This window comes from Petromyzon marinus, chromosome 1, assembly GCF_048934315.1.
Source record: "Petromyzon marinus isolate PM22_M1 ecotype Great Lakes invasive population chromosome 1, UKy_Petmar_22M1.pri1.0, whole genome shotgun sequence".
In the NCBI taxonomy this organism is placed as follows: Eukaryota; Metazoa; Chordata; class Hyperoartia; order Petromyzontiformes; family Petromyzontidae; genus Petromyzon; species Petromyzon marinus.
Window position 1 is genome coordinate 6,600,025 of NC_133667.1, and position 243,793 is coordinate 6,843,817.

The 243,793-nt window shown below is 47.1% G+C and overlaps 1 protein-coding gene and 2 long non-coding RNA genes across 3 annotated transcripts in view; all 3 read left to right on the top strand.

The window, feature by feature from the left end:
• Positions 1-7,342, top strand: part of LOC142930559 (uncharacterized) — a 10,073-nt gene extending 2,731 nt beyond the window's left edge. The window contains exons 2-3 of the long non-coding RNA XR_012946522.1: positions 121-177; positions 7,270-7,342. This is a non-coding gene — a long non-coding RNA (uncharacterized LOC142930559). The remainder of the gene's footprint in view (positions 1-120; positions 178-7,269) is intronic.
• A 75,303-nt stretch (positions 7,343-82,645) lies between these two features.
• Positions 82,646-242,664, top strand: LOC116940965 (uncharacterized). The gene is made up of 36 exons (XM_076056263.1): positions 82,646-82,730; positions 83,887-83,953; positions 85,088-85,200; positions 88,122-88,244; positions 116,284-116,369; positions 164,647-164,857; positions 165,598-165,737; positions 174,761-174,817; positions 176,407-176,443; positions 189,957-190,073; positions 192,387-192,504; positions 193,421-193,596; positions 194,005-194,092; positions 195,556-195,746; positions 196,673-196,743; positions 199,063-199,093; positions 200,438-200,551; positions 202,322-202,439; positions 204,956-205,131; positions 206,468-206,555; positions 208,944-209,134; positions 213,980-214,062; positions 215,033-215,066; positions 220,679-220,745; positions 220,952-221,067; positions 221,205-221,315; positions 224,409-224,525; positions 225,475-225,592; positions 226,956-227,131; positions 228,595-228,682; positions 230,152-230,278; positions 232,907-232,943; positions 234,308-234,378; positions 237,190-237,246; positions 238,431-238,463; positions 239,277-242,664. The coding sequence occupies exons 1-36, from the start codon at positions 82,721-82,723 to the stop codon at positions 239,319-239,321; spliced, it is 3,603 nt and encodes a 1,200-aa protein (XP_075912378.1). The 5' UTR covers positions 82,646-82,720; the 3' UTR covers positions 239,322-242,664.
• On the top strand, positions 117,931-119,736 carry LOC142906918 (uncharacterized). Its single transcript, XR_012930558.1, has 3 exons — positions 117,931-118,568; positions 119,177-119,248; positions 119,327-119,736. It is a non-coding gene; the product is annotated as an uncharacterized LOC142906918 (long non-coding RNA).
• Positions 242,665-243,793: the final 1,129 nt, after the last annotated feature.

Below are 243,793 nucleotides of genomic sequence, written 5' to 3' on the forward strand. Positions count from 1 at the left end.
GTGAGAGCGATTGGCTTCAGCGCTACCGCTCGATGCGTGTTGTTGCTGCGTGTGCGCCACTGCCAGCGCAGTGCCCCTGTGTGCCGCGCGTCTCACGCAGTCTGTGCCCTTGTCTTGCAGAGCCCTCGGACGAAGAGATTGTGAAGAAGTGCGGCTTTTCTCTCCAGGCGATCCACGGTGAGTGAGTACCGGCCTATTGAGAGTGAGTACTGGCTCCTGTGAGCGAGTACCGGCTCCTGTGAGTACTGGCTCCTGTGAGTACCGCCTCTTGAGAGTGATTTTTCAGTTGTTTTATTTGGTATAGCCCTGTGAGCTATTCGGCTCTTAAATCGGGTGCAACCACAACAAACAAATAGCAAAAACACGAACAAGAAAACATCTTAAAGTGACTATGTGACTGTGCAAACAGAAAATCCATGAAAAAAACAGCAAAATATTCCTGAAAAAGCACCGTACACCAACGCTGTGTGCAAAAAATCCCAGTGGGATGCAAGTCAAACAACAACAACAACCACAAGAAAACTTCAATTAAGGCCATCAGTCTAACTCCGTACTACAACAAAACAAACATGTCCAAACCAAAAAACTTTTCGAAATCACCAAAAAATAAAGCCATAATTGCAATGTAACAGTGATCATAGGGACTGTGACCGAATTTTTAACAATAAACTACATAAATAACATGTAACACCAAACCCTAGAGTCATAGCTGGCTGCATGAGTTACTCCACAACAACAGAAGCATCGGTCGGAGTATCAGATTTTTCAATGCACCTTTAAGATCAGCACGCTAAATCAAAATACAGATAATACTTTGCAGCGTTATCCGGAGCGAAACATTTGATTTGATTTTATGCCAATGAATACCAGTGGCAGCTAGGGGTGTACAACTCCTCTAGAGCAGTTTTGAGAGAAGATCTCATTGGTAGCGATTCAAGTTGCAGTTTATTGGCAATAGCATTCCAGACCCTGGGAGCATCAATAGCAAAGGCCCTTCCTCCAGTTTTTGTACGGCAATAGGGAATGTGAAGCTGGTAAATGAGCGAAGGCCTGAGGTCAAATTTGTTCTTTGAAACAGAGAGGAGATCCAGCAGGTAGTCTGCGGATTTTTTTGGAAGTACATCGTGAATAATAAGATCTGGTGCACAAGCCATCGAACATTAAGAGATGGTAAGTTTGACCCAATGTAGAGATCACAGTGGTGAGTCCTATATGGGCAGTTCAATGTAAATCTTAAGGCCGAGTGATAGATGAAATCAAGCTTCTTCAGTACAGTACTTGGGGCTGATTTATACACGATGTCACAGTAATCAAGTAGAGGCAGTATGGTAGCTTTTATCAATTCCAAACGGAACATAGGGGGGAAGCAGTGCTTGTGTCGATACAGAAAACCAATTTTTACTTTTGTCTTTTTACCAATATAATCAATGTGATCTTCAAAATTCAGTTTTGAATCCAGGATGACCCCAATATACTTATAGATCTTGACTTGCTGTATTTGATAATTATTTAAGGAATGTAATTGGGGAAAAATAACTTCCTGCTTTAGTCCTGGTGAGAAGCATAGCACCTTGGTTTTGGAGGTATTCAGGACTAGTTTAAGAGCAACTAGCTGATGTTGTAGTTTGTTGAAATCACCCTGGAGCTTAGCAATCACGTCATCTAGAGAGCGGCCAGCAGAAATCAGTATTGTGTCATCTGCAAAAATATTTACCCTGGAATGATCCAGTTCAGTGCCCAAGTCATTGACATAAAGAGAGAACAAAAGGGGGCCGAGGATGGAACCCTGTGGAACCCCTTTTGTTATCTTAACACTGTTTGACCTCCAACCATCTGTGAATACAGTTTGGGTGCGAGAAAAGAGGTAATTTTGCAACCATTTTACTGCGTTTTTGGAAAAACTGAGGCAACTTAGTTTACTAAGCAGGGTGTTGTGGTCTACTGTATCAAAAGCTTTGGACAGGTCAAGAAAAAGCCAGGCACAGTACTGCTTATTATCAAGGCTACTGCAAATGTGATTCAGAGAGTCTAATGCAGCAGATATGGTGCTGTATTTTTTTCGGAACCCAGATTGTTTTAGATGTAGTACATTGTTGGTGGACAGGAAACTGCTAATTTGGTAGTTCAATAATTTTTCAAAAAAATTCATCAACGGGGACAAAATTGAGATAGGTCGGTAGTTATTTGGATCATCTTTAGGGCCCCCTGTGTGAAGTGGACGGACATAGGAATGTTTCCGTCTAGAGGAAATTATGCTTATTTGATGGACCGGTTGAAAATATGGGCTATAGGTTTTTATATTAGGTGACCAACAGTTAGTAGAGCAAAGACGGGAATACTATCTGCTCCGGTAGAGGAGGACCCTTTGAGGTAGGATAGTTGTTTCAGAACATTACTTTCGTCGATTGGCTGGAAACTAAATTCGTTTAATGTTTGGACAGGGGTGTAGGAATTTGCATGAGCAGGGGTGACTCCCAAATATTATCAAAAAGATGGCAATTCCACCACCGTTAGATCCACGGTCAAGCCGAAAAGGTTGTAGTTGTCAATCGTAATCTGCAAGTCATTGACGGCAGGAGTCAGAAATGTTTCTGTTAGGCAAAAAATGTCCGGGTCAAAATACCTCTGATGTTGATATGAATAACATCAACCACTTTCCTCCTGCCATAAAAATCTACAGAATTATACGAGTTCTTTATATTTGGGCCAGGATGAAGCTCAATACCACCCAGAAATAAGAAAAGTAGAATTAATAGTTTGCACAAGTATTTTCTGTGAAAGGATGAAGAGCGGCGAACCTTGGACGAATAGCAGTAGCTCGCAGATGGTGTTATTTTTAAGAGCAGAATGAAGTTTGGATTGAGTGCTGGTGAAGTAATGAGACAAAGATAGGGTTTAAAAGGATACAATGATGGAGTGTAGAAGTGTCTATAAGCTGTTTCAGTTGCTGGTGTAGTGGCAAATCGAGCAACAAGTATGGATGCAAAGTAACGAGGGTAGCCGTTTGTAGAGTTGAGTGTGGCACTAGATATGGCCGGGAGGGACAGCAGTAGGATACACAGCAGGAGAATTGCCATCTCTAAAATATCCGGGGTAAACAGATTAACACACAAACGGAAAAGAAAAAAATATATATACTTGTAGGCCGAGCGCGAGAAAACGTCTTCCCGCACTCGTCACACATGCACGGCTTTTCGCCCGACCAGACGGCCCCACTGAAGCCCACACAGGGGACTCTTCATTCACGACCGGCTGTCTTGACGATCTCCGTGAAGTTTTCCAGGAACACAGCTTGGGGTCCGTCGCAATATTGCCTTGGCAGGAACACAACTTGGGGTCCGTGGCAATGTTGCCTAGGCAGGAACACAGCTTGGGGTCCGTGGCAATGTTGCCTTGTGGCAGGAACACAGCTTGGGGTTCGTAGCAATGTTGCCTTGGCATTTACACAGCTCGGCATTATTGTAATTGAAAAACTATTTCTACAGGAGGTCATGGGGCAGACCCTGTTGCCACGGGTTGACTGACTCAGACGACTGGCTGATGCACCACCTGTGCCCCCTACTGTGTCAACTTGCTGTGCTTTAGCCACCTGGCATTGTTGTGAGCGTCGCTCCTCCGCCCTCTGTTGTTGTTGGAGGGCGACTGCCTCCAACTGTTCTAGATTTAAAGCTTTCGTGACTGCTAGGATCCATACTCTTTCGTTCTATTGGGTAAAGTCACGTAGGTGAAAATAAATAGAACCAAAGAGTATGCCTCCAACTGCCCAGTAGCATCCTTCATGAGCCTCCTCCACAGAGGCCGATCTTGACACCGCTGGTACTAGGCATCGGCAAGTCCACTCGGCTCCACATCCTTCTGTACCACATCATGTAGCCCGTGCCGCGCCCGTTTAGCCCCCTCGATCCGGCCGAACAAAAGCTGTTTGGGCATGCAGTGATTGGGCATGTGGGCTACATGGCCCAGCCAACGCAGCCTTGCCTGCCAGAGGAGCTCACCAATGGGACTTTGTCCAGATCTTTCGAGGATTTGTGAGCTCCTCGCACAATCCAGCCTGGTTAAACCCAGGATTGATCATAGGCATGCCAGCCTAAATGTTTCTAACCGGTGAAGATGTTCCATTAGGGGGGTCCACGTTTAGCAAGCATAGATGAAGGGAGGGAATGACTGTCGTCTCATTCTACGTGACTTTACCGAAAGAACCAAAGAAGATGAATCCTTGCAGTCACGAAAGCTTTAAATGGAAATTCCTCCGTTACAGCTACTGAAGGCTTCACGAACTAAGTGGTTGAAATAAATGTTAAATCATGTTGGAGCCAGAGGACATCCAGCCTGGTTAAACCCAGGATGGATCGTAGGCAGGCCAGCCAAAATGTTTCTAACCGGCGAAGATGTTCCATTAGGTGGGTCCACATACATACACACAGACACATAAATAATGTTGGAGCCAGAGGACATCCCTGTCGCACCCCAAGGTGTACAGGGAATGGCTCTGACTCCCGGCCACGTAGTTTTATCCGGGCCTGCTCACCATCATGAAGGTCCTTAATGAGCGTGAGCAGAGGGTCAGGGACTCCGAAAGCATGAAGAACAACCCAGAGCCCAGGCCTACTAATGCTATCATAGGCCTTGACCAGGTCAATAAAGCAGAGATGTAGTTCTTGTTGGAATTCCCTACACCTCTGCTGTAGCAGACAGACAGAAAATATAGCATCTGTTGCAGGACCGCCCTTTCCTGAAACCACATTGGGGCTCCGCAAGCCTCTCCTCAGCGTGCCTGGCAAGGCGATGTTGAATAATCCTTGCCAGGACCTTTCCCGGCACACTGAGGAGTGAGATGCCCCTGTAGTTGTTACAGTCTTTGTGGTCCCACTTCTTAAAGAGGGGGACCACCAGGGCATCCTTCCAATCCTGCGGAACCCGTACAGTGGCCCAGACTGTTGTTATGATGTCATGTAGGGCAGTCTGTGCACAAACGCCACCCTCTCTCAGCATTTCGCTTGGGAGATCATCTCTGCCTGGTTCCTTTCCTGGTCTCAGCCTCTGGATCGCCCTTAGTACTTCCTCAACAAATGGCACCGCAGCCAGCCACTCACAGGGGGTGACTTCCTCCTCCAATATTTGAGGCACCGCAGCCTCAGCAGGGTCATCCCCACTTTATCCCATGATGTTTTCCAGGCTGAGTGATTTCCCTCACAGAAATGCTCAGTAAATCTGCAAACCTGTTCCTGGGGGTTGGAGATTGGATCACTGTTCTTTCCTCTAATGATGGTAATAGGTGTGGCGCTGCAGGTTACTTTTTTGTCAGAGTTAAGTAGGGATTTGTGATCTGGGCCATTGAGGCAGACTCCATCTCCTCAGCAACCCGCGACCACCACCCATCCTTGCAGCGCCTCACGGCGCTCCGAACCTCCGAGCGGAGGCTGTGGTAAGCCTCCTCATTCTCTGACGTGGGATTCTGTAGCCGATGAGAGTGGGCCTGTCGTTTTTTCTCAACCATCCTGAACACCTCCTCTGTCAGCCAGGGTCTCTGGGGAGGTCTGGACCGCGTACCCAAAGCAGCCATTGCAACTGCATGAGTCACAGTCCTAAACCTCGCCCATTTACCCACGACATCAAGAGGAGTGGAGGACGATACCAACCCCAGCCGCAAGCGATGATGAAGTCTCGCTTGCAACTTCCATCAGCTGGCTGAGACCAGGCCACCTTAGGTTGGAATGGGGTCCTGGATGTACACCCACCACCGGAGTGGAAGAATGGCAGGCACATCTTACATATGACAAGTTGATGGTCAGAGGGCATATCAGCTCCACTGTAGGTCCCGGTGTCAAGGACATGGGCTCTCATTCGCTGGTTTGTCACTATGTAGTTCAGCAGATGTTCTTGCTTGGACCTGGCATGCATCCATGATGTTGTGTGGATGCGCCGATGCCGGAACAGCGTGTTGGTAATTACAAGCCCATGGGCTGCACAATAATCTAGCAGCCTCCTACCATTGTTATTGAGCTGATCTGGACCATGCCTTCCAATCACTCCAGACCAGGTGCCAGCATCATGACCAACTCGGGCATTGAAGTCACCCAACAAGATGACTCTATCCCGAGGCGCCACTTTAGCCAGCACCTGTGACAGGAGGTCATAGAAGGCATCTGACTCATCGGGCTTGCCTGCATCCCTCCACGGATGTTCGTCTTCGGTGGGGGCATAAGTAATCATGACCACCACTCCTCGCCTCCGGTTGATGGGAAGGCGAGCCCAAAGTAGCCTGGGGCTTACAGCTGCCCACACCTCACCACCATGCTCCCACGCTCCCTTCATTATTTTGTTCAGAAGAAGAGCCACACCCTGTTGTTTGGCGGTCTCCTGCCCCGAGTATAGGACTGTCCACCCCTCATGGTGGCAGGAGCCAGAGCCGGTCCACCGGACCTCCTGAATACCACAGAGATCCAGGTGGTACTAGTCCAGCTCCCGAAAGAGGAGTGGCAGCCTCTCCTCCGCATTGAGCGTTCGAACATTCCATGTGGCCATCCATAGTGGCTTTTTGTTGTTTCTGGAGGAGCCCCGAGGGTAAAGATTCTATATCCTGGCTCCGCCAAATGGGGTTTGGCCAGGAGACGTCATAGACGCCTCCGGCACAAGCTTATTAGTTAGATATTTTCGACATGGTTTAGGTTTCATTTATTGAAGGTGGAGGGGTTACCAGCCCCTCGCACCCGTCCAGAGCCCCCATTTAGTCGCTGTGGTGGCTACAAACACCCAGAGGGGAAAGGCCAATTGGAATTGGCCCTCCCCTCACGGCACTGTCTACGACAACGTTTCCTGTCCGGCACCACGAGGAGGTAGGGGGTTGTTTTGCACACACGTACACACACAGACACACATACACACACAGACACGTACACACAGACACACACAGACACACATACACACAGACACGCCACCACCATCAACCATGCGCTCTACCTCCACAGAACGCACGCGCCCACTGCAGAGCATTCCAGGGCTGTTTCTGAGTGGTTTTCATCCAGAGAAGTCGACCCTTCTCTGTCGATGGTTTCTCGTTTGAGTCACCGCGATGTCCAGGTTCAGAGTTTTCAGATGCCTAATATTTCACACAAAATCACCATCATCACCATTACCATCAGCAGCTGCCATTGTGTCTCCGTCTCGCCACTGCTGGATGTAACAAGCACTGTCTATGTCGAGGTAGTGGGGCAGCCCTGAGAGTGCCGTCTCACGGCACCGCTGATGGAAGGGCCTCCTTCTCCACAGGCGGCAGCTCAAGAAAGCCGCTCTGGAGGGTGACTGGGCCTGCACTACTCATGGCTCGACCACATCACAACTGGTTCGACTCTTATACTTGTTGATGATGTTCGTTCTCATATCAGAGCACTGGTCGATAGGCTCCTAACGGCTGACTCATCTTTGGTTATGCACATTATCCATGCACAACATCCTACGCGTGTGTCCTTATTTGTTTATAATTCATGTAAGTTATGAAACAAAGATAACGACAAAGACAACTTAATAAAAGTTGAAAAATACACGACGAAGCTTGTAGAGGTACTTGTTGGGACTTGCACAGAGACAGAGGAGATTGTGGGAAACTCGCGATGGTGGCGAAGGCCCCGTGCCGATCGCTTCGGCGGCACCGCTGGCCCCTCGCTCTGAGCCGGGCGGCTCTCAGCTCCCTGGGCCACACCGGCCCCTGGCGCCGGATCTCGTTCCACCGTCAAACACACGCGGCCTCTGAACCAATGGAACAAACTGCATGGAGCAGCGGAGACTAAACGTCACAACCCTGGCTCAGTAATTCACGGAGTGGTGAAGTAAGATATGTCGTGATGAGTGTGTGTGTGCATGTGTCTTTGCACATGCAGCGGTTAATGCGTTACACTATGAACCTGGCGAATCGAGATCGATTCCCGTTCACGGCCACCAACAGTGACGAATATTTTAGCCGGTCATGGGCCTCCCCTAGGTCGACTCAGCCTCAAACGAGTACCTGGTACGGTGTGTAAACATCGCCACTATGGAGACAAAGGTGGCCAGGCGTGGTGCTAACTTGCCACAAAAGTCTGCTTTGGATAAAAGGGAGATATTTGTCTTTGTACCACGAATCCAGCGGCTAAGATGAGTGGCGAGCGATATCTGCACCAGTCTTGGACCTCCCAAATGTCGACTCGGGCTTAATTGAGTACTCACTGCAGTCTGCGATCAGCGCTGGGCAGCAAAGGTGGCCGGGTGTGGAGGTAGCCACCCCACTTTGTGTGCCGTGCCGGCCTTCGTCGGAGCTCACGAACGGCACTCTCCCCAACAACCTGTTAAGGCGACACCGGGGCCCTTTGGTTTGTACTTCTCTGTGTCTTTAATTGACTGTGTACGCATTTGTGTATACATGGCTGTGCTGCACCTGTGTTGTTGTAATATCATAGCACGCACAGAAGTAGTTTTGGTGGTTTCAAAATATCTTATTATCCGCTCAGGAAGTGGATTTTGTACTGCTGCTGAAATTCATAGAAGTTGAATCTGAATTTTGATAATTTCGCTTCTGCGGCATATGTCGTCAATGTGATGGCCAAACATTCCCTGTCGAGTATCCCTCAGATCCCGTCACGTGCTGGCTGCATCGGCCAAATGGTCGTGTGGATTTTTCTCCGGGTCCTCCGGTTTTCCGTCCACATTTATAAACATGCGTTTAAAGTTTTGCCTGATGTATATATATACGTGATAAGTCACTTTGCTGAGCTATCATTTGTGGGCCAGGTCGCTTCTGAAAAGAGCTATACAGCTCAGTGGGCATCAGCTGCTAAAATAAAGAAAATAAATGAATGAGTCACGTGGGCAGAGCTCTCTGGCGGGGCGCTGCGAGGCAGGCGGCTCTCACGGAGCGGTGGGGACGCCGAGAGCCTCGCAGTGGCGTCATTCACCTGGCTCAGGCAATGAGCGCGCTCATTCGTGTTACAATGCGTGATACACAAAATATAATAAAAAGTGTAATCTACGTATCTGGGAAACTGCGTTGATTTGTGAAGCAGTCTTGCCGTAAGATGCAGGGGCAGGGTGGCAGCGTGGCTGCGCTGAATAGGCAGTCAGGGAGCGGCGAATCTCCTCCCTCCCATCAGGGTCGTGATTACATTCAAGAATCGATCTTGATTTGAAGTTTTCGTGACTGCAGGAATCCCATAATCTTTGGTTCTTTCAGTAAAGTCACGTAGGTAGAAAAATTGATACTGAATTACAACGTTTCGATCGCAACACAAGCAATCGTCATCAGGTAGAAATATACCTACAGCTGTATCTTTCTACCTGATGACGATTGCTTGTGTTGCAATCGAAGCGTCATAATGTATTATTTATTTATTTTTCCTACGTGACTACCGAAAGAACCAAAGCGTATCCAATAATCGATTGTCTCTTTTTAACGTTGTGGTGAATTTTATCGGCCCAATGAGTTGTGTGGTCCCATTAACACAGCAGTCATGTTGAGACGAAAAGCTAACCGATCCCTAATCACGTGATCAATGTGCGAACCGCTGGAGCTCGGGGGAATCGATATCAGTTGTTCCCCCCCCCACGTCCATTGCTAACCTCTCCATCCTGATGCATCTCTTCTCTGCTTCAGAGGGCAAAAACACGAAGTGCCTCGCAGCCTCACAAGTTTGCCAGACGAGGACCGAGCAGGAAAGCGCCGATTCAGGTGAAGGAGACTCTCTGAGCCGTACCAGGCGAGGTGCATGTGGCCTACTTCTCACGCGGGAGATGCACGGTGACACGAGGGCGCAACCATCCCTCACCCCACGTATGGCGAAGCGCAGCGATCCCATCTCCTTCTGCACTCATTGCTGGCCACCACTCCCCTCTCGTTTCACTGTCTCACTACCGCATTCTCCACGATCTCTGCTATCTTTGCCTCTCATATCACTCCCCTCCACACTGTCTCCTACCTTCCTCTCTGATCTCACTCCACTCCCCCTCCACGCTCTCTCCTACCTCTCATCTCACTCCACTGCCCTCTCTGTATTCTCCACTCGGCTACCAAGGCTTGATATCGAAGCCTCCCAATCAACCTTCCCTCCGTGGGAGGTCCATCAGCTCGCTGCCCTTGAGAGCCACTTGTGGCCGATACCTCGGCTGGAACCCAGGGGGCGAGTAGGCTCTGCCGGCTCCACGCTCTGATCCCTGAGCCAGCAGCTGTACAAGTTCGCTCCTCGCAGTGTTAATGGGGGGAGGGAGGCTTTGGGGGGCAGTCACAGCCCCTGGGTTCAAGCCGTATTGTGCAGCAGTACCAAGTGGCTCGGTTCCATCAAGATCTCTAAGAGAGTCCACTTATCAGATTGAAACATTTGCAAACTTTCATTAAAAGTGGAACAAGTCGACCCTTCCTGGCGTCTGTTACGAAAGTTAACTTCTCTGTCGAGTGAAAGCGTGTCCCTATTTTAGGCACGTGTTTATATGAAGTGGAATCTCCGCTTGTGCAATGTTATCCAATGCTAGCGGTTTCCAAACGAGCTTTAAAACAGAGTCAACCCCCACCAACTGCCACTGGACACCACGCAGCCAAAATAAATCCTGCCACCACCACCAACAGCTGTGAGCAGGCCACAGGCCCTGGATCGTCTGTTGTACGGAATGGTTCCTCTCTTGCGGTAATGTGACCATCAGTTTCTTATTTAGTTATACGCAACTTTCTGTTTAACATCTTAAACCGCTCGTGTCTGGTCACAACGTGAATTTAAAATATAGGTTTCCGCAATACTTGCGATCCCATATTTGTGGGTGAGGTCACATTTGGAAGTTTTTATGCCAAAATTCTTGTCATGAACCCTCTACCACTCGACGTGATTATCACCTTTACAAATATCATATTTGCACCTGGCCAATATATGGATAACATTCTGTTCGCTCGCTCCCTGTGCTGCAGAGTACCAGATGCGACTCTGTATGGAGGCCAAGACGGAGTGCGAGGCACCACTCAACAAGGACCTCTCTGGTGCTGAAGGTGAGAGACGGTCGGCTCTGAATCGGAACGTCGACCTCTGGTTTTCAAGTCCAGGGAACTTAGCCATTGCACACAGGGTCGATTATAATGGAATTGAATCATGCCCCTGCATTATTACATCACTCGTGACAGCCACGAGTGATGTAATAATCACTCGTGGCTGTCACAGTGCAACATGGCTGTCTCTGTCACAACAAGACACAAAGTTACCCCGTCCAGCCATACAGACCGTGGGGGAGAGTGCTGTTAGCGAGCACCTATCAAGAATGGCACGACACGCGAGGGGGACGTGTGGTCATGCTACTCCGAGTAGCCTCCTCCGTGTTGATATTTATTCACTGCACGGGGTACTCATTTAATACTGAGTCAACCTCCTGCCTCCCAAAGGCACTGGGGGGTGTGGGGGGATTCTCACCTGTAGGTGGATTGCTCAGGATCATGATGGCTCCATCTCAGTGTAAGCCACCAACCCCACCTCCAAGTGGCTTGATCCCACGTGGAGCGAAATGTCAACGCACGGCACAACGCAAAAACACATCGGAGAGCAACATATTTATTTATTTACATTCCTGGATCGCTTAGAAAGAACAGAGCCACATAATATCGCATTGTGACGTCTGGAATTGGCTTCACAGCCCTTTGCCCTTTACACATCAAATTACGATTTTACACGACCACGAGAGGGCGCTGCCTCCAGCTCTATGAATGAGAGAGTGCTTCAGTCCCCGATCTTGATGCTGAATTGCTCTGAGAGCTTGTCCTCTTATCAATTTACGAGCAAAAGGCTGGACCAATAGAAGACACGACGTGCATCATAACGGCCAAAGTGTATCTGCGGCTTATGTAAAATGTGCGGTGTCGATTCTGACAACGGCACGCAGTGGGGTAGTCACGCGCGTGCACTGCACCCCGCACATGGCGGGGATACTTTAGAGTCCCTCAACGAAAACAATAAACATCGAAAACAATAAACATCGCACTCCCAGCGCATCGTCGTTGCTGCCTCACTGTCAGCGGCGTCTCCACGCTGCCCTGAGACGTCCCAGTCTCGTGCTGTGCGGCACTGTGCGACGTCTACTGCAGCAGGGGATGGTGCGGAGCTGTTGGTGGTTCCCATGGTGTTTTTGTACCTTTTTCTTGCATTGCTTGTGTATTGAGTTGTCATATAGACAGCGACATAATGAACGACACGGCCTGTGAATGAGCTACAATGGGTCTACAGGGACACCCCACTGTGAATGGGCTACAATCGGTCTACAGGGACACCCCACTGTGAATGGGCTACAATGGGTCTACAGGGACACCCCACTGTGAATGAGCTACAATGGGTCTACAGGGACACCCCACTGTGAATGAGCTACAATGGGTCTACAGGGACACCCCACTGTGAATGAGCTGCAATGGGTCTACAGGGGCACCCCACTGCTGTTATTTAGAGGACTCTGCGTGGGCATTCAGAGCAGGCGGCGCGCTTAGCCGAGGCGTCTCTAGCCCCGCACCGTTGCGCAGCTGCGCTCGGTGCAGCTGCGCTCCGGTGCGATCCCGGGGGGTTTAGCGGCACTGCGGCTGCCCTCGCGCCGGGCAAGCGCGTGGCTCCAGCGGTGGTAACACGGTCGGTGACCCCCGGCCCCCTCTGTGCTGCTCTCAGTGTGCGAGGCGGACGGCTTTGACCGCACCGACCTGGACTGCCTCCTCCTGCACAGGAAGTCGATGGCGGAGCTGACCGGTGAGCTGGGACCTCGGCAGCATCGGCACAGCGAGCACAAATACCTGCACGTGTACACACGCACTCACACCTGTCCATGTACACACACTCACATATGTCCATGTACACACACTCACTCACACCTGTCCATGTACACACACTCACTTACACCTGTCCATTTACACACACTCACTCACACCTGTCCATGTACACACACTCACATATGTCCATGTACACACACTCATTCACACCTGTCCATGTACACACACTCACTCACACCTGTCCATGTACACACACTCACTCACACCTGTCCATGTACACACACTCACTCACACCTGTCCATGTACACACACTCACTCACACCTGTCCATGTACACTCACTCACACCTGTCCATGTACACTCACTCACTCACACCTGTCCATGTACACACACTCTCACTCACTCACACTTGTGTACCTGCACACCAGCCCATTCTACATACCTGCACATACACACACCTACCCAGGTACACACACACCTGTCCAGATAGACACTCACTTCCTCCTGTCTACCTGTAAACCCATACACCTTTCCACCTGTACATCTCCACCCCTGTTCACGAGTACACCCTCCCCTGCCCACATGTTAACCCACACACCTGCCTAGCTGTCATACCTGCACAGCACAGACATGGGGACCCCACTGGTGAGTACTTTAATGCATTAATGCACAAAGATTACCCACACAGCACTGCTCTGTGAGGCTTGTGGGCATGTGTGCTTGTGTGTGTGCATGTGGGGGGGGGGGGGGGGGGGGGCGGTGGGGTGGTTAGCGTGCTGCGCTACGATCCCGTGCGACCTGGGTTCGATTCGAGCTCACGGTCAACAGCAGTGACGATTATCTTAACCCTTTCCTGAGCCGTCCTTAGGTCGACTCAGCCTCAAATAATTACCTGATATGGTGTGTAAACATCGGCACTATGGGGTCAAAATCGGCCAGCAGTGGTGCTGGCCACTCACCCTCTCAGGTGAGAGAGTGGTGGCGTAGTGGCTTGCGTACTCCACTATCAACCAAGTGACATGGGGTCAACTCCTGAGCAGGGCTAATATCAGTGACAAATCGTGTCTGCACTTGTCCTGGACCTCCTCTAGGTCCACTCAGCCTTACAATGGGTACCTATTGCAGTGTGTAAAACACGAGCACTGCGGAGACGAAGATGGCCGCGCACGGTGCTGGCCACACCCCCTCGGGGCGCCGTGCCCTTCTCAATAGCTGCTCAGTGGCAACAGCTGTCCCAACAGTCTCTGAGTGAACGCGCGCGATCTTTGCGGGTGTGCGTGTGTGCAAGCAGATTGCAAGGCTCAGGGCGAGTGTCTCAACAGGGTGTGGTCGAACATCGTCCGCACTCAGGGTGAGTGCAGCGGTGCTGCTGGCGTCTCACCGCACCCACTCCCCTGGGCCGGGGCTGGCCCAGTGCGCTCCGTGTGCCGGCTGCCTGCTCAGGGCCAACCCGGCGTGATCCTCATTCCCTCGCAGGGGAGACGCCGCTGCCGTCCATAGCCACAGGCGCAGCGCGTAGTCATAGCCGTAGCGGTGATCGGTGCACCACCGTGATGTGAACTCTGCAGCCCGAGGTCCATTCAAAAGCCACGGAGAACGTCGGCGGCTAGTGGCATCTCAACGGGTCCTGGCACCTTCACGAACCTACAATGACCAGCATGGTGAAGTATGGTCAAACAACACCCATGACCAACATGGCGTGGGGAGGCCTTTGTCCACAAATTGACTGTAAATTGTTTTGCATTCACTTCAGCTCCCCCTTCATTACAGATCCATCCACTGTGAATGTCACCAAATGGTGCCCAGTCATGTCTGAATTGTGTCTCCCATAAAATATAATCATTATCTCGCATAGCTACGTAGGGGTCGTCATTAGTACAGTCTTGAAGTTCATTATATAAAGTACTTTAGGAATGTGGTGGAGTATGAAGGTGTGTTGTGGAAACTGCGCGATTGCATGATTACACGGACAGTGTGGGTTTATCTGGGGTCAGCCTGTGGAGAAGGCGAAAACAGTGTGGGTCGTGTTAGGACAGCCAGGTGCAAAGGCTGGGGTGATGAGGTAACGGTTGGGCCAATTAAGCCAGAGGATCAGCAACGGGGGTGATTGGCTGTGGCTGTTGTCAAGGGCGAGGAGGCGTCGAGATGTCTGGTGAAAGACAGGTGTTTGAGGACGCGAAGCGTGCGGAGGCACGCGGGCCAATTAATTAGCAATAATGAGAATGGGGATAAATTGGGGGAGACACACAGAGAACGGGGAGTTGGAGTGGGGAGCTGGACGAGGAAGACGAGGAGTAGGAAATGGAGTTTGGAGACAGAGTGGGAATGTATTTGGAAGCGAAGCTGAAGCAAGACGAAGTAGTTAGCAGTGGAGTGAGCATAGCGATAGCGAAGCCGAAGCAGACAAAGTAGGTAGCAGTGGAGTGAGCGTAGCGATAGTGAAGCTGAAGCAAGACGAAGTAGTTAGCAGTGGAGTGAGCGTAGCGATAGCGGAGCTGAAGACGCTGTGTGCGAAGTGTGCGAAGTCGCTGTGTGCGAAGACGCTGTGTGGGAAGACGCTGTAAGCGGAGTTGCTGAACGGGAGTCGCTGAGTGCGAAGCAAGTAAAGTGATAGTGGGGAGATAAAGGTGGTGAGCAAGACGAGCGGAGCACGGCGAGCGAGCCGTGGTGACCAGGATACTGTGGAGTGTGGAGAAAATGTTAAATGTTGTAAATAAAGTGGTGTTCGAAGAAAGACAAAAGTTGTCCGCGTAAAGTCGAACACTACATTTGGTGTCAGAGTAACTACGAACCACGCCGACATGTCAAAGAAGGCGGCAAAGAAGAAGAACGTGCCGGTGGACTCATCCGACGACAGCAACGATGAGGACGTGCAGGCCCGTGTCCGGCCAAGTGGCCGATACTCCTCCGGAGGGTCTGGTCGATCAAGAAATAACAGAACGAGACGGCGGTTCGAGCGGGGCCGAGACCCCGGGACCATCGGGGGATTGGAGAGTCCTCATGGCCCAGTGGGAGGCCAGGATGGCGACGCTGACAGAGGCGTTCAACCACTTTATGACATCGAACCACGTACAACCAACGGTGTCAAGTCAACCAGCAGATGTTGCCGCGGGGTCGGAGCGATTGGAGAAATACGACGACGAGGAAGCGCAGCCGTCGGGAACAGCACGGCGACTTCATGTGCAGCGGTTCGAGGCCAAAGTTAGTGATTGGACGGCATTTACACGATGGTTCCGAGCGGCTTATCAATCTCTGGAGTGGACTGAGGGTGCCGCGTTGCGGGCACTGCCGACGGCCCTCGATGATGATTCTTTGGCGACATTTAATGGTTTCCCTGCTGCCGTCAAGTCAACGCTGGACGGGGCATTCGCGGCAATGAGAATGGTGTATGAACCGCGGTCAGTCGCCAAATGTCGATTTCAGCAAAGGAAGCAGGAGGGCACGGAATCCCCTCTTGCGTTCCGCAGTGCATTGTTGGCCCTTGCTCAGGTTGCATACCCGGCGATGTACCAGGAGGCCCTAGATTCCTTGCTGTAGGAGAAGCTTTTGCAGTTGGCGAAGGAGCTACGAGTCGTCCTTTCGCTTCCTGACAGCAACAACGACGACGACATGTCATCTCTACAGATCGCCAGGTTCATCCAAGTCAACCTGGACCTCCGCGACGAGCCAGCGGTGGTGGGTGTGCAGCCGCTGCTGATGAGCACTGCCGCGGCCGAGAGCGCGGTGGCGGTGAACGAGGCGCCGCCGATTGCAGCGGTGGCCGGGGTGTCACCCGCGGGCGTGCTGCGTCGTCCCGCGGTGTATGGAGATGGGACGCAGCGGACGTGCTACGAGTGCGGACGGAGAGGACATCTCGCCCGCGACTGCTGGCGGCGCAGGGGCGGCCTTCCAAGGGCGCTGACCAGCTACAACCGAGGACTTCCCCAGGACCGAGGATTCCGGGTGAGTCGCGATACGTTCAATACACGGCCGCTCTCTCCACGTCACCCATCCGCGTCATCTCACCCGTTCCCATCTCATTTGGATGTTGTGCAAGGTCAGGACATGTGGGGCGCGTTGGTGCATCGTGTGTTGGGAGCCGCGCCGGGGTCGTCGGATGTGATGGCACGTATTCAAGGAGTAATGGTCAGGGTTATTGTTGATACAGGGGCTTCTGCGACCCTTATTTCGTTACAAACTTTTTGCTCACTGCCGACTTCACCCCAGGCCCTAGAACCGGTAGACGGGCCGTGCATAGCAGCAAATGGTGGCAGCCTTGGTATTATGGGTTGTATGGTCGCGACGATTCAAATTGGAGAAGTGAGCGTTCCAAGAAATGTCTTGGTTTCTACGGCCTTGGCGGTACCGTGTTTGCTGGGCATGGATTTTTTGCAAAGGATGCCGCTTAAAATTTCGATAGAGAAAGGGTGTTTGGAATTGCCATCGGGGAAATGTCTGAAATTTTTGGGAACGCCTTCTAAGTTCGCGGTTGCGAACGCCGTGGTGCAGGCCGTGGTGAGCCGCACCGTTCGCGTTCCGCCTGCGACTCAGATGCTTGTGCCGTTGCGCTTTAAGAAACAGTTGCCATTCGATGAGCAACAGGAGGGTATATTGCTGACACCCTCGAATGCTGTATCTTGGATGCCCACCTTGGTAGGGGATTTGACTATTGTACTGGCTAATTGCGACCCCTTCATACAAATTGTAAACGCGGGACACGAACCGGTTGTCATTCAGGAGGGTACCACATTGGCGCATGCGACGGCAGCGCTGGGTCCGGAAAGGGAGGCGTGTTTGGCGACGGGTCAGAGTGAAATGTTGTCGGGTGATGATCCGGACTGGTTGCGAGATCTTTATCTACAAAACCCCGAACTAACGCCTGTGCAACGGTCGCGTCTTCATGGGTTGCTCGTGGAATTTAAAGATGTGTTCAGTTCAGGTAAATATGACGTGGGTCGTACGTCGTTGTTGCGGCATCACATTGATACTGGGAATGCACCCCCAATCAGATTGAATACCCATCGTGTAAGTCCGCTGGAGAAAGATTGTATTCGGCGAGCCGTTGATGAGATGTTAGAACAGGAGATAATTTCTCCTTCATCCAGCCCGTGGGGAGCTCCTATTGTACTCGTTAAAAAGCGCGATGGGGCCATGCGATTTTGTGTTGACTACCGAAAACCCAACAAGATTTCTGTGCCGGAAGCGTATCCGCTCCCACGTATTGATGATTCGCTAGACACCCTATCCGGCGTAAATTTTTTTTCGACTCTCGATCTGTTGTCGGGCTTTTGGCAATTGCCCCTGGATGAAGAGTCTAAACCTAAAACCGCTTTTCGAACACCACAAGGGTTGTTCCAATTCAATGTACTCCCGATGGGGCTCCACTCCGCGCCGGCCACCTTCCAATGATTGATGGAATTCGTGTTGTCAGGACTGCAGTGGGAGTCGTGCTTAATATATCTGGACGATCTCATTGTTTTCAGTAAGGATTTTGACTAACATTTGCAACGGTTGCGCGCCGTTTTTGTCCGAGTGCGGTGCGCTGGATTGAAATTTAAACCCCAAAAGTGCCATTTGTTAAGGACGTCGGTTAAATATTTGGGGCACGTTGTTAGCGCATCTGGGGTGGCCACTGATCCAGAGAAGACGAGTTGCATGCGAACGTGGCCGGTACCGAAAACGGTAGGGGAGTTGCGTAGCTTTGTGGGCTTCGCGTCGTATTACCGACGATTTCTTAAGGATTTTGCCACGATTGCGAGGCCGTTGCACATGCTCACCGGTAAGGGTGTGAAATTTCAGTGGGGGGACGTGGAACAACGATTGTTTGAAGCGCTGCGGGCCGCGTTGGCGGACGCACGCTTGGATATCCAGATTATACGAAAACCTTTATTCTTGACACAGATGCCAGTGATACAGGCATAGGCACGGTTTTGTCGCAAATGGTTGACGGTGTTGAAAAAGTTGTGGCATATGGCAGCCGGGTGTTGTCCCCGGCCGAACAGAAGTATTGCGTAACGCGCAGGGAGTTGCTGGCCATCGTGCAATTTGTTCGACTGTACCGACCGTATTTGTACGGCAGAGATTTTTTGATCCGCACTGATCACGCGGCACTACAGTACTCGTTGCGAGTTGACCAGCCATCAGGACAGATGGCCCGTTGGCTCGAGACCCTCCAGGAGTACTCTTTCACGATCCAGCATAGAAAGGGGATGCGCCATGTTAACGCTGATGCATTGTCAAGATTGCCGCGACCGACTGACTCGTGTCGGTGTGTGGAGGGCTCGCTGCGTTGCGGTCCGCCGCTGCAGGACGTTCCGTCAATGGTCGCTTCAGCGGATTCAATTCGGCCAGAAGCGATTCCTGCGGTGGGATCGGGTTTGTTGGGGTTGACGTTAGGTCAGTGGAAACAGGTGCAGGTGGATGACTCCTCCCTGACCAGGATGAGGCTTCGTGCCTCTCGCTCAAGGGGATCGGAAGATCGCCCCTTTCTAAAACTTGTCAACGGTCTCCTTGTTCGCTGGGATGTTGAAGCACAGAAGTTTTGTATTGTTGTTCCGATTGTATTGCGCGGGAAACTCATTAGTGATACTCATGACAAATTGATGCATTTGGGGGAGAAGAAGACCGCGTTGACCTTGGGGAAAGATTTCTATTGGCCGGGGATGTATAACGATGTTCAGCTATTTGTAAAAGCATGCCATGAATGTGCGCGGAGGAAGGCGCCGGCGCGACCCTATCATGTACCATTGCAATCGATACAGGTTTCGCGTGTCAACGAAATCGTCGCCCTAGATATATTGGGTCCGTTTCCCGTCACCCCCCGGGGGCATAGGTATCTGCTCGTCGGGGTGGAATACCTTACTCGCTGGCCTATGGCATGGCCACTGGTGGACCAATCCGCGGCATCGATCGCAGAGGCTTTCTTGCAGGGATATGTTTTCGATAAGGGCACCCCGGAGCATTTGCTCACTGATCAGGGCAGACATTTTTCGTCACGATTGATTAAGGAGGTGTGTGATTCATTAGGGACCAAAAAGATTAGAACGTCCCCGTACCACCCGCAAACTGACGGGATGGTCGAGCGCCTGCATAGGACGCTGACGTCTATGCTTTGCCACCAGGTTAATGCTTCACAGGATGATTGGGACCTGCATGTTGCGGCGACGCTGGCCGCTTAAAGACTGGCTCCGCATGCCTCGACGGGGTACTCACCATTTTATTTGATGTATGGGTGCGAACCGGAGGTGCCGGCCTTGGTCAGATTGGGTGTACAGAAACAAGGGAAGTCATTGATGGTGCCTGCTCCTATGCAGGTGGCATTGGGCCGTCTGAGAGAGGCTCGGGAGGCCTCGTTGGGTAACATGGCACGACGGCAAGCCGCCAACGAGCGGTTGCATGGTACGCAGCGGCCCCGAGAGCCGTGGTGTGTTGGGGACAAAGCGTGGTTACATTGTCCCACGGTACCGGTGGGAACGTCTCCAAAGTTCCATCGGCCCTGGCAGCGGCCCGTTGAGGTTGTTGAGGTTCTCCGAGACCAAAGTGTACGGATTCGATTCGGTCGTCGGATATGGTGTGTTCACCCGTCGCGCCTTAAGAAGTTTGTATTGCCGTATGACGCGTCATCTCCCATCCCAGAGCGGCCTGTATTGGATGTGTCCGACGAGCCTGTGAGGAGGTCGCATGTGTACGCATCTCAGAAATCTGCCTCCCATATGCCTGCAGGACCATCCCTATTGACTCAACGAGGGGGTTCTGGCAGGTTTGCTGGCCGGACGCCGGTTGACCGGCCGCAATCTCGAAATGCTGTCTGGCCTGAGCATGGACGAAGGACGGTCCCGCCAGCAGATGGTCGCTGGGACAGGGACGGGTGTGCGTCGAGGACCAGAAGTGGCCCTCACTTAATGGAGGAGCGTGGCCCGCTCTTGCCCCATGGTGTCCCGTGTAGGGGAAATGGGCCGGCAGCTGGAACTCGCTCCAGAGGACGGACCTTCCATTGACTTTGTGTGTTGCGGTTCTTGTACAAAGTTGTTGTGTTGTTTCGTTGTTATGTCCGCGGTACTCCACTACTCCAAATTCGAAGTATCGTCGTAGCCGGGACGGCTAGATTTTTTTTATCAGGGGGGGGGGGGTGATGTAGTGGAGTATGAAGGTGTGTTGTGGAAACTGCGCGATTGCATGATCACACGGACAGTGTGGGTTTATCTGGGGTCAGCCTGTGGAGAAGGCGAAAACAGTGTGGGTCATGTTAGGACAGCCAGGTGCAAAGGCTGGGGTGATGAGGTAACGGTTGGGCCAATTAAGCCAGAGGATCAGCAACGGCGGTGATTGGCTGTGGCTGTTATCAAGGGCGAGGAAGCGTCGAGATGTCTGGTGAAAGACAGGTGTTTGAGGACGCGAAGCGTGCGGAGGCACGTGGGCCAATTTATTAGCAATAATGAGAATGGGGATAAATTGGGGGAGACACACAGAGAACGGGGAGTTGGAGTGGGGAGCTGGACGAGGAAGATGAGGAGTTGGAAACGGAGTTTGGAGACAGAGTGGGAACGGAGTTGGAAGCGAAGCTGAAGCAAGAAGAAAGAGTTAGCAGTGGAGTGAGCGTAGCGATAGCAAAGCTGAAGCAAGACGAAGTAGTTAGCAGTGGAGTGAGCGTAGCGATAGCGAAGCTGAAGCAAGACGAAGTAGTTAGCAGTGGAGTGAGCATAGCGATAGCGAAGCTGAAGCAAGACGGAGTAGTTAGCAGTGGAGTGAGCATAGCGATAGCGAAGCTGAAGCAAGACGAAGTAGTTAGCAGTGGAGTGAGCGTAGCGATAGCGAAGCTGAAGCAAGACGGAGTAGTTAGCAGTGGAGTGAGCGTAGCGATAGCGGAGCTGAAGACGCTGTGTGCGAAGTGTGCGAAGTCGCTGTGTGCGAAGACGCTGTGTGCGAAGGAGCTGAGGAGATTAGCCAGCAGTGGAGAGAGTGTAGCGATAGCGAAGCTGAAGACGCTGTGTGCGGAGTGTGCGAAGTCGCTGTGTGCGAAGACGCTGTGTGGGAAGACGCTGTGAGCGGAGTTGCTGAATGGGGAGTCGCTGAGTGCGAAGCAAGTGAAGTGATAGTGGGGAGACAAAGGTGGTGAGCGAGACGAGCGGAGCACGGCGAGCGAGCCGTGGTGACCAGGATACTGTGGAGTGTGGAGAACATGTTAAATGTTGTAAATAAAGCGGTGTTCGAAGAAAGACAAAAGTTGTCCGCGTAAAGTCGAACACTACAGGAATAAGAAAAGTCGATACAATATGGTGGTTGATAAAATGTGTTTCTTGGCCATTGTAAGATTCAACAAAAAGTGCTACTCCATCTGCTGCTGTGAAATGTAAAACACCACACGGGTGGCATTCCTATGCAGTAGCTCCGGTGAACACAACGTGTGTGCTGCGTGGGCTCTGGCGACACTTGCAAGGAACCGAGGGGATTTTGAACAATTCCCATACGGCCTGGAGCACCGCTCCCAATGCCGTTCAGGCAAATCGTCAGGCACCGTGCAGTACAGCGGCACGCACTCCCGGTGTGTGTTCCATTGCCCAAGGAGAGGCTTGTGGATCGTACTGCATCGCGCTGTGATAGCCTGAGCTGTGTGGTGTCCGTGTGAGGAGGGGAGCCCCACCGGATGTGGAAGTGGAGATGGGGTCACAGCGGGGTAAGGGTGAGACCGGAGGTGCCTGCCTGTGTGAATGAGTGGTGGTGCAGTGGTTAGCACACCGTGCTCTGAACCTGGTGCCTTGAGATTAATGCTCGACCACGGTAGCAATCAGTCGGGAGTAAACTCTGAACCAGTCCTGGGCCTCCGTTGTGCAATGTGTAAACATCAGCACTGGGTAGCCACACGACCCACTCATGTGACACGTCAGCCTTCATAGTTGCTCACTAACCCACTTGCCCCATGAGTCTGGTGGCGGCTGTACTAGCGGTGTGTGTCTTGTGTTTCTCCCCTCCTCCCAATGCAGCTGAAGCCCTGCTGAAGCGGCCGCACGTCTCCGACGACCTTGTGGGTGAGTATCTCTCCTCCAATCCCACCACGGCTGACCAACCCTCACCCACCCATCCACACCTCCTCTGTCGTGTCTGCAGTGTGACCCATCCGTTGGGTGTTCCCATGCCATCTCAACTGCCCAGGCCCGACTTTCACCATCATAAAAAAAGCCTTTAGAGGCAACTGGCTCTTGCCACAACTTGGTAAAGGCCACCACTGGCCAACTCGATTGTCTTCTATAGGAGCCAAATGCACAGTTGAACCTGAACAAACTTACCACCATCCCCAAATCCATCAAAGCACTTCCCAAACTTCACGTGACCACTAACAACCCCCGTGCTTCAGAGTCATGGACAATTTATGTCTGTGACATAGTGTACACGTATATTGCATTATTGTTTTGAAATTAGCTTACATCCCAATGCAGGACCATCATAAAGAATAAGCGCCAGACTGAGCGAGGTTTTACCTGTGTTGAATAATTGTCACTGTTATTCGAGAGCGCGCTGTCAATTCTGTGAGTGCCTCTGTGTGTGAGCGTTTTTCAGTCGCGTCTCTGTGCGTCCACTGTGCAGAATGCGTGCTCAGCAGCTGCTTCAACAACACGGAGTGCTTCCACAACTACCACCACGAGCTCGCTCAGAATCCCGGTGAGCAGGGAGGTTCCTTCCTTCCCCCTGCTACCCCCCCACCCACCCATGCCTCCACAGCTCCCACTCCCCTCCACTCCCCCCCACCCCCCCGTGACCCGAGGCTGGGCTGTGTTGCGAGCGCCTTGGAGGCTGAGAGCGCGATTTCCGTGTAGGGCAAGGAGACTGATTAAGGCTGTAGGTACACCACATCTATCCATCGATTCATTCCGACTCTTAATCCTCACGATACATGCATCGACATGGTTGCATAATAATTTATGTTTTTATATTTATATGACTGTGTGTGGATATCTCTCACTGGGTGCCCTGTTTGTCTGTGTGTGGATATATCTCACTGGGTGCCCTGTGTGTGTGTGGATATCTCTCACTGGGTGCCCTGTTTGTGTGTGTGGATATATCTCACTGGGTGCCCTGTGTGTGTGTGTGGATATATCTCACTGGATGCCCTGTGTGTGTGGATATCTCTCACTTGGTGCCCTGTGTGTGTGTGTGGATATATCTCACTGGGTGCCCTGTGTGTGTGTGCCTCGTTTGCAGTGTCTCACCGGGTGTTCAACCTCACACTGTGCGCGTTCGTCTCCACCGACTACCCACTTGGTGAGTCCCGCACCGTGAGCACCTCGCAGGACACACAGACAACACCCAAGTATTTGTTTTTTAAAACCTAAGCCACGTTCCTAAGCGCAGCACCCGAGCCAGGGTGAAATCCTGGGGGTGAGTGGCTGAGCGGTGGCCGTGCCTCACCGCGTGCTCGTGCTGTCTCCTTCTTGGTGTTGTTGTCCATCGGTGCAGAGTGCGACCACCGCAACTGTACCCTGGACATCGCCGCCTGCAAGCACCTGGACATGGCGAGCATGCCGGGTACGTGCGCACACACGCGGCCTGGAGCACACGCAGACACGAGTACACACAACACGCTGCCTGGAGCACACACAGACACGAGTACACACAACACGCTGCCTGTAGCACACACAACAACAACCGCCATTCGCCACTAAGTGGTGGTGACGTCACCACGACGCTTGTGCCAGGCTATGTGCACCCTGAGGCCACGTGAAGTGTCGAACGCCCGCTGGCAGGAGGTCACGGGGCAGACCCAGGAGCCACGGGTCGACTGACTGAGATGATTGGCTGATGCACCACCTGTGCCCCCTACTGTGCCAACCCGCTGTGCTTCAGCCACCCGGCGCTTCGCTCGTTGTTGTAAGCGTCGCTCCTCCGCCCTCTGTTGTTGTTGGAGGGCGACTACCTCCAACTGCCCAGTAGCGTCCTTCACGAGCCTCCTCCACAGAGGCTGATCTTGACACCGCTGGTACCAGTCATCGGCAAGTCCACTCAGCTCCACGTCCTCCTGTACCACAGCACTCCATTTCTTCTCTAACCCATGCCGCGCCCGTTTAGCCCCCTCAATCTGGACGAACAAAAGCTGTTTCGGCATGCGGTGGCTGGGCATGCGGGCTACATGACCCAGCCATCGCAGCCTTGCCTGCTGGAGGAGCTCACCGATGGGACCTTGCCCTGATCTTTCAAGGATTTGTGAGCTCCTCACACAATCCAGTCTGGTTAAACCCAGGATGGATCGTAGGCAGGCCAGCCTAAATGTTTCTAACCGGCGAAGATGTTCCATTAGGGGGGGTCTACGTTTCGCAAGCATAGAGAAGGGAGGGAATGACTGTGGCCGAGAAGATCTGAAGCTTAGTGCGGAGCGACAGACCAGGTAGCTTCCACACAGCGTTACGCAACCGATGAAAAGATATTGCCGCTCGACTGATTCGGAGTGAGACCTCTGCTGTTAAACTGGAGCACACTGCCCAGGTATGGGAAACTCTCCACTCTCTCCACAACTGCCCCATCACCGATTGGGAATTGTGGGGGTGGAGTGTCCGATGGTACAAAATACCCAGGCAGGTGCTTAGTTTTGGTGGGGCTGATGGTAAGGCCCCACCTCTTAGTGGTACGCTCCAGTCTCAGTAGCAGCGTCTCCAACTCCTCCTCTCAATGAGCAGCTATTACCAAATCATCAGCATACATAACATGGTTGAGCAATAGGGAGCCATCCCTTGACCGCACCTGGGCATCGATCAGCCTCCCATTATATCTGTACCATATGGAGATTGCCCCGGTACAGCTATTGAAGGCTTCACAAACTACGTGGTCAAAATAGATGTTAAATAATGTGGGAGCCAGAGGACATCCCTGTGGCACCCCAAGGTGTACAGGGAATGGCTCTGACTCCCGGCCACGTAGTTTTACCCGGGCCCGCTCACCATCATGAAGGTCCTTAATGATCGTGAGCAGAGGGTCAGGTACTCCAAAAGCACGAAGAACAACCCAGAGCCCAGGCCTACTGATGGTAACATTGGCCCTTACCAGTTGAATTACGCAGAGATGTCGGTCTTGTTGGAATTCCCTACACCTCTGCTGTAGCAGACGGACAGAAAATATGGCACCTGTGCAGGACCGCCCTTTCCTGAAACTGCATTGGGGCTCCGCATGCCTCTCCTCAGCGTGCCTGGCAAGGCGATGTTGAATAATCCTTGCCAGGACCTTTCTCCGGCACACTGAAGAGTGAGATGCCCCTGTAGTTGTTACAGTCTGTGCGGTCCCCCTTCTTAAAAAGGGGGACCACCAGGGCATCCTTCCAATCCTGCGGAACTCGTCCAGTGGTCCAGACTGTTGTTATGATGTCATATAGGGCAGTCTGTGCACAAACGCCACCCTCCCTCAGCATTTCGCTTGGGAGATCATCTCTGCCCGCTGCCTTTCCTGGTTTCAGACTCCGGATCGCCTTCAATACTTCCTCAACAGATGGCACCTCAGCCAACCACTCACAGGGGGTGACTTCTTCCAAATATTTGAGGCACCGCAGCCTCAGCAGGGTCATCCTCACTTTGTGCCACGATGTTTTCCTGGCTGAGGGAGTTTCCCTCCCCCAGGACCTCACAGAAATGCTCAGCAAATCTGCAGAGATTGGATCACCATTCTTTAACCTAATGACGGTAATAGGTGTGGCGCTGCATATTACTTTTTTGATGGAGTTAAATAGAGATTTGTGATCACGGGCCACTGAGGCAGACTCCATCTCCTCAGCAACCCGCGACCACCACTAATCCTTGCAGCGCCTCACGGCTCTCCGAACCTCCGAGCGAAGGCTGCGGTAAGCCTCCTCATTCTCTAACGTGGGATTCTGTAGCCGATGACAGTGGGCCTGTTGCTTTATCTCAACCATCCTGAACACCTCCTCTGTCAGCCAGGGTCTCTGGGGAGGTCTGGACCGCATACCCAAAGCAGCCATTGCAGCTGCATGAGTCAGTCCTAAACCTCGCCCATTTACCCTCGACATCAGGAGGAGTCGGGGACGATGCCAATCCCAGCTGCAAGCAATGATGAAATTCTCGCTTGCAACTTTCATCAGATAACTGAGACCAGGCCACTTTAGGTTTGAATGGGGTCCTGGGTGTATACCCACCACCGGAGTGGAAGAATGGCAGGCGCATCTTACAGATGACTAGTCGATGGTCAGAGGGCAGATCAGCTCCACGGTAGGTACCACACATAGACACGAGTACACACAACGCGTTGCCTGGAACACACACAGACACGAGTACACGCAACACACCGCCTGGAGCACACGCAGACACGAGTACACACAACACGCTGCCTGGAGCACACACAGACACGAGTACACACAACACGCTGCCTGGAGTACACACAGACACGAGTACACACAACACGCCGCCTGGAGCACACGCAGACATGAGTACACACAACACGCTGCCTGGAGCACACACAGACACGAGTACACACAACACGCTGCCTGTAGCACACGCAGACACGAGTACACACAACACGCGCCGTCAATGCTCATGATTCGACAAACAGGATCGATCCCTGTGCTCTCCGCACAAACGTGGAAGCGTTTGCGTGGGAATCGTTGAAGTGTCATATAGCCAAATTATGTGCGTATAGAGGTGGAGTGGTGGTGCAGTCGTTAGCGCACTGCGCTACGTAACCCAGCAAGTTCGATTTCCAGCCACGGCTAACATCAGTGGCGAGCGGCATCTGACCCGGCACTGGATTTCCTGTCAATTCACCCAGCAGTGGCCAGCCCGGTGAAGTATGGCTAAACAACCCCCGTTACCGACGGCGCAGGGATCATTTCATGCAACAGTGGACGGACAAAGCGCTGTTCACTGCCATGGTCGATGTGCAACTCCTCGCTTGCATGAAACGGTTTCCCCTGCAGTGGAGAGGGCAGGGCGAGTGTCGTTGCACGGCGCTGCGCGGGGACCGCGCGTGGGGCGGGGTTCACGCCGGACCCTCTCCCTCGTGTGAATGCGTGTGTGTGTGTTGACACTCTGTGTGTGTGTTGACACTCTGTGTGTGTGTGAATGTGCGTGTGTGTGTGTTGACACTCGTGTTTGTATTTGTGTCTCTACCAGCTGGAGCTGTGGTTGCAGTGGTGCTGGTCGTTCTAGTGGTTCCGGTGGTACTGGTTCTGGTCATCCTCTACTTGCGAAGACGTGAGAACCAGCGCTTCAGATGTATTCACACAAAAAACAAAGATTCCCCGTATAGCCTTAACACACTGTTGGAGCAAGTGCTGTTAGCGAACACCTACGAAGGCTGGGACGGCACACGAAGGGTGGGTGGGTGGACAGCACCACACCCTTGTCTCCATAGTGGTGATGTTTACACACCACACCAGGTACTACTTTGAGGCTGAGTCAACCTAGGGGAGGCCCAGAACCGGTTCAGATCATCACTGGTGTTGGCCGTGCGCAGGAATCGAACTTGAGTCAGCTGGTTTGTAGCGCAGATGTTGCACTCCCACTCTGTTTTTGTCACAAAGACACACACACACTCACACACACGTGCATGTGCACACATTCACACACACGTGCATATGCACACACGAACAGGACAGGCTGTATTGCTCTGTGTGTCACATCTGCCAGCTTATGGGCATGTTATTTGTAGCGCAATGCATTTGCAATCCAGAAGTCGTCAGCAGTTGAAACAATGCTACAAGTTTCTTAAACCCTCCCACCTCTGTCCACCGAGCAATGTCAATGGGTACGCCACAGCCAATCGGCAGGTCGCGGTGTGATGGGGTAAAGTGTGCGTACTCCCACACCTTACAAGAAGCATCAACAGCTTTTGTTCGGGAAGATAGAGGGGACTAAACGGGTGTCACACGGGCTAGCGCCCTGTTAACTATGTTTTAAGGGCGCTTTATACATTTTCATAATTATTATTAGAGAAGCAATGGAATGATGTGGCACAAAAGGAAAGGGAGCTGAGTGGACTTGTCAATGATTGGTACCAGCGGTATCAAGATCATCCTCTATGGAGGAGGATCGTGAAGGACGTTACTGGGCAGTTGGATGTAGTCACCCTCTAGCAACAATGGAAGGCAGAGGAGCAACGCTCAAACAACGAGCGCAGAGCCAGGAGGCTAAAACACAGCAAGTTGGAACAGTAGAGGCACAGGTGGTTTGTCAGCCAGTCATCTCAGTCAACCCAAGGCACTTTCTGAGTCTGTCCCCCGACCTCCTGCCAGGCGGGCGTTTGACGCGTCACGTGGCATTAAAGTTCATATAGCCTGGCACATGCGCTGTGGTGAGATTACCGCCAACTAGTGGCAAATGGCGGTTGTTGTTGTCGGTGCTTGTAGCTGTGGTGGTTACAGGTGTGGTGGTTTTGGCAGCAGTTGTGGTTGCAGTCGTTGTGTGGTAATGACTGTGGTGGTTGCGGTAGCGGTTGTGGTGGTTGTGCTTGCTGTGGTTGTGGTTGCTGTGGTTGTGCTTGCTGTGGTTGTGGTTGCTGTGGTTGTGCTGCTGTGGTTGTGGTTGCTGTGGTTGTGCTGCTGTGCGTCCACTCCACTGAGTTACGCGCTGCCTCCTCCTCCCCTGCCCTTGTCCCCAGGGAGGCGGGGAGCGAGCCAGGGGGGCTACAGCAGCACCAGATGTGAGTGTACGCGCTCACCACAGCAGCAGCGGGGGGGGGGGGGGGGGTGCACACAGAGGATGCGCAACGCTGAGATCAAGGAGAGCCAGAGATGGGGGGAACATCGCCCATCTCAGATTGGCTGACAGCACGGTCTCCGTAGCTACGGCGCGACGCGCGTGGACACGGACAGCGGTCCCGCACCTCGGCTCCAGCGCTTCCCAACCCGATTTGTGTGCTTCTCAGTTTTTGTTCCATCTTCATGTTCTCACGAGAGTAGCGCCGTCAGGTGGCTGTACGCGAGACTGCACGATGGATTTTAAAATCCCTAGCAAATAAATTAAATGAGCGACTCAATAACTTCCTCCTGCTCAGCTCCAGTAACTCACCGGTCCTTTGCAATAGAGATAATGAATTACAGCGCACGCTGATTTAACACACGCGTTTCACTTTGATAGGTCATCGTTAAAATCTTACTTTGTACAATACACGTAGGCCATAACTCATCAGTATAAAAAGACAAGGAGCATTACGCATTCATCGTGTAATTATTATTTTAACTTAACGTGGATAATTTTCGTCTCCCGTGTGATTGCGGTGTTATCACAGCGGCCTAGGTGCAGGGCTGTGGGGAGAGAAACTCGAGGTCAAGGAGCTGCTGCTCTTCCTTCTCTCCTACGGATTCTACCCTGAGAGCAGCTCGGGACATTCGGTGCTTCCCCTGCACTTCCAGTGACATCACCGAGAAACATGGCTTCAGAAACAACCTCACCGAGCATCGCACCTCCAGGAGCAACCTCACCGAGCACTGCATCTTCAGAAGCAACCTCACTGAGCCCCACACCTTCAGAAGCAACCTCACCGAGCTCCACACCTTCAGAAGCAACCTCACCGAGCGCAGCACCTTCAGAAGCAACCTCACTGAGCCCAACACCTTCAGGAGGAGGCTGGAGCTGGGATAAGTTCCCGTGGTGGTGATGTCTCTCTGAGTCACCATCCCAGCCACTCGCCTCGGCTGGCAGCTCGCTGTGCCTCCTCCCACTGCGGTTGAATGTTGGTGTTGTTTAAATGTAACTTATTTTCAAAGTTTTGTTATCATTCAGTATTTAGTTTTAGGCTCGAGTTTAACTATTTTAGTTGTTAACTTTAGGTTAAGGCACCGGCGTATGTTGTATTTATTGTCTTAAAATTTTACATTTTCACATTATTTAGTAAGCATTCCTCAAATTTACTAATTTTTATTTAATAAGAAGTCTGAGTTAAAGTGTTGCCATCCTCTTTGGTTCTATTGGGTAAAGTCACGTAGGTGAAAATAAAATAAAAAAAAATAACGACGTTTCGGCCACAACACAAGCGGCCTTCATCAGGTGAAGGGACGAGACTGTCTGGAGGACAGCGCTGGAGTGGAAGAAGCCACGCTTAGATCACGACCTTTAAGCTGTGAGAAGAAAAAGACCACGCGCCTTGACAAAGGAATTAGCATATAATTTAGCATTGAAATGGCTCATTGAAATAGCTAAGTTAAAGTATACACATCCGCAGAGGCACCCCTTGACAAAGGAATTAGCGCTGGAGTGGAAGAAGCCACGCTTAGATCACGACCTTTAAGCTGTGTGAGAAGAAAAGGCCAAGTGCCTTGACAAAGGAATTAGCATATAATTTAGCATTGAAATGGCTCATTGAAATAGCTAAGTTAAAGTATACACATCCACAGAGGTACCCCTTGACAAGGGAATTAGCATCGAATTTAGCATTGAAATAGCTGAGTGATTAGCTTGTAACTGGTCACAGAAATAGCTATGTTAAAGTTAGAGCATATACATTCACCGAGGCACCTAGTACTCATCAAACAGGAGAATTTAGCGAAACACAACCACGCGCAGACATCGGACCTGTGTGCGAGCAAACACGGTGTTCTGACAAAGAAATTAGCATAAAAATTAGCATTTGATTGGCGGATTTTAGGAAAGAGGTGGTGTACGTGCCGGTGGACTCGCAGTTTGGCGCGAGGGGGGGGGGGAAGGGGGAGGGGGGAGTTTACCTATTGATGGTGTGAAAAGGGGGAATTTATAAGAGCTGCGAAAGTTTGGGGTACCACTACTTGAAAAATATACTGTACCATTGAAATTAGTTTAATGTTTAGTTCGATTTAGAACATCTTTCCAATGGTTGCTTAATTTGAAACCATCCTCTTGGTTAAAATTGTGTCTGTGTTTGTAGATCTGAATTGCTTCATGAACAAATCTCTGATAAAAGCCCGTGGGTTTGCAAAGAACCTTGGTATCGGAGAAAATTATATCGTGATCCCCCACAGCGTTGTAACAGTGATCAGCCACGGCAGAAGAATTCGTTTTGCCGTGTTTCAAATCTGATTTGTGCTCGCGAATTCGGTCAGAGACATGTCGCTTTGTCTCACCGATGTAGCAATCACCGCAGGTACAACTCAATTTGTAAACCCCGGGGTACTGTAAATCAGGAATGACATCCTTCACGGATAGGATCAGATCACGAATTTTGTGTACTGTATTGAACCGGACCTGGTTCTTGTGTTTGTTTAGAATTTTGGAAATCTTTTTAGTAACGCCTGCTATATATGTGGAAGTGTGATGGTTTTGACCGGAGTATCAAGTGGTTGTTTCTGTATGGAGGGAGAGACAGCTTGGTGGATGGTACGGTCAGAGTAACCATTCCTTTTGAGGGCCAGGTGTACATGTTTTAATTCACTGGTCAGGTGGTGTTGGTCCGAAATGCAATGAGCCCTATGGTATAAAGTTTTGATGAAAGAATTCTTTTGGGCTGGGTGGTGGTGGGAATCAGGTTTCAAGTAGGAATCTGTGTGGGTGGGTTTCCTGTAGACAGAATGCCCCAATGAGCCATCAGGTCTCCTCTCAAACAGAACATCTAAGAATGGTAGCTTGCCATCTTTCTCCACTTCCATGGTGAATTTGATGGCGGGATGTCTGGAATTGATGTGGTGTAGGAAAAGGTTCAGAGCTGGGAGGCCATGTGGCCAAATGACGAAAGTGTCATCCACATATCTCTTCCACAGGGAAGGTCTGAGGGTGGAAGTCTGGATGGCGTCTGATTCAAATTTCTCCATGAAAATATTGGCTATCACTGGTGATAAGGGGGATCCCATGGGGGTACCCTCATTTTGTTTGTAGAAGTAGCCATTCCAAGTAAAGTAGGTATTTTTGAGGCAGTGCCTAACCAGTACAGGTGTGTCGGGGTCTAGTCCATGTTGGACCAAATTTTCAATTATTTCAATGGTATCAGGTATTGGGACCTTGGTGAACAAAGAGACCACATCGAAGCTGACAAGGATATCGTCAGGGGACAGTACAACGTCTTTGACCATAGAGACCAATTGGGCTGAGTTGAGTACTGCTGAGGCGGTCTTGCCAGTGAAAGGCAGCAAGGTATCTGACAGAAAACGGGCTAGTCTATAGGTAGGGGAGTTGATCGTGGATACGATGGGTCGAAGTGGGGTGCCTTCTTTATGAATCTTGGGAAGACCATAGAATCTAGGGGGTCTTGCAGCAGAAGGTTTTAGGGAGGGACGTTTAGTTGGGTCGATTAGGGAGGTCGAACTTGTGATGATCTTGTTGGTTTTTATCGCTAGGCTATTAGTAGGGTCATTTTTTTATTTTTGAGTAACTTCCATCGTTGAGCAGATTCTGGATTTTGTTGTTGTATGAATCTTTATCCATAATAACAGTAGCGTTGCCTTTATCGGCTGAGAGGATGACTATATCACATTCGCGAGTTCAGAGCGTTCATTTTTGCTGATGTTACTAATGGGTTTCTTAGCATTCTTAAGAATAGTGGCTATTTACAGCTCTCGCAACGTCTGCTTGGATGTGTCCTACTCCTTTGAGGGCTACATCGACCTGAGAGATGATATCATCTATTGGTATGTGTTTTGGGGTGACAGCAAAATTTAGTCCCCTAGCCAGTACTGTTTTCTGATTGTCCGAAATCGGGGTGCTACTCTGATTAATGACGATTTTGTTAACATCTAGTTTTGTTATATGTGGAACTGGGTTCTTCTTTGATAGGTGGTTGAATTTAGAAATCAGGTTAGCATTACATTTGACTGACAGTGACTCACCAGAAGAAGCAGTCATGTTGTCTACGTGATTCCAATCAGAAGGTGACATTTTTTTGTGTTAACATTAAATGAGCTTGTAGGAGAGTCCTGTCTAAAGTATCGAGTTCAAATCGGAGTAGCCTTATCCTCTCTGAGATTAAAGATAGGCTGGCCTTAAGCAGAATCTGTTTAGAATTCGGAGAAGATACAGCAGCAGAAGTGAGTGTGAAAGCGATGGGTTTTACCTTGTGATCGCGGCATCTTTTGAGGAAGGTCAGCGTCTCGATGAGTTGCGACTTCTTGTCCCGTTGTCTGTTAAAAGCTCTAACAGATAGGTGAAAACCCTCCCCATAGAGGTTATCAGTTCTAGATTTAAAGCTTTCGTGACTGCTAGGATCCATACTCTTTGGTTCTATTGGGTAAAGTCACGTAGTTGAAAATAAAATAACAAAAAATCACGACGTTTCGGCCACAACACAAGCGGCCTTCATCAGGTGAAGGGACGAGACTGTCTGGAGGACAGCGCTGGAGTGGAAGAAGCCACGCTTAGATCACGACCTTTAAGCTGTGTGAGAAGAAAAAGACCACGCGCCTTGACAAAGGAATTAGCATATAATTTAGCATTGAAATTCCTTTGTCATCTCTGATAAAAGCCCACGGGCTTTTATCAGAGATGTGTTCATGAAGCAATTCAGATCTACAAACACAGACACAATTTCAACCGAGAGGATGGTTTCAAATTAAGCAACCATTGGAAAGATGTTCTAAATCGAACTAAACATTAAACTAATTTCAATGGTACAGTATATTTTTCAAGTAGTGGTACCCCAAACTTTCGCAGCTCTTATAAATTCCCCCTTTTCACACCATCAATAGGTAAACTCCCCCCTCCCCCTTTCCCCCCACCCCCCCCCCCACGCCAAACTGCGAGTCCACCGGCACGTACATCACCTCTTTCCTAAAATCCGCCAATCAAATGCTAATTTTTATGCTAATTTCTTTGTCAGAACACCTTGTTTGCTCGCACACAGGTCCGATGTCTGAGCGTGGTTGTGTTTCGCTAAATTCTCCTGTTTGATGAGTACTAGGTGCCTCGGTGAATGTATATGCTCTAACTTTAACATAGCTATTTCTGTGACCAGTTACAAGCTAACCACTCAGCTATTTCAATGCTAAATTCGATGGTAATTCCTTTGTCAAGGGGTACCTCTGCGGATGTGTATACTTTAGCTTAGCTATTTCAATGAGCCATTTCAATGCTAAATTATATGCTAATTCCTTTGTCAAGGCACTTGGCCTTTCTTCTCATACAGCTTAAAGGTCGTGATCTAAGCGTGGCTTCTTCCACTCCAGCGCTAATTCCTTTGCCAAGGGGTACCTCTGCGGATGTGTATACTTTAACTTAGCTATTTCAATGAGCCATTTCAATGCTAAATTATACGCTAATTCCTTTGTCAAGGCGCGTGGTCTTTTTCTTCTCACACAGCTTAAAGGTCGTGATCTAAGCGTGGCTTCTTCCACTCCAGCGCTGTCTTCCAGACAGTCTCGTCCCTTCACCTGATGAAAGCCGCTTGTGTTGTGGCCGAAACGTCGTGATTTTTTGTTATTTTATTTTCACCTACGTGACTTTACCCAATAGAACCAAAGAGTATGGATCCTAGCAGTCACGAAAGCTTTAAATCTAGAATTGTTGCCATCCTCACACAACAGCACTCATTGCTGTTGGTATTTCTGAGCCAGTGTTGTATATTCCACAGTAACAGGTCAGGGAGCACTTTCTCAATATCACAACTGCGACTGACTTCCTACAAACCAATTTTACAAACCCCAATGGGAATATAGATTCGTTCAGTTTCTGCCCGATCAGGATTTTAACTTGCGACACGTCATGGTGAGTTGAGCTCTCAAACCATGATGCCATCGAATGCCTCCATGTCCGACATCGGCACCATCTCTTCTCCTCTCCTCTCACGAGCAACCGTTTCCCTCCACAAGCACAAATCGTGAAGATGTGAGTTCGACAGCGACATCCCACGTGTCACCACATCCGTTACACATTACCCGGCATGTGTCAGTTTGAGGACTTTCATATTGGTCAGCCAATGTCAGATTATTAGTTTGTAAAACTTAAGAAAAGTGTGTTTTGAAATGGATATATGAAGTTACATGTTTTCTCGGTGGGGGTGTTAATCCACAGAATAGCACGCGCCGTTCATTGCGTATTAACAGATGCGTTCATGACGTCTGAGTCATAAATCATAAAACCGTGAACACTCAGACTGTGGGCTTGCAGAGTCGGTGTTGCGTGCTGCAGTGCATTCTGTGTAGGGTACCCTGTTTTTTCTCCATTAAGGCTAAATGTGCTCATTTATAATTTATGTTATTTATATTGTTTTTAATATATATACAGTACAACCTTGCATATCTGACCGTCATCTATCCACTTTGCCCAATTAACCACCACACCCAGCGCTGTGCTTGTGCACGGTGTAGCGGTCATCTTCGATTGATGCTCACATATTTGACCTTTACACAAATTTGACCTTTATCCACCTGTAGTTCAGTCTGTAGCAAGTCAGATATGTGACGCACTAACAGAAAAGAAAACGACATCAGTGCGACCACCACAGCTAACATGAGTACGCTCTGCAGGGTGCACAGTGGCAGCGTGGCCCCAATCTGGGGGATTTTTCAGTGCAGAGCTTGAGGAGAACAAATCGGTTTAGTGAAACCAATTTGATCAAGTCACCTAAAGCCCACATTACAGCCACTCATTTATGAACATGTTCTAAATTATAACCCACCTCAAATAAGTTAGATTTTTTTGTAATTGTGTAAGTCCATTCGGTTGTGTTAGATTAACATTATGTCACGTAGCATTAGCTGTACTTTAGTTATAATACGGGTTTAAGTAGAGATAATAAACCTTGCTTAATACGAAATGTTATCTATGCAAGTCTCTGTGCAGGGTACGCGTCGCTGTACATGGTCGGAATGTCACGATTCATCGATCAACATCGATTCTCGAAAATAATAATATCCAGCTCACAATATTTTTGTACATATTAAATAAAACTGAGCAGATGATACAAGCTGTGTATTTGGTCATGCGTGTGCTGGTGGGGAAGAGCCTCCCTGCAGGGATCTCCAGAGAGCCCCCTAGAGGGCGCCAGGCCTCCTGCTCCACGCGTCTCGCAGTCGGCTCGCACTCTCGCGGCACCAGGAGCCGTTCTCACGCTCGCCGCGTGCTTCACACTCGGTGTTTCGAATCTCACGGACGCGGCGATTCCGTCTCGCCCTCATTGCCGCTGTTCTCACGCTGCCACGAGTTGATGTCAGGAACCCTACAGTGGCCTCGATCGCGCATTTCAACTTGAGGAGTCTGCCACAGGTGACATCATCGTGTGTTGTGGGGCTGCCCGACACCAACAAGCTGACAAACCATGTGTACAACAATAGAGCTTCCACTCTGTTAGGGGCTGAATAATTGTATCAAAAATACATTTTGTGAATGAATTTTGTTGCCAATATTTTACAATAATTTTTCAATCTGGCAAAGTTGGTAATAGGTTCGTTCACGTTTTGTAGGGCTTGCTTCAGGGTTTTGTAATTTTGCGAAAACAAATGTCTCTTTGGACAGAGAGACATCCCCTTTTTTCTTGCCTTAAACATTGGGAAATCGTGATGTGTATTGCATCTGAGCTGCTCGCTATCCAATATAATAATGTTGCATTGCTGCAGCTCATTGACAATAACCATGTCCATTCAAACGACCAGTCACAGTCGTCCTGCTCAAACAAGCATTGGGTGATTCTCTACTCGGTTAATGGACCTGAGCTCGCAATGGAAATTCCACATCCCTATGACAGGGACCAGCCTATCCAATGGGCAGCATGCTGCTTGGGTCATTATGACATCACCAAATCCGAAGCGAAGGCGGTCTCAGCTTGACCCAAACTGCGTACGGCGCTCCCCTTAACGAAGCACTCAATGAAAGTGAACAGTCACCAACACGCATCACACTTCGTGATTTAACAGTTTGTATGGCGCAGGACGAGAAAATGTGAGGGGGCGATTTCCAACGATTTTGATAATCGGGATTAATTGATTCTGCTCTTTACAAAATGTATATTATATATTCATTTAAGCATTTTAAAACTCGCGAAGTAGACATTTTTTCGTAAGGAATGGCTGCGTTGCTATAGTAACGCAGCCTGCATCACAACCTCTTTGTTTATTTGTTACAATGCTCGCGGTTTGTGTTTGGGGCCACGCCAGGCTGGTGCTGATTGGCTCGAATCGCCACGCGGCCACGTGCCCGCAGACAGCAACGCTGCCGGCTGTGCACCAGTGTACGGCGCGCGGAGTTAAACCGGCGGTGTCGCTTGCACAAGCGGACTCCGAGTTGCCCGGCCTCTCGCGGTGTGGCTGCCCCCAGCAGGCACCCTGAAGCTACGCAGTCTTCCCGTGCCTCAGCTCTGTCCTTTCAGACGAACCCTTCTCCAGTAACTGCTGCGACTTCTGTGGCCGGTGACACAACAATGAGTCAACGTGGTGAGGTATGGTGGAATAACTCCACTATTCGCACAGCGTGGGAAGGCCCTGATCCAGCAGTGGACTGACAAAAGGGCTTGAACACAGTAGACGGGGCAAGTCCGGGTCTTTGCCCAGTAACATGTGAGTGTTGTTTCAAAGGACAGTCTGCAGTGATTGAGGACACCTGATGATGACCGTTTGCGTTATGGTCGAAATGTCGTGAGAATTTTTATAGTTTTATATATATTTTATTATTTCATTGTTTCCCTTCAACGTGACTTTACCGAAAGAGCTAAGTACATAGAAGATTGAGGACCTGTTGAGATATTTAAACCCAGCGGCAAGGTTCACATCACACAGTTTCCATGCCCAGTCGTCTGATTTATTTCCCTTTCTATAGCGGTGCTCGTTGCCAATCCTTGCTGCCGGCTCCCATACTTGAGCCCTCATCTCACGATGCCGGGACCTCTGTTGGGATCATAATGTAGACGACGCGTTCAGGTGTTGATGGCAACAGACAGGTGGCAGCATTGCCCTTCGCAGCCGCATGACTGACGGCTTGCGAGATGACGACTGCTGCCGTGACTCGTGATGCGTGCACAATTATTTATCCATAATACACGAACGCGTACAGTGTAAGCCTGACTCCTCTACCGCGACCAAGCAATGGCGCAGCACGCTGATGGAGTGGCGAACCTGGCAAGAGACAGGAGACAGGGCTACAGGCAGGAGTACAACACCCACGTCGTGCTGTGTGAGACTCTCACCAAGCGCCATCAGCCATGACCTATCCACTGCTACATGCACACCTCCCCAATCCGTCATCATCACGTGTACATTATTTAGAAACACACGTGTACATTAAGTAGAAACCAGTGACGTGCGGTGAGGTCAATGGCTTGGGAGGCACTGGCGAGTATCAGAACCAGATTTAAATATTGGGGGGCGCGTCCTCACTGAGGGGGGCGTGTCTGACACGCCCCCCTCAGTGAGACAGATGTGATAGCTCCCTCCCCTGGTGCTTTTTCATTGCAGTTTCATGACGAGACCAGCGAACCTAAATATCTTTATACACATACGTGAAAGAAGCTACCTGGACTATGGAAGGCGATGACATGTAATGACGTGGTCTACAAACATTACATTGGTGACACACACAGAGAGATAGTAACAGGCACGCGCTTATTGCCCGCACTCCTTCCAGTGTCTGAGGAGTTGCATAATCAGAGGGGAGGCTGAGCTCATCACTGCCTCCTCGCCTCTCGTCTCTCTCTGGATGTGCAGCGGAACTCCGCAAATTTAGCGATTTTGACTACAAAAATGATTGGGATCGTACAAATAAATGACATTTATAACACAGATCAGTGGAAAAATTTAAATGTATTTTTTTTTACTTTTCGTAACAGCTATTTCGATTGGTGTATGACAGGTAAGGCTCTGCCTCCCCTGCCTCCCCTGACTGCACGTCCCTGGTAGAAACATACGTGTACATTATGTATATACACGTATGTACATTATTTAAAAATACTCGTGTACATTATTTAGGAACACATGTACATTTTGTAGAAACACACGTGTACATTATGTAGAAACACGGGTGTAGATTATTAGAAACACGTGTACATTTTTTTGAAAAACAATTGTGCATTATTTATAAACACGGGTGTACATTATTTAGAAACTCGTGTACATTATTTAGCAATATTTTTTGGGTCTTTCCGTAAAGCCACGTAGATAGAAAAATAATCAAAAATATCACAACGTTTCGATCGCAACACAAGCAATCGTCATTAGTTGAAAAAATATAGCGGGAGAGCTGCTGAAGCAGAATGTTATAGGTTTGAGATGGGTGTAGCCCAAGGGTAAGTGGGCGGGGCTAAAGATGGAATTTGCATGTAAATGTAAGATCAGAGAGCTGATATACCTCCACGACGAAGCTGGAGGTGGCCATTGTATTGTGAGAGATTAGCATGTCAATCTGTTAATGTAAGATTAGCATGTCAATGTAAGAAAACCAGGCGCCACCGAAGCTGTGGGGGTGGCCATTGTATTGTGAGAGATTAGCATGTCAATGTAAGAAAACCACCGCAACGGTGGCTGTGTTAATGAGACATTTAGCCTGTTAATGTAAGATTAGCATGCCAATGTAAGAAAACTGGGCGCCACCGCCACATCGAGGAAAACAAAGCTGTGGAGGTGGCCATTGTATTGTGAGAGATTAGCATGTCAATGTAAAACAACCACCGTAACCGTGGCTGTGTTAGTGAGACATTTAGCCTGTTAATGTGAAGACATTTAACCTGGTAATGTAACTCAGAGTCGGAAATAACTGCTAACATCGGCAGGTAGGATGGAAACATCACAGCCAGTTATGACTTAAACTGGTTAGTCCTTCCAATAATTGCTCAATTTGTAACCATCTTCCCGGTTGAAATTGTGTCTGTGTTTATATATCTGGATGGCTTCATAAACGAATCTTTGTTGATAGCCAGTGTGTTTGCAGAGTACCTTTGTCTTGGAAAAAACAATTTCGTGTTTCCCCTCAGCGTTAAAACAATGATCAGCGACGACCGAGGTATTGGTCCAACCGTGTTTCAGATCTGCCTTATGCTCACGAGCACAGTCCGAGACATGTCGCTTAGTTTCCCCAATGTAACTACTGCTGCAGACACAGCTTAGTTTGTAGACACCGGAGTATTGCATGTCAGGGATCACATCCTTCACAGATGGGATCAGATCACGAATTTCATGTACTGTGTTGAATCGAACCTGGATCTTGTGTTTGTTCATGGTTTTGGAAATATTTTTAGTAACCCCTGCTATGTATGGCAAGGTGATGGTTTTCATTGGGTCCTCAGATGGTTCTTTCAAAATGGTTGGGGTGATAGTTTTACGGATTGTGTAGTTCGAATATCCATTCATCTTGAAGGCGTGGTGTACGTGCTTCAGTTCACTGGTTAGGTGGTGATGGTCAGAAATACAACGAGCTCTATGGTGTAAAGTTTTGATGAGGGAATTCTTCTGGGCTGGATGGTGGTGGGGGTCAGGCTTTAGGTAGGCATCCATATGGGTGGCTTTGCTGTAGACAGTGTCCCATTGAGCCATCTGGTCTCTTTTCGATTAAATCATCCAAGAATCGTAATTTGCCATCCTTTTCCACCTCCATGGTGAATTTGTTGGCTGGGTGTATGGAATTGATGTGGTTGAAGAATTAGGCCAGCGCTGGTAGGCCATGTGGCCAGATGACAAACGTGTCATCTACGTATCTCTTCCACAAGGAAGGACGTAGGGTGGATACCTGGATGGCATCTGTATCAAAATTTTCCATGAAAACATTGACGACAACTGGAGATACGGGAGAACCCATTGGGGTACCTTCAACTTGTTTGTAGAATGTTCCATTCCAGGTGAAGTAAGTGTTGGTGAAGCAGTGTCTAACCAGGGCCGGTACATCAGCATTCAGTCCTTGTTGGACCAAATAATCAATGATTGCAATGGTGTCAGACACAGGAACTTTAGCAAACAAAGATACTAAATCGAAACTGACAAGCAAATCACCTGGAGATAGTGAGATGTCCTTAATTAGAGATACCAAGTGAGCTGAGTTAAGTACAGCTGAGGTGGAAGGTCTCGGACAGAAATCGGGCCAGTTTGTAGGTGGGTGATTCAATGGTGGAGATGATAGGACGAGGTGGTGTACCTTCCTTATGGATTTTTTGTAAGCCATAAAATCTGGGTGCTCTAGCGGCAGAGGGTTTTTGAAAGAGCTGCTTGATTGGATCGATTAAAGCTGTCAAATCAGTGATGATATTGTTGGTTTTCGTAACCAGGATGTTGGTAGAATCTCTATTGATTTTAGCATAGCTGCCATTATTAAGTAGGTCCTGCATTTTGTTATTGTATGGGGTTTTGTCCATGATGACAGTGGCATTGGCCTTGTCGGCTGAGAGGATGACTATGTCATCTCTCTTTTTTAGTTGACAAACACACATGTATGTTATTTTTAAAATACGGGTGTAAATTATTTAGAAACACACGTGTACATTGTTTATAAACATACGTGTACATTATTAATAAACATACGTGTATATTATTTAGAAACATACGTGTACATTATTTCGAAACATGCGTGTACATTATATAGAAACACACGTGTACATTATTTTTCAAATACGGGTGTACAGTGAGGGAAAAAAGTATTTGATCCCCTGCTGATTTTGTACGTTTGCCCACTGACAAAGAAATGATCAGTCTATAATTTTAATGGTAGGTTTATTTGAACAGTGAGAGACAGAATAACAACAACAAAATCCAGAAAAACGCATGTCAAAAATGTTATAAATTGATTTGCATTTTAATGAGGGAAATAAGTATTTGACCCCTCGGAAAAACATGACTTAGTACTTGGTGGAGAAAACCTTGTTGGCAATCACAGAGGTCAGACGTTTCTTGTAGTTGGCCACCAGGTTTGCACACATCTCAGCATGGATTTTGTCCCACTACTCTTTGCAGATCTTCTCCAAGTCATTAAGGTTTCGAGGCTGACATTTGTCAACTCAAACCTTCAGCTCCCTCCACAGATTGTCTATGGGATTAAGGTCTGGAGACTGGCTAGGCTACTCCAGGACCTTAATGTGCTTCTTCTTGAGCCACTCCTTTGTTGCCTTGGCCGTGTGTTTTGGGTCATTGTCATGCTGGAATACCCATCCACGACCCATTTTCAATGTCCTGGCTGAGGGAAGGAGGTTCTCACCCAAGATTTCACGGTACATGGCCCCGTCCATCGTCCCTTTGATGTGGTGAAGTTGTCCTGTCCCCTTAGCAGAAAAACACCCCCAAAGCATAATGTTTCCACTTCCATGTTTGATGGTGGGGATGGTGTTCTTGGGGTCATAGGCAGCATTCCTCCTCCTCCAAACATGGCGAGTTGAGTTGATGCCAAAGAGCTCCATTTTAGTCTCATCTGACCACAACACTTGCACCCAGTTGTCCTCTGAATCATTCAGATGTTCATTGGCAAACTTCAGACGAATGTATATGTGCTTTCTTGAGCAGGGGGACCTTGCGGGCACTGCAGGATTTCAGTCCTTCACGGCATAGTGTGTTACCAATTGTTTTCTTGGTGACTATGGTCCCAGCTGCCTTGAGATCATTGACAAGATCCTCCCGTTTAGTTCTGGGCTGATTCCTCACCGTTCTCATGATCATTGCAACTCCACGAGGTGAGATCTTGCATGGAGCCCCAGGCTGAGGGAGATTGACAGTTCTTTTGTGTTTCTTCCATTTGCGAATAATCGCACCAACTGTTGTCACCTTCTCACCAAGCTGCTTGGCAATGGTCTTGTAGCCCATTCCAGCCTTGTGTAGGTCTACAATCTTGTCCCTGACATCCTTGGAGAGCTCTTTGGTCTTGGCCATGGTGGAGAGTTTGGAATCTGATTGATTGATTGTTTCTGTGGACAGGTGTCTTTTATACAGGTAACAAGCCGAGATTAGTAGCACTCCCTTTAAGAGTGTGCTCCTAATCTCAGCTCGTTACCTGTATAAAAGACACCTGGGAGCCAGACATCTTTCTGATTGAGAGGGGGTCAAATACTTATTTCCCTCATTAAAATTCAAATCAATTTATAACATTTTTGACATGCATTTTTCTGGATTTTGTTGTTATTCTCTCTCTCACTGTTCAAATAAACCTACCATTAAAATTATAGACTGATCATTTCTTTGTCAGTGGGCAAACGTACAAAATCAGCAGGGGATCAAATAATTTTTTTCCCTCACTGTACATGATTTAGAAATACACATGTACATCATATAGAAACACACGTGTAGGTTATTTAGAAATACACGTGTATACTCTTTGGTTCTTTCGGTAAAGTCACGTAAGTATGAATAAAATAAATTAAATCAGGACGTTTTAGGCGCAACTCAAGCGTCCGTAATCAGGTGGGACAACCACAGCAAGAAACAATTGCTGAAGTGGGCAAAAGAGCTAGTCTAACAATAGGCTATATAGGTAAGAGAGGAGGGAGGAGCAAGGGGGGAGAGATAGAGAGGGGGGGTTAGGGGGATGCAGAAATGAAGGCAACACCATAAAGAGTTAAGGTTTTACCTGGTTAATAGCATCCTTCCAATGATTGCTCAATTTGTATCCATCTTCTCGGTTGAAGTGATGTCTATGTTTATATATCTGGATGGCTTCATGAACAAAACTTTTATAGTAGCCCGAAGGTTTGCAGAGTACCTTAGTCTCGGAAAAAAACAAATCATGAGAGCCCACAGCGTTATAGCAATGGTCAGCCACGGCAGAGGTATTGGTTCTGCCATATTTCAGATCTGCCTTGTGTTCACGAACACGGTCCGAGATATGTCGTTTCGTTTCCCCAATGTAACACTCACCACAGGTACAACCTAGTTTGTAGACTCCAGGATATTGCATGTCAGGAATGACATCCTTCACAGATGGGATTAGATCATGGATTTTGTGTACTGTACTGAATCGGACCTGGATCTTGTGTTTGTTTGAGATTTTATAAATATTTTTTGGTAACGCCTGCTATGTATGGTAACGTGATGGTTTTGATTGGTGTCTCAGGAGGTTGTTTCTCCATGTTTGGAGAAACAGCTTTGCGAATAATGCGGTCCGAGTACCCATTCATCTTGAGGGCCTGGTGTACGTGTTCCAGTTCACTGGCTAGGTGGTGTTGGTCAGAAATTCAGTGGGCCCTTTGGTGTAGTGTTTTAATGAGGGAATTCTTCTGTGCCGGATGGTGGTGGGAATCAGGTTTCAGATAGGAATCTGTGTGGGTGGCTTTCCTGTAGACAGAGCGTCCCAACGAGCCATCAGGTCTCTTCTCAAACAAAACATCCTGGAATGGTAGCTTACCATCCTTCTCCACTTGCATGGTGAATTTGATGAATGGGTGTATGGAATTAATGTGGTTGAGAAATTGGTTATATGCTGGCAGGCCATGTGGCCAAATGACGAAAGTGTCATCTACATATCTCTTCCTGACAGGCAATATCCTGGAGTCTACAAACTAAGTTGCACCTGTGGGGGTGTTACATTGGGGAAACGAAACGACATATCTCGGACCGTGTTCGCGAGCACAAGTTAGATCTGAAACACACGGCAGAACTAATACCTCTGCCGTGGCTGACCATTGCTATATAGCAATGGGCTCTCATGATATTGTTTTTTCCGAGACCAAGGTACTCTGAAAACCTTCGGGCTACTATCAAAGGTTTGATCATGAAGCCATCCAGATATATAAACATAGACATAACTTCAACCGAGAAGATGGATGCAAATTGAGCAATCATTGGAAGGATGTTATTAACCAGGTAAAACCTTAACTGCTTTATGGTGTTGCCTTCATTTCCGCATCTCCAGCTGCTTCAGCTCCTTACTCCCAGCCCTGCCCACTCCCCCCCCCCCCCCCCGGCATTTTGTCTGCTCTTCCTCTAAACGTTTTCGCAGCACTCCCCTCCCCCTACCCCCCCTCTCTATCTCTACCCCCTTGCTCCTCCCCCCTCTCTTACCTATATAGCCTCTTATTACAGCAGCCCTTTTGCCCACTTCAGCAATTATGTATGGCTGTGGTTGTCCCACCTCATGACGGACGCTTGTGTTACGCTTGAATCGTCGTTATTTAATTAATTTTATTTTATACTTAAGTGACTTTACCGAAAGAACCAAAGAGTATGAATCCCTGCAGTCACGAAAACTTCAAATCTAGATTAAATATGCGTGTACATTATTTAGGAGCACATGTGTACATTATTTAGAAACACACGTGTACATTATTTAGAAAAAACTCTTGTACATTTTTTAGAAACACGTGTGTACATTATTTAGAAACACACCTGTACATTATTTAGAAACACGGGTGTACATTATTTAGAAACACTGGTGTACATTATTTTAAAAAATTATGGGTGTACATTGTGTAGAAACACACGTGTACATTATGTAGAAACGCGCATGTACATTATGTAGAAACACACGTGTACATTATTTAGAAACACACGTGTACATTATTTAGAAACATACGTATAAATAATTCATTTATAAGCACACTTCTTTTAAAGCAGTCTGCCTCAACAGCAGACTATGCTTTTCCACCTGATGATGGACGCTTGTGTTGCGCCCGAAACGTCGTGATTTATTTTATTTTATACCTACGTGACTTTACCGAAAGAACCAAAGAGTATGGATTCCTGCAGTCACGAAAGCTTCAAATCAAGATTGACACTACATAATGTAAACACACGTGTACATTATGTACAAACACGCGTGAACATGATTTAGAAACACGGGTGTACATTATTTAGAAATACACGTGTAAATTATTTAGAAACACACCTGTACATTATTTAGAAACACACGTGTACATTATGTAGAAACACACGTGCACATTATTTAGAAACACGTGTGGATTATTTAGAAATACACGTGTACATTATTTAGGAACACATGTACATTTTGTAGAAACACACGTGTACATTATGTAGAAACACATTATAAATAATTTATAAACACACGTTTACATTATGTAGAAACACGCGTGTACATTATTTAGAAGTACACGTGTACATTATGTAGAAACTCGTGCATACATGATGTAGAAACACGCGTGTACATTATTTGGCAGCTATAGATTCCAACAAGCGATTCTTAAACACTTCGATGAGCTATCATGTGTAATGTGGTCGCCTCTCTAAACAAGCTCCTAGCTCAGTTGACTTTACCTGTTGAATAAAATAGTTTAGTTGAGTCTCCTTCACAACCCACACTGACCAGTGCAATGAAGTATAGTCAACATCCCAATGAAAATATGGCATATGGGAAAGAGGCCTTCATCCAGGAATGTATTGAATAACACGCGTGGAACACGACTGTGGCTTCTTCCTCACAAACTACATAAGTTAAGATGACACCACAGAAGGCCTCTCCAATCTATGTTGATCATGGGGTTTGTTTGACTATATTTCACCACGCTGGTCAAAGTGGGTTGTTTAAGGAATGGTGAAGGGCATGACTGGGTTAGATATTACCCGCTGTGACTACGCACCTGTACATAGGTACATGTGAAAAATCGTGCAGCTTCACTGTGTATCTGAACCCACATACCTGTACACAGGTACATGAGGAAGATCGTGCAGCTTCACTATGTATCTGAACCCACACACTAAGTGCAAAGATTGCATCCATTGTTGACCTTCCCTGTCTGCAACCAAACTCACTCTCGCTAATATCCACCAGCTTTCTCAGACTCCTTACTATGATTTTTCCCAGAGTTTCATGGTGTGAATCATCAATGCTATTCCTCTGTAGTTCCCACACTCTTGTACATCACCGTTTTAATTAAATATAGAAACCAAAGTGCTCTCTCTCCACGCATCCGGCATTTTCTTCTCCATCCAGCTTTTCTCAAACAGCCCCATCAATATTTAAACACCCTTCTCTCCCATTAATTTAAATAAATACATCGAATCTCATCTGGCCCCACTGCCTTTTGATGTGCCATGCTCCCCAGAGCCTCCACCACCTCTTCACTGGTTCTAGTCTCTGTAACTACTTTAATTATTTGATGTTCCAAAACCATTTCGCGTCTTGGGTTTTCTACATTCAACAGCTTCTCAAAGCACTCTTTACATCTCTCTCTAACCTTTATCTCATCCACGATTGTTCATCCTTTACAGTTCTTAACGAGATTAACGTGGTCAATGTCCTTGGTCTTTCTCTCTCTGGCTCTTGACAAATGGTATACCATCTTCTCACTTTATTTGCTGTCAAGATTCTGGCAGAGTTGTGCAAATGCTGTTGTTTTTGCCATTGCTACCACCAGCTTTGCTTTTCTTCTCGCTGCCAGGTATTCATCCAGATGGCCCTTCTCTCTCGTGTTCTGACACTTCTTAAACTTGGCCTTTTTCTCTCTTGTTGCCTTTTGCACCTCATCACTCCACCACCATGTTTCCTTCTGTTGGATCTGTCTTCCTTTGCTCACTCCCACTGCACTACCTGCTGCTTTCAGTATTCTACATGCCAGTTGTTCCCATATTTCCTTCACGCTCCCCCTAGGCGTTACACTTTTGAAGTTCTCCATAGCTTGCCTGCAGAAATGTTCTTTCTCATTGTTTAGTTGCCACCACTTCACCCTGCTACGTTCTTTTGTCTCACCTTCCTCTTCCTAACGCCTTTCACTAAGCAGTCTGCCACCAGTGTTCTATGTTGGCCAGTCACACACTCTCCAGGGATCACTTTGCAGTTCTTCACTCATTTTAGGTGCTTCCCCCTCACCAGAATAACATATCTCTGGCTCTTTACCTCTCCACTCTGCTAGGTCATCACATGTCCCTCCTGCTTCTGGAAGTAGGTATTCACCACTGCAAGATCATTTGCCTGGGCCATTCAAGGAATGCCCTCTCCTCCCTCATTGCTACTGCCATATCTGCATCCTCCAAGGTTCCTTTCATATCCGTCCTTACTTCTTCCCTCTCTTCCATTTAAGTCTGCGTCCATAACCACTACTTCATCAACCAGGATTTTCCAACACTCCTGGTCTAAGCTCTCCCAACAATGAATCCTTCTCTTGCCCACTGCAGTCCATCTGTAGGGCATAAGCACACACCACTTTACAACCCCACTGTCCAGAACCAGTCTAACATCAGTCTGTCATTCACTCTTTTGACTTCCACCACGTGGTCTTCATCTCCTGACTCAACACAACTCCAACCTCATCTCCCCTTGATGTTCCATGGTACAACAATTTTAAACAACAGTCAATCTCTTTTGCTCTACTGCCTTTCCATTTTTTGCATGGATGCGTGCGATGTCGACTTTCCTCCTTCTTAAGCAGTCTACTAATTCCTGACATTTTCCTGTCATTGTTCCAATATCCCACGTGGCCAAACATATCCTCCTCCTGAACAACCTTCTTCTCTTTCCATTTTGTTTCTCCAATTTCATATGTGCAGAGAACATACTACCACTGCCTGGGTCTGCACTCCCTGCAGCAGCCGAGTCCTTGTGTCCCGAGATTCTTCGCACCTTCTGCCCACTTAAGGGATGCGGGGGACTGAGGACCATTTGTTTGCAAGGATTTTTTGGCTTTAGGGTTTTATGGTCGGTTGCCACCAGACGATACCCCCCCCTACCTCCTTCATCCAGCCTCCGGAAAGGCAGAAACACATTTTTGTTGAGTACCTGTTGCAATACTACGATGCGTAATTAGTCAAACATGCATAAGATGCTGCTGCAACATTTGGATCAAGATAAATACATTTAAAGCAAAAGTCACAAACAACAAGTTCACGAAACAGTGGGAGACTTCTGTTGAAGGGGGACAGCGGGAAACACAGCAGTAGAGCGTGGTTACCGGCTGCCTATGGCAGCAGTGATTGCAGGCCGAGCTGGATTACAGTGGTGGAGTAAAGAGGTGGAAAATAGCGGAGTGGATAAAAAACGGAATTGGATTATGAGAAGCAGCATACCGCAGTTCCCAGAGAAGACGGCGTTAGTCTATGTGTATCACCTGCTGTGACATGGGTCAGAAGCATGGCTATTTAAACTAAACACGATTTCATTTGATTTAGAACTATGGAGAGGGAACAGAAGCTGAAGAGTGCACAGAGAAGCGTGGAGAGGTGCACACTTTAAACCACATTGAGACGAGAAGGGGACGCGTGGACCAGGCATTGTACACGAGGAAGAGATATCGTATTGACTGTTCAAAAACATCCTGTGATATTGTTAGTTCACCAGCATTGATTCTAGCAAACCTGACTGCTGATGAGACACTGCGTGTCAAAACCGGTCTCGAGTTTTCATGTCTTGAAACAATGCTGCTAAATTAAGCAATCCCAGAAGGCTGGGCGACTGATGGGTTTTGGATGAAAAACTTTAATTTGTTCATATGAAGAGAAGGGAAAGCAACGGAGACGTAGATTCCTTAATTATGTTTAGAAGAGTGAGCGGGTCTCGCCACTGGAAGGGATAGTGGCCGAGAATAATGATCGAGTGGCAGCCAAAGGAGGCAACGTGCCTCAGAGGAGGACGTACACCGTGGAGATGGAGCAATGAGGCTAGCTCGTGTTTATGAGCCACATGGATTGTTGTATCGCAAGAACACGAAGGCCGAAGGTTGATTCAAATTGTTTGAGATTCAGGTGAAACACCCAACACTCACAAAGCAAACTAAAATTAGTCACAGAAAAGTCATTCCCATTGGTAGCCCTAAGCTGGTCGTGGAAATTCCACATTCCCATGGTAGAGGTCAGTCGCGTTGGCAAGATGTTAACTCCCTTGCCTGGTATACAGGAGGTTGTGGGTCCGATCCCAATCCTGACGCCTGTCCTATATTTGGAGTTTGCATGTTCTCACCGTGCTCACGTGGATTTTTCTCTGGGTCCTCTGGGTTTTCCCTCCACATTCAGAAACAAGCGTGTAGAGTATTTGGCTGCTATAATGTGCCACATGATCAGCCACTTCGTTGAGCGATCATTTGTGGCCAGGTCGCTTCTGAAAAAGAGCTATACAGCTTAGTGGGCCTTACCTGCGAAGTAAATAAATACATTTTATTTTAGTTTTAGTCTAAATAGCATGGTAACTGTTGATGATAGACTACCGAACATTCTAATAGGAGGGGACTGTCTTGCTTGACCACGCGGCGCTGGTGACGGTCAAGTCTCTGTTCCAAAGCAGGACGCGAATCTTTTCCACACAAAACCCCCTAGCCCGTGTAGCGGACTTCACCACCATGCTGTGCTCTAGAGGTCAAGGGCACGAGGCGTGTGCAGTGCCCATGGTGACTAACGGGGTGTCTCTCCTCTACTTCTCACTGGTTTATACCACGGGGGACATTCATCAACAACGCAGACTCGTTCAGTCGCTACACGGAGCCCCAACACGCAGGTAAAGTTCGGGGCTTTCCGAGAGTCACGGTGTTGTGCACTCACGCGTTCCGGACGAACCCAGCCCACACAGCCGCTCTGCCAGACCAGCCCCACACAGCCAACACGGTACATGCCAGGAGTCGAACTCACGAGACTCAGATTGTTGTTTGAGCAGCTGACCGCCACCACACAGAGGTGTATTGATAAAAAACAGATATAATAGGCAACGTTTCAAGTCATGGCTCTCATTCATAGAACAAAGAGAGGCCAGAGGTAGATTTAAATAGTTAGGGTACAGCATACAACAATTCACGCCCCCCCCCCCCAAGTATGATATGATTCACCATCACCATCACTGCTGCCTATGGCCTGCAATCACTGCTGCCTATGGCAGCAGTGAATGTAGGTGAAGCTGGATCACAGTGGTGGTGTAAAGAGGTGGACAAGAGCGGAGCGGATAAAAAAACGGAATTGGATGATGAGAAGCAGCATACCGCTGTTCCCAGAGAAGACGGCGTTAGTCTATGTGTATCACCTGCTGTGGCATGGATCAGAAGCATGGCTATTTAAGCTAAACACGATTTAATTTGATTTAGAACTATGGAGAGGGAACAGAAGCTGAAAAGTGCACAGAGAAGCATGGAGAGGTGCACACTTTCAACCACATTGAGACGAGAAGGGGACGCGTGGACCAGGCATTGTACACGAGGTAGAGACATTGTATTGACTGTTCAAAAACATCCTGTGATATTGTTTGTTAACCAGCATTGATTCTAGCAAACCTGACTGCTGATGAGACACTGCGTGTCAAATCCGGACTCGAGTTTTCTTTGTCTTGAAACAATGCTGCTAAATTATGCAATTCCAGAAGGTTCTGCGACTGATGGGTTCTGGAAGAAATCTACGGAGACGTAGATTCCTTAATTCTGTTTAGAAGAGTGAGCGGGTCTGGACAGCACTCGCCACTGCAAGGGATGGAGGCAAGTGGTCGAGACTAATGACGGAGTGGCAGCCAAAAGAGAGAAAAGTGCCTCCAAGGAGGACGTCCATCGTGGAGATGGAGCAATGAGGGCAGCACGTGTTCATGAACACGTGTGATGGTGGCAGTCTTGAGAAGCCTTCGTCCAGCGAGCACGGTGATGATGGTGGTGATCATGATGAATCATCATCATTCTGGGGGGGGGGATCAATTGTTATATGCTGTACCCCAATTATTTAATTATACCTCTGGCCTCTCTATGTTCTATGAATAAGGGCCATGACTTGAAACATTGCCGATTATATATTTTTTTATCAACACAGCTCTGTGTGGTGGCAGTCATCTGCTAAAAATACTACAATCTGAGTCTCGTGAGTTCGACTCCTGGCATGCACAATGCTGGCTGTGTGGGGCTGGACTGGCCGGCTGTGTGGGCTGGGTTCCTCCGGAACGCGCGAGTGAACAACACCGCTATTCTCGGAAAGCCTTGAACTTTACCTGCGTGCCGGGCTCCGTGTAGCGACTGGACGAGTCTGCGTTGTTGGTGAATGCCCCCCGTGGAATGTACCGGCGAGAAGTAGAGGAGAAACGCTGACACCTCGCTAGTCACCATGGGCACTGCACGCGCCTCGTGCCCTTGACCTCTAGAGCACAGAGTGGTGGTGAAGTCCTCTACACGGGCTAGGGGGTTTTGTGTGGAAAAGATTCGCGTCCTGCTTTGGAGCAGAAACTCGACCGCCACGTGGTGAAGCAAGGCAGCCCCCTCCTATTAGAATGTTCGGTAGCCTATCATCAGCAGTGGCCATGCTATTTAGACTAAAACTAAAATAAAATGTATTTATTTATTTCGCAGGTAAGGCCCACTAAGCTGTATAGCTCTTTTTCAGAAGCCAATCTCGTACAATTTGAATCAATCTTCGGCCTTGGTGAGTCGTGGTGACTAAAGACTCTGAAACTCGCTGTATGAAGATATGTATTATGTATACTCTAGAATTATAAGTATCTCTTGTTTGAGTATGTCCTAAACAATGATTACGAACACATCACCAGATCATATTTCCTAGTTCAATGGTCATTGATTAAAAGTTGGTCAATTTCGCTGATTCTCCGTTATTTTGGTTCACAAATTCCATATAATACAAAAAATAATCATGCTATGCAATACCACACACCCATCATTACACCACACTACACACACAATGCACCATACACTACACAGTGTAAACACACCCATCATCACTCCACACACCGTTCACCATACAACACAGTGTAAACACTCCCATCATCACACCACACTACACAATACATACACCACACAGTGTAAACACACCCATCATCACACCACACTACACACACAGTGCACCAAACAACACATTGTAAACACACCCATCATCATACCACACTGCACACACCATGCACCATACACCACACAGTGTAAACATACCCAGCATCACACCACACTACATACACCGTGCACCCTACACCACACAGTGTCAACACAGTTATCATCAAACCCAACGAGTCGTCAATGATGTTTCCTTAAAATAAAACATATAATAGGCGACGTTTTGGGAAATATAAACACACGTGTACATTATTTAGAAACGCACGTGTACATTATTTGGAAACACATGTGTACATTATGTAGAAACACAGGTGTACATTATTATATACATGCGTGTACATTATTAAGAAACACACGTGTACATTATTTAGAAACACGGGTGTACATTATTTAGAAACACACGTGTACGTTATTTAGAAACACATGTGTACATTATGAAGAAACACACGTATATATTATTTAGAAACACACGTGTACATTTTTTCGAAACACTCGTGTACATTATTTGGCAGCTATAGATTTCCACTTCGATGAGCTATCATGTGTAACGTGGTCGCCTCTCTAAACAAACTCCTAGCTCAGTTGACTTTACCTGTTGAATAAAATAGTTTAGTTGAGTCTCCTTCGCAACCCACACTGACCAGTGCAATGAAGTATAGTCAAAATCCCAATAACAATATGGCATATGGGAGGCTTTTATCTATCAGTGGATTGTATAATTCGAGTGGGACACGACTGTGGCTTCTAACTCACACTACACAAGTTAGGATGACACCACATAAGGCATCTCCAGTTCATGTTGATCATGGGGGTTGTTTGACTATACTTTACCACGCTGGTCTACGTGGGTTGTTAAAGGAATGGTGGGGGGCATGACTGGGTTAGATATTACTCGCCATGACTACGCACCTGTACATAGGAACATGAGGAAGATCATGCAACTTTACTGTGTATCTGAACCCACACACCTGTACATAGTTACATGTGGAAGATCGTGCAGCTTCACTGTGTATCTGAACCCACAACACAACAACAACCGCCATTTGCCACTAAGTGGCGGTGACGCTTGTGCCAGGCTATGTGCACGTTGAGGCCACGTGAAGTGTCGAACGCCTGCTGGCAGGAGGTCACGGGGAAGACCCAGATGCCACAGGTCGACTGACTGAGACGACTGGCTAATGTACCACCTGTGCCCCCTACTGTGCCAACTTGCTGCGCTTTAGCCACCCAGCGCTCCGTTCGTTGTTGTGAGCGTCGCTCCTCCCCCTTCCGTTATTGTTGGAGGGCGACTGTCTCCAACTGCCCAGTAGCATCATTCACGAGTCTCCTCCACAGAGGCCGATCTGGACACTGCTGGTAACAGTCATCGGCAAGTCCACTCAGCTCCAAATCCTCCTGTACCACATAACTCCATCTCTTCTCTAGCACGTGCCGCGCCCGTTAAGCCCCCTCGATCCGGCCAAACAAAAGCTGTTTAGGCATGCGGTGGCTGGGCATGCGGGCTACATGACCCAGCCAACGCAGTCTTGCCTGCCAGAGGAGCTCACCGATGGGACTTTGTCCAGATCTTTCAAGGATTGGTGAGCTCCTAACACAATCCAGCCTGGTTAAACACAGGATGGATCGGAGGCAGGCCGGCCTAAATGTTTCTAACCAGCGAAAATGTTCAATTAAGGGGGTCCACGTTTTGCAAGCATAGAGAAGGGAAGGAATGACAGTGGCCAAGAAGACCTGAAGCTTCGTGCGGAGCGACAGACCAGGTAGCTTCCACAGAGCATTATGCAACCGATGAAAAGATGATGCCGCTCGACTGATTCGGAGTGAGACCTCTGCTGTTGGTAAGGCCCCACCTCTTAATGGTAAGCTCCAGGTTCAGCAGCAGTGCCTCCAACTTCTCCTCTGACTGAGCAGCAATTACCAGATCATCGGCATACCTAACATGGTTGAGCAATAGGGAGCCATCCCTTGACTCCACCTGGGCATCGATCAGCCTCCCATTGTATCTGTACCATATGGAGATTGCCCCGGTACAGCTATTGAAGGCTTCATGAACTACGTGGTTGAAATAGATGTTAAATAATGTGGGAGCCAGAGGACATCCCTGTTGCACTCCAAGGTGTACAGGGATATCTTCAGCATTTTTCTTGCTGTGGTTTTCCCAACTGATGAAGATTGCTTGTGGTCTGATCGAAACGTCGTGATTTATTGTATTTTATTTCTACCTACGTAACTTTACCGAAAGAACCAAAGAGTATGTACAGGGATTGGCTCCGACTTCCGGTGACGTAGGTTTACCTGGGTCCGCTCAACATCATAAAGGTCCTTAATGATCATGAGCAGAGGGTCAGGAACTCCGAAAGCAGGAAGAACAACCAAGGCCTACTGATGGTATCATAGGCCTTGACCAGGTCAATAAAGCAGAGATGTAGGTCTTGTAGGAATTCCCTACACATCTGCTGTAGCAGACAGACATAAAATATGGCATCTGTGCAGCACCGCCCTTTCCTGAAACCACATTGGGGCTCCACAAGCCTCTCCTCAGCGTATTTAGCAATGCAATGTTGAATAATCCTTGCCAGGACGTTTACCGGCACACTGAGGAGTGATATGCCCCTGTAGTTGTTACAGTCTGTGTGGTCCCCCTTCTTAAAGAGGTGGAGCACCTGGGCATCTTTCCAATCCTGCGGAACCCGTCCAGTGGTCCAGACTGTTGTTATGATGTCATGCAGGGCAGTCTGTGCGCAAACGCCACCCTCCCTCAGGATTTTGTTTAGGGGATCATCTCTGCCTGGTGCCTTTCCTGGTCTCATACTCTGGATCACCTTTAGTACTTCTTCAACATATGGCACCTCAGCCAGCCACTGAGAGGGGGTGACTTCTTCCAATATTTGAGGCACCGCAGCCTCGGCAGCGTCATCCCCATTTTGTCCCACGTTATTTTCCAGGCTGAGGGATTTCCCCACCCTCAGGACCTCAGAAATGCTCAGCAAATCTGCAAACCTGTTCCTGGGGGTTGGAGATTGGATCACCGTTCTTTTGCCTAATGATGGTAATAGGTGTGGCACTGCAGGTTACTTTTTTGATGGAATGAAAGAGCGATTTGTGATCGCGGGCCATTGAGGCAGACTCCATCTCCTCAGCAATCTGCGACCACCACCCATCCTTGCAGTGCCTCACGGCTCTCTGAACCTCCGAGCGAAGGCTGCGGTAAGGCTCCTCATTCTCCGACGTGGGATGCTGTAGACGATGAGAGTCAGACTGTCGCTTTTTCTCAGCCAGCCTGAACACCGCCTCTGTCAGCCAGGTTCTCTCGGGGGAGGTCTGGACCGTGTACCCAAAGCAGCCATTGCAGCTGCATGAGCCACAGTCCTAAACCTCGCCCATTTCCCCTCGACATCAGGAGGAGTGGGGATGATGCCAACCCCGGCTGATAGCGATGATGAAATTATCACTTACAACTTTCATCATCTAGCTGAGACCATGTCACTAAGGGTTTGAATGGGGTCCTGGGTGTACACCCAACACCGGAGTGGAAGAATGGCAGACACCTTTTAAAGATGACAAGTCGATGGTCAGTGGGCAGATCAGCTCCACGGTAGGTCCTGGTGTCAAGGACAAGGGCCCATATCCACTGTTCCATTACTATGTAGTCCAGCAGATGTTCTTACTTGGACCCGGCATGAATCCATGATGTTGTGTGGATGTGCCGATGCCTGAACAGCGTGTTGGTAATTACAAGCCCATGGGCTGCACAAAAATCTTGCAGCCTCCTGCCGTTGTTATTGAGCTGATCTGGTCCATGCCTTCCAATCACTCCAGAGCAGGTGCCAGTATTATGACCAACTCGGGCATTGAAGTCACCCAACAAGATGAGTCTATCCCGAGGGGCCAGTTTTAGCTAGCACCTGTGACAGGAAGTCATAAAAGGCATCTGACTCATCGGCCTTGCATGCGTCCCTCCACTGGTGTTCATCTTCGGTGGGGGCATAAGTAACCACGACCACCACTCCTTGGCTCTGGTTGATTGGAAGGCGAGCCCAAAGTAGCCTGTTGCTTACAGCTTCCCACACCTCACCGCTACACTCCCACGCCCCCTTCATTCTTTTGTTCAGTAGAAGAGCTACTGCCTGTTGTTTGGCAGTCTCCTGCCCTGAGAAGAGGACTGTCCACCCCTCATGGTGGCAGGAACTAGAACTGGTCCACCGGACCTCCTGAATACCACAGAGATCCAGACGGTAACGGTTCAGCTCCCGACAGAGGAGTGGCAGCCTCTACTCCACAGTGAGCGTTCAAACATTTCACGTGTCCACACGTAGTGGTTTTTTGTTGTTTCTGGAGGAGCCCCGAGGGTAAGGATTCAGTCTCCTGGCACCGCCAAATGGGGTTTGGCCAGGAGACTTCATAGACTCCTATCCCCCCGGGGCCTCCGGCACAAGCTTATTCATTACAAATTTCAGTCATGGTTTGGTGGTATTTCATTGAAAGTGGAGGGGTTACCAGCCCCTCGCACCTGTCCAGAGCCCCAATTTTGCCACTGTGGTGGTTACAATCGCCATGAGGGGAAACGCCAATTTAAATTGGCCCTCCTCCCATGGCACTGCCCAAAACAGCGTTGCCATCTGGCACCACGGGGAGGTAGAGGGTTGTTTTTGCCAGAAACCCACACACCTGTACACAGGTACATGAGGAAGACTGTTTCTACTCTCTGAACTTCACCATCAATTTCCTTCTCAGTGCAAACATTGCATCCATTGTTGACCTTCCCTGTCTGCATCCAAACTCACTCTCGCCAATATCCACCAGCTGACTCAGTCTCCTTTCAATGATTCTTTCCCAGAGTTTCATGGCGTGACTCATCAATGCTATTCCTCTGTAAATGCCACACTTTTGTACATCTCCATTCCCATTAAAGATGGAAACCAATGTGTTCTTTCTCCACGCATCCGGAATTTTCTTCTCCATCCAGATTTTCCCAAACAGCCCCATCAATACATTTTGATTTAAAGCTTTCGTGACTGCAGTAATTCATATTCTTAGCTCTTTCGGTAAAGTCACGTAGAAGGGACACAATAAAATAATAAATTATATATAAAACAATAAAAAAATTCTCACGACGTTTCGACCGTTTGTGTTATGGTCAAAACGTCGTGAGAATTTTTTTTATGTTTTATATATATTTTAATATTTTATTGGTTCCCTTCAACGTGACTTTACCGAAAGAGCTAAGATTATAGCCCCATCAATATTTAAACACCCTTCTCTCCCATTAATTTAAACAAATACATCGAATCTCATCTGGTCCCACTGCCTTTTGACGTGTCATGCTCACCAGAGCCTCCACCACCTCTTCACTGGTTATAGTATCTGCAACTACTTTCATTATTTGATGTTCCTCAACCATTTTGCTGCTTGAATATTCCACATTCAGCAGCTTCTCAAAGCACTCTTTAATCTTTCTCTAACCTTTATCTCATCCAAGATTGTTCGTCCTTTGCTGTTCTTAACTAGAGTCACATGTTCGAAGAGCCTTGGTCCTTTTCACTCTGGCTCTTGCCAAACTGTATACCATATTCTCACGTTATTTGCTGTCAAGATTCTGGCAGAGTTGTGCAAATGCTGTTGTTTTTGCCATTGCTACCACCAGCTTTGCTTTTCTTCTCGCTGCCAGGTATTCATCCAGATGGCCCTTCTCTCTCGTGTTCTGACACTTCTTAAACTTGGCCTTTTTCTCTCTTGTTGCCTTTTGCACCTCATCACTCCACCACCATGTTTCCTTCTGTTGCATCTGTCTTCCTTTGCTCACTCCCACTGCACTACCTGCGGCTTTCAGTATTCCACTTGCCAGTTGTTCCCATATTTCCTTCACGCTCCCCCTAGGCGTTATACTTTTGAAGTTCTCCATAGCTTGCCTGCAGAAATTGTCTTTATCATTGTTTAGTTGCCACCACTTCACTCTGCTACGTTCGTTTGTCTCACCTTCCTCTTCCTAACGCCTTTCACTAAGCAGTCTGCCACAAGTATTCAATGTTTGCCAGTCACACACTTTCCAGGGATCACTTTGCAGTTCTTCACTCATTTTAGGTGCTTCCCCCTCACCAGAATAACATCGTTCTGGCTCTTTACCTCTCCACTCTGCTAGGTCATCACATGTCCCTCCTGCTTCTGGAAGTAGGTATTCACCACTGCAAGATCATTTGCCTGGGCATTCGAAGAATGTCATCTCCTCCTTCATTCCTACTGCCATATCTGCATCCTCCAAGGTTCCTTTCAAATCCGTCCTTATTTCTTCCCACCCTTCAATTTAAGTCTGCGGCCATCACCACTGCTTCATCTACCGGTAATCTCTGACACTCCTGGTTTAAGCTCTCCCAAAAAATAATAATTCTCTTGCCCACTGCAGCCCATCTGCAGGGCATATGCACACACCACATTTACAACCCCACTGTCCAGAAGCAGTCTATCATCATTCACTCTTTTGACTTCCACCACCTTGGTCTTCATCTCCTCACTCAGCACAACTCCAACCTATTTTCCCTCTGATATTCCATGGTATAACAATTTAAAACCACAGTCAATTTATTTCGCACTGCTGCCTTTCAATTTCGTTTCTTGGATGCATGTGATGTCGACTTTTCTCCTTCTTAAGCAGTCTGCCAATTCCTGACATTTTCCTGTTTTTTGTTCCAATATTCCACGCAGCCAACCTTATCCTCCTCCTGAACAACCTTCTTCTCTTTCCATTTTATTACTCTATCTTCATATGTGCAGACAACATACTACCACTGCCTGGGTCTGCACTCCCTGCAGCGGCAATGGGTCCTGATATTGTTAACCAGCATTGATTCTAGCAAACCTGACTGCTGATGAGACACTGCGTGTCAAAACCGGTCTAGAGTTTTTTTGTCTTAAAAGAATGCTGCTAAATTATGCAATCCTAGAAGGCTTTGCGACTGATGGGTTCTGGAAGAAATACTGTAATTTGTTTATATGAAGAAAAGGGGAAGCGACGGAGACGTGGATTCCTTCATTCTGTTTAGAAGAGTGAGCGGGTCTGGACAGCACTCGCCACTGGAAGGGATAGTGGCCAGTGGTCGAGAATAATGATCGAGTGGCAGCCAAAGGAGGCAACGCACCTCAGAGGAGGACGTACACCGTGGAGATGGAGCAATGAGGGCAGATCGTGTCCATGAGCCACATGGATTGTTGCATCGCAAGAACACGAGTGATGGTGGCAGGCTTGGGAAGCCTTCGTCCAGAGAGCACGGTGATAATGGTGGTGGTGACGGTGAATCATAATCATACTGGGGGGGGGGGGGGGGGGGCGGTGAATTGTTGTATGCTGTACCCCAATTATTTAATTATACCTCTAGCTTCTCTATGTTCTATAAATAAGGGCCATGACTTGAAACTTTGCTTATTATATCTTTTTTTATCAACACAGCTCTGTGTGGTGGCGGTCAGCTGCTCAAACAACAATCTGAGTTTCGTGAGTTCGACTCCTGGCATGCACCGTGCTGGCTGTGTGGGGCTGCACTGGCAGGGCGGCTGTGTGGGCTGGGTTCGTCCGGAACGCGCGAGTGAACAACACCGCGACTCTCGGAAAGCCCCGAACTTTACCTGCGTGCTGGGGCTCCGTGTAGCGACTGAACGAGTCGGCGTTGTTGGTGAATGCCCCCCGTGGAATGTACCGGCGAGAAGTAGAGGAGAGACGCAGACACCCCGGTAGTCACCATGGGCACTGCACGCGCTTCGTGCCCTTTACCTCTAGAGCACAGAGCGGTGATGAAGTCGGCTACAGTGGCTAGGGGGTTTTGTGTGGAAAAGATTCGCGTCATGCTTTGGAACAGAGTCTCGAGCGTCACCAGCGCCGCGTGGTGAAGCAAGGCAGCCCCCCTCCTATTAGAATATTCGGTAGCCCATCATCAACAGTGGCCATGCTATTTAGACTGAAACTAAAATAAAATGTATTTATTTATTTCCCAGGTAAGGCCCACTAAGCTGTATAGCTCTTTTTTCAGAAGCGACCTGGCCACAAATGATAGCTCAACGAAGTGGCTCATCATGTGGAACATTTTAGCAGCCAAATACTCTACACGCTTGTTTCTGAATGTGGAAGGAAAACCCCGAGGACCCGGAAAAAAATACACGTGACCACGGTGAGAACATGCAAAGTCCAAAAATACAACAGGCGTCAGGATTGGGATCGGACCCACAACCTCCTGTATACCAGGCAAGGGAGTTAACATCTTGCCACTGCAACTGGCCTCTACCATCGGAATGTGGAAAAATGGGAATGTGGAATTTCCACTACCAGCTTAGGGCTACAAATTGGAATAAGTGACATCCTCGTGCTCCTTGAGCAGAGACGTTTGGACTTTTCGACCTTTCCTTATCTTAGTTTGCTTTGTGAGTGTTGGGTGTATCAACTGAATCCTGTACAATCTGAATCAGCCTTCGGCTTTGGTGAGTCGTGGTGACTAAAGACTCGGAAACTCGCTGTATGAAGATATGTTTGAGTGTGTCTAAAACATTGATTACTACCACATCACCAGATCATATTTCTTCGTTTAATGGTCATTGAATAAAAGTTGGCAAATTTCGCTTATTTCCCGTTATCTTGATTCATAAATTCCTCAAAATACAAAACAAATATCATGCTATGCAACACCACACAGTGTAAACACACCCATCATCACACCACACGACACACACCATGCACCATACGCCACAGTGTAAACACACCCATCATCACACCACACTACACAATACATACACCACACTGTAAACACACCCATCATCACAACACACTACACACACCATTTACCATACACCACAGTGTAAACACACCCATCATCACACCACACGACACACACCATGCAACATACACCACAGTGTAAACACACCCATCATCAAACCCAACAACTTCGTCAATGATGCTTCCTTAAAATAAAATATAAAATAGGCGACGTTTCGGGCGATGGGCTATCACCGCACAAACACTACCAGACCACGTGACCAGCCCGGGTGCTGCTGCTGCCCCCGCCCCGCGTCCCACCCTGGAACCCCCTGGGGCAGGGAGCCAAACGAAGTGAACCTCTCCGCCCCACTCGCACCTCCACGCCTCACTGGGCGAGAGACGCTCACTCAGCGGTGAGGAGCTGGTGAGGAGGAGGTGAGGGTAGAGGCGGAGAGCGAGCCAGAGCTCAGGAGAGAGTCGCCTGCACTGAGCTCATCGCTGCGTCGCCTGCAGAGGCCGGGACAGGACCAGCAGGAGCCGCCGCTGCTGCTGAGAGAGGTGAGAGAGCTCTGAGTAGTCCCAGGTCGAGGTTGACCGAATCGTCAAACCCGGTGACCGCTTGTGCGCTGCGCGACTTTGAGATCTGTGCCTGAATCGTTGGGGCAGAAAGAGCTCCACTGGCAATCTTAGCGTTGCCATTGGGAAAGGTAACGCATCTCACACAACCAGTACCTCTCTTTTTTTAACCAATACCTCTCTTTCGCAACCTCGTATCGAAGATTACTCGCTCGTTATTCTGGTCAACACTGAAGCCAGGTGAGAGACGGGAGGGCTCAGGGAGCAAGACGAGCTGGGGCATGGCATGATTAGTTTAAAGGAAGTTAAATACTGTGTCCGGAGATGTAAACATTTGTGTTTTGTGACTCTTACTACTGTACACACAGCCCTGACTCGTATCATACCTTAACTCAGCATAACCCTAACTCTGTCTCTAACCTTGACCATCACACCATCTCTCACCCTAACTCTGTCTCTAACCCTGGCCATCACGCCATCTCTCACCCTAACTCTGTCACTAACCCTGACCATCACACCATCTCTCACCCTAACTCTGTCTCTATCCCTGACCATCACACCATCTCTCACCCTAACTCTGTCTCTAACCCTGACCATCACACCATCTCTCACCCTAACTCTGTCTCTAACCCTGACCATCACGCTATCTCTCACCCTAACTCTAACCCTGACCATCACGCCATCTCTCACCCTAACTCTGTCTAACCGTGACCATCGCACCATCTCTCACCTTAACTCTGTGTCTAACCCTGACCATCACGCCATCTCTCACCCTAACTCTGTCTCTAACCCTGACCATCACGCCAACTCTCACCCTAACTCTGTCTCTAACCCTGACCATCACACCATCTCTCACCCTAACTCTGTCTCTCACCCTGACCATCACACCATCTCTCACCCTAACTCTGTCTCTAACCCTGACCATCACACCATCTCTCACCCTAACTCTGTGTCTAACCCTGACCATCACACTATCTCTCACCCTAACTCTGTGTCTATCCCTGACCATCACACCATCTCTCACCCCAACTCTGTGTCTAACACTGACCATATCACACCATCTCTCACCCTAACTCCGTCTCTAACCCTGACCATCACACCATCTCTCACCCTAACTCTGTGTCTAACCCTGATCATCACGCCATCTCTCACCCTAACTCTGTGTCTAACCCTGATCATCACACCATCTCTCACCTTAACTCTGTGTCTAACCCTGATCATCACACCATCTCTCACCCTAACTCTGTCTCTAACCCTGACCATCACACCATCTCTTAACCTAACTCTGTGTCTAACCGTGACCATCACACTATCTCTCACCCTAACTCTGTCTCTAACCCTGACCATCACACCATCTCTCAATCTAACACTGTCTAACCGTGACCATCACACCATCTCTCACCCTAGCTCTGTGTCTAACCCTGACCATATCACACCATCTCTCACCCTAACTCTGTGTCTAACTCTGACCATCACGCTATCTCTCACCCTAACTCTGTCTCTAACCCTGGCCATCACACCATCTCTCAACCTAACTCTGTGTCTAACCGTGACCATCACACCATCTCTCACCCTAACTCTGTGTCTAACCGTGACCACATCACACCATCTCTCACCCTAACTCTGTGTCTAACCCTAACCATCACACCATCTCTCACCCTAACTCTGTGTCTAACCGTGACCATCACGCCATCTCTCACCCTAACTCTGTCTCTAACTCTGACCATCACACCATCTCTCACCCTAACTCTGTCTCTAACTCTGACCATCACGCCATCTCTCACCCTAACTCTGTGTCTAACCGTGACGATCACACTATTTCTCACCCTAACTCTGTGTCTAATCCTGACCATCACACCATCTCTCATCCTAACTCTGTGTCTAACACTGACCATGTCACACCATCTCTCATCCTAACTCTGTCTCTAACCCTGACCATCACACCATCTCTCACCCTAACTCTGTGTCTAACCCTGACCATCACACCATCTCTCACCCTAACTCTGTGTCTAACCCTGACCATCACACCATCTCTCATCCTAACTCTGTGTCTAACCCTGACCATCACACCATCTCTCATCCTAACTCTGTCTCTAACCCTGACCATCACACCATCTCTCACCCTAACTCTGTCTCTAACCCTGACCATCACACCATCTCTCAATCTAACACTGTGTCTAACCGTGGCCATCACACCATCTCTCACCCTGACTCTGTCTCTAACCCTGACCATCACACCATCTCTCACCCTAACTCTGTGTCTAACCCTGATCATCACGCCATCTCTCACCCTAACTCTGTGTCTAACCCTGACAATCACACCATCTCTCACCCTAACTCTGTCTCTAACCCTGACCATCACAGGATCTCTCACCCTAACTCTGTCTCTAACCCTGACCATCACACCATCTCTCAATCTAACACTGTTTCTAACCGTGACCATCACACCATCTCTCACCCTAACTCTGTCTCTAACCCTGACCATCACACCATCTCTCACCCTAACTCTGTGTCTAACCCTGACCATCACACCATCTCTCACCCTAACTCTGTGTCTAACCCTGACCATCACACCATCTCTCACCCTAACTCTGTGTCTAACCCTGACCATAACACCATCTCTCACCCTAACTCTGTGTCTAACCCTGACCATCACACCATCTCTCACCCTAACTCTGTGTCTAACCCTGACCATCACACCATCTCTCACCCTAACTCTGTCTAACCGTGACCATCGCACCATCTCTCACCCTAACTCTGTGTCTAACCGTGACCATCACGCCATCTCTCACCCTAACTCTGTGTCTAACCCTGACCATCATGCCATCTCTCACCCTAACTCTGTCTCTAACCCTGACCATCACACCATCTCTCACCCTAGCTCTGTGTCTAACACTGACCATATCACACCATCTCTCACCCCAACTCTGTGTCTAACCCTGACCATCACACCATCTCTCACCCTAACTCTGTGTCTAACACTGACCATATCACACCATCTCTCACCCTAACTCTGTCTCTAACCCTGACCATCACACCATCTCTCACCCTAACTCTGTCTCTAACCCTGACCATCACACCATCTCTCACCCTAACTCTGTGTCTATCCGTGACCATCACACCATCTCTCACCCTAACTCTGTGTCTAACCCTGACCATATCACACCATCTCTCACCCTAACTCTGTGTCTAACCCTGACCATAACACCATCTCTCACCCTAACTCTGTGTCTAACCCTGACCATCACACCATCTCTCATCCTAACTCTGTGTCTAACCCTGACCATCACACCATCTCTCATCCTAACTCTGTCTCTAACCCTGACCATCACACCATCTCTCACCCTAACTCTGTCTCTAACCCTGACCATCACACCATCTCTCAATCTAACACTGTGTCTAACCGTGGCCATCACACCATCTCTCACCCTGACTCTGTCTCTAACCCTGACCATCACACCATCTCTCACCCTAACTCTGTGTCTAACCCTGATCATCACGCCATCTCTCACCCTAACTCTGTGTCTAACCCTGACAATCACACCATCTCTCACCCTAACTCTGTCTCTAACCCTGACCATCACAGGATCTCTCACCCTAACTCTGTCTCTAACCCTGACCATCACACCATCTCTCAATCTAACACTGTTTCTAACCGTGACCATCACACCATCTCTCACCCTAACTCTGTCTCTAACCCTGACCATCACACCATCTCTCACCCTAACTCTGTGTCTAACCCTGACCATCACACCATCTCTCACCCTAACTCTGTGTCTAACCCTGACCATCACACCATCTCTCACCCTAACTCTGTGTCTAACCCTGACCATAACACCATCTCTCACCCTAACTCTGTGTCTAACCCTGACCATCACACCATCTCTCACCCTAACTCTGTGTCTAACCCTGACCATCACACCATCTCTCACCCTAACTCTGTCTAACCGTGACCATCGCACCATCTCTCACCCTAACTCTGTGTCTAACCGTGACCATCACGCCATCTCTCACCCTAACTCTGTGTCTAACCCTGACCATCATGCCATCTCTCACCCTAACTCTGTCTCTAACCCTGACCATCACACCATCTCTCACCCTAGCTCTGTGTCTAACACTGACCATATCACACCATCTCTCACCCCAACTCTGTGTCTAACCCTGACCATCACACCATCTCTCACCCTAACTCTGTGTCTAACACTGACCATATCACACCATCTCTCACCCTAACTCTGTCTCTAACCCTGACCATCACACCATCTCTCACCCTAACTCTGTCTCTAACCCTGACCATCACACCATCTCTCACCCTAACTCTGTGTCTATCCGTGACCATCACACCATCTCTCACCCTAACTCTGTGTCTAACCCTGACCATATCACACCATCTCTCACCCTAACTCTGTGTCTAACCCTGACCATCACACCATCTCTCACCCTAACTCTGTGTCTAACCCTGACCATCACACCATCTCTCATCCTAACTCTGTGTCTAACCCTGACCATCACACCATCTCTCACCCTAACTCTGTCTCTAACCCTGACCATCACACCATCTCTCAATCTAACACTGTGTCTAACCGTGGCCATCACACCATCTCTCACCCTGACTCTGTCTCTAACCCTGACCATCACACCATCTCTCACCCTAACTCTGTGTCTAACCCTGATCATCACGCCATCTCTCACCCTAACTCTGTGTCTAACCCTGACAATCACACCATCTCTCACCCTAACTCTGTCTCTAACCCTGACCATCACAGGATCTCTCACCCTAACTCTGTCTCTAACCCTGACCATCACACCATCTCTCAATCTAACACTGTTTCTAACCGTGACCATCACACCATCTCTCACCCTAACTCTGTCTCTAACCCTGACCATCACACCATCTCTCACCCTAACTCTGTGTCTAACCCTGACTATCACACCATCTCTCACCCTAACTCTGTGTCTAACCCTGACCATCACACCATCTCTCACCCTAACTCTGTGTCTAACCCTGACCATCACACCATCTCTCACCCTAACTCTGTCTAACCGTGACCATCGCACCATCTCTCACCCTAACTCTGTGTCTAACCGTGACCATCACGCCATCTCTCACCCTAACTCTGTGTCTAACACTGACCATATCACACCATCTCTCACCCTAACTCTGTCTCTAACCCTGACCATCACACCATCTCTCACCCTAACTCTGTCTCTAAACCTGACCATCACACCATCTCTCACCCTAACTCTGTGTCTATCCGTGACCATCACACCATCTCTCACCCTAACTCTGTGTCTAACCCTGACCATATCACACCATCTCTCACCCTAACTCTGTGTCTAACCCTGACCATCACACCATCTCTCACCCTAACTCTGTGTCTAACCCTGACCATCACACCATCTCTCATCCTAACTCTGTGTCTAACCCTGACCATCACACCATCTCTCATCCTAACTCTGTCTCTAACCCTGACCATCACACCATCTCTCACCCTAACTCTGTCTCTAACCCTGACCATCACACCATCTCTCAATCTAACACTGTGTCTAACCGTGGCCATCACACCATCTCTCACCCTGACTCTGTCTCTAACCCTGACCATCACACCATCTCTCACCCTAACTCTGTGTCTAACCCTGATCATCACGCCATCTCTCACCCTAACTCTGTGTCTAACCCTGACAATCACACCATCTCTCACCCTAACTCTGTCTCTAACCCTGACCATCACAGGATCTCTCACCCTAACTCTGTCTCTAACCCTGACCATCACACCATCTCTCAATCTAACACTGTTTCTAACCGTGACCAACACACCATCTCTCACCCTAACTCTGTCTCTAACCCTGACCATCACACCATCTCTCACCCTAACTCTGTGTCTAACCCTGACTATCACACCATCTCTCACCCTAACTCTGTGTCTAACCCTGACCATCACACCATCTCTCACCCTAACTCTGTGTCTAACCCTGACCATAACACCATCTCTCACCCTAACTCTGTGTCTAACCCTGACCATCACACCATCTCTCACCCTAACTCTGTGTCTAACCCTGACCATCACACCATCTCTCACCCTAACTCTGTCTAACCGTGACCATCGCACCATCTCTCACCCTAACTCTGTGTCTAACCGTGACCATCACGCCATCTCTCACCCTAACACTGTGTCTAACCCTGACCATCATGCCATCTCTCACCCTAACTCTGTCTCTAACCCTGACCATCACACCATCTCTCACCCTAGCTCTGTGTCTAACACTGACCATATCACACCATCTCTCACCCCAACTCTGTGTCTAACCCTGACCATCACACCATCTCTCACCCTAACTCTGTGTCTAACACTGACCATATCACACCATCTCTCACCCTAACTCTGTCTCTAACCCTGACCATCACACCATCTCTCACCCTAACTCTGTCTCTAACCCTGACCATCACACCATCTCTCACCCTAACTCTGTGTCTAACCCTGACCATCACACCATCTCTCACCCTAACTCTGTGTCTAACCGTGACGATCACACCATCTCTCACCATAACTGTCTCTAACCCTGACCATCGCGCCATCTCTCACCCTAACTCTGTCACTAACCCTGACCATCACACCATCTCTCACCCTAACTCTGTCTCTATCCCTGACCATCACACCATCTCTCACCCTAACTCTGTCTCTAACCCTGACCATCACGCCATCTCTCACCCTAACTCTGTCTCTAACCCTGACCATCACGCCATCTCTCACCCTAACTCCGTGTCAAACCCTGACCATCACACCATCTCTCACCCTAACTCTGTGTCTATCCGTGACCATCACACCATCTCTCACCCTAACTCTGTGTCTAACCCTGACCATATCACACCATCTCTCACCCTAACTCTGTGTCTAACCCTGACCATCACACCATCTCTCACCCTAACTCTGTGTCTAACCCTGACCATCACACCATCTCTCATCCTAACTCTGTGTCTAACCCTGACCATCACACCATCTCTCATCCTAACTCTGTCTCTCACCCTGACCATCACACCATCTCTCACCCTAACTCTGTCTCTAACCCTGACCATCACACCATCTCTCAATCTAACACTGTGTCTAACCGTGGCCATCACACCATCTCTCACCCTGACTCTGTCTCTAACCCTGACCATCACACCATCTCTCACCCTAACTCTGTGTCTAACCCTGATCATCACGCCATCTCTCACCCTAACTCTGTGTCTAACCCTGACAATCACACCATCTCTCACCCTAACTCTGTCTCTAACCCTGACCATCACAGGATCTCTCACCCTAACTCTGTCTCTAACCCTGACCATCACACCATCTCTCAATCTAACACTGTTTCTAACCGTGACCATCACACCATCTCTCACCCTAACTCTGTCTCTAACCCTGACCATCACACCATCTCTCACCCTAACTCTGTGTCTAACCCTGACCATCACACCATCTCTCACCCTAACTCTGTGTCTAACCCTGACCATCACACCATCTCTCACCCTAACTCTGTGTCTAACCCTGACCATAACACCATCTCTCACCCTAACTCTGTGTCTAACCCTGACCATCACACCATCTCTCACCCTAACTCTGTGTCTAACCCTGACCATCACACCATCTCTCACCCTAACTCTGTCTAACCGTGACCATCGCACCATCTCTCACCCTAACTCTGTGTCTAACCGTGACCATCACGCCATCTCTCACCCTAACTCTGTGTCTAACCCTGACCATCATGCCATCTCTCACCCTAACTCTGTCTCTAACCCTGACCATCACACCATCTCTCACCCTAGCTCTGTGTCTAACACTGACCATATCACACCATCTCTCACCCCAACTCTGTGTCTAACCCTGACCATCACACCATCTCTCACCCTAACTCTGTGTCTAACACTGACCATATCACACCATCTCTCACCCTAACTCTGTCTCTAACCCTGACCATCACACCATCTCTCACCCTAACTCTGTCTCTAACCCTGACCATCACACCATCTCTCACCCTAACTCTGTGTCTAACCCTGACCATCACACCATCTCTCACCCTAACTCTGTGTCTAACCGTGACGATCACACCATCTCTCACCCTAACTGTCTCTAACCCTGACCATCGCGCCATCTCTCACCCTAACTCTGTCACTAACCCTGACCATCACACCATCTCTCACCCTAACTCTGTCTCTATCCCTGACCATCACACCATCTCTCACCCTAACTCTGTCTCTAACCCTGACCATCACGCCATCTCTCACCCTAACTCTGTCTCTAACCCTGACCATCACGCCATCTCTCACCCTAACTCCGTGTCAAACCCTGACCATCACACCATCTCTCACCCTAACTCTGTGTCTAACCCTGACCATCACACCATCTCTCACCCTAGCTCTGTGTCTAACACTGACCATATCACACCATCTCTCACCCTAACTCTGTCTCTAACCCTGACCATCACACCATCTCTCACCCTAACTCTGTGTCTAACCCTGACCATCACACTATCTCTCACCCTAACTCTGTGTCTATCCCTGACCATCACACCATCTCTCACCCTAACTCTGTGTCTAACACTGACCATATCACACCATCTCTCACCCTAGCTCCGTCTCTCACCCTGACCATCACACCATCTCTCACCCTAACTCTGTCTCTATCCCTGACCATCACACCATCTCTCACCCTAACTCTGTCTCTAACCCTGACCATCACACCATCTCTCACCCTAACTCTGTGTCTAACCCTGACCATCACGCTATCTCTCACCCTAACTCCGTGTCTATCCCTGACCATCACACCATCTCTCACCCTAACTCTGTCTCTAACCCTGACCATCACGCCATCTCTCACCCTAACTCTGTCTCTAACCCTGACCATCACGCCATCTCTCACCCTAACTCTGTCTCTAACCCTGACCATCACACCATCTCTCACCCTAACTCTGTGTCTAACCCTGACCATCACACTATCTCTCACCCTAACTCTGTGTCTATCCCTGACCATCACACCATCTCTCACCCTAACTCTGTGTCTAACACTGACCATATCACACCATCTCTCACCCTAGCTCTGTCTCTCACCCTGACCATCACACCATCTCTAACCCTAACTCTGTCTCTAACCCTGACCATCACGCCATCTCTCACCCTAACTCTGTCTCTAACCCTGACCATCACACCATCTCTCACCCTAACTCTGTGTCTAACCCTGACCAGCACACTATCTCTCACTCTAACTCTGTCTCTAACCCTGACCATCACACCATCTCTCACCCTAACTCTGTGTCTAACCCAGACCATCACGCCATCTCTCACCCTAACTCTGTGTCTAACCCTGACAATCACACCATCTCTCAATCTAACTCTGTCTCTAACTCTGACCATCACGCCATCTCTCACCCTAACTCTGTGTCTAACCGTGACGATCACACTATTGCTCACCCTAACTCTGTGTCTAATCCTGACCATCACACCATCTCTCACCCTAGCTCTGTGTCTAACACTGACCATATCACACCATCTCTCACCCTAACTCTGTCTCTAACCCTGACCATCACACCATCTCTCACCCTAACTCTGTGTCTAACCCTGACCATCACACTATCTCTCACCCTAACTCTGTGTCTATCCCTGACCATCACACCATCTCTCACCCTAACTCTGTGTCTAACACTGACCATATCACACCATCTCTCACCCTAACTCCGTCTCTAACCCTGACCATCACACCATCTCTCACCCTAACTCTGTCTCTAACCCTGACCATCACGCCATCTCTCACCCTAACTCTGTCTCTAACCCTGACCATCACACCATCTCTCACTTTAACTCTGTGTCTAACCCTGACCATCACACTATCTCTCACTCTAACTCTGTCTCTAACCCTGACCATCACACCATCTCTCACCCTAACTCTCTGTCTAACCCAGACCATCACGCCATCTCTCACCCTAACTCTGTGTCTAACCCTGACCATCACACCGTCTCTCACCCTAACTCTGTCTCTAACCCTGACCATCACACCATCTCTCAACCTAACTCTGTGTCTAACCGTGACCATCACACTATCTCTCACCTTAACTCTGTCTCTAACCGTGACCATCACACCCTCTCTCAATCTAACTCTGTCTCTAACTCTGACCATCACGCCATCTCTCACCCTAACTCTGTGTCTAACCGTGATGATCACACTATTTCTACCCTAACTCTGTGTCTAATCCTGACCATCACACCATCTCTCATCCTAACTCTGTGTCTAACACTGATCATATCACACCATCTCTCATCCTAACTCTGTCTCTAACCCTGACCATCACACCATCTCTCACCCTAACTCTGTGTCTAACCCTGACCATCACACCATCTCTCACCCTAACTCTGTCTCTAACCCTGACCATCACACCATCTCTCACCCTAACTCTGTCTCTAACCCTGACCATCACACCATCTCTCAACCTAACTCTGTGTCTAACCGTGACCATCACACCATCTCTCACCCTAACTCTGTCTCTAACCCTGACCATCACACCATCTCTCACCCTAACTCTGTCTCTAACCCTGACCATCACACCATCTCTCAATCTAACACTGTGTCTAACCGTGACCATCACACCATCTCTCACCCTAACTCTGTCTCTAACTCTGACCATCACGCCATCTCTCATCCTAACTGTGTCTAACCCTGACCATCACACCATCTCTCACCCTAACTCTGTGTCTAACCCTGACCATATCACACCATCACTCACCCTAACTCTGTCTCTAACCCTGACCATCACGCAATCTCTCACCCTAACTCTGTGTCTAATCCTGATCATCACACCATCTCTCAATCTAACACTGTGTCTACCCGTGACCATCACACCATCTCTCACCCTAACTCTGTCTCTAACCCTGACCATCACACCATCTCTCACCCTAACTCTGTGTCTAACCCTGACCATCACACCATCTCTCACCCTAACTCTGTCTCTAACCCTGACCATCACGCCATCTCTCACCCTAACTCTGTGTCTAACCCTGACCATCACACCATCTCTCAACCTAACTCTCTGTCTAAGCGTGACCATCACACCATCTCTCACCCTAACTCTGTGTCTAACCCTGACCATATCACACCATCTCTCACCCTAACTCTGTCTCTAACCCTGACCATCACGCCATCTCTCACCCTCTTTGTATAACCCCGTCTCTATCCGTATCTCCCTCTCTAAGCCGCCTTACTCAATGTAGAACCACACTGCAGTATGTAACCCTGACCCTGACTGGGACCCCGTGGAAGTGCGAGTCCCACTTCTCCACTGCTCACTGCTTCTCGTGCCAGCACCGCGCGCTCACTGTCGCCTGTGCCGCCACCACCACCACGGCGACTCAGCGGTGTGCGAGCAGCAGGCACAGGGAAGGGGTTCGCGTGAAGTGACCCCGAGCCAGGGCGGTCTCCATCCCCTCCTCGTTGGGTGGGGTGCTGCAGCGCCTGTGTAGAGCGGCAGCAGCAGCGTTTGTGTAGAGCGGCAGCAGCAGCAGCGGCGTCGCTAGTGGCTTCGTCTCCGCGCCACAGGGGGGCGACTCGCTCTGGCCAGGCTCCGCGCTCGCTCCCGTGCTTGAGAACGCGCCTCGTCCTCTCGCTTCTCTCTCCGTCGCCAATGATCGGACAAATCGCCAGGGCGATGTCTCTCAGCCTTTTCATCAACACGGGGATCTGGCTCATAGCCTATGGATGGTCACTGGGTGGTCAAAGCTGCTGACGATGCCGACTCAGTTAAAGCTGTCAAGATTTTTAACCCTGTGGCCTTTCTTTAACGAGTGAGACTCTTGTTCTCTTTAGTAAGAGAGACCTGGGGGTGTTTGTAGTTAGGTATAGGGCTGTTGTACATGATTGGTGATTTAGACGAGATCACTGTGTTGTATATGCCCCCCTTTCCATCTTAATATTAACAAGTAATTTTTCAATACATATAGATACATATTTCTATTGTTTCTTTTAATTTTAATAAGAATAAAAACACCAAACCAGGCCTCAGCATGGCATGTGGAGGTCATATTTACCTTGACCCACTAACACGATTTTGACGTTCAGAGCCCTCCCAGGGTCAGAGGGAGCAGATAGAGAGCAGAACGCAGCGGATTGCAAAGGGCTGACGTAAACACAAAGCCAGGGTCACTGGGAGGTTGCGTTAGCCTAGATCTAGTTACGTCGAAAAAGCTAATTGGTTCTGCATTACTATTAAAGTAACTTAAAGTCAGAATTTAACAACAGGGTAGGCTAAAGTTATGGATCTTCACACCCACTTCAATTGAACCCTGCCACAAGCTACGTCAATGTAACCATCACCCGTCTATTAATTTAATGTGAAATGTATTTCCATATTTTAATAATTTCTATACAACTTGACCCGAAGCCTATAACAATCAGGTTTTCCTAAGTCAACATGAATGCTCTAGCCTCCACCCATACGCAAATAATAAGCAGGGTTAAAGTAAGAGTAGAGAGGAAAAGAAATGCAAGCGCACAGCAAAACTGCACCATAAGCAAAGGGCGATGTTAAACCCAGGGTCGGAGAGAAAGGGAAATCCCGGCCGTCTTTGTATCCCTGCAGCGCGGGGTATGAGTGTGTATACGCTTGGGGAAACGAGTCAAACACCACAACGAGAAGCTGACCCAGACCTTGGATTAATACAGAATCATAACTTTGGAACTCTGATGAAATGAAATGTTAACTTAAAACTTTTTAACCATTTCTTTGTGCGTCGGTGAAAGTCGGAGGGAATATCGCCCCTCCCTCCAGGTTGTGCACCCAGACAGAGAGGCGCCTTCGAGACAATTTATAACAGTTGATTGTTTTACTTGTGGGTTTTATGGTAGGAGTATGACAACGGAATATACCGTGGGTGATGCACAAGGACACACACTGACACACGTACGGACACACACGGACACAGATACATACGGACAAATCCTGACACAGCAAAAATCGAAAGAAACCCCGCCTTGTGGGCAGGATCCGAGTGAAGGGATTTTTGGGCATAAAAAGAGGATCCTGAGCATTGAAACCAGAGTTCGACAGGAGTGGGTCGGCTCACCAGAGTTCGACCGGGGGGGGGGGGTCGGCTCACCAGAGTTCGACCGGGGGGTCGACTCTCGGGAGACAGTTTGACTCGGAGGTCGGAACTCGGGGAGTTCGACCAGGGGGGTCGGAACTCGGGGAGTTCGACTCGGAGGGGTCGGAACGCGGGGAGTTCGACCAGTGGGTCGGCTCAGGAGCAGTTCCAATCGGGAACGAGCGCAACAGGTCGCCAGCCGGCGAGCTGCAGAGCAGGGGGCGGCGAGCAGAAGCCAAAGTGGCCTCGTCGCTACCCACTGACGTTGGCAAGACTCGCAGGGTAGTGAGGCGTCACCTAGTGTGATGTCCAAGAGCTGAAAGACAGAGTATTGCTGAAAGATTATTCTACATTGAGTCCAGCTGCAGAGCGACCGACGCACCAAGCAAGAGCTTCTGCAAACCAGAGCAAGAGCACGTGCGACTTGAGTCATCCAGCAGTGGAGAAAAACCTGCTTTCAGCAAACCAGCAACGAGCACGTTCGAGTTCTCCACCCAGAGAGAGGGAGCGTGCCGATGCAGCTCATCCAACAGCGGAGAGAAACTGCTGTCAGCGAACCAGCACGAGCGTGATCGCGCAGCTCATCCAGCAGTGGAGAGAGGTGTCCACTGAGCAGAACTGAGAGCGATCAAGCAACTCTCCCCCGTGGACAGAGGCTGGCTGCTGCGTGGAGGAGGGCGGCGATACGTATGATACACTCCCACACACCTCACCGCTCTAAAGGGAGCGAGGCTACTTCTCCTACAAGCGATGCCAACTTCAGCGTATGGCAACGCAAAGAATTAATTACAAACACTGACTATTCAAAACAATTCATATCACTTAAACCTACACGGGTCCTTAACCAGAAGCGAACACTCAAGTCCGTGAACCATCTGGCTGTGGAAGCATCGATCGTGTGATAACAGTCCGTCAATTATAAGTATATTCATAATTTCCCTCTTTAATATTTTGTTTTGGACTGTACTTCTAATCGCATAAGTTACCAACCGATCCATCAATACGAATTAACCCTTGGCACCTTCGCCACGGAGCTACGCTCCCGGGGAGGAATCGTGCTAAACCGATTTTCTGATCATACAATCTTATTCACGAATTAATTAATCTCCCGTGAGATAACACGTTCCGCCGCACACCCTCACACATAAGCCATTTCGGTAATCTTATATTCTGTCCGGTAGATCTGTTGTTACATTTATGCCTTTGGAAATAATAACTGTTTGATTGTCTTTATATATGAATACCGTTGCATGTTAATCAATCGCCTGTGATAATGTGCTGACCATTTCAAGCATAATGATCGTTCATATTATAATGTATAAGCTTTTGTGTAGCATAGCATTTGCATGTTCTGACTCTCTCTCTCACGAACAGCAATCGCTTTATGCGGGGTCCATGTGTTATCAAAGTGAAATCGTACAGTCGTTGATGATACTGTCTTGATACCGTGTGGATACCATGTTGAAGTTCCGAGATTGAGAGTCACATACATATTATAGTTAAGGTTTAATTAGAAAATAAATTGATTAATACAGAAGTGGTCGTGTGATTCTTCCCTGAAGTTTTTGCATAAGATCTGTATTCTGCGACGAGATATGAACTCGGGAACCTAAACTATAAACACACCAATCCACACTCATTAAACTAAAGCGAACGATGTGAACATGGGACATAAAATATGAACACTCGGGGAGTGTTAAAGCGAGAATCATTGTATTATGCTGATCAATAATACGAAGTTAGACAACGAGGCCGAATTGACACTAGCGTAACTGCACACGATTGATTGCGTTATCCTGATTGATAACCCCACCTCGTCAACGAGGCGGGACCTGATTATCATAAAGGCTATCATTAACACAACCACACCCACTCGTATAAATTAATACGATTACCTCTCTAATTAGCATAGTTACACGCATAATTACACGAATTAACATAATTTCGGATTAATTCTGCAAATTTCGAATTTCATTTTATTTTAATTATTTGTCATCAATTTTCACACACCCACATATACAACAACTGTAATACTCACAGGAGTGCTGTGATGCCAACACGAAGTCGTTTCTCTCGAATGGCGTCAGGGCTGGGTCTTTAACGTCCACTCGAGAGCCGACCGCGTGATTCGGTCGTTCCTGACACAAACGAGCGAGCAGTGCAGGAATCGAACCGCGGCCTCTGAGACTGCGGGGCTGACGATGCTCAGGCCGGGGTCGTCCCCAACCCGGACCCCGTCTCGCGCTGCCTGCAGACACTCTGAGGGGCTTGCTCCGTGCAGTGCGACTCGCCACAGCGTTGTCATTGGGTGCATTTCACTACGGACGTTGTACTTTTAATAACATACAATGGTTGTGTCTAGGGGTGTAGTTAAGTGTTTTGGTGATTGTCTCGTATTCAAGACACAATCACAGAGACACAACTCGTGTAACGAGGGTCCAGTGGGGGATGTTTGGCAAATTCCTGACGGAGCGTTCACGTGTGAGGGAGCAACCGGACAAATTGGGGGGTATCCCTTCGCATACGAGGGGCTACCACTCAGCATCCCTAGACAGTACAGGGCAGCAACCTACTTGATGTACTACCACGCAGTCCTGGTCACGTCATGGCCCCTCAGGCCCCGTGCCGTGCGAGCCTCTGTGGGCCCCAGCACGGGGACCGCTCCACCCTCGGGGCTGCGCGGCCTCAGCAGAGTTCCCTCTCGGCCACTCCGCCACCCTCTCCACACTTCTCTTGCCGAGCTCAACGCAGAAACTGTCGGGCGAATGTAGAAGCTGAGTCGTCCAACACAGCAGCAGCCTCTGTGCCTCCGAGTTGTGAGGCAGCACCGGGTGGCTGGTGTGGTAGCCGTGGTACTAGAACACTGGACTTGAATAACCATTGCTGTGGATGGGCGAGGGAGTCTGGCGTCTCCGATGTCCAAATGAATGTTGTCTGTGGATCAGATCTGTTGGTGATTTGAGTCGGTGGAAAATTCCCTGTTTATATAACAGGGTCTACGATGTAAAGCGACAGTTTTATTTAACATTTAAATTTAAGTAGCATTTGCCTTGGGAAATGTGCCTCATTGCACACGCACATGGGCTCACACCGTATAGCACCATTCCTGTGTCTCAACAACAGAGCAACCAACTAAACTCTGTGATAATCTGCAGTTTATTGGCAATACTCTAATGGAGACTGTAGCAATTGTGTTCACGTTGTCTTGATAACAGCGCAGCCGACCAGGTGTCCCAGCGGGAGAGTGCATGGCTCACAGTCGGGAGGCTGCGAGTTCATCATCCATCTGGTGTCTATAAAATGAGTACCACTTTGCGGGGAAGTCAACCAGTGGTTGTACTCTGGATAGACTCGCCCCTGCTGTACTACCGTGACATTTTCAACACTGGCTAAGGGTTATACTCGGTATATGAGAACCCCCTCAATGCTAAGTTGAGCAGACAAATCACTTGAGTTGTCATGTAATAATAATAATACATCATATAAAAGTATGGGTTTTACCTTCCATATATGATCTGCAGTTGATTGGGAAGAAGTCAAGTAGTAATCTAGATTTGAAGTTTTCGTGACTGCAGGGATCCATACTCTTTGGTTCTTTCAGTAAAGTCACGTAGGTATAAACCTCAACCGAGAAGATGGATACAGATTGTGCAATCATTGGAAGGATGTTATTAACCAGGTAAAACCCGAACTGCTTTGTCGTGGTTGTCTATCATATCTGCCGGGTACTACTACTACTCTATTTTTCCTAGTTAACCCCTCCGCATCCCCAGCTCTCTCGGCCTCCCACTCCCAGCCCCGCCCACTTCCCCCCCCCCAGCCTCGCGTCCCTCTCCTGGCGTCCACGCAGCGCTCCCCCTACCCCACACCCCCACCCCTCCCTCTCCCCCCTTGCTCCTCCCCCTTTCTTGCCTGTATAACCTCTTACCACGGCAACTCTCTCTCCCACTTCAGCAAAACATGTTATTGCTGTGGTTTTCCCACCTGATGATGATTGCTTGTGTTGCAATCGAAACGTCGTGATTTATTTTATTTTATACCTACGTGACTTTACCGAAAGAACCAAAGAGTATGTCAGGTAGTGATTGATGGACATGAATCACGAGAATCGGATTGGCACCTGGAATCCCCGAGGTATTCACGTCAAGTACGAACCAGGCTCAAACTACTTGGCTTCAACGATCGATGCAGGGAGGTCCGGTCAAGAGTGGTGGGGTTCAATGGCATCGCTAGGCTCTGCTTCTGTGACGTGAACACGGAGCCAGCGTTCACTCACAACGCGTGCATGGAGACTGATTCATAAAGCCTCCTGTATCCAGTTCAATGCAATCCACACACTCATTGCTTATTGTGGGCATACTCTTCGCATTTACACTCCATTATAACAGAAAACTTCAACTTAGATCCAGTGCCACCTAGCGTGAGCCCTGTTGGGTTGGGAATCTGGGAGAGGGAGAGATGGTGCTGGTAACAGCTGTGTATGCTGATGGTTGGTAGAGGTGAGGGGTAAACCTGGGTTGGTAAGGGGAGGCAGTGTTGCGTGAGTTGATGGGCTGTGATGGGATGGATATTGGTTGGGTGTAGGAGGAGTAGATGGAGTTTTGGGGAAGGGGCTGGACTGTGAAAGTTCATGCCAAAGTCTCTCTGCCATGAGGAGTGAAGGGGTCACTGCTGGGAGTTGGGCCCTGGATCCTGGTTGGAGGGGGGATGGAACGTCACAGTCAGACCCGAATGTTGAATGCGTTGATAGCTGACAGAGATATCCACCCTGGGGGATGATCGGTGTCACTAACCCCAACCAGGGTGCAGCCTCTCATCCCAAACCCAACGCTGATCCCAGCCTCTTGTATAATATTGCGATACCATATGGCTAGCAGGTGCTACCAGTTTAAATTATGCTGTGGATGACCCAATAACAGACAAAGTAAATAGCAGTGGTGAGTGTTTAACTCATAACACAAACGTAGAATCGCAGCGCAATGCGTAGGGCCGCATGCGAGGTCGGGAGGCCCGTGCCGGATTCACAGGAATCCCCGGGAGCTCCCGGCCGCTGCCACCGCACTCAGCACGGGGACGGCGCTCCCCCCCCGTGCTGAGTGCGGCCTCGGGGTCCCCGGGAAATGGAGGCGGCGCTGTGCCTCGATTTCTCCGCGGATTCACGCGGCGGCTTATGTGGTCCCTGCGTGAACATCGCTGCGAGTGCAGCGGCAGCGCTGAGCACGGCCACCACCGAGCCACGTCTCGGAGCGCCGTTGGCCGAGTTCCGCCTCTGTCGGTGGTGAACTCTGCGGGCGTCTCTGCAGCTCCCGAGCGCCCCCTGCTGCGAGGGGAGTTTGAGAAGCTGACGCCACTCTGGAGCCGGCCCCGCTGCGAGTGAATTCCACTGACGATCCCTCGCACTGGGTACCCGGCATTGGCTTTGTGGAGTACACCATGCTGATGAGACTCAGTGCAGGTGAACCCAAGGCAGGGTTTAGCTGAGTGAGTAAACAAACCCCGCACCTGCTGCTTCAGTCGCATCATCACCCGTTACTCGCCAGGGAACAGCACGGCCATAGCCACTGCGGCCCCACGGTGATGGTGGATGTCTCTCCATCAGGTTACCCAGTGGCGTTTGTTTACTGGCCACACCCTGCTGATGGGACTCAGTGGAGGCGAACCCTGGCAGGACTGGCCTTGTCTAAGTGAATGCCACTGAGATAAAGTAGTCCTGGTGAACCCAGTGGTTGATGGGTGAGATGTTCTCTCATTTCCACCACTAAACTCCATGCTGGGTTCATTAACTAAAATAAAAAAACATCCCTTTGCAATCTACTGTTGGATGGAGGCCTTTCCATACAATGTAGGCTCAAGAGGGATGGTTGGCCATACTTCACGCTGGTCAGTGGGAATTGGTGAAGTGGGGTAGGGGGTGTTGGGTGTGTAGGTCCAGGACTGGTTCAAATATCACCACTGATTTTGGCCGTGACCAGGAATCAAACGCAGGTCGCCAGGTTTACATCGCACTGTGCTAACTGCTGTGCCACAGCTCTACCTGATTATTTTGCTGTGATCCACAGCTGATATGGGTTGTGCATAAACGTGGCAATGGTAATGACAGCTGCCACTGCTTGCACACTCATCACTAGTATCCCAGCACCCTCAATGATTTGCTGATCATTCGTGTTGCCTAGAAACTTCACAAAGCTCATGACGCGCCATTGTGGAGGATCATGACCCACAACTCCCTGCGATTATTAAAACTCCTGCAGGCGGCTATAATAATCACCGTTATGAAGAAATCTTCACGCTCCTGTTGCCACAGCTGTTTCTCCCTCACTGATCTCCCTCTGTTCCCACAGCTGTTCCTTCCTCACTGATCTCCCTCTGTTCCCACAGCTGTTCCTTCCTCACTGATCTCCCTCTGTTCCCACAGCTGTTTCTCCCTCACTGATCTCCCTCTGTTCCCACAGCTGTTCCTTCCTCACTGATCTCCCTCTGTTCCCACAGCTGTTTCTCCCTCACTGATCTCCCTCTTCCCACAGCTGTTTCTCCTTCACTGATCTCCCTTTGTTCCCACAGCTGTTTCTCCCTCAGTGATCTCCCTCTTCCCACAGCTGTTCCCCCCTCACTGATCTCCCTCTCTGTTCCCACAGTTGTTCCTCCTTCACTGAGCTACCTCTCTGTTCACACAGCTGTTCCTCCTTCACTGAGCTACCTCTCTGTTCTCACAGCTGTTCCTCCCTGAGCTCCCTCTCTATTCCCACAGCTGTTCCTCTCTCACTCATCTCCCTCCCTGTTCCCACAGCTGCTCCTCCCTCTGTTCCCACAGCTGTTCCTCCTTCACTGAGCTACCTCTCTGTTCCCACAGCTGTTCCTTCTTCACTGAGCTACCTCTCTGTTCTCACAGCTGTTCCTCCCTGAGCTCCCTCTCTATTCCCACAGCTGTTCCTCTCTCACTGAGCTCCATCTCTGTTCCCACAGTTCCTCCCTCTGTTCCCACAGCTGTTCCTCCCTCACTGATCTCCCTCTCTGTTCCCACAGCTGTTCCTCCCTCACTGATCTCCCTCTCTGTTCCCACAGCGCCGTAAGGAGGGAGCGGTTCCATCGTTGAAAGTGACTCTGCGAGCTGAGCACGTGAAGCCATGGCTACAGGTTCGTGCAGGAGTCGGGACCCGGGGCCATACGAGCCTTAACCTCAGAACCTGGTTCATGGGGTCATGAGCTTAGCCTCCTTACCACCGCCCCGTAGCTCTACCCTCTACACGCTGTGTGAATAGCCTTTGTACACGCATGGCCTGAGCACACAGCCGTGTACATGCATGGCCCTAAGGTACAAATCTCGACACGGACATGGCCTTCTGTACAAGGAGCCATGAGTCCAATGGTATAGATTTCAATATATCACATCACATTGTTATTATTATATTTTAATTCAATTATACCCAAAGTGCATGCATGTTTGAGCCACTACTCACTATAATGCGTGCGGGACCCTGCGTGCCGCGTCTGTGACCGTGGGAGCCACACGCACGCTGAGTCTCCATCCACAGGCATTGCCAAGCGGCGTGACAGACGCCGAGCGCCCCTCACAGCTCCCTCAGCGCTGGGCTCGGTGCTCATAACCCGCCCGGTCACTGGCGGGGTCTCTAGAGCAGCGCCACGCGGCCCGCTGTGGGTGGAGCTCTCTCTCCCTCCGTGCGGGACGCGCTGCTCACAGGCTCAGGGGGGTTGCGCTCGCGCCGCTCTCCTGCGGCTCCCGCGTCCCAGCGCGACGCGGTGTGTTGCAGTGGCGCTACCGGAAGCCGTGGGGAGGGCGCGGCCACCGCACGTGGAGTGCGCGCGTCTCGTACCGCATGGAGCTGTGGGGGGCGCGGAGCGACTCTGCTCCCTGTTGGCGTTAAAGCAGCGGCCGTCGTGTTGAGCTCTCAGGGCCCTGATCTGACCACCTCGAGTTTTGTAGCTGGAGCCTGGCTGGGACCCTTAGGCACAGGGATTGACAGTCGGTGCTATGGCAGAGAACACCACTCACAGTCAGAAGGTTGAAAGCTCAATCCTCATTGAGGGACTACTCAGCCCACTATCTCTGTTATCAGTAAAATGAGTTCTGTTCATTGGGAAGCATGGTGCTATGCTGTAGAGAATACGGTATCTGTCATGGCAATGTAGAATTTCCACCATGGGCTCAAGGCAATCAGTGGAGGGGACAGCTGTTCCATGCTCCTGGAACACAATAGTCGTGAGTCAATGGAGTCGAGTGGGACTCCAGCAATCCCCAGTAATTCGGCTTATTCTGCTGCTGTTGTGACAGACGAGAGATTCAAGAAGAAGATGGAGCAGGTGCGGATTCTACTGGACGACCTGAAGAAGCTCTCCAGGTGAGAGACATCCCTTCACCCACAATGAGGTACTCTGCTACTCTACGTTTTAAGTACAGACAAGAAAGCGATGTTATCTCAATTCAATGGTTAGAGTGAGGAGTGCAGCTGATACTTGAATCCAAAACGACTTCTCTCAGTGCAAAGGCCAAGACAGGGGACCTGGAGAGACCTAGGGGAGGTGAGGTGACACCGGGAATTGAGGCCATGGAATAAAAACAGGGAGAAGGGAAAGAAAATAGAGAGATGTGTTTGTTTAGATGTTTCCAGACAATTTATGAGCACCTGGAGATACCCACACTATCACCATACATATGGAAACAGATGTTGATTAGTCCACTTGCTGTACCGTAGTCTCATGGCAAGCCAGGGTATGCCATCTTGACGAACATGGGAAAGAAGTTTGACAACATTTGTGTGATCCACCAACCTTCGTCTCCAGTGCTCGATTACAGACCATGTGCATAGCCTCCATCGCCCAGCTGAGAGGTGAGTAAGAAAAGAGAGGGATTCTCACAGGGAGAATATAGAGAGATGAGTGAGCGAGAGAGGCGCGGGGGGACTCCTGAGCATTGCAGGGGACTGGAGGCCGCGTGCTCCGGGTGGCACTGGGCGAGGAGGGCTTCTCGTAGCCGCCCTGCGTGGCCCCGTGGCACACACCACCTGCTGTACAGTGGATGGTAAAGATCCCGTGGCGTCATTCACAAAAGTTGCCCATTATGTGCTGGTATCGCAGTGCACATTTGTTAAATTTTAAACAATTACAGAACCCGTAAAATACTCCATTGGAATTTAGAGTAGGACCCTTCTCAGAATAGTCAGTGAAGCTTTCTGGGCAAACACGCATAATGACAATAATACGATCTAGTAGTTAAGTCATATAATATTATCGGTATTTTATTTTTCATTGCTTTTACAGTGTGACTAGAAACATTTAATTAAATATTCACATATCATGTGGGCAGGTCTAATAGTCTATGATCTAACAGATCGATCTGCAAACATATCAAACAAATTCACAATATTCTGCATAAACATTCATAACATTGCTATCGATTACATTTGTGTATTAGCATTTTGTTCGATTTAAAAATAAAGTCATTCGAATCCTCAACTGTACCCCTTGTTTTACAGGTTTGACAAATCCACCATCTCAACCCTGCAGAGGATCGGTGTAATCTATGATCCATACAACTTGGAGGAGCAATCCGCCCTCGAAAGAGCCTTCCACAAGGAGGGCGGTATAGGTGGGTGCTGCTCCTCACTACACGGCACAGCGATTGCACTGCAACGATAAAATCTCCATCTCCCTGATGGACCTGGCTGTGCACATTGCAGTCCACAAGCCTCCAGTTACTGGGACATGAGTGGTCCCAGCGCCTCAGTGCCACAGCTAAGCAGCAGGGCCACGCTACCCTGGTTAGGGAACCGAGCTGCCCGGCCCAGCGCTCGGCCTGCAGGAGCTGCGGGCGAGAGCCGCGCTGCTCCTCACTGTGGCCTCGGTGCTTCAAGGTCCCATGCAGGGTGAGCTGTGACACTCACCCAGCGTCTGATTCTCAGCACCAAGAGCTGCTCGGAGATTCCATGTGTGTGCTGTGCCTGTGTGGTTTACTTGGCACATTCACCACTGCGCGATAATCTGAGTGTGAGACACTCACTCAGCTTGTAAACCGGGCCTCGTGGTATCTCTGTAGCTGAGCCTGGCACAGGGATAATCGCCGCACTAGGGTCAGGGCAGCCTCTGTGTGCAGCTTTAGAGGGTTTGTTGCTGTTGTACTCTGCTCCCCACCCAGCACTGTTGTGCCCCTCCACAAATGCATTAACCCTGCAGTGCCGCTGCCTCTCCCCACATTGAGTGTACAGAGAGAGCCACGTTAACCAGGCGCAATGCAAACTGTGAGCTTTCTTCTTACAGATCATGGGAGTTGATCAGAAACTTGTCAATGTCCGTCTCCAGATTGGTGAGCCAGTGGGTGGTTTTAGGACAAGCTCCAGGAACATCTGAAATGCTGCCAGCGATTGATCAAAGTGGGCAGTGATGGACAACGTGGTCCATTGTTTTGGAAATGGTGACCCCAATCGCACTCTGGACTTTTCTTTGTTGCCAATTGGTGCAGGAGATCGCTGATGTGCAATGTTTTGGTGCAGTTCAATACAGGCGACTGCGGGGTGAAGTAAAACCAGCAGGTCGAGAGAGCAAAGCTAACGCAGCCGAGTGCAGCACAGCCACAAGTTCCTGCGTGAGCACAGGGGCTGCGGATTCTCTGTACACAGCCAAGGAGAGTCACGTGGTCGATAGCACACGTGGACTATCAGCTGTGTTTGAGGCATGTTCATGCTGCGGTTGTGTATGCTCATTTTCACAACATTTAAAAGCTATCACGAGGAACAGCAAAATAAGACAGCCAAAGACAGCCGATTTCCAATTAACCGTACCACACCTACACCAGGGAATCTGTAGACACATCAAATATATTGAATGTTAAACGGATGACCCCGTGTAATGTTTCACATCATATACAGTGAGGGAAAAAAGTATTTGATCCCGTGCTGATTTTGTACGTTTGCCCACTGACAAAGAACTGATCAGTCTATAATTTTAATGGTAGGTTTATTTGAAGAGTGAGAGACAGAATAACAACAAATCCAGAAAAACGCATGTCAAAAATGTTATAAATTGATTTGCATTTTAATGAGGGAAATAAGTATTTGACCCCCTCTCAATCAGAAAGATTTTTGGCTCCCAGGTGTCTTTTATACAGGTAACGAGCTGAGATTAGGAGCACACTCTTAAAGGGAGTGCTCCTAATCTCAGTTTGTTACCTGTATAAAAGACACCTGTCCACAGAAGCAATCAATCAATCAGATTCCAAACTCTCCACCATGGCCAAGACCAAAGAGCTCTCCAAGGATGTCAGTGACAAGATTGTAGACCTACACAAGGCTGGAATGGGCTACAAGACCATTGCCAAGCAGCTTGGTGAGAAGGTGACAACAGTTGGTGCGATTATTCGCAAATGGAAGAAACACAAAATAACTGTCAATCTCCCTCGGCCTGGGTCTCCATGCAAGATCTCACCTCGTGGAGTTGCAATGATCATGAGAACGGTGAATCAGCCCAGAACTACACGGGAGGATCTTGTCAATGATCTCAAGGCAGCTGGGACCATGGTTACTAATTGGTAACACACTACGCCGTGAAGGACTGACATCCTGCAGCGCCCGCAAGGTCTCCCTGCTCAAGAAAGCACACATACATGCCCGTCTGAAGTTTGCCAATGCACATCTGAATGATTCAGAGGACAACTGGGTGAAAGTGTTGTGGTCAGATGAGACCAAAATAGAGCTCTTTGGCATCAATTCAACTCGCCCTGTTTGGAGGAGGAGGAATGCTGCCTCTGACCCCAAGAACACCATCCCCACCGTCAAACATGGAGGTGGAAACATTATGCTTTGGGGGTGTTTTTCTGCTAAGGGGACAGGACAACTTCACCGCATCAAAGGGACGATAGACAGGGCCATGTACCGTCAAATCTTGGATGAGAACCTCCTTCCCTCAGCCAGGGCATTGAAAATGGGTCGTGGATGGGTATTCCAGCATGACAATGACCAAAAACACACGGCCAAGGCAACAAAGGAGTGGCTCAAGAAGAATCACATTAAGGTCCTGGAGTGGCCTAGCCAGTCTCCAGACCTTAATCCCATAGAAAATCTGTGGAGGGAGCTGAAGGTTCGAGTTACCAAACGTCAGCCTCGAAACCTTAATGACTTGGAGAAGATCTGCAAAAAGAAGTGGGACAAAATCTCTCCTGAGATGTGTGCAAACCTGGTGGCCAACTACAAGAAACGTCGGACCTCTGTGATTGCCAACAAGGGTTTTGCCACCAAGTACTAAGTCATGTTTTGCAGAGGGGTCAAATACTTATTTCCCTCATTAAAATGCAAATCAATTTATACCATTTTTGACATGCGTTTTTCTGGATTTTGTTGTTATTCTGTCTCTCAGTGTTCAAATAAACCTACCATTAAAATTATAGACTGATCATTTATTTGTCAGTGGGCAAACGTACAGAATCAGCAGGGGATCAAATACTTTTTTCCCTCACTTTAGATGTAAATACTGTGCATGATATTGAGTTGTTGTCTGACATCTCTCACCGTCTCTCAGAGCTCTACATGAAGATGCTGACGTCCCTCTCGCCGGACGCCTCCAACGTCCCGGATTCCCTACAGAGACCCATGGAGTGGAGCACTCGCAGCCTGGTGGATTATGTTACGACGTCAGATCAGAGTCAGTATCGCACCATCACCAGGGATTCCCATGAACTGTACTGCACCATCACCAGGGATTTCCATGAACTGTACCACACCGGGGATTCTCATGAACCATACCGCACCCACACTGTGAGAGTACTGATATAAAGTTAGTACTGACAGTCAGTACTGATGTGTTAGTGAGAACTAACACACAGGGTGAGGACTGAGACATGGTAAGTACTAACCAGTTAGTAGAGGGTACTGACACACAGCGAGTACTGGAACACAGCGAATACAAACACATAAATTGAGTACTTACAGTAAGAGTACTTACACAACAAGTGCTGACAAGTGGTGAGTGCTGACACAGTAGAGGCACAGTGAGAGTACTGACACAGTGTGAGTACTGACTCACTGTGAGTAGTGATGCACAGGTAGTACAGTACTGACACAGTCAGTGGGTATTGACACACAGTAGGTACTGACAGTGTGAGTACTGACAAGAGTGGGCACTGATAGAGATTGGGTACTGATAGTGAGCATGATTACTGTGAGTACTCACACACATAGTGAGTAGTGACACAGTGAAGAGGACTGACACACTGAGATTATTGACACAGTGATAGAGGTGGAATTTGCATGTAAAGGTAAGATCTGTGGTGGGCCTCCACGCCGACGGCTCAGCTGTGGAGGTGGCCATTGTATTGTGAGAGATTAGCATGTCAATGCATCCTACCTAACAGTTATTTCTGACTCTCTAAGTTACATTACCAGTTAAATGTCTTTATATTAACGGACTAAATGTCTCACTAACACAGCCAACGCTGCTCCTTCCCCTCGATGGGGCGATGGCTCTCGTTTTTTAACCGACTATAACTGACTGTGATGTTTTTGTGTGTCTCTCTATTTGTGTGTCTCTCTCTGTCTCCCTGCATGTGTCCCTCTCTCTTTGTGTCTCTCTGTGTGTATGTGTGTCTCTCTGTGTGTCACTTTGTGTGTGTGTCTCTGTGTATTGGGTGTGTCTTTCTGTGTGTGTCTCTCTGTGTATGTCTCTGTATGTGTCTCTCTCTGTGTGTCTCTCTCTGTGTCTCTCTAGGTGTGTCTCTTTCTCTGTGTGTCTCTGTGTGTGTGTCTCTCTATATGTCTCTCTCTCTGAACGTGTCTCTCTGTATGTTTGTCTCTCCCTGTGTCTGAGTGTGTCTCTCAGTGTGTGCTCACAATGCAATGGCCACCTCCACAGCTGCGATCGTCATCGTGGAAGTACATCACTAATACAGCCACCGTTGCTCCTGTTCGTTTACATTGACATGCTAATCTCTCACAATACAATGTCCACCTCCACAACTGAGTCGTCGGCGTGGAGGCCCACCACCGATCTTACATTTACATGCAAATTCCACCTCTAGCACCGCCCACTTACCATAAAAAACTTCGTGTTTCAGCAGCTCTCGCTATATAAATTTTCACCTGAGGACGATTGCTTGTGTTGCGATCGAAACATCGTGATCTATTATATTTTTCTACTTACGTGACTTTACCGAACGAACCAAAGTGTATGGATTACTGCAGTCACGAAATCTTCAAATACAGATGTAATGGTTGTCCTGACACAGTCAGTACACACTGTGTGGATACTGACACAAAGTGCGGATTGACACCTTGAGTACTGGTACAGTGTGAGGACTCATTGTGTATTAACGCAGTGTAAGGACTGAAACACAGTAAAGACTAACACACAGGGTGACCATTGACATGGCGAGTAGTGGCACAGTTAGTAGAGGCACACAGTGAGAGTACTGACACAGAGTGAGGACTAGCACACAGCGAACACTGACACAGTCAATACTGACACAGTAAGAAATAAGACAGTGAATACTGACAGAGTACTGAAGCAGTGTAAGTACTGAAACACAACGAGGACTAATGACACTGTGAGGACTGACACACAGGGAGAGTACTGACAGTGTGAGTACTAACTCACGCAGTGGACATTGACACAGTGTGAGTACTGACACGCAGTGGGTATTGACACATACAGTGAGTTCTGCCAGCATGAGTACTGATTCACACAGCGGGTACTGACAGTGTGAGTACTCAAACACAGTGAGTACTGATATAGTGAGTACTGTCAGTGATAGTACGGACACAGTGAGAGTACTGACACACAGATGATTGACAGAGTGAGATGACTGACAACGTGTATACTTATACAGATTGAGTTCTGACACATAGTGTAAGTATGGACACTCATTGAGAGTACGGCCAGAGTGAGTACTGACACACAGTTGTCGTGAACTAAAACCAACCTATTTATTTACCAGGAATAGCCCACTGAGTTTCATAGCTCTTTTTCAGAAGTGATCTGCCTACAAATAATAGCTCAACGAAATAGCTTATGTGGAAATGTATAGCAGCCAAATAATCTTGTGAGGTAGAACTGAGACACACAGTACCAACACACACATTTAGTACCGACACACATTGAGGACTTACACAGTGACCACCATGAATAATCTGAGTACTGGCCCACACGGTTAGTGACACAGAGTGAGCACTGCCTTACAGTGAGAGTACTGACACACAGTGAGAGTACTGACACACAGTGAGGGTACTGACACAGTGAGAGTATTGCCACACAGTGAGGGAACTCACACAGTGAGAGTATTGCCACACAGGGTGAGTAATGACAAAGTGAGTACCGACAGTGTGAGCACTGACACAGCGCGAATATTGCCACACCATGAGTCCTAACACACACAGCGAGTGTAGTAGTAGTCGTAGGAGTCATAGTGTGCGTGAGCGCTAAGCGCGTGGTGGTCACCGGTAGGTGGTTTGGCGCACACAGAGCGGTGCCTGGAGCAGTGAGCACCACGTGGTGGTGCTCACGTGAGCAGCACCACGTGGTGGTGGTGGTGGTGCTCACGTGAGCAGCACCACGTGGTGGTGGCCTCGTCACCGCTACGCAGCGCAGGGGCTGCCGCGGTGCCGTGGTGAGGAGCCCCCTGGACTTGCCCCCTCCGCAGCTCTGCGTCTCCATTCCACCTCCCAGCCCCGCACTTGAGACGACTACTGGGGAACGATCCTCACAACAACAACCACTCACAATATCAAACACTCACAACAACAACCACCACTCCTAACAACTCACAACAACAACCACCACTCCTAACAACTCACAACAACAACCACCACTCACAACAACTCACAACAACAACCACCACTCACAACAACAACCACTCACGACAACAACAAACTCACAACTACAACAACCACTCACAACAACCACTCACAACAACAACCACTCATAACAACATAGTGAGTAGTGACAGTATTGACACACCGAGTAATCATTCGACCTCTTTTGCCAGTACCAAAATATAATAATAGGGTTTTTCCCCTTTTTTTCTGGCAACAAAACTGAAACCTTTTTACAAGGATTCATGTCTGCATTAACCACAATACCTGCAGTCAAAATGCAAACAAAAAACATACTATGATAATATATGCATTGTCCTTGAAACTGATTGGTCCACACCAAAGAAAGCCGTCCTTTGGTGTGGACCAATCAGTTTCAAAGACAATGCATCATATATTATCATAGTATTTTTTTGTTTGCATTTTGACTGCAGGTATTGTGGTTAATGCAGACATGAATCCTTGTAAAAAGGTTTCAGTTTTGTTGCCAGAAAAAAGGGGAAAAACCCTATTATTACACTGAGTAATCTTGATTTGAAGCTTTCGTGACTGCAGGAATCCATACTCTTTAGTTATTTCGGTAAAGTCACGTAGGTAGAAAAAAATATATCACGACGTTTCGATCGCAACACAAGCGTTCGTTCTCGATTTGAAGCTTGCGTGACTGCAAGGATTCATACTCTTTGTTTTTTTCGGTAAAGTTACGTAGGTAAAAATCAATAAAATTAAATAAATGAAAACTAAATTAAATCATGACGTTTCGGAGGCAACACAAGCCTCCGTCTTCAGGTGGAAACCGTCACAGCAAAATTGCTGTATCAAGTGAAGAAAGCTCCAAGACCCGAGATTATATACAGGTTAGGGGGGGGGGAGCCAGGAAGGTCCGTGGGGGGGGGGCTAAGTTAAGGCAACCAGTTTGTCAGCTTAAATGCTGCCTCCTGACTCTTGTTCATGTGTGTAATTTTCTTCAACCACTTGCCACCGCCTGCTCTCGTGGATCTCTCCGTCTCCCTAACCCCCTGCAGCATAACAAAAGGTGGCTTAACTTAGCCCCCCCCCCACGGCCCTTCCTGGCTCCCCCCCCCCCTTATCCTGTATATAATCTCGGGTCTGAGAGCTTTCTTCACTTGATACAGCAATTTTGCTGTGACGGTTTCCACCTGAAGACGGAGGCTTGTGTTGCCTCCGAAACGTCGTGATTTAATTTAGTTGTTTTCATTTATTTTATTTATTTTTACCTACGTGACTTTACCGAAAAAAACAAAGAGTAACAAGCGTTCGTCTTCAGGAAGCATTCGTGAGTGGTTATTGTTGCGATCAAAATGTCGTGATATATTCTTTTTATTTCTTCTACCTACGTGACTTTACCGAAAGAACCAAAGAGTAATTCTAGATTTAAAGCTTTCGTGACTGCAAGGATCCATACTCTTTGGTTCTATTCGGTAAAGTCAGTAGTCAGTGTGTCAGTACTCTCATTGAGTGTCAGTACTCACACTGTGTCAGTACTCTCACTGTCAGTACCCTCAGTCAGTACCCTGTCAGTCCTCATAGAACCAAACCAAACCAAAGAGTACACTGTGAGTAGTAATATACAGTGAGGGTACTGACACAGTGTGAGGACTGACAGTGAGGGTACTGACTGAGGGTACTGACAGTGAGAGTACTGACACAGTGTGAGTACTGACAGTCAGTGAGGGTACTGACTGTGAGAGTACTGACACGGTGAGGGTACTCACACTCAATGAGAGTACTGACACACTGACTACTGACACAGAATGAGTAGTGACATAGTGAGGGTGCTGACACAATGTGAGAACTTATACACCGAGTGACAGTATTGACACACTGTGAGTAGTGACACAGTGACAATACTGACAGTGAGTAGTGACACACAGCTTGATGAATACATCTGCAAGACAGGCTAGTTGTGCTCGCCATTCAGTGTTTGAATCATGGTGGCCAATGGAGATGTAAGCTCTGACAAAAAGCTGTGCACTTCAGTTTGTAGTTCAAAGTCTGTTCAGGATTCTCCCTCTAGACAGCCAGCGTACCTCTTGTGAAGTCATCGTTGCTCGTGTTCAGATCCCATGGTTTCGCACAGCTTGCAAAACAGTCGAGCATTAAGTGGCCTTGACTTGACCAAGTTGATTACTTTAACGTTTCCCGATGTATCATGCAGTGGGGCCACTGCACAACGCGATTTTCATTCCTAATCCATCCTGAGTCCTCTCACCCGCCCAGTCATTGACACAGCCGCGTCAACACAAACTTGGGTGCAGGGATTGCAGCTCAAAACGTGTTCAGAGATAAAGTGGTCGACAATGTTAAGAATGTCCTCTCTGGTTGTATCCCCCTTTACACTCTTGCAAAAGGGGATGTCCCTGTATCGTACACATGCAAGCAGCTGTGCCTCCCCACTGATACCTGTAGAATTATCCATTTTAAGTTTTTCCACAACTTGATCGACAACATCGGTGGCCATGTCATCCATCCTTCAGGACACTGTGTCACGTGACAAAGGAACGCTCTTAAATTCGTCCGCTGCTTGTGTGTCAAGCCTTGTCGCTGCCGGTACGACGGCTGTGGGCAACATTAGATCGTCAGCTACAAGCAACCACACTGTATAAGACGCCTCAAGTGCTTTGGCTGATGTTGTTGAGGCTGTTTTAATCGTGAATTGACACGACCTCAAATCGGAGAGCTTTCTCTGAAAACAACTCAGCTGGCTTAAAGACTTAAGGCATTGGGGTTTCCTGTTGAGATGCCGTTACAGATGGGCTGGCTTCATGCTCTTGTGAGCCACAATCTCTCTGCACGGGAAGCAGAGAGGTTGAGGAGGATCGGAGGTGGTGGAAGTAAATCCAAACATAGAATATTCTTCGCGAAATTGGCTGCATTTTGTGGGCTCTGTTCACCTTTCTTGTCGTTTCGGTTTCTGTGTCGTTGTTTTGGTCTTTTTTGCTGCTAGTATCGCATTTTAACCAATCGTCAATTTTGTGAGAGTGTCCTAACTAGCTGGTAACTGCAAGGGAATAAACAAATCATCAGACGCTCTGCATGCGTGACATAATTTGTTCGCACTCGCTGGCTACTCTTGGAAACCACATTGTTTACAATCAGTGAGTTTAGAAAGGTATTTTATATCGTTATAGGTTACCATATGGATTTAAATTGTGTCATTATTTTATATTGGCAGAATCAGACGTGATTATTTTCCAACGACTCTCGTGTATGATATAATTTCACACATTTATACATCACCTCACGTACCCCCAGCCGAGAACCACTGGTTGACTGTGTAGTTCTTAGTTTGGGTTGCATGGCCACAGTCACACTGTGACTTGTCTTTAGTTTTACATTTACGAAGGAGATGAAGCAGTGAAATGTTTCACCAGTGTCTTCAAGGACGAACGTCAAAGCCAGGTGGTGTGAGTTTTGGGTCTTAAATGACGTGTTTATTCTGGATATCCAATTAGCACTGGCACTTCCGATTAGCATGACTGGCTACGTACGTTGCGAAAGAAGTTCAACACAGTACATAGATTACTCTTTGTTTTTTTCGGTAAAGTCACGTATAAATAAGAAATAATAAAATAACATAATAGCGTACGACGTTTCGGTTGCGACACAAGCAGCCATCATCAGGTACAGAAGAGCTAAATTATGAGAGAGGGGAGAAACATAACCTCAGATGTATATACAGACACCCAAGTAGGGGGAACTGACACAGATACAACAGGGGACACAGAGAGAGAAGCATACCAGACAAACAGGGTTTAGCAAAATTTTTGGAAACCATGTAAAGCAACACAGACGGTCGGTCAAAACACAATTAACGCATAGTCCAGTTGATCACGCTATTTCAAAAGATTGCTAAATTGCAAGTAAAGTATGAAACTCAAAATACAGACCGCACACACACACAGACAACCAAGTAGAGCGAGCCAGCACAGAGACAAGCACACAGTAAAGTTGCCTTAAATAGGCAGAGAAGGTAAGGCTGAGTGACAATGGGACAAAATTAGCATGAGGTATGCATGGAGCAAAGTGGGGCGTGGCAGCACACAATGGGACAAATCAGCACGAGGTAAAGTGGGGATCGGCAGCACCCACTCGGAAGCAACAAGGCTCACACACAGGCAGAGACAGCACAGAGACACAAATCCAAGCCAAGACACAAAGGCAGATACACAAGCAGAGACAACACAAAGACACAGACCTCTTACCTCCCCGAAGAGGTGGTTCAGACTTGATTTGAAGCTTTCGTGACTGCAGTGATTACTCTTTGGTTTTTTCGGTAAAGTCACGTATAAATACGAAATAATGAAATAACATTATAGCGTACGACGTTTCGGTTGCAACACAAGCAGCCATCATCAGGTACAGAAGAGCTAAATTATGAGAGAGGGGAGACACATAACCTCAGATGTATATACAGACACCCAAGTAGGTTTAGCAATCTTTTGAAATAGCGTGATCAACTGGACTATGCGTTAATTGTGTTTTGACCGACCGTCTGTGTTGCTTTACATGGTTTCTAAAAATTTTGCTAAACCCTGTTTGTCTGGTGTGCTTCTCTCTCTGTGTCCCCTGTTGTATCTGTGTCAGTTCCCCCTACTTGGGTGTCTGTATATACATCTGAGGTTATGTGTCTCCGCTCTCTTATAATTTAGCTCTTCTGTACCTGATGATGGCTGCTTGTGTTGCAACCGAAACGTCGTACGCTATTACGTTATTTTATTATTTCTTATTTATACGTGACTTTACCGAAAAAACCAAAGAGTAATCCCTGCAGGCACGAAAGCTTCAAATCAAGTCTCGACAGTACATAGATGCCACATCGTTCCATCTGTTCACCAGAATTGTTCTGGATCTGGGTGAGATTCTAGGATGGAGAGAGCAGTGCGGTCCCAGAAGGACGATCGGGACTTGATTTGGTAACGAGGAACATTGTTGAGGTCTTGGTTGATGGGTCGGTGGTTGTCGTTGGCAAGAAGACGTGGGCCTTGCAGTTTGCGCAACGTCTCTGTGGATTATTGGTGGCAGAATGTTCACCAGAACAGGGAGCCAGGGGACTGGTTTCAGTGTTCCGGGTGAGTAGTGACACATTGAGTCATGACACAGTGAGCATTGACACCCACTGAGTACTGACAAAGAGTGATGACGCATAATAGGCGTTCAGATAAACCGAGGACTGACACATAATTAGTGTACAGATAGTCCCCGAGTTACGATGGTCCCCGACTTACGATATTTCGATCTTACGATGGCGATAGAGATACGACAAAATTGTAAAATATTTTACATTTCGCGCGGCAGGCACACGCAGCAGCGTACGAGGAATCTTGGTGAGTACAGTTAAATATGATACGTTACGATACGTTCAGTGCATGTATGATACGTAGCTTTAGGGTTACCATGATACGATACGTTCAATGCATGTTAAAAGTTTTTATGGCAGAGAGGATTTTTCATGAAAAAACTTTCTATTAAATTGCAGTTCGTATAGGTAGCCTAAGAACTCACCTTGTTTTTTTACTTTACATTTTACTGTGCAATACAGTATTGTAATTAATAAATGCATACAGTATATAGTTTATACAGTACGGTACTGTAAATTGATCTGTTTTGTTAAATTATCACAATTCTTCAAGACTCCTGGGTAGGCTAGGCTAGGCCATCTTCGACTTACGATATTTTAGACTTACGATGGGGTCGTCATAACACATCTCCATCGTAAGTAGAGGACTACCTGTACTGACACAATCTGAGTACTGACAGTGAGAGCGCTGACACGCAGTGAGAGTACTGACACACAGTGAGGGTAATGACACACAGTGAAAGCGCTGATACAGTGTGAGTACTGACACTGTGAGGATACTGACGGTCAGTGAGGGTGCTGACACAGTGAGAGTACTTACACACAGTGAGAGTACTGACACACAGTGACAGTACTGACACTCAATGAGAGTACTGGCACACAGTGAGTACTCATGCGCAGTTGGAGTACTGACACACTAAGTACTGACACAGAGTGACTAGTGACACAGTGAGAGTGCTGACACAACGTGAGTAATGAGACAGTGCAAGTAATGGCACAGTGAGTGTATTGACAGTGACACATTGAGGTTGCTGACACAGTACTGTACTGACACACTGATGGGACTGACACAGTGACATTATTGACATGAGTGTATGGACACACAGTACGTACTGAAACAGTAAGCACTGACATAGTTTGTAGTGACACAGTTTGTACAGAGTGAGTAGTGACCGAGTACTGACACAGTGGGTAGTGACACACGGAGTGATTAGTGACACTGAGTCTGTACACAGAGTAGTGACACACAGAGTGAGTAGTGACACAGAGTGAGTAGTGACACACAGATTCAGTAGTGACAGTGAGTAGTGACACAGATAGTGAGCAGTGACACACATTGAGCAGTGACACGCACAGTGAGAAGTGACACGCAGTGAGGAGTGACACAAAGAGAGTACTGACACAGCATTGACACACAGTAGTGACACACAGTGAGTAGGGATACACATAGGGAGTAGTGACACAGTAAGTAGTGACACGCAGAGTAGTGACATACACAGTGAGTAGTGACACACATAGCGAGTAGTGGCACACAGTGATTAGTGACACAGTGATTAGTGAGACAAGTTGTTACAAAGTGAGTAGTGATACAGAATGAGTAGTGACAGTGAACAGTGATAGTGAGTAGTAATACACAGAGAGAGTATTGACGCAGTGAGTAGTGACACACAGAGTAGTGACACAGTGAGTAGTGACACAGAGTGAATAGTGACACAGTGAGTAGTGACACAGAGTGAATAGTGACACACACAGAGTACTGACACAGAGTAGTGACCATGAGTAGTGACACAGTGAGAACTGACAGTGATTAGTGACACTGAGTGTACACAGAGTAGTGATACAGTAGTAACACAGTGAGTAGTGACATTGAGTATGTACACAGAGTAGTGACACACATAGTGAGTAGTGACACAGTCAGTAGTGACACATAGTGAGTAGTGACACAGATAGTGAGCAGTGACACAGATAGTGAGTAGTTAAACGCACAGTGAAAAGTGACACGCAGTGAGTAGTGACACTGATAAGTGACACACAAAGTAGTTACAGGAGTAGTGACACAAAGAGAGTACTGACACAGCACTGACACACAGTAGTGACACACAGTGAGTAGTGATACAGTGAGGAATAACACAGAGTACTGATACACAAACTACTGACACAGTAGTGACACTCAGTGAGTAGTGACACACATAGGGAGTAGTGACACTGAGTAGTGACACAAAGTAGTGACAGTGCGTAGTGATACAGAATGAGTAGTGCCAGTGAACAGTGATAGTGAGTACTGAAACACAGAGAGAGTAGTGACACAGAGTGAGTAGTGACACACACAGAGTGAGTAGTGATAGAGTACTGACACAGAGTAGTGACAGTGAGTAGTGACACAGTGAGAACTGACACAGAGTGAGTAGTGACACACGGAGTAGTGACACTCGGAGTGAGTAGTGACACAGTGAGTGTACACATTTTAGTGACACAGAAGTGACAGTGACTAGTGGCATTGAGTATGTACACAGTACTGGCACACACATAGTACTGACACACAGTAGGGACACAGTGAGTAGTGACACACAGTGGGTTGTGACACTGAGTAGTGACACAGTGAGTACTGACACAGTGACAGTGAGTAGTGACACAGTGAGAACTGACATAGAGTGAGTAGTGACACTCGGAGTGAGTAGTGACACAGTGAGTGTAAACATTTTAGTGACACAGTAGTGACAGTGAGTAGTGGCATTGAGTATGTACACAGAGTACTGACACACACATAGTACTGACACATAGTAGTGACACACAGTGGGTTGTGACACTGAGTAGTGACACAGTGAGAAGTGACACTGAGTAGTGACACTGAGTAGTGACGCTCAGTAGTGACACAGTGCGTAGTGACATTGAGTATGTACACAGAGTACTGACACACACATAGTTAGAAGTGACACTGAGTAGTGACGCTCAGTAGTGACAAAGTAGTTACAAAGTGGGGAGTGATACAGAATGAGAAGTGACACACATAGTGAGCAGTGATAGTGAGTAGTAACAAACAGAAAGAGTAGTGACGCAGTGAGTAGTGACACAGACAGAGTAGTGAAAGAGTAGTAATATAGTGAGTAGTGACATTGAATAGTGACACAGTGAGTAGTGACACAGTAATAACACAGTTAGTAGTGACAAACAGAGAGTAGTGACACACAACGTAGTTACACAGTGAGTAGTGATACAGAATGGGTACTGACACACACATAGTAAGTAGTGACAAAGTCAGTAGTGACTGAGTAGTAACACAGAGAGAGTAGTGACACAGTGAGTGGTGACAGTAGTGACACATAGAGTTGTGACACAGTGAGTAGTGAAACACAAAGTAGTGACACAGTGAGTACTGACACAGAGAGTGAGTACTGATACAGTGAGTGTATTAACAGTGGCACAGTGATATTGTTGACAGTACTGTACTGACACACTGATGGTACTGACACAGTGACAGTATTGATGCGAGAGTACGGACACAGTAAGCACTGACACAGTAAGCACTGACAGCGAGTAGTGAGTACCCACACGGTGTGAGTAGTGACACACAGAGTGAGTACCTACACAGAGTGAGTAGTGACACACAGAGTGAGTAGTGACACACACAGTGAGTAGTGAAACACCACAGTGTTGTGTTTACGACCGCCACGTACCCCGCGTGCTCGCTGTGCCATAGTCCTCAAGGACCGTGAGCGCCTTCTCTGGGACGCTGCTGTTGTAGTAGCTGCTGCTGCTGTTGCTGTAGCTGCTGTTGCTGTAGCTACTGTTGCTGTAGCTACTGTTGTTGTAGCTGCTGTTGTTGTTGTAGCTGCTGTTGTTGTTGTAGCTGCTGCTGTTGTTGTAGCTGCTGTTGTTGTTGTAGCTGCTGCTATTGTAGTTGTAGCTGCTGCTGTGCTCACGCAGCCCCACGGATCTCCCGTGTAGAGCAGCCGGGCAGCTGGCTACACGTGACCATCACCGCCGTGTCACAAATCAACATCGACTTGCACAGCGAGAGAGCTCACACACAGTGTGACTACTTACGGTGAGAGTACTCACTGAGCGCCAGTACTTACACAGTGACTACTGAGTGTGAGTACTGACACAGTGAGAGTACTGATAGTGCTTACTGACAGTGCGTAAGGCACAGTGTGAGAGTAATGGCAGTGTGAGTACTGACACACAGTGTGAGAGTACTGACACATTACTGCCACGCAGTGAGAGCGAGGCTACTGACATGCGGTGAGTGTACTAACTGTGTGAGTACTCAGTGAGTACTGGCACAGAGTGACGGTGTGACTAATGACACAGTGAGTACTAACACACACAGTGACAGTGTTACTAATGACACAGTGAGTACTAACACACACAGTGACAGTGTTACTAATCACACAGTGAGTACTAACACACACAGTGACAGTGTGACTAATGACACACGGCGAGTACTAACACACACAGTGACAGTGTTACTAATGACACAGTGAGTACTAACACCCACAGTGACAGTGTTACTAATGACACAGCGAGTACTAACACACACAGTGACAGTGTTTATAATGACACAGTGAGTACTAACACACACAGTGACAGTGTTACTAATGACACAGTGAGTACTAACACCCACAGTGACAGTGTTACTAATGACACAGTGAGTACTAACACCCACAGTGACAGTGTTACTAATGACACAGTGAGTACTAACACCCACAGTGACAGTGTTACTAATGACACAGTGAGTACTAACACACACAGTAACAGTGTTACTAATGACACAGTGAGTACTAACACACAGTGACAGTGTGACTAATGACACAGTGAGTACTAACACACACAGTGACAGTGTTACTAATGACACAGTGAGTACTAACACACACAGTGACCGTGTTACTAATGACACAGTGAGTACTAACACACACGTGACAGTGTTACTAATGACACAGGGAGTACTAACACACACAGTGACAGTGTTACTAATGACAGTGAGTACTAACACACACAGTGACAGTGTGACTAATGACAGCGAGTACTAACACACACAGTGACAGTGTGACTAATGACACAGTGAGTACTAACACACAGTGACAGTGTTACTAATGACACACGGCGAGTAGTGACACACAGAGTAGTGACACACAGTGAGTAGTGACACAGCGAGTAGTGACACACAGTGAGTAGTGACACAGTGAGTACTGACACAGAGTGAGTAGGGACACAGTGAGTAGTGACACACAGTGAGTAGTGACACATAGCGAGTAGTGACACACAGCGAGTAGTGACACAGTGAGTAGTGACACACAGGGTGAGTAGTGACACACAGTGAGTAGTGACACAGTGAGTAGTGACACACAGTGAGTAGTGACACACAGCGAGTAGTGACACACAGTGAGTAGTGACACACAGAGTGAGTAGTGACACACAGAGTGAGTAGTGAGACAGTGAGTAGTGACACAGTGAGTAGTGACACACAGTGAGTAGTGACACACAGCGAGTAGTGACACACAGAGTAGTGACACACAGAGTAGTGACACACAGTGAGTAGTAACACACAGTGAGTAGTGACACACAGTGAGTAGTGACACACAGTGAATAGTGACACAGTGAGTAGTGACACAGTGAGTAGTGACACACAGTGAGTAGTGACACAGCGAGTAGTGACACAGTGAGTAGTGACACAGCGAGTAGTGACACACAGTGAGTAGTGACACAGCGAGTAGTGACACAGTGAGTAGTAACACACATAGTAGTGACACACAGAGTAGTGACACACACAGCGAGTAGTGACACACAGAGTGAGTAGTGACACAGTGAGTAGTAACACAGTGAGTAGTAACACAGTGAGTAGTGACACACAGTGAGTAGTGACACAGCGAGTAGTGACACACAGCGAGTAGTGACACAGTGAGTAGTGACACACAGTGAGTAGTGACACAGTGAGTAGTGACACAGCGAGTAGTGACACAGTGAGTAGTGACACAGTGAATAGTGACACACAGTGAGTAGTGACACACAGTGACTAGTGACACTCAGCGAGTAGTGACACACAGTGAGTAGTGACACACAGTGAGTAGTGACACAGCAAGTAGTGACACACAGCGAGTAGTGACACATAGTGAGTAGTGACACACATAGTAGTGACACACAGTGAGTAGTGACACAGTGAGTAGTGACACAGCGAGTAGTGACACAGTGAATAGTGACACACAGTGAGTAGTGACACACAGTGACTAGTGACACTCAGCGAGTAGTGACACAGTGAGTAGTGACACACAGTGAGTAGTGACAGTGAGTAGTGACACAGCGAGTAGTGACACAGTGAGTAGTGACACAGTGAATAGTGACACACAGTGAGTAGTGACACATAGCGAGTAGTGACACACAGTGAGTAGTGACACACATAGTAGTGACACAGTGAGTAGTGACACAGCGAGTAGTGACACAGCGAGTAGTGACACACAGTGAGTAGTGACACACAGTGAGTAGTGACACACAGATAGTAGTGACACACAGATAGTAGTGACACAGAGTAGTGACACACAGAGTAGTGACACACAGAGTGAGTAGTAACACAGTGAGTAGTGACACAGCGAGTAGTGACACACAGTGAGTAGTGACACACAGTGAGTAGTGACACACAGTGAGTAGTGACACACAGCAAGTAGTGACACACACTGAGTAGTGACACAGTGAGTAGTGACACAGTGAGTAGTGACACAGTGAGTAGTGACACACAGCGAGTAGTGACACACAGTGAGTAGTGACACAGCGAGTAGTGACACAGCGAGTAGTGACACAGTGAGTACTGACACACAGAGTGAGTAGTGACACACATAGTAGTGACACACAGAGTAGTGACACACAGAGTGAGTAGTGACACAGTGAGTAGTGACACAGTGAGTAGTGACACACAGCGAGTAGTAACACAGTGAGTAGTGACACACAGCGAGTAGTGACACACAGAGTAGTGACACACAGTGAGTAGTGACACACAGTGAGTATTGACACAGTGAGTAGTGACACACAGCGAGTAGTGAAACACAGTGAGTAGTGACACATAGCGAGTAGTGACACACAGCGAGTAGTGACACACAGTGAGTAGTGACACAGTAGTGACACAGTGAGTAGTGACACACAGTGAGTAGTGACACACAGCGAGTAGTAACACAGTGAGTAGTGACACATAGCGAGTAGTGACACAGCGAGTAGTGACACACAGTGAGTATTGACACAGTGAGTAGTGACACACAGTGAGTAGTGACACACAGCGAGTAGTGACACACAGTGAGTAGTGACACACAGTGAGTGGTGACACAGTGAGTAGTGACACACAGTGAGTAGTGACAAAGTGAGTAGTGACACACAGTGAGTAGTGACACAGCGAGTAGGGACACACAGCGAGTAGTGACACACAGTGAGTATTGACACATACAGTAGTGACACACAGTGGGTAGTGACACACTGCGAGTAGTGACACACAGCGAGTAGTGACACAGCGAGTGTAGTAGTCGTAGTATTTGCGGTGTGCGTGTTACAATAATGTCTAATAGTGTGTTGTATTACATTGCATGAAATAAATATGATCAGTAAAGAAGTGGTGTTTCTTGCCATGATGTTCAGGAATGGATTAATAACAATTTATGATCTGAATGGCAATTATTATGATTATATCGAGAAACATTAACTCATCTCTTGTACTACTGTATACTTCTATCATCTGACTGGAACTCATTTTCTCACTGCTCTCAACTTTTCTTCTTTCCTGAGGCTGCCCAAAAAACTTACGAATGTCACTGCCACCCTTGCTCGTGATGACACTCACTGTGAATGCCACTGCCACCCTTCCTCTTGCTCGTGATGACACTCACTGTGAATGTCACTGCCACCCTTCCTCTTGCTCGTGATGACACTCACGAATGTCACTGCCACCCTTCCTCTTGCTCATGATGACACTCACTGTGAATGAATGCTGACTGTAATAAAATTGCGTGCACTTTAATCAAAGAAACACTAATAATGACGTTAATATTTCGATTTAAAGCTTTCGTGACTGCAAGGATTCGTCTTCTTTGGTTCTTTCGGTAAAGTCACGTAGAATAAGAATAAAATAATAAATTGATAAAATAACGAAATAAAATTCTCACGACGTTTCGGCCACAACACAAGCGGCCTTCATCAGGTGAAGGGACGAGACTGTCTGGAGGACAGCGCTGGAGTGAAAAAGCCACGCTCAGATCGCGACCTTTAAGCTGTGTGAGAAGAAACAAAGCGCCTTGACAAAGGAATTAGCATAGAATTTAGCATTGAAATAGCTGAGTGATTAGCTTGTGACTGGTCACAGAAATGGCTATGTTAAAGTTAAAGCATACACATCCACAGAGGCACCCCTTGACAAAGGAATTAGCATTGAATTTAGCATTGAAATAGCTGAGTGATTAGCTTGTGACTGGTCGCAGAAATAGCTATGTTAAAGTCAGAGCATACACATTGACAGAGGCACCTAGTACAAATCAAACAGGAGTATTTAGCATTGAAATAACTAGCAGAATTTAGCATTGAAATAACTGAGTGATTAGCTTGTGACTGGTCACAGAAATGGCTATGTTGAAGTCGCAGCCTACACATCTGAGCTATTCACAGTAACTGGGTATACACTACAATATATAATGAATACTACATAGTGAACCAATAAAAAACTAAAATATAAATTACCTCAATGTATCAATAAACTCTATATACTCTCCAATCAGCTAAGCTACCAACAATAAGTCGTTATATATCACAATGCTATATGGCGAAAAAATGGGTGGATTCTTACCCTCAACTTTAGCAACACGGATAGCTACGGGCCCCGTTCAGACGGACGAGTTCATCCATGGTCGGAACAGAGGAAGGGGAGAGAGACAGCTGCGAGGCGCTGTTATACTCCATGTTGTAAACCCTACCATTAACCGTGGTGTGAGAGGTATTAAGAGTCAATGCCAGCGAAAGAGCTGCGGTCTGAAGGTCATCGTAAAATACAATTAATTAAGAACGGAAATGGTTTAAAACATATTTCCAATGGTTACTAAGCCAGAATCCATCTTCTCGGTTGAAATTGTCTCTGTGCTTGTATATGTGAATGGCCTCATGAACGAATCTCTCATGGTAGCCAGTTGGTTTGCAAAGAACCTCCGTCTTGGAGAAGTCAATGTCATGTGAGCCCACTGAATTGTAACAGTGATCTGCCACGGCAGAGGAGTTCGTTCTACCGTGTTTCAAGGCTGCTTTATGTTCGCGGATGCTGTCCGAGATATGTCGTTTGGTTTCTCCAATGTAGCTACTACCACAGAGGCACTTTAGTTTGTAAACGCCCGGGTACTGTATGTCTGGAACAGCATCTTTTACAGATGGAACTAGATCACGGATTTTATGTACTGTGTTGAATCGGACCTGGATCTTGTGTTTATTCAAGATTTTGGAGATCTTTTTAGTGACCCCTGCAATGTAGCGTAAGGTGATGGTTTTGAGTGGCTCCACAAGAGGATCCTTCTTCATGACTGGAGTGATGGCGTTGCGGATTGTGTAGTCGGAGTAACCATTAGCCCTGAGAGCCTGGTGTACGTGCTTGAGTTCACTGGTAATGTGTTCCTGGTCGGAAATGCATTGGGCTCTATGGTATAGAGTCTTGATGAGGGAGTTCTTCTGGGATGGATGGTGGTGGGAGTCCGGTTTCAAGTAAGCATCTGTATGGGTAGCTTTCCTGGATACAGAGTGGCTCATTGAACCATCATGTCTCCTTTTAATTAATCCATCCAAAAAGGGTAGTTTGCCATCTTTTTCGACCTCCATGGTAAATCTGATGGCTGGGTGTATGGAATTGATGTGGTCGCGGAATTGGTCTAGAGCAGGCTGGCCATGTGGCCAGATGACAAAGGTGTCATCCACGTACCTCTTCCATAAGGTCGGGCGTAGAGTGGCAGTCTGGATGGCGTCAGTTTCAATTTTTTCCATGAATACGTTGGCTACAACCGGAGATAGGGGGGAGCCCATTGGGGTGCCCTCAGTTTGTTTGTAGAAAGTTCCATTCCAGGTGAAGTATGTGTTGGTTAAGCAATGTCTCACCAGGGGGGGTACATCAGTATGCAGTCCTTGATGAACCAGGTCTTCAATGATAGCGATGGTGTCAGGTACCGGGACTTTGGTGAACAAGGACACCACATCAAAACTGACAAGCAGGTCGTCTGGGGACAGGGAAATGTCTTTGATTGTTGATACCAGGTGAGTAGAATTTAGTACCGCAGAGGTGTTTTTTCCAATGAAAGGTCGCAGTATATCAGCAAGAAAACGTGCCAGTTTATAGGTGGGGGATTTGATAGTAGAGACGATGGGACAAAGGGGTGTATCTTCTTTGTTCATCTTTGGAAGGCCATATAATCTTGGTGGTCTGGCAGCAGAGGGTTTCAACGAGAACTGTTTGGTCTGATCAATTAATGCTGTTGAATCAGAGATGATTTTGTTCGTTTTGGTAACCAGGCTGTTGGTGGGATCTCTTTTTATTTTTGTATAGCTGCCATCGTTGAGTAGTTCTTGAATGTTGTTGTTATATTCTGTTTTGTCCATGATGACAGTGGCATTGCCCTTGTCGGCTGAGAGGACGACAATATCATCTCTCTTTTTTAATTGAGATAATTCAAAGCGTTCGTCTTTGCTGATGTTGCTGGGTGGCAACTGAGCGTTTTTGAGGGTTGCAGCGATTTCAGATCTTGCTACGTCTGCAGAGATGTGACTCAAGCCCTTGAGTGCAACGTCGACATGGGAAATGATATCATTAACCGGTATGTGTCTCGGTGTGACAGCAAAGTTTAGACCTTTAGCTAAAACGGATTTCAGACCATCAGAAATGGAACTGTTACTGCGATTAATTACGACTTTGTTGACGTCTATCTTTTCAGTGTGTGGATCCGATCTAGTTCCATCTGTAAAAGATGCTGTTGCAGACATACAGTACCCGGGCGTTTACAAACTAAAGTGCCTCTGTGGTAGTAGCTACATTGGAGAAACCAAACGACATATCTCGGACCGCATCTGCAAACATAAAGCAGACTTGAAACACGGTAGAACGAACTCCTCTGCCGTGGCAGATCACTGTTATAATTCAGTGGGCTCACATGACATTGACTTCTCCAAGACGGAGGTTCTTTGCAAACCAACCGGCTACCATGAGAGATTCGTTCATGAGGCCATTCACATATACCAGCACAGAGACAATTTCAACCGAGAAGATGGAATCTGGCTTAGTAACCATTGGAAAGATGTTTTAAACAATTTCCGTTCTTAATTAATTGTATTTTACGATGACCTTCAGACCGCAGCTCTTTCGCTGGCATTGACTCTTAATACCTCTCACACCACGGTTAATGGTAGGGTTTACCACATGGAGTATAACAGCGCCTCGTAGCTGTCTCTCTCCCCCTCCTCTGTTCCGACCACGGATGAACTCGTCCGTCTGAACGGGGCCCGTAGCTATCCGTGTTGCTAAAGTTGAGGGTAAGAATCCACCTATTTTTTCGCCATATAGCATTGTGATATATAACGACTTATAGTTGGTAGCTTAGCTGATTGGAGAATATATATAGTTTATTGATAACATTGAGGTAATTTATATTTTAGTTTTTTATTGGTTCACTGTATAGTATTCACTATATATTGTAGTGTATACCCAGTTACTGTGAATAGCTCAGATGTGTAGTCTGCGACTTTAACATAGCCATTTCTGTGACCAGTCACAAGCTAATCACTCAGTTATTTCAATGCTAAATTCTGCTAGTTATTTCAATGCTAAATTCTCCTGTTTGATTTGTACTAGGTGCCTCTGTGAATGTGTATGCTCTGACTTTAACATAGCTATTTCTGCGACCAGTCACAAGCTAATCACTCAGCTATTTCAATGCTAAATTCAATGCTAATTCCTTTGTCAAGGGGTGCCTCTGTGGATGTGTATGCTTTAACTTTAACATAGCCATTTCTGTGACCAGTCACAAGCTAATCACTCAGCTATTTCAATGCTAAATTCTATGCTAATTCCTTTGTCAAGGCGCTTTGTTTCTTCTCACACAGCTTAAAGGTCGCGATCTGAGCGTGGCTTTTTCACTCCAGCGCTGTCCTCCAGACAGTCTCGTCCCTTCACCTGATGAAGGCCGCTTGTGTTGTGGCCGAAACGTCGTGAGAATTTTATTTCGTTATTTTATTTTATCAATTTATTATTTTATTCTCATTCTACGTGACTTTACCGAAAGAACCAAAGAAAATGACATTTATCATAATCAAGTACAGCTATACACTCTACTATACGAATATGCAATAAATGAAAGCGACGACTGTCTACATATATGACACATGCAGCGCAACATAAATTATTGACACTTTACTCAGACTTCACGTGGGCTTTCTGACAAATATAACGTAATAGAGACATTCCCGTTAGTTACATACGCCCGTGAGCGCCACTGTTGGTCGCTGGGTGAATGTGTGGCTAATTCACTTTCCAAGTAAATTACTTAGCTATGATAGCTAATGTTACTGATGGTTGATTGATTAGCAATCGTAAATCGGCCCGTTTTCACCAAAAATGTTTGTTTTCACTTGACAGTGATATAGCCCACGTAACACTCATATAACTTTCTAGTTTTCCACTTTTTAATACATTTTAAAGTAATGAAATGGAGAGACAGTACAGTGCGTGACATTGATTGTACCTACCCACAGCAGTCGAGCAACGGCTGCTGCTGGGGTACAGCAACACCACGTGGACAAACCACCACACGCAGAACTGCAGTACACCGTAATACTAGAACCGGTGGTAATAATGATGGCAACTTGTTAAGTTTGGTTATGATTATGATTACAGTTGGCCATGATTATTTCGTACGGCGGTGCGTGATTTGCTTGTCGTAGCATAGCATTTTTTAATGTTTTATAACAATATATTGGGGGGGGACTGAGCATATTTGAATATTGGGGGGGGGGGAGGGGGATGTATCCCCCTCCCCCCCCCCCCATATATATTATAATTACGGCCTTGGTTTAAAGCGATTTGAAGCATGTTTTATTTTTAAAATGAAAATATGGTTTTGGGGGGGGGGGGGGCAGAGCTTTGTGACATCATATTTGAGGGGGGTAAGATTTTTTTCGTGTAACGAGGGAGATGGGGTCAAAAATCGTCCAAAATCACGTGACGTCATTTATGGACGGCCCCTAACCACTAAACTCAAATTCACCACTGAACAGCTCACCCCTCCCATCTCATTCACCCCCCTCCTCCACCCCTTCTTCACTCTACACTCACATCTTACTCAGCCACTCACCACCCCTCACTCACCACCCCCTCACCCTCTACCTCACTCACCATGCAGTGTCCACTCACTCAACACTCACCTCTTACTCAGCCACTCACCACCCATCACTCACCACCCCCTCACCCGCTACCTCACTCACCGTGCAGTGTCCACTCACTCAACACTCACCTCTTACTCAGCCACTCACAACCCCTCACTCACCACCTCCACTTCCTCTTCATTCATGGACACGTGAACAAAGACAAAGATCCCCCATGTAGCCTCAGCAGGCCGTTGGGGCAAGTGCTGTTTGCGAGCACCAATCAAGGGCGGCACTGTGCACAATGGGGTGGGTGGCCAGCACCACGCCCGACCGCCTTTGTCTCCCTAGAGGCGATGTTCACACTTCGCATCAGGGAATCGTTTCAAGCTGACTCGACCTAGGGGAAGCCCAGAACCGGTTTAGATAATCGCCACTGGTGGTGGCCGTGAGTGGGAATCGAATTTGGGTTGTCGGCTTCATAGTGCAGCTGCACTCCCACTCATCACTACCACAACCACCATCACCTAACTACTATAACTACCACTACAACCACTACCACCAACATTATCTAACTACTATAACTACCACTACAACCACAACCACCATTACCTAACTACTATAACTACCACTACAACCACAACCACCACTACCTAACTACTATAACTACCACTACAACCACTACCACCACCAACATTACCTAACTACTATAACTACCACTACAACCACAACCACCATTACCTAACTACTATCACTACCACTACAACAACTACCACAACCACCATCACCTAACTACTATAACTACCACTACCACCACCAACATTACCTAACTACTATAACTACCACTACAACCACTACCACCACTAACATTACCTAACTACTATAACTACCACTACTACTACCACCACCATTACCTAACTACTATAACTACCACTACTTCCACAACCACTATTACCTAAATACTATAACTACCACTACAACCACTACCACAACCACCACTACCTAACTACTATAACTACCACTACTACTACCACCACCATTACCTAACTACTATAACTACCACTACAACCACTACCACAACCACCATTACCTAACTACTATAACTACCACTACTACCACAACCACCACTACCTAACTACTATAACTACCACTATGACCAGCACCACCATTACCTAACTACTATGACTACCACTACAAACACTACCACCATTACCCAACTACTATAACTACCACTACAACCACTACTACTACCACCATTACTTAACTACCATAACTACCACTACAATCACTACCACAACCATTACCTAACTACTATAACTACCACTACAACCACTACCACAACCACCATTACCTAACTACTATAACTACCACTACAACCACTACCAACACTACCTAACTACTATAACTACCACTACTACCAAGCACAACCATTACCTAACTACTATAACTACCACTACAAAAACTACCACAACCACGATTACCTAACTACTATAACTACCACTACCACCACCAACATTACCTAACTACTATAACTACCAATACAACCAGTACCACCACTAACATTACCTAACTACGATAACTACCACTACTAGCACAACCACCACTAGCTAACTACTATAACTAGCACTACAACCACCATTACCTAACTGCTATAACTACCACTACAACCACTACCACAACCACCACTAGCTAACTGCTATAACTACCACTACCACAACTACTATTACCTAACTACTATAACTACCACTACAACCACTACCACAACCACCACTACCTAACTACTTTAACTACCACTACAACCACTACCACAACCACCATTACCTAACTACTATAACTAACACTACAACCACTACCACCATTACCTAACTACTATAACTACCACTACAACCACTACCACAACCCCCACTACGTAACTACTATAACTACTACCACAACCACCATCACCTAACTACTATAACTTCCACTACAACCACCATTACCTAACTACTATAACTCCACTACAACCGCTACCACAACCACCATTACCTAACTACTATAACTACCACTACTACCACTACGACCACCATTACCTAACTACTATAACTACCACTACTACCACAACCACTATTACCTAACTACTATAACTACCACTACAGCCACTACCACAACCACCACTACCTAACTACTATAACTACCACTACTACCACCACCACCATTACCTAACTACTATAACTACCACTACTTCCACAACCACTATTACCTAAATACTATAACTACCACTACAACCACTACCACAACCACCACTACCTAACTACTATAACTACCACTACTACCACCACCACCATTACCTAACTACTATAACTACCACTACAACCACTACCACAACCACCATTACCTAACTACTATAACTACCACTACTACCACAACCACCACTACCTAACTACTATAACTACCACTATGACCAGCACCACCATTACCTAACTACTATAACTACCACTACAAACACTACCACCATTACCCAACTACTATAACTACCACTACAACCACTACTACTACCACCATTACTTAACTACTATAACTACCACTACAATCACTACCACAATCATTACCTAACTACTATAACTACCACTACAACCACTACCACAACCACCATTACCTAACTACTATAACTACCACTACAACCACTACCACAACCACCACTACCTAACTACTATAACTACCACTACTACCAAAAGCACAACCATTACCTAACTACTATAACTACCACTACAAAAACTACCACAACCACCATTACCTAACTACTATAACTACCACTACCACCACTACCACCAAAATTACCTAACTACTATAACTACCAATACAACCAGTACCACCACTAACATTACCTAAATACGATAACTACCACTACTAGCACAACCACCACTACCTAACTACTATAACTAGCACTACAACCACCATTACCTAACTGCTATAACTACCACTACAACCACTACCACAACCACCATTACCTAACTACTATAACTACCACCACTACCACCACCAAAATTACCTAACTACTATAACTACCAATACAACCAGTACCACCACTAACATTACCTAAATACGATAACTACCACTACTAGCACAACCACCACTAGCTAACTACTATAACTAGCACTACAACCACTATTACCTAACTACTATAACTACCACTACAACCACTACCACAACCACCACTACCTAACTACTTTAACTACCACTACAACCACTACCACAACCACCATTACCTAACTACTATAACTACCACTACAACCACTACCACCATTACCTAACTACTATAACTACCACTACAACCACTACCACAACCGCCACTACGTAACTACTATAACTACTACCACTACCACAACCACCATCACCTAACTACTATAACTTCCACTACAACCACCATTACATAACTAGTATAACTCCACTACAACCGCTACCACAACCACCATTACCTAACTACTATAACTACCACTACTACCACTACCATTACCTAACTACTATAACTACCACTACTACCACAACCACTATTACCTAACTACTGTAACTATCATTACAACCACTACCACAACCACCACTACCTAACTACTATAACTACCACTACAAGCACTACCACAACCACCATTACCTAACTACTATAACTACCACTACAACCACTACCACAACCACCATTACCTAACTACTATAACTACCACTACAACTACTACCGCCACCATTACCTAACTACCATAACTACCACTACAACCACTACCACAACCACCATCACCTAACTACTATAACTACCACTACAACCACTACCACCACCATTACCTAAGTACTATAACTACCACTACCACCACTACCACAAGCACCATTACCTAACGACTATAACTACCACTACAACCACTACGACAACCACCATCCCCTAACTACTATAACTACCACTACAACCACTACCACAACCACCATTACCTAACTACTATAACTACCACTACAACCACTACGACAATCATTACCTAACTACTATAACTACCACTACAACCACTACCACCATTACCTAACTACTATAACTACCACTACAACCACTACCACAACCATTACCTAACTACTATAACTACCACTACCACCACTACCACAACCACCATTACCTAACTACTATAACTACCACTACAACCACTACCACAACCACCATTACCTAACTACTATAACTACCACTACAACCACTACCGCCACCATTACCTAACTACTATAACTACCACTACAACCACTACCACAACCACCATCCCCTAACTACTATAACTACCACTACAATCACTACCACAAACACCATTACCTAACTACTATAACTACCACTACAACCACTACCACAACCACCATTACCTAACTACTATAACTACCACTACAACCACTACCACAACCATTACCTAACTACTATAACTACCACTACAACCACTACCACCATTACCTAACTACTATAACTACCACCACTACCACCACTACCACCATTACCTAACTACTATAACTACCACTACAACCACTACCACCATTACCTAACTACTATAACTACCACTACCACCAGTACCGCCACCAGCAGCAGCAGCGCGGTCGCTCCTCACACGCGGGGTGGAGGGGGAGACGGATTCCGTCTTGTGGCCACTCAGCCACTGGGGACATTCACTGTCTCCACTCAGCCAGTGGGGACATTCACTGTCTCCACTCAGCCAGTGGGGACATTCACTGTCTCCACTCAGCCACTGGGGGACATTCACTGTCTCCACTCAGCCACTCGGGGACATTCACTGTGTCTACTCAGCCAGTGGGGACATTCACTGTCTCCACTCAGCCAGTGGGGACATTCACTGTCTCCACTCAGCCACTGGGGGACATTCACTGTCTCCACTCAGCCAGTGGGGACATTCACTGTCTCCACTCAGCCACTGGGGGACATTCACTGTCTCCACTCAGTCAGTGGGGACATTCACTGTCTCCACTCAGCCACTGGGGGACATTCACTGTCTCCACTCAGGCAGTGGGGGACATTCACTGTCTCCACTCAGCCACTGGGGGACATTCACTGTCTCCACTCAGCCACTGGGGACATTCACTGTCTCTATTCAGCCACTGGGGACATTCACTGTCTCCACTCAGAGGGAAACACTGAGATTCACTCTACCCAGAGTGGCCTCAGCGTGCTAAATTGGAGCCCCTGAGATCATTCCTAGCGAATTAATTAATTATTTGGCCAGGTGGGAGTTATTTAGATGAACTGTCTCTATTGAGCGATTCCTTTATTTACCCTTTAACATTCACTATCTTTAGTGAATAGTTAATGTTTTTAACCATGCGAGAGATGTTGAGATTCACACTCTACTGATATGGGCCATTAAGATTTACTGTCCAGATTGAATGACTCCTTTATTTAACCAGTTAAGAGCCATTGCGATTCACCATCTTTCGTGAGTAACTCCGTTATGTAATCCTGCGAGAGCCATTGAGATTCACTCGATGCAGTGAATTACTTCTTTAACCAGGCGGGAGCTATTTAGATTCGCTATCTCTACTGAGAGTAGTCTCCTTTATTTCACCAGGTGGGAACCATTTACCTCACTACATCTAGTGAGTGAATCCTTTATTCAACCAGGTGAGAGCCATTGAGATTCACTCTCTCTAGTGAGGGGGCGGTGGTGAGGGGGTGAGGTGGTGAGGTGGTGAGGGGGGCGGTGGTGAGGGGAGCGGTGGTGAGAGTGGTGAGGGGGAGGCGGTGGTAAGGGGTTGAGGGGTGAGGGGGTGAGGTGGTGTGTGTACGCGGTTTGTGTGTGTACATGGTTTTTGTGTGTACATGGTGTGTGTGCATATGGTGTGTTTGTGTTTACATGGTGTGTGTGTACATGGTGTGTGTACATGGTGTGTGTATATGGTGTGTGTGTGTATGTACGTGGTGTGTGTAGGGGTATCGTGGTTTGTGTGTACATGGTGTGTATGTGTACATGGTGTGTGTGTATATGGTGTGTGTGTGTAGTGGTGTGTGTAGCGGTATCGTGGTGTGTGTGTGTACATGGTGTGTGTGTGTATATGATGTGTGTCTGTGTACATGGTGTGTGTACATGGTGTGTGTACGTGGTGTGTGTGTCTGTGTACGTGGTGTGTGTGTATATGGTGTATGTGTCTGTGTAGTGGTGTGTGTAGGGCTATCGTGGTGTGTGTAGGGCTATCGTGGTGTGTGTGTACATGGTGTGTGTGTACATGGTGTGTATGTGTACATGGTGTGTGCGTGTACATGGTGTGTGTACATGGTATGTATGTGTACATGGTGTGTTTGTGTGTACATGGTGTGCGTGTATATGGTGTATGTGTCTGTGTAAGTGGTGTGTGGAGGGGTACCACGGTGCGTGTATCGGGTGGATTGGAGGAACCTCTGAGTCTGATTCTCCTCTCTCTCTGGTCACAGGTCAGACCTTCGTGGACTGTGGAGGCCTCAAGTTCCTGCTGAGCCTGCTGAAGCACCACGCCTGCCAGGGCCTCGTGCTGCGCTTTGTGAGTCACGCGGAGAGGGGGGGGGGGGTGAGAGACAGAGAGAGTTAGAGAGAGTGTTAGTTAGTGAGTGAGAGAGTTAGAGAGGGAGTTAGTTAGTGAGTGAGAGAGTTAGTGAGAGAGTTTGTGAGTTAGAGAGAGAGTTAGAGAGAGAGTTAGTGAGTTATAGAGTTAGTGAGTGAGAGAGTTAGTGAGAGAGATAGAGAGAGAGTTAGTGAGTGAGAGAGAGAGTTAGAGAGAGAGAGTTAGAGAGAGAGTTAGTGAGTGAGTGAGAGAGTTAGAGAGATAGAGCAAGAGTTAGTGAGTGAGAGAGATAGAGAGAGAGCGTTAGCGAGTGAGTTAGAGAGAGAGAGTTAGTGAGTGAGTGAGAGAGTTAGTGAGTGAGTTAGTGAGTGAGAGAGAGAGAGTTAGTGAGTGAGTGAGAGAGTTAGTGAGTGAGTTAGCGAGTGAGTTAGAGAGAGAGAGTTAGTGAGAGCGTTAGAGAGAGAGAGTTAGCGAGCGAGTTAGAGAGAGAGATAGAGAGAGAGTTAGTTAGTGAGTGAGAGTTAGCGAGTGAGTTAGAGAGAGAGTGATGGGTTAGAGACATTACTCCACGTTATTGACGTCCTAACAGACGAACCTTACAGCTCACAATGAGGGAGACAGACTTAGAAGACAAATGTCAATGTGGAGTGGGAGCGATCTCAGGGTGTCTTGTCGAGTGCTTGTAGAATCGCCAGTGTGAATGGGGCCGTCCATAAATGACGTCACGCACCTGGGGGGGGGGGGTCAGACATTTGTGACGATGTGTGACGAGGGGGGGGGGGGGTGAGAAATGTGACGTCACATCAAAATGCGCAACTTTAAATATAGACAACACGTTCTACTTAATTAAATAGACTTTTTAATAAATGTTGTCTCCTACAACATCAGAGTGCAGCGCCACATTAAATACGCACAACAATGACAATAGTTTAAAGCGATTTGAAGCATGTTTTATTTTCAAAATGGAAATATCGTTGGGGGGGGGGGGCAGAGCTTTGTGACGTCATATTTGAAGGGGGGGGTCTGACTTTTTGTGACGCCCTGTGACGAGGGGGGGGGGGTAAAAAAAATCGTCCAAAATCGCGTGACGTCATTTATGGACGGCCCCAATCATCCTGCCGGATAAGCCTGCTGTTTGTGTACTCTGTGTACATTCTTGTGTTTGTACCTCAGATGTGTGCGCCGTGTTGTTGGCGTCTTGCCTAGCAAGTCCGTCCTGCGCCGTGCAATGTTGCTGTGCCGTGTGTGCCCTGAGCGTCTCTCGCTTCTCTGCACTTCACCGCCTCTACTACAAGTTGTCACTTGGGGATTGCGTCTTCAGGTGCGGCAGCGATCTCGCATGCGGTCCGTTCTGCCTCCTCCTCCCGCTTGTGCCGCTCCTCCTCCTCTATCCGCCGCTCCTCCTCTAGCGCGATGAGCTTCAGCCGTGCCAATCTGACGGAGTCGTAGACACGAGACAAAGTCCCAGTGCAGAGTGGTGCCGTCTTACACAGTGGAGACGCTTGCACCGGGGGCACCATCTTGCTGGCCTGCTGCTGCTGGACGTCTCGAGAGAGAGTTAGAGAACGAGGTAGAGAACGAGGTAGAGAACGAGGTAGAGAGAGTTAGAGAGAGAGAGGTAGAGAGGTAGAGAACGAGGTAGAGAGAGAGGTAGAGAACGAGGTAGAGAACGAGGTAGAGAGCGAGGTAGAGAACGAGGTAGAGAACGAGGTAGAGAGAGAGGTAGAGAACGAGGTAGAGAGAGAGGTAGAGAACGAGGTAGAGAACGAGGTAGAGAGAGAGGTAGAGAACGAGGTAGAGAACGAGGTAGAGAGAGAGGTAGAGAACGAGGTAGAGAGGTAGAGAACGAGGTAGAGAGCGAGGTAGAGAGGTAGAGAACGAGGTAGAGAACGAGGTAGAGAGAGAGGTAGAGAACTGGGTAGAGAACGAGGTAGAGAGAGAGGTAGAGAGAGAGGTAGAGAACGAGGTAGAGAACGAGGTAGAGAACGAGGTAGAGAGAGAGGTAGAGAAGGAGGTAGAGAACGAGGTAGAGAGAAGTAGAGAACGAGGTAGAGAAGGAGGTAGATAACGAGGTAGAGAGAGAGGTAGAGAGACAGGTAGAGAACGAGGTAGAGAGAGAGGTAGAGAACGAGGTAGAGAACGAGGTAGAGAGAGGTAGAGAGAGAGGTAGAGAACGAGGTAGAGAACGAGGTAGAGAGAAGTAGAGAACGAGGTAGAGAAGGAGGTAGAGAGAGGTAGAGAACGAGGTAGAGAGAGGTAGAGAACGAGGTTGAGAACGAGGTAGAGAGAAGTAGAGAACGAGGTAGAGAAGGAGGTAGAGAACGAGGTAGAGAGAGGTAGAGAACGAGGTTGAGAACGAGGTAGAGAGAAGTAGAGAACGAGGTAGAGAGAGAGGTAGAGAACGAGGTAGAGAGAGAGGTAGAGAGAAGTAGAGAACGAGGTAGAGAGGTAGAGAGAGGGGTAGAGAACAAGGTAGAGAGAGAGGTAGAGAACGAGGTAGAGAACGAGGTAGAGAACGAGGTAGAGAGAAGTAGAGAACGAGGTAGAGAAGGAGGTGGAGAGAGAGGTAGAGAACGAGGTAGAGAGAGAGAGGTAGAGAACGAGGTAGAGAACGAGGTAGAGAACGAGGTAGAGAGAGGTAGAGAGAGAGGTAGAGAAGGAGGTAGAGAACGAGGTAGAGAGAGAGGTAGAGAAGGAGGTAGAGAACGAGGCAGAGAACGAGGTAGAGAGAGAGGTAGAGAACGAGGTAGAGAGAGAGAGGTAGAGAACGAGGTAGAGAGAGAGAGGTAGAGAACGAGGTAGAGAGAGAGGTAGAGAACGAGGTAGAGAACGAGGTAGAGAACGAGGTAGAGAGAGAGGTAGAGAGCGAGGTAGATAATGAGGTAGAGAGAAGTAGAGAACGAGGTAGAGAATGAGGTAGAGAGGTAGAGAACGAGGTAGAGAGAGAGGTAGAGAACGAGGTAGAGAACGAGGTAGAGAACGAGGTAGAGAGAGAGGTAGAGAGAGAGGTAGAGAGAGAGGTAGAGAACGAGGTAGAGAACGAGGTGGAGAACGAGGTAGAGAGAGAGGTAGAGAACGAGGTAGAGAACGAGGTAGAGAAAAGTAGAGAACGAGGTAGAGAAGGAGGTAGAGAGAGGTAGAGAACGAGGTAGAGAGAGAGGTAGAGAACGAGGTAGAGAGAGTTTCGATTTAAAGCTTTCGTGACTGCAAGGATTCATCTTCTTTGGTTCTTTCGGTAAAGTCACGTAGAATGAGAATAAAATAATGAATTGATAAAATAAAATAACACAATAAAATTCTCACGACGTTTCGGCCACAACACAAGCGGCCTTCATCAGGTGAAGGGGCGAGACTAGAGGACAGCGCTGGAGCGAAAAAGCCATGCTCAGATCGCGACCTTTAAGCTGTGTGAGAAGAAACAAAGCGCCTTGACAAAGGCATTAGCATAGAATTTAGCATTGAAATAGCTGAGTGATTAGCTTGTGACTGGTCACAGAAATGGCTATGTTAAAGTTAAAGCATACACATTCACAGAGGCACCTAGTACAAATCAAACAGGAGAATTTAGCATTGAAATAACTAGGAAAATCTAACATTGAAATAACTGAGTGATTAGCTTGTGACTCGTCACAGAAATGGTTATGTTGGAGTCATAGCCTACACATCTGAGCTATTCACAGTAACTGGGTATACACTACAATACTATATACAATACTATATAGTGAACCAATAAAAAACTAAAATATAAATTACCTCAATGTTATCAATAAAATCTATATATTCTCCAATCAGCTAAGCTGCCAACAATAAGTCGTTATATATCACAATGCTATATGGCGAAAAAATGGGTGGATTCTTACCCTCAACTTTAGCAACACGGATAGCTACGGGCCCCGTTCAGACGGACGAGTTCATCCATGGTCGGAACAGAGGAGGGGGAGAGAGACAGCTGCGAGGCGCTGTTATACTCCATGTTGTAAACCATACCATTAACCGTGGTGTGAGAGGTATTAAGAGTCAATGCCAGCGAAAGAGCTGCGGTCTGAAGGTCATCGTAAAATACAATTAATTAAGAACGGAAATGGTTTAAAACATCTTTCCAATGGTTACTAAGCCAGAATCCATCTTCTCGGTTGAAATTGTCTCTGTGCTTGTATATGTGAATGGCCTCATGAACGAATCTCTCATGGTAGCCGGTTGGTTTGCAAAGAACCTCCGTCTTGGAGAAGTCAATGTCATGTGAGCCCACTGAATTATAACAGTGATCTGCCACGGCAGAGGAGTTTGTTCTACCGTGTTTCAAGTCTGCTTTATATTCGCGGATGCGGTCTGAGATATGTCGTTTGGTTTCTCCAATGTAGCTACTACCACAGAGGCACTTTAGTTTGTAAACGCCCGGGTACTGTATGTCTGGAACAGCATCTTTTACAGATGGAACTAGATCACGGATTTTATGTACTGTGTTGAATCGGACCTGGATCTTGTGTTTATTCAGGATTTTGGAGATCTTTTTAGTGACCCCTGCAATGTAGGGTAAGGTGATGGTTTTGAGTGGCTCCACAAGAGGATCCTTCTTCATGACTGGAGTGATGGCTTTGCGGATTGTGTAGTCGGAGTAACCATTAGCCCTGAGAGCCTGGTGTACGTGCTTGAGTTCACTGGTAATGTGTTCCTGGTCGGAAATGCATTGGGCTCTATGGTATGGGGTCTTGATGAGGGAGTTCTTCTGGGATGGATGGTGGTGGGAATCCGGTTTCAAGTAAGCATCTGTATGGGTAGCTTTCCTGTAGACAGAGTGGCTCATTGAACCATCATGTCTCCTTTTAATTAAGACATCCAAAAAGGGTAGTTTGCCATCTTTTTCGACCTCCATGGTAAATCTGATGGCTGGGTGTATGGAATTGATATAGTCGTGGAATTGGTCTAGAGCAGGCTGGCCATGTGGCCAGATGACAAAGGTGTCATCCACGTACCTCTTCCATAAGGTCGGGCGTAGAGTGGCAGTCTGGATGGCGTCAGTTTCAAATTTTTCCATGAATACGTTGGTTACAACCGGGGTGCCCTCAGTTTGTTTGTAGAAAGTTCCATTCCAGGTGAAGTATGTGTTGGTTAAGCAATGTCTCACCAGGGGGGTACATGAGTATGCAGTCCTTGATGAACCAGGTCTTCAATGATAGCGATGGTGTCAGGTACCAGGACTTTGGTGAACAAGGACACCACATCAAAACTGACAAGCAGGTCGTCTGGGGACAGGGAAATGCCTTTGATTGTCGATACCGGGTGAGTAGAATTTAGTACTGCAGAGGTTGTTTTTCCAGTGAAAGGTCGCAGTATATCAGCAAGAAAACGTGCCAGTTTATAGGTGGGGGAGTTGATAGTAGAGACGATGGGACGAAGGGGTGTATCTTCTTTGTGTATCTTTGGAAGGCCATATAATCTTGGTGCTCTGGCAGCAGAGGGTTTCAACGAGAACTGTTTGGTCTGATCAATTAATGCTGTTGAATCAGAGATGATTTTGTTCGTTTTGGTAACCAGGCTGTTAGTGGGATCTCTTTATTTTTGTATAGCTGCCATCGTTGAGTAGTTCTTGAATTTTGTTGTTATATTCTGTTTTGTCCATGATGACAGTGGCATTGCCCTTGTCGCCAGACCACCAAGATTATATGGCCTTCCAAAGATACACAAAGAAGATACACCCCTTCGTCCCATCGTCTCTACTATCAACTCCCCCACCTATAAACTGGCACGTTTTCTTGCTGATATACTGCGACCTTTCACTGGCAAAACCACCTCTGCGGTACTAAATTCTACTCACCTGGTATCGACAATCAAAGGCATTTCCCTGTCCCCAGACGACCTGCTTGTCAGTTTTGACGTGGTGTCCTTGTTCACCAAAGTCCCGGTACCTGACACCATCGCTATCATTGAAGACCTGGTTCATCAAAGACTGCATACTGATGTACTTCTCCTGGTGAGACATTGCTTAACCAACACATACTTCACCTGGAATGGAACTTTCTACAAACAAACTGAGGGCACCCGCATGGGCTCCCCCATATCTCCGGTTGTAGCCAACGTATTCATGGAAAAATTTGAAACTGATGCCATCCAGACTGCCACTCTATGCCCGACCTTATGGAAGAGGTACGTGGATGACACCTTTGTCATCTGGCCACATGGCCAGCCTGCTCTAGACCAATTCCACGACCACATCAATTCCATACACCCAGCCATCAGATTTACCATGGAGGTCGAAAAAGATGGCAAACTACCCTTTTTGGATGTCTTAATTAAAAGGAGACATGATGGTTCAATGAGCCACTCTGTCTACAGGAAAGCTACCCATACAGATGCTTACTTGAAACCGGATTCCCACCACCATCCATCCCAGAAGAACTCCCTCATCAAGACCCTATACCATAGAGCCCAATGCATTTCCGACCAGGAACACATTACCAGTGAACTCAAGCACGTACACCAGGCTCTCAGGGCTAATGGTTACTCCGACTACACAATCCGCAAAGCCATCACTCCAGTCATGAAGAAGGATCCTCTTGTGGAGCCACTCAAAACCATCACCTTACCCTACATTGCAGGGGTCACTAAAAAGATCTCCAAAATCCTGAATAAACACAAGATCCAGGTCCGATTCAACACAGTACATAAAATCCGTGATCTAGTTCCATCTGTAAAAGATGCTGTTCCAGACATACAGTACCCGGGCGTTTACAAACTAAGTGCCTCTGTGGTAGTAGCTACATTGGAGAAACCAAACGACATCTCGGATCGCATCCGCGAACATAAAGCAGACTTGAAACACGGTAGAACGAACTCCTCTGCCGTGGCAGATCACTGTTATAATTCAGTGGGCTCACATGACATTGACTTCTCCAAGACGGAGGTTCTTTGCAAACCAACCGGCTACCATGAGAGATTCGTTCATGAGGCCATTCACATATACAAGCACAGAGACAATTTCAACCGAAAAGATGGATTCTGGCTTAGTAACCATTGGAAAGATGTTTTAAACCATTTCCGTTCTTAATTAATTGTATTTTACAATGACCTTCAGACCACAGCTCTTTCGCTGGCATTGACTCTTAATACCTCTCACACCACGGTTAATGGTATGGTTTACAACATGGAGTATAACAGCGCCTCGCAGCTGTCTCTCTCCCCCTCCTCTGTTCCGACCATGGATGAACTCGTCCGTCTGAACGGGGCCGTAGCTATCCGTGTTGCTAAAGTTGAGGGTAAGAATCCACCCATTTTTTCGCCATATAGCATTGTGATATATAACGACTTATTGTTGGTAGCTTAGCTGATTGGAGAATATATAGAGTTTATTGATAACATTGAGGTAATTTATATTTTAGTTTATTGGTTCACTATATAGTATTCATTATATATTGTAGTGTATACCCAGTTACTGTGAATAGCTCAGATGTGTAGGCTATGACTCCAACATAGCCATTTCTGTGACGAGTCACAAGCTAATCACTCAGTTATTTCAATGCTAGATTCTCCTAGTTATTTCAATGCTAAATTCTCCTGTTTGATTTGTACTAGGTGCCTCTGCGCATGTGTATGCTTTAACTTTAAAATAGCCATTTCTGCGACCAGTCACAAGCTAATCACTCAGCTATTTCAATGCTAAATTCTATGCTAATTCCTTTGTCAAGGGGTACCTCTGCGGATGTGTATACTTTAACTTAGCTATTTCAATGAGCCATTTCAATGCTAAATTATATGCTAATTCCTTTGTCAAGGCGCTTTGTTTCTTCTCACACAGCTTAAAGGTCGCGATCTGAGCGTGGCTTTTTCACTCCAGCGCTGTCCTCCAGACAGTCTCGTCCCTTCACCTGATGGAGGCCGCTTGTGTTGTGGCCGAAACGTCGTGAGAATTTTATTGTGTTATTTTATTTTATCAATTTATTATTTTATTCTCATTCTAAGTGACTTTACCGAAAGAACCTAATAAGAGGTAGAGAGAGGTAGAGAACGAGGTAGAGAGGTAGAGAGAGAGGTAGAGAACGAGGTAGAGAGAGAGGTAGAGTGAGGTAGAGAACGAGGTAGAGAGAGGTAGAGAACGAGGTAGAGAGAGAGAGGTAGAGAACGAGGTAGAGAGAGAGGTAGAGAACGAGGTAGAGAGAGAGGTAGAGAACGAGGTAGAGAACGAGGTAGAGAACGAGGTGGAGATAGAGAGAGGTAGAGAACGAGGTGGAGAGAGGTAGAGAACGAGGTAGAGAACGAGTTAGAGAGAGGTAGAGAGCGAGGTAGAGAACGAGGTAGAGAGGTACAGAACGAGGTAGAGAACGAGGTAGAGATAGAGAGGTAGAGAGAGAGGTAGAGAACGAGGTAGAGAGAGAGGTAGAGAGCGAAGTAGAGAGGTAGAGAGAGAGACGTAGAGAACGAGGTAGAGAACGAGGTAGAGAGAGAGGTAGAGAACGAGGTAGAGAGCGAGGTAGAGAACGAGGTGGAGAACGAGGTAGAGAGAGAGGTAGAGAACGAGGTGGAGAACGAGGTGGAGAACGAGGTAGAGAACGAGGTAGAGAGTTGGTGACTGTATCGCTGTGTGAGAGTAGTGGGGAGCGGTAGTGTAGTGACCTGCGCGCTGCGCTACGAACCCGGCGACCCGGGATCCATTCCCACTCACGACCAACACCAGTGACGACTATAGAAGCCGGACTCCCCTAGGTTGACTCAGCCTCAAAAGAGCAGCTGGTGCAGAGTGTGAACATCGCCACTAGGGGGACAAAGGCGACCGGGTGTGGTGCGGTCAATCGCCTCCTCGCGTGCCGTGCCGGCATTCACAGGTGCTCGTTTACAGCACTTGCCACGACAGTACGTTAAGACTATGCAGGGGAACTTTGTCTTTGTATGTTTGAGAGTGTGGCTGAGTGTGTGAGAGTGTGGGTGAGTGTGTGAGAGTGTATGAGACTGTGGGAGAGTGTGGGTGAGTGTGGGTGAGTGTGTGAGAGTGTGTGAGGGTGAGTGTGAGAGAGTGTGTGAGAGAGTGTGGTTGAGTGTGTGAGAGGGTGGGTGAGAGTGTGTGTGAGTGTGTGAGAGGGTGGGTGAGTGTGTGAGAGTGTGTGTGAGAGTGTGGGTGAGTGTGTGTGAGTGTGGGTGAGTTTGTGAGAGTGTGGGTGAGTGTGTGAGAGAGTGTGGGTGAGTGGGTGAGAGTTAGTGTGTGTGTGTGAGAGTGTGATAGTAACTGTGTTTGTATGGGGATGAGTGTGAGTGTGTATATGAGAGTGAGTGTATGTGAGTGAGTGACTGTATGGGGATGAGTGAGTGTGTATAGAAGAGTGAGAGTGTGTATGATAGTGGCTGTATGGGGATGAGTGTGAGTGTGTATATGAGAGTGAGGAGCGGTGGTGCAGCGGTTAGCTCACTGCACCACGAACCCAGGGACCCGGGTTTGATTCCCGCTCACGGCCAAAGCCAGTGACGATTATCTGAACCGGTCCTGGGGCTCCTCTAGGTCCACTCAGCCTCAAACTGGTATCCGGTGCGGTGTGTAAACATCACCACAAGGGAGACAAAGGCGGCCGGGGCTGGTGCCGGCCACCCCCTTGTGCGCCGTGCCGCCCTTCACAGACGCCGCTCGCTACCGACGCTTGCCCCGACAGCTGCTGAAGGCTGTCGGGGCGACCTTTGTCTTTGTTGGTGAGCGTGGGGAGAGAGGGAGCGAGGCAGAGCGAGCGAGCGACGTCATCACCGAGGGGTGCGAGTGGCAGTGAGTGACAGTGAGTGAGTGACAGTGAGTGACAGTGAGTGACAGTGAGTGACAGTGAGTGACAGTGAGTGAGTGACAGTGAGTGACAGTGAGTGACAATGAGTGACAGTGAGTGACAGTGAGTGACAATGAGTGACAGTGAGTGAGTGACAGTGAGTGACAGTGAGTGACAGTGAGTGAGTGACTGTGAGTGAGTGACTGTGAGTGAGTGACAGTGAGTGACAGTGAGTGAGTGACAGTGAGTGACAGTGAGTGACAGTGAGTGAGTTACAGTGAGTGAGTGATAGTGAGTGACATTGAGTGACAGTGAGTGAGTGACAGTGAGTCACAGTGAGTGACAGTAAATGAGTGACAGTAAATGAGTGACAGTGGGTGACAGTGAGTGAGTGAGTGACAGTGAGTGACAGTGAGTGACAGTAAATGAGTGACAGTAAATGAGTGACAGTGGGTGACAGTGAGTGAGTGAGTGACAGTGAGTGACTGTGAGTGAGTGACAGTGAGTGAGTGACAGTGAGTGAGTGACTGCGAGTGAGTGACAGTGACAGTGAGTGACTGCGAGTGAGTGACAGTGACAGTGAGTGACAGTGAGTGAGTGACAGTGAGTGACAGTGAGTGACAGTGAGTGAGTGACAGTGAGTGAGTGACAGTGAGTGACAGTGAGTTACATTGAGTGAGTGAGTGACAGTGAGTGACAGTGAGTGAGTGACAGTGAGTTACAGTGAGTGTGTGACAGTGAGTGACAGTGAGTGACCGTGAGTGAGTGACTGTGAGTGACCGTGAGTGAGTGACCGTGAGTAAGTGACTGTGAGTGACAGTCAGTGAGTGACATTGAGTTACAGCGAGTTACAGTGAGTGACAATGAGTGAGTGACAGTGAGTGAGTGACAGTGAGTGTGATTGAGTGTGAGTGAGTGAGTGACAGTGAGTGACAATGAGTGAGTGACAGTAAATGAGTGACAGTGAGTGACAGTGAGTGACAGTAAATGAGTGGCAGTGATTGAGTGACAGTGATTGTGACAATGAGTGAGTGACAGTAAATGAGTGACAGTGAGTGACAGTGAGTGACAGTAAATGAGTGGCAGTGATTGAGTGACAGTGATTGTGACAGTTAGTGATTGACAGTGAATGAGTGACTGTGAGTGACAGTGAGTGACTGAGTGACAGTGAGTGACAGCGAGTTACAGCGAGTTACAGTGAGTGACAATGAGTGAGTGACAGTGAGTGACAGTGAGTGAGTGACAGTGAATGAGTGACAGTGAGTGTGAGTGACAGTGAGTGACAGTGAGTGAGTGACAGTGAGTGAGTGGCTGTGAGTGACAGTGAGTGAGTGAGTGACAGTGAGTGAGTGACAGTGACAATGAGTGAGTGACAGTGAGTGACAGCGAGTGACAGTAAATGAGTGACAGTGAGTGAGTGACAGTGAGTGTGAGTGAGTGACAGTGAGTGACAGTAAATGAGTAACAGTGAGTGAGTGACAGTGAGTGACAGTGAGTAAGTGACTGACAGTGAGTGATAGTGAGTGACAGTGACAGCTACTGAAGCAGCTGAATCAGCAACTGAAGAAGATGAATCAGCAACTGACAGTGACAGTGAGTGAATGACAATGAGTGAGTGATAGTGAGTGACAGTGAGTGAGTGACAGTGAGTTACAGTGAGTGCCTTAGTGAGTGACAGTGAGTGAGTGACAGTGAGTGAGTGACAGTGAGTGACAGTGAGTGGCAGTGAGTGAGTGACAGTGAGTGAATGACAGTGAGTAACAGTGAGTGAGTGACAGTGAGTAACAGTGAGTGAGTGACAGTGAGTGACAGTGACTGACAGTGAGAGACAGTGAGTGAGAGTGACAGTGAGTGAGATTGAGTGACAGTGAGTGAGTGAGTGACTGCGAGTGAGTGACAGTGAGTGACTGAGTGAGTGACAGTGAGTGAGTGACAGTGAGTGACTGAGTGAGTGACAGTGAATGACAGTGAGTGACAGTGAATGAGTGGCAGCGAGTGACAGCGAGTGAGTGACAGCGAGTGATAGTGAGTGACAGCGAGTAACTGAGTGAGTGACAGTGAGTGAGTTACAGTGAGTGACAGTGAGTGTGAGTGACAGTGAGTGACAGAGTGAGTGAGTGACAGTGAGTGACTGAGTGACAGTGAGTGACAGCGAGTTACAGTGAGTGACAATGAGTGAGTGACAGTGAGTGACAGTGAGAGTGACAGTGAGTGAGTGAAAGTGAGTGAGTGAGTGCCAGTGAGTGACAGTGAGTGAGTGAGTGACAGTGAGTGAGTGGCTGTGAGTGAGTGGCTGTGAGTGACAGTGAGTTACAGTGAGTGCCTTAGTGAGTGACAGTGAGTGAGTGACAGTGAGTGACAGTGAGTGGGTGACAGTGAGTGACAGTGAGTGAGTGACAGTAAATGAGTGACAGTGAGTGAGTGACAGTGAGTGAGTGACAGTGAGTGACAGTGAGTGAGTGACAGTGAGTGAGTGATAGTGAGTGACAGTGAGTGACAGTGAGTGACAGTGAGTGAGTGATAGTGAGTGAGTGACAGTGAGTGAGTGATAGTGAGTGAGTGACAGTGAGTTACAGTGAGTAACAGTTAGTCAGTGACAGTGAGTGAGTGACAGTGAGTGAGTGACAGTGAGTGACAGTGAGTAACAGTGAGTGAGTGACAGTGACAGCTACTGAAGCAGCTGAATCAGCAACTGAAGTAGCTAATTTAGCAACTGAAGCAGCTGAATCAGCTACTGAAGCAGCTGAATCAGCTCCTGAAGCAGCTGAATCAGCTACTGAAGCAGCTGAATCAGCAACTGAAGCAGCTGAATCAGCTACTGAAGCACCTGAATCAGCTACTGAAGCAGCTGAATCAGCCACTGAAGCAGCTGAATCAGCTACTGACAGTGAGTGACAGTGAGTGAGTGACAGTGAGTCACAGTGAGTGAGTGACAGTTAGTGACAGTGGGTGACAGTGAGTGAGTGACTGTGAGTGACAGTGAGTGAGTGACAGTGAGTGAGTGACTGTGAGTGACAGTGAGTGACAGCGAGTTACAGTGAGTGACAATGAGTGAGTGACAGTGAGTTACAGTGAGAGTGACAGTGAGTGAGTGAAAGTGAGTGTGAGTGAGTGAGTGCCAGTGAGTGACAGTGAGTGTGAGTGAGTGACAGTGAGTGACAGTGAGTGAGTGACAGTGAGTTATAGTGAGAGTGACAGTGAGTGAGTGAAAGTGAGTGTGAGTGAGTGCCAGTGAGTGACAGTGAGTGTGAGTGAGTGAGTGACAGTGAGTGACAGTGAGTGAGTGACAGTGAGTGACAGTGAGTGAGTGACAGTGAGTGAGTGGCTGTGAGTGACAGTGAGTTACAGTGAGTGCCTTAGCGAGTGACAGTGAGTGAGTGACAGTGAGTGAGTGACAGTGAGTGGGTGACAGTGAGTGACAGTGAGTGAGTGACAGTGAGTGAGTGACAGTGAGTGACAGTGAGTGACAGTGAGTGAGTGACAGTGAGTGAGTGACATTGAGTGAGAGTGAGTGAGTGACAGTGAGTGACAGTGAGTGACAGAGTGAGTGACAGTGAGTGAGTGTGAGTGACAGTGAGTGACAGTGAGTGAGTGACAGTAAGTGACAGTGAGTGAGTGACAGCGAGTGACTGAGTGAGTGACAGTGAGTGACAGTGAGTGACAATGAGTGAGTGACAGTGAGTGACAGTGAATGAGTGACAGTGAGTGACAGTGACAATGAGTGACAGTGAGTGAGTGATAGTGAGTGACAGTAAGTGACAGTGAGTGAGTGACAGTGAGTGAGAATGAGCGACGGTAAGTGGCATTGAGTGAGTGACAGTGAGTGAGTGAAAGTGAGTGAGTGACAGTGAGTGACAGTGAGTGAGTGACAGTGAGTGAGTGACAGTGAGTGACAGTGAGTGAGTGGCAGTGAGTGAGTGACAGTGAGTGGCAGTGAGTGAGTGACAGTGAGTGACAGTGAGTGAGTGACAGTGAGTGACAGTGAGTGAGTGAGTGACAGTGAGTGACAGTTAGTGAGTAACAGTGAGTGACAGTGAGTGACAGTGCGTGAGTGACAGTGAGTGGCAGTGAGTGACAGTGAGTGAGTGACAGTGAGTGACAGTGAGTGAGTGACAGTGAGTGACAGTGAGTGAGTGACAGTGAGTGAGTGACAGTGAGTGACTGCGTGAGTGACAGTGAGTGAGTGGCAGTGAGTGACAGTGAGTGACAGTGAGTGAGTGACAGTGGCAGTGAGTGAGTTACAGTGAGTGGCAGTGAGTAACAGTGAGTGAGTGACAGTGAGTGACAGTGAGTGAGTGACAGTGAGTGACAGTGAGTGACAGTGAGTGAGTGACAGTGAGTGAGTGACATTGAGTGAGAGTGAGTGAGTGACAGTGAGTGACAGTGAGTGACAGAGTGAGTGACAGTGAGTGAGTGTGAGTGACAGTGAGTGACAGTGAGTGAGTGACAGTAAGTGACAGTGAGTGAGTGACAGCGAGTAACTAAGTGAGTGACAGTGAGTGAGAGAGTGACAGTGAGTGAGTGACAGTGAGTGGCAGTGAGTGAGTGACAGTGAGTGACAGTGAGTGAGTGATAGTGGGTGAGTGAGTGACAGTGAGTGACAGTGAGTGAGTGACAGTGAGTGACAGTGAGTGAGTGAGTGACAGTGAGTGGCAGTGAGTGAGTGACAGTGAGTGACAATGAGTGAGTGACAGTGAGTGACAGTGAGTGTGTGACAGTGAGTGACAGTGAGTGACAGTGCGTGAGTGACAGTGAGTGAATGGCAGTGAGTGACAGTTAGTGAGTGACAGTGAGTGAGTGACAGTGAGTGACAGTGAGTGACAGTGAGTGACAGAGTGAGTGACAGTGAGTGGTGACAGTGAGTGAGTGTGAGTGACAGTGAGTGAGTGACAGTAAGTGGCAGTGAGTGAGTGACAGTGAGTGACAGTGAGTGAGTGACAGTGAGTGACAGTGAGTGAGTGACAGTGAATGACAGTGAGTGACAGTGAATGACAGTGAGTGACAGTGAGTGACAGTGAGTGAGTGACAGTGAGTGACAGTGAGTGAGTGACAGTGAGTGAGTGGCAGTAAGTGACAGTGAGTGAGTGACAGTGAGTGAGTGACAGTGAGTGACAGTGAGTGACAGTGAGTGAGTGAGTGACAGTGAGTGAGTGGAAGTGAGTGACAGTGAGTGACAGTGAGTGAGTGACACTGAGTGAGTGACAGTGAGTGACAGTGAGTGAGTGACAGTGAGTGAGTGACAGTGAGTGAGTGACAATGAGTGACAGTGAGTGACAGTGAGTGAGTGACAGTGAGTGAGTGACATTGAGTGACAGTGAGTGAGTGACAGTGAGTGACAGTGAGTGAGAGAGAGTGGTGACAGTGAGTGAGTGTGAGTGACAGTGAGTGACAGTGAGTGAGTGACAGTGAGTGACAGTGAGTGAGTGACAGCGAGTGACTGAGTGAGTGAAAGTGAGTAAGTGACAGTGAGTGACAGTGAGTGACAATGAGTGAGTGACAGTGAATGAGTGACAGTGAGTGACAATGAGTGGCAGTGAGTGAGTGATAGTGAGTGACAGTAAGTGACAGTGAGTGAGAATGAGCGACGGTAAGTGGCATTGAGTGAGTGACAGTGAGTGAGTGACAGTGAGTGAGTGACAGTGAGTGACAGTGAGTGAGTGACAGTGAGTGACAGTGAGTGAGTGGCAGTGAGTGACAGTGAGTGAGTGACAGTGAGTGGCAGTGAGTGAGTGACAGTGAGTGACAGTGAGTGAGTGAGTGACAGTGAGTGAGTGAGTGACAGTGAGTGACCGTGAGTGACAGTGAGTAAGTAACAGTGAGTGACAGTGAGTGACAGTGCGTGAGTGACAGTGAGTGGCAGTGAGTGACAGTGAGTGACAGTGAGTGAGTGACAGTGAGTGACAGTGAGAGAGTGACAGTGAGTGACAGTGAGTGAGTGACAATGAGTGACTGCGTGAGTGACAGTGAGTGAGTGGCAGTGAGTGACAGTGAGTTAGTGACAGTGGCAGTGAGTGAGTTACAGTGAGTGGCAGTGAGTGACAGTGAGTAACAGTGAGTGAGTGACAGTGAGTGACAGTGAGTGAGTGACAGTGAGTGAGTGACAGTGAGTGACAGTGAGTGAGTGACAGTGAGTGAGTGACATTGAGTGAGTGACAGTGAGTGACAGTGAGTGACAGTGAGTGACAGAGTGAGTGACAGTGAGTGAGTGTGAGTGACAGTGAGTGACAGTGAGTGAGTGACAGTAAGTGACAGTGAGTGAGTGACAGCGAGTAACTAAGTGAGTGACAGTGAGTGAGTGAGTGACAGTGAGTGAGTGACAGTGAGTGGCAGTGAGTGAGTGACAGTGAGTGACAGTGAGTGAGTGATAGTGGGTGATTGAGTGACAGTGAGTGACAGTGAGTGAGTGACAGTGAGTGACAGTGAGTGAGTGAGTGACAGTGAGTGGCAGTAAGTGAGTGACAGTGAGTGAGTGACAGTGAGTGACAGTGAGTGTGTGACAGTGAGTGACAGTGAGTGACAGTGCGTGAGTGACAGTGAGTGAATGGCAGTGAGTGACAGTGAGTGAGTGACAGTGAGTGACAGTGAGTTAGTGACACTGAGTGACAGTGAGTGAGTGACAGTGAGTGACAGTGAGTGACAGTGAGTGACAGAGTGAGTGACAGTGAGTGGTGACAGTGAGTGAGTGTGAGTGAGTGTGAGTGAGTGACAGTAAGTGGCAGTGAGTGAGTGACAGTGAGTGACAGTGAGTGACAGTGAGTGAGTGACAGTGAGTGACAGTGAGTGAGTGACAGTGAGTGAGTGACAGTGAATGAGTGACAGTGAGTGACAGTGAATGACAGTGAGTGACAGTGAGTGACAGTGAGTGAGTGACAGTGAGTGACAGTGAGTGACAGTGAGTGAGTGACAGTGAGTGAGTGGCAGTGAGTGACAGTGAGTGAGTGACAGTGAGTGAGTGACAGTGAGTGACAGTGAGTGACAGTGAGTGAGTGACAGTGAGTGAGTGACAGTGAGTGAGTGGAAGTGAGTGACAGTGAGTGACAGTGAGTGAGTGACACTGAGTGAGTGACAGTGAGTGACAGTGAGTGAGTGACAGTGAGTGACAGTGAGTGAGTGACAGTGAGTGAGTTACAATGAGTGACAGTGAGTGACAGTGAGTGAGTAACAGTGAGTGAGTGACATTGAGTGACAGTGAGTGAGTGACAGTGAGTGACAGAGTGAGTGAGAGAGAGTGGTGACAGTGAGTGAGTGTGAGTGACAGTGAGTGACAGTGAGTGAGTGACAGTGAGTGAGTGACAGCGAGTGACTGAGTGAGTGACAGTGAGTGAGTGACAGTGAGTGACAGTGAGTGACAATGAGTGAGTGACAGTGAGTGAGTGACAGTGAGTGATAGTGAATGAGTGACAGTGAGTGACAGTGACAATGAGTGACAGTGAGTGAGTGATAGTGAGTGACAGTAAGTGACAGTGAGTGAGTGACAGTGAGTGAGAATGAGCGACGGTAAGTGGCATTGAGTGAGTGACAGTGAGTGAGTGAAAGTGAGTGAGTGACAGTGAGTGACAGTGAGTGAGTGACAGTGAGTGACAGTGAGTGAGTGACAGTGAGTGACAGTGAGTGAGTGGCAGTGAGTGACAGTAAGTGAGTGACAGTGAGTGGCAGTGAGTGAGTGACAGTGAGTGACAGTGAGTGAGTGAGTGACAGTGAGTGACAGTGAGTGAGTGACAGTGAGTGAGTAACAGTGAGTGACAGTGAGTGACAGTGCGTGAGTGACAGTGAGTGGCAGTGAGTGACAGTGAGTGACAGTGAGTGAGTGACAGTGAGTGACAGTGAGTGAGTGCAGTGAGTGACAGTGAGTGAGTGACAGTGAGTGAGTGACAGTGAGTGACTGCGTGAGTGACAGTGAGTGAGTGGCAGTGAGTGACAGTGAGTGACAGTGAGTGAGTGGCAGTGAGTGAGTTACAGTGAGTGGCAGTGAGTGACAGTGAGTAACAGTGAGTGAGTGACAGTGAGTGACAGTGAGTGAGTGACAGTGAGTGAGTGACAGTGAGTGACAGTGAGTGAGTGACAGTGAGTGAGTGACATTGAGTGAGAGTGAGTGAGTGACAGTGAGTGACAGTGAGTGACAGAGTGAGTGACAGTGAGTGAGTGTGAGTGACAGTGAGTGACAGTGAGTGAGTGACAGTAAGTGACAGTGAGTGAGTGACAGCGAGTAACTAAGTGAGTGACAGTGAGTGAGTGACAGTGAGTGAGTGACATTGAGTGACAGTGAGTGAGTGACAGTGAGTGACAGTGAGTGACAGAGTGAGTGACAGTGAGTGGTGACAGTGAGTGAGTGTGAGTGACAGTGAGTGACAGTGAGTGAGTGACAGCGAGTAACTGAGTGAGTGACAGTGAGTGAGTGAGTGACAGTGAGTCACAGTGAGTGACAATGAGTGAGTGACAGTGAGTGACAGTGAATGAGTGACAGTGAATGAGTGACAGTGACAATGAGTGACAGTGAGTGAGTGATAGTGAGTGACAGTAAGTGACAGTGAGTGACTGTGAGTGAGTGACAGTGAGTGAGAATGAGTGACGGTAAGTGGCATTGAGTGACTGACAGTGAGTGAGTGAAAGTGAGTGAGTGACAGTGAGTGAGTGACAGTGAGTGACAGTGAGTGACAGTGAGTGAGTGACAGTGAGTGACAGTGAGTGAGTGACAGTAAGTTAGTGACAGTGAGTGACAGTGAGTGACAGTGAATGAGTGACAGTGAGTGAGTGATAGTGAGTGACAGTGAGTGAGTGACAGTGAGTGAGTGATAGTGGGTGAGTGAGTGACAGTGAGTGACAGTGAGTGAGTGACAGTGAGTGACAGTGAGTGAGTAAGTGACAGTGAGTGGCAGTGAGTGAGTGACAGTGAGTGACAATGAGTGAGTGACAGTGAGTGACAGTGAGTGTGTGACAGTGAGTGACAGTGCGTGAGTGACAGTGAGTGAATGGCAGTGAGTGACAGTGAGTGAGTGACAGTGAGTGACAGTGAGTTAGTGACACTGAGTGACAGTGAGTGAGTGACAGTGAGTGACAGTGAGTGACAGTGAGTGGTGACAGTGAGTGAGTGTGAGTGACAGTGAGTGAGTGACAGTAAGTGGCAGTGAGTGAGTGACAGTGAGTGACAGTGAGTGACAGTGAGTGAGTGACAGTGAGTGACAGTGAGTGAGTGACAGTGAGTGACAGTGAATGACAGTGAGTGACAGTGAGTGAGTGACAGTGAGTGACAGTGAGTGACAGTGAGTGAGTGGCAGTGAGTGACAGTGAGTGAGTGACAGTGAGTGACAGTGAGTGAGTGAGTGACAGTGAGTGAGTGACAGTGAGTGAGTGGAAGTGAGTGACAGTGAGTGAGTGACACTGAGTGAGTGACAGTGAGTGAGTGACAGTGAGTGACAGTGAGTGAGTGACAGTGAGTGAGTTACAATGAGTGACAGTGAGTGACAGTGAGTGAGTGACAGTGAGTGAGTGACATTGAGTGACAGTGAGTGAGTGACAGTGAGTGACAGAGTGAGTGAGAGAGTGGTGACAGTGAGTGAGTGTGAGTGACAGTGAGTGACAGTGAGTGAGTGACAGTGAGTGACAGTGAGTGAGTGACAGCGAGTGACTGAGTGAGTGACAGTGAGTGACAATGAGTGAGTGGCAGTGAGTGAGTGACAGTGAGTGACAGTGAATGAGTGACAGTGAGTGACAGTGACAATGAGTGACAGTGAGTGAGTGATAGTGAGTGACAGTAAGTGACAGTGAGTGAGTGACATTGAGTGAGAATGAGCGACGGTAAGTGGCATTGAGTGAGTGACAGTGAGTGAGTGAAAGTGAGTGAGTGACAGTGAGTGGCAGTGAGTGAGTGACAGTGAGTGACAGTGAGTGAGTGACAGTGAGTGACAGTGAGTGAGTGGCAGTGAGTGACAGTAAGTGAGTGACAGTGAGTGGCAGTGAGTGAGTGACAGTGAGTGACAGTGAGTGAGTGAGTGACAGTGAGTGAGTGACAGTGAGTGACAGTGAGTGAGTGAGTAACAGTGAGTGACAGTGAGTGAGTAACAGTGAGTGACAGTGAGTGACAGTGCGTGAGTGACAGTGAGTGGCAGTGAGTGACAGTGAGTGACAGTGAGTGAGTGACAGTGAGTGACAGTGAGTGAGTGACAGTGAGTGACAGTGAGTGAGTGACAGTGAGTGACTGCGTGAGTGACAGTGAGTGAGTGGCAGTGAGTGACAGTGAGTGACAGTGAGTGAGTGGCAGTGAGTGAGTTACAGTGAGTGGCAGTGAGTGACAGTGAGTAACAGTGAGTGAGTGACAGTGAGTGAGTGACAGTGAGTGACAGTGAGTGACAGTGAGTGAGTGACAGTGAGTGAGTGACATTGAGTGAGAGTGAGTGAGTGACAGTGAGTGACAGAGTGAGTGACAGTGAGTGAGTGTGAGTGACAGTGAGTGACAGTGAGTGAGTGACAGTAAGTGACAGTGAGTAACTAAGTGAGTGACAGTGAGTGAGTGAGTGACAGTGAGTGAGTGACAGTGAGTGGCAGTGAGTGAGTGACAGTGAGTGACAGTGAGTGAGTGATAGTGGGTGAGTGAGTGACAGTGAGTGACAGTGAGTGACAGTGAGTGAGTGACAGTGAGTGACAGTGAGTGAGTGACAGTGAGTGACAGTGAGTGGCAGTGAGTGAGTGACAGTGAGTGACAATGAGTGAGTGACAGTGAGTAACAGTGAGTGTGTGACAGTGAGTGACAGTGAGTGACAGTGCGTGAGTGACAGTGAGTGAATGGCAGTGAGTGACAGTGAGTGAGTGACAGTGAGTGACAGTGAGTTAGTGACACTGAGTGACAGTGAGTGAGTGACAGTGAGTGACAGTGAGTGACAGAGTGAGTGACAGTGAGTGGTGACAGTGAGTGAGTGTGAGTGACAGTGAGTGACAGTGAGTGAGTGACAGCGAGTAACTGAGTGAGTGACAGTGAGTGAGTGAGTGACAGTGAGTGACAGTGAGTGACAATGAGTGAGTGACAGTGAGTGAGTGACAGTGAGTGACAGTGAATGAGTGACAGTGAGTGACAGTGACAGTGAGTGAGTGATAGTGAGTGACAGTAAGTGACAGTGAGTGACTGTGAGTGAGTGACAGTGAGTGAGAATGAGTGACGGTAAGTGGCATTGAGTGACTGACAGTGAGTGAGTGAAAGTGAGTGAGTGACAGTGAGTGAGTGACAGTGAGTGACAGTGAGTGACAGTGAGTGAGTGACAGTGAGTGACAATGAGTGACAGTGAGTGAGTGACAGTGAGTGACAGTGAATGAGTGACAGTGAGTGACAGTGACAATGAGTGACAGTGAGTGAGTGACAGTGAGTGACAGTGAGTGACAGTGAGTGAGTGACAGTGAGTGAGTGACATTGAGTGAGAGTGAGTGAGTGACAGTGAGTGACAGAGTGAGTGACAGTGAGTGAGTGTGAGTGACAGTGAGTGACAGTGAGTGAGTGACAGTAAGTGACAGTGAGTGAGTGACAGCGAGTAACTAAGTGAGTGACAGTGAGTGAGTGAGTGACAGTGAGTGAGTGACAGTGAGTGGCAGTGAGTGAGTGACAGTGAGTGACAGTGAGTGAGTGATAGTGGGTGAGTGAGCGACAGTGAGTGAGTGACAGTGAGTGACAGTGAGTGAGTGACAGTGAGTGGCAGTGAGTGGCAGTGAGTGAGTGACAGTGAGTGACAATGAGTGAGTGACAGTGAGTGACAGTGAGTGTGTGACAGTGAGTGACAGTGCGTGAGTGACAGTGAGTGAATGGAAGTGAGTGACAGTGAGTGAGTGACAGTGAGTGAGTGACAGTGAGTGAGTGACAGTGAGTTAGTGACACTGAGTGACAGTGAGTGAGTGACAGTGAGTGACAGTGAGTGACAGAGTGAGTGACAGTGAGTGGTGACAGTGAGTGAGTGTGAGTGACAGTGAGTGACAGTGAGTGAGTGACAGCGAGTAACTGAGTGAGTGACAGTGAGTGAGTGAGTGACAGTGAGTGACAGTGAGTGACAATGAGTGAGTGACAGTGAGTGAGTGACAGTGAGTGACAGTGAATGAGTGACAGTGAGTGACAGTGACAATGAGTGACAGTGAGTGAGTGATAGTGAGTGACAGTAAGTGACAGTGAGTGACTGTGAGTGAGTGACAGTGAGTGAGAATGAGTGACGGTAAGTGGCATTGAGTGACTGACAGTGAGTGAGTGAAAGTGAGTGAGTGACAGTGAGTGAGTGACAGTGAGTGACAGTGAGTGAGTGACAGTGAGTGACAGTGAGTGAGTGACAGTATGTTAGTGACAGTGAGTGACAGTGAGTGACAGTGAGTGAGTGACAGTGAGTGAGTGACAGTGAGTGACAGTGAGTGACAGTGAGTGAGTGACAGTGAGTGACAGTGAGTGAGTGACAATGGGTGAGTGAGTGACAGTGAGTGAGTGACAGTGAGTGACAGTGAGTGAGTGACAGTGAGTGACAGTGAGTGGCAGTGAGTGAGTGACAGTGAGTGAGTGACAGTGAGTGACAGTGAGTGTGTGAGAGTGAGTGACAGTGAGTGACAGTGCGTGAGTGACAGTGAGTGACAGTTAGTGAGTGACAGTGAGTGAGTTACAGTGAGTGACAGTGAGTGAGTGACAGTGAGTGACAGTGAGTGACAGTGCGTGAGTGACAGTGAGTGGCAGTGAGTGAGTGACAGTGAGTTAGTGACACTGAGTGAGTGACAGTGAGTGAGTGACAGTGAGTGACAGTGAGTGAGTGACAGTGAGTGACAGTGAGTGAGTGACAGTGAGTGAGTGACATTGAGTGACAGTGAGTGAGTGACAGTGAGTGAGTGACAGTGAGTGACAGTGAGTGACAGAGTGAGTGACAGTGAGTGGTGACAGTGAGTGAGTGTGAGTGACAGTGAGTGAGTGACAGTGAGTGAGTGACAGTGAGTGACAGTGAGTGACAGAGTGAGTGAGAGAGAGTGGTGACAGTGAGTGAGTGTGAGTGACAGTGAGTGACAGTGAGTGAGTGACAGTGAGTGACAGTGAGTGAGTGACAGCGAGTGACTGAGTGAGTGACAGTGAGTAAGTGACAGTGAGTGACAGTGAGTGACAATGAGTGAGTGACAGTGAGTGACAGTGAGTGACAGTGAATGAGTGACAGTGAGTGACAGTGACAATGAGTGACAGTGAGTGAGTGATAGTGAGTGACAGTAAGTGACAGTGAGTGAGTGACAGTGAGTGAGAATGAGCGACGGTAAGTGGCATTGAGTGAGTGACAGTGAGTGAGTGAAAGTGAGTGAGTGACAGTGAGTGACAGTGAGTGACAGTGAGTGAGTGGCAGTGAGTGACAGTGAGTGAGTGACAGTGAGTGGCAGTGAGTGAGTGACAGTGAGTGACAGTGAGTGAGTGAGTGACAGTGAGTGAGTGACAGTGAGTGAGTGACAGTGAGTGACAGTGAGTGAGTGAGTGACAGTGAGTGACAGTGAGTGAGTAACAGTGAGTGACAGTGAGTGAGAGTGCGTGAGTGACAGTGAGTGGCAGTGAGTGAGTGACAGTGAGTGACTGCGTGAGTGACAGTGAGTGAGTGGCAGTGAGTGACAGTGAGTGACAGTGAGTGAGTGACAGTGGCAGTGAGTGAGTTACAGTGAGTGGCAGTGAGTGAGTGACAGTGAGTGAGTGACAGTGAGTGACAGTGAGTGCCAGTGAGTGAGTGACAGTGAGTGAGTGACATTGAGTGAGAGTGAGTGAGTGACAGTGAGTGACAGTGAGTGAGTGACAGTGAGTGACAGTGAGTGACAGAGTGAGTGACAGTGAGTGAGTGTGAGTGACAGTGAGTGACAGTGAGTGAGTGACAGTAAGTGACAGTGAGTGAGTGACAGCGAGTAACTGAGTGAGTGACAGTGAGTGAGTGAGTGACAGTGAGTGAGTGACAGTGAGTGAGTGACAGTGAGTGACAGTGAGTGAGTGACAGTGAGTGACAGTGAGTGAGTGACAGTGAGTGGCAGTGAGTGAGTGACAGTGAGTGACAATGAGTGAGTGACAGTGAGTGACAGTGAGTGTGTGACAGTGAGTGACAGTGAGTGACAGTGCGTGAGTGACAGTGAGTGAGTGGCAGTGAGTGACAGTGAGTGACAGTGAGTGAGTTACAGTGAGTGAGTGACAGTGAGTGACAGTGAGTGAGTGACAGTGCGTGAGTGACAGTGAGTGAGTGACAGTGAGTGACAGTGAGTGACAATGAGTGAGTGACAGTGAGTGAGTGACAGTGAGTGACAGTGAATGAGTGACAGTGAGTGACAGTGACAATGAGTGACAGTGAGTGAGTGATAGTGAGTGACAGTAAGTGACAGTGAGTGAGTGACAGTGAGTGAGAATGAGCGACGGTAAGTGGCATTGAGTGAGTGAAAGTGAGTGAGTGACAGTGAGTGACAGTGAGTGAGTGACAGTGAGTGACAGTGAGTGAGTGGCAGTGAGTGACAGTGAGTGAGTGACAGTGAGTGGCAGTGAGTGAGTGATAGTGAGTGAAAGTGAGTGAGTGAGTGACAGTGAGTGAGTGACAGTGAGTGACAGTGAGTGAGTGACAGTGAGTGACAGTGAGTGGCAGTGAGTGGCAGTGAGTGACAGTGAGTGAGTGACAGTGAGTGACAGTGAGTGACAGTGAGTGAGTGACAGTGAGTGAGTGACAGTGAGTGACTGCGTGAGTGACAGTGAGTGAGTGGCAGTGCGTGACAGTGAGTGACAGTGAGTGAGTGACAGTGGCAGTGAGTGAGTTACAGTGAGTGGCAGTGAGTGACAGTGAGTGACAGTGAGTGAGTGACAGTGAGTGACAGTGAGTGAATGACAGTGAGTGACAGTGAGTGACAGTGAGTGAGTGACAGTGAGTGAGTGACATTGAGTGAGTGACAGTGAGTGACAGTGAGTGTGAGTGACAGTGAGTGACAGTGAGTGAGTGACAGTAAGTGACAGTGAGTGAGTGACAGTGAGTGACAGTGAGTGGCAATAAGTGAGTGACAGTGAGTGACAGTGAGTGAGTGACAGCGAGTAACTGAGTGAGTGACAGTGAGTGAGTGACAGTGAGTGACAGTAAGTGACAATGAGTGAGTGACAGTGAGTGAGTGACAGTGAGTGACAGTGAATGAGTGACAGTGAGTGACAGTGAGTGAGTGATAGTGAGTGACAGTAAGTGACAGTGAGTGACTGTGAGTGAGTGACAGTGAGTGAGTGACAGTGAGTGACAGTGAGTGACAGTGAGTGAGTGACAGTGAGTGACAGTAAGTGAGTGACAGTGAGTGACAGTGAGTGACAGTGAGTGAGTGGCAGTGAGTGACAGTGAGTGAGTGACAGTGAGTGACAGTGACAGTGAGTGACAGTGAGTGAGTGACAGTGAGTGACAGTGAGTGAGTGACAATGGGTGAGTGAGTGACAGTGAGTGAGTGACAGTGAGTGACAGTGAGTGAGTGACAGTGAGTGACAGTGAGTGGCAATAAGTGAGTGACAGTGAGTGACAGTGAGTGAGTGACAGCGAGTAACTGAGTGAGTGACAGTGAGTGAGTGACAGTGAGTGACAGTGAGTGACAATGAGTGAGTGACAGTGAGTGAGTGACAGTGAGTGACAGTGAATGAGTGACAGTGAGTGACAGTGAGTGAGTGATAGTGAGTGACAGTAAGTGACAGTGAGTGACTGTGAGTGAGTGACAGTGAGTGAGAATGAGTGACGGTAAGTGGCATTGAGTGACTGACAGTGAGTGAGTGAAAGTGAGTGAGTGACAGTGAGTGAGTGACAGTGAGTGACAGTGAGTGAGTGACAGTGAGTGACAGTGAGTGAGTGACAGTAAGTGAGTGACAGTGAGTGACAGTGAGTGAGTGGCAGTGAGTGACAGTGAGTGAGTGACAGTGAGTGACAGTGAGTGAGTGACAGTGAGTGACAGTGAGTGAGTGACAGTGAGTGACAGTGAGTGAGTGACAATGGGTGAGTGAGTGACAGTGAGTGAGTGACAGTGAGTGACAGTGAGTGAGTGACAGTGAGTGACAGTGAGTGGCAATGAGTGAGTGACAGTGAGTGAGAGTGAGTGAGTGACAATGAGTGACAGTGAGTGACAGTGAGTGACAGAGTGAGTGACAGTGAGTGAGTGTGAGTGACAGTGAGTGTGTGAGAGTGAGTGACAGTGAGTGACAGTGCGTGAGTGACAGTGAGTGACAGTTAGTGAGTGACAGTTAGTGAGTGACAGTGAGTGAGTTACAGTGAGTGACAGTGAGTGACAGTGAGTGAGTGTGAGTGACAGTGAGTGTGTGAGAGTGAGTGACAGTGAGTGACAGTGCGTGAGTGACAGTGAGTGACAGTTAGTGAGTGACAGTGAGTGAGTTACAGTGAGTGACAGTGAGTGACAGTGAGTGAGTGACAGTGAGTGACAGTGCGTGAGTGACAGTGAGTGAGTGGCAGTGAGTCAGTGACAGTGAGTTAGTGACACTGAGTGAGTGACAGTGAGTGAGTGACAGTGAGTGACAGTGAGTGAGTGACAGTGAGTGACAGTGAGTGACAGTGAGTGAGTGACAGTGAGTGAGTGACATTGAGTGACAGTGAGTGAGTGACAGTGAGTGAGTGACAGTGAGTGACAGTGAGTGACAGAGTGAGTGACAGTGAGTGGTGACAGTGAGTGAGTGTGACAGTGAGTGAGTGACAGTGAGTGACAGTGAGTGAGTGACAGTGAGTGACAGTGAGTGACAGAGTGAGTGAGAGAGAGTGGTGACAGTGAGTGAGTGTGAGTGACAGTGAGTGACAGTGAGTGAGTGACAGTGAGTGACAGTGAGTGAGTGACAGCGAGTGACTGAGTGAGTGACAGTGAGTGAGTGACAGTGAGTGACAATGAGTGAGTGACAGTGAGTGACAGTGAATGAGTGACAGTGAGTGACAGTGACAATGAGTGACAGTGAGTGAGTGATAGTGAGTGACAGTGAGTGAGTGACAGTGAGTGAGTGACAGTGAGTGACAGTGAGTGACAGTGAGTGAGTGACAGTGAGTGACAGTGAGTGAGTGACAATGGGTGAGTGAGTGACAGTGAGTGAGTGACAGTGAGTGACAGTGAGTGAGTGACAGTGAGTGACAGTGAGTGGCAGTGAGTGAGTGACAGTGAGTGAGTGACAGTGAGTGACAGTGAGTGTGTGAGAGTGAGTGACAGTGAGTGACAGTGCGTGAGTGACAGTGAGTGACAGTTAGTGAGTGACAGTGAGTGAGTTACAGTGAGTGACAGTGAGTGAGTGACAGTGAGTGACAGTGAGTGACAGTGCGTGAGTGACAGTGAGTGGCAGTGAGTGAGTGACAGTGAGTTAGTGACACTGAGTGAGTGACAGTGAGTGAGTGACAGTGAGTGACAGTGAGTGAGTGACAGTGAGTGACAGTGAGTGAGTGACAGTGAGTGAGTGACATTGAGTGACAGTGAGTGAGTGACAGTGAGTGAGTGACAGTGAGTGACAGTGAGTGACAGAGTGAGTGACAGTGAGTGGTGACAGTGAGTGAGTGTGAGTGACAGTGAGTGAGTGACAGTGAGTGAGTGACAGTGAGTGACAGTGAGTGACAGAGTGAGTGAGAGAGAGTGGTGACAGTGAGTGAGTGTGAGTGACAGTGAGTGACAGTGAGTGAGTGACAGTGAGTGACAGTGAGTGAGTGACAGCGAGTGACTGAGTGAGTGACAGTGAGTAAGTGACAGTGAGTGACAGTGAGTGACAATGAGTGAGTGACAGTGAGTGACAGTGAGTGACAGTGAATGAGTGACAGTGAGTGACAGTGACAATGAGTGACAGTGAGTGAGTGATAGTGAGTGACAGTAAGTGACAGTGAGTGAGTGACAGTGAGTGAGAATGAGCGACGGTAAGTGGCATTGAGTGAGTGACAGTGAGTGAGTGAAAGTGAGTGAGTGACAGTGAGTGACAGTGAGTGACAGTGAGTGAGTGGCAGTGAGTGACAGTGAGTGAGTGACAGTGAGTGGCAGTGAGTGAGTGACAGTGAGTGACAGTGAGTGAGTGAGTGACAGTGAGTGAGTGACAGTGAGTGAGTGACAGTGAGTGACAGTGAGTGAGTGAGTGACAGTGAGTGACAGTGAGTGAGTAACAGTGAGTGACAGTGAGTGAGAGTGCGTGAGTGACAGTGAGTGGCAGTGAGTGAGTGACAGTGAGTGACTGCGTGAGTGACAGTGAGTGAGTGGCAGTGAGTGACAGTGAGTGACAGTGAGTGAGTGACAGTGGCAGTGAGTGAGTTACAGTGAGTGGCAGTGAGTGAGTGACAGTGAGTGAGTGACAGTGAGTGACAGTGAGTGCCAGTGAGTGAGTGACAGTGAGTGAGTGACATTGAGTGAGAGTGAGTGAGTGACAGTGAGTGACAGTGAGTGAGTGACAGTGAGTGACAGTGAGTGACAGAGTGAGTGACAGTGAGTGAGTGTGAGTGACAGTGAGTGACAGTGAGTGAGTGACAGTAAGTGACAGTGAGTGAGTGACAGCGAGTAACTGAGTGAGTGACAGTGAGTGAGTGAGTGACAGTGAGTGAGTGACAGTGAGTGAGTGACAGTGAGTGACAGTGAGTGAGTGACAGTGAGTGACAGTGAGTGAGTGACAGTGAGTGGCAGTGAGTGAGTGACAGTGAGTGACAATGAGTGAGTGACAGTGAGTGACAGTGAGTGTGTGACAGTGAGTGACAGTGAGTGACAGTGCGTGAGTGACAGTGAGTGAGTGGCAGTGAGTGACAGTGAGTGACAGTGAGTGAGTTACAGTGAGTGAGTGACACTGAGTGACAGTGAGTGAGTGACAGTGAGTGACAGTGTGTGAGTGACAGTGAGTGAGTGACAGTGAGTGACAGTGAGTGACAATGAGTGAGTGACAGTGAGTGAGTGACAGTGAGTGACAGTGAATGAGTGACAGTGAGTGACAGTGACAATGAGTGACAGTGAGTGAGTGATAGTGAGTGACAGTAAGTGACAGTGAGTGAGTGACAGTGAGTGAGAATGAGCGACGGTAAGTGGCATTGAGTGAGTGAAAGTGAGTGAGTGACAGTGAGTGACAGTGAGTGAGTGACAGTGAGTGACAGTGAGTGAGTGGCAGTGAGTGACAGTGAGTGAGTGACAGTGAGTGGCAGTGAGTGAGTGATAGTGAGTGAAAGTGAGTGAGTGAGTGACAGTGAGTGAGTGACAGTGAGTGACAGCGAGTGAGTGACAGTGAGTGACAGTGAGTGGCAGTGAGTGGCAGTGAGTGACAGTGAGTGAGTGACAGTGAGTGACAGTGAGTGACAGTGAGTGAGTGACAGTGAGTGAGTGACAGTGAGTGACTGCGTGAGTGACAGTGAGTGAGTGGCAGTGCGTGACAGTGAGTGACAGTGAGTGAGTGACAGTGGCAGTGAGTGAGTTACAGTGAGTGGCAGTGAGTGACAGTGAGTGACAGTGAGTGAGTGACAGTGAGTGACAGTGAGTGAATGACAGTGAGTGACAGTGAGTGACAGTGAGTGAGTGACAGTGAGTGAGTGACATTGAGTGAGTGACAGTGAGTGACAGTGAGTGTGAGTGACAGTGAGTGACAGTGAGTGAGTGACAGTAAGTGACAGTGAGTGAGTGACAGTGAGTGACAGTGAGTGGCAATAAGTGAGTGACAGTGAGTGACAGTGAGTGAGTGACAGCGAGTAACTGAGTGAGTGACAGTGAGTGAGTGACAGTGAGTGACAGTAAGTGACAATGAGTGAGTGACAGTGAGTGAGTGACAGTGAGTGACAGTGAATGAGTGACAGTGAGTGACAGTGAGTGAGTGATAGTGAGTGACAGTAAGTGACAGTGAGTGACTGTGAGTGAGTGACAGTGAGTGAGTGACAGTGAGTGACAGTGAGTGACAGTGAGTGAGTGACAGTGAGTGACAGTAAGTGAGTGACAGTGAGTGACAGTGAGTGACAGTGAGTGAGTGGCAGTGAGTGACAGTGAGTGAGTGACAGTGAGTGACAGTGACAGTGAGTGACAGTGAGTGAGTGACAGTGAGTGACAGTGAGTGAGTGACAATGGGTGAGTGAGTGACAGTGAGTGAGTGACAGTGAGTGACAGTGAGTGAGTGACAGTGAGTGACAGTGAGTGGCAATAAGTGAGTGACAGTGAGTGACAGTGAGTGAGTGACAGCGAGTAACTGAGTGAGTGACAGTGAGTGAGTGACAGTGAGTGACAGTGAGTGACAATGAGTGAGTGACAGTGAGTGAGTGACAGTGAGTGACAGTGAATGAGTGACAGTGAGTGACAGTGAGTGAGTGATAGTGAGTGACAGTAAGTGACAGTGAGTGACTGTGAGTGAGTGACAGTGAGTGAGAATGAGTGACGGTAAGTGGCATTGAGTGACTGACAGTGAGTGAGTGAAAGTGAGTGAGTGACAGTGAGTGAGTGACAGTGAGTGACAGTGAGTGAGTGACAGTGAGTGACAGTGAGTGAGTGACAGTAAGTGAGTGACAGTGAGTGACAGTGAGTGAGTGGCAGTGAGTGACAGTGAGTGAGTGACAGTGAGTGACAGTGAGTGAGTGACAGTGAGTGACAGTGAGTGAGTGACAGTGAGTGACAGTGAGTGAGTGACAATGGGTGAGTGAGTGACAGTGAGTGAGTGACAGTGAGTGACAGTGAGTGAGTGACAGTGAGTGACAGTGAGTGGCAATGAGTGAGTGACAGTGAGTGAGAGTGAGTGAGTGACAATGAGTGACAGTGAGTGACAGTGAGTGACAGAGTGAGTGACAGTGAGTGAGTGTGAGTGACAGTGAGTGTGTGAGAGTGAGTGACAGTGAGTGACAGTGCGTGAGTGACAGTGAGTGACAGTTAGTGAGTGACAGTTAGTGAGTGACAGTGAGTGAGTTACAGTGAGTGACAGTGAGTGACAGTGAGTGAGTGTGAGTGACAGTGAGTGTGTGAGAGTGAGTGACAGTGAGTGACAGTGCGTGAGTGACAGTGAGTGACAGTTAGTGAGTGACAGTGAGTGAGTTACAGTGAGTGACAGTGAGTGACAGTGAGTGAGTGACAGTGAGTGACAGTGCGTGAGTGACAGTGAGTGAGTGGCAGTGAGTCAGTGACAGTGAGTTAGTGACACTGAGTGAGTGACAGTGAGTGAGTGACAGTGAGTGACAGTGAGTGAGTGACAGTGAGTGACAGTGAGTGACAGTGAGTGAGTGACAGTGAGTGAGTGACATTGAGTGACAGTGAGTGAGTGACAGTGAGTGAGTGACAGTGAGTGACAGTGAGTGACAGAGTGAGTGACAGTGAGTGGTGACAGTGAGTGAGTGTGACAGTGAGTGAGTGACAGTGAGTGACAGTGAGTGAGTGACAGTGAGTGACAGTGAGTGACAGAGTGAGTGAGAGAGAGTGGTGACAGTGAGTGAGTGTGAGTGACAGTGAGTGACAGTGAGTGAGTGACAGTGAGTGACAGTGAGTGAGTGACAGCGAGTGACTGAGTGAGTGACAGTGAGTGAGTGACAGTGAGTGACAATGAGTGAGTGACAGTGAGTGACAGTGAATGAGTGACAGTGAGTGACAGTGACAATGAGTGACAGTGAGTGAGTGATAGTGAGTGACAGTAAGTGACAGTGAGTGAGTGACAGTGAGTGAGAATGAGCGACGGTAAGTGGCATTGAGTGAGTGACAGTGAGTGAGTGAAAGTGAGTGAGTGACAGTGAGTGACAGTGAGTGAGTGACAGTGAGTGACAGTGAGTGAGTGGCAGTGAGTGACAGTGAGTGAGTGACAGTGAATGGCAGTGAGTGAGTGGCAGTGAGTGAGTGAGTGACAGTGAGTGAGTGACAGTGAGTGAGTGACAGTGAGTGAGTGAGTCACAGTGAGTGAGTAACAGTGAGTGACAGTGAGTGACAGTGCGTGAGTGACAGTGAGTGGCAGTGAGTGACAGTGAGTGACAGTGAGTGAGTGACAGTGAGTGAGTGACAGTGAGTGACTGCGTGAGTGACAGTGAGTGAGTGGCAGTGAGTGACAGTGAGTGACAGTGAGTGAGTGACAGTGGCAGTGAGTGAGTGAGTTACAGTGAGTGGCAGTGAGTGACAGTGAGTGACAGTGAGTGAGTGACAGTGAGTGACAGTGAGTGAGTGACAGTGAGTGACAGTGAGTGCCAGTGAGTGAGTGACATTGAGTGAGAGTGAGTGAGTGACAGTGAGTGACAGAGTGAGTGACAGTGAGTGACAGTGAGTGACAGTAAGTGACAGTGAGTGAGTGACAGCGAGTAACTGAGTGAGTGACAGTGAGTGACAGTGAGTGACAGTGAGTGGCAGTGAGTGAGTGACAGTGAGTGACAGTGAGTGAGTGACAGTGGGTGAGTGAGTGACAGTGAGTGACAGTGAGTGAGTGACAGTGAGTGACAGTGAGTGAGTGACAGTGAGTGACAGTGAGTGGCAGTGAGTGAGTGACAGTGAGTGACAATGAGTGAGTGACAGTGAGTGACAGTGAGTGTGTGACAGTGAGTGACAGTGAGTGACAGTGCGTGAGTGGCAGTGAGTGACAGTGAGTGAGTTACAGTGAGTGACAGTGAGTGAGTGACAGTGAGTGACAGTGAGTGAGTGACAGTGAGTGACAGTGCGTGAGTGACAATGAGTGAGTGGCAGTGAGTGACAGTGAGTGACAGTGAGTGAGTGACAGTGAGTTAGTGACACTGAGTGACAGTGAGTGAGTGACAGTGAGTGAGTGACAGTGAGTGACAGTGAGTGACAGTGAGTGACAGTGAGTGAGTGACATTGAGTGACAGTGAGTGACAGTGAGTGACAGTGAGTGGTGACAGTGAGTGAGTGTGAGTGACAGTGAGTGACAGTGAGTGAGTGACAGCGAGTAACTGAGCGAGTGACAGTGAGTGAGTGACAGTGAGTGACAGTGAGTGACAATGAGTGAGTGACAGTGAGTGAGTGACAGTGAGTGACAGTGAGTGACAGTGAACGAGTAACAGTGAGTGACAGTGACAATGAGTGACAGTGAGTGAGTGATAGTGAGTGACAGTAAGTGACAGTGAGTGACTGTGAGTGAGTGACAGTGAGTGAGAATGAGTGACGGTAAGTGGCATTGAGTGACTGACAGTGAGTGAGTGAAAGTGAGTGAGTGACAGTGAGTGAGTGACAGTGAGTGACAGTGAGTGACAGTGAGTGAGTGACAGTGAGTGACAGTGAGTGAGTGACAGTAAGTTAGTGACAGTGAGTGACAGTGAGTGACAGTGAGTGAGTGGCAGTGAGTGACAGTGAGTGAGTGACAGTGAGTGACAGTGAGTGAGTGACAGTGAGTGAGTGACAGTAAGTGAGTGACAGTGAGTGACAGTGAGTGAGTGGCAGTGAGTGACAGTGAGTGAGTGACAGTGAGTGAGTGACAGTGAGTGACAGTGAGTGACAGTGAGTGAGTGACAGTGAGTGACAGTGAGTGAGTGACAATGGGTGAGTGAGTGACAGTGAGTGAGTGACAGTGAGTGACAGTGAGTGAGTGACAGTGAGTGACAGTGAGTGGCAGTGAGTGAGTGACAGTGAGTGACAGTGAGTGAGTGACAGTGAGTGACAGTGAGTGTGTGAGAGTGAGTGACAGTGAGTGACAGTGCGTGAGTGACAGTGAGTGAGTGGCAGTGAGTGACAGTGAGTGACAGTTAGTGAGTGACAGTGAGTGAGTTACAGTGAGTGACAGTGAGTGAGTGACAGTGAGTGACAGTGAGTGAGTGACAGTGCGTGAGTGACAGTGAGTGAGTGGCAGTGAGTCAGTGACAGTGAGTTAGTGACACTGAGTGAGTGACAGTGAGTGAGTGACAGTGAGTGACAGTGAGTGAGTGACAGTGAGTGACAGTGAGTGAGTGACAGTGAGTGAGTGACATTGAGTGACAGTGAGTGAGTGACAGTGAGTGACAGTGAGTGACAGATTGAGTGACAGTGAGTGAGTGTGAGTGACAGTGAGTGAGTGACAGTGAGTGACAGTGAGTGAGTGACAGCGAGTAACTGAGTGAGTGACAGTGAGTGAATGAGTGAGTGACAGTGAGTGACAATGAGTGAGTGACAGTGAGTGACAGTGAGTGACAGTGAATGAGTGACAGTGAGTGACAGTGACAATGAGTGACAGTGAGTGAGTGATAGTGAGTGACAGTAAGTGACAGTGAGTGACTGTGAGTGAGTGACAGTGAGTGAGAATGAGTGACGGTAAGTGGCATTGAGTGACTGACAGTGAGTGAGTGAAAGTGAGTGAGTGACAGTGAGTGAGTGACAGTGAGTGACAGTGAGTGAGTGACAGTGAGTGAGTGGCAGTGAGTGACAGTGAGTGAGTGACAGTGAGTGGCAGTGAGTGAGTGACAGTGAGTGACAGTGCGTGAGTGACAGTGAGTGACAGTGAGTGACAGTGAGTGAGTGAGTGACAGTGAGTGACAGTGCGTTAGTGACAGTGAGTGAGTGGCAGTGAGTTACAGTGAGTGACATTGACAGTGAGTGAGTGACACTGAGTGAGTGACAGTGAGTGACAGTGAGTGAGTGACAGTGAGTGACAGTGAGTGAGTGACAATGAGTGACAGTGAGTGACAGTGAGTGAGTGACAGTGAGTGAGTGACATTGAGTGACAGTGAGTGAGTGACAGTGAGTGACAGTGAGTGAGTGACAGTGAGTGACAGTGAGTGACAGAGTGAGTGAGAGAGAGTGGTGACAGTGAGTGAGTGTGAGTGACAGTGAGTGACAGTGAGTGAGTGAGTGACAGTGAGTGAGTGACAGTGAGTGACAGTGAGTGACAATGAGTGAGTGACAGTGAGTGAGTGACAGTGAGTGACAGTGAGTGACAGTGAATGAGTGACAGTGAGTGACAGTGCCAATGAGTGACAGTGAGTGAGTGATAGTGAGTGACAGTAAGTGACAGTGAGTGACTGTGAGTGAGTGACAGTGAGTAAGAATGAGTGACGGTAAGTGGCATTGAGTGACTGACAGTGAGTGAGTGAAAGTGAGTGAGTGACAGTGAGTGAGTGACAGTGAGTGACAGTGAGTGACAGTGAGTGAGTGACAGTGGGTGAGTGAGTGACAGTGAGTGACAGTGAGTGAGTGACAGTGAGTGACAGTGAGTGCGTGACAGTGAGTGGCAGTGAGTGAGTGACAGTGAGTGACAGTGAGTGAGTGACAGTGAGTGTGTGACAGTGAGTGACAGTGAGTGACAGTGCGTTAGTGACAGTGAGTGAGTGGCAGTGAGTGACAGTTAGTGAGTGACAGTGAGTGAGTTACAGTGAGTGACAGTGAGTGAGTGACAGTGAGTGACAGTGAGTGAGTGACAGTGAGTTAGTGACACTGATTGAGTGACAGTGAGTGAGTGACAGTGAGTGAGTGACAGTGAGTGACAGTGAGTGAGTGACATTGAGTGACAGTAAGTGAGTGACAGTGAGTGAGTGACAGTGAGTGACAGAGTGAGTGACAGTGAGTGGTGACAGTGAGTGAGTGTGAGTGACAGTGAGTGACAGTGAGTGAGTGACAGTGAGTGACAGTGAGTGAGTGACAGCGAATAACTGAGTGACAGTGAGTGAGTGAGTGACAGTGAGTGACAGTGAGTGAGTGACAGTGAGTGACAGAGTGAGTGACAGTGAGTGAGTGTGAGTGACAGTGAGTGACAGTGAGTGAGTGACAGTAAGTGACAGTGAGTGAGTGACAGCGAGTAACTGAGTGAGTGACAGTGAGTGAGTGAGTGACAGTGAGTGAGTGACAGTGAGTGGCATTGAGTGAGTGACAGTGAGTGACAGTGAGTGACAGTGGGTGAGTGAGTGACAGTGAGTGACAGTGAGTGAGTGACAGTGAGTGACAGTGAGTGAGTGACAGTGAGTGACAGTGAGTGGCAGTGAGTGAGTGACAGTGAGTGACAATGAGTGAGTGACAGTGAGTGACAGTGAGTGTGTGACAGTGAGTGACAGTGAGTGACAGTGCGTGAGTGGCAGTGAGTGACAGTGAGTGAGTTACAGTGAGTGACAGTGAGTGAGTGACAGCGAGTGACAGTGAGTGAGTGACAGTGAGTGACAGTGCGTGAGTGACAGTGAGTGACAGTGAGTGACAGTGAGTGAGTGACAGTGAGTTAGTGACACTGAGTGACAGTGAGTGAGTGACAGTGAGTGAGTGACAGTGAGTGACAGTGAGTGAGTGACAGTGAGTGAGTGACATTGAGTGACAGTGAATGACAGTGAGTGACAGTGAGTGGTGACAGTGAGTGAGTGTGAGTGACAGTGAGTGAGTGACAGCGAGTAACTGAGCGAGTGACAGTGAGTGAGTGAGTGAGTGACATTGAGTGACAGTGAGTGACAATGAGTGAGTGACAGTGAGTGAGTGACAGTGAGTGACAGTGAGTGACAGTGAACGAGTGACAGTGAGTGACAGTGACAATGAGTGACAGTGAGTGAGTGATAGTGAGTGACAATAAGTGACAGTGAGTGACTGTGAGTGAGTGACAGTGAGTGACTGTGAGTGAGTGACAGTGAGTGACAGTGCGTGAGTGACAGTGAGTGGCAGTGAGTTACAGTGAGTGACAGTGAGTGAGTGACACTGAGTGAGTGACAGTGAGTGAGTGACAGTGAGTGACAGTGAGTGAGTGACAGTGAGTGACAGTGAGTGAGTGACATTGAGTGACAGTGAGTGAGTGACAGTGAGTGACAGTGAGTGAGTGACAGTGAGTGAGTGACAGTGAGTGACAGTGAGTGACAATGAGTGAGTGACAGTGAGTGAGTGACAGTGAGTGACAGTGAGTGACAGTGAATGAGTGACAGTGAGTGACAGTGCCAATGAGTGACAGTGAGTGAGTGATAGTGAGTGACAGTAAGTGACAGTGAGTGACTGTGAGTGAGTGACAGTGAGTAAGAATGAGTGATGGTAAGTGGCATTGAGTGACTGACAGTGAGTGAGTGAAAGTGAGTGAGTGACAGTGCGTGACAGTGAGTGACAGTGAGTGAGTGACAGTGAGTGACAGTGAGTGAGTGACAGTGAGTGACAGTGAGTGAGTGGCAGTGAGTGACAGTGAGTGAGTGACAGTGAGTGAGTGACAGTGAGTGACAGTGAGTGAGTGACAGTGAGTGACAGTGAGTGAGTGACAGTGAGTGACAGTGAGTGACAGTGAGTGAGTGACAGTGGGTGAGTGAGTGACAGTGAGTGACAGTGAGTGACAGTGAGTGAGTGACAGTGAGTGACAGTGAGTGCGTGACAGTGAGTGGCAGTGAGTGAGTGACAGTGAGTGACAGTGAGTGAGTGACAGTGAGTGCGTGACAGTGAGTGACAGTGAGTGACAGTGCGTTAGTGACAGTGAGTGAGTGGCAGTGAGTGACAGTTAGTGAGTGACAGTGAGTGAGTTACAGTGAGTGACAGTGAGTGACAGTGAGTGAGTGACAGTGAGTTAGTGACACTGATTGAGTGACAGTGAGTGAGTGACAGTGAGTGAGTGACAGTGAGTGACAGTGAGTGAGTGACATTGAGTGACAGTAAGTGAGTGACAGTGAGTGAGTGACAGTGAGTGACAGAGTGAGTGACAGTGAGTGGTGACAGTGAGTGAGTGTGAGTGACAGTGAGTGACAGTGAGTGAGTGACAGTGAGTGACAGTGAGTGAGTGACAGCGAATAACTGAGTGAGTGACAGTGAGTGAGTGAGTGACAGTGAGTGACAGTGAGTGAGTGACAGTGAGTGACAGAGTGAGTGACAGTGAGTGAGTGTGAGTGACAGTGAGTGACAGTGAGTGAGTGACAGTAAGTGACAGTGAGTGAGTGACAGCGAGTAACTGAGTGAGTGACAGTGAGTGAGTGAGTGACAGTGAGTGAGTGACAGTGAGTGGCAGTGAGTGAGTGACAGTGAGTGACAGTGAGTGACAGTGGGTGAGTGAGTGACAGTGAGTGACAGTGAGTGAGTGACAGTGAGTGACAGTGAGTGAGTGACAGTGAGTGACAGTGAGTGGCAGTGAGTGAGTGACAGTGAGTGACAATGAGTGAGTGACAGTGAGTGACAGTGAGTGTGTGACAGTGAGTGACAGTGAGTGACAGTGCGTGAGTGGCAGTGAGTGACAGTGAGTGAGTTACAGTGAGTGACAGTGAGTGAGTGACAGTGAGTGACAGTGAGTGAGTGACAGTGAGTGACAGTGCGTGAGTGACAGTGAGTGACAGTGAGTGACAGTGAGTGAGTGACAGTGAGTTAGTGACACTGAGTGACAGTGAGTGAGTGACAGTGAGTGAGTGACAGTGAGTGACAGTGAGTGAGTGACAGTGAGTGAGTGACATTGAGTGACAGTGAATGACAGTGAGTGACAGTGAGTGGTGACAGTGAGTGAGTGTGAGTGACAGTGAGTGAGTGACAGCGAGTAACTGAGCGAGTGACAGTGAGTGAGTGAGTGACATTGAGTGACAGTGAGTGACAATGAGTGAGTGACAGTGAGTGAGTGACAGTGAGTGACAGTGAGTGACAGTGAACGAGTGACAGTGAGTGACAGTGACAATGAGTGACAGTGAGTGAGTGATAGTGAGTGACAATAAGTGACAGTGAGTGACTGTGAGTGAGTGACAGTGAGTGAGAATGAGTGACGGTAAGTGGCATTGAGTGACTGACAGTGAGTGAGTGAAAGTGAGTGAGTGACAGTGAGTGACAGTGAGTGACAGTGAGTGAGTGACAGTGAGTGACTGTGAGTGAGTGACAGTGAGTGACAGTGCGTGAGTGACAGTGAGTGGCAGTGAGTTACAGTGAGTGACAGTGAGTGAGTGACACTGAGTGAGTGACAGTGAGTGAGTGACAGTGAGTGACAGTGAGTGAGTGACAGTGAGTGACAGTGAGTGAGTGACATTGAGTGACAGTGAGTGAGTGACAGTGAGTGACAGTGAGTGAGTGAGTGACAGTGAGTGAGTGACAGTGAGTGACAGTGAGTGACAATGAGTGAGTGACAGTGAGTGAGTGACAGTGAGTGACAGTGAGTGACAGTGAATGAGTGACAGTGAGTGACAGTGCCAATGAGTGACAGTGAGTGAGTGATAGTGAGTGACAGTAAGTGACAGTGAGTGACTGTGAGTGAGTGACAGTGAGTAAGAATGAGTGATGGTAAGTGGCATTGAGTGACTGACAGTGAGTGAGTGAAAGTGAGTGAGTGACAGTGCGTGACAGTGAGTGACAGTGAGTGAGTGACAGTGAGTGACAGTGAGTGAGTGACAGTGAGTGACAGTGAGTGAGTGGCAGTGAGTGACAGTGAGTGAGTGACAGTGAGTGAGTGACAGTGAGTGACAGTGAGTGAGTGACAGTGAGTGACAGTGAGTGAGTGACAGTGAGTGACAGTGAGTGACAGTGAGTGAGTGACAGTGGGTGAGTGAGTGACAGTGAGTGACAGTGAGTGACAGTGAGTGAGTGACAGTGAGTGACAGTGAGTGCGTGACAGTGAGTGGCAGTGAGTGAGTGACAGTGAGTGACAGTGAGTGAGTGACAGTGAGTGCGTGACAGTGAGTGACAGTGAGTGACAGTGCGTTAGTGACAGTGAGTGAGTGGCAGTGAGTGACAGTTAGTGAGTGACAGTGAGTGAGTTACAGTGAGTGACAGTGAGTGAGTGACAGTGAGTGACAGTGAGTGAGTGACAGTGAGTTAGTGACACTGATTGAGTGACAGTGAGTGAGTGACAGTGAGTGACAGTGAGTGAGTGACAGTGAGTGAGTGACATTGAGTGACAGTAAGTGAGTGACAGTGAGTGAGTGACAGTGAGTGACAGAGTGAGTGACAGTGAGTGGTGACAGTGAGTGAGTGTGAGTGACAGTGAGTGACAGTGAGTGAGTGACAGTGAGTGACAGTGAGTGAGTGACAGTGAGTGACAGTGAGTGAGTGACAGTGAGTGCGTGACAGTGAGTGACAGTGAGTGACAGTGCGTTAGTGACAGTGAGTGAGTGGCAGTGAGTGACAGTTAGTGAGTGACAGTGAGTGAGTTACAGTGAGTGACAGTGAGTGAGTGACAGTGAGTGACAGTGAGTGAGTGACAGTGAGTTAGTGACACTGATTGAGTGACAGTGAGTGAGTGACAGTGAGTGAGTGACAGTGAGTGACAGTGAGTGAGTGACATTGAGTGACAGTAAGTGAGTGACAGTGAGTGAGTGACAGTGAGTGACAGAGTGAGTGACAGTGAGTGGTGACAGTGAGTGAGTGTGAGTGACAGTGAGTGACAGTGAGTGAGTGACAGTGAGTGACAGTGAGTGAGTGACAGCGAATAACTGAGTGAGTGACAGTGAGTGAGTGAGTGACAGTGAGTGACAGTGAGTGAGTGACAGTGAGTGACAGAGTGAGTGACAGTGAGTGAGTGTGAGTGACAGTGAGTGACAGTGAGTGAGTGACAGTAAGTGACAGTGAGTGAGTGACAGCGAGTAACTGAGTGAGTGACAGTGAGTGAGTGAGTGACAGTGAGTGAGTGACAGTGAGTGGCAGTGAGTGAGTGACAGTGAGTGACAGTGAGTGACAGTGGGTGAGTGAGTGACAGTGAGTGACAGTGAGTGAGTGACAGTGAGTGACAGTGAGTGAGTGACAGTGAGTGACAGTGAGTGGCAGTGAGTGAGTGACAGTGAGTGACAATGAGTGAGTGACAGTGAGTGACAGTGAGTGTGTGACAGTGAGTGACAGTGAGTGACAGTGCGTGAGTGGCAGTGAGTGACAGTGAGTGAGTTACAGTGAGTGACAGTGAGTGAGTGACAGTGAGTGACAGTGAGTGAGTGACAGTGAGTGACAGTGCGTGAGTGACAGTGAGTGACAGTGAGTGACAGTGAGTGAGTGACAGTGAGTTAGTGACACTGAGTGACAGTGAGTGAGTGACAGTGAGTGAGTGACAGTGAGTGACAGTGAGTGAGTGACAGTGAGTGAGTGACATTGAGTGACAGTGAATGACAGTGAGTGACAGTGAGTGGTGACAGTGAGTGAGTGTGAGTGACAGTGAGTGAGTGACAGCGAGTAACTGAGCGAGTGACAGTGAGTGAGTGAGTGACATTGAGTGACAGTGAGTGACAATGAGTGAGTGACAGTGAGTGACAGTGAGTGACAGTGAACGAGTGACAGTGAGTGACAGTGAACGAGTGACAGTGAGTGACAGTGACAATGAGTGACAGTGAGTGAGTGATAGTGAGTGACAATAAGTGACAGTGAGTGACTGTGAGTGAGTGACAGTGAGTGAGAATGAGTGACGGTAAGTGGCATTGAGTGACTGACAGTGAGTGAGTGAAAGTGAGTGAGTGACAGTGAGTGACAGTGAGTGACAGTGAGTGAGTGACAGTGAGTGACTGTGAGTGAGTGACAGTGAGTGACAGTGCGTGAGTGACAGTGAGTGGCAGTGAGTTACAGTGAGTGACAGTGAGTGAGTGACACTGAGTGAGTGACAGTGAGTGAGTGACAGTGAGTGACAGTGAGTGAGTGACAGTGAGTGACAGTGAGTGAGTGACATTGAGTGACAGTGAGTGAGTGACAGTGAGTGACAGTGAGTGAGTGAGTGACAGTGAGTGAGTGACAGTGAGTGACAGTGAGTGACAATGAGTGAGTGACAGTGAGTGAGTGACAGTGAGTGACAGTGAGTGACAGTGAATGAGTGACAGTGAGTGACAGTGCCAATGAGTGACAGTGAGTGAGTGATAGTGAGTGACAGTAAGTGACAGTGAGTGACTGTGAGTGAGTGACAGTGAGTAAGAATGAGTGATGGTAAGTGGCATTGAGTGACTGACAGTGAGTGAGTGAAAGTGAGTGAGTGACAGTGCGTGACAGTGAGTGACAGTGAGTGAGTGACAGTGAGTGACAGTGAGTGAGTGACAGTGAGTGACAGTGAGTGAGTGGCAGTGAGTGACAGTGAGTGAGTGACAGTGAGTGAGTGACAGTGAGTGACAGTGAGTGAGTGACAGTGAGTGACAGTGAGTGAGTGACAGTGAGTGACAGTGAGTGACAGTGAGTGAGTGACAGTGGGTGAGTGAGTGACAGTGAGTGACAGTGAGTGACAGTGAGTGAGTGACAGTGAGTGACAGTGAGTGCGTGACAGTGAGTGGCAGTGAGTGAGTGACAGTGAGTGACAGTGAGTGAGTGACAGTGAGTGCGTGACAGTGAGTGACAGTGAGTGACAGTGCGTTAGTGACAGTGAGTGAGTGGCAGTGAGTGACAGTTAGTGAGTGACAGTGAGTGAGTTACAGTGAGTGACAGTGAGTGAGTGACAGTGAGTGACAGTGAGTGAGTGACAGTGAGTTAGTGACACTGATTGAGTGACAGTGAGTGAGTGACAGTGAGTGACAGTGAGTGAGTGACAGTGAGTGAGTGACATTGAGTGACAGTAAGTGAGTGACAGTGAGTGAGTGACAGTGAGTGACAGAGTGAGTGACAGTGAGTGGTGACAGTGAGTGAGTGTGAGTGACAGTGAGTGACAGTGAGTGAGTGACAGTGAGTGACAGTGAGTGAGTGACAGCGAGTAACTGAGTGAGTGACAGTGAGTGAGTGAGTGACAGTGAGTGAATGACAGTGAGTGACAGTGAGTGACAATGAGTGAGTGACAGTGAGTGACAGTGAGTTACAGTGAATGAGTGACAGTGAGTGACAGTGACAATGAGTGACAGTGAGTGAGTGATAGTGAGTGACAGTAAGTGACAGTGAGTGACTGTGAGTGAGTGACAGTGAGTGAGAATGAGTGACGGTAAGTGGCATTGAGTGACTGACAGTGAGTGAGTGAAAGTGAGTGAGTGACAGTGAGTGACAGTGAGTGAGTGACAGTGAGTGACAGTAAGTGAGTGACAGTGAGTGAGTGGCAGTGAGTGACAGTGAGTGAGTGACAGTGAGTGGCAGTGAGTGAGTGACAGTGAGTGAGTGACAGTGAGTGACAGTGAGTGAGTGACAGTGAGTGAGTGACAGTGAGTGAGAGTGAGTGACAGTGAGTGACAGTGAGTGAGTGACAGTGAGTGAGTGGCAGTGAGTGACAGTGAGTGACAGTGCGTGAGTGACAGTGAGTGAGTGGCAGTGAGTGACAGTGAGTGGCAGTGAGTGGCAGTGAGTGACAGTGAGTGAGTGACAGTGAGTGAGTGACACTGAGTGACTGACAGCGAGGGACAGTGAGTGAGTGACAGTGAGTGACAGTGAGTGAGTGACAGTGAGTGACAGTGAGTGACTGACAGTGAGTGACTGACAGTGAGTGACAGAGTGAGTGACAGTGAGTGAGTGTGAGTGACAGTGAGTGACAGTGAGTGAGTGACAGTGAGTGACAGTGAGTGAGTGACAGCGAGTAACTGAGTGAGTGACAGTGAGTGAGTGACAGTGAGTGACAGTGAGTGAGTGACAGTGAGTGACAATGATTGAATGACAGTGAGTGACAGTGAGTGAGTGACAGTGAGTGACAGTGAATGAATGACAGTGAGTGACAGTGACAATGAGTGACAGTGAGTGAGTGATAGTGAGTGACACTAAGTGACTGTGAGTGAGTGAGTGACAGTGAGTGAGAATGAGTGACGGTGAGTGACAGTGAGTGAGTGACAGTGAGTGACAGTGAGTGGGTGAGTGACAGTGAGTGAGTGACAGTGAGTGAGTGACAGTGAGTGACAGTGAGTGAGTGACAGTGAGTGACAGTGAGTGAGTGACAGTGACAGTCAGCGAGTGACAGTGAGTGACAATGAGTGAGTGACAGTGAGTGACAATGAGTGAGTGACAGTGAGTTACAGTGAATGAGTGACAGTGAGTGACAGTGACAATGAGTGACAGTGAGTGAGTGATAGTGAGTGACAGTAAGTGACAGTGAGTGACTGTGAGTGAGTGACAGTGAGTGAGAATGAGTGACGGTAAGTGGCATTGAGTGACTGACAGTGAGTGAGTGAAAGTGAGTGAGTGACAGTGAGTGACAGTGAGTGACAGTGAGTGAGTGACAGTGAGTGACAGTAAGTGAGTGACAGTGAGTGAGTGGCAGTGAGTGACAGTGAGTGAGTGACAGTGAGTGAGTGACAGTGAGTGACAGTGAGTGAGTGACAGTGAGTGACAGTGAGTGAGTGACAGTGAGTGAGTGACAGTGAGTGAGAGTGAGTGACAGTGAGTGACAGTGAGTGAGTGACAGTGAGTGAGTGGCAGTGAGTGACAGTGAGTGACAGTGCGTGAGTGACAGTGAGTGAGTGGCAGTGAGTGACAGTGAGTGGCAGTGAGTGGCAGTGAGTGACAGTGAGTGAGTGACAGTGAGTGAGTGACAGCGAGGGACAGTGAGTGAGTGACAGTGAGTGACAGTGAGTGAGTGACAGTGAGTGACAGTGAGTGACTGACAGTGAGTGACTGACAGTGAGTGACAGAGTGAGTGACAGTGAGTGAGTGTGAGTGACAGTGAGTGACAGTGAGTGAGTGACAGTGAGTGACAGTGAGTGAGTGACAGCGAGTAACTGAGTGAGTGACAGTGAGTGAGTGACAGTGAGTGACAGTGAGTGAGTGACAGTGAGTGACAATGATTGAATGACAGTGAGTGACAGTGAGTGAGTGACAGTGAGTGACAGTGAATGAATGACAGTGAGTGACAGTGACAATGAGTGACAGTGAGTGAGTGATAGTGAGTGACACTAAGTGACTGTGAGTGAGTGAGTGACAGTGAGTGAGAATGAGTGACGGTGAGTGACAGTGAGTGAGTGACAGTGAGTGACAGTGAGTGGGTGAGTGACAGTGAGTGAGTGACAGTGAGTGAGTGACAGTGAGTGACAGTGAGTGAGTGACAGTGAGTGACAGTGAGTGAGTGACAGTGACAGTCAGCGAGTGACAGTGAGTGACAATGAGTGAGTGACAGTGAGTGACAATGAGTGAGTGACAGTGAGTTACAGTGAATGAGTGACAGTGAGTGACAGTGACAATGAGTGACAGTGAGTGAGTGATAGTGAGTGACAGTAAGTGACAGTGAGTGACTGTGAGTGAGTGACAGTGAGTGAGAATGAGTGACGGTAAGTGGCATTGAGTGACTGACAGTGAGTGAGTGAAAGTGAGTGAGTGACAGTGAGTGACAGTGAGTGACAGTGAGTGAGTGACAGTGAGTGACAGTAAGTGAGTGACAGTGAGTGACAGTGAGTGAGTGACAGTGAGTGAGTGACAGTGAGTGACAGTGAGTGACAGTGAGTGACAGTGAGTGAGTGACAGTGAGTGAGTGACAGTGAGTGAGAGTGAGTGACAGTGAGTGACAGTGAGTGAGTGACAGTGAGTGACAGTGAGTGAGTGGCAGTGAGTGACAGTGAGTGACAGTGAGTGAGTGACAGTGAGTGATAGTGAGTGACAGTGCGTGAGTGACAGTGAGTGAGTGGCAGTGAGTGACAGTGAGTGGCAGTGAGTGGCAGTGAGTGACAGTGAGTGAGTGACACTGAGTGACTGACAGCGAGGGACAGTGAGTGAGTGACAGTGAGTGACAGTGAGTGAGTGACATTGAGTGACAGTGAGTGACTGACAGTGAGTGACTGACAGTGAGTGACAGAGTGAGTGACAGTGAGTGACAGTGAGTGACAGTGAGTGAGTGACAGTGAGTGACAGTGAGTGAGTGACAGCGAGTAACTGAGTGAGTGACAGTGAGTGACAGTGAGTGAGTGACAGTGTGTGACAATGATTGAATGACAGTGAGTGACAGTGAGTGAGTGACAGTGAGTGACAGTGAATGAATGACAGTGAGTGACAGTGACAATGAGTGACAGTGAGTGAGTGATAGTGAGTGACACTAAGTGACTGTGAGTGAGTGACAGTCAGTGAGAATGAGTGACGGTGAGTGACAGTGAGTGAGTGACAGTGAGTGACAGTGAGTGGGTGAGTGACAGTGAGTGAGTGACAGTGAGTGACAGTGAGTGACAGTGAGTGAGTGACAGTGAGTGACAGTGAGTGAGTGACAGTGACAGTGAGCGAGTGACAGTGAGTGACAATGAGTGAGTGAAAGTGAGAGACAGTGAGTGACATTGAGTGGCATTGAGCGAGTGACAGTGACTGAGTGACAGTGAGTGACAGTGAGTGATAGTGAGTGACAGTGAGTGAGTGACAGTGATTAACTGAGTGAGTGACAGTGAGTGACAGTGACAGTGAGTGAGTGACACTGACAGCTACTGAAGCAGCTGAATCAGCAACTGAAGCAGCTGAATCAGCTACTGAAGCAGCTGAATCAGCAGCTGAATCAGCTACTGAAGCAGCTGAATCAGCAACTGAAGTAGCTGAATCAGCAACTGACAGTGAGTGAGTGACAGTGAGTGAGCGACAGTGAGTGACAGTGAATAAGTGATAATGAGTGACAGTGAGTGTGTGACAGTGAGTGACAGTGAGTGACCGTGAGTGACAGTGAGTGACAGTGAGTGAGTGACAGTGAGTGACAGTGAGTGACAGTGAGTGACCGTGAGTGAGTGACAGTGAGTGACCTGAGTGAGTGACAGTGAGTGACAGTAAATGAGTGACAGTGAGTGACATACAGTGACAGCGAGTGAGTGACAGTGACAGAGTGACAGTGAGTGACAGTGAGTGACTGACAGTGAGTGACTGACAGTGAGTGACAGTGAGTGAGTGACAGTGAGTGACAGTGAGTGACAGTGAGTGAGTGACAGTGAGTGACAGTGAGTGAGTGACAGTGAGTGACAGCCTCTGGGATCCACTCACGGCCCTCGCTGGTGGGATTTAGTGTCACAGGGACAAGAGGGATTTCTGTTTATTCCAAACATCAACTTATTGTTTATAACAATGGTAAATTTTAAACAATTCCAGCTGGGAATCGAGCCCAGACCTTTGCAGTTCCACAGGTGTTGGTTATCTCGTTGTGCCAGAGCAACTGGGCCTCACTCTCGTGACGTCTTTGCTGGTTAACAACAATAGTTTTGTGTTTCAATAAACGTGGATTTATATTGCCTATACAGCAAGAGCGAGTGGCTGTCGTGTTGAGCAGCAGCAGCTGCTGTGGTTACGCAACAGAATTCGGTCTCCTGCAGCAGCTGATTGGGATCCCAATTTGCTGGCGGCCGATCAGATCCAGATTCCCAACACGCGGAGTGGATCTCAGCGGCTGGGATTCAGGGTCAGGCTGAGTGCGCCTCGTGACATCGGCTCCCATGGGCCCCGCACCGTGCAGTGCGATGTTGAAGTCAACACCACCATCACTCATCATCTCCATCACCACCACCATCATCATCACCACCACCATCATCGCCATCATCATCACCACCACCATCACTCATCATCACCATCATCTCCATCATCATCACCATCACCACCACCATCACCACCACCACCATCACCACCACCATCACCACCACCACCATCATCATCATCACCACCACCATCATCACCACCACTACCATCATCATCACCACTACCATCATCATCACCACCATCATTATCACTCATCATCACCACCATCATCATCACCACCATCATCGCCATCATCATCACCACCACCATCATCACCATCACCGCCATCACCACCATCTTCACTATCATCATCACCCATCATCACCACCATAATCATCACTCATTATCTTCACCACCATCACTCATCATCACCACCATCATCACCACCACTACCATCATCATCATTACCACCATCATTATCACTCATCATTATCACCACCATCATCATCACTACCATTATTACCACCATCACCACCATCATTATCACAACCATGAACATCATCATTTGCACCACCATCATCACCATTACCACCATCACCACCATCAGCCACTGTCCATCCACTGCTGGATGAAGGCCTCCCCAAACCGTCCCATGCATTGTTCAAAACAATCTGAAGCAAGTTGCAATGCAGCTACTCGCTTGGTCAGCCCCATCCCATGGCCCAGCCGCCTGGGAAGCTGAGTGGGAAGCTGAGTTGTCAGCTGAGTGGGCAGCTGAGTGGGCAGCTGAGTGGGAAGTTGAGTGGGCAGCTGATTGGGAAGCTGAGTGGGCAGCTGAGTGGGAAGCTGAGTGGGAAGTTGAGTGGGCAGCTGAGTGGGAAGCTGAGTAGGAAGCTGAGTGGTAAGCTGAGTGGGCAGCTGAGTGGGCAGCTGAGTGGGCAGCTGAGTGGGCAGCTGAGTGGGAAGCTGAGTGGGAAGCTGAGTGGGCAGCTGAGTGGGAACCTGAGTGGGCAGCTGAGTGGGCAGCTGCACGGAGCTCCGAGGGATCCCTGACAGAGCCAGGGGCAGGCCCCAGCCTCGTGCTGAGCTGCACTCCGCACGACGCTCATCGTCACAGCAGCAGCAGCAGGCGGTTGTTGTCACCGTTGCCGTGAACAGGAAACCCGCTTCCTCAGCGCGGTTCTCAGCGTCGCTTGCGCCGTTTGTCGCCGTCGATCCACACTGCTGCGTCGCATCAGGACGTGGTTTGTGTTGCCGTTCGAAACTTTTGTTACATTGAATTAGAAACTCAAACTCACCTCCTTGCCTGCAACTCGTTTATGTTGCATCAACACGTGAGTTGTTTCAACAGGAAGTACGTCTGTGTATCTTATTCGTTCTTATGCTTCATCAGGAATGTCATTTATTACATTTCATTGGTAGTTGATTTTCTAATTTAATTATGTGTATTGATGATATTAACAAGTCCAATGTAGCTGTAGAATGAACCTGACGCTCGCTGTGGTGACTCGTTGCAGGAATCCCGCAACACGCTGAGGTTTGCTGTTACAACTCTAAGAAACCTGAGCATGGAGCCGGAGCTGAAGTCGTGCTTCCATCAGGAGCGAGCGGCGGACGTGCTGGCCTGCTACCTGGACGTGCCCGACGCTCCCTGCAAGCTCTCCGCTCTGAACGCCCTGGCCGGGATCGCCACTGAGCAGGACCTGGACATCATCTGTAACGCACAGGGTGAGGAGGAGGAGTCTCACCACGGGCTGTGTGACCACCCTTGGTGTGAGGGGCACTGGGGACTGAGGTGTGTAGAGTCACGTGGCCATACAGCCCCCGAGTGGCCACTCAATGTGCCGGCGTCTCTCTGTGCGTGGCGATCGACCGCGACGGGGGGGAGCCACGCTCACCGCACTCCCCTGGGTAGAGTGCCGGTGACAAACCTCGTGATCGCGATCGGTTATACGGCATGCATAGCGCTGTTTGTGTGATGTGTAATCACTGTGCCACTCCACGGTGGTATAGATACGCCAAGAATATAATTCATATTATGTGGTATTATGATAGTTACAATGGCCAGGAATGGTTCAATGGGTATTTCACTTAATTTTCAGGAGGGTCCTGCTTGGGGATGTGTGGTCAGTTTTTTGAGCGTGTGACTTATCCTGTCTAGGTTGTAGAGATCACCTTTGTAAATGTTGTAAAGAGTGTGAATGCAATTCTTGCTGCTCAGTCTCACATGACTTACCCTTCATGCTCTCGCTCTGTGCTGCATGTACTGCATGTGCCATGTGTGCTGCATTTGTATGCTGTGTGTGCACTGTGTGCGCTGTGTGCTGTGTGTTGCTTGTGCTGTGTATGTGTGCTGCATGTGTTGCGTGTGCTGCTGTGTGCTTGCTAACAGCACATGTCCCAACAGTCTGTTAAGGTGCTGTGTGAACTGTGTGCTGCGTGTGCTGCCTGTGCTGCTGCTACTGCAGGAGCCATCTCCCTGCTGACGGACATGGTGAACCGGCCCTCATACAAGGACTACACGCTGCTGGAGAACATCCTGTACTCATCCAAGGGGCTGGTGGAGACTCTCACCATGGTCTCCATCACGGCCGGCATCCGCAGGAAGGTGAGGAGGCCTCGCGCTCCGTGCCGCGGGCTCCTGGCCAGGCGGCAGCGGCCGCTGTGCCGATGGCTCCTGGGGAGAGCCCCTTGGGGCAGCGTGGCGCTTGTAGAGAGATGGGGGGGGACGGGGGTGGGGGCGGTGGGGACGGGGGGTGGGGGCTGGGCAGACGGGGGGAGCTGAGCCCAGACACCAACTTGTGAGTGCACATTGAGCGTAACATGGCTGCAGGATAATGTACTGCGCTGATTTTGATGCTTGGATATTTACAAGACGCACGTTTGTCCATGAAAGGGCAGTTAGACAAGTCTACTGGGACACTCACGTCTACACAGCATCACAGCGTTCATACAAATCTGGTTACTGGGCTGTACCTGATCCCCACGTGGTTGGTGTGGCAGCTGTGAACATCCCAGATGCTCCACCCTGTGAGTCACTCCATGTGACTGGGTAGAGTGACTCTGTCCAGATTCTCACAGACAGCAGATCTATGTGTTTACTGTGTTTAGATGGGAGATTACTGTGTTTAGATGGGAGATTACTTTGTTTAGCAGGGCGATTACTTAGTTTAGATGTAGGATTACTTTGTATAGATGCAGGATTACTTTGTATAGATGGGAGATTACTTTGTTTAAATGGGAGATTACTTTGTTTATATGAGATATTACTTTGTTTAGATGTAGAATTACTTTATTTAGATGGGGGATTACTTTGTTTAGATGGTAGATTACTTTGTTTATATGAGACATTACTTTGTTTAGATGTAGGATAACTTTTTTAGATGGGAGATTTCTTTGTTTAAATGGGAGATTACTTTGTTTATATGAGAGATTACTTTGTATAGATGAGAGATTACTTTGTTTATATGAGAGATTTCTTTTGTTTAGATGTAGCAATACTTTCTTTAGATGGGAGATTACTTTATATGGGAGATTACTTTGTTTATATGTAGTATTACTTTGTTTATATGGGAGATTACTTTGTTTAGATGGGAGATTACTTTGTTTAGATGGGAGATTAATTTGTTAATATTAGATATTTGTTTTGTTTAGATGTAGGATTAATTTGTTTAGATGGGGGGTTACTTTGTTTAGATGGAGGATTACTTTGTTTAGATGGGAGATTACGTTGTTTAGATAATAGATTACTTTGTTTAGAGGGTGGTAACACTCATTCCCCGTACAGAAGGAACAGATGTAAATGAATCCACTTGTACCGCCATCTCTTGGCAAGCCAGGAGGTGGTGGCCTGGCTCCCGTGGGAGTTTCACAAATTTGTGCGATCCTCCAACCCTCGCATCCACGGCGCTGGGTCACGGTGCACAGAGCCCCGGCGCTACGTGGGGTCACTTGCGAGCGATGTTCAGAGTCGGACCGTGACGCCGGCCCGCATCGCCGCTGGTTTTCAACCGCGGATCTTTAACGTCCTCCGTGAAGCAGGCCGCGTGCACGTTTGGTGACTCCCCCCACGGTATTTACCAGGGCGGCCCCCTGGGAGAGTCTCTGTGGGGACTCGGTGGGGTGGTGGGGGGCCCGGTTGGTCTGGGCCCCCCTCACCGGGGGGAGCCCCATGGCACCAGACGTCTCCTCTAGCGGAGCAGAGCTGGGCGCGGCGACACAGGGGATGAGTCTACGCAGCTTCACAGCTTCTAGCAGCACAGTCAGTTTATCAGCTGTTCATGTTAAACAATATACATTAAATAACAACCACACATTGACAATAGCAGTACAGGAACAGTAAATAATAACGCAGTATAAACAATCCAACTATTTTAATTTCAGTTGTGGAAAGAAACACGAATCAACGGTAATTAGTTTCATGAATTCAGGATCACAACTCAACTCATCAGACACTGCAAGGGATCCGCGTGCAGGGGCCGCGTTGAAGCGCAGGAGAGAGGCGACGCCGCCCACGCACGAGGCCACCGCTAGCGGAGTCCAGACGCGGGCTGCCCCCTCCGGGACACGGCAGGGGGTGCCGAGGCTCGCGCCGCGGGGACTCGCGCGCGGAGTTCGTGCGGCGGAGAGACTCGTGGGCGACCGCCCAGGAAACAAACTCTCCCCGGCGGTGCCGTCTCCCCGTAGCGCGCGGTAGCGGCCACGCCGGTGGGCGGGGCGGTCCTCGCGCGGAGGGAAGCGCCGGAGGGAAACCCGGCCCGGACTCGGCGAGGCCGATCCGCTTACCGCCACCACCGTGCGTCCGCGCGCCGCGTGGCCGTGATCGGCGACGCGGCCGCAGGGGGCGGTGGCGCGCCGCTAGGGAGCGGTTCGCGACGAGCGTCGCTCGCTCTCTGGGAGGGAAGCTGCCGTGGGGTCGTGGCGAGGAGGGCGCTGGACTCGCTATCCACGGGTCGCCGGCTCGATTCGATCTCCCGGCGCGGCAGCTGAAACAGCGGGGCAAGCTTCTTAAACCCCCGCCTCTGTCCGCCCGTCAGTAGATTGCTCACTGCAGGGAGTTGATGAGGAGGCCGCGTGTGGTGGGGTACAGTGTGGGTACTCCCACGTCTTTCAAGATGTTTGAGCAGTGTGGAAGAGTAGACCAAATACCCTCTAGAGGGGCTGTCTATAGCTTCCTCTACAAGACACCCTTCTGCCAGCAGTGGCGTGAGCGGGCACTTGCAGGGCTGCACCTCTACTTAGTACTTGTGTACAAGACGCTCGTGTAGTTGAGTGTTGTGTACAGGGGGTGTATTTGTGTGCCAGCGTGCAGATGGATAAAGCCAAATATCAGGAGAGTTGAAGGATTTGACATTTACAAACACACAACATGGTTCATGATATTGCTTCATTTCATCTCTGCCTGCTCAAACATAAGACAGCTTTCAGAATATCCAATCCTGTTGAATGTTATTGAAGTCCAGGTGTACCGGTAATGTGGATGTTATTCTGATTCACAGTTGTGGCTGGCTTATCCAGTCCCATGTCAGTATAACAAGACCTGTCGTCGTGAGCCAAGTCTGAGCGTCGTTCTCTACATCTGTGAAGAGAACGGCAGCAGCAGCCACAGCACTGAGCCCGGAGGAACTCACTTGGGAACTGGGGAGGAACCTGAGGAGTGGCTTCCATGTTGAATGACTGTTCTCCCCCTCCCCTCTCCTCGTCCCTCTCCTCGTCCCTCTCCTCGTCCCTCTCCCCGTCCCCCTCCCCGTCCCCCTCCTCGTCCCCCTCCCCGTCCCCCTCCTCGTCCCCCTCCCCGTCCCCCTCCTCGTCCCCCTCCCCGTCCCCCTCCCCGTCCCCGTCCCCCTCCCCGTCCCCCTCCCCGTCCCTCTCCTCGTCCCCCTCCCCCTCCCCCCTCCTCGTCCCCCTCCTCGTCCCCCTCCTCGTCCCTCTCCTCGTCCCTCTCCCCGTCCCCCTCCCCGTCCCCCTCCTCGTCCCCCTCCCCGTCCCTCTCCTCGTCCCTCTCCCCGTTCCCCTCCTCGTCCCCCTCCTCGTCCCCCTCCTCGTCCCTCTCCTCGTCCCTCTCCTCGTCCCCCTCCCCGTCCCCCTCCCCGTCCCCCTCCCCCTCCCCGTCCCCCTCCCCGTCCTCCTCCTCGCCCCTCTCCTCGTCCCTCTCCTCGTCCCCCTCCCCCTCCTCGTCCCCCTCCTCGTCCCCCTCCTCGTCCCTCTCCTCGTCCCTCTCCTCGTCCCCCTCCTCGTCCCCCTCCTCGTCCCTCTCCCCCTCCCCGTCCCCCTCCTCGTCCCTCTCCTCGCCCCTCTCCCCGTCCTGTGGCTGCTCTTGTCGCTGGAGCTGTGGCCAGCAGGGAGAGTGCCGGGCCCAGGGCACACTCGGCCTCTGATGTATTTCCAGATCACAAACTCGCCGCCTCTTTTAAACAGAATGTTGGACAAAACACGTAGATTAAACGTTGGTCTCATTAAATGATTGGTGTTGTGTACAGCCGCTGGTGTCTATAAACGACGGGGGTCGGATAATTTTCAATGGTCGGCACTACCTGTGGTGAAATCGGTCGAGTCAAAAGTTGCCCAGCCTCGGCGGTAACGGCGCTCGACGCCGAGCGGATCTGCCGGACGGCGTTGAGGAGCGGCGGAGCTGCAGGGGCCGAGCGAGGCGAGGGCCTCCTCCGGTGAACAGAGACACCGCGTGAGCTGCAGGGCACTCGGTGCTGCTTGGTTGGTGCTGTGCTTGAACTATAGTCAAGGACATGGCTATTAAGGGGCCGTCCATAAATGACGTCACGCACCAATGGGGGGGGCGGGTGTCAGACATTTGTGACGATGTGTGACGAGGGGGGGAGGGGGGGGGGGTTCAGAAATGTGACGTCACGTTAAAATGTGCAACTTTAAATATATATAGAATTGTTAGAACAACACTAATTTTTTGATTTAAAGCTTTCGTGACTGCAGTAATTCATATTCTTAGTTTTTTCGGTAAAGTCACGTTTGTAAGCCATCTGGCTTCCATGAGAGATTCGTTCATGAGGCTATCCACATATACAAACACAGAGACAATTTCAACCGAGAAGATGGATTTTATCTTAGCAATCATTGGAAAGATTTGATAAATCATTTCAGTTCTTGATTGATTGTTCACGCTTACAGTGGCTTTCAGACAGCATACATAAAAACAAATTTCGTCTCCCCCCTCCTCTTTTCAAAAAATAGATGGACTAGTCCTGGCAAACAGCCAATCGTTGCGCCTGACGCAAACGTTATTTTTATATATATAAATAAATAACTATGCCGTTTTCAAAATAAATGTATGCAAACCGACACACCTGATGATGACCGTTTGAGTTATGGTCGAAACGTCGTGAGAAAATTTTTTATTGTTTTATATATATTTTGTTATTTTGTTGTTTCTCTTCAACGTGACTTTACCGAAAAAACTAAGAATATGAATTACTGCAGTCACGAAAGCTTTAAATCAAAATTTAATCGCCTCTACGGGGAGGGTTTTCACATAACTTTAAGATCCTTCAACAAACTCCGGGATAAGAAAGCTCAGCTGATCGAGTCTCTCACCTTCCTGAAGAGATGCCGCGACTCTGGGGTAATACCAATCGCATTTACACTCACCTCTGCTACTGTAACTTCTTCTAATGCGAAACGAATTCTTTTCAAAACTAGCTTAGCTCTTATCTCAGAAAAAATCAGACTTATACGCACAGAACTAGATCAGTTAGACAAGACACTCTGCAAATCACACTTATCATTGACGGCAATAATGTCCACATCGGATTGGGAACATGTAGACAATATGACTGCCTCTTCAGCTGCTACTATGTCGACCAAATGTAAGGAAAACCTGATTTCCAAATTTAACCTCCTCTTAAACAAAAGACCGGACCCACACACCAAAAAGTTAGACGTTAATAAAGTCGTAATTAATCGCAGTAACAGTTCTATTTCCGATGGTCTGAAATCCGTTTTAGCTAAAGGTCTAAACTTTGCAGTCACACCTAAACACATACCAGTTAATGATATAATTGCCCAAGTAGACGTTGCTCTCAGGGGCCTGGGTCACATCGCTGCAGACGTAGCAAGATCTGAAATCGCTGCAACCCTCAAAAACGCTAAGATGCCAGCTAGCAACCTCAGCAAAGATGAGCGTTTTGAATTATATAAATTAAAAAAGAGGAATGATATTGTAGTTCTCTCAGCTGACAAAGGCAATGCTACTGTTATCATGGATAAAATAGAATACAACAACAAAATTAAATAATTACTCGACGATGGTAGTTATACAAAAATAAAAAGAGATCCCACCAACAGCCTCGTCACACAAACCAACAAAATAATTTCTGATTCAACCGCATTAATTGATCAATCTAAACAGTTTTCGTTGAAACCTTCTGCTGCCAGGCCACCAAGATTATACGGCTTACCAAAAATACATAAAGTTGATACACCTCTTCGTCCCATAGTTTCTACTATCAGCTCCCCCACCTACAAACTAGCTCGTTTTTTGTCTGAAATCCTGCGTCCTTTCACTGGAAAGACCACCTCTGCGGTACAAAATTCTACTCACCTGGTATCAACAATCAAGGGTATTTCCCTGTCCCCAGACGACCTGCTTGTCAGTTTTGATGTAGTTTCCTTATTCACCAAGGTTCCTGTACCTGACACCATTGCAATCATTGAAGACTTGGTTCATCAAGGACTAAACACTGAGGTACCCCCCCTGGTGAGACACTGTTTAACCAATACATACTTCACTTGGAATGGAACTTTCTACAAACAAACTGAGGGCACCCCAATGGGCTCCCCCCTTTCTCCAGTTATAGCTAACATTTTCATGGAGAAATTTGAGACTGACGCCATCCAGACTGCCACTCTGCGCCCAACCTTATGGAAGAGGTACGTGGATGACACTTTTGTCATCTGGCCACATGGCCGGCCTGCTCTAGACCAATTCTTCGACCACATCAATTCCATACACCCAGCCATCAGATTTACCATGGAAGTCGAAATAGATGGCAAGATACCTTTTTTGGATGTCCTAATTAAAAAGAGACCTGATGGTTCAATGAGCCACTCTGTCTACAGGAAAGCTACCCATACGGATGCTTATCTGAAACCGGATTCCCACCACCATCCATCACAGAAGAATTCTCTCATCAAGACTCTGTATCATAGAGCCCAATGCATATCCGACCAGGAACACATAAGCAGTGAACTCAAGCACGTACACCAAGCTCTTAGGGCTAATGGTTACTCCGACTATACAATCCGCAAAGCTATCACTCAAACCATGAAGAAGAACCCTCTTGAGGAGCCTTTCAAAACCATCACTTTACCCTACATTGCTGGGATCACAAAAAAGATCTCCAAAATCTTGAATAAACACAAGATCCAGGTCCGTTTCAACACATTACATAAAATCCGTGATCTGGTTCCGTCTGTAAAAGATGTGATTCCGGACATACAATACCCTGGTGTCTACAAACTAAGTTGCCTCTGTGGTAGTAGTTACATTGGAGAAACCAAACGCCATATCTCGGACCGCATTCGTGAACATAAAGCAGACCTTAAACACGGTAGGACCAACACCTCGGCCGTAGCAGATCATTGTTCTAATTCAGTAGGCTCACATGCCATTGACTTTTCCAAGACGGAGGTTCTTTGTAAGCCATCTGGCTTCCATGAGAGATTCGTTCATGAGGCTATCCACATATACAAACACAGAGACAATTTCAACCGAGAAGATGGATTTTATCTTAGCAATCATTGGAAAGATTTGATAAATCATTTCAGTTCTTGATTGATTGTTCACGCTTACAGTGGCTTTCAGACAGCATACATAAAAACAAATTTCGTCTCCCCCCTCCTCTTTTCAAAAAATAGATGGACTAGTCCTGGCAAACAGCCAATCGTTGCGCGTGACGCAAACGTTATTTTTATATATATAAATAAATAACTATGCCGTTTTCAAAATACATTTATGCAAACCGACACACCTGATGATGACCGTTTGAGTTATGGTCGAAACGTCGTGAGAAATTTTTTTATTGTTTTATATATATTTTGTTATTTTGTTGTTTCTCTTCAACGTGACTTTACCGAAAAAACTAAAAACACTAATTTTGATTAATTTTCATTATTAATTAACTATTTGATTATTTAAATGTACTCAGGTCACCTTTTATTTATTCTATGAAGGAGCATTTTGCTTCTCCATGAGAGAATGGAGAAGCATACATTTTGAACATTTTTGTTAATGATTGTTACTAAACATTTTGATTCTAATGATTCTACCAGGGCTTTTCATTTTGTGAATTAATATATGATTGTTATAATTGTACTCTCCATTTGGCTTCGTTCTACTACAAAGTTTCAAGTATTTTTTTCTAGTTATATTTACTTTTAATATTTTATAATTATAAGATAATTTCAATATAATATTCCGAACATCTGCAGTTGTAGTTAGACGTTGAATATTTTAAAGTAAATTTTATGCTAAATTTAAGCTTTCCAACGCCTCCTTTTTAATAAATGTTTTCTCCTACAACAGAATGCAGCGCCACATTAAATACGCACTACAATGACAATTGTTTAAAGCGATTTGAAGCATGTTTTATTTTCAAAATGGGAATATGGTTTTGGGGGGGGGGTGGGGCAGAGCTCTGTGACGTCATATTTGAGGGGGGGTCTGAATTTTTGTGACGCCGTGTGACGAGGGGGGTCAAAAATCGTCCAAAATCGCGTGACGTCATTTATGGACGGCCTGTAAATAAAACCAAGCAGGTTCCACACACATAGCCCCTAAGACTTATTCTCAGTTTATATTTTATATTTCTGCAATCATTTTAAAATGGTCAAACGTTTCAAGCATCATCTTATATGCTTCCTGGAGAGAGTTATAATGTTTATCCAGATCTATTAGACCTTCCATGATAGCTATTCATGATTTCTAGATTACCCACACCGTATGTATGTAGAGGCTGTGATTAGCAACACATGTCAGCGTCCTGCAGCGCTGCACCAGGGCAAAGCGCAGCTGTGCAGCGGCGTCGCGTCTCTTTTGACACGACGCGTCTGGCACCGCCTGGCAGAGTCCGGCACCGCTTGGCACACAGCGTAGCAGGGCCCTGCCCCGCTCACCACGCAGCCCTCGCCGCACTCTCACCGGCGCAGGCGGCGGCACCGCTCGCGGTCTCCGCGTCGAGTGAAGCTCCCCGCCGTAGGCACCGGCGAGAGTCCACGCACGGTGGCTGGGCAGCCCCTGCGGGGCCCTCCGGGAGCGGCGTGGAGAGCGCCGTGCGGCTGAGAGGGCAGCCAGCTCACAGCGGCAGCGAGCGGCTCCTCTAATGGGGACTGCTGCAGCCGCACAGTCTCACTAAGAGATCCTTTACTCACGACTCGCAGAGAGCACTGAGCTAGACACGTGGACCAGTGAGTCACCCTGTGACTCATCTCTGTCTCCCATGGATCACTGAGACACAGGGTGACTCAACTTGGTCTTCCATGGATCACTGAGACACAGGGTGACTCATCTCTGTCTCCCATGGATTAGTGAGTCACTCTGTGTCTCATCTCTGTCTCCCATGGCTCACTAAGACACAGGGTGACTTATCTCTGCTCTGCTTCTAGACGGAGGGGGCGAGCTCAAGTCTGGACAAGAAGGTGCTGGAGGAGATCATCCCGAAGGTGAGGCCTAGCCAGGGAGACCTGGGAGTGCACAGTTTACAACATTCATTCACTTAGCACGTGCATAACGTTCATAGAATACTTGAATACAAACTGCACATGTTATACACTGCTCGTAACGATGACCATTTCACAACGGCCAGCCTGAGTAGGTGAATGCCATGAGCAAGCACCTATGAAGGTCAGTGCAGCATGGAGTCTGGCGGAGCCTGCGTCTTGCTCGCCGGCTCTTGCGCTGCATTGGCAGAGCCGTACGCGGTGCCCACTGTAGGAAGGCTCGCGTCAGAATCCGTGCAGCCCCCTGGTGTTGTCCATGCCGGGGAACAGGAGCTGTGTGGACGGCCATCCCACTGCTCACTGCTGCATCCCTCGGGGTCTCTGCCCAAGTGCAGCTCCATGGCTCAGGCTCCCTCCCTCCACCCCCCCTGCTCCCACTCCACCTCTTCACCCCACAGCACCGCACTATTTACCGGGGCTCTTGAGCCATGACGAGGGAGGCGTGGGTCACGTGGGCTCCCATTGTCTCCCTCCACCGTGTGATATCAGCGACACATCACCAATACCTCAGCATCAGGTCAACAATGCTGATATCAAGTCTAGAACAATCCCAATCTGACAAATGTATTGAGTGCAAAATTAATGTCAGAATTAACGTAAAGAGAAAATAACGTTGCAAAAGAACAGAAATATGACGAGGGAGTGCGGATGTGAAAACATGGCAATGGCAAAACAACGCAGCGAAGAGAGAACAATACAAATGTTGAGCTGCAGGAGAGTGCGGACGTTCAGAGCGTAACGGACGTTGATTGAAGACGCCGCCGTGGAGAGCAGGCGCTTGACCAAGGCCATCGCTGTGGCCGAGCGGGGGCGGATCGCAGGGGATGGCAGCGCGCTGGCCCGAGACTCGGCCCAAAACCATGGCTCTGTGGGGCCCGCGGCTATGGCCCACAGCGACGCTGTGAAAGCTGGGAGCTCCTCCAGAGCGATCTGAAGAGGAGACGTCAGCGTGCACCACCAGACCCTTCCACCTTTTCCAGTGCACAGCAGTGGATCCAACACTAAGGAGTCCCAGGGCCAGTCGTAGAAACGCATCGTGATGCCGTGGTGCTGCATGAACATCGTGATTGCCGTGTAGCTGTAGTGTACTTGTGTCACTGCTGTAGTGATGCACTCTGTGTCAGTGTGCATGAGTCACTGCTGTAGTGATGCACTCTGTCTAGTGTGCATGAGTCACTGCTGTAGTGATGCACTCTGTGTCAGTGTGCATGAGTCACTGCTGTAGCCATGCACTCTGTGTCAGTGTGCATGAGTCACTGCTGTAGTGATGCACTCTGTGTGAGTGTGCATGATTCACTGCTGTAGTGATGCACTCTGTTTGAGTGTGCATGAGTCACTGCTGTAGTGATGCACTCTGTCTAGTGTGCATGAGTCACTGCTGTAGTGATGCACTCTGTCTCAGTGTGCATGAGTCACTGCTGTAGTGATGCACTCTGTGTCAGTGTGCATGAGTCATTGCTGTAGTGATGCACTCTATCTAGTGTGCATGAGTCTCTCTCACTCTGCTCTCGCTGTGTTGTTCCGCTGTACAGCTCAGGGAGAAGCTGAAGGTGGAGGTGGAGAAACGAGGTGAGGAGTATTCCCATCATGCCCTGCCCCCACCTCACCATTAACACTCACCCTGCACACCTCACTGTGAACTCTGACCCTGCACACCTCACTGTGAACTCTGACCCTGCACACCTCACTGTGAACTCTGACCCAGCACACCTCACTGTGAACTCTGACCCTGCACACCTCACCATTAACACTCACCCTGCACACCTCACTGTGAACTCTGACCCTGCACACCTCACTGTGAACTCTGACCCAGCACACCTCACCATTAACACTCACCCTGCACACCTCACTGTGAACTCTGAGCCAGCACACCTCACTGTGAACTCTGACCCAGCACACCTCACCATTAACACTCACCCTGCACACCTCACTGTGAACTCTGACCCTGCACACCTCACTGTGAACTCTGACCCTGCACACCTCACTGTGAACTCTGACCCTGCACACCTCACTGTGAACTCTGACCCTACACACCTCACTGTGAACTCTGACCCTTCACACCTCACTGTGAACTAGTGGCCGACCGAAATTCGGTTTTGGCGCCGAAAGTTGTCAAATGGCCTCTTTCGGCATACTTTCGGTTTCGGCCGCAAAGTAAATTTTTACTTTCCTTCTGGTTTAGGTTTCGGCCGAAACTGATATTGACTTTCTGTCGTCAACCGAAGATCTATTTTTAGAATATAATGCTAGTGCTACGCCTATTGGCCGGTCAGTCAGCGCTAGGCAGTCCTATTCGATAGGCTGCACACACACACACGTATACAAACACACACACACGTACACACAAACACACACACGTACACACAAACACAAACGTATACACAAACACACACGTACACACAAACACACACGTACACATACACACACACGTACACACAAACACACACACGTACACACAAACACACACACGTACACACAAACACACACACACGTACACACAAACATACACACACGTACACACATACACACACACGTACACACAAACACGCACACGTCAGCAGCAGCAGCTTGGGAGCGAGGTTACAGCCGCAACCATGGGCTGCTAATGTCTATACGACCGGTCAACAGACGGCAGCCTATCTGGCTGAATGCAGAAAAACTTGTTTCTTAACTACAACATTCGTTTGTTTGGATATAATTACTAAGTAAGTAACACCGAAAGATTTCATATTTAGCGACTCTTACTGCAGGCTCTGAATGATTAGTTCTAGATTTAGTTTTAATTAAAGTAGCATTGCATCATGACATTTAATAAATCTTGTGTTTGGTAACTTCGGTTATACAGTGAGGGAAAAAAGTATGTGATCCCCTGCTGATTTTGTACGTTTGCCCACTGACATAGAAATGATCAGTCTATAATTTTAATGGTAGGTTTATTTGAACAGTGAGAGACAGAATAACAACAAAATCCAGAAAAACGCATATCAAAAATGTTATAAATTGAGTTGCATTTTAATGAGGGAAATAAGTATTTGACCCCCTCTCAATCAGAAAGATTTCTGGCTCCCAGGTGTCTTATACAGGTAACGAGCTGAGATTAGGAGCACACTCTTAAAGGGAGTGCTCCTAATCTCAGATTGTTACCTGTATAAAAGACACCTGTCCACAGAAGCAATCAATCAATCAGTTTCCAAGCTCTCCACCATGGCCAAGACCAAAGAGCTCTCCAAGGATGTCAGGGACAAGATTGTAAACCTACACAAGGCTGGAATGGGCTACAAGACCATTGCCAAGCAGCTTGGTGAGAAGGTGACAACAGTTGGTGCGATTAGTCGCAAATGGAAGAAACACAAAAGAACTGTCAATCTCCCTCGGCCTGGGGCTCCATGCAAGATCTCACCTCGTGGAGTTGCAATGATCATGAGAACGGTAAGGAATCAGCCCAGAACTACACGGGAGGATCTTGTCAATGATCTCAAGGCAGCTGGGACCATAGTCACCAAGAAAACAATTGGTAACACACTACGCCGTGAAGGACTGAAATCCTGCAACGCCCGCAAGGTCCCCCTGCTCAAGAAAGCACATATACATGCCCGTCTGAAGTTTGCCAATGAACATCTGAATGATTCAGAGGACAACTGGGTGAAAGTGTTGTGGTCAGATGAGACCAAAATGGAGCTCTTTGGCATCAACTCGCCGTGTTTGGAGGAGGAGGAATGCTGCCTATGACCCCAAGAACACCATCCCCACCGTCAAACATGGAGGTGGAAACATTATGCTTTGGGGGTGTTTTTCTGCTAAGGGGACAGGACAACTTCACTGCATCAAAGGGACGATGGACAGGGCCATGTACCGTCAAATGTTGAGTGAGAACCTCCTTCCCTCAGCCAGCGCATTGAAAATGGGTCGTGGATGGGTATTCCAGCGTGACAATGACCCAAAACACACGGCCAAGGCAACAAAGGAGTGGCTCAAGAAGAAGCACATTAAGGTCCTGGAGTGGCCTAGCCAGTCTCTAGACCTTAATCCCATAGAAAATCTGTGGAGGGAGCTGAAGGTTCGAGTTGCCAAACGTCAGCCTCGAAACCTTAATGACTTGGAGAAGATCTGCAAAGAGGAGTGGGACAAAATCCCTCCTGAGATGTGTGCAAACCTGGTGACCAACTACAAGAAACGTCTGACCTCTGTGATTGCCAACAAGGGTTTTTCCACCAAGTACTAAGTCATGTTTTGCAGAGGGGTCAAATACTTATTTCCTTCATTAAAATGCAAATCAATTGATAAAAAAAATTTACATGCGTTTTTCTGGATTTTTTTGTTGTTATTCTGTCTCTCACTGTTCAAATAAACCTACCATTAAAATTATAGACTGATAATTTCTTTGTCAGTGGGCAAATGTACAAAATCAGCAGGGGATCACTGCAAAATCAACAGGGGATCAAATACTTTTTTCCCTCACTGCATACCTTTCTGTTTGGGTCTCGGCCGAAAGTGGAGTTAAACTTTCGGTTTCGGCTTCAGTTTCGGCCGAAAGTAAATGTTTAACTTTTGGTCTGGTTTCCCTTTCGGCTGAAACCAGAAATTCAGTTTCGGTCGGCCACTACTGTGAACTCTCACCCTGTTCTCTTCACAGTAAACACTCAGTGTGCATGCACTCTGAGTGTGGTGTGTGTGCTGTGTGTTCTGGGCGCGTGCTGGGTGTGGTGTGCGTGCTGTGTGTGGTGTGCGTGCTGTGTGTGGTGTACACGTGGTGTGTGGTGTGTGTGCTGTGTGTGGTGTGCACGTGGTGTGTGTGGTGTGTGTGCTGTGTGTGGTGTGCACGCTGTGTGTGGTGTGCACGCTGTGTGTGGTGTGCGTGCTGTGTGTGGTGTGCACGTGGTGTGTGTGCTGTGTGTGGTGTGTGTGCTGTGTGTGGTGTGCACGTGGTGTGTGGTGTGCGTGCTGTGTGTGGTGTGCGTGCTGTGTGTGGTGCGTGCTGTGTATGGTGTGCACGCTGTGTATGGTGTTCACGCAGTGTGTGGTGTCCACGCTGTGTGTGGTGTACGTGCTGTGTATGGTGTGCACGCTGTGTGTTGTGCACGCTGTGTGTGGTGTGCACGCTGTGTGTGGTGTATGCGCTGTGTGTGGTGTGCACGCTGTGTGTGCTGTGTGGTGTTCACGCTGTGTGTGGTGTTCACGCTGTGTGTGGTGTTCACGCTGTGTGTGGTGTTCACGCTGTGTATGGTGTGCACGCTGTGTGTGGTGTGCACGCTGTGTATGGTGTGCACGCTGTGTGTGGTGTGCACGCTGTGTGCGTGCTGTGTATGGTGTTCACGCTGTGTGTGCTGTGTGTGGTGTTCACGCTGTGTGTGGTGTTCACGCTGTGTGTGGTGTACATGCTGTGTGTGGTGTGTGTGGTGTTTACGCTGTGTGTGGTGTGCACGCTGTGTGCGTGCTGTGTGTGGTGTTCACGCTGTGTTGTGCACGCTGTGTGTGCTGTGTGTGGTGTGTGTGGTGTTCACGCTGTGTGTGGTGTGCGTGCTGTGTGTGGTGTGCACGCTGTGTGTGGTGTACACGCTGTGTGTGGTGTTCACGCTGTGTATGGTGTACACGCTGTGTGTGGTGTTCACGCTGTGTATGGTGTTCACGCTGTGTGTGGTGTGCACGCTGTGTGCGTGCTGTGTATGGTGTTCACGCTGTGTGCGTGCTGTGTATGGTGTTCACGCTGTGTGTGGTGCACGCTGTGTGTGGTGTGCACGCTGTGTGCGGGTGTATGCGCTGTGTGTGCGTGCTGTGCGTCCTGTGCTGTGTGCGTGCAGTGCGTTAATTAATTTTAACCACTCTCCCGAAGGCCCCCATCCTCACCGTTTAATGTCTATAAAATGTTAATGATCAAATTAAATATCACCAGCATCATTTTAGAATATTTTTGATGCACCCAACATTACATCGCATCTTGAAGTGTCTGCGAAATTGTTTAATACCCACAGAGCAATCCACGCAGCAACAGCCAACACTGCACATTGAGAAACAATTATTACACAGCGCAGCACACAACGCCAGTCCAGTTGTAGTCACTCTTGATGCAACGAGCTTCCTCCTACAGTACAACAGTGCTCTCAGTTACACTCCCCTCAGTTACAATCCCCTCAGTTACAATCCCCTCGGTTACAATCTCCTCAGTTACAATCTCGTCAGTTACAATCCCCTCAGTTACAATCCCCTCAGTTACAATCTCCTCAGTTACAATCTCGTCAGTTACAATCCTCTCAGTTACAATTCCCTCAGTTACACTCCCCTCAGTTACAATCCCCTCAGTTACACTCCCCTCAGTTACACTCCCCTCAGTTACAATCCCCTCAGTTACAATCTCCTCAGTTACAATCCCCTCAGTTACAACTCAGTTACAATCCCCTCAGTTACAGACCCCTCAGTTACAACTCAGTTACAATCCCCTCAGTTACAGTCCCCTCAGTTACAATCCCCTCAGTTACAATCCCCTCAGTTACAACTCAGTTACAATCCCCTCAGTTACAATCCCCTCAGTTACAATAATCTCAGTTACAATCCCCTCAGTTACAATCCCCTCAGTTACAATCCCCTCAGTTACAATCCCCTCAGTTACAATCACCTCAGTTACAATCCCCTCAGTTACAATCCCCTCAGTTACAACTCAGTTACAATCCCCTCAGTTACAATCCCCTCAGTTACACTCCCCTCAATTACAATCCCCTCAGTTACAATGCCCTTAGTTACACTCCCCTCAGTTACAATCCCCTCAGTTACAATACCCTCAGTTACAATCCCCTCAGTTACAATCCCTCAGTTACAATCTCGTCAGTTACAATCCCCTCAGTTGCAATCTCCTCAGTTACAATCCCCGCAGTTACAATCCCCTCAGTTACAATCCCCTCAGTTACACTCCCCTCAGTTACAATCAGTTACAATCCCCTCAGTTACAATCCCCTCAGTTACACTCCCCTCAATTACAATCCCCTCAGTTACAATTCCCTTAGTTACACTCCCCTCAGTTACAATCCCCTCAGTTACAACTCAGTTACAATCCCCTCAGTTACAATCCCCTCAGTTACAATCTCGTCACTTACTTCCCCTCAGTTACAATCTCCTCAGTTACAATCCCCGCAGTTACAATCCCCTCAGTTACACTCCCCTCAGTTACAATCAGTTACAATCCCCTCAGTTACAATCCCCTCAGTTACAATCCCCTCAGTTACAATCCCCTCAGTTACAATCCCCTTAGTTACAACTCAGTTACAATCCCCTCAGTTACAGTCCCCTCAGATACAATCCCCTCAGTTACAATCCTCTCAGTTACAATCCCCTCAGTTACAATCTCGTCACTTACTTCCCCTCAGTTACAATCTCCTCAGTTACAATCCCCGCAGTTACAATCCCCTCAGTTACACTCCCTTGAGTTACAATCAGTTACAATCCCCTCAGTTACAACTCAGTTACAATCCCCTCAGTTACAGTCCCCTCAGTTACACTCCCCCCAGTTACAATCCCCTCAGTTACAATCCCCTCAGTTACAACTCAGTTACAATCCCCTCAGTTACAGTCCCCTCAGTTACAATCCCCTCAGTTACAATCCCCTCAGTTACAATCCCCTCAGTTACAATCACCTCAGTTACAATCCCCTCAGTTACAATAACCTCAGTTACAATCCCCTCAGTTACAATCCCCTCAGTTACAACTCATTTACAATCCCCTCAGTTACAATCCCGTCCGTTACAACTCAGTTACAATCCCCTCAGTTACAATCCCCTCAATTCTAGATTTAAAGCTTTCGTGACTGCAAGGATCCATACTCTTTGGTTCTATTCGGTAAAGTCACGTAGGTAAATAATAAAACAACAATAATCACGACGTTTCGGCCACAACACAAGCGGCCTTCATCAGGTGAAGGGACGAGCCTGTCTGGAGGACAGCGCTGGAGTGGAAGAAGCCACGCCTAGATCGCGACATTTAAGCTGTGTGAGAGGAAGAAGAAGAAGACCACGGGCTTTGACAAAAGAATTAGCATATAAATTAGCATTGAAATGGCTCATTGAAATAGCCAAGTCAAAGTATACACATCCGCAGAGGTGCCCCCCGACAAAGGAAATTAGCATAGGATTTAGCATTTAAATAGTTTAGTGATTAGCTAGTAACTGGTCACAGAAATAGCTATGTTAAAGTCAGAGCATATACATTCACCGAGGCACCCAGCACTCATCAAACAGGAGAATCCAGATTCATACAACAACAAAATCCAGAATCTGCTCAACGATGGAAGTTACTCAAAAATAAAAAATGACCCTACTAATAGCCTAGCGATAAAAACCAACAAGATCATCACAAGTTCGACCTCCCTAATCGACCCAACTAAACGTCCCTCCCTAAAACCTTCTGCTGCAAGACCCCCTAGATTCTATGGTCTTCCCAAGATTCATAAAGAAGGCACCCCACTACGACCCATCGTATCCACGATCAACTCCCCTACCTATAGACTAGCCCGTTTTCTGTCAGATACCTTGCTGCCTTTCACTGGCAAGACCGCCTCAGCAGTACTTAACTCAGCCCAATTGGTCTCTATGGTCAAAGACGTTGTACTGTCCCCTGACGATATCCTTGTCAGCTTCGATGTGGTCTCTTTGTTCACCAAGGTCCCAGTACCTGATACCATTGAAATAATTGAAAATTTGGTCCAACATGGACTAGACCCCGACACACCTGCACTGGTTAGGCACTGCCTCAACAATACCTACTTTACTTGGAATGGCTCCTTCTACAAACAAAATGAGGGTACCCCCATATGGGTTCCCCCTTGTCACCAGTGATAGCCAATATTTTCTTGGAGAAATTTGAATCAGACGCCATCCAGACTTCCACCCTCAGACCTTCCCTGTGGAAGAGATATGTGGATGACACTTTCGTCATTTGGCCACATGGCCTCCCAGCTCTGAACCTTTTCCTACACCACATCAATTCCAGACATCCCGCCATCAAATTCACCATGGAAGTGGAGAAAGATGGCAAGCTACCATTCTTAGACGTTCTGTTTGAGAGGAGACCTGATGGCTCATTGGGGCATTCTGTCTACAGGAAACCCACCCACACAGATTCCTACTTGAAACCTGATTCCCACCACCACCCAGCCCAAAAGAATTCTCTCATCAAAACTTTATACCATAGGGCTCATTGCATTTCGGACCAACACCACCTGACCAGTGAATTAAAACATGTACACCTGGCCCTCAAAAGGAATGGTTACTCTGACCGTACCATCCGCCAAGCTGTCTCTCCTTCCATACAGAAACAACCACTTGATACTCCGGTCAAAACCATCACACTTCCATATATAGCAGGCGTTACTAAAAAGATTTCCAAAATTCTAAACAAACACAAGATCCAGGTCCGGTTCAATACAGTACACAAAATTCGTGATCTGATCCCATCCGTGAAGGATGTCATTCCTGATTTACAGTACCCCGGGGTTTACAAATTGAGTTGTACCTGCGGTTATTGCTACATCGGTGAGACAAAGCGACATGTCTCTGACCGAATTCGCGAGCACAAATCAGATTTGAAACACGGCAAAACGAATTCTTCTGCCGTAGCTGATCACTGTTACAATGCTGTGGGGGATCACGATATAATTTTTTCCGATACCAAGGTTCTTTGCAAACCCACGGGCTTTTATCAGAGATTTGTTCATGAAGCAATTCAGATCTACAAACACAGACACAATTTCAACCGAGAGGATGGTTTCAAATTAAGCAACCATTGGAAAGATGTTCTAAATCGAACTAAACATTAAAGTAATTTCAATGGTACAGTATATTTTTCGAGTAGTGGTACCCCAAACTTTCGCAGCTCTTATAATTTCCCATTTTCACACCATCAATAGGTAAAATCCCCCTCCCCCCTTTCCCCCCTCCCCTCGCCAAACTGCAAGTCCACCGGCACGTACACCACCTCTCTGCTCGCACACAGGTCCGATGTCTGGGCGTGGTTGTGTTTCGCTGGATTCTCCTGTTTGATGAGTGCTGGGTGCCTCGGTGAATGTATATGCTCTGACTTTAACATAGCTATTTCTGTGACCAGTTACTAGCTAATCACTAAACTATTTAAATGCTAAATCCTATGCTAATTTCCTTTGTCGGGGGGCACCTCTGCGGATGTGTATACTTTGACTTGGCTATTTCAATGAGCCATTTCAATGCTAATTTATATGCTAATTCTTTTGTCAAAGCCCGTGGTCTTCTTCTTCTTCCTCTCACACAGCTTAAATGTCGCGATCTAGGCGTGGCTTCTTCCACTCCAGCGCTGTCCTCCAGACAGGCTCGTCCCTTCACCTGATGAAGGCCGCTTGTGTTGTGGCCGAAACGTCGTGATTATTGTTGTTTTATTATTTACCTACGTGACTTTACCGAATAGAACCAAAGAGTACAATCCCCTCAGTTACAATCCCCTCAGTTACAATCCCCTCAGTTACAATCACCTCAGTTACAATCCCCTTAGTTACACTCCCCTCAGTTACAATCCCCTCAGTTACAACTCAGTTACAATCCCCTCAGTTACAATCCCCTCAGTTACAATCTCCTCAGTTACAATACCCGCAGTTACAATCCCCTTAGTTACACTCCCCTCAGTTACAATCCCCTCAGTTACAATCCCCTCAGTTACAACTCAGTTACAATCCCCGCAGTTACAATCCCCTCAGTTACAATCCCCTCAGCTACAATCCCCTCGGTTACACTCCCCTCAGTTACAATCCCCTCAGTTACAATCCCCTCAGTTACAATCTCCTCAGTTACAATCCCCGCAGTTACAATCCCCTCAGGTACACTCCCCTCAGTTACAATCAGTTACAATCCCCTCAGTTACAATCCCCTCGGTTCCAATCCCCTCAGTTACAATCTCCTCAGTTACAATCCCCGCAGTTACAATCCCCTCAGTTACACTCCCCTCAGTTACAATCAGTTACAATCCCCTCAGTTACAATCCCCTCAGTTACAATCTCCTCAGTTACACTCCCCTCAGTTACAATCCCCTCAGTTACAATCCCCTCAGTTACAACTCAGTTACAATCCCCTCAGTTACAGTCCCCTCAGTTACAATCCCGTCAGTTACAATCCCCTCAGTTACAACTCAGTTACAATTCAGTTACAATCCCCTCAGTTACAATCCCCTCAGTTACAATCACCTCAGTTACAATCCCCTCAGTTACAATCACCTCAGTTACAATCCCCTCAGTTACAATACCCTCAGTTACAACTCAGTTACAATCCCCTCAGTTACAATCCCCTCAGTTACAATCCCCTCAGTTACAATCCCCTCAGTTACAACTCAGTTACAATCCCCTCAGTTACAATCCCCTCAGTTACACTCCCCTCAATTACAATCCCCTCAGTTACAATCCCCTTAGTTACACTCCCCTCAGTTACAATCCCCTCAGTTACAACTCAGTTACAATCCCCTCAGTTACAATCCCCTCAGTTACAATCTCCTCAGTTACAATACCCGCAGTTACAATCTCCTCGGTTACAATACCCGCAGTTACAATCCCCTTAGTTACACTCCCCTCAGTTACAATCCCCTCAGTTACAATCCCCTCAGTTACAATCCCCGCAGTTAGAATCCCCTCAGTTACAATCGCCTCAGCTACAATCCCCTCAGTTACAATCCTCTCAGTTACAATCCCCTCAGTTACAATACCCTCAGTTACAATACCCTCAGTTACAATCCCCGCAGTTACAACTCAGTTACAATCCCCTCAGTTATATTCCCCTCAGTTACAATCTCCTCAGTTACAATCCCCTCAGTTACAACTCAGTTACAATCCCCTCAGTTACAATCCCCTCAATTCTAGATTTGAAGCTTTCGTGACTGCAAGGATCCATACTCTTTGGTTCTATTCGGTAAAGTCACGTAGGTAAAAAAATAAAACAAAAATCACGACGTTTCGGCCCCAACACAAGTGGCCTTCATCAGGTGAAGGGACCAGACTGTCTCGAGGACAGCGCTGGAGTGAACACAGCCACGCTCAGACCGCGACCTTTAAGCTTGTGTGAGAGGAAAATTATATCATGATCACCCGATACCAAGGTTCTTTGCAAACCCACGGGTTTTTATCAGAGATTTGTTCACGAGGCAATTCAGATTTACAAACACAGACACAATTTCAACCGAGAAGATGGTTTCAAATTAAGCAACCATTGGAAAGATGTTCTAAATCATACCAAACATTAAACTAAGTTTCAATGGTACTTTATATTTTTTCAAGTAGTGGTATCCCAAACTTTCGCAGCTGCTTAAATTTCCTTTTCACACCATCAATATGTAAACTCCCCCTCCCACCCTCGCCGACCTGCACATGTTCACCCCTCTACACCGTTCACCATGCTAAGTCCGCCAATTGAATGCTAATTTTTTTTAATGCTAATTCCTTTGTCAAGGCACCTTAATTCCTCTCACACAAGCTTAAAGGTCGCGGTCTGAGCGTGGCTGTGTTCACTCCAGCGCTGTCCTCGAGACAGTCTGGTCCCTTCACCTGATGAAGGCCACTTGTGTTGTGGCCGAAACGTCGTGATTTTTGTTTTATTTTTTTACCTACGTGACTTTACCGAATAGAACCAAAGAGTACAATCCCCTCAGTTACAACTCAGTTACAATCCCCTCAGTTACAACTCAGTTACATTCCCCTCAGTTACAATCCCCTCAGTTACAAGTCAGTTACAATCCCCTCAGTTACATTCCCCTCAGTTACAATCCCCTCAGTTACAATCCCCTCAGTTACAATCCCCTCAGTTACAACTCAGTTACAATCCCCTCAGTTACACTCCCCTCAATTACAATCCCCTCAGTTACAATCCCCTTAGTTACACTTCCCTCAGTTACAATCCCCTCAGTTACAATCCCCTCAGTGGTGTGGTCCTCACTGCCCCGTGCTGGGGGGTCCCCCAGGGCCCCCCGCTGGGCCCCGTCTCTCCCTCTCCGTGGTGGCGGCACGCGGCCCTGCGCTGGCACGGACTCCCTGACCCCACCCCATCGCCCACTCTCACCCGCTGCCTTCACTCGCACCTTGGGGCAAATCGACGTTTCTCCAGGCAAATGTTCACGGTGAAGTCCTCCTCGGCGGGAAAGACTCCGCTGCGAGCGCGCTCCTCCTAACCAGTGACAAGGCACTGGGATAGAGGGGGCAGAGCCTTAGATCGCGTTCTGTTCTCTACACACAAAGCTCCACTCTGCCAGATGCCTTGCCTCCAACACTCCCTAACCCCAGTGGCTGCTGAGACACTCAACCACCTCCACCCATCCTCACCCACCGTCACCATCACCCACCCTCACCCATCCTCACCCACCATCACCCACCCTCACCCACCATCACTCACCCTCACCCACCTTCACCATCACCCACCCTCACCCATCACCCATCCTCACCCACCCTCACCCATCCTCACCCACTCCACCCACCATCACTCACCCTCACCCACCTTCACCATCACCCACCCTCACCCATCACCCATCCTCACCCACCCTCACCCATCCTCACCCACTCCACCCACCATCACTCACCCTCACCACCCTCCCTCACCCATCCTCACCCTCCCTCACCCATCCTCACTCTCACCCATCCTCACCCACCCTCACCCACTCTCACCCACCATCACCCTCACCCATCCTCACCCTCCCTCACCCATCCTCACCCATCCTCACCCACCCTCACCCACCATCACCCTCACCCACCATCACTCACCCTCACCCACCCTAATCCATCCTCACCCACCCTCACCCTTGTTCATGTTTTTTGTTTGTTGCAGTTGCACCCGATTCAAGAGCCGAATGGCTCACAGGGCTATACCAAAATAAATGAAACTGAAACACCCTCACCCACCCTCACCCTCTCCCACCCTCACCCACCCTCTCCCACCCTCACCCTCACCCACCCTCACCCACCCTCTCCCACCCTCACCCACGCCTTCACCGCTTCACGACTCGACTACTGCAACTCTCTCTACCTCCTTTCTGAACTCCTCATCCACCACACCGCTGGCTCCCAACCCAATCCCAGATCGATCTCCAGATCACACCCACTCTCTTCAAGATCCTCCATGGACTCACTCTTATAATCCTTGCCCCCCTCATCTCACTCTACTCCCAGTCACGCACTCTCTGCTCACCAACAAGGCCTTCCGTTGAAGCCCCCAGTCAACATTTGCAAAGTGGGAGGCTGCTCTGTCCTTTGCCCCAGGGTCTGGAACTGCGTTCCCCCAGACGTCCGTACTGTCAACCCCATGTCCAAGTCCTGGCTCCAGGCCCTCCTCTCTTTCTCTGCCCACGTGTGACGATCTCTTAGTCTATTAAACTCTACTCTCCCCATGATGCACACGAGCGCCACTTGGTTGTTAGCATCTGCAAGCCGTTACATGCAGGTGCCGTATACGGCGATCGTATTGCAGGGAGCGCGCAGACACCATCCGGACATTTGTAACACATTCACAGAACGTACCATTCCCCTGTGGAGGCCAGGCCTTCAAACAACTAATACATTCCTAGTCACACGGCCACCAGCACCAGTGACGATTATCTGAACCGGTCCTGGGCCTCCCCTAGGTCGACTCAAAATGAGTACTTGGTGCGGTGTGCGAACATCTCCACTAGGGAGACAAAGGCGGCCGGGCGTGGTGCTGGCACCACCCCCTCGCGTGCCATTCCAGCCTGCATAGGTGCTCGCAAACAGCACTTGCGCCAACAGTCTATTAAGGCTATACGGGGATCTTTGTCTTTGTGAGTACCAGTGAGTGAGTGTCAGTGAGTGGCTCTATCCCGTCTCACCCAGACTACACGCTCGAGTGGGGAGACATCGCTGTGAATCTCACAGTCACAGTGAGTGTCTCAGTGAGTGAGTGTGAGTGCCAGTGAGTGAGTGTGAGTGAGTGCCAGTGCATGAGTGTCAGTGAGTGAGTGACGCTGTCCCGTCTCACCCAGACTACACGCTGCAGAGGAGACATCGCTGTGAATCCCACTGTCACAATGAGTGTCTCAGTGAGTGAGTGTGAGTGCCAGTGAGTGAGTGTTACTGTCCCGTCTCACCCAGACTACACGCTTGAGTGGGGAGACATCGCCGTCCACCCCGCACGTCGCTCCGTGCAGAAGTGGCCCAAGGCCAGGGACGGCCTAATCTACATCCCCTACAAAGTGTCCGTCGCCTTCTGTGAGTGGCCTCGCCTCCTCCTCCCCCTACTCATTCCTTGTTCCACCTGTGCCTTGTTACACCTGTGCCTTGTTACACCTGTGCTTTGTTACACCTGTGCCTTGTTCCACCTGTGCCTTGTCCATCCTGTGCCTTGTTCCACCTGTGCCTTGTCCATCCTGTGCCTTGTTCCACCTGTGCCTTGTCCATCCTGTGCCTTGTTCATCTTGTGCCTTGTTCCACCTGTGCCTTGTCCATCCTGTGCCTTGTTCCACCTGTGCCTTGTTCATCCTGTGCCTTGTTCATCTTGTGCCTTGTTCATCTTGTGCCTTGTCCATCCTGTGCCTTGTTCCACCTGTGCCTTGTTCATCCTGTGACTGTAAGGTGACGAGATTGAGGGCAGAGTTCACATCAACAGAGTGGCTCTTGTCTAGAATTAAGCGCAGGGCCCAATGTAAATCAGGATGTAAATTATCATTCAGATCTGTGCTTTGTGTGGATTGATAATCACGTGACTGGGCATGGAGGTGGCTGTGGAAAACTGGTGGTGAGCGGAGAGTCAGGGGACAGGGTTTGACCCTGAAGAAGAACCCCAACTCGATGTCTTAGTCTCTGCGAGATGTCGCCTGGTTACTTGAATCAGCGTGAGAATCAAGCCACATTCCCCGAGTGCTGAATGATTTCGATTTAAAGCTTTCGTGACTGCAATGATTCATCTTCTTTGGTTCTTTCGGTAAAGTCACGTAGAATGAGAATAAAATAATAAATTGATAAAATAAAATAACACAATAATATTCCCATTGTTAAAACAATGGGTGCCTCTGCGGATGTGTATGCTTTAACTTTTAACATAGCTATTTCTGTGACCAGTCACAAGCTAATCATTCAGCCATTTCAATGCAAAATTTTATGCTAATTCCTTCGTCAAGGCTCTTTGTTCCTCTCACACAGCTTAAAAAGCCGTGATCTGAACGTGGCTCTCTCACTCCAGCGCTGTCCTACCAGACAGTCTCGCTCCCTTCACCTGATGAAGGCCGCTTGTGTTGTGGCCGAAACGTCGTGAGAATATTATTGTGTTATTTTATTTTATCAATTTATTATTTTATTCTCATTCTACGTGACTTTACCGAAAGAACCAAAGAAGATGCTGAATGATTGACGCTCCATTGAAATAGCTGCAGCAAAACGAGGTTGCTGATTGACATTTTACTAATGGTCATCCTAAGGGAGAAAGATGGAACCATAACTCATTATTGATACAGAATCTGAAGATTAGTGGAGGAATTCTCTGCAGCTCTCTATAGGAAATACATCCACATATCCCAGGAACCAGACCGACTCTCAGATGAAGAGGACACACAGATCTAAGTGTCTACATACACACGGCTTCATCACGCACAGAGGCCTGTAACCAGGCCTCGAGTCTTTGACTTAGATCGGTCGTGACTCGTGATACACGCATGGCACCGTGCGTGTAGAAGCCAGTGACGTGCAGCGCGTACCCAGCGTGCGTGACTGTGATGGGAACGCCGCATTGGGGCCAATGGAGCAGAGGAGGCGGTGCACATGACACGGAGAGCGCAGAGTGGCGCTAGGGAGCCTCGCGTCGCCACCGCGGATCGTGGAGATTCCTCGCGTCGCCAGGCGAGGGCCCGCGTTGCCGAGATTTCACTCACGCAGGGACTCCGCTCCGGACTTTATCTGGAGCAGTGCCGCTCACTAAACACAGCTTTATTAGACATTAGAAGGGATGCATACCTATGTTTGTTCTTTAGCTGCTGTCAGAAACATGTAGTGGGAACCAAGCGAATGAGTGTTAAGTCAATAAGCCACACGTGACAGATGCTATCCAGTCAAAGGCAGTGGTAACCGTGATGCTACTCTAGAACAACCAGTAGATTGCAGCACCTGACCCACAGTGGCCATGAAAGAGAAGCAGCTCTCGCAGAACGGGAAGTTACTCTATCAACTCAAATAAAGCGGCGCCGTGGTTTGAATGAGCGACGCCTCCTGCTGCTGAGTGGAAGCGCAGGGAGAGGCGGCGGTGGCGGCCGTGGGGTCGAGACGGCGGAGCGGCCCCCAGGCCCTCCCCAGGGAGCCCAGCGCTACCACCACTCACGCTCCACCCCACGCCGTGCCACCCACTGTGGCCCCCACTGTGCCACCCTCTATGACCCACGCTCCACCTCACGCCGTGTCACCCTCTGTGCCCCTGTTCATGCCCCACACTCCACCGCACGCCGTGCCCCACGCCGTTGGCTGTGCTTGGCTCTCGCCGTGAACTCCTCTCGGTCACGCCGGCCCCGCTTCTCACACCCGGCGAGTGACCTGCAGATAATGGCGACATCAAGAAGATCGAGGAGGCGGCTCTGGAGTTTGAGAAGAAAACGTGCGTCCGGTTCATCCCTCACTCTGAAGAGGCCGACTACATCTACATCCATGCACGGGAAGGGTGAGATACGGAGACACGGACACTACAGTGACACGGATACTACAGAGACGGATACTACAGAGATACGAACACAACAGAGACACAAACACTAAAGTGACATGAACACGACACGAACACGGACATTACTGAGACACGTACACTACAGAGACTCTGACAGGATAGAGATACGACCAACTACAGAGACACAGATAGGATAGATACATGGCTAGTATAGAGATACAGACACGACAGAGACACGGACACTGGAGAGACACTATAGAGACAAAGACACAGACAATACTCTGTGTGATGAGTGGTGAGTGAATGGGGCTCGGTGCTCAGGCTGGGGTTGTCTCTGAGTGGTGAGTGGTGAGTGAATGGGGCTCTGTACTCAGGCTGGGGTTGTCTCTGTGTGGTGAGTGGTGAGTGAATGGGGCTCGGTGCTCAGGCTGGGGTTGTCTCTGTGTGATGAGTGGTGAGTGAATGGGGCTCGGTGCTCAGGCTGGGGTTGTCTCTGAGTGGTGAGTGGTGAGTGAATGGGGCTCTGTACTCAGGCTGGGGTTGTCTCTGTGTGGTGAGTGAATGGGGCTCGGTGCTCAGGCTGGGGTTGTCTCTGTGTGATGAGTGGTGAGTGAATGGGGCTCGGTGCTCAGGCTGGGGTTGTCTCTGTGTGGTGAGTGGTGAGTAAATGGGGCTTGGTGCTCAGGCTGGGGTTGTCTCTGTGTGGTGAGTGGTGAGTGAATGGGGCTCGGTGCTCAGGCTGGGGTTGTCTCTGTGTGGTGAGTGGTGAGTAAATGGGGCTTGGTGCTCAGGCTGGGGTTGTCTCTGTGTGGTGAGTGGTGAGTAAATGGGGCTCGGTGCTCAGGCTGGGGTTGTCTCTGTGTGGTGAGTGGTGAGTGAATGGGGCTCGGTGCTCAGGCTGGGGTTGTCTTTACAGGAATTGGTCGTTCCTGGGCCGTCAGGGCGGGGACCAGGCAATGTCCCTGGAGCCCGGCAAGGTGACCAAGGGCGTCGTTCTGCACGAGTTGATGCACGCACTCGGCTTCCACCACGAGCACTGCCGCAGCGACCGCGACGACCACCTCTGGGTCCACAACCACAACATTAAGCCAGGTGCAATGTATGACCATACAAATTCAATTTAGTTACAGGTGCACGATGAATGTAGAGTTTGTTTTTACAGTTTTTTGGAATTCATTGGTCAGAAATTCTCCACAATGAATGCACCATATTCATAATATAGCTTTTGCATGATTTGCAATGCAAGTGTGTTGAGTGCCATTGGCTACACGTGATGATAATGCATAATGATTAATATAGATGTTTACAAATGCAGCTGATGATGAACCACGAACCCCCAGTCCACCAACCGCTCTAAACCCTCTGTCATTGCAAACCACCAGCCATGCGTCACTGTGTGCCTGCAGGTTACTCTGCATTATTCCAATGTGAAATGTTCAACTTAATGTGAGTGTAATTTAATGATATTAAAGGCACGTGTATATTTCATCTTATTTTCAGACTGGGTCGATGCAATTGTGAAAACAACAACAAATGGTCACAATTTAACCACCCCCTATGACTACAGCTCTATCCTTCACTATGGCGCGTAAGTGTTTAGTTTTCGCGTTTGAATTGCACTAACGTCTCACATTGACACCTGTGGATGATTTGCAAGATCTATGCATGTTTACTTGTGTTTGAATTGAAATCTTATTTTTGTGGTATTAAAGAAAACATTTACAACCGCGAGATACTATAGATATGAAGGTATTTACTTCTGTACTAACTTCAAATGACACGTGATGATGACAGCTTCGTGCTATACATGTAGCATGAGGTCATATAAATGTTTTACAGTATTACACTCCAGATGAATCATAAGAATTATAAATGTATCAATTGTTCATTATTAGCATTGTTCTTCTTGGTTATTTCGGTAAAGTCACGTGGAATGGAGATAAAATAATAAAAATAAAACGTAATAAAATAAAAAATAAAAAAATTCTCACGACGTTTCGGCCACAACACAAGTAGCCTTCTTCAGGTGAAGGAACAGGACTGTCTAGAAGACAGCGCTAGAGTGAGCACAGCCAAGCAAGGGCCGCGTCTTTTAAGTTGTGTGGACGGAATTAACATATGAATCGGGCGCCCCCCGCCCCCCTCTCATCACCTCCGGAGGTGGGGTTGGGCAATATGCCAATGCATATGTTAATTCCGTCCACACAGGTTAAAAGACGCGGCCCTTGCTTGGCTGTGCTCACTCTAGCGCTGTCTTCTAGACAGTCCTGTTCCTTCACCTGAAGAAGGCTACTTGTGTTGTGGCCGAAACGTCGAGATAATTTTTTTCATTTTTTATTTTATTATGTTTTATTTTTATTATTTTATCTCCATTCTACGTGACTTTACCAAAAGAACCAATAAGATTAATCCCTGCAGTCACGAAAGCTTTAAATCGAAATTTATTAGCATTGTTTTACACATTTTACTCTCACAATAGAAGAGCACTCTGGTTATTTTTTGTATTAAACAACCACTGAAAATAAATTATACTAATGTTGATTTTCTCTGGGGCTTTTATCCTTGTGATCACCTCAAAATTAATTTCTCCAGAACACAAAGGGACTCATAAGTGTACACTGCAAACATCCATGAAGTATAATTGAGATGAATGCCCAGAATATGTCGTTCAAATTAGACCATGGTTTTACACTGATGCTGTTTTTGGCAACTTGCCACCCACTACACATCAGAGGCTGCACTCTTTGAATTATTTTGTTTATTCAACAATTAAGATAAAAACATCACTTAAGCATGTGAACCGTGCTCATAGTCCTCAACAAGGCTTTGAAATTACGGCTGAGATGATGCACCAATGAAAATCGATGTTTGACTAAAATAATACCGACATCAATTGTCCTGCTCAATAATTTATTAATTTCGTTATGCAAATTGCATGTAAATTAATTGTGCAGGCATTACAGGGGTTTGCGGATAGCATAACCACTAAACCATTGGGTTGAATCCCTCTGTGTAAAGACATTTTATGAGCATGAGCCTTTGTTCTTCCAGAACTGCAGGTTCTAAAGATGGGCACAGCCCAACTTTGAGTCCCAAGGACACGAGGAACATGCATCGCTTTGGGGGTGGCCACACTCTGAGTGACGGGGACGTCTTGAAGATAATGAAAATGTACGACTGTGCCATGGCCCCACAACAATCTGTTATGGTACCAGTGCTATGGAACGGGCCGTCTTCTACAGGTATACAGAGTTTGAGTTTGAAAGTAAAAAAACTGTTTGTTAAATATTTGTCCAGAGGGAGGAAAAACATCTCATGAAATAAAAATGTTCCATTGCTCTTTTGAGCACTGGGTTTTGATCATCTTCAGTGCATGTAAAATGTGAAGTTTAATGGGCAGGGCCCAGTGATTCCATGGGGCAGCCATTGTTGTGGTACTCAGTTTGGGCACTCATTTGACGAAACCCATGCGTGTTGTCTGTGCAAACCCAGATGTAGATATTAATTTGTGTAGTGATAGTCTGGTTGTGTTGTGGAGGATTATGTGGTGATGGTCTGGTTTGTGTTGTAGAGGATTGTGTGGGGATGGTCTGGTTTGTGTTGTAGAGGATTGTGTGGTGATGGTCTGGTTTGTGTTGCAGAGGGTTGTGTGGGGATGGTCTGGTTTGTGTTGTAGAGGATTTTGTGGGGATGGTCTTTTTTGTGTTGTAGAGGATTGTGTAGTGATGGTCTGGTTTGTGTTGTAGAGGATTTTGTGGTGATGGTCTGGTTTGTGTTGTAGAGGATTGTGTAGTGATGGTCTGGTTTGTGTTGTAGAGAATTGTGTGGGGATGGTCTGGTTTGTGTTGTAGAGGATTGTGTGGGGATGGTCTGGTTTGTGTTGTAGAGGATTGTGTAGTGATGGTCTGGTTTATGTTGCAGAAGATTGTGTGGGGATGGTCTGGTTTGTGTTGTAGAGGATTTTGTGGGGATGGTCTTTTTTGTGTTGTAGAGGATTGTGTAGTGATGGTCTGGTTTGTGTTGCAGAGGATTGTGTGGGGATGGTCTGGTTTGTGTTGTAGAGGATTTTGTGGGGATGGTCTTTTTTGTGTTGTAGAGGATTGTGTAGTGATGGTCTGGTTTGTGTTGTAGAGGATTGTGTAGTGATGGTCTGGTTTGTGTTTTTTAGGACGGGCATTTAAGGAAGCAGGGATTTTCCACAGCCACACAGTAGACAGCCAGGTCGGGGTCTGGATGAAGGTAAGAATATTAACATACAGCAGCGTGCTCTAATTATGCATTTATTAGCAAATATGTGTGGCTTTTAAATGACTAATTATATTGAAGCATATCTTATTCCAATTCTAAAACATTCGAAATAGCATCCTTGTGCCCTGAAATGCGAGAATGCAGTAAATATGTATACAGTGAGGGAAAAAAGTATTTGATCCCCTGCTGATTTTGTACGTTTGCCCACTGACAAAGAAATGATCAGTCTATAATTTTAATGGTAGGTTTATTTGAACAGTGGGAGACAGAATAACAACAACAAAATCCAGAAAAACGCATGTCAAAAATGTTATAAATTGATTTGCATTTTAATGAGGGAAATAAGTATTTGACCCCTCTGCAAAACATGACTTAGTACTTGGTGGCAAAACCCTTGTTCGCAATCACAGAGGTCAGATGTTTCTTGTAGTTGGCCACCAGGTTTGCACACATCTCAGGAGGGATTTTGTCCCACTCCTCTTTGCAGATCTTCTCCAAGTCTCGATTTAAAGCTTTCGTGACTGCAAGGATTCATCTTTGGTTATTTCGGTAAAGTCACGTAGAATGAGAAGAAAATAATAAATTGATAAAATAAAATAACACAATAAAATTCTCACGACGTTTTGGCCACAACACAAGCGGCCTTCATCAGGTGAAGGGATGAGACTGTCTGGAGGACAGCGCTGGAGCTTGGCCGTGTGTTTTGGGTCATTGTCATGCTGGAATACCCATCCACGACCCATTTTCAATGTCCTGGCTGAGTGAAAGAGGTTCTCACCCAAGATTTGACGGTACATGGCCCCGTCCATCGTCCCTTTGATGCGGTGAAGTTGTCCCGTCGCCTTAACAGTAAAACACCCCCAAAGCTTAATGTTTCCACCTCCATGTTTGACGGTGGGGATGGTGTTCTTGGGGTCATGGGCAGCATTCCTCCTCCTCCAAACACGGCGAGTTGAGTTGATGCCAAAGAGCTCCATTTTGGTTTCATCTGACCACAACACTTTCACCCAGTTGTCCTCTGAATCATTCAGATGTTCATTGGCAAACTTCAGACGGGCATGTATATGTGCTTTCTTGAGCAGGGGGACCTTGCGGGCGCTGCAGGATTTCAGTCCTTCACGGCGTAGTGTGTTACCAATTGTTTTCTTGGTGACTATGGTCCCAGCTGCCTTGAGATCATTGACAAGATCCTCCCGTGTAGTTCTGGGCTGATTCCTCACCATTCTCATGATCATTGCAACTCCACGAGGTGAGATCTTGCATGGAGCCCAGGGCAAGGGAGATTGACAGTTATTTTGTGTTTCTTCCATTTGCAAATAATCGCACCAACTGTTGTCACCTTCTCACCAAGCTGCTTGGCAATGGTCTTGTAGCCCATTCCAGCCTTGTGTAGGTCTACAATCTTGTCCCTGACATCCTTGGAGAGCTCTTTGGTCTTGGCCATGGTGGAGAGTTTGGAATCTGATTGAATGATTACTTCTGTGGACAGGTGTCTTTTATACAGGTAACAAGCTGAGATTAGGAGCACTCCCTTTAAGAGTGTGCTCCTAATCTCAGCTCGTTACCTGTATAAAAGACACCTGGGAGCCAGAAATCTTTCTGAATGAGAGGGGGTCAAATACTTATTTCCCTCATTAAAATGCAAATCAATTTATAACATTTTTGACATGCATGTTTCTGGATTTTCTTGTTGCTATTCTGTCTCTCACTGTTCAAATAAACCTACCATTAAAATTATAGACTGATAATTTATTTGTCAGTGGGCAAACGTACAAAATCAGCAGGGGATCACATACTTTTTTCCCACACTGTACAATCAGTTAAGTTGTACACACAATTTGATGAAGGTCTCTTCTGCCGTGGCAAAAAACCTCTTGCCACAGCAGCTCTCTCGCCTACTTCAGCATGTTTTCTTGCTGTGGTTGTTCCACCTGATGAAGATTGCTTGTGTTGTGATCGAAACGTCGTGATTTGTTTTATTTAATTTTATTTCTACCTATGTGACTTTACCGAAATAACCAAAGAGTATGGATTCCTGCAGTCACGAAAGCTTCAAATCAACATTAAATGCTACCCAGTACACATACTCTGATAGGTTTTCCAATTTTGTCTGAGTAAGCTTCGACATTTTTGCAGCATAAATATTTATTCCTAATTGCATATTTATTACGTAAATTTTTACACGACCTTTGTTTTGCTAGTTTTTACATTGAGTCCCACTTTGCCAGCTTCCTTACGAAGTTCTATAATTTTCTGTAATACATTTTCATCGGTCACGGTATTTTGTCTGTTTTACATGATTATCCAAAGCCAAAAAATGGAGCGGAGAACAAAAGCAAAGGTATTATATTATTTTACTGATACGCCCTATTTTTTCAATACTTACTAATTTAGGGGCCTATTGCAATCTACTACTGGATGGAGTGATTGCCATGGGGGCTTGTTTGAATAATGCTGGTGAGTGTGGGATTTGCTCAGGACTGATTCAGATATGACTCACCGCTCATGGAAGCTTTTCTAAATGTGATTATTATCATAGTTGCAGAGTCCAGGCCTAAACTCATAATTCCAATTGATCAGGAACAAACAGAACCATTGAAGGTCTAATCAGTAATAGTTTATACATTTCTTGAATGGCGCAAAGTTAAATAGAACTTTGGGAAAGAGAGGGTGGGAGAGAATTCCCAATTTGAGCAGTGCGAGGGAAGTAGGAGAAAGAGAGTTGTTTTGCAGAGAGTGTGGATGGGACAATACGAGGAATGTGAGCAATGGTGATTGAAGCTCGTGGGAACAGGATCCATGGTAGGAGTGAAAGAAGAATGATGAGGTGACTAGGCACTGGTGAGCGAGTGACTGAAGTCATTCAGTGAGTGGTGGATGGATTCACAGCCCAGGACACAAATTATTGTGTCACTGCTCTGTTTGCTCAAATTATGAGATGCACTGTGGCAATTGGAGTGATGCTTCACGGTGCGGCTCCTTATGGCAGTATTTGCATGTGGCTGTAATTGTTCTGATCTTACTTCGTCACCACCATAGCCAAGATGAATGGAGATCTGTCAGTACAGCGTGAAGCTCTATTTCATTGTCTGTGCAGTGTGAAGTTGTCTCATTCTCCATGCAGTGTGAAGTTGTCTCATACTCTGTGCAGTGTGAAGTTGTCTCATTGTGCAGTGTGAAGTTGTCTCATTGTCTGTGCAGTGTGAAGTTGTCTCATTGTCTGTGCAGTGTGAAGTTGTCTCATTGTCTGTGCAGTGTGAAGTTGTCTCATACTCCGTGCAGTGTGAAGTTGTCTCATCATCGTGCAGTGTGAAGTTGTCTCATTGTCTGTGCAGTGTGAAGTTGTCTCATTGTCTGTGCAGTGTGAAGTTGTCTCATACTCCGTGCAGTGTGAAGTTGTCTCATCATCGTGCAGTGTGAAGTTGTCTCATTGTCTGTGCAGTGTGAAGTTGTCTCATTCTCTGTGCAGTGTGAAATTGTCTCATACTCCATGCAGTGTGAAGTTGTCTCATTCTTTGTGCACAGTGAAGTTGTCTCATTATCTGTGCAGTGTGAAGCTGTCTCATTCTCTGTGCACAGTGAAGTTGTCTCATTCTTTGTGCACTGTGAAGTTGTCTCATTCTTTGTGCACTGTGAAGTATTCTCTATCTTGTGCAGTGTAAAGCTGTCTTATTCTATCATCCAGGACCCACCATTCGTGGAGACGTCGCACTCAGTCGGTCGTGTCACAGAGTGATCCCATGGCCCAAGCACCACGATGGGAAGATATACATCCCCTACGAGGTATCTTCTGGCTTCTGTAAGTGATGCTTCCATCTGTGAGACTCTCGCATACACTAGGTTATGGGCCACATCGTGTGTATTACCTATGCTGATGACTGACGTATGAGTCAGATACTTAGTAAACTATGTGCTTTTTCTAATAACGTGTTCTTCCTCCTAGTGCAGTAGAGCAGAATGTCTGCTTATGAGGTTCGCACTGCACACTAGAGCCATTAGTCACATACATAGTGATGCAAGCATGACGATGCATGCAAACAATGAAGAAATTAGCATTTAAAGGCTCACATTTTGCACTGAACTAATTGAGAGACAGACTCCAAGGCTTAGGAACACATAAGTCACTAAACATTTCCATCCAGTACCGGCACTCAGGATGCCCTACAGAGTAGAGAATCCTGAGGGTCAGCATCTGAGTAAGTGGTGGCAGTGTCTGTAAGCCCAGAAAGTGCTTCCACTGAAATATATTATCCTGGGCACGGCCCCTCAGAAATCTGAGGATATAATCTCATATTAACAGTGCACTTTACTGTTAATGACAAGCAGGCAAGTGTCTCTTTGTTTCTGTTTTTATTCGTGTCTCTCCGTGATCGTCTCGCTTCATGTCTTTGTTTCTCTGTCTGCCTCCACGTTTCATTGTTTCTCTGTGTCTGTTTTTGTTTGTCTTTCTTGTCTTTGTTTTGTTTCTCTCCTTGCTTCACAGCGAACACCTGCAACTTCTCTGTGCCCACATCCAGCCCTTTCCCCACGCAGTTCCACTGGCCTCCCCCTCTGTAAAACCATTTTGTGCCACCCCCTGACAGTGTCTTCTCAAATGTCAGTACATCTGAGTATGTTCTCTAATGTGACTACAGACAGGCCCCGGTTACTTCTGGTAATGGCTATTGGGATTTCACCAGTAAGGCTTTATCATTATAAGAGTAAACAACAATGGCATTTCAAGCCGAGTGAAGATGCATTGTATGAAGTGTCAAGGAGATACTGAGGGGAAATGGCTGTGCTGTTCAGAAATGAATGAAGGATTCTACACTCCATGCTGCATGCTTGAAACCTGACATACACTGTTACTGATTAAAATGTTTCTACGAAATCACTAATCTCATTAGCATTGGAACAGTCCCAGTTTCTCTCTCATTGGGGGGCAGTAGAGCTGTTGGGTGGATGGCCTCCATAGCAGTGAAGGAGAGTGAACTGGGGTTGGCAAAGGGACATTTTGTGGTGCAGGGCCCACCTGAGGACCCCCGAGTGCTGGTCCTGCATGGGAATGTTTTGTGCAATGATGTGGTGCGACATTGTTTATCTGCTTGTAATTTACAATGTCTGTGGTGGTATACTAGTTCACGCAATGCATTATGAAACCAGCCACCGAGGTTCTGTTCCCAACCATGGCTAACATCAGTGGCTAGTGATATCTAAACAACTCTGACCTCCACGCTATTTCACCAACCCTCACTGACCAGCATGGTGAAGCATGGTGAAACAACCGCTATGACCATCATGGCATAGAGAGGCCTTCATCCAGTAGTGGATTATCAAAGAATTGTAAATATTATTTTATTTCAGTTGTTTACCTGTAAATTAACACATGACTGTACTATAGTTAATTAGTTGCACTTCAGATTCTGGAGTTTAATTGTTTATGATCAGCTTTATGAAGGTGCTTGAACACAGTGTCATTGGCCCTCATAGCAAAAGGTTTGGAATGCACCAGAACTTAGTGATGCAATTAACAAGCGCTGTTACCAGATCAATCACCTTCACGTGCCACCCCCATTCCACCTTGTCACAGACGCTCATGACAAAGAAGCCATCACAAAGGCAGTGCAGGAGTTTGAGAAGAAAACCCACATACGGTTCCACCCTCGTGGCAACGAAAGGGACTTTGTTCACATCCAAGCCTTGGATGGGTGAGATAAATACATGGCATCCACATTGATCCATTCACATGTCTTCAAACCCAATAATATCAGAGTGAAATGCTTGCTTTATAATGTACTGGGTGTTGTTTGGCTTCATGTCCAACGATTCGCTCTACATGCTGTGAGCTTCTTCAGAACATAATCGAGCAGCTCAAGTGACAAAGCAAATAATAGCACCACCAACAGCAGCAGCAGCCTGAGTTTTTAAATAATTGTGGGGGAACTTGAGCTGCTCCATTCAGTTCCTAAAGAGGCTCCCAACAACGCAATGGAGAGCCATACAGCACAACAGATATTGCTTATGTAGTTGTACATTTTAAGAAGCATTCACGTATACCATACCACCCATGTGTAATAAGTGGCTCCGTCACGGCAGAACTTTATTAAATATTTATTCAAGGTTCTTGCACAGTCACGAGGACTCTCGTTCCCGTGGATGCCGTTGTTCTCCGGCGTAGCTGCGCTTGCCCCGCGCCACGTGGCGTTCACCCCGCTCTCAACCGCACCGCTGACTGGCGGCTGGAGGTCGAGCCGCCACGTGGCTGGTGGAGATGGCGGGGCAGTAGTGACGGGGAGCTCCTCTTCGATCTTCAACCACCAACCCCTAGCCTTACGCTACCGCTGCTTATATTCTCTTTGGCGAGGCTAAGCCCCGCCTCTGGCCACGCCCCTCTTAGAACCTTCGAGAACGTTCCAGAGGCTTCCATGCTAGCTCTGCCCATTAACCTTTCCCCCAGATAAAACCCTACTACTGATAAGGTGTGGACTGTACGACAGTGTGTAAAGTATAACCCCTCAATTATGCAGGAGATGGCGCTCGCTTGTTACACATGTATGATGTGTATTGCTGTGGTGTACATTGCAGATGCAGCTAATAGGGCACAATATGATGTTCTTGTCTTTTGTAGTTTCGTGTGCTGTATTTTAGAATGATAATTTAATCTCGACACCCTGGGTTTTGAGAAATAAGGTGATTTTTAACCAATGTATAAAATATATATTTATAAAGGTGTACTATGTAAATGCATTAAACACATAGTAAAGCCCTCTCTATATCTGGCATTGCCTGCTAAAGTGCTGGGCGAGCTATTCTTTTGTCAATGTCTTGATTTCTTTTCATTTTCTCCCATTGGAAGATAATGTTATGATTGGCTATATATCAAGAGGCTCCACAACTACAAACATTGCCATTGTAAATGTGGTACCAAAGGTCTAGAAGTCTGATATAAACTCCACAAAAATCATATTCTTGGTTCTTTATTGTTTCCCTTCTACGTGACTTTACCGAAAGAACCAACAATATGAATCCCTGCAGTCACAAAAGCTTTAAATCAAAATTTGTAGATTTGTTTAAACTTACTTATAAACACTTTCTTAATCTCACTACATCCTTCAAGTATGAATTCTTCCCTTCCGCAATCACAGTGCATGAGCCCAGGCTGCCGGTAAAGTTACCCTCAGACAAAACACCTGTTCCAGGTGGCCTCCTGCTCAAACTTTACCAAGCACTTGGCCACCATCTGTTTCAGTGCTCCTAGAATGCTCAGTCAGTGCTGGCTCGCTTCCGATGGAGGAGGGCTTGTTATTTTGAATACTCAAACATGGAAGAGCCACCAACATGTCACAACCAATCACTACATCTCATTTATAAACACGGATCACAAAATATTCATGACATCCATAGCAATCCATCTCTACCAAATACTTCTGTCAATCATTCACGAGGAATTATTAAAGGGACGCACTCAACCAGCCACAACAGAAATCTCATTAACTCAATCGCATGAGTACAGCATTTCATTACCGAGGCATATGACATCACCCTTAGTAAAAAAACATTAATACCTACCATCTGATCACCCTGTTGGATCAATTTTGAAAGACCTTTGACTGTTATCCCTTCATATGTGGTATTTTCTTGTAACTTTTGTTTATTCCCATGTGCCAATTACTCAATACTCAAATTTTCTGAACATGCACATCTAAGACCTTCCTGATAATTCATATTGAGACTAATTGAGGCATTCGTGGGTTAAGGAACTTGGCGTTTTTTTTCTTATCAGGTGATAAGGCCTCCCTTTTTATCTGCCATGCGGCATCTAGACCCAGTAAACCTCTGTCAACTACTGTGCTCCTTTGCTAGAACAGCAGAAATTTCAATTAGCCTCGGCTCCCCCAAGATTAATATCTCACAAGGCACTTGACAAGGATAGCTGCTCTCAACCATCCAAAACCCAAGGGCTCCTTCCACCATGAAATAATCAGAATCATTACCATCATCAACCGTGATCAATTGACTGCTGATTGAAGGCCTCTCCAAGTCGCCAAGTCCTGCAATGTACATAAGCAGATTTAATCGCTCCATGTCTTGGGTGGTCCTTTCGTATGCATTTAAATTATTCGCCAACATCCTGCTATTATTCTCGGTGCTCAGGCTGGGGTTGTCTGTGTGATGAGTGGTGAGTGAATGGGGCTCGGTGCTCAGGCTGGGGTTGTCTCTGCAGGAATTGGTCATTCCTCGGCCGTCAGGGCGGGGACCAGGCACTGTCCCTGGAGCCCGGCAAGGTGACCAAGGGCACGGTGCTACACGAGTTGATGCACGCGCTCGGCTTCCATCACGAGCACTGCCGCAGCGACCGCGATCAACATGTCTGGGTGCTGAGTGACAATGTTAAAGAAGGTGCGACGACGTTTGCTCTACTTTAATAAGAGTGAAAAGACAGACATAATGGTAGAAATGCAGGAAGATGTAAAATATTTCCATCAGATACCGCAGATCACAAGTGAACCCAGGCAGGGTGGTGCATTGCGCTCACGATGTGTGTGCTTGTTTTTCACCACTTGTTTTGCACCACTTTAGTAGTTTGTTGCTTGCCAGTAGTTCCGTCAATAATTCCCTATTACTACATCAACACATTGCTTATCCTTGATAAATAAAATTGTCTGGAAAGCCCCTCAAGTGTTTTAGGAGGGTAACACTGCAGTTTTGACAGGATTGATAAAATCAATTTGGCACATTTAATGTATAGTAGACACTCGATTATCCACGCTAATGACGGGAAGGACGACCGAGGATAATTAAAAATCGTGGATAATCCAAAAATATAAGTCTACCGCAGATCTCTATGTCAAAACCCACTACCATATATAGGTATAAATTATGTTTAAGTTAAGACAATTGAGTTTGTTAATAAACAAAACTTATATTTGTAGTAAATAATGTATTGATCTTGTTTTATTGAAAAAGTCCATTAAAAAACACTCACTTTAACAGGTTTGGAAAATTACGTATAATATCCAGTTTCTGATTTAAAGTAAAAACAAGACACTTCCATTTCTCTGCCATCGCAAAGTTTCGTAAATTAAAACTCACAAAATGAATTATCGGATAAATCATTCAAAATGAAGCGCAACTGACGATTTAGATTGTTACTCTTTTGATTTAGAATGAATAATAATGATCGACCGATGCACGTGCTCAGTGATAACACTTTCCTGCTGCCGACCAATAAGTGGACAGCAGAGCCACACCAATCAAAATCAATTAAAATCTGCTCACTGTTGTAAAGATATGCAACGACTGAACTTTACTGTAAAGGCGATCACATGGGTTTCGGATTAACTGGAGCACATATTTGTTAGGTTGAAGCATATGACTTGTAATACACATTTCCAAGAATAGTAATGTATAAGTGTTTTTAGATTATTAATTTGGGCTTACGGGAAAATCCATGAGTTATTCATTTATGTAAAGACATCTCAGGTGGACGGTCAATTCGAAAATCATATAAACCGCACGTGGATAATTGAGTCTACTGTACTTTTTGACATTTTTACATCGATTAGACTTCATATTTTTATTATAATTTGTGTGTAATGTATTAGACTGTTGAACTTTACAATTGGAATTACATCTGCTGAATTAAACAATATCTTAAAAAGCACTCATTGTCAGAAAAAAGTGACATTTTTTTCATGGCGTGGCTGTCTCTACGGATGCAATTTTTGTGTTCCAGAATGGAAACATGCCATCGTGCCAAAAACATCAGCGGAGCATGACACAGTCACCCCCTACGACTACAGCTCCATAATGCACTACAGCATGTATGACAGCTCATCTTTCAGCACCAGCCATGATCTATCCACTGCTGGAAAAAGGCCTCCCTGAGATGCCGGCTTCTCTCACTACTTGTGATGTACCAATACATATATAGCTCCTGTACAAGAGCTGATTTAACCACTCCATCTCTACATTGGGCATGCTGTTGGGGGTGTTTTACTCCGTTTGATGACGCCGTGGTTAGCGTTATTACCCTTTGGGCCCACGCTCACTTACGTTGTCAATATGATGTCTCTATTTTGGGTTGTTCTCTGGGCCATTCATGCACCTCTCCTCACCAGTTCTGTTTTGTTTGATTTGTCATTGTCCGTGTTTCTGAACCATATGTCAGAGGAAGTTATGTGCACTGATTAAACCTTCCTTTCTTCGGAGCATTGCTATGTTGCTTTTCATGATCAAGTCTAGTTTTCAAGAAGCACTGAGCCTATGTCACCATTACAAATGTATTTCGAAATGATTGCTAAAAAACTTTACATTTGTAGTGGAACAATCCTATAGATATTACCTAACGTATAAGGGAATAGAGGGGCTATATGGTAAAGGATCTGGCACCACAACGGGGAACGACAGGGACGAGAACCCCGACTCATGGTGCTGAATGTGAACACCAACAGCACCACTGAGTGGGTAGAGGCCCGCCCCTACACCTCGTGGGTGCGACTTGAGCGTGATCAGTGGACAGACACAAGGCTGTCAGTTAAGTGAGTTGAAGGGCAGTGAAGGTGGTTGTGCATTCAAGGGCAGATCAAAGGGGTGGAAGGGCAGGTGAGGGTCAGTTAAGTCTGGAGAGGAAGAAAGAGCGGCTGGGTTGTGAGACCTCTACATCACGTTGTGTAATAATAACAGAAATGTCACAGTGAAGTAAACACGCTACCAATTGTTCCAAGTGTGGAACAGTATATGTTATTAAATTGTCATACCAATTTGGTGTCAAACGTACACTATTCTCTGAGCCTTCTCTTATAGTTTATATATAGTAAAATGTAGGTGACGTTACACATGCACGAAATGTAATAAACCGTATCATGGCAGAACATGTAGTGGAAGAGCCTCCATAAGACGTGTTTGTATGGAAGTGTGCTAAAAGGATGACAAAGAGGTGGACTAGAGCAGTGTGGAATGCTTTTGGAAAATTTGAACTTGATAATGAAGACTAACTTAACAATGTGCAGAGAGAAGATTGTTTCAAATCAGTGCATGCTACCTCCGATGACTTGGTTCAGACATATGGTCATTTACAAATAAAACAACAAAAAAGAAAAAGTGTGCAAGGTAGGATGGAGATATGCTTGCTGGGACTGATATTGAGAGGAAGAGGAGCGCATGGATTAGACAACATGTGTAAGCTAATTATATAATTGGAATGTTTAAGCCAGTGAGCAGGACACGTCATAAAGAATGGAATGCATCTGAGAGTACATCCACCGACGAGATGGAGAGATGAAATCAGCTCATGTGTTGGATTATTACATCGCAGAATTATGAGAGATGGCAGGGCTTGGAGAAGCTTTCAGTCATGATCAATGTAGCAGTGGATGGAACATGGCGGATGATGATTACTTTTCTTGTAACAGTTCAGCATTCAATGTTACATTTCATAATACAGTGGATATTTTAAAATTATATTTGTCATCACAGTATCGCTTATTTAAAGTGGGCATAAATATTACCCTTGGTTCAAATAAAAAAAATGTTTGAGGTGGCAGTTATGAATTGCTATATATCTGAATGTTATATAGAAAATATCAGAATTACTCGAAATCTGATGATTTGTTATGTAAAAGATATGATTGAGCTCCCAGAATAGTTTTCTATTTATCAACTGAAACTTTTGTCAAAGTGATTGGACAGGCCTATTTAATAAGGCGTTATATGATTGTGTACAGACAGTTCCTGTCTGTTTTTATAACTGTTCCTCGATAGCCTCTGCAATCAGAAGGCCAACCACCAGCGCTGTTTTTACTCATAGGCCTTAGGCCCTCATAAGTTGTAGGCCCTCTGCGGTATTCATATGCAACCTCACCACGCTGCACTATATGCGCTTACGTAACTAACGCAAACATTTCTGTGTACTGAAATGTATTTATATGATTTTTGGGAGCATTTCCGTGAGGTCAGATTTCCTTAAGTTGCGTCTTCCGCAACCCGGGGACTGTCTGTATACTGGATTGAAGTGGAGTGTGGTATATTAGAAAAAACACAGTCACGTCCTTATGAGAGACTATCGGACTATTTTTTGCAAGCATTCAATGTCTTAATATTGTTCTGTCTTGCTAACACACTGCATGCTGCTCTAAGCTCATGGTATTGGATCGATTGGACATGGGCTTCATCGTGTTTTGTCATGCAGTCCACTTTATGTTTTTTCCCAGGATGGCGGGCTCCGTGGATGACCACAGTCCAACCATCATCCCCAAGAACCCTGTGCACATGCTGCACGTGGGACACGGCAACTCTCTGAGCGCCTGGGACGTCAGGAAAGTGCAGATGCTGTACGGATATGAGATGGATGCACCGCTTCCTCCTTTACGGCAGACGGCGCGGCCTGATCACCCAGCCTCAGGTGTGGCACTGAGAGGGGCGGGTACCTTCCTAGGAGCTTACCTGACTTTTCAGAGCTTCAGGTATCCCATACATGGCTTATCATATGAGTGGAGATTGTTTGAAGAGTCATGATCTTGTTACAGTCATACCGTCTTTAATCAAATATGTTGGTTTCCATTATGAATATTTGTATACAGTGGCTACATTTTGCTTTCAAGAGCCTGTTTGTTGAATCAGTTGACACTGAAATGTATTGTGTTGCATTATTTAACAAACTATCGAACAACCACCTTCATGTGATGGGCCCAATTCATGACAAATATTGCATTACGATTTTCCCAAAAAATCCATCAGAGGTGAATCTCTAAAAAGGCCATTTCTCAACATGTAGAGAATTAGTTGCCAATTTAGCAGAATGAACGTGGCACCATTCCTCACCAAATACAATAGCAAATCATTAGCTAGGAGAGGATTGGTGTTATTGCATCATAATACAATCATCAGCGGAGAATGGAGCCCACTAAACAGGCTCCCTCTATACAACTTGCCCACACTCACACCCACAAACGCAAATGTGCGTGTGGGGGACTCCATCCCCTATGGGGGTTCGGACACAAAGCCCAAAGCCACAATGGCTTTGCGCTTTAATCACAGCACAAGCAATGATGAAGCTGCTGTAGCTGATTATGTTTATCATGAAAAATAGGCTGTTGATAATGGCTCAAATGATGACGTTAATAATGACAATACAACAACAGCCGCCATTCGTCACTAAGTTAGAGTGACATCACGACGGCACTTGTGCCAGGCTAGATGCACTACGAGGCCACATGAAGTAATGAAAGCTCACCGACAGGTCACGGGACAGACCCTGCTGCCATGAGTTGGCTGACTGAGATGGCTGGCAGATGTACCATCTGTGCTCCCTACCTTGCCAACTTGCCTTATTTTAGCCATCTGGCACTGTGCTCGTTGTTGTGAACATTGCTCCTCTGCCCTCCAATTGCCCAGTAACATCCTTCATGAGCCTCCTCCATTGAGGCTGATCTTGACACCGCTGGTGCCAGTCTCCAGCAAGTCCACTCAGCTCCATATCCTCTTATACTGCATCAGTCCATCTCTTCTCCAGCCCGTGCTATGCCCATTTAGCCCCTCTATCTGGCTGAACAGAAGCTGCTTTGGCATGGGGTGACTGGAAATGTGGGCTACATGACCCACCCAATGAGCCTTGCCTGCTAGTGGAGCTCATTGATGGGAATAATTATTTTTGAGCTCACACAATCCAGCCTGGTTAAACCCAGGATCATAGGCAGGCACGCCTGAATGTTAAAAACCGGCACAGATGTTCCATTAGAGCGGTCCACGATTTGCAAGCAAAGAGAAGGGAGGGCATGACTGGCCAAGAAGATCTGGAGCTTCATGTGGAGCAACAGACCAGCTTCCACACAGCGTTACACACCTGATGAAAAGATGATGCCACTTGGCCGATTTGGAGTGAAACCTCTGCTGCCAAAATGTAGTTTTTCATAGGCTCACTACCCAGGTATGGAAACTTCTTCACCTGCCACAACTGCCCCCTCACCAATTGGGAGTTGAAAGGGTGGAGTATTGGATCATACATAATACCCAGGCAGGTGCTTCGATTTGTTAAGGCTGATGGTAAGGCACTACCTCTTCGTGGCTTGCTCCAGCTACGGCAGCAGAACCTCCAACTTCTTATCAGAGTGCAGCAACTACCAGATCATCAGTGTACATAACATGGTTGACCAATAGGGAGCCATCCCTTGACCGCACCCAGGCATCGATCAGCCTCCAAATGCATCTGTACCAGATATAAATTCCACTTGTACAACCACGTAAAGCTTGTCGAACTACATGATAATAATTATAAAAAAAATCCCTATATAGCCTTAACAGACTGTAGGAGCAAATGTTGTAAGCGAGCACCTATGAAGGTCAGCACGGCACAATGTACAGTACATCTCTGCTTCGCTCACTCCACACATCACAATGTACATCTCTGCTTCTCTCACTCCACACATCTCCATATATTTCCAAGCTTGGGCAAGGCAGCAAAACAACAGCAACAACAGCAGCAACAAAGGCTTTGTCACCTATTCCAATTCTTGTTCTAGGGATAGTTAAAAGGCATTTAGATGGAAAGGTAATTAGATGGATGTCTTAGGTTTATTGGGAATAACAATGGGGTTAATTAATTGGCTAAACAGTGCACATTTGCCAATAAGGATTGTATTGATGATACATGCAGTGCAAATTGAAGAGCAGAGTAATGAAGTGGGTTTAGTCTGTTTAGTGATTCATAAAGTATCTGATCTGCAAGCAGGATCACCATAGTCGAAAAGTGGTCAAATGAAAGCTTAAACCATTTGCAGGTGCAATCAAATGGAAAACAATGTTTGTTTCTCTATGAAAACCAGGATGTTTTTTTCATTTTCTTAGACATGTGATCAAAATGTGCTTGGAATGTCAGTAAACCCAACTAATTGCAACACTGTTCAATGGTGAAGGGAATTAAACTGGATTTTTGTTTGAATAAAAGAGCATGCTCTTCGTTTTTTGGAATTCAGGAGCAACTTTAGTGATGACAGTTAATTCCTTTGTCAAGGCACGTGGTATTTTTCTTCTCACACAGCTTAAAGGTCGTGATCTAAGCGTGGCTTCCACTCCAGCGCTGTCCTCCAGACAGTCTCGTCCCTTCACCTGATGAATGCCGCTTGTGTTGTGGCCGAAACGTCGTGATTTTTTGTTATTTTATTTTCACCTACGTGACTTTACCCAATAGAACCAAAGAGTATGATGACAGTTAATATTGATTGAAGTTAAAATGGTGTTGGAGATTCTGTTTGACTTAGTTCGGAGATTTATCTGATACTAGCATGACAGTGTAATCAGCAAAGATATTTAATTCTGAGTGATTGAAGTTTAATCTAAGATTGGTTAAATATAATGAGAACAGAATTGGACCCAGCATAGAACCTTGTGGAACACCCTTTGTTTTTTAATATTTGGGGTCGAGATGTTGTCACTATGTACCTTTTGAGAACTGTCTGAGAGGTAGCTCTAAAATCTTTTATTGTACTGTGTGAAAGAATTTTGTTGACCAAGTCTTGTGACTAGATTATTATGGTCAATGGTGTCAAAGGCTCTGACAAGTCTAGGAATAGTACGCAGCAGCAGTGACCTGTATCCAGGTTACTGGAGACATTTAATGCATTCATCATTGTTGTGGTAGTGCAGTGATCCTCTTGAAAACCAGATTGTTTACTGTGCAGGAGATTAAGTTGTTAGGGAGCAGTTTATTCTTTACGTCAGTATTTTTTTTATAAATATTTGAGTTACTGGTGAAAGGATGTAGATTATTCTATAATTATAAGGGTCTTATTTTGAGCCATTTTTATATACTGGACGAATAAGAGTGGTTTTCTATTGAAGTGGAAATGTACCTTCGATAATTGAGAAGTTGAAAATGTGTGTGAGGAATTTATATAAACGCAAGTAACTCGTCTTCTCCCGTGGATGACGATGTCTTCATTGATGTCAGCTTATGCAGTACGTCCACTTCAGATATGGAACTAAACGAGAAGTAGGGCCGAAGACTTTCACTCACATTTTTAGGGTTGGTGCATGAGGAGGAAGAAGTGAGTGATGTGAATGGTCGTGTATTTGGAGAAATGCTACTCGTGTGTTTTGTCAAATATATGTCGTGCTGATCCAACTTGAGAATTACATCCATAGACCAAGTCTTGTTGTGTGAACAGTATTTTGCCATCCAGAATTTTTTTGGACGAACATTTTGCTTTCCTTTGTTTTCAAGTGAATTGAACGTTTGCCCGAAGAGTCTTGGGTTATTTTTTGTGAATTTAGAATAGTTTTATGATCGTATGAAAATGTAGCGTTTCCTACTTTACGCGTGCATATATTTCTTAGTGTTCTATAGGTAATCCAATCAGAGAGGTTATATTGTTTTTGCGTATTTCTAGGCTATTTCTCTAGTTTTCATTAATTCAGAAGTGTTCAGATCAAACCATGGGGGACAATCACCAGTAACGTGGTGCTATAAAATGTGTAGTTAAGATGATCCAATATAAAAAAAACATTTTACTTTAAAGTATTGTTCCTATCAGGGAATTGCTCTAAAGAAAATGTGGAAAAGACATCATAGGATTACCCAAAACTTAGCAACAAAAACCAGAGATAAATGTTTCCATGCATGCGCATAATGTTCTTCCTTGTTTGTGTATTATTTGCTTCTTTTCTGCATTTTGAATTGGTCAGTTTAACATGTAGGCTTTCACGACCAATATCATCCAAAATAAAGGATTTATTTTGGGTTAAATCGCATGAATATGAATGTATCATTAAGCCCGCCACCACCTGACACTGTCATATCAACATAACAGGAGGAATTCTTCACAATTCTGGCTATCGCCTGATGAAGCTGGTTGTAATCACCAGCAAAACGTCGTACTCGAATTGTAAATGTTGTGGGTTTACTCTGCAACACACCGGTGTGCTGAACTAGTAATTAATTGGCACGTTATTTTGAATTGGTTAAGATTTTATATTCATCATGACCTAGGTCTTTCTTTAACCAGAGACTCTTGACCTCAGTAGACTCTTACTGGTTTAAAGTAATGGCACTATCTACCTATCTCTGCACAATAAGACGCAACCCGCCAATGGCATTGAGCTGCATTTCATTGTGAAAGGTTGTTTAATTTGTCATAGGTAATGCACAGGAACAATCATGCTCTTGTCATTACAATCATGTCGGGATTAAATAATACTTTTCAGCATCAGACTACTGGCTTGAGTGTGATTTGTTTGTGTTCACTGTCACCAGCTGGAGATGAACGTGGACAGAGCAACAGCGCAGCAGAGAGAGCCGCTCCAGTAGGAGAGCTCATTGGTGCCTGGAGGAAAAAGGTAACAAGGTGCACGTGATCGAGCAGTGCTACTTTGTGATGCTGGGGTAGTTTTGTTCGACAGCAGAGTTCAATGCCCTGCATTTTTATTATGGTTTTATAATTATTTATTCCATTGTGCTAGTGGGGATGCACACTGGCTCACAGAAAATTAGTTTTGAGAACAGTAAACCACAACACCTCTTGTAAATTTCTCTCTTGAATACTTTTCAATAATCTAGTCCATCCAGCATGGCCTTGTCAAGTGGGATTTATGCGGACGTGCAGTCTGTTCTATCATGCCGCAGCATTGGCTTCATGGTGAGAAAGCCGAGCCATGCAGGCACAGCCCTGCAAGGAGCAGGCCTTGTCCCAGCACATGGATCCGTGGGCTTGGGCCCTCATCCCCTAGCTTTGACTTTTGCCGGGGTCAGCTTTTATTATTATTTTAGAGCAGCATATGTCTAAAGTGAATGCATCATGGAACAAATAGTCTGTATTTTCACATTTAAAGGTTTTTTTGTTCCCCTCTGCTCTGATAAGGTGTCATTGCCCAAAATGCTCATCTGCCACATATTTTTTTTTATTTCAGACAGTTTTAATGAATACATTGCTTCATTTATTTGGGGTCTTCAACACAAATACATCATGTTTTGTTTTTATATTGCGCTGTAAAATATCTTGTGATTATACAAGTGGCAGAAGAAAATGTCATAGGAATGATGTACATAGAAATGTTCAATGGCTTAGATATGTCTTTATTTATGACATGGCATTGTGTAAAGTGCAGATGAAAATAGCTGCTGTATAAAAAGATAAAGTGAGTGTGAGTCCTGGACATGCGATGAATGCCCTGCTTCACAAATGTTTTCACTGACCCTCATGGCACTACAAGCTCTCTGATGTATAACAGCAAGATGCCACTTGCTGACAAGTGCTTACACGCTTTGCCATGCACTTGTGTGTCCGTGTGCATTTGGTTGAATTCACAGACCAAAAAAGACGAGGACAGAATAAAGCAAAAAGGTACAGATTTTTACCCTAAAACCAAGTGGTTTCCTCTGTGCTGGCGAACATCGTACAATGCAGCATGTCTTCGAAACACCAGGATAATGCAGGGGTGGTGTGCACTAGCATATCAATAACAAAACCCTGCTATGTCCACAAATACTCAATATATTCCATTTACAGCTGGACATGGTACATTGCTTTTCATAACATAAAAGTACAAATTATATATTACAAATTCCATATGAAAGAATGGTTAAAAACACCACTGCTGATTCTGGATCGCACAGTCCAGTGCTCCAGTAGTTGGTGAGGCGCGTGACATGGCCCAGCGATGGTTTGTTTGGCACTCATTGCAGAGGTTTTCGAGTCAAGCTCATGGCTGCCCTGGTTAATTCTGCAGTTGTATTCACCATAAAATACGTGACATCTGCTTCCCTATGGATGTTAATGGGCCCATGACGTTATTCGAAAAAGAGTAGGCCATGTGGGCTGACGTCATGGTCCAAATTTGAAAAGTTATACATTATTTAATCGTGAGACGCAAAGAGCAAAATCGCCCACTAATGCGAAAACTTAGCAGGGCCTGAAAAGTGTTAAGACTGAGTGAGGCTTTCTTGGCTGAATAAATGTAATATGAATAACTGTAAAGTACTGGACTGGGACTGCTTGGCATGTAATATGTAGTGTAGAGACACTGCGAAAAAGTCTGATTTTCTTTGCACACTGTTCACTATTTGAGCTTCTGCAGGGCGATTCTTTTTTTATCATGAGTCTCCACATGGTATATTCGTCCACACTATTCAACATTAAACTGTGAGGTGCCAATTAACTTGCCAACATTGTATTTAGGACAATTATTCCAACATGTGTGGAAAGAGAAATATGACTTTCCTCAACTCACCATTTTATTTTATATTAAGAATGATCGATGCCTATTTTTCCTAATGCATAAGAAATATAACAGGAAAATAACTTACAATTGTGTTCTTAAATACGACAAAAGTATTTTTGACAAATTAACTAACAGGACGTTGGCCGGGTTTTCAGTGTCACATGCAAGAAGTTTAATTAAATGATCAGGAGTTTTAATAACTGTTCCTCGATAGTCTTTCCAGTCAGAAGGCCAACCACCAGGGCTGTTTGTACTCATAGGTCTTAGGCCATCATAAGTTGTAGGCCCTGCTTTAGGCCCTCCATTCCGTATTGATGTAACAGCTGAGCTACGGTAGCACGGCCATCAGAATGTTTTTGTCTCATTAGATATTGCTCTGTACAAATTGACATAATCGACACATTGTAGCACCCTAATGGTCAGTTAACAATCTACTCACTTATGCTTCAGCCTTCACTAGTTGAACACTTAGCGACCCATTTTTCAAGCCGTTTCAATCTTGAGTCCGAACATCAGTTCGAAGCTCATGAAAATATTGCAAAACCTTTATTGTCCTGACACATTTTTCACTTAAAATGTCAAGTTCCGAAGTCAGTGCAGGTATCAAAAGTCTGTGTCAGAAATACGGAGGCGATCTTCTATGAGATTTTGATTAATAATTTTACAATTTGTTGAATTATCGCTGAATCCCATATGATGAAATGTTGCCTAACTGTTGAAACTGCATTATAGCTGTATGTCACTTATGATAACTAATTGTAGTGGTGAACGATCATTCTCTCTTCTAAAAATAGTAAAAACAATATCCTCTGATCCACCATGACTCAAGAACTCCTCACTGTGTTGTCCCTCTTGAGCATTGCGAATTAAATCATCAGGTCATTTAATTATGATGACATTGTTTATGACTTTGCCACAGCTATAGCTAGAAAAAAAATGTTGCTTGAAGAAATTAGTGTAGTGAGTGATTTGTGTTTGATGTATTTACCTCGAGTCGAATAAATGTGCTAATTTTACATAGGTAAATACATGTTTAAAGACTTGAAAATTGTAACACATACTTAGGCACTTCCCTCCTCGTGGCTTTAGGCCCCTCATAACTTTAATCTTGCCCTGCCAACCACTGCAAGTTTGGTACCTAAATAAAGATATTGATAGCAGTTCGAATCTCCCCAAGTTTCAAACGGTTAGCTTATATATTATTGAAAATATCCTGGTTTTAGTATTTGTTTAATGTGGCAGTGAGATGTCGAGGGCTGTGCGGCATTGGCACATCATACTCAAAGGGCAGCTAAACACCTGTTGGTGCTGCCCCTGAGCTTAGTAATATTGATGTTATAACATAACATTACATACTCTTTGGTTCTTTCGGTAAAAGCCACCTGATGACGGACACTTGTGTTGTGCCCGAAACGTCGTGATTTATTTTTTCTACCTACGTGACTTTACCGAAAGAACCAAAGAGTATGGATTCCTGCATTCACGAAAACTCCAAATCAAGACGTAACATTACATATATACAATTGGCATTTTGCATTATTAATACATTTTCCAAAAGTACTCGATGCAGCTCTTGTCTGCCTTTTATATCACCATTATGATCCCAGTTTACCTTCAATATTTTTTTTTCCAGTTGTGCCCCTCTGACAAATATCTTCAATTCACATGTTTTTTAAAGAATACAGATTTCAATCGGTGCATATTACTTGCTATGTCAATGTATCAAATAAATGGACATGAATGAAGGAAATTCAATAAAAAAAATGTGCAAAGCAGCATTTACATGTGTAGCGCTGTAAAATGGGCTGTGTACACTTACCTGCAGGGGCAGACACGGTCCAGCAGGGGTGGTCGCTATATTCCCAGCCCCAAAGCAGGAGAGGGCTGCGGGGTGTCCTAGGATCCCCCGGGACCCCTCCCAACAGGAGGGGGCTGCGGGGTGTCCTGGGATCCCCTGAAACCCCCCCTGGAACTCTTTGGAAGGTAGGCGGGGCCAGGGCCTGATACAGCGGGAGGTGTATAAAAGCCGGACCTCTGGAAGGGTCCGGGGCCAGTCCAAGACAGAAGCTAGACCAGCTAGCTAGTTCCCTGGGACCCCTAGCCCCGCTGCCCTTGTAAGGGCCGGGTCTGAGTGGGCCAGTGGTCGGGACCCGTACCTTGGCTGGGTCGGGTCAGTGCAGCCTCCCCTTGGGCACCCGTAGCCGGAGGACCCAGATCCTGTAGCCCCGTGATAGGGCACACTAGCCCGGAGGCAGTACCTCCCTAGGCGGTGGTCAGAAAGGGCCGTTGCCCTCGTGAAAGACTGTTGCTGTACTGCAGCGTTCATTGGAATAATGTGTTGCCTCTGAAGATTCGTCTCCGCCTTCCATAAAACCCACTACACATGAATTAAACTAAAAGGCAGAAAGCGGAACGTGGATTTGAGAACAAACTGAAGTGAAATATTATTTTGACTGTAACGCCAAGTGGTGTTAGGCAGGACACATACTTAAGGTGACGTCCACCATAGAGGTGGAGTGATAAAATCAGACATGGAGGAACTAGATTACTAAATCATAAAACCATGAGAGGTGATTATGCTTGGGGAGGCCTTCAATCAGTGTATCGATCCTGACCATTGATTTTCATTATAAGTACATTACCTTTCGATTTAAAGCTTTCGTGACTGCAATGATTAATCTTCTTTGGTTCTTTCGGGACGACAGTGCTCCAATGAGCGTTGTTAAGATTCGTAGCGTCCTCTCACCGAGCTTAAAAAGACGCTACGAATCTTAACAACGCTCATTGGAGCACTGTCGTCCCGACAGTTCTGTTCTTTCACCTGATGAAGGCTGCTTATGTTGTGACCGAAACGTCGTGAGAATTTTATTGTCTTATTTTATTTTATTATTTTATTCTCATTCTACGTGACCTTACCGAAAGAACCAAAGAAGAAGTACATTACCGTATAGGTGCATATCATGGATTAATAATATATGACTATTTCATTATTATCTTAACATAAAGCATTGTAATTTAAAGCTTTCGTGACTGCAGTAATTCATATTCTTAGCTCTTTCGGTAAAGTCACGTTGAAGGGAAACAATAAAATAATAAGATATATATTGTTTCCCTTCAACGTGACTTTACCGAAAGAGCTAAGAATATAAAGCATTGTAGGCTTTGTAATTTCGTAACATTCATACTTAAGGGATTAATAGGCCACACAAGGCATCTTTAATAATCCTTTGATTTAATGGAAGGGCTCAAGACTCAATGGACCGAACTGAGGTTTCACTGCCCCTGGATTGCAGTGCTATAAAAAAGGCCTATAGTATTTAGCGTTATTATAGGCGCTTCCCACAGAAGTGGAGCCTCATGAAAGCATGATTGATATTCTCAGGATGCAATAGACCTCTGATTATCATGGTTGGCTACGTACGGTGCGAAAAAAGTTCAACATTCATACATATAATGGGCACTTCTCAGACTTGGCGCTAAACTAAGGCTAGTTTATGATTTTAGGCTGCAGCAGAAGCACCGGTATCCAATTGATGACAACCAATTGAGAATTAGCAAAATATTGTAGCTTAATAAATGTCCCATGCTGACCTGTGTGGCGCCTTTGCTATTACTGTAACACTTTCCAAATAAGTTTGAAAGTGCTCTGTCCGTCTATCTTTAATATGGGGTCACAACAACTCTTGTAAAGATGTTTCAATGAATGAAATGTAAGTCATGATGCTATCAGAGATTTGCCCTCGAGAAAACTGTCCAAGTTGATGAAAGGGTTGTCAGAACTCGGAACTAAATAAACAACAACGCTAAATATAAAAGCCCATTCAGTCAAGTAACCTGATGACGTCATTACTCGCAACGTTTTCGGGAGACGGTCAGATGGCGTGTAACGTCATGCAGCATGTGACGTCGTCCCGTATGACTCATCAGCCATAATTATCAATCCACTGCTAGATGAAGGCCACCATAATCCTACGATGTAACAATTCACCCAGCACCTGCGCACAAGTGGATGTAATCACTCCATCTCCACGGTGCTTGTACTCTTAGGCGCGTTCCCTTCTTTGTCTGCCACAATGCCATTTTCGACCGCTGGCCATCATACCCTCAAGCATCGTGTGTCGAACGAGTATTTCTTGATCGTCAACATTGTCTTTAACCTCTATATACGCTCTCTCATGTAATTTCGAGTGTGCATCTTTCTCCAAGCTTAAATAAACACTTTTCAGTTTTACACACTTTCCATTCTTTGCAGAATTTTTATTTCTATGTCAATGTCTATGCAGGTAGTGTGTATCAAATATCCGTAGATAACGCATGTTTATTCCTTGTTTTTACTCAGGCAGGTGACATCCCGAGCTCCAACATCGTATCACAATATGCCAATGCGGTTTTCATTGGTTTGAACAAACTGGGGCAGTGCCACCTTAAATGCAGGCTCCAGTGTTTTTCAGGTTCCTGATGAAGATCCAACATAGCACTGATGCCTCGTGCTTAACCTATAGACCTTGCAATGCCATCATCCAGGTTCTCGTAATGTTCATTCACACTTCCACCTTTTTGTTCTGTGTAATTTCTGGTGGAAATATACAACACACAAGCCTCCTCAGGAACCTGATTTTGTTTTATATCTAAGTCGAATGTGCATGTTAACAAGAAAACATTAAATGTTGTGCGAGTTCTTTATCATCGAGTTATTGCAAAGAACCAACTAATTTTATTGTGCAATGGTTGGCAGAGGAAAATCACGAAAAAACGAAGGATCCAGTGAGGAAGGTCTTGCGTGAACTGAAGAAGTTCTCCAGGTAGGAAGATATTTTTTGCACCGCCTGTCCCACGCACTGGTCTCGGGTCTCCCTGACTTGTGACAAGCAATCGTGAGAACCATTGTGAGAACACGATGTCATGTAAACAGACGGGTGCCCTCTGCTGTGTGCGTGCGCAACGTGATTCACTCCGCGCACCTCCTGCTCAGTGCACTGGGCGTGCAGTGACCTTCCCATGCTGGCAGGTTTGACGGTGCAGCAGTGCTGACCCTGGAGTGTCTCTTGGAAGAGCTGACTGCTGAATGCTCAAAGGAGGAAAAGATGTTGCGGCACTCGGCCTACAAGGATGAGGGAGGGCCAGGTGCGTTGTAGCTGAACAAAGTTCATCTATACACTTTACAACGCTGTGGACAATGTGTTGGTGATTGTAAACAAATCCAGACAAAGAGTAGAAATTATGTATTAATGCTATCTGACAGAAATATATCTTTGTCCTAGATCTTCTTAAGAAGATCCTTGATTCTCCCAAATCGGAAGATGTGAGAATCCCTCTTCTGGAAATGTTGAGCAAGATTTTCAATGCTGTTGCAGTTCAAACGTCAGACGAAAGTAAGACTGCCAATTACCTGCACCTCCCTATCCTCCTTGACTCTTTTTGCCCATACACTCTCAATATCCCTGCACCCACTTTTTTATTTTGCTTGTGCTCCACTGGCAATGCAGCATCACCAAATTATATAGGTAGCAATGGTAGTGTTTCATTATTTTGTTTAAAATAGTTTAGACAAATGTTTTAAAACAAGTTTGAGATCAACAGGCATGAGATGCTTTGTGGCATTGCGGCCCGTTTGGGATGGCAATGGTGTCGGGAGGCCTTCATCCAGCAGTGGATATAGAACGGCCAATTATTATGATGACAGCATACAGCTTTTATTAATGTCATATTCGATTACATCAAGGAGATGGTTGTCATCATTTGTCTGAAATGTCTGCACTGCTGTGATAGGCTTGCCGAGACACATAGCCCATTATGAGCAGGGCAAGGGGAGATGGCGTGGACACTCATGCGTACCGCCCAATGTCCAATCCCTACCAAGATCATGCAACTTTGCAGACACCTGGATGCAGATCACCATGAGAATTAGCATTTTCAAGGTTCAGGTCCAGGGTGGCTGACATGACTCACTGTTATGCTTATTTAATCATGCGAAAGTCACTCCTCAAATGACCAACTGAGTGGCATGATCTGTATTTGCAACCCAGAGCAAGTGATGGAAATTCCACATCCTATTGGTAGTGGCCACCTTTTCAAAGGACAAGCAACTATGACGTTTCTAGTTTTAATTCACAAACAGGTTTAGGTAAGCGGCAGTCAAGATTCGAACTCGTGAGAGTGCTCATAATAAAGGTTTTTGGGTTAGATCGCGTTTATTTATAAATGTATCGTAACCCTCCACCACCCGACACGGCCAATCAGCAAAAAAAGTGTCACGTTGACAAAAGACAAATAATTCACTACTTTAGCCCACCGGTGTGTTGAAGAGTGAATCCACATTTACAGTTTGAGTACGACGTTTCGCTGGTAAATACATCCAGCATCATCGGGCAATTCGCCAGAATGGTAAAGCCCTCGCTTGCTCCCGGTTTTATATAGAGCAGCAGGGTGACGTCATCACTTAACTCATATCAGGTGCAGTGATTAGAGGAGGAGGGGGGGGTATTGTAATTATATAATCGATTAGTAATCAGTCATTGGTTTTGATTAGTAATGAGTTGTAAATTAGTAATTATTTAATCAAAATGTAATGTGTATTATTTAATAATACGCTTGCAGGCCGCACTAAGCCTGTAGCTGTCAGAGCGATTAAAGTTATTCTTGTTCCTCTCAATTTCAATGGATTCTCTAATTAGTCTTTGCCAGTAATAATTAGTTTTACACACCACTGCAACATTGTCAAAATCAATTGAGTGTCCTTGTTGACATGCATGTTCTGCCACTGCCGACAGTTGTGTTTGAGATAATTTAATATTTCTCTGATGTTCTTTTAGTCTTACACTGATGTTACGTCCCGTCTGCCCAATGTAGCAGCTGCCACATAAACAATTAATCCGATATACACCTTCTGTTGATAATTTAGGTAATGCGTCTTTAGTGCAAGATACTAGTTTTTGAATTTTGTGTACTGTACCAAATCTTACTGTAATGTTTTGCTTTTGCAAAACACGGGCTAATTTGTCAGTTACTCCTGAGATATATGGATTTTTTATTGTTTTAACAATCTGGTCGCTTTCAGCAGTATTGCTTTGCGATCGTGATTTGGCATTCAGTGCTCTGTTAATTTGAGCATTATTGTAGCCATTCTGTCGTAGTGCGTCTTTAACGTGCTTAATCTCTCTCACTAGACTCTCACCATCTGACACTGTTTTAGCCCGATGTATGAGCGTCTTGATAAGAGAGGATTTCTGAGCTGGATGATGATGTGATTCTGCATTCAGATAGGCATCAGTGTGCGTTTGCTTTCTGTAAACGCTGTGTGTTATTTTACCGTTTAGGCCATGTCCAAGCAAAATATCTAGGAATGGGAGTGTGTTATTCACCTCCATTTCCATGGTGAACTGGATGGCCGGGTTTTGTGCATTGAGATGATTTAGAAAATCATTAAGTGTATCTTTACCATGTGGCCAGACAACCAAAGTGTCATCCACATATCTAAACCAAAAGGATGGTTTTAATGTGCTCGAGGCAAGTGCTCTTATTTCAAAGTTTTCCATGTACAAATTTGCTATAGCAGGGGATAAAGGAGAACCCATTGCTGCTCCTTCCTTTTGTTTAAAGAAATCCCCTCTCCATAAGAAGTAAGTGTTATTTAAACAATGGCCAGCAAGTTTCGGAATATCTTTTGGTAAACCGGTATTCTTTACTAGTGTATCAAGTAATTTAAGCGATTCGTCCACTGGAACCTTAGTGAATAGAGAAATCACATCAAAACTTACCAGAATATCATCAGGAGTAAGTTTAATATCTTTAATTACATTCACAAGATGTTCTGAATTTTTTATGAATGAATATGTCCTACCGATGTAGGGCTGTATTTGTTTGGTTATATATTTTGCTAATTGATATGTGGCAGAGCCAATTGTACTGACTATGGGTCGTAATGGGATGCCGATTTTATGAATCTTTGGTAGCCCATAGAGTCTAGGTGGTTTTGAGGTCCTTGGCTTAATTTGGTATTGCTCATTTTTAGGGATTAATGAATTTGCAATTATTGCAGTGGTCTTACGTTCTAAAATATTAGTTGGATCTCGTTTAATTTTAATGTAGGTACTTTCCTCTAGTAAATTTCTAATTTTATTATCATAATCGGCTCGTGCACTCTCTCTCTCTCGTGAGAGTGCACTGGTAGGCAAAACGCTTTAACCACAGCACCACTGCCAAATATCCTGTCATATATTCTAATAAAATAATTTTTTTACATTGTTCAAAAATGTTGACTTTTTATAAAATAATGTCACTTATCCAGGTCAAGCTGCAATATGGTTATTGGTAACATATAGTGGTATTAACACTGTCATATTAACATGTATATATGGTAATATTCACTTTTTATTCATTATTGTTACGTTACAGATGTGCGATATATATGAGATGGATGTATGTCCATGTGAATATGTTGTGAATGTAGAATGTTACATTTTCAGAATCAAAAGTCCACAAATCTGGAGACATTGCAGGTGACCCTTCAGAGGAAGTTGTGCAGTGGCCCAAACACAAGGATGGCAATGTGTACATCCCCTACAATGTCTCTATCGCATTCAGTGAGTGCAACGCGTGACACTTGATTTATACTGGGTTACGTTACCTGTGTCTGCTGGTGCCATGCTGTGTTACGTTACCTGTGTCTGCTGGTGTTGGGGTGGGTTATGTTCCCTGTATCTGCTGGTGCTAGGCTGGGTTACGTTACCTGTGTCTGCTGGTGCTAGGCTGTGTTACGTTAGCTGTGTCTGCTGGTGTTGGGGTGGGTTATGTTCCCTGTGTCTGCTGGTGTTGGGGTTGGTTACGTTCCCTGTGTCAGCTGGTGCTAGGCTCAAGTGACATAAAGAGGAACACATGGAGCACGGCACAAGCACAAAATAGACATCTCATTTACTCTTCTTTGATTCTTTCGGTAAAGTCACGTAGAATGAGAATAAAATAATAAAATAACACAATAAAATTATCACGACGTTTCGGCCACAACGCAAGCGGCCGTCTTCAGGTGAAAGGTACAGACCTGTCATCCACGGGCGCTTGCGTTGTGGCCGAAACGTCCTTAGAATTTTATTGTGTTATTTTATTATTTTATTCTCATTCTATGTGACTTTACCGAAAGAACCAAAGAAGATAAATCCTTGCAGTCACGAAAGCTTTAAACCTCATTTACTGTTAACAAAGATAAGTGGGCTTGGGTAGGACACATCATGGCTAAAACAGATGAAGGTCAATGGAAGGGACTGGTGAGTGCCAGCCAAAGAAGGGAACGAGATTATTACCAATGCGGCGAATGAGCGATAAGATCAGCTTGTGCAGGAAGGGTATCGATTGTGTCATAGCAGGACCATTTGGGATGGTATCTGCATGGAACCTTCATCTAACAGTGGATCTGTTATGGCTGATTATTATGAAACTTCGATTAAACATGTATTTAAATATTGAATTACTGCTTTGTGTTTGAATGCATGTAAAATGTGATTACCTAATATATACATCAATGTCATTACATTTCAGATCGCTCTGAAAAAAATGTAATTGAAAATGCCATCCAGGAGTTTCAGCGGAAGACGTGTGTACACTTTATTCCAAGAATTCGGGAGCTGGATTACATCAACTTTCAGGCACTGGATGGGTGAGTGGATGTGCATTAGTCCTGTGAGTGAATATGTAGCCTGTGTGCGTCCATGGTAAGTGGTGCTCCTAGTAGCACAGTTGGCTAGGTACAGTGTGAAAGAAGTTCAACATACATACATCTGCATGCAAGCATGTGTGCTTTAAGGGTGAGTGTAATTACATCTGTCCAAGCACTTGCATAAAAACAAAGATATGAAAATAATGACCCGATACAATTAGTGTATGCTTATGTCACCGAGCACCAAGTGTTATATTTTATAATTTTGATGATTGATGTTACTGATCATAGTTCAAATTTAAAAATATTATTAGACTATATAATCTTGGATGTGGCTGTATGAACCGTGAGATACCGGAATCAAGTGAGAAGTGAAAGTGGATCTATAGTTAGAGTTTAGAGTTTATTTTAAATTGTGACATGGATGGCTGTGTAGCCAATTTTCTGGCTGTTTTAAACGTGAGATACATGGTACTGCGGGACTATCGCAGCAGCTACAACAAAGCAAAACAAAACGTCAACGTTGCAGAAAACGAGTACAGGGTCCTTAAGGAATATTGCACAACTTGCAAACAAGGTATTTCACATTATTGGTTCTTTCGGTAAAGTCATGTAGAAGGGAAATAATAAAATAATAAAAAATAAAACAATAACATTCTCACGTTTCTATTGCAACACAAGCAATCATCATCAGGTGTGAAAACCACAGCAAGAAAATTCGAAAAAAGTATTTCACGGTTGCAAACGAGACACACGCAGATAAAAACTGTAAATGTAATATAAGTCTAACAGTAACATAAACACACACACATCGAAAAAGACCATACAAACATGTGGGAGCCAGAGATTCCAGAAAAAATTATATACATGTGCAGGTAACTGCTGTATTTTGGTATACCTGAAGCAGAAAGTTTAACTTTGGTACTTATCAGCTATGTGATAAGTGCAGAAACAACGCCTTTTGTTAAGTGATGTTTCATCTTCAGGACTGAGGAAACCTGAGATTATTCTTGTTTATCCATTGGTCCCCAAGAAATATTGAGCAAAATATGACATTTATTAATTTGAGGTCACATACAAAGGAACTATGTTGGGTATTACCTCACTATACGTCACAATGGGTTTAAGAGTTCAAGACAAAATGCTATTTTAAGTTCTATGTTAAACAAAAATTACATGGAAAGTAGGTGATGTGCCATTCTTTTTTTTATTGAAAAGGCCACAGTTCTCAGCGAGTGCGGCATTGTGGGAAAGTTACGCTGTACTATATAATGCTGCACAACGAAATGACTCTCCGTGTCTCTTTAGTGTAATGTAGTGGCTGTGTGTTGTTTACAAGACATCCCGGGTGCTGTGTGAGCAGGAGCTGGTCGTTTCTGGGCAAGAAGGGAGGGGCTCAGTCTGTGTCGCTGGAGCCCGGCAAGGTGACCAAGGGCACGGTTCTGCACGAGTTGATGCACGCGCTCGGCTTCCACCACGAGCACTGCCGCAGCGACCGTGACCAGCACATCAAGGTCCACGAGGACAACGTCGAGGAAGGTGGGGAATAAACTAGACTAGAGAGTGAGTTTAAAGGATGACAGAATAATAGGAGAGACCAGCAGGGATAAGATGATGAAACACAATGGAGGCAGTTGATTGAAGAAGTTACAGAAATTAGGAGTGTAAGCGTAAACAACAAAGTACATGTTTGCGTACATATGAAAACAATGTCTGTCTGGCGATACTAGAATAAGTCTAGGTCTGATTTATTTTAAAATATGACCTATGCTTAGACAACTCTTAATCATTTACTTTTAACAGTTTGAGAGTCCATAGAGATGAATGTTCTCATTTTAATAATGCTTTCTGACTGTTTGATGTGGGGGTCACAATCTCTCCCATATCAATTACCTTCTATCAATAAGGGGTATTATAAACTTGTGTTACTCTAAAGGAATTACCCTACAGAAGACCTGGTAATTTATCAAAGGGTTGTCTAAAATTCTGGAAAGAAATCTTATCAGTAATTACTTCGCCTAGTGGACCTTTGCATGATATCACATACCACGGCTGATGACATCATATGCTCATGATGACCACGCAGGTGACATCAAGTAGCTATGTGTGACAATCTTGTTTATCATTCACTTGTTAACTTTAAACATAAATAGAGTTGAGGCCTAGTGCCTCCGTGGCAAGGTCTGCCTTGCCTGGTTTTCCTGCCCAAGTCCTCTCCCTTATCTGGAAACAGGTATCAGGATGAGATCACGGTAGGCACATGTCACTCATTGTAAGTGGCATCCGCAGTGGTGTGTGACTTCACACAGTAGCCAAAGAGACCCATGTAATTAATGGTGAGGTTTCTTTCCACTCAGTTTTCGCCCTTAATAGCAACACAACTGTATAATAACCCCTTTTCGTAATAAGTTATGAACACTGATAAATTCAGGCATTATAAGATTGGAATATTTTGAGATGTTGGTGTCTTGTTAAATGAAGAAAAATAGTTGATGAAAATTAAGAGTCACAATAAAGTGCTCGAGAAAGTTCAGGAAAGAAATTTGAATGGAATAACTCAGAGAAATATGGACTAATTAAGGGTGGTGGAAAGGCTTGTTGAACAAAGCTCGAAGAAAGATGTTGTGCCAAAGGCTAAGAGGTAGAAAAGGAAGGCACCGCTCAGTTACTTGAAGAAAGGAGAACAGAGAACAAGATGAGAAAAGTGAACCATTACAAGGAGGGAACTTAAATTATGAACTCAAGAGAGTGATGGACATAATGTGTATCAGTGTCTTCTCCGAGCACTGTTAAGGGGGCAGGCTATGTAGGAGTGGTTAACTGCATCTGCTCAGATCCACTTGCGCCTCACAGCTGCCTGGTAACACTGAGTGATCCTTCACAAGGTCTCCGAAGGCTTCAAAACAAATGAGAGATACATTTCAGTTGCATACATTATGCCAGTGATACACCAGTGATACGTGTCATGAGTTAACAATTGTCCTGCGTGGCATCTGGTGCAGCTGATCTCTGTCAGTTCAAGCGGCTGGAGTCCAGTGACCGAGTCTACGGGCTGCCCTATGACTTTGACTCCATCTTGCATTACAGCAGGTGAGCAGTGCACCCCTTCCATGACGGGGACCCGTAGCCAACTCGTCTGATGAGCATTTGAAACTGAATTTGTCTTATGTTTGGTAACATTGCAGAAATATTATTCAACTCGGAAATACTCATATATTATATATCAATTATCCTTAACACGTGACACTCGGAGATAAATTAAATGTTGCTGCCCCTATTCCTGTGTTTTTGATTGTGATACATTTGTGAGGAATTTAATAAAAGCCCACTTTTTCTGTTTATAATACTGTTTAGTTGATAAATTGGCCGAACAACTCCCCGTAATGTTCATGTTGGCAATTTACATGGGTCAATACGCATTTTACTAGACAAAAGGGGACATAACTGACCAGGGCCTGGTCCACTGTGGCAGCAGTGAGTGGTGTTTTACCCATGTTGATAGTTTTCTTGCCATTCCCAAGTAAAATAAAGTGGGCAGACCCTGGGGCATGGCAGTGAAACGATGGCCACCAGCGCATTGCCACCCTGCTCTGGCAAGTGAATCAGCTGGTTAAAGTGTAGAGCGCACACACAAGCTGTGTGCGCCTGCACTTGGGTATGCCTATGGTGCCACAATTCACTGTCATAACGATCCCATAAATACACCAGCAACTTGAGCAATGGGTTAAGGACAAAGATATGATTATATGCCCAATATCAAAGCACCAAGAGGAAGAGGTTAAAAATCTACGGCAAACAGACAAAAAGAGAAACAAATTTAGATCGCCGGACAAGGAAATTATGTCGCATGCTCACAACATACACACACAAGGGGCGTAACAGCCATTGAAGTCCAGAAACCAACATAGACCAAGGAGAAAATCCAACATCACAAGACCCAGTCGACCATCCACCCAATCACAGCAGCCTTGATGCCACCAACCACATCACGGTCAACACAACTGCCAATACAGTTGCAAAGGATCCCCCATAAATGCAACACTGGGAAAGGCCCCCTATGTCAACACACATTAGCTGAGGCAAGCCCCAAGAGAAGGCTCACGATACACTTGGGCTCACTCAGAAAGTGCCACCCAGGAAGGCATTTCGCAATAGGGAGAATATCTTAATGTCAGCCTCACACTTCCCCACTCTTGCGATAGGCAATAGGGGGTGGACTCAGGAATGAAGTGGCAGTGGGCAGACTTCACGCTGAGCTGTACACATACTTGTCCGCTCTGGCCCCACGCCCCGCCTCTACTCACTGGTGCCTGCAGCTTAAACCCATTGCCACGGTGCAGGGGAAATGTGTGTCAGATTTGTTGTCCCGTGTATTCATGTTCCCAGCCGCCCTACCATTGATTTATTATTCACTTTGTGAGATGTGTATATTCACATAGTGTTTATTTACATACTTCATCTGACTTGCAGGTTCCTTGGGAATTAAAACATCAATAAGACTGGGAAGGATGTAATTTGATAATGGATTATAAATTTAAATCATGTATTTTTATTTTCAGATGTGCATCCTCCATTGATGGAGTCAGTCCAACAATTGTCCCCATTAAGGAGACTAAAACTTCGTTTGGCCAGAGAGACCACCTCAGTACAAATGACGTGTTGAAAGTGCAGAGGATGTATGAAGAGGTATGTAACTGAAAGCAGGGTTTGTTTTGTCAATAAAATACAATTTCGGTAAAGTCACGTATAAATATAAAATAATAAATTACATAATAACATACGACGTTTCGATTGCAAAGCAAGCAATCATCAGGTACAAATGAACGAGAAACACACCTAGTAAACTTAGAAATATAATGCAACACAGCGCAGAAAGTCGGCTGACACAACAGTCAACACCCTACCTGGTTGATTACGTCCAAGAGAGAAACAAGACACAGAACCGGAGACACATACACAGACACACAAGCGGAAAGAGTTAACACAGAGACACAGAGAGAGAGACACACGCATGGGCACACAGAGAAACAACGTCTCTGTGTCGAGGCCTTAGGGGGGGGGGGGGGTTAGAATAATTAATTAGAATAATTAGCATGTCAATGTGAGATCCCACAATGAGAGAACCACCGCCAACGCTGCAAAAACCGAGGGGGAGACAGAGAAGAAGGCAATACTGAATCAAACTAACTTAGTAAAATTTGGAAATGTAATGTAATGCGACACAGAGCCGGTCAACACACAATTAACACATGGTCTGGTCAATTACTCCACTCCAAAGATTGCTCAATTAGAAGTTAAGTGTGAAATTTGGGAGATAGACAAGGCACAGACATGGAGACAAAGACAGACACACAAGCAGAGAGAGACAACAACGAGACACAGAGAAATTTGGGAGAGAGACAAGGCACAGACATGGAGATACAATAGAACCAAAGAATAATTCCTGCAGTCACGAAAGCACCTAATCGAGTTTGAATCGCCTCTACGGGGAGGTTTTAAGTTTGTTTTTTCCTCTCTCTGTCTCGTTGTTGTCTCTCTGTGCTTGTGTCTTTGTGTCTCCATGTCTGTGCCTTGTCTCTCCCAAATTTCTCTGTCTCGTTGTTGTCTCTCTCTGCTTGTGTGTCTGTCTTTGTCTCCATGTCTGTGCCTTGTCTATCTCCCAAATTTCACACTTAACTTCTAATTGAGCAATCTTTGGAGTGGCGTAATCGACCAGACCATGTGTTAATTGTGTGTTGACCAACTCTGTGTCGCATTACATTACATTTCCAAATTTTACTAAGTTAGTTTGATTCAATGTTGCCTTCTTCTCCGTCTCCCCCTCAGTTTTTGCAGCGTTGGCGGTGGTTCTCTCATTGTGGGATCTCCCATTGACATGCTAATTCTTCTAACCCCCCCCTCTCTCCCCCTCTCTAACTATTTAAGGCCTCGACACAGAGACGTTGTTTCTCTGTGTGCCCATGCGTGTGTCTCTCTCTCTCTGTGTCTCTGTGTTAACTCTTTTCGCTTGTGTGTCTGTGTATGTCTCCGGTTCTGTGTCTTGTTTCTCTCTTGGACGTAATCAACCAGGTAGGGTGTTGACTGTTGTGTCAGCCGACTTTCTGCGCTGTGTTGCATTATATTTCTAAGTTCACTAGGTGTGTTTCTCGTTCATTTGTACCTGATGATGATTGCTTGCTTTGCAATCGAAACGTCGTATGTTATTACGTTATTTATTATTTTATATTTATACGTGACTTTACCGAAAGAACCAAAGAATAATTCCTGCAGTCACGAAAGCACCTAATCGAGTTTAAAACACAATTTGTACCAAAAAGTTAATGAGCATTATCAATGATGTGGCACCTAAGAATCTTAGGGTCCATAACCAACCTTTTGCTTAATGTTGCAATATATGCACCCTTAACACAGTGTAACCAGAGAATAGCACGTGAAGTCATACTTAAATATATAGTTTTCTAGGGGTAGACAGCAAAGGCTGACTATACCTGATTAGATCAAAGCTGATCGACTTATAATCCTATCAGGTATGTTTTTATGTTTTCGAATGTGATCACCTTGTGCCAATGTTTAGTTGAATAATAACTTTTTACTCAACACTGACTGAAATATTAAATTGTTATTCTCTGTACAGCGCAGTGGGTAAATAAATAGCAGAGCTCAGTTACTACTGCTAAAGTGCAATGGGTTCAATGTCAAGAGGTCATCGTGGCCAATGCTGGAGAAGCCACCACATTCCGGCTTCGCTAATGTTGCTTCATCACGCAGTTTTGGCAAAGCCGACAGGCAAACACATGGGTCACCTTTTCCTTTCTGGCATAGTTACGCGGATTTCATAGGGCTAGAACACCACATGAATGGCACGCACTGATTCTACACAACCCCGACATCTACAGCATAGCATGACTGTATCCCTGTGCTTCCGCAACCCCGCCTACTTCAGCTCATTCCACAGCTCGACTGGGGCATACCAAGATGCCATACCCACGTGGCAAAAGGACCCTTTTCTAGTATTGCACAAAGCAGAACTTGCATGAGTCTGCTAAAAGGCTATCATTTTATCAATAGTAGATGTAATGACAGACAAACATTGTTCATGAGTTGGACCCATGAACTCTGGGATTTAGATATAAATTAGCTAAATAAACTGCTCATGTTTTAACGTGAGCTAGTTGTGGCTTCTGCTCAAAGGATATGATGCACACTACATGATGAATGTCCTACCCTAATAGTATATCTGTATTTGCCTCAGTGGCAGATGTATAAAGCTCTTTATTGAGCCAGGCTGTCCCTGAACGTCCTGTCTCTGTGTAGACAAGAGAGAAGCTGAAGATGGAGACCGAGAGACAAGGTGAGTTGAGTGTCATTGTTCATATATTTATGGTGTAAATGTTTAAAATTACACAGCACAGAGATGCGTGGAGTGGGAGACGTGGGGACACAGCACAGAGATATGTAGAGTGAGAGACGTGGGGACAGCACAGAGATGGGTGGAGTGAGAGACGTGGGGACAGCACAGAGATGGGTGGAGTGAGAGACGTGGGGACAGCACAGAGATGCGTGGAGTGAGAGAATTGGGGACAGCACAGAGATGGGTTGGACACAACACAGATGGATGGAGTGAGCAGAAGCCTTGTGTTGCTATGATGCACGGAGTGAGTAACTAAGGTGCAGCTCGTACCACCACATCAGAGCACAACATTGTCGTTTCCACAACCTCCCAATGTAAGAAATAGGAAGATAATGTGCCAAGTCAAGTTTATTTGTTTAAGCAGGAGTGAACTCGAGTGGCCAGGATGGCTTCATTTACAGGAGTGACTTGGGTCACCAAAATTATGAAAGCAAAATAAATAACAACGTATAGCAATTAAATTAATAGAAATCAGAGAAAAATCAACTTTGTTATGTGAGAAATCGAAAATATTGCACGAAGATGCAACACTGTTAAATAATACATTTCCTTTACCCAAAGTTGGCTCGGGGATATTATTTTCAGATTGATCATAGTACAATTAAGTTATGGTAAAGCTCAATAACTATATGACTGTTGTAATACTGTGTAAACAGACAAGGGATATATGAGTGGCATGCAATTGCAAGTTACAAAGAATCATCAGTTGGGAAACAAATTGTGATTTCAGAATATTTAATCAGAATCAGAATATGTATTGATACTGGAGGAATCCGATGATCTATAAAGCTTTTTCACAGATGTCCATATGTAGCTGGAAGAGTAACCGAGAACGTACTCTGAAGCAATTTAATTCCAGGTGTTCGGGGCGTTAACAGAGAATGAGTGAGGACCATGCGAGTTTGTTGTTATTCCCACAATGCACTTGAGTGTTGTGGGGCATCTTGGGTTTCGAGCATTAGGTTAATGAATGAACACTCGGGAAAGGTAAGAGACTTATCCAGTGTGGTAGGAACACACTTTAACGTAGCATTCAATCACCATTCTAAGGGGGTGAAGGATTCATTCGGCCTCCTTGAGCATTTGCATTTGGGTTCCACTTTTCACTGGTAGTAGAGAAGACATTGTTTTTCGATTTCCAGGTGAAGCAAATGTGATTGATCATTCTCAGCCAGGCGTTTTGTGACCTTTGGAGCCAGTAGAATGACAATATAACAATCATATCTATTTTGTATACTATATATACACAATTATAAATATGAATAAAGATGTTTTAAATATCTCTGTTATATTCCCATCCGAAGATGCTCAGCTAAGAGGCCGAGGACCCGGTTTCCTGAGAAAAGTGGAGACCAGTGCTCAGGCCAACAGCAAGGTGGGAGCGCAATTCACTGCTCCACCCCCGCAGTCTCCCACCCCACTAACCCCACTTCACTACTTACACTCACTGCTCCACCCCGCAGTCTCCCACCCCACTAACCCCACTTCACTACTTACACTCACTGCTCCACCCCGCAGTTTCCCACCCCACTAACCCCACCTCACTGCTTACACTCACTGCTCCACCCCGCAGTCTGCCACCCCACCAACCCCACTTCACTACTTATACTCACTGCTCCACCACGCAGTTTCCCACCCGAACAACCCCACCTCACTGCTTACACTCACTGCTCCACCCCGCAGTCTTCCACCCCACCAACCCCACTTCACTGCTTACACTCACTGCTCCACCCCGGAGTTTCCCACCCCACCAACCCCACCGCACTGCTTACACTCACTGCTCCACCCTGCAGTCTGCCACCCCACCAACCCCACTTCACTGCTTACACTCACTGCTCCACCCTGCAGTGTCATCATATGGGTGATGTCACTTCCCTTTTCGGAATCATCAGAAACAAAAACAAATTTAGATTGTCAGAAATGTTGTATCTCGTCCTGATTTTTGGTTTTGTCACATTCATACATAAATCTGTAACACATTCCAATACCCGAATGAACACCATGATCGTAAAGTCCCTATGCAGTTTAAATGAATGATTTTCACACAAAAAAGTTACACATTTAAATGACTCGTGCATTCCTGCACGTCAACATTTCCAATTATTCACACTTGTGTAGTTTCTCTTAAACATTTTGCCACACATCTTGAAATTTCTTTAATAAATCTTAAAGCTGAATGGTTTTATTTTCTTTGAGTTCTCCCCCAATTCGTGGCTCAGTGTTGTACTTATCCACAAAAGAAGAAATCAAGGGCTGTCAAGTATGGGGACATTTTACCAGTTTCTTTAAACTTAGTCACCCATGCTGTAATGTCCTCTCAGATGGAGCCTCAGACACCGTAGACCTAATCCACTGTCTCTTAAAAGTCACTGATCTTAGCTCTGCAATCTCTGGACCCGAGCCCACTGTCTTGTAACACATTCACGAATTAATTTTGGGACAAACCACTGAGCTTTCTGCTGCATTGTCTCTATCTTGAAATTACCTAAGCACAGTACTACACTTGGATGGTAAGGGCTGAAATTACTTAAAAAATAAACAAAGTTTTAAATTGTCTCATCTAAATTGCTCAACTTTGCTTGCAATGTGGATGAATTTAGAACATTTCTTGAAAGCATCTTTGACCCTATGTAGGCAATGGCCCTCCATTTAACAAGATACCATACTGCAACTTGGTTACCCAGGATGCAATGTGCCAGCAACATTTGGTAATTTAGCTTGTAATACAAATTGGTTTATGCTATACTTTTTATTCTTTAAGGGAGTGTCTATCATAAAGTACCTACTTATGGGTAACTAATCATATACAAATGAAGGACTGGTCATCTGTAAACATTCTTAAAATGTTATTCTTATCAGCCCTCAATATATGTACTACAAAGGCGGGCCATTGCCTAAAAATCCACATATTATATGTATATATATTCCTTTTCAGAGCTAGTGTTATTGACGAATATCTGAACTCTTTGGTATAAGCACAGTACTGCCACTTGAGCAAATACGATCCCAATAATAAACTTTACATTTTAAAATGGAACTAACGTTTGTATGGGACTCTCAATAAATGTTTTCGCAAAATGGGAGATTTTTTGCCAGTATCAAAGTATGAAAAAATAAGAATAGGTTTTACCCTTTCTGGCAATAAAACAGTTCGCCTTTTGGCATTCTCTGGTCTAACATTGGTTTCAGTTTCAGTTGATTTATTTTGGTATAGCCCTGTGAGCCATTCGGCTCTTGAATCGTGTGCAACCACAACAAACAAAAACACAAAAACACGAACAAGAAAACATCTTAAAGTGACTATGTGACTGTGCAAACAGAGAATCCATGAAAAAACAGCAAAATATTCCTGAAAAAAGCACCGTACACCAACGCTGTGTGAAAAAAATTCCCAGTGGGATGCAAGTCAAACAACAACAACCACAAGAAAACTTCGATTAAGGCCATCAGTCTAACTCCGTACTACAACAAAACAAACATGTCCAAATCAAAAAACGTTTTCGAAATCACCAACAAATAAAGCCATAATTGCAACGTAATAGTGATCATAGGGACTGTGACCGAATTTTTACAATAAACTACATAAATAACATGTAACACCAAATCCTAGAGCCATAGCTGGCTGCATGAGTTACTCCACAACAACAGAAGCATCAGTCGGAGTATCACATTTTTCAATGCACCTTTAAGATCAGCACGATAAATCAAAATACAGATAATACTTTGCAGGCCCTAAAGAAGGCTGTCTAGTGTAGGCCAATCAGTTCAAAGACAATGCATATATTACCAGAACATGTTTGTTTGCATGGTCACCACAAGTATATGTGGTTAATGTAGCCATGATTCCTTGCAAAAGGTTTATATTTGGTGTTTGGACATCTTAACACCTGCTTTATTGCCAGAAAGGGTAAAGCCTATTATTATTTTCAAACAAATATGTATTCGTTTCGAAACTATAGCACGCTGGAGAGGGACTATGGTCGCATTGTATATTTTCCGTTGTACGTCAGGGTTAAGCAATTATGGCAGTAAGATGGGGGTTTGTTTAACATAGGACAATGTTAATTTTTTTCGGATATTCCATGTTTTATGGGACTTTGGCCATTAACGTTGGACTTTGGCCATTAACGTTGGACGCAGTTTGACCATTCAGACGTCTCTTCTGATGCAATCCCAACATTTTCAGGTGGTGCTAGCAGCTGCATCAGCAGATAATGCAGCCTGGTCAAGTGTCATCTCCCAGGTGGGTGCCTTATCTGGTGTGGTCACAGTGGAGGGTGCACACCCCGCAACACAGGGTGGCACAAGGCCACAGTTATAAGCGTGTGTGTGCGTATCTGTGTGTATTTAGAGGTCTCACTCCGCATCAGTCGAGCGGCATTATCTTTTCATCAGCTGCATAACGCTGTGTGGAAGCCACCTGATCTATTGCTACACACAAAGATGCGGGTCTTCTCGGCCACGGTCATGCCCTTCAGTCTCTATGCTTGCGAAACATGGGCGCCCCCCTAATGGAACATCTTTGCCAATTAGCAACATTCAAGGCTGGCCTGTCTACGATCCATTTCAGGTTTAACCAGGCTGGGTTGTGTGAGGACCTCACAAATCCTTTAAAAATCTGGACAAAGTCCCATCAGTGAGCTCCTCCAGCAGGCAACACTGCATTGACTGGGGCATGTAGCCTGCATGCCCAGCTACTGCATGCCTAAACAGCTTTTGTTCGGCCGGATAGAAGTAGCTCTACCGGGCATGGCATGGGCTAGAGAAGAGATGGAATGATGTGGTACAAGAGGATGTGGAGCTGAGTGGACTTGCTGATGACTGGCACCAGCAGTATCAAGATTGACCTCTGTGGAGGTGAATGGGGAAGGATGCTACTGAACATTTGGAGGCAGCCACCTTCCAGCAACAACGGAGGGCAGAGGTGTGATGCTCACAATAACGAGTGGAGTGCCAGGGAGCTAAACGACAGCAAGTTGCACAGTAGGAAGCACAGGTGGTGCATCGGCCAGTCATCTCAGTCAACCCATGGCACCTGGGTCGGTCCCATAACCTCCTGCCAGCAGGCGTTCAATACTTTACGTGACCTTAAAGTAGACCTAGCCTGGCACAAGCACCTTGGTGTCATCACTGCCACTTAGTGGCAAATGGCGGTTGTTGTTGCTGCTGTACCTTTACATTTCTCTTGGCACATTTTCACTTAACTTGTTGGTATTTTGTGCATTATTTTCCAATTTACACAGTTCTGTATGGAATGAACATTCCGTTACTTTCTAATGCCGTGTTAAGACACTTACTAACTGGCTCTCGGTGTCGGTAAAAGCACAGAGCAGACAACACTCTTGCTCGAACAGAATTTGTACCCAGGTCTTGTGTTAACATCATTGTTTTAATTTATTTAATCATGATTCATGGTGTGTTTTATAGATCAAGTCAAAACAAGGGAATACAACAAGCCAGGTGAGGCAATGGGTTTCGTGTCAAAGTTTCATTTACATGGACCAGGCAATTAAGTGTTTTGAATTGTTACCAACACACACATTCACTATTTTCCCGGGTTAGACTGCACGTGGCTGTCGGTGAACATCTGTTTAGGCTGGTAGGGCACACAGTGCAGTCATTGGAGCACCAATGACTATTTTTGCAGGTGTCTCTTTGCATTGCCACACAATATTCTTTTAGGCAGTGTTAACTTGTAGGGGAGGCCAGAGCCCCAAATATATAATTTCCATGAATCTGTATGCTTTGGAATGTACCAAAGTTAAATGTTAATAAAAGCTGAGGGTCTCAAAATTTCATTGAGTTATTTTGTGTCCTTTCCACAGATAATGATAATACAATTTCGCTCATAATAAACGTTTTTGGGTTAGATCGCGTTACTTATAAATGTGGCGTAACTCTCCACCACCCGACATGGCTAATCAGTAAAAAAGTGTCACGTTGACAAAAGACAAATAGTTCACTACTTTAGCCCACCAGTGTGTTGAAGAGTGTATCCCCACAGGGAAATACATATTCCATTCATTAAATGACCTCCAGTGCACATTCCACCATACAAATGCAATTGCAATGAAGTCCACAGCAATATGCTAATGCTCACATTGTGTATCTATCACACTGGAGGTTAGAAAATAATGTGCCTTGTAGTTAATGCTAGAAATCATTTAATATGCTGTCATTAAACATGCACCATTGAATCGTTTGTAGAATAGCTTTTCTCATACAGACTGTGAAGTATCTGACTGAATGTTTGATGCTGCTATCTCCCTTCAGCCAAGAAGAAAATTCCCCCTCTTCAACTACAGTCACCACTGCTGAGTCCCTCTGGAGAATGACAATGCTCATATCTAGGGGGATCCTGGATGTCAACTCGCCTGGTGCTCAATCGGCATCTTCCGCAATCAAATTCGCTTTGCCCCCATGTTTAATATATACTGTGGACACTTCCTGGAAAATTATATGTTGTCTATATAAATTATCAAAATTCTAATCTTTATTTATACTGCAGGAATCCGATGAGCTATGAAGCTCTTTTCAGAGATGTACACTTGGGGAGGGTGGGGGTGCAGCATACTGTTGTATAAAGTACGGTATACTGTAACAGTTGTCACAATTGTCGGAATGTATTTTGACGAGACTGCATTTAAAATTAGAACTCACCAAGATGTACCAGTAGTTACAATTAACCAGACTGCTTTGACAAAATTAAGATTTTTGTTACACCAACATATATCCCACAGCTGTTTAAACACTAGCTTCCTGAAAATACCACTCCTCAATTGTTTGACTTTGTTGGTGAAAAACAGATACTTTTCATAAACGCCACAGCATCCGAAGAGTTGAATTGAGCACCCATGAACCCAGATTCCCGTACAATTCTTATTTTATTTTTAAACTAAACTATTTTTTTTATTTTACCAGGTAAGGCCCACTGAGCTATGTAGCTCTTTTTCAGAAGCGACCTGACCACAAATGATAGCTCAAAGAAGGGCCTCATCAAGTGTAAATATATTCAGCCAAAAACAGTACTCTAAATGATCAGCAAAGCAAAGCCTTCAGTTTAGCCTGTGGATACAGAGGACGTGTGCTGGTTTATCTGTCCAGAACTGCCAGTTATGGACAATAACTTTGGTGAAATATCCCCCAATCTTATTAGTTTATGTTGCAAAGTTACAGCTCCACTCTAGATTGGCGATCAGCTCTGGCATTGACTCGGGGCTGTTTCAACTCATTCTGCAGGTGGCTGACACAAAGATAGGGCAGTGTGGTGGAGACTGTTGGTAGATTGTAGCAAGTTAATAATTTTCCATAATTTGTGTTGTATTTGCTATGACAAGGAGTGTTGGTTGTCCAATTATTGTTGCAATTGATGATGTACCATAAATGTAGTGATGAAATGTGTCCATGCCCATTTGAAAATGTATTAACAGCAATATTCACAATTTATCACCTTTACAGGTTGTTATTTGGAGTAATTATTTGAAGTGCAATGATTATATGAAATGTGTATATGTATTGAGGAGCTCGCACATGGCTTGCAATGAGGGCCAAGGATTAGGTGCGTGACTTCTGGACACACATGGGATGAGATATTCCACATTTCAGCACATGAGACATCCCTCCAAATATCAGAGCTAGCCTGATGCTGCTGATGTAACAATGTCCAAAGACCAAAAATGTCTCGCGTAGATTTGACACTGGACGGCCAAGTCACGCTCCATAATGGTGTGGGATGTAAATGTACGCATTGCAACACACATGAGCTTTTAAAACAGAATTACAGAAGATATTGTACAACAAACAGCGCATATCAGGAACCAATTTAGCCCATTGCACAGTCTATTGATAGAATAAAATGTAAGCTGCGTGGGTGAATGACGTCGGCAGCACTGGGAAAGTATTTGGATCGTGTGAGCTCCGTTCCAGCAGGTTTCCCTCTATGATTAGAGGGAAACTTGGCCAGAATTACATTTTCCTGGGAAGCTCTCATGACCAGCGACTGTAGAGCAGTCAAGGTACTCGGCTAACATGCCACACGAACCCAGCAGCCAGCGAACGAAAAACGACATCTGTGCAAAGCTCACCTCTCAAAACAAGTACATCATTGGTCCCATCGTTACTCCCTACACTGCAGAGCTCCACTCTCTAGTATGGGTTCTGTAGAGCACGCTCGTGAGACTTTTATCTCATGCCAAGCCAGTGGATGTCCGAGTGGTGCAGAACAGGAGCTCATGGCTCTGGCCATGGCTGTAGCAGCACCACCAATCGTCACCACGGACCGCAGGCGCCCTCTGCTCGTCCCTCATGCCACAGCTGCAGCACCGTGCGGGCCACGTCTGTCTGTGTGCACGGGGCCGTCGGGGCGATGTGGAATCGTGCGCCTGCTGCCCGTGTCATTGTCAGCCGACATGACGAGTGGCCCATGATGGGTTTTGTCATTCTTTATTTTACTGCTAATTTGGGGGTATAAAGGTCTAAATATGCACGGCAATATGAATATATTAGTCTTTGTTTAACGTTCGTAAGCTTCATGTAAAACGTTTACCTCCAATGGGCGTGTGACAATTACAGAGGTTACAGTAAAGTTTACTGGGACCTCTGTGAACCACCCGATTAAGCTGCGCCCTTGTGTAGGCATATGCCTTGATCTTTATCACTCTGTGCCCAGTGCCCTTGAACTGATGGGAGCCGTAGGAGTGAAGGACTCACCTGCAGGTGGTGTACTCGCTTGTAGCGCGATCTGGGTAAAGGAGGAACTTGCCTACAGGTGGTGTACTCAGGGCTTTCTCACCTGCAAGTGTGCTCGGGGTTCTGCATAAAGGAGAAACTCACCTACAGGTGAACTCCCTCAGGGTTCTGGGTAAAGGAGAGACTCACCTGCAGGTTTACTCTCTCAGGGTTCTGGGTAAAGGAGGGACTCACCTGCCGGTGTAATCCCTCAAGGCTGCATCTGTCTGGGTAATGAAGAAGGGACTCACCTGCAGGTGTACTCAAAGCTCTGGGTAAAGGACTCACCTGGCATGTGTTCTGATTTAAGGATTTTCTCACCACATATTGCATGTTTTATAATTATGTACACAGGCAACTTTAGCTAATTATGTTTCTTTTCTGGATTGTGATTCTTTATGTGAATACAATGTGTGTGGTGGCCGAATCACTTCTAGAGGTTATGCAGGTTAACATAGTTATGGTAGATCAAGTTAACATCGCTGGAATGTCTCTTTTCTAACTCGCTACGAATTACTTTGCAGCTATAGCACAACTTCTGCAGTGGGTTAGATTCCAGCCAACCAAAATAAACAACTACATTTGAAAGATAATTTAGAACGGCTACACGTAAGAATGTAGAGTACCATAAGACAATAGCAATGCTTTATTGATCAGATGTGAGCTCGTTGAGATAACGAATGTCTTGTGAGCCTGTAAGAAAGTCGCTCCATCACAAGGAGCAGGACAAAGGGACAAACACGCGAGACACGGAAGGTCGATGTCTGCGGATCCTCTACGTTGTATAACTCGCACCGCCACCACTGTGTTACTACTCAGGGATTGTAATGGGGGAGATCTGTATGCTGGAATTGTATATTTTGTATCAAAGCATGAATAATTGATTAAAGTGGAGGCGGCATCATTGTGATGTTGGGTTCCAGTGTTGAAGGGCTGGCTGCATGCACGGACGTGTTTTCGTTTTTGTCACTTTCGTCGACACCAGTTCCTTAAGTCGTCCACCATTTACCATTCCACAGTTCCTGTGAAGGCAATCACAAGCACCACTGCAATCCGTCGCTCATGAGCAGCGACCATGTACCCCGACTCCCGACCTCCATCCCTGGATTCCCCGCCCCTGCACCCCGTAAAGCCACCACTCTTGTAGGCAGGGCGACCACTGCGAGAGGCACTCACCCAGAGGCTACAAAGGCGCATCCCTCTATTGTGGTGGGGTTTGTCATTATTGATAGAACATGTTGCAGTTGAATGACTGTTCCCTTTAAGAGAGTGTTCACAGGATCTCAATATTGTAGCATGTATGGACTCCCAGAGGCATAGAGCAGCAGCGAATATTGATGATTGTAATATACTGACGAGTCCTAGTGAGAACGAAACCGGTCGACAGCTCGCAGTTGCAATGGGCGCATTTGTATCTCTTAATTGGAGGCCTAAACATTAACACGGCCACGCATCGATCTCTTGAGCTGGTGGTCTGTACAAGGATGAGAGCATTCCGCGTGCACTGCGGTGGTCACCTGACCCGCGTGCAAGGCACCATGGGAGTCGTGCCCTGGTGCTGTTGCACCGAGTGGAGTGGCGCCGCGGGGCGAGGCGAGGCCGCTCCGCGTGTCGTCGCACTGTTTACACACCAAGAGGGGGCCTCGTGCGAGCCTCTACCGCCTGGCTTCATCCTCGCTATTCGCGTCTCCGCGAGGCCTCAGAGTGCACCCAGCCTGGCACAAGCTCCGCAGTGATGTCACTCCTTAATGAAACGTCGCAAACTTTTCCACGGACCGAGCAGCCCCCCACCCTGGTGACAAAACCCATTCACTGCTCTCTAAACACCAGTCGTGCAACATCATATTACCGGAACATAAAACAAGTTGTTTTTTAAACGCAGCTGTGTACTTTTTGGCATTTAGATCTTAGGGTGAGAGGGTAGTTTAATCAGAGTAGTTTACGTAACTTACATTTTTTATTTTTTTATTTAAAGCTTTCGTGACTGCAAGGATTCATCTTCTTTGGTTCTTTCGGTAAAGTCACGTAGAATGAGAATAAAATAATCATCATGGACAAAACAG

Bases quoted from the DNA above. Each gene is read 5' to 3' on its own strand.
- LOC116940965 (XM_076056263.1), top strand. The intron at 228,683-230,151 runs GTGAGCAGTGCA...TTTTATTTTCAG, and splicing joins TCCATCTTGCATTACAGCAG to ATGTGCATCCTCCATTGATG. The intron at 232,944-234,307 runs GTGAGTTGAGTG...TCCCATCCGAAG, and splicing joins GATGGAGACCGAGAGACAAG to ATGCTCAGCTAAGAGGCCGA.